Here is a 288,358-nt window from a genome sequence, read left to right as displayed (position 1 = left end):
TAAAATGACCCCCCCCCCAATAATTAGATTCTATATATGCAAAATTTATAAATTTGATATTATTTTCCAGGTATAGAATCTAATTATTGTACAGTGGTCTTAAATTTGTCTCCCCTAACTGCTACAGCAGGGAGAGCAGTGGCTAAGCGGCTCAAGTGACCCCCTTGCCCTCTGCCCTGCCACTTCTTTCCCCTGCAGGCTTCTTTCCCCCCAGGCCACCTACACCCCCTCACACCAGTTCCCCACAATCTCTGCCCCTTCCCTACTACTCCCCACAATCTCATCTTCCTCCCTCCACCCTGCCTCTACTTACTTTCAGTTGTTCTTTGAGCTCTGTTCCCTGCTGGGGCCCCAAGCTTACCATATGGAAGCACAGCCCTTGCCAGGCCATGCAGCAGTGGCAGCAGTGCTGATTGGCCAGGCAGGAGATGGAGGTTTTCTATACTCTGTGCCCGGGAGGGAATGCAGCCTGAACTGAAGCAGAGCTTTACTTGACAGTAAGGGCTGGGGGAAGGGGAAGAGGCGGTGGAGGGAGCATAAGCTGCAGAAGGCAAGCAAAGTGTGTGGGGGAGGCAAGAGGTTGCTGTGGGTCTGACTCTCGCTCCAATCCATACCTGGACCAGGGTCAGAGCTGCAGCGGCTCTCCCCTCCCCCCCGCCCCCCCCTTTTTACATGAATCTAAGGCAAGTGGCTTTTTCCTCATGCTGACTCTGTGTGTGTGTGTGTGTGTGCATGTGCGTGTGCACGTGCGTGTGCACGGGGGGAGTAGTCTTAGATTTGAGTAAATGTGGTACTCAAATCCTTTCTCTCATAGTCAGGCCACCAATCTCTTAAATTCACCTCCCTGTTTTGGAGAGTGAGATCTACTTCTCCTATATAGCAAATTCTGACATTTAGCAACCAATACATCTCTAGGGAATCATCCTCTTTGGTATGGTGGTACCCTCTATGTCAGGGGCGGGCAATTATTTTGGGCAGAGGGCCATTTACTGAGTTTGGCAATCCATCAAGGCCACATGACAGGCAACCCAGGGCAGACTAATATTAATTTTCTAAATGTTTTAGGGGCCCCGCAGGCCGGATAGAATGGCCTGGCAGGCTACATCTGGCCCCTAGGCTTCATTTTGCCCACCCCTGCTCTATGTGCTGTGTAGATGACCCAGGGCTGCAATAATTGTTTTAAAACCAAGTGAAGCCTGTAGGACCATGTTAATTCTCCTTTCAGTACCATTCCAGAATCTCCCACATTGATCACTGAAAGCAGCTTTCATTTTCTGAAATGTTGGGAATGGCCAATGCAGATGAAAGATGCTATTTTGCCAACTGAGTTGTGATCAGAGGTCTCAGGTAGTTCCCTAACCTCTCCTCTTGATGTATTTCACTATGGAGGAGAGGGGCCTATCACAATTCCATTTTGTTGTTCATATCTATGTGAATCCTTGTTGGATCACAGGAACTCAGACAGTGGAGCAGCCAGTTTGGGGAAATAATATAAAATTGATGCTTTGGACAGCACTCCCCAGAAAAAAATCAAGGTAAATAGGTGATGGATTTAAGTATGTTGCCATATTGCTTTATTTGGTAGGTTGTGCTGTAGGAGAGAAGTTAACAAAGTGATCTGGTTTTTAATTATTACTTGGGCTATGTAGAACATGACAGGGTTTCCAACATTATTATTCCTCCCTCCACCCATTTTTAGCATGGGGTTCACCCAGATTGGGTTCTCTACATAAGATGAAATTGATAACAAGCCTGCTAAGTTGATCCCTGTCTGGTTTAGATGGAGGAGATTCAGTCTTTCTCAGTCTTATTCACAGTATGTAGAATTCAGTTTGGATCTGGGCTGCAATCTAAGAGATTCATCTTCATCTTCATCTTCACCCATGCAGTTATTCTATTTCCAATGAGATATACACATTGTATATCCTGGCTTATCACAAATGTTCTATGATCTAGATTCAGTTCCAGTGCTGTGTTGAAGATGTGTGAACATAGCAATCATCCCAAACTTTTTTTTACTCTGCAATGTGAATGGTCCCCAAATACAGTTACTGATAATCACATGAAAGAAAGGTCTAGTCTACAGCAGTTGAATTAAATGGATAATTGGACAAGAATTCCCATCCTTTTAAGAACTGGACATGGACAATCCAAGCCAACCCTATCAATAACTTCTTCAGTGTCTAGCAATATTACTACAAAAGGATTCCTCAAGGGCTGATATTATAATTTATTGAAGAATTGCCTGAGCTTTTCTGAGTCATACCTAGATGTAATAAATCCAATCTGACCTATATATGAACTATTTGAGAACTGTTTGCAAGCTACAAGCAATAGTTTTGCCAAAATGTTTTGCATTAGAATTTATCAGTGCCTGCCTACACAAATTCAAATAATCTGGAAGAATATCGCCCAGATTTGTTCTCCTGGTAGAGAAACTTACCCAGAGCCACATGCACAGATGTTCAAATGAACCCCAAAAGAGTGGAGAGTATGAAGGGCTGACATTTTGTAGCTGGGGTGAGGGCCTGTGCACACATCCCAGCATGCTCTGCAGGCTTCCTTAGTCTGCCTGGCAACAGATGCTGCAGTGTATAGGGTAGCCCTAATTGGCTGACCCAAACTGCCCATGGTCAAACTCCAACATAAAGTGGACATTGTGAAGAGGGGTGTTCTGCTCCCTGCTAGAGCAGTAGAGTCCAGTGAGCAACACACTGGCCATGCCTACATGAGATGCTGACTGTGCAGTCATTATTGCACAGTCATATAGTACTTGTATAAACAAGTACTAAATGACTGCCCAGTAACCCAAGTTACTGTGCAGTAGTGCCGATGAATACCTTTTTGTGATGCTACTGCTCAGTAGCCTAATGCTACTGGGCAGTAGCATCACATCACAGCTTTTGCCATGTGATGCCACTGTGCAGTAGTATCAAACTACTGTGCAGTCAGTGTCTCATGGCTGCTGTCTTCCTGAAGGAAAGGGAGGATATTGGAGAACTATGTTCTCTTCTGAGAGAAGCCACAGCATGTACAGATATTTGCTCTCCCAAAATCTCCTGGGAATTTTTTAACCCTGTTGTCCCCAAGTAATTTTTCTCCTGGAGCAAGTATTTTAGCACTGGGAGAAAAAGCCTGACCATTTGTGGATTCTCCTGGGAGACCAGCAGCTCTCCCAGGAGGAATTATGAGTGTACAGGTGTTCAGGCTTTTTTCCCCCATGGCAAAAATGTTCACTCCAGGAGCAAATAACCTTGGAACAACCAGCGTTAAATCATTCCAAGAGAGTTTCTCCTGGGAGAGTGAACGTCTTTACATACTTTGGCTTCTCTCAGAAGAGAACATAGTTCTCAAGCATTCCCCCAACCCTCCCACCTTTGCATGACAGTGTATCCCTTCACTGGACTCTGCTGATCCAGCAAAGAGCAGAACGCAGCCCTTTCACAATCCCTATATTGTGCTGCAGGGGAATGCAGGTTGACCATGGGCAGTTTAGGTCAGCCATTCAGAGCTGTCCTATGCACTACTGCCATCTATTGCTAGGCAGACTAAGGAAGCCTGCAAAGCATCCTACCCTCCCAGATTATTTGAATGTGTATGCATGCAGCCTGAATGTCTGTATGAGGCCAGTGGCCTTTATCTTGTTCAGTCAGTGGGGTCTTCCCTTGCTTTGGTATAATAGTTATCAGTGATTCTTGTATTCTTGGAAGTATGGAGGGCCACTTTATAGATTCAGCAAATTAGCAAAGAGTTTCTGGAATATTTGCCCCAAATATATTTTAGAAAATTCCATTGACAATCTACACAGCCCAGGAATTCACCATGTTAGCTTTGATTTCCACACATTTTTGTGAGTGCAATAAAGACAAAAAGTTTGGAGTTTTTGTGTTCTTCGTGGAGCCATTAGAGAAATTGCTAACATTCTGCAACTAAAGGCTGTTCAGATGTCACTGACAATGAATAATCACTAACAGAACAATTGCAAACACTGCTGGGTTAAGAAGTAGGTAAACTGGATTTCAGTATGTTTGAGCTGTCGGCAAAATTCTGCATCAGTCACATGTAGACAACTCCATTAACTGCTACTGGAATAAATGAGATGTAAAGGAGATCCTAATTTGGTTTTTTTGTCTAGAGAATTAAGCTATAAATGGATAGACTTCCTTCTGTTATGCTATAAAGTCCTTTAGAATCATATTTCCACTAGTGGACTGTTTGGATTATCATATAAGCAAAATTATGCTGAGATTGAAAAGATGCAGCAGAAGGCACCAGAATGATTCAGGGCTGTCTGTTTGGGGGGAGGGGAGGGTGCGTGGGGGAGGGGAAGAAAACTATAATGGTTGTACTTCAAGAGCCAGCATTTGCCAGGAGTTATCAGGGGCATCTGATACCATTGCTTTTCTACCTCTAAAATGGAAAATAACTCTGTGATAGCTGTTGGCAAATGCTGAGGATTGTAAGTGCCAGCTATCCCACTATATGCAGCCCTCGATCAATATGACAGAATGAAGACAATGAGACGCCCGCAGACTTTCTCTCAGACAGGCAGTACTAGTGCAGTCACCAAAGCTGATGTCTGCAGATATGAAAGTAGGATCACTTATTAGAAGGAAGGATGTTGTCTCTGAAGGATGAAGAGCCTAAAGCCAATAAAAAAAGAACATTTTTGGATGCAACAACTAATTCAAAGAGGCCCTGAGTTCCAATCAAGAGGCAATTTAAGTTTACATCACCTGTCATTAGGAAGGCCATCAAAGCTCTGCACAGATAGTTCATATAAAAAAATATTATATTTAAGCTACGTAGGGTCAATGGTTGCAACAATGAGTGAATGATACAAGAGGAAGTGAAGAGAAATATTAAACCGGGATGCCAGGCCAAATCGTTATTCTTATTAAAATTTGCCATCAGGTATTTATTGTCAGGAAGAAGTCAGCACACTTTTTTGGGCACAGTTTGAAAACCCCAAACAGTAAAATTTATCCTTTGTACAAAGTGAAAAACCACCATGACACTCCCCGCAACTGCCCTTTCAATGCAGTTATCTTTCGAATGGTCAAGGACTGTGATGCTTTCTGTGTGCCTCCTCCTAACACATAGGGCACATCTATACATGCACTTAATGTGGCTGAATAAGCTTTGGTGCAGGTCTTGCTGAAATTTATTGCTCCTGGGCACCATGCTTGTATGTGCTCCCAGGACTACAGCATTTTGAGCTGGGGTGGAGCAGCCCCAGCTGGCAGAGGCTGGGAGTCAATCTGCCAGCAAAGGGCTGCTCCAACCTGACTCAGCATGCTGTGGACGGGCTAGCTCAGGCACTAGGGTACTTCAGCAAGGGTCTAGCTGGCAGGCAGCCCCCACACTGAAGCACCCTCATGCCCCAGCCGGTCTTGTCAGCATCTACCCATGTGTTACGGTGGAGTAAATAACTGTACCGCAGGATAGTACTTGTATCTGACACAAGATAGTATTTGTGCATGTAGTACTATCCTACAGTGGAGTTAGTTTACTCTGTCTTAATAGTTTTGCATGTATAGAAAGGGATGTTTTACTGCAGAGCTAATTAGTCAATTCCTCAGTAAACATCTTGTGTGTGTATGGACCCACAATGCACCAGATTATCCGATGATGTAAATCAGCATAGTTTCTTTGAAGTCAATGGATCTATACTGGTTTACACCGTCAGAAAATCTAAGGCAACTTTATTTCCCATTTCTCTATAAGCTTTTTTTATGTTCCAGTTTTTCACTAAGAAAGCTATAGCTTGAGCAAGGGCTTTTACATTTTTGCAGTAGATGCAGTAGGTGTTAGGCATTTCAGAGTGTGAAGTTCTAGCCAACATATTCTGTAAACTGATTGATAGAATTAGCAGAAATATGCATATAAGACTATCACCCTATGGCTACAATGGCTTGGGCCAACTGTATTAGTCACTAATACATACATATAGCAGAAGCCAGTCTTTGCACCAGAGAGCTAACAGCCTAAATAAAGAAAGACTGGCATGATAGAAGTATCATTATTCCATTTTTACAGAGGAGGAACTGAAGCACAGATTAATCTAGAATCAGAAATTCAGAGCAGGATTGCACACACAAGCAAGGGCATGTTTTCCCCATTAAGCCCCTAAATAAAGTAGTCAGACAATCAGAAGAGTACATAGCACACTCATTGAGATGCTGCATGAAGACAGTCAACATGGCAATTTGGCCATCCCCTCCTTGATTTATGCAAATTGTATATTCACTATAACATGAAGTCTGGGCTCCTTTTAACATAAATGAATGCTAGACTAACAAGACATTCCTCTCAGGGGCAGTCATGTGCACATGCCAGTAGCCACTACTTGGGCATTAATTCCATCCCACTGTGGCTGAATTCCACTGCTTTTTGAGATTTTTGTCAGCACCTTAGCATTATTAGAATCTTGTTTTTAAAGACAATTTCCTTTCCTTTCTTTGTAGTTTATAGAGTGTGGTTGAAGAATGTCTTACAGGCTCAAATTAGGATCAGCTCCAGGTTTCCAATCATATCAGCAAGAAAATCATGATTCATTTCAGAGGTGACAGCATAATTGCCCCACACCACACACCCACACCTCATTCATGCTGAGTTTCCTTGTAGCTAATGAGTCTGTATGGGAAGGAATAAGACTGGGGAGCTTAATCAATTTCCATGTAGCCAATGCGATTCTGAAGCTAAGCCACCTACTTAAAAGCCAATTGCGTCCCATAACGATCAGGTCTTACCATCGACTCAAATTAATGACTTGGCTTTGATAAAAAAAAACTCATTCTACTTGAAGTTAGCAATACAATAGCCATAGTATCCTTTTCTGAGGGGGCTATTGTATCAGAAACTTTTGTCAAAATAGCAATGTCAGTTAGGGGTGACTTTTTTCAACATTTTTATGACAGCAAAAGGGTTCAGGTGGATGGAATTGTACTGTCCCGTAAGTGCCCTTGCCAGTAGTGCTTTGCTCACATTGCCATTGCAAGCTGCACTAACACTTTTACCAGTTAAGCTGCATCCATATGAGGAAAGTTTTGTTGGCTTCTAGACCACTCAGAAAACTGTCAGATCTTAATACCATTACTTTTTGAAAATATGCATTAGCCTAAACCACTGAGTCCAAATAAATCTTTGGGTTTGTGTTAATAATCAACGCTAACAGCCTGGATACCTAATCAATGCTATGCATTTCAAAGGGATGCTTTTAAATATTTGGAAGACCGAATCAAATGTGCACTTTTCAATGTCAGTGGAATGCTATGTGCTGCAGTTTTGCTTTGACATCATAAAAATGCAACCTTTGGTTTAAATTATTATATTTGTTATACAATGGTTTCTTGTGGTTTGTCAATTGAAATAACTCTCATTTATGTCTCCATGGATCTGCTTGCAATTTTGTGCAACTTAAGTGAATCTAAGGACATTTTCTGTCATTTGCAGGTATATGAAACAGCAGGAATGCACATGAGAACTGGAAAGAGAACTTAGGGGACTATTTGGTATTTGGTCAGAAGAGCCAGCTGAGACTCCCTTCATCTGTATTTCCAGGCTATAAGATGCTTTGAGGTTGAAGCAGGATTCTCAAATTATAAGATCATAGATCCTCAGTCCTGTGCTATGACTTTGTGGGATAGAGGAGGTCTGTTTGTGCAGATGCCTTTGTCCTTCCTTAATCATAGGTAAACCTGCTCTGGTGTGCCCCTTCCCCAGCATCAGTTAGGGGAGCCTATACATTGCTATAAATTAAGGGATTGACAGTTGCCTCAAAGGGTGGGGGGGTACCCTAAATAGTGTGTGAATATTGCCTTGCCTACCACTGTCCACATCAGCAACTGCAGGAGGAAGAAATTCAGAATCAGCTGCTCTGGCTCTGCATCATAGGTAGATCACCTGTACTAGAAGTAGTACTGCTGCACATTCAGGCCTGTGGAGTTCCTTCAGCCTCTTGTTCTTTAAAGGACTGAGGCCTTTTCTTTTACTTCATATGCCTGACTTCTTTTCCTTCCATCCATCCCAGCTGAGAAGACCTTTAACACTCCAAAATACCAGCAGCTATCCTTTAGATTCCTTAAACAGTTACTGCCATGGAAATGGTTTGTTTTCTTCCTGATGTAGCCAGTTAACAAATAATTGAATATTGCAAGGCACAGGCCTGATCATACATCATACTCAGTTAAAGAGCAGAGACTAAGTTCATATGTCTCGCACTCAGGGTGAGATAGATACAAGGTATTCCCCGCCCCCCGCAATCTGGAAATCAAAGCTAATGAGCTAATGTTATAAAGCATTTGGCCCTGGTTCTTCATTACCTAGTACTTTGTATGGCTGTCAGCTCTGTAAGGTGCAGAACACCCTGAAAAACATCATTTTGCATTCCTTTTGCACAGGTATCAATGCTGCATGCAGGATAAGAGAGAATCAGGCCTTCTCCATCTGTCCTTATGAACGTATGAGATACAGGGCTTTAAAACCATGATGCTGATTTCCACAAAAGCTTTTTACGGTTTTTTTGATTGCTCTAAAACCCCTTTGTAGTTTAAAAAAATGCAACCAGATTTTTTGATCGAGCAGCAGGAAATCAGCACCCCTCCAAAATTATAAAAGGCTAAACATATTTCAAACATAATTTTTCATTGAAAAGCATTGATATGAGTTGCTTGACTCAATCATGATTTTACTACCTAAAATGGATATGTCAGTGTTAGCTCAAGAGAATTAAACATTTTAATCCACTGCTCCCCACACTCAGTTTATAAAGAGAAGTAGGAAGATGGATCAGTCTGATTTCCTAAAGAGGATTCTAAACAGCCTGGGCATATTCATCCCGGCACTAAGAATGCAATTCACCCCCGAGGAGGCAACTAGAGCAAGGGTCCATGTTTTCTTTCAGAGTTAGTGTGAGCAATCCTAGTGCTGGCTTTCGGCACAGGAGTGAATTTCACCCTCTAATTTCAGGGCCCCAGTGGAAATATCATTTTCCACCCCTGTATCCAGAAGCTCTTGAATTGGCAGACAAATGATATGGAAAAAAAATCACTAAGATGTTTTCTCTGTGTTATTAAAATATATTAGTGTAACTTCAGATGATTTAAGATCACTAATATTTTCTCTTTTTTTTTGAAGAGACACAGCTCTTTTCAGCATCGGAGATGAGTTTGGGGGAGTTCTAAACGTGTCTGTGACCTGTGAAGAATACTCCCGAGCTCTGGTTACTGTTTGATTTGCAAGTACTGCTGGGAGAGATGAAGTCCTGTCAGTTCCTCAGCTCTGTTCACGCTCCCACCCCAACGGGAGGCTCTCCAGCCATAGATGGTGCTTACAAAAAGTAATTGTAGATGCTACATTAGAATTCTTGGCCCCGAAGTGTATGAGCTTCAGAAGACCAGAGGCATGTCCAAAAAAAAGAAACATATTTGGTCTTAGGGTTTTTTTAATCTTAATTGATTTGGAAATGCTGTTATTCACTTAAGGTTTAAGACACATCCCAGTGAAATCCATTGACTTCAAAGGGGTTTGGAGCAGACATGTAATAAGGTGGAGGAAGAAGAATAGGACTACCCAGATGCGTAAAGGCTTAAGTAGTTGCAAGATCAAGGCTAAAATATTTAAAGGAGAAACATTCTTCTGTAATTAAACCAAAATCAGTAACTTTGTATTGGACCAGTATGACAACAAAGCTAATGTACACAAATAAAAAAATTAAGAATGTGCTGCATTAGAACTAGTAGGGAATGTGAAGGCTTTTCCACATGAAATCTCAAAGTTGTGAAGAAAAAACAACCACAGTATTTTTACATTGAAATGCCAGTACTCGGCCTCCAGGAAGTTATAATTTAGGTACCTCATGCTCATATTCAATTCTGGACTCAGTGTTCCCATCTGAACGACATGTCCTGTGTTGCACAACTGTCTCCCGTCCTTGTGAGGGAAGCCAGTGCCTCTTGGAATTTGCATTATGGAAGATGATGGTCAGCTAAGAGAGGATAATGTGAGGGCTCCAGCTGGTAGTTTCAAACATAAAAAATAAAACCAATTACAGGCGTTAGGTTTTTTGGCTGAAAAATCAAAATAGTCTGTGGAATTCAACCAGTTGTCACAAAATATCTTGTTTCACTGAAAAACATTTTCAAGCAACCTACCCTTCACCACCCAAGTACATTGTACATTGTTGAATATATTGTATGATGACTTAAGTGCTATTTAACAACTAGTACATGATTAGGCAGTTAATGATCCCCAGTGTTTTGTATGGACTGTGGGGCAGAGTTACAGTTACAGGCACATGCTTTATATGTCATTTGTAGACTTGTGTGATTTAACAATCTCTTAACTCCCTTTCACTGATGGAATTACACACGCAAAGAAACATTTTGTGCCTCGGTCTAACTTGAGCTCTTTGGCTTTAGCAGAAATGCATGGGAGAAGAAAATCTCTCGTATGGTGTAAACTTGTTTTCGAGTCTTGGAATCTTTGGGAATGAAAAGTACTATCGAGATACGAAAAAAATCAATTTCTTTTCAAGTGCTGTAGGGGGGAATAAAGAAGGAGAATCAAGAATATCTGTGTCAGTCATGGAGGAGTACAAAGTGGGTTCCCATATGGTTAGTACTTAGGATTTCTCTTGTTTCAAATCTGCATAAATGGCCCACTCAAAGAGGCCCAGCTATTAAAAACAGCTGACAACTAAAATGGGGGAGGTGATCTCCAAGAAAGCAGCAAGTAGACTATGTAACTGAGCTGACAGATGGCAAATTAATGTTGTCAAATAGAAAGATGTACATAAAACTAAGCAGCACTACAACCAGATTGCTTTCTTGCACATGAAGTCTTTAATCATATGGATATCTTTGCTATTTTTAGTTTAATGAGATTTAAAAAAAGACTGAGGCATCAAATTAAAGATGAATTTGCTTTGAATCCCCAAGAAATAAAAGTTCTTATACATATTAATAGAATTATTTGCCAGGCATGATTAACATCACTAATGAACTTGTTTTTGCTTCTGAATGTCGGCATGTTTATCTTATTGATAGTGTTTGTACAGCTAATAACTAAGTTAGGTAAGCTGAGCAGAAATTGACATATGTGACAGCATCTCCCCTAAGCAAGGCAATGATCAAAAGGCAAAATGTATGTGAATAAAAAGACAAAGGTGAAAACATATATCATCTCCCATCTATTCACTGTGAAAGAAAAATAGAAATGCAAACTATTAAATAGAATAAAATTTAATGAAAAGCCAGGGCTCGAAATTCAGATCCTGATGGAATGTCACTGACATCATGTGAGCAAGAAATTTGTCTCGTCCTTTGAGAAAAAGGAAATTATTTTGTTCTGTGTATTTCTTTAGCCATAAATGAGAGGGATGTCTTTTAATCAAAAGGTTACCATGGGCTCTGACTACAATTAAGAAACTCACACCTCTGATTAAAGGAGGTCTATATCTGAACAAGGGTCTCAGCAAACAAATACATCAATCACAAGAAAATATCACCCAGTACGTGTGTGGTCAGAAACAGACAGCCAAGGCAGTTAAAAGGAAGCAATTTTCCAGTGCTTGGAGGTAGGTAATATGCAATAATCTGTAATTAAGTTTAATCATGCTTTATCAGACGTTTCTAGGGCTCAACGTATTGTGGTTAATGTTTAACATATTACATTTGCTGTATGCCTTTTCTAATGTAAGTTCATTAATATTAGAAACTGATTTTATTTGGTAGGAACAGATGTGACAACGATACCTGGAGTCCAATATTTTAGCTGGTGTAAATCAGGGTAACTCCACTGCAGTTAATGGAAACACCCTAAATTCTACCATATGAAGATCTGGTCCTGGTGATAATCTTTCCATAGATATCATTGGGAGCTGGATCAGGTCCTATATGCAAGGAAGTTGTAGGTAATTTATTGTCAAGAGATGCAAGTGGGAATATTATCTTGTATCTTTAAAAAGAATTATACCTCTATCCTCAGCAAAGCACAGACTTCTTAATTATCCTGGTTATAGACAAAAGACTCGGGTAGAAAGGCTCAGTAGAAAGGCCACTGAGATGCCAGAAAGTACTGAAAAGTAAAATGATTATTAGGTGACAGGTATTGATTGCTACAGTTGAAAAACTCTGCAGCATGAGTTAGAACACAGCAAGTGTGAAAAGGCAAATGACTTTACCTTGGCAAAAGATCCTAAGCAGCATGTTACTGTAAACAGCTTTCATGTTCGCTGCATTTATGGAAGAATTCACGAAAACTGCTCTGTCTGTTCTTTTCAACAGGCCTGTAAAATGAGAACAAAAGATCCTTCCATGAAATCAATGGCCAGCAAATATAGAACCAACAAGAGGAAGTTTTCTTTCACCTGAGCCTATTTTTCTGGAACTTTGTGAGAAACACCTACTATATGTGATCCCGTGGTTCTGTTGGCTTTTCTAAACAGCTGCTACAGACTAAGGTGATGACTTTTAGTTTCCCTCCAGAATCATTTTGCAGGTGTTTTATTTGGTCAGTATTGTTCACCTATTTTTCACCTGTGCAATTAACAGTCACACAAGGTGCCTGATTGAATAGCATGGTTAAATCCAAAATGAGATGGAAATAACATTTCTAGTTGAGTTATATTAACAAAAAAGTGTTTCTGGGTGGGTGGGGGAGAGCTAAGGGCTTCAGGTGGGAGGAATCTCACTACCTATAGCCACCACCATTTTGTATGATTAATTGTGCATTGTAGACTATTTTTGCTTTCTTCTTAATCATTAAGCAAAGGATATTAGCCTTTATACTAGTAGTCTGTTCTGGTATAGAGAATATGGTTCTACAATCTATAATAATGGGGGGGTTCTCATATATTACAAAAGGATTTTTTTTGCAACATATAGCAAATGAGCAACCTTTAGTCATAAATAAACCTTTTCTGTTTTGAGCTGCTAAGTGATTAGAGACTTATTTGTTCATATGTTGTAAACCTGAGGTTGTCAAACATCTGTCCCATGGGGATTTTTGCCATGGCTGCCAGCAGCCAAAGAGTTAATACCACTGCTCCTCAAGTCCCCTCATTGTGCTGCCTGAACCCCAGTGCCAGTGCAGCCAGCACCCAGGCCACAGAATTTAGTATTTTCAGTTGCCTCTGGCAGCCTTGGCAGTGGGTTGAGTGGCAGCAGCATTAACTCTTTGGCTGTTGATGTTAACACAATAGTGCCAGTAGCCATACCTAGAAGCCCCACAGTCTGGGTCAAGCCAACAAGAAGCCTCATAGTCCCAGTCCAGCCCATGGGACCAAATGAGTTTGGCAACCCTGTTGTAAACCATTCAGATTTCAAAGATTTTTACCATTAATACTGTAAAATTAGGGTGTTTTGCTCACACATCATAAAAGTCTTTTGCTTAATTGGTCCCTTCAAGAATGATTTAAGGTCACTTACTGTGGATATGCCTACATAAAAAAGGTATGGCCGAGTGACCTGAGCTTTGAACCGAGAGCCAAAAACTTGTCCTAGATCTGATAAAGACCGCATCGGTAGTTGCGTCAATTTTATGCCTCAGTTTCTCAAAATTTAAAATTAGGATAATGATGCCTGCTTTTCTGAGACATTGTGAGAAACACTTACTATATGTAATCCCATGGTTGTGTTTACTGTATCCTGCTTTTCTCCAAAGACCATTGTATTTTCTGGGTATATCTGTGTTCAGAAAATTGGATATTTGCCAGGCCCCCTAGTCTTGTTTTAGCTCTGTAATTGCTGAGATATTCTAACTATTTTTCTCAGTCCACACATGCATCATACGCGGCTTGAGCCAACAAAGTGCTGAAAACCTTCACTTGCCATAGAAATCAGTGGATTCTTCGTTCTTCACAGGGCTGTGCCCTTAGTGGTGATATTTTACCATTGGCATAACTAGGGCAGGGTGACTGGGGCAGCTGCCCCAGGTGCTGACTTGGGGAAGTCGAAGGGAGGAAGGAGACAGGGAAAAAATGGCTGGTAGAAGTTGCTGCGGTGTGTATGTGGCACCTGCCCTGGGAATCTGGCTACAGTTATGCCCCTGTCTTTTACCAGTATTTTATCAGGGGACTTCTACAAAAATGCCTACCTTTAACCTGTGACAAAAACCTGTGAACAGGGGAAGACATTCAGAGAGACAGGAGGGTAAGGAACTGTAGGCCTCAATTCACAAAAACTTCCCTTGTTCGGACAGCACTAAAGCAAGCTCTTTGTTTTGCCATGTTCCAAAGGCCTACTATACCTGCCTGAAGTTAGGCATATACAAAAGTGTTGAAAGCCAACACGTACGCAAAGAAAACTAGAAAACACTAAACTAGGGCTTTAAACTGCAAATTCCTTAGGGCAGGGGATCCTTCATTAGATATTAGGTTTCTTACTTAAAACAATGGTGGCTTAATTTCAGCTGAGGCTTCTGGCTACTACTGTGATACAAACAGTAAATAAACACTTTGTAAGCAATAGGAAAATCCTTTTAAACTCTTAGGAGCCCCAGTACAAGTGTGTCAACAAAGCAGGCGGTAAGAAATCTATCTGCATCCCAGATGACAAGGACTGCTGAAGGGGGAGTCTCATGCATCCTCCATTTATACTGTATGGGCCTAAACCCAAGAGCAGAAGCTTGCCCACCTGGCAGCTCCTTTTGCCAAGTCTCTGATAGCCCGTGGTATGTTTCAGTGCTCAGTTCCAAAAAAGCTCTGCTCTTTCCAGCCATGTGTGTATATAAAACAACGGCTAATAAATAAAGTGTTTGCAATGTCTTTGGCAAGAAGTAGGAAAGCTACAAAGAAAATACCTACAATAGAACTTTTTTATATATATAATTGGATGGGAACTGAAAGTCCATCACAAAGACACTTCTTTGGCTTTGGTTTGACACTAGATTTCAGTCCATCCAAATGGAATTCTAATGCAAAGGCCAAATATAACATCAAATAATGAAAAGCTTCAATGGTAAACATTAACACAAACAGGCACCGAGTATATTAAACAACTCTCAGAATGCAACAGGCCAAATCTGCAAATTGGGAACAGGTCCCTCACTTGGCACACTATAAAAGCAGGCTTCAGTTTGCCATCCCCAGGACCTGTAGATGGAGTACACAGTACATATCTGAGTTAGACTTCATTATGTGTTTAGATTAAATTCTGTGTAGCATTGATTCAGGTATTTGCTTTGGCTGCAGGAACCTACCTTTAAAATATGGGTGCCTTAATGGGATGACCATAACGCAACATTTGGAGATTTAAATCAGCATCAAGGTAACTAAACACTTATTTTATATGGCTTGCTACTGATGTCAGCAGCTAAGTTCAGGACTTAAACTGCCTTTGAAGGCCCCCAGCTAGAAAACTGGTGCCAAGTTTTTAAAAAAAAGTATATTTAGGCACCCAAGTATGTGGCCTAATTTTCAGAAGTGCTAAGTATCCAGCAGCTCCCACTGAGGAAAACAGTTATAGTTGTGTAATACAGGTGTGCAAATCAGAGGATAATTGGAACAAACATGCCCAAACCACAAATAGATTCACTATTGGGATAACCAAGTATTTCCTTCCCTGTGGCTCAGGCAGGCCTTCACAGCTATACTAAGGGATCCAATTTATGGCAATTGTGGTTGTTACATGATGTGGTCATTTCCATGCATAGAAACTCAACAGATAACTGACTTGTTTAAAATCAGCACAAAGAAAGCTGTCAGCACATCCACACACCCGCTTTTGTCCTATTTAGATTAGGTCTTATTAATTTAACAACTTGAATCAAGTCAGTTTTGCTTCATGTCCTCAATAACATAGGGTATCTATACACAGCTCCCGGGTGTGGGGGGCAGTGTTTTAATTAGAGTGGTTCCTGGACAGCCACTCTAATTAAAAGGCCACAGCATCGCATATATTAAGCATCCAACATTTCAAAATGGCCCTGGGGCACTCTAACAAAAGTTAATTCAATGAGCTTTAGTTAAAGCGTCTCCCCCCAGCCATTTTGAAACATGGGATGCTTAATAGACATGATGGTGAGGCACGTTTGCCCCAACACATTCTATTTAGAACACATCAGAGCACATGTATAGGCACGGATAGGTTACAGACACAATGCTTTACTACTGACTACACCAAATAAGGGGTTGCCTTCTTGGTGCTTCCTTTCTTGTTTTGGGACCTGCCAAATGACACTTTCACAACTCGTGTTACAAGTTCTATTTAATTTACTGCATAGGAATGTAGATCTTGGAGAAACAGGATTGTTTGGTGATGCCATTTCTATACACTGCTACAAATGGTTAATGAAGTTAGTACCCTTCCTGAGTCTCTCTGACTGGGAATAATTTCTTAGATATACACCCATAAAAGGGAATATGCATGATGCCAGAATGTTATACCTAGTAAGAGGCAATAGAGCTGCATTTTAAATGCCATTATGAGCTGAGCTGTCTTTCCTAATTAGCTTTATAAATATTGATCACATGGGAAGGACAAGATCCAACTGCTTGTTTGCTCTTCTTTTAATAATTTGATTCTACTTCTAATCCTCAAATCAAAATATTTCTTTTTGCAAAATTTTGCACAAGCATGAAAAAACCTACTTCCCATCAAGCTGCCAAATTAACTCCAGAAATGTCACAGTATATATCGCATCCTAGGTGTATACCGCTGTGGCTTAATTAATATTTTTAATAATTAATTGATGATACTTAACAGTAATAATTCATTAATGTTAAAATAAGAATTATCCCTACATAGGTCAGGTCAAACTTAAAGGTATACTTTTGGCTTGGACTGTATAAGAGACTTCTGTATGGTCACCCATTCCAAAAATGGTGCTTGGTGATTTGGAGAAACCACCTTAACTGGCCACAGCTACAATATCTTCCTTGTCACTGTCAGCATTTAAAAATGCTCCAAAGTAGATCTGGAAAATAGAAGCAGGAAATGCTGTGATGCTGTGAAATTCAGCAAAACTACTGTGAAGCAATCACAGTAGCCAACTGCAAGACCTTGTGGATTTGGTGGACTCCAGTCTTCCTGTTCTGGGGGTCAGTGAGGAAACTGGACAAGAGAGCCCTTAGTTTCCGTCAGAGTCATTGTGATTGCATTCCCAAACTGGCACACATAGCAAAGTAGTTATCTAAGGTCTCTGCTGTATTAGAAGGTAAGTTATAGGGCACAAATGCTAACTGAGAAGTTGATGAACCTGGATGGGCCACACAGTCTTATTCTGTGCCAAGATTTCACTGTGAAATACTATACAGAAAGATATAGGCAAAGCATTAGGCTCACAGCCTTTGCCAACAAGTTATGTTTTAATGTAATTTAACTGTAATCTCAGAGTGTTTTTGTTAGCTATAATTAGTAAAATATGTCTGTTTTCTATGTTCCTTGAAGAAGTCTGAACTCCTGCCAGTTCCCTATAGTTTCCTTGACATGCAGTGTAACAAGCAGACCACCAAAACGTATTTACCAATAACTGTTTATTTACATTCCATGAAATCTAATAACTTTTGCTGCCTTCATTCTGGATAAATTCTGGCCAAAGTGTAAAGCATAAAAAAAATAAACATTGACTTAATTTCCAGCCCAGTCCATGGAATATTTTATTTTTGCTCAATTTGCCCTGCCTGTTAGCATTTTGGCATTCTGCTGTTTTGAAGGGTTTTTTTTTTAAATGCTGAAATGAATCTTCCTGTTCAGTCCAAAACCTTGCAGGGATTCCCTGGACATTTAATTTTTTTATTTCTAAAAGCTGCTAGATTCTGATCTTATATTTCTTTGTTTTCAAGTTTTCGAAGCATGTGAAACCATATTTCAGGGGGAGCGCACAGGGCAGTAAATACTAACTTTAAGTACTGTTGCCAAAATAAATCGGGCATAAATCCACTGAAGTAAATGTTTATGGTGGTATAATACTGGTCAGAATCAGGCACATAATTTGTTAACACAGACCAAATTCTGCTCCGAGCTACACTGGTGTAACCGAGGACAGAATTGTGGCTTATTGAATGGTAAGCAAAAGTATTCAGCCATTCTTTGTTCTCATTTACCTCCATGTAAATCAATAATATTGAGGCAAAAGGAATCTCATTGGGTATATAAAACAGGAGAGGAGCGTCAGGCACAATCTTATGGGTCACAACCTCAACTGGAGCAATAGACAGATGTCACTGATCCATCCTGACATGGTTGAGTCAAAAAGTCCCTTAGAAATATGAACACTTTTTTAAAGTCATGACTGAATCCATGGACATGTCATTGGGATTTCCCAGAAAAACCACAAGTATTCCAAGAACAAAATTGCATCTTTATAACAAAACATCTTGAACCTGCCCTAAACTAGGACTTTCTACTGTTCCAATCCCATGTAATATTCTCCAGACTGAATGTGGTAGTTCTGGAGTGATGTTGTAGCCATGGTGGTCCAAGAGATATGTGAGAGGCAAGGATTTTCTGAGATGATATCTTTTATTGGACCAATTGCATTGTCAAGAGAGATTTTAAAAAAGGATGTGGGAATAAGGTACCCTCGTCAGTTCACTAGTCCCCAAACATTTGTCTAAAATCTCTTCCAAATATGCAGGTGTTCAATAAAAGATATCACCCCCAAAAATTCTTTGCCTCCAGGCATTTTTCCCTGGGACTGCTGTTCATTCACCTCCAGGCAATTTCCTCCAGGTTTTGCTTCAGGATTGAAATGCACATGGTAACTCCATCTATGTATCCCCTTGACGGATGAGGTGGCCAGTTGTCAGTTAACCAGATTTATGGCCCCACTCAATGTAACACAGACTGATAAGCCCCCAACAACAGTCGGGGGTAACAACCCTGGTGCATCCCCTTCATTCTAGGCCAGTGGCAAGGGGGCTGAGGAGGAGGGGGTGTTTATCATCAGTCCTCCTCCTGGACAATCGTCAATCCAAGAGCATGCAAAATATAAGAGTAGGCAACCACATCCTTCCCTATGAGCATACCCCAACCTACCAAGGAGTCACACTAGACCACTCCCTCCCTTATAAACATCACATTAAGAAGCTCAACAGTAAAGTCTCTGCACAGGTAGCTTCCTTAAGACCTTTAGCCATCATGACATGGGGGTGCCAACTTCAAAGTGTTCAGAACCACTGCACTTGCAATGGTATATGGTCCATCAGATTGCTGTGCTCCTGTATGGTCCAGAAGTTGTTGCACTTAAGAGCACAACACTGTACTTAGTGTGCAAAGACTTATAACAGGCTGCCCAACTTACAAAAAGATGTACTCCCTGCACTCAAGGCCATTAGACCAAGTGACATAAGAAGACAGAACTTAATCACTCCCTGCTGCCAGGTTTCTGGGCCTGTGGAGAGCCCAGCAGACCAGATAATGGGGCCCTGTATGTTGCACTAAATTCAGATAAAGGTTGGGGTAAATGGAAATGAAATGATCATTCAGATTAATCTGGTCTGAAATCTGTTCCTACAGAGTTTTATACCAATACCAAATGAGTCCCCCATTGGGCAAAACCTAGACAGAGAAGCTTGGGTCAAATTGGACAACTGAGATCTGGATATGGATGCTTCAGAACAACAGTGTACAAGATGAATACCTTGGACCACCCCCTGTGTGAATGTGGTGTCCAACAAACAGCATAGCACTTAATTAAAAGCTGCAATCTTTACAAATGCCCAGGTGGGATAGATGGATTCCACACACTGAGTGATAATACCAGCCAGTGGCACATAGCTGGCCAGAGGAAACAAGGTAGGAGGACTTGGAAACAGGGACTTCACAACCTCAGGTCACTGGGAGCCCAATGGCGGGACCAGCCTGGTGTTTGGGCAGAGCAGACAAGCTCTGGTTTAACCTATACTGCCGCTCCATCAAGGCGATGAGCAAAGTGCCGCAGTGCTCCATGGGATGTCAACAGAATGCAACTTACCATGAGTTGTGATGGGATCTGGTGCAGATATTTGCTACGGCACTGAAGTCTGATACCACATCCATTCAAGGTTATCTTAGAGCAGGAATTGCCATTTTTACAGTGCTCTCTGTGCCCTGACTGGTTGTTTGGTGCTCTACAGCTGTAGAGCACTTTCTGCATGTTTACTGCACAATAATTTCTGTACCTGGCCAATGAAGGTAAAATTCAAACCCCATTCTTTGATCCACACAGGCTCAAATTAAAACCACTGGACATAACTATAAAATGAGTGCTCAGTCCTTATGACAATTCCACATACATCAATTCTGTTCCCTAGGTTAGTGCACCCTTTTTTTCTCTGCCCCTTTGTGTATTTGTCCAAGAGATATACATGACCAAAATCAAACCCTTTAAAATCTTTTGGATAATTAGATTAAGAAATAAACCTGTAAACTCTATATTGCCTAGCTACGGCCTAATGGAGAATCTATTTGCAGACCTTTGTATCTTGGGGCCTATAATTTTCAGGGCATGTAATGAGCCATTTTTCAGTTGGTTTTCCTGCTTTATTAAGTTGCTTATGTTAAAATCGATTTGAGCAATTTTTTTTGTCAAAAATGTATATAAAAAGTAGGAAAGGACTTCTCCCCTGATAACAGTATTTGGAAGACAAATTTAGACTGTGGTGTTTCTTTATTCTTAGGGCAAACGCATTGTAAATTGAACCTTACATAACTCAGTAAGATTTGTTTACTACCTAAACCAAAATTCCAGAAGCAGAGCTTTTAAAAGACACTGAAATATATTTAGCTCTCTTGCGCTCATTGTACTGTAGCACAGATGCTAGTACTCCAAAGTTGTTAGAGCTCAACAAATAAAGCAGCATGTTATCTGTGACTATTTAGCCATATTTTTAAACAAATTTGCCTCACCAGTATTCATTTGGCTGTTGGGTTCCCTTTCAATGAATGCTGTAGCAAAAGAGCTAACTGGTAGGAATTCATAAAAGCAGAAAATTGTAACATTGTAGAATATTAATGAAAAAGAAATTGTAAGTTTGTAAATATAAACGTGCCCACCAGGAAGCTGATTTTGACTGTCCCACAAATGATTTAAATACATCGTTAACTTCAAAGTGTGGATAAGTCCATCCCTATTCAATAAGGCACTTAACCACGTACATTCAGATTTATTCATAAGATTAAAGCTGTGGTTTAACTGGGTCTCCAGTCAAGAAACAGAAGGGTACCATGTGTTCTATTTATTGCCCAATCCAAAGAGCTTGAGTTTTGAATGTCAAATGCTTGCAAATTTGTCCTGAACAAGCTACAGACAACTAATTATTCAGAAAATAATTATAAACAAGGGAAAAAATGGGTTGTGCTGACAGAAAAAGAGAGAGAGAGAAAATGCTTATATAAATTATTTACACATTTTTATCCTAGCTGTGGTTGTTTCTTTTTAAGATGTATGATGTAGGGAGGGGATGAGGATTTGCCTCAAGACTTTCATATTGCACTAATGTTTTGGAGACAAACTTGAAGGGGAAAAAAGGTGCAACTCTTCAGTAGTAGGCTTACTGCCAACATTGCTTATAAATACTGTAGACCAGGTAACAGGACCCACAAGAATTTTAAATAATTGAATTTGGCCAGTTACCAAAGTTTCTCTGAAGGTTGTATTAGCATGACAGAGGAGGGCTTTGGCAGTTGTCATTAATAACCACCTTATCTTCCACTGTTTCATTCTAAGTGAGTTTACTAACAACACAATGGTACCTCTCAAGCTAGAATATTACATTGTTTACAGTAAATGGGCTAACATCACTCACATGACCTCAGTGGACTTCTGAGGAGGCAATGCAAAATTTTTAAAACAGAGGCCACTACCTATACTCTAGCAGACTAGAGCATTGATTCCAATTGGTATATCCAAGACTATATGTGTATATTTTGGTTTTTATATATGGTTTTATATTTTAAGGCATTTCAGTGCCTTCTGGCATTATTTATGGGTCTGAAACAAGAACTGGCTTTTCAAAGTATTTCAATTCCTATAAGGGTGGATCTGGGAGGGGAAAGGGGAGCCTGTACAGTGGCAGAATCTCACCCCAAGACCACTCCCTACTAAAAATGCCAAGCTAATCCACACTAAAAACATTGCAGGAAGAAAGTAAAATAGAGTGATGTATTCAAAATGGTGAAAGCACAAAGGCAGTATTTGATATACAAAACTTCAGTCTCAGAATTTCCCACAGTCCTAAAGGAGGGACCCTCAACACAAAGAAAGAGAGCTAGTTCATTTCTGGGTTCATACGAACATATAATTCAAAATGCCATTCCTCCCTGCAGCCACAGTGTGCTAGTTCAGGGAGTAAAGTTCTCAGTGCAGATACGTTAAGATGGAAACTCAAAATCTTGTACAATAACGGTACCAAGCTGTTTTGGGTTTTTTTCCCCTCTAACAGTAGAGCTACTTTGGGTGATATATTTCACAATCTAACTGCCTTGGAAGAATGTCTGACTCATCCAGCGAGACCCAGTCTAGTTTGGGTACAAAAGCTGAGAAGGGAGAGTGGGGTCAGGGGAGGAGCTGTTGGATGATCATTTCTGGGATGCCGACTCAGCTCTGACCAAAGTGACTTGAAAAAGAAGTAGTACCCCGACAATTAGTGGTAAAAAGGTCACTAGTAAAAATGAGTTTTGTGGTTTTTCAACTTTGTATTAAAAAACCACTGCACATTTGGCACTGTTTCTGAAAGTTGGCAGCCTTTCCTCAGAATGAATTGAATAAGCATGCAGGCTCAAAAGCCTGTTCAGATTGGTCCCTCTAGGTCAGGGTTTAGTTATGTTAGCAGGGTATTTGGGAGTTTGTGTTGCACCTGCCTGTAGTACATCTGGCCTGTGAATGAAAAAAAAAAGTGGGGTTTAATTTTCTCTACTGCCGCCTCTCACCCTTCATGAGCCCTGGAATATATCATTTATAATTAAAAAAATATATATGAGACTGAATTGTGATATCATTTCAAAGTTACTAACCCTAGAGTTTAACAGGCTGCAAATGGTTTTATTAAGCCTGAGGTGGTAGAAATTTTTATTCAATATTGTCTATCCTTCAGAGATCTCAGAGTAATAAACAATTAAGCAGAATTCAAACACACTATGGATAGTACAAATTATGTTTTATTATGTGTCCAATTCATAGTTTTTCCCTTTGAAACCTCCACCCTGAAAGCCAGCCATTACGAAAGCTACCAAGATTTTACAGGATCAGTGATGATGAATTTAATTCATGAGTTGGTTCTGTTTTGAACTTTGGCCATAAAGCCACCATCAGCTATAGAGAAGGGAAAACTTTGTACTGTCTAATGACTGGTGAATCTTGATTCATTATTCATATTCATTTAAAAATAAATGACCTTCGATTTCAGGGGTCTCTCCAAAGCTTACCAGAACATGCTTGAGTGTACAGACTTGAATCCCAATCCTGCAGTAACCTCCGTGCACAGACCTTATTACAAAATCAGAACTTTGGACCAAACATTCATAACGTTCTGCCTTACGAATCTGCCAATCTTCTCTCTTCTATTTGTAGTGGTAATAGCACAAGAACAGATGCTCTTATGATATCGTGGCATTTCCATTCCTTATAAAACCATCTAGTCATTTTTTTAAAACCTGCAAAAGGTTTCTTTAGATTCACTTCCTTTTGGTTCTTTAATTTCCCAGGTTTCCCTTTTAAAAAGTTTCACTGTCCTATGCAGTTGCACTAATAGGACTTTATCATGAAAAGGAACCACCGTTCTGTGCAAATAGTAGTCGTGGAGTAAGCACTGTATAAGGACAAGACTTTTTTTTGAAAATTTTCATTTTCTTTAAAAAGAAGCTCAAACGTCAACAAAATGTTTTGCTTTTTAATCTTCAAGAAGGATGATAGTTTAAAAAGTTGCCTTTCCCAGCATGCTGGTTTTCTATATCTGACTTTTTTTTTTTAAATCTGTGGTAGAATTCTACCCTGGATTTCAGTTTGTAAATCATATACATATACAAAAAGCTTTAGTTTTGAGGCCACGTTTTCTTATTTCATAGTTTGGGTTGGCTAAACTGAGGAAGTTCCAGAGAAAGTTCCAAAAAGTATAGGGACATCTACAAAATCAGTCAGCATGTCCCTCATTCATTTAAGGACGTACCTAAGCAAATGCTTAACTTTAATTGTTAACTTTAATGAATGGAGATAATAGGACTCAAGAACCTTTAAGTGCTCTACTGAACTAAGAACAGATTACTCTTTAATGTACAGTAAAAGCTGTGTTATCTGGCATCCATGGGGAATGGGGAGTGCCAGTTAATTAAATATGCCGGTTATCTGAGAGGCATCTTTGCCTGTTCGGGCTGCCGCCCCTCCCACCGTGCCTGTTGCACCAGGATTTCACTCCCTGGTGTTAATGTGCTGGGGCACAGGGAAGGGCCCCTGCGCAGGCTGCTTTGCCCCAGGCCATGGTCCAGAGTTAGCAAAGTGGGACTCAGTAAAACTGGAAGTGCCATGGTGGGACTTCCAGTTTTGCTTCTGCCATGTCAGTCAGCGTGCCGGTTAATAGAGCATTCTGGATAACGCAATGCCAGATAACAGAGCCTTTACTGTAGTTAAGATTATGTTTAAATGCTAAAACAGGTTGTACACCCATATAGGGCATGTCTACATGCGCAATTAATGTGAAGCAATAAACTCTGGAGCTTTTTGCTCTGGAGTTTATTGCTTATGGGCACCGGGGTCCCAGCACATTGAGCTGGGTCAGAGCAACCCCATCCGGCAGGGGGCCTTAGGAGTCAGCCTGCCAGCCCAGTGTTCTGCCCCACCCCACCGGTTCTTTGTGCTACAGAAGGGCTGGCTGAGGCATGAGGGTGCTCCAGTACAGGGCTAGCTGGCAGGCAGCCCCCACACTGAAGCACCCTTGTGCCCCAACCAGCCAAGACAGTGTCTACATGTGCATTGCTGTGGAGTAAAAAACTCCACAGAAGGATAGTACTGTATTTACTCCAGTCTAACAGGGGCACACTTGTAGATGCACAGTATTTACTGGGTGCATCTACACATTCATTAATGTGTCATAGTTACTGCACATTAAGTTTAATACTTGAATAATCAAGTACTAAATCACTATGCAGTAACTGGCATTACTGCACAGTAGCGCTGGTGCATGGGTTTTTACAAATGCTAACTGCACAGTAGCCTAATACTACTGTGCAGTAGCATATTAGCACGGGTTTTGCCCTGCTTGGTACTGTGCAGCATTATTAGGATACTGCGCAATTAGCATCTTGTATAGACACACCCACTCGGCACTTCTACACATGGACATTTACTGCTCAGTAACCTAAAATACTGTACAGTAGCCTAAAATTACTGCACAGCATGGGTGCACATTTACATGTGCACACCTGTACTGTGCAGTAACTATGGCAACTTATGCCAACTTCGGTGTAAGTTTGATACCTGCATGATACAGGTATTAAATTTACACCTGATAAGTTACTGTGCAGTAATGCACATTTAGATGCCTTACTGCACAGTAATGTGGAAGTTTCCCAGCTGAGTCTGTCAGGCCACTAGGGGACCAAATGGAGCCCAGCCCCAGGGCTCCTGCCTGGCCCCCTCTCCTGCAGGTGATGGACAAGCAGGTGTGGTGGGCAGAGGACCTCACCTAAGAGGCTGCCCAGGAGGAAGCGCAACTCCAGGCATATGCAGAGCATGGGGTCGAGCTGATGGCTCTGGAATGGCGGTGCATGGAGCTGTTGAAGCAGCAGCTGGCCACCCAGGGCTGCCTAAGGGTGGCTGTGCCCATGCCCCTGTCCTGGCCCTACAGAGCCCCTGGTTCCCACTCATGATTCTGAAGTAGGCTTCCAGCAGCACCCTGGAACAGGTCCTGCAGCACCTGCTGGCTGCAGGCATCCCTGGGCTTCACTGCAGCCCCCAGAACCACAGGGAAACTGTCTACAGCTGGATGCTGGTTGCCTGCTGCCAGGCTGTCTGCCGTGGGTGTCCGCACCCCTCAACCCATCACAGATGGATTTGGGGACAGGGTTAGACACCTTAAGTGTCTGTGGAGCTTGGGGAATGGGGGTTTTATTGTTGGTGGGTGGGGAGGGTGTTGGAGGGGCTTTGTGTTTGTTGAAAGGGGAGGGAAGAGAGATGGAGGGATTGTTCTGTTAATAAATTTTGCACAGTTTCTCCTGCATGTTTGTTCTGGAGTGGTGCTGGGGGTGAGCAGGGGGTCAGAAGTGTGTGGGCAGCAGGGCAGGTGGGCTGGAGTGGGGAGTGCAGGAGGAGGGAGTCAGCCAGAGCCTCCCATAGTTGGTGCCCTGGGTCCAGCTGGTGGGTGTGTGGCTGTCCTCAGTCCTGGGCAGTGGGGGCCTGGTGTGGCCAGTGGGGCCAGCACCATAGCCAGTAGTAGCACAGGACGCTGGTCATTGCTGGCAGGGGCTGGGCTGTATCAGTGGGGTGCTGGCAGGGATAGAAGCAGGGGCTGGAGCAGCCATGGTGTGAGAAGGCAGGGTGGGCAGGAAGGGAGCTGCCGCCCCTGCACTGGGCACACAGCTCCTGGGCAGGGGAGGGGCTGGGAAGGGATCAGAGGGTGGGGCTGTGTTTTTAAGATGGCCACCAAATTCTGGCCTCCACATGGCTGCCAAGTGCTGGCAGCCATGTGACTAGAAGCTGGAGCTCCCCCTGTGGCCACATGGGCACATGGCAGGCTGCTCTGACATGCGACTAAATGTAGTCCCAGGTCACCTACACGTGTAGACACTGGCCTATTCCTGCTATTCAGAAGTTACTGCACAGTAAATTTAATGCAACATAAATGCACATGTAGGCGTGCCCACTGTGGAGCAATCAGTCTACTCCACAGTAAACCTCTTGCATAGATGTGCCCATGGAGATCCAAACTAGTCCTTACCCTCCAACTTTCTCTTTCATCCTCCTGGGTAATCCTACCTCCCCAATGAGAGCAGCGTTCCCTGTCGGTTTCCTGTCCACAGCTGGATTTTCAAGATGTCAAAGAGGTTCTATATATATTTAAAATAGGAATGATTGTGGTGTCTCAGAGACCCTTGAATACTAAGTGTAGGTCAGTTCTGACTTGCTCATGGTGATCCTCAGAGTGGATAACACAATAAGTGTCACAGCAGCTTTAAACTACAATAGTATAATGGTATGAGACCCACTTAAATTAATAATGGAATGGGAGGAAATCCTGCTCAGAAAAATAACTGGTACCCTACAGTCATATTTTTTATTTGTTACGTGGTGTTATGAAACCTTTCAGGCATTAATTCTCTGCAAATGCTAAGCAATTAGCAGTAGTGTAACTGATTACTGTACCTATCAAATATGATGGTACCTCAACTCTCCTGTTCTACCTCTTCTGTTCCACTGATACCAATAAAACATTTTAACCCAGCTAGTCTTCGAATATGGAAATCAAACCCAGAAAGCTACTTCTGCTGCTGTTGCAGCAGTGTACAGTACATGAAGTATCCCAGTACATCCAGACTGTGGTTTGCTGCATCGTGAAAAGCAAATGCAATGACTGTATGAAAGTATCTCTCTGTCAAGGTCAGGAGAAGCAGCCAAGTCAGAGTGTAGGGAAGCCAGAAGCCAGGAGATCTGTCTAGGGAATTGAGTCAGAGATCCTGAGGGTCAGGAGGCTAGCCAGGTCAGATATCCAAGAAGTCAAACCAGAATCAAGTCAGGTATCCAAAAGCCAAACTCAGGGTCCGTGGGCAAGCTGGGTCAGGTATCCAGAGTCTTTCAGGAAGACAGTAGCAGCACATGCCAAAGGTACAGATGCCTCACTACAGAGTCAAACCTTGTTGCCCAGACCCTTCCTCTTCTGGGTCAGGATGTTATGTCAGAATGGGTGATGGGTCAGCTGACCTAGGCTAGCCATTCTGGTGGCAGGGAGTGGGTGTATGGCTAGGCCCAGCTAGAGGGTTCTGGCCACCTGTATCTTTCCTAATGCTCTCTTGGGGAGATGGCAGAAGTGGAAGAACAGCTACACCATACAGACCAGGGTCTTGGGTTCAATACCACAGCCTGATATGCTCTTTATTTATCACTTCATTATGAAAATGACAATCAGCTGCTGCTTTCCAAAATGGTGATTTTTTAACAAATAATAATGGATCTGAATGAAAGGCTAAGTGTGTAATTTTAGTTTCTGAATCTGCTGCCTTTAGGGATCATCTGAGTGCTGCTATCATGATATATACAGACTCAAAAGAAGAAAGAATTTATTTTACAAATAGGTTTACTTTCCAATTATTTTGAATTGCATTCTATTTGTTCATATATATATATATCTCTCTAATACGTATATTAGTTACTAAAACTAGTAACTATATATATATAACTAATAATAACTACTATATTATATATATATATAGCTAATAATTGCTGTTGTTGTTATTAGCCACAAAGCATTGTTGGTAATCTGTCTTGGATACAGGCTCAGCTGGTGAATACTGCTTGCAAAGTATCAGAACAAATGGATAGTCAGCTCTGTTGGCCAAATTTAATAGATTTCATAGACATTAGGGCTGGAAGGGACCTCGGAAGATCATCAAGTCCAGCCCCCTGCCCCAGGGTCAGGAAGTCAGCTGGAGTCAAGGGATCCCAGCAAGATAAACATCCAATTCGCTCTTAAAGGAGTCCAGAGTAGGTGCTTGCACCACCCCTGGAGGCAGTCTGTTCCAGGCCTTGGGAGCTCGGACAGTAAAGAAGTTCTTCCTTATGTCCAGCCTGAAATGGTCTTGGAGTTTGGGACGTTTGACCTTGTCATCCCATGGGGTGCTCTGGTGAACAGGTGTTCCCCAGATCCAGATGTACACCCCTTATATACTTATAGGCAGAAACCAGGTCATCCCTGAGCCTGCGCTTTTCCAGGCTGAAGAGTCCCGTGGCTCTCAGCCTGTCATCGTAAGGTCTGTTTTCCTGCTCTCTGATCATGCACGTGGCTCTCCTCTGAACTCTCTCAAGCCTCTCCACATCCTTTTTAAATAGTGGAGTCCAGAATTAGATGCAGTACTCCAGCTGTGGCCTCACCAAGGCCGAGTACAAGGGGAGGATGACATCCTGGGATTTGCCAGAGAAGCATCTACGGATGCCAGCCAGAATTTTGCTCACTTTGCCAGCTGCAGCATCACATTGGTGGCTCATATTCATCTTGTGGTCAATCATGACCCCCAAGTCCCTTTCGGCCATGGTGCTAGCAAGCGTAGCACTGCTGAGCCTATAAGCATGCTGCGGGTTTTTCTTCCCAAGGTGGAGTACCTTGCATTTTTCAGTGTTGTATGCTATTAGGTTTTAATCTGCCCATTTCCTGAGCCTCTCAAGGTCAGCCTGGATCACCATCCTGTCCTCAGGTGTGGACACTTTACCTCAAAGTTTGGTATCATCAGTGAACTTGGCCAGTCCACTTCTGACACCAATGTCCACATCACTGATGAAGATGTTGAAAAGAACAGACCCAAAGATGGAGCCTTGGGGGACCCACTGGTCACAGCACACCATGTAGATTGACTTCCGTTAACTACTACTCTCTGGGTCCGACCTCAGAGCCAGTGGACTGTGATGTAGCCGAGGCCACAGCTGACCAGTTTTTCTATGAGATGATCCTGGGATACAAGATCGAAAGCTTGTTTAAAATCAAGATATATGACGTCAATCTCTTCTCCCTTGTCCAGGTGATATGTCACCTGGTTGTAGAAGGGGATGAGATTGGTCAAGCAAGACCTACCTGCAACAAACCCGTGCTGGCGATCTCTCAGGAAGTTGCCTTCAGCCAAATTGTCCTCAACAGACTCACAAAACTAGTCCTGTTATAATCACTTAAAATCAGTTCATGTTGGTGGTAAAGTAAACAAGATTTGGCTCAAAATCTGTACTATCAATAAAGAAATATCACTCTGCACTTAACTTTATTGGTCTAATGGGAAAAAATGGTTACCCATAGGTTGCCCATAGGTTGCCCATAGGTTGTCACTAACTTCTACAGTCTATTAAATGCTGAAAAAAATGCTCATATCAAATCTTTATATATTCACCTTAGCCTGGAGGAACCCAGAACTTTTATTCCATTACTGAAGTGCATCCAGGCCTGGAGTGGAACACATACTGCTGCTTTGCAATGCACAGTAGCCTAGGGCCCCCAATTCCAGCAAAGACTAATTCTGGAAAACTTTTTAAGTCCCATGGAGTGAAGTACTTGCTTATTGTACAGCACATGCTTAACTGCTTTCCCAAACTGCAGCCTAAGACAGGAAGTTAAAGGGTAATTGCTATTTGTCTTACGTGCAAGTTGTCCGATTGACCTCAGTGGGACTTCTACCAAGCAAGCAGGATTTGGCTTAGCTATTCTGTTTTAACTCAAACTGCAGTGGGAACTTAGGCAGACTGAATAAACCTTATCAAGGGAAATGATCAGACAGAAAAAAAAGTGATAGTCTCTTATGATGTATTAGTTGAACTGGCACATTTTAGTTATGTATTTTAAAGGAAATGTTCATTATTTGGGGTTTGGGACTTGGAATGTTAGAGAAAAAAAATCTGATTTCATGGGTGCAATTCCCAAAGGGAAAGCAGGCTCCCTTCCCACAGTCTCCTCTCCCCACTGAAGCTTATCTTCAATGATCAAGTACATTTGAGGACCCAGAAAATAAGGAATTCATTAAAACAGTTTCTTGCTCTTGCTACTGTAATTGCAACCACACACTGTGTGGATTTATTGTTGGTATTTTGTGTATGGATTTGTGGCGTTGTGGTCAGTCTGTATGTAACTGCATCGGGGCAGGCTGTTAGTGGTGTCTGTAGGGAAAGAGAGTGTGGTGTTTCAGATCATGCGGTCTCTTTCTGCTCCCAGCTTCATTTGGTTTCAAGATGCACACTACTCTTCTTTCATCTCTTGGATTCAAATCCACCATAATAAATAAAATTCTTCCTGTCTGAAAGATACATTAATTTTGGTGGTCTCAAAAGTAATGAAAATAAATACTTGACTTGGCATGCAGAGTCCTGACTTGACTGAAGAGTAGAATGTGTGTACTTGGAGCTGTTTTTACAAGAACATAAGCTTTAGCAAAAGTTTGGCATATAGCTAACATCTTTTGTCTGTATAAAAAGAAAAGGATAGATTTGAGTTCAATCAAAATCAGAGAAATCTTGTCACATATGAATGCTCTAGCTCAGTTTAAATGGCTTTACAACATACATTAACAGTTCACATAAGAGAAAGACATTTGAAATTAGACACCAGCCATGGACCAATCCCAGTGTGGGTTTGGTTGGGCCAACCAAAAGCCAGAGTTGTGTTTTGGTCTTGGCTTCAAAGCCTATGTTTTCCCATGTAATTTTTACAACCGATAAGGGGAAATTATAGCAAAACCAAGATTAGCTGAATAAAAGGGAACCTCAAACCACTATTCATTTTAACTACTCTGTGTAAGAACCTGATTCTGTAACCCTCATTCAGACAAAGCTCCCACTGAAGCCAAAGGAACTTCTGCGTACATAGGAACTGTCCTGCCAGTGTAGGGTAATTTTAGTTCAGGAGAGAAAATATGACCATGCTTTGAAAGAAAAGAGAGCCCAGGTCTCCTGTCATTCACACTGGCTTGACACTCAGCAACTCCAGTGATACATGCCCATATAGCTAAGAGCAGATTTATGTCTATAGAGTTTCCAGCTGATTGGCATAATCACCTGAAGGGACTGCCTGCTTGAAAAAAAGAGAACAAGTCCCAACTACACATTTGAAACTACATTGTTTCTTTATGAAGGCTATAATAAAGGGTAGGATTAAGTCTTAGCAGGGCTGTCATGCTTCAGGTCAGCGTAGGATGGGTTTTTTGCTTTCCTCACAAGTAGCATGGATGCTACTTCTGATACAGGTAAGGACCTTGATTGTGATCTGATTTACACTTGGAAAACTCATTTGACTTCCATGCAGTTATTCTTGATTTAACTGTTCTAAGAGAGAGGCAAACCGAGGACTTAAAATCACTGTTTCCTACTAGGCCATGTCCAGATGAGTGCAGACATGTGTTCATGAACGACGTGTGCCGCCGGCAGCTGGGAGGGCACAGCAGCAGCAGGAGCATGGTGGCAGGAAGCAGGAGGTCCCACAGATGCCACTGGCAGTGGCAGCAGTGGCCAGCAGCAATTGCAGACTGCCCGCAGATACCGCTGACACTGCTGGTGGCACTTTATTATAGGGGGTGCACCGGCACACTCAGGGGTGCATGTGCACCTGCGTGCACCCCTTACTCATCACCCCTGTGTTTGTTTCCCCAGGGGCAAGTAGCAGCAGCACACTTTGTACCACTGCTACTTGCCCCCTAAGGAGCCCAAGCTACATGCCTTCTGGTGCATGGCAGGTTACCCCAGGCTCGGTAGGGGAGGCTCAGGCCAGCAATGATGCTCTCTCCAGCAGCCTTACCCAGGGTTCTGGGGGTCTGTTAAGGCTGCAGCCACAGCAGGAAGCCTGGTCAGCAGCTGGAGCATGGTTCTGGCCAACTAGGCTCCAGTTCGGGGCAGCACAAACTGCTGCCACACGTGCTGCCCCGCTTTTTTGTGGTGTGGGTTGTTCTGACACCAGGATCTCCCTGAGTCAACCCCCCCCCCCCACCCGTGCTGCAAGTTAGCGGAGCAGGAAACACTGCATGTGCACTGTGTGGTGCCACAGATGGGTTTGTGGTGCCACATACCTCATGTCCATGCTCGTCTGGACGTGGCCCTAATTTTTTACTTCAGATCATCAAAGCAAACTAGTCAGTTTCAGTTTATTTACTCTCAGTTTCTAGTCAATTTTTCTTTCAGTGTCATGCAATTTTATCATCCTGTAAAATATCAAGGTAGCTGGGGAGGTGATACTTGCTTAAAGTAAAATTAGATCTATGTTGAAAACCAGTTTTCAAACCTGGTGTGTGCTACTATATTCTTTCTAGACCTGTGTGAAGATACATTTCTCTTTGGTGGACCCTGGTGGACTCTGTTTGATAGGCATGATAAGATTTAGCTGTGGGATAAGCCTCTTTGAAAACAGCAGTCAGGGAGTTAAACAGTACCACCTACTTTGGGGCAATAGAGAGCAGAAGGGAAGTGCAGAAAGACCAGAAGAGAGGAGCAAGGAATTGTGGGACCAGCGGATTTAATTATGGACATCTTTTGTTGTGTGACTCTGTTCATCTAACATTGGGGATGGAGGTAAGAGAGATGTCCAACTGCCTTCAGGCACTGGGATTCATCAGAGCTAGCAAACTTGAGTGGAAATGCTGGTGGGATCTAATGTTAGGGGACTGTGGGATGGGTGAAGTGGGTTTGGCCTCAGTGCCATTCCTAACTGTTGGTGTAGGCATGGCCTAAAAGTATCCACATGGTTAGTGGATGCACACCAAAACTGACATCCTACAGCAGAGTAACTTCTCCATGTAGACAAGCCATAACTCCATTGGCTTCCAGTGAGTCACTCCTAATTTACACAAGTGGAAGTGATTCCTAGTGTTTCCTCTGAATTTATTTTCAAAGAAATATTTCTGTGGATCTCAGGTTCTGTAAAAGCTGATTTTACAAAACCTAAACTACGGATGAAGGTCCTTCTACTGACCTTCTACTGAGGGGACTTAGGCTCAGGTGTGACTGCATTGTACAATAAGCACCACTGAAGTTAAAAGAACTGTTCTTATAAAGTACATAAGTGCTTACAGGATCAGGGCCCAAACTGGGACACAATAATGACTTTGTAAGAAAATAGCAGTGAGGGTCACGGAGTGTTGCCGTGTATGTAAAGTTCGGTCCTGTAACGAAAGCCTGCACACTGTTGCATACTGTATTTAAGTCTCACTTAAAACATACATGGGAGGTGTGAGACATAAGTGGTGCATAGGCCTTGTGCAGAATGTACAGGAATGGATTTTTTTTGTATGCAAATAAGAATTCAAAATAACTGGTCACACTCCAGCTACCTGCCATCCCCTACCACTAGCCAGCACTGAATTCTCCTTGCATGCTCCCAGGCTGAGCATGGTGTGACTTCATTCCCTAGAACTAGAGCCTTTAGCAGGTACTTGTCCCACAGCTCTATGCATAAGAAGCCAAATATTCTCACAGTAGCATAAATACAATGCCATTCCCCAAAGAGTCATTTTCAGCATGCGTACCTTTGAGGCATTGTGTCAAAGCATGGCAAGGACCCAAAGTGCTAGAAAAGGTTGGGCCAGCAGCAAAATCCCTGGTCCCCTTCCGGGATTTGGAATATATTGGTATTTGCAGATTCCCCCTGGATAATTCACAGGACAATGCCCCATTTTATCTGATAGAAACAAAATGGCCTCTCTGTTTCTACTTCTCTTGCTCTTTTCCCCACAGGATCTTTCCATCAGCAAGTTCCTTTGCCGTGATTCAGAGTCCCTCCCCGTGGCTGCGGAACAACACACAAGCCTCAAAGTGCTCCTGAAGAGACTGTATGTAATGTGACCCACCAGAAGTGTCAAGAAATCTCCCTGACCTGCGTAACTACTGTGGAATGACTAGAGGTACCAGTGCAGAGTGAGACGTGAAAGGAGCTCTGAGAGCAGCAGGAGCGAGCAGAAGACAGCCAAGAAACAGGGGCCTCTTTGGGGGTGTAATCCTGCACTCCGTGTAGCCTGTGGCAAAACTACTGAATTCAACAGTGCAGGGTCAGGCCTTTACCCTGCCCTTTCCAACATCACTAGCTAATCTGTTTCTCCTAGGAAGGACAGAATACACACCGCTTCGTGGCTGCACAGAAATATTCCTGTATTATGCTGTTTTAAACTGATATCCAGTTGCAGTCGAGGAATCATCACCCCAAGTACTGCTTGTACCAAGCATATTTGGCTGCACTGAAGCAACTGTTTCCTGGCTGCATTTGGACATTAGCAGTTGCTAAGGGCTGAAACACCTTTTTATGTGATCAGACATTTGTATGTGACTCACCACAGAAAATACAGAGGAAGCAGCATGTCTGAAGCAAACAAGCATAGTAAAACTTGCAGCCCCTTTCTCTTGCCACGTGCCCCTGAGCTCATTTATCATGGTATCACTCAGGGACCTGCATCAGACTGGCTTTCCAATGTGCCAGATGCTGCATACAAATATTATTAGAGACAGTCCTTTCCCTAAAGAGGTGACCTCTTCTGTTCATCCCCACTTAGTTGCACCTGCAGTAACACAGGTGAATCACTGTTTTACTGAGCACAAAGATTAGCTCACTTATGGGCATACCTTTGCATCCATTCAAGTCAGGGTGCAGACCACTGAATTCAGTGGATAAAAGAGAACTCGTTCCCTCATGTTTGTGGGACATCTTATGACTTGCTCCCTTTTCCATATAGCCTTCTTTCTATGCTCATTCTTCCTCTTCTGCTTCTGATTGGGATACAGAAGAAACCTGGCATTGTGGAAATGAGAAGTGATAGCTTTCTGCTAAGTCATTCTGGACAGAAATCTATTTCATCTACTGGACAACCAAAATGCAACTTGCAACCAACTGTGAGTTATGCGTAGGAGTGATTCTCTTACCCGCTCTGAGCATATGAGTGCTTCCATTATAGGAAAAGGATCACATTCCTAAGATTCACAGACATCTCCCTATTTCTACAATGGAGAAGCTTACATGTCCTTAGAGTTGGTTGTAAGCTGCATTTCAGTCATCCACTAGGTGAAATAGAATGCTCTACTTAATCCTTTCCTTTACCACTGCAGAAGCATTCTTTTGGGTGCTTCATCTTTCCCAGTTATAAATTATTCAAATACACCCAGATTAACACAGATGACATTTGAGTCCCTTCCAGGCTTTCCTATTGCAGCCTTAGGTTCAGGACAGACAAAACAATTATACCCGTTGCAAAGGGGAGGATGGGGGACAGGAGGAAGGAGGAAAGGGCTTTCAAACTGTTTCATGTACCTGCTGTACCCTGCTGTAAATGGACATGAAATCTCAGGCTAGGTACAGAAGTTACACTTATTGCTCAGAAAGACCTCTACAGCTGTAACTGAAGAGACAGTCAGGGCATAGCACACAGACTGCAAAAATGGCAGATCCCACTTTAAGATAACCCTGGATGGATGTGGTATCACATTTAAGCACGATAGGTTAGAGCACTGTAGTGAACATCTGTACCACATCCCATCCCAACGCACGGTAGGCCACATTCTGCCAACACACCATGGAACACTGCAGCACCCAGCTCACCCCGCCTTGCTCTAGCCTCACACATAGCTGTCCCTAACAAGAGTCAGCAAAGTTCCTGTTTCCATGCCCCGACTTATTTCCCCCAGCCAGCTATGAATCAGTGTCTGGTATATTCGCTCAGTGTGAGGATTGCATCTACTTCATCTAGGTAGTTGTAAAGATTGCAGCTTTAGATTAAGTGCTGTGCTGACTGAGGACACCGCATTCACACAAGGGGGTGTCCAAGATATTCATCTTTTACAGTGTTGTTTTGAAGTGTCCATATCTAGTTCTTCGTCTGTTTAGCTTGACCCAGGCTTCTAGGTTGTGCCCAATGGGGACTCATGTGGTGTTGGTATAAAATGCTGTAGGAATAAATTTCAGACCACATGAGTCTGAACTAATCTTTCATTTCCATTCACCCACCCCTTATCAGAATTTAGCAGAACGCACAAAGCCACAGTACCTGGCATGCCAGGCTCTCCAAAGGCCCAGAAACCTGGCAGCAGGGGAGCAGTTAGGGTCTGTCTTCTTATGTCACTTGGTCTAATGCCCTGGAGTGCAGGGGTGACATCTGTGTGTATATAAGTTGTGCAGCCTGTTATGAGTCTCTGCACACTGTTAAGTACAGTGCCGAGTTCTTTAGTGCAACAACTTCTGGACCATACAGCAGCACAGTAATCTTCTGGGGCATGTAGCATTGCAAGTGTGGTGGTTCTGACCACTTTAAAGTTAGCACCCCATGCCATACCAGCTAAAGGTCTTAAGGCAGCTACCTGTGCAGAGACTTTACTGCTGAACTTCTTAATGTGATGTTTATAGGGGAAGGAATGGTCTAATGTGACTCCTTGGTAAATTGGGATATGCTCATAGGGAAGGATGTGGTTGCCAACTCTGGCCCCATGCTGTCACAGCCCTGCTGCTGCTGGGGTCTTCATGGAAATTGGCCACAACGATGTGGGCAGGGTCTGCTGGGAAATGGAGTCTGCCATGGGCCAGCCTGTGGGCCAGACTTTGCCCACCCCTGTGTTCCAGGCAGGTGACATCTGGAACATGCAGAAGCAGCATGTGTCTGGGGTGGGAAGAGAGAAGGGCTTCTGCTCAATCTGTCCATCGACACTTGAATCTAGCCTTTTTCTGATGGCAGTGCTGGATCTTCAAATGAGCTTACTGTTTATTAGGTTTTTTACAGATAGCTTTAATTTTAATGGACTTCAGACAGGCATATTTATCCTATTTCTTATGGACAGTTGGCAACCCTGAACTAAGTGAGATTTCTGCAATAGACCCAGTAAGATTAACAGGTTACAGCAGGGCTAGGGCCTCTTTATCCATGTCAATCTGCAGTAATGCTCTGGTTGGAAGGAGAGGAGCTCTTACAGGGTCACGTTCTAATACCAGTAAAGTGGAGCAAAACTTCTATTTATGCTAGTAGAACCATGGTTTGTCTTTAAGTCTCCAGCATTCTTCACTGGCTCTTTTAGAAGCCAGTTAAAATGGTCTGAACACTGTGTAATGCAGGACACTATATTGGCTTAAGTGACTGAACCTTTAAATAAAGATTCCATTGAACTAAATGATACCAAAGTTGGCAAGGAAATTGAGTCTTCCTTTATCAATCGCACAAGCTATTCATGCAAACACTTAAGCACCTGAGTAATCACATGTTTCTGGGATCAAGCCCTATATATGCAAGTCAGATATCATCTCAGCTTCCAGTGCTGCAGATCCTACAGATCCAAATGCAAGATTGGATCTTTGGCATCCAGATGCTGTTTCTTTTCTTTTCTTTCCTTTTTTGTTTTTCCTTTTTCTCTGTGTTTTTTCTTTTTCTTTCAGGTTTGTTTACACAGTTTCTTAAAGAAAAGAGTAGCAGTTTTCTTTACAGATCATTTTTTCATTCATAAATAGATGGATTGTATCATATTACTTATGCATTTTATAGTATTCAGAATTATATTTGAATTTGCAATATTCAAAATATTGATGTAAGTGGCTGTTAACTTTGGAAAAATTAGGGCATACAAGATATGTTTTTTTCTTGTTTTCTTTTTTTTTGTTTGCTTAAAAAGATTTAAAGATGTACCTTGTAATTCTGTAGGTCAAAAGCTAGGAAGTTTTATACACACAGCTTGTACTTGTATGACAGCTTGATTGTACAGTGGATGATGAAGTGCAAAACTGTTCTTGTAACTTTGGTATATAATATCTGTCTTTAAAATGTCAGAGGATGAAAAATATGTTTCAAATTTGAATTAGTTATTTGAATTTAGTTTCTTAGACATCACATAAACCCGTAACATATGATGTATTCAGGTATGAATAGAAAACAATATGTACACTTAAATAAAACAAATAGAATTATAGAGGTCTTCAGGCCCCTCTGCAAGTGCAGGTAAAATCACAATGGGATCTAATGCATGATCCACATAATCACACCTCCTGCCATGCCACAAATGTATGGTAGGAGGTATGACTGTAAGATCACACGTTAGATCCCATCGTGCCTTATTGCCCGTGCAAGGGGTGCCTGATTCCAGGCTGTTCAATTCTCAGAGTCAAATGCTCTATCAGCATCCTCTTTGTAATCACTCTTCTGGTATTTGATTGTTACCAGATTTCCCCTTAATTTTACCGTCTTTCTCTGAGTGAAGTTATTCTAATCTTTCCCTGCATGTCATGCTTTCCAGACCTCTAATAACTTCTGTTTCTTTCTGCTGGACTCTTTCTAACTTGCCACATCCTCCTTGGAGCATGGTGCCCAAAACTGGACACAATACTCCAGGTAAAGCTTCATCAGTGCTAAATGGAATGAAGGAGACAGTTTTGCTCAATGTCTTCATCAATGACCTGGAAGGTGGCATAGAGTGCACCCTCAGTAAGTTTGCAGATGACACCAAGCTGTGGAGAGTATTACATATGCTGAGGGGTAGGGCTAGGATTCAGAGTGACCTAGACAAATTGGAAGATTGGACCAAAAGGAATCTCATGAGGTTCAACAAGTCCAAAGTCCTACACTTAAGATGCAACAATACCTTGCACCAGTACAGGCTGGGGGCTGACTGGCTAGACAGCAGCTCTGCAACAATAGACCTGGGGGATAATAAGCTGACTATGAGCCAGCAGTGTGTCCTTGTTGCCAAGACAGGTAACAGCATACTGGGCTGCATTGGTAGGTGTGTTGCCAGTAGGTCAAGGAAAATGATTATTCCCCTCTATTCAGCACTGGTGAGGCCACATCTGGAGTACTGTGTTCAGTGTTGGACCAGGACTGTGCAGGAGCTGGAGGTTATCAGGTGCCCCCTACCTGACTTCCACCAGGGAGATGAGCAGTCCTGGCATTTCCTAGGGCTGCCACACCACCGGCAGACCCACCAGGCCTCCCTACCTTGGAAGGGTGCAGTTTTAGGTCATACCCAGGACCTGGGGGCCTCCTCCATCCCCATAGCTCCAGGCCATACCTTCAAGTTGTTCCTGGCCCAAAGAGCTCAGCAGGGAGATGTTCTTCTCCTGCTGGCTGGTCTCAAACTGATCCCCTCAGCACAGAGAGCTGAGCATAAAATGGCCACCCTCATCAGGCACCTGCCACCTCCCTTGCCTAGCCCTTAAAGTGCCCTGACACAGGGGGCATGATGTATGATGACAAACTGAGGGAACTGGGCTCATTTAGTCTAAAAAAGAGGAGACTAAGAGGAGATTTAATAGTAGCCTTCAACTACCTGAAGGAGGGTTGGAAAGAGGATGGAGCTGGACTGTTCTGAGTGGTGACAGATGACAGAACAAGGAACTATGGCCTCAAGTTGCAGCAAGGGAAGTTTAGGTTAGATATAAGGAAGAATTTTCTAACTAGGGGGTTAGTAAAACACTAGAACAGGTTATCCAGAGAGGTGCTGGAAGCTCTGTCTTGGAGGTTTTCAAAACCTGGGTAGACAAAGCTTTGACTGGGATGATCTAATTGGGGCTGGTCCTGTTTTGAGCAGGGGGTTGGACTAGATGACCTTCAGAGGTCCCTTCCAACCCTAACTTTCTATTATTCTATGATAAAGAATCACTATGCTATGAATCAATATGGAGAAGTACAGATGTTACACTTAATGCAGGTTAAGCCCTCCTTGTGGGGAAGGTCTCCATTCCTGCTCTTCCCCCTCACAGCCACTGATGACAGTCACCAGCTGGTGAGGGGCAGAGCTGGGGAAATGGGTCATTCTGGCAGCCCCCTGGGAGGCATGTGAAAATACCCACACCCGCTGGCCTTGGCCAGTGCAAGCAGGCAGTGAGACCCTCCCTCCTTCCCCCGTTGACTCATATTCAGCTTATGGTGTATTATACCACGCAGGCCCTACCAAATGCTACAGTATAAACTTGATAGTAAATGATCTGTCTGTTTACTAAGTAGAATTATAGCAAATTTAAGTTTAGCCATATCATTCAAATGACTGTTCCTGCTGACCACAGGAACTGCAATTAAGTATTATGTTTGAATGAGCCTTATCTTAGCATTCTTGACCTGTTACTTCTTGTTAGATACAGTATGGTAATGAAAGGTATGACCTCAATATCAAAAGAAAGGATAATATCAAGAGTTATAGCATGATCATATGATAAGCTTACTATGACTAACCCCATTACCAGCATTGCAACCATTTATGGCAAGGGTGGGCAACTCTTTTGGGCAGAGAGCCACTTACTGAGTTTTAGTGAGCCATTGAGGGCTGCATGGGTAGCCCAACCCCTTGACAGGTGCCCCACCCCTTGATCACCATCTTCAGACCAGAAGTCCTGCCCCTTAACCCCTGATCTTTGCCACCAGAAGTCCCTCCCCTTGCCATCCAGAATTACTCCTTTCAGCAAGGGATTTTACCATCTCTGAACCAGAAAAGTACCAAATTATATTCTAAAAATCAAACATGTACTACAATATTCATTAATTTCATTTCAAAAAATATTTTTGTCCTGATTTACATAAGTTTGTGTAGTGTAAATAGAAGTGATCATATAATAGCTTAAAATGAAGCCTTACTCTTGTATATTGTCACAGGGTGTTATAAGTTTGTGCGTATGTGGGGTGTGGGGGAGGGCATGTGTGGGATTTCTGGGGGAGTAGATATGTGTGTGAGGTGTGGGTGTGTGGGGTGTGGGTGGGTATGGGTTTTGTGGGGGCCTGTGAGTGTGTGGGGGGAGGGTGACTGGGGAGGGTTGTGGCTTGGGTAGAGGGGGGGAATTTACCCAAAGCCTGCTCCCCTTCCCCGGCATGGAAGATAGAGCCCCTGCCAGCACTACTACAAGCCTGGGCTCTGTGTTCCTGCCACTCCTGGCCCTGGGGCACTGGAGCAGGCCCCATGCTCCCACTCGCTGCCACTTGCCCCCTGTCTGCCACTGCTGCCCTCCTCCTGCTGCTTCCCTGCCCTTGCCTATGGCCGTTTGAGCACCACGTCCCAGCTGCTCCTGCGGTCCCGGCCCTGCAGCTGGAACCACATGGTGCTGGAGGACGGTGGGCAGGGGAGGAGCATGGAAATGCCTGTGGCAGGAGTGGGGAAAGGGGCAGCAAATAGGTGCACATTGTGCACCGACAGCTGGGTGGGAGTGTGGTGCCCACACCAGTGCACTGGCCAGCACTGGTGGGGCCCAGAGTGGGATGGCAGGAATGCAGGGTCTGGGCTGCCGGAGGCTCTATGGAGCTGGACTGCATTGCTCAAGCAGGGAGAGGAGGGAGCCAGCCCAGATCCATAGAGCTCCTGGCAGCCCCTGCAGGCTGGAACAATTACTCATGGTCCTTCCCTCCCTTCCTTCCCCCCATCCTTCTTATCTGTATTTCCCTTGGTGCAGGGAGGCAGGAACAGTCCCAGGCCAGAAGCTTCCAGAAGCCCCTACTAAACAGAGGCTTCCAGCTGGGGCTCGGGATTGCGGGGGGGGGGGGGTGGGGGCTGGAAGGGGTGATGAGGCCAGGCCAGAATTGCTGCTGTGGCTGTTTAGTTCTGCCACCACCCTCCCCTGGGCCCTACTGCTCCTGGCTTCTCTCACCTTTGACAGACAGCCAGGGACAGATAAATATTCATTTTTCTAAATGCGTTTAGAGGCCCCGCAGACTAGATATAATGGCCTTGCATGCCGGATCCAGCCCGTGGGACTTATTTTGCCAGCCCCTGATTTATGGCATAGAAGTCATTGCAGGTTAAAGGGTTTGATTAATCAAAACTAGATGTTGTATAAGGTGTGAATTCTTTAGGGTTATTGAAGATACCCTGTTATTTTCTTCTACTACAAAAGCCAACAGATGAGAATACACTGGTTTCATTCGGTGCTTTTGGCAATAGTTTTTAACTATATTTCAGTGACTTGTTTTGATAAACAAAATATTCATGCTGACAGCTTTTTAAGAGAAAGTCATACGTTCAACATTTCTTAAAAATGTCACCAGAAGATTTCATAGAAATCATAGCAAATGAGGCTGGAAGGGAACTCAAGAGATAATACAGCCCATGCCCTTCCCCTGTTGCAAGAAAAGACAAAATCAACTATACCTAAAGAATTCTTGAGAGATACTTCTCCAGCCTGTTACTAAAGACTTCCCAAGATGGAGAGCCCCCAGCCTCCCTAAGAAATATATTCTATTGCTTAGATAGCCATACAGTGAGAAAGTTGTTTTTTGGTATTTTCTCCCATTATATCTAAGCTTAACCTCCCTTGTGGTAATTTAAACCATTACTTACTCTCCTAGTCTCAGTGTATAATCTTCCTCTCTGAAATAACCTTTTACATACTGGAAAGCTGGTATCATGTCTCTTTTCTCGACTAAAAAACCCAATTCTTTTAATCTTCCCTCATTCATAGTCAGACTTTCTAAACCTCTGATCATTTCTGTTGAGCCATGTTTTTTTTTTTTAAGCATGCTGCTGCAGTTGAGGCCTTGCTAGTGCTGGATTGCTTTGGGAGTTTATAGATTTGGTTCATTACCTTTAACCAATCTTAAGTATTTGAAGACTGTTATGAAATCCCCACCTCAGTCTTCTCTTCTCCAGACAACTAGGGACCATTTTTCATGCAATTACTCCATCCCAAGTGCAAGACTTTGCACTAGTCTTTGTTGCATCTCATCTGATTGATTGTAGACCACTTTTCCAGTCTATCCAAGTCATTTTGGATACTAGGACTGACTTTCAGAGTCTCTACAACTCCACCCAACTTGATGTCATCAGCAAATATACTAAATATTATGGCTGCACAAAGTTTCAGTCGCTGTTGCAATTCAGTGGAGATTTGGCTCAATTCAGTGGCCAAATCTCTGAATCTGAATCAAATCAGGAAACCCTTTAATCTCTCCAAATCAAACTGGAACCCTCCAAATTGATTCGGATTTGGAAAAATTTGATGATTCAGGCATAGACACAGCTTTAAATGTTTTTTTCTACACACCTCTAGGTACCAGGTGGCCCATGAATGGTGGGGCAGATGAAGCCCCCTACAGGAGCATGGGGAGATCCCCAGTGTGCTCAGCAGCAGACCCAGAAGTGGACCAGAAACACTTCTGATCCACTTCCAGGCCTGCTGGGGAGCATGCTGGGGGGCCCCCATAGCCCCCTGGCTTGGCATCTGGTGCCTCCTGGGTCTGAGGGGGCACTTGGAGCCAATCACTGAGCTGGGGAGGTGCAGGGGGCCCCCCGGCATGCTTGGCAGTGGACCCAGAAGTGGGCCAGAAGTACTTTCAGTCCACTTCCGGGTTCACCGCCAAGCAAGCAGGAATGCTCCTGTGGGATGCTCCATCCACCCCACCATCTCAGCGTTCACAAGCTGTACCTGGTAAACTCAAGATATGTAGAAAAAACATTTGTGTGTATGGCTGAATCACTGATTCTCCAACTCAGCATTGAATCTTCAGATTTGGATTCAGCTGAATCGAATTGGGACAGTGATCCAAATCAACAAATCAAATCACTGTCCTCAATTCAGACTGAGTCTGAATCGAACATGGCCCATTCCACATGCCCCTACTAAATATGGACTCAATTCCATCATCCAAATCATGGATGAAGATGTTGAACAGTACCAGACCCAAGAAAGACCCTTGGGAAACACCACTTGATACTTCCCCTGAAACTAGACATTGAGCCATCGATGAATACTGACCCAGCACAATGATCCACACAATTATGTATCCACCTTACAAGACTTTAATATAGTCTATTTTTATTCAGCTTGTTAATACAAATATAGCTATTGATATAGCTATCAAAGTTACTGTAAGTTTTTCTCAGGACATAGCTTCTAACACCACCTTGGGCCCAAATCTAGCAAAGCATTTGGGCAAGTTTTTAATGTTTAGCACTGAAGCGACTGTATTGACCTCAGTGAAGTGACTCCTGTGGATACATGTGATTACGTGCTTTTTGAACTGGGACCATATGATTTTTGTCTTTTCTTTTGCCTCTGAATTGAGCAAGTCTGTTACCCCATATCTTGCACTACATTTGTGATACTCTGAGTGAATTTGGCATTGCCATTTTCCAGGACCGCTTTAAGTTATGCAGATGACAAACCTAGATAATTGCATGGAATTTAGAAGTGCAGTTATAGGCTGGCTAACTCAAACAATCAACTTTGCCTTTAGCTCCCAATGTTCTGGAAAAAATATCCAATTCACTATGTTTGGTTTTGGGAAGTGGGAAGAATTAGTCCATAAGCACATTGATGGCAAAACATTGAGCAAATTTAATAAAAATATTAACAAATGTTGAGCTAGTGGACTTTGACATGTGAAGCGAATGCTTTAACCACTATGCTATTCAAATTTTCATGAGCAGCACCAGGAATTGTCAGGTGTTAAATCAGATGCAAGATAGCTCCCATATTGTTCCTTGACTGTAACAGAAAATGTTGAAAATGTTAACTAAGAACTGAATGTAGGGACCATAAAATTCAAACAAAACAAATTTGCCAGTCCATATCAAGGTCTACATCCCTCTTGCATTCAATGCAAGACAATATTTTATTTATTTGTTCATTTTTAGATGTTAAATTACAGAGGCCACAACAAAAATGTCTTTCTGTACATACTAAGGAGAGAAATAAAATTCAAGAAAGAGAAGTAAATGGCAAAGAATAATTCTTGCACTGCTGAAGTCAATAGGAGTTTTACAGCTGAATTCATTTGGAGCAGGAATGAGACCCTGTGCACTATACACATGGCCCCCTCAATTACAAGACTTCACTGGTGTGAACAGAGTGCAGTTCAGGATTTTGTCCCGAAATCCAGTCTCTAGATAGAGAAAGGTCAGGACATAGTGGAAGAGTAGTTAAGCCATTTTCTAGACTTGAAGTGCTCTATTGAGCTTTTCTTCTCCTGAAGTCATTGAGATTGACAGTGTTCAGGATGTCTGTGAATCAGAATCTAAGCATCCTATTTACCTTTTATACATACATAGCTGAGCTGTGATCCTACAGGAGGGAACAGGATCAGGCCCATAACTAGAGACAACTGTAATTTGGGCTTCAGGAGATTTCAAGGGAAAGCCCAAAATTCAGCATTCCCCCCAAAGCCCCAGAAAACTGCAATTTGGCCAGAAATGCCTGAGATTGTGGGGGATAGGGAGGGTGGGGAAAAAGTTTTTAAAAACTTACTTGAAGTACAAAAAGAAAGGCAACAGAGCCCCAGAAACACTTTGGAAGCCCCATGTGTTTCCAAGGGCAGCCAAGTTGAGCCCATGCCAGGGCTGGAACAGGTTTTTCGATTCCCTGCTTTGTCAGGGAGTTTAAAAGCCCTTGCCAGGGTGGAACAGGTAAGCACCCCCTGCCCTAGGGGCTGTGGGCATAGGCATCCCAAGTGCTTGCCCCCACAGCCAGGCATGGGGTGCAGGGTGCCCCTGCTGCATGGGGTTTTTCTCACTCAGCATGGCTCTCCCAAGCCCCGCTTTGCTTTGCTGCTGTGTGGGAGCCGAGGGGAATCTCCCACTCCCTGTCTCTGTGCAATGTGACAGAGTGGCCTCAGGAGACCTGTGCGGGCCTGAGAGGAGGCCCTGTGGTGGAAGCATCCTGGGGTCTGCTCGCTTTCGATCATGAACATGGATTTTGCAGCAGTGCGCTTTCTCTGAAGGTCAGCATGCCATAAAAGTTAGCACTCAGTAAAAGTTATTGTTCACTAATGTTTATTTATTATGGTTGCATTAAGAATCCTAAGTGGTGAGCTTTACTTAACAGTTGTTGTTTAATAAGTGGTGAGCTTTGCTTCCTTAAAACAGCTGAAGACAGCCTGTGTGCTGCTGGTCGATGGTAATCAGCCCCATGGCAGGCTCCCTCAGCCAACCAGAAGCATCGCAGAGCCTGCCCTGAAAGTGGCTGCAGGGAGCCCACTTTTCCCTCTGCTGGAGCCTGAATTACAGTGGTCCCTACCCATAACCAAGAGCAGTTTCTTAATTCTGTTTACTGAACAAATATTCTAACGTGCTGAAAAAGGAAAACAAAAGAAAAGACAGAGAAAGTGAGAGAGAGAGATGTCAAAATCTGTATGACATGAATTTGTAGATAAATCATCCTCTGGGAATTCCATATCACTGTTTCTTTTTAACTTGGAATGAAGAGGGGGTTTGTTTTTTTTTCATTCCAATATTACCTGACATCACCAAAACCCCAGAATAAAGATTTGGTTTCATCTCGTGGCACAAGTAGTTTGAAAATACCAAGTGCTTGAGATGCCACATATATTTGCCATGTACACAATTTTCTTAACTGTAGAGCTAGACTAAAAATGGGAAACTGGAACTATTCAATAATTCCTTTTATTGCATTTTCTCTCAAACTCTCCTCCTTACCCCCAGTATTGTTCAATAATGTTTTCCACTATGGTGTCTGATGCCACGGTATCTTCCTGCATGTAAACCAGAATTCCATATTTTAGGTTTCATGGAATACCAGCTACTGGCTCTTCAGTAGTGACCACTCTACAAAGGGGAGTATAATTAGAAAAGTACAGGAAATAATACACAAAAAAGAGGAAATAATAAATCATAGAAATCTGTGTAGGAACAGGAGTTTTGGTGTTTATTCTTCCACCCATATGTTGTGGGAGTGAGTGTGGGAGGAGTCAGCTTTTTTTAATTAATTTGAGTCTTCCAAGGCCTTATATACACAAGTTGCACTGCTTTAACTGTAGTGGTCCAAGGAAAGCAACAGCCCTTCCCTAATGTAGACTGGTACAGCTCATCAGAAGGCAAGTAAGCATGAAGCACTTTTCAGATGGCATAAATATTTTGACACTAGGTGAAAAATCTGGTCTTTATGGTTATACAAATATCTGTGTGTGGACCAGGCCTAAAAGTAACCTCTGCTGGCTGACTTTATATGTTCCTTAATTCCACGTGCTCCCATGTTATAGTGCAAACACTAGATTAGTTTTTCATAAGCAAGAGCAACATAGCAATTTTTTAATTTAACTTACTGTAATATAGATTGAATGAAGTCCCCTAGTAAATAGGAAAATGCAACAGATGGGAAAATATAATAAAGTAATTTTATGATACTCATGGAAAGCCAAGAAACTATAAAATGGGAGAAGATAGAAACAAGAATTATAAAAGTTGTGCATTGTTAGCTATTTTCACTGGCACAGAGTTGGAGTGTGAAATCTGAAGAACATGTAAAGGTCTGAAGCTAGCAGGCATCAGGTTTCCCCTAGGGAGAGACTGCATGGATAACACTAACTTGTGAGGACCGTGGTAAAGGTTAGATAAAAATGAGCATCAGAAAGATTTTTGCCCTCGGATGGATTCCAAAAGTGGAGGAGTCATTCCTTATTTTCTATTTCCTGTTGCTAGCTGCCACATTGCTGACCCCTCTCTTGGTAAATGAAACACCTCTGGTAGTGCAGTGAGTTTGATTAAAACAAGGAAATATAATAGGTAAGACATTTTCAATAATGATTTTGAAATTCTGGTGGCCCCTACTCATTGAAATCAAAGGGCCTACTCATATAACTAAAGGATCAGGTCCACAACTTGGTATGAAATCCATTGATTTTGGAATAAATCACTTTGAAAAAAAGTTTCTATATGCTTTTTCTCCAGTAGCATGTCTCCTGTGGAATCTCTCCTCTCCATCCCTGCAGCACAATATTTTAGATTTATATAGCACCCAAAGGATCATGGAGCACTTCATAAACACGGAACCAAATATTGCTTTTGGAAACATGAACTCAGCTCTTACCACAGTTAATGGGAGATGTACACAAGCATCTAAAGAGAAAATTTGTCCTTAAAGAAAATAGAGATCACTTCACTCAGGGCCAGAATGCAGTCACTTTTTGGATAAAGTACACGAGATCTACATCCAAGAAGGAACTGGACACAATCACTTCCCACTCAAAACAGTGGGTGTTGAAGGCATTCTATACCCCAAAGATGCTGAAGACAGAGCACATGCCAGAAAATTTCAGTTGACCCGTGGGAAATGTTTAACCTGACATGAATTATTCACTAATCTTCTGCTGGCATAGCCTGAGTTAGGCCATTTTCAAAATGGTAAGTCAAAGGTAAGTTTTATGAATAAAATCTTAATTACTGGTGCTGCAGTTCTTGAGCTAAATTGTGAAGTCAACAGATGTTTTGCCATGGACTTACATGGGATAAGGATTTAGCTCCTTGTTAACTCAAACTTTCTGCTGAAGTCAGTGATGGTTTGATGAATCTGTAGGATCAGGTCCTAATGAAACCTCCTAGACTTTGAAGTAATTGAAGTGCATAGTTGCCCAGGGTTTTCTAGATCTCCTGAAAATCAGAAAACAAAGATATGAGACAGCCCAAGGCATGCTTAAGAGATTTCTAGCACTTCCTGCTTCTTCTCAGGCTGGCAGTATCACAAGATCAGCCTTTCCCATGGTGGTTTGGAACTCCTGGTTCCAATCCCAGCCAGAAGACTGATTTGCTGAAGTGCCCAAATTGAAAAATAATGGGTAATAATGTTATCCAACCTGGTCAAACCACAAAGAAAACTTCTTTTCATGCTTGGGATATAATAATTGGTCAGTCTATATGTTATTCAAACAGGTTTTCTCATCCTTAAGTCTTCCTGTCATGGTTAAATAAAGAGGAGGCAGGAAACCCTGGGAAGGATGGGCACTGTGCATACAGACTTTGAAAGGGAAAAGTGGGAGGATATTTTTCAGACAGTTTTCACTAACAGAAGGACTGTAACCAAACACCCAGATTAAATAGCTCCATATTGTAGAGAAGTTCATTCAGGATTCAGAGAGAAATTTCCCAAGTGGCTTCTCTTCTTCTTTACTTAAAGAAAATTGGATCTAAATGGCCCTGAGCGTGGGGATGACTGGAACAAGATCAGAAGCCTTGGTTTAGCATACATAAATGTATCTTTAAATTGTGTCCTTTTCCCTTATATTTTTTGTCATTTCCAAGTGAATAAAATGACATTGTGGCTGGTATTCTGGATAGAACCAAAGTTCATTTTACTATAGTCTTCCAGAAATTAAGGTACAATAGTGATCCCACAGCACAGTAAACAGGCATGGGACATCACACATCTTGTGCTCTACCCTTAATAGTATTCTAGGTCACAATGGGTGCACTTACCTGTGCTATTGGATGGAGCAATAAACTCTGATGCACATTGCACTGGAGTTTATTGCTTCCAGGTGCCACATCTGCATTTGTGCACGGAACCACAGTACGTTGAGATGGGTTGGAACAGTCCCAGATGGCCGAAGCTGCTCCAGCCCAGCTCAACATGCTGCAGAGGGGCTGGCTGGGGCACAAGGGTGCTCCAGTTAGGGCTAGCTAGCAGGCAGCTCTGCATTAAAACTTCCTTGTATGCCAGCCCTGTCAGCATCTCTATATGTGTTGCTGCACACTAAAGAACTCTGCTGCAGGATAGTACTTGTATTTACAACTACTAACTTTTGGTGGAGTGAATTAGTTTCCTGCGGCCTAATAGGGCTGCCATGTAGATGTTGATACTTAACTGTGGCGCTAATTAGGCAGCTCTGTCGTAAATGTCTCATGTAAATGCTTCCAGTGTGCTTTCAGTAGCACTTTATAAACTTAGGCACTTATAGTTATGTAATTTGAATAAACAGTTGTATTTTTCCAAAGGTGCTGAATACTTGCAACTTCTATTAATATAATCAGAGCCTGCATGTACTATGAGGTTCTGAAAATGTTGTCATTTTCACATATGTATCTAATTTTAGATACCCAGCTTTATAAAGTGTGACATGGGCCTACTTCTATTGAATGCACATAACAAATACCTATCTAGGTAAGCTATTACAGACCTTAATGAATTAGTAGTTGTAAGGCAAGTTCTTTGAGTAGATGTGATAGCTTTTATTAGACCAACTGAGCAGTTGGAAAAAAGTTCTTAGCAAGCTTTTAGGCGCAGTAAGAACGTTTTTCCAACTACTCAGTTGGTCTAATAAAAGCTATCACATCTACTCAAAGAACCTTGCTTGCCTATGTCCTTAGACCAACACGGCTACCACCAAAAACCCACCAACTTAGTAGTTGTAAAGCATTTTGAGTGTCTGAATAAAAGGTAGCATATAAAAGTGAAATATAATTGATAAATCATTTATTGTAAATTATGTGAGATGTTTTTCATCCTGGTGCAAAAGACATCTGTTCTTGATACATTCAGACTCATAATACCTATATATACACATCATGGTGTTAGATTGAGCTCTCCCAAGGTTCACATTCAATTGTAATGAAGCAGCTTCTCTGAGATCATGTTTTAAATATACTGCCCCAGGGCTACTATTTAAAATGCCTTAAAACATTAGAAGGCACTTTGAATGATGTTTAGTTGGACAAAAATTCTCTTTGATAACCCAAAGGGTGACTGGGAAAGTCAAAAACCACACACTGCTCAGATACTTTGCAGAATCAGAGGAAACCCTCCAAAATACCATTTTATCATAAGAAGTTAGCTTTTTTTTTAATATGGATCTCATTCACAAACTTTAAACATTGCTCCTGTACAGTTATGAGGGATTCAATTCTGGGCAATCCTTATGCAGCAATGTACATATGATCCTGGCCCTCGGTTATGCATCAGCCAGAACTGAAGAACTGATAGTTATGATGCTCAAAGCCACTGCTGAAATGGTTGTAGCAGAGGTAATGAGGCCCCAAACAGAGTGAGAGGGGGGAGGAAGAAATGAGAAATCCAAGTCGTGCTGCCTCTTTACCCTCCCCATCGTGTACTGGCTACAAGAACTAGCAGGCCTCGAGTGGGAAAACCTTGATGCTTTTAAAGCAGAGAACAATTTGTGCACTCCCTCTGAAGCAATGTGACTTTTCAGTTCTTCTCTTGGCGGGCCTGATGTCATTTGGTTAAAAGCATGAAACTGTCTTTCCTGAAAGTTATTTTAAAGCTAGAAGGTTTGCCAACTGCCATCCCAACAAATGGAGCCATGTACCTTTAAGTCCTGCTAGTTTTTTCTCTCTCCCTCTTTTTTTCAAGCTGTGGAGAGTTATATTACCTGCAACAGCTGAACTTAATTAGTACCATAATCACAACAAATATTTAAAAGGTCTAGAAAGTTGTGAAGGGAAATTTGCTTTCCTCAGGGACACCCTTGCCTTGCACATTTCGTGGAGAGCAGAAGTTCTGCCATTCATGACTCACTCTGGAGAAACTTCACATAACAGCATATTTTCTTTCTTGTTAAACAAACTTGAGTTTGAGGAGCTGGGGGTGGATGCTGGAGGAAAGATCAAAACTTCCTTATTCCCTCACCACAGACTTTCCAAACCTTGGCCCATTCCTAGAACCAAAACCAAACTTTCTTCACCGTTCTGGAATGTGTATCTCATCCCTTCATATCTGTTGTCTCCCTCCCCTGCCTCTCCATTTTGAGTTCTTGTCCTTGGCAAGAGTACTGAAAAACCAAGAAAACCTTACCTTTTGTGATGGTTCTGTTTTAGACAAGAAATACTCCAGAAGTCCAACTGTGTCATATCTCAATCTTAAAAAGAAAAATTTCCAACAGATAATCCTCTTGTAAAAGTTTAACCCTGTTTTTTCCAGCCTATGGAATGGAACATCACTTTTAGGTACTTATCTAAACAGAAACCAAGTTCCAGACTTTTTGTGTTCATCTGTAACTAGTGCAAATGTTCTGGTATATAAAGGCACCTATACACATGCAGTGAGGCTGCTCCAATGTGCTGTAGTTACAGCGCATCAGAGCAGATTCATTGAATTGAGTCTGCTGGAACCCGGTAATTACCACACTCCAGCAGACTACAGTGGTGCGTGTATCAGCATCCCCACATTGAAGAATGGCGGTGGGGATGCTTTAACTAAAGCTCATTTGATGGACTTTAGTTAAAGCACCCCTGCCGCCATTTTTCAGTGCAGGGACACTGATACATATGACACTCCAGGCACTTTAACTAATTAAAGCCCTCCTCCCCCAACACACACACACTCCCATAACATGTATATAAATGCCCTCTAAGGTTACCTGGATCTCTTATAATTTGCCCAAGTAATATGCCTTGTCCAGTTTTTATTCACCTTTTAGCATCACATTTCAGCTTGCAAAGGATCAAACTGTCTCTCACATGAATTGACCTCTGACATCAATAGTAATCATCAAGGATCCTGGTTTTCTCTAACAAAAAAATCACAAAATCCATTATTAAAATTAAAAGCCCCCTGAAGCCCCCCTTAGCCCTGCTGGTGCCCTTCATTCATCCCCCAATGACCCCCCAGGCCTGCTGGTGCCCCTCACTTGCCCCTGAAGCCATCCCAACTCTGCTGGTGCCCCTCAATGTCCCCACAATATCCCCCCACCCTACTCATGCCTTTTGCCTCCACCTACAGCCTCTGCCCCCAGGCCCTGCCGGAGGGGGCCCCCAGCTGCCAGGGCTATGGGACCAGGGACCCAAGTCTGCAGCTCCCTGCACCCAACAGTAGGCAGCTGTAGCAAAAGTAGCATGGAGCCAGCTCCCCCACCGCTCTGCTTTCTCGGGTGGGGGCTGGGCCATCTCCTGCCCCCTCAGCCCTGCCAGTGCCCCCAGCCATGACCCATAACCCCTCAGCCCTGCCAGAGGGGCCCCCAACTGCCTGCAAGCCCCACTTATTTCAGGCCCCAGGAATGAGGAGTGAAGCTGAGCCCAGGAGAGCCATGGCTGACAGAGCCTCAGGCCCCGCCCTTCCCTCTCCCGCTTCCCCTCTGGGCAGGGCTGAGGGGTTCCCGCCCTGTTTACAAACAGCTCTTGCAAGCTGGAGCTCAACCAGGCTACAGGGATGTTTGCAAAAGCAGGCAATCTGTGGGTTTCTCTGAGAAAAGGAGAAATCTGTGTTTTCTCTGATAAGAAGGGGAAATCCATAGTTTTCTCTGTTTTTCCATGGGAAACAAAAAACCAGGATCTCTGGTAATCAGGCATAGCACAGTGGTATTGTTCCACCCGTTGGAGGGAACAGAGTTGGTGACATTGACTCCAGCAGACCTTTAGCCAGCAGGAAATGGGAAGCATATGTAAATGATCTATAAGGGCCATAGGATGGAAGGATTTCCTTCCCCAAATGGAAAAGTCACTGTGCCGAATTTTTGCCATAATCACAAAGTTTTTAAAACTTTTCAGTTATGCACAAAATAACTAGATGTGGCCTGTATTATGCAGGAGACTGGACTAATGATCATAATGCTGCCTTCTGACCTTAAAAATTGTTACTCTCATTCCCAAATGTTTTGTTTCAGCCTACCAAGATGAACATGGATGTTCTTGATAAGCAGAGTATAAATTGAAGGAGTTAATTACTTATTGTTTCTACAGGTGTCCATCTCCGCCAGTGTCTTGTGTTGTACAAACATATAGCTAAAGGCAGCTTCTAGCCAAAACGCTTAGTGGCTAAGGATGGAAGAGGAAAGAGAGAGATCAGATTATTTGCCCAGGATCATACTGCAGAGCAATGATAAAGTTGGATATAGATCTTATGGCTCCTATCTTTGCTGAACTCGGGGTCATATAGTCTCCTTACTTCTCCAAGCTTCAGGATGTCTATATTCAAGCACCCAAGGTAACATTTCTAAGCAAGTCCCTGGCACACATGGAATGTGACTTCAAAGGAAACGGGGCAGCACGTCAATTTTACTTACTGGTTGCATTCTAGTTTGAGTTATTCTTTGAAATTGATTTCACTCCTTGAGGCAGAAAAAATAATATTCCAACAGGAAGCAGACATGGTAACACTCAGCAAACAATGGAAAGTTCATGAGGAAAAAATGGCTACCATAACAAGGAAAACTCCAAGTGATATTTACCATCCCAGAGTGATAAAAATTAATATAGCTCAGAGTCTGAGCAAATACAACTAGGGAGAAATAAATAGTAGGAGTGGTGACGTCAGCACAGTCAGCCTGGGGACTTTCCACTATTACTCACAATGGGCCTGATCCAGCCATTCCCATTCAATTCAATGAGTGATGTATTAAGCTCTTTGTCAGTCTTACACTAAAAATGAAGGTCTCCCACAGGAAATGAACCTGTTCATGTGCTTTGTTTATTCCTGAGGCCAGATTCTATCCATCAGCTATACTTGTGGCCTCACAAAGGAAGAAAGGGCCTGATTACATCTGTTTAAGGAAGCAATTAGTCTTCACAGGAAAACACATAAAACCTCCCTGCAGCTGCCTGGACTTTGGTCTGCGCAAGCAGAAGTGAAAGCATGTCACGCTTCAATTTTCTTCTCAAACCAAAAATTTCCAGAGTGGTATGGGAATCAGTGGAGCTTCATTTTACCTCTGCATCTATTTCTTGTCTACTTCAGCTACGCTAACTTGGAGAAAGGAAGACATGTCTCATTACAGTGCTTCGCAACATGCTCCCAAACAGATTTCTGGAGTGTTACAATTAATATAGCACCTCTTATTCCACGATGGACTATAGTTTACACTGATAAGTTGGATGGTCGAGTAAGGTAGGACAGTAGCATAGGACTTGAAAGACCTGCATTCCATTCCGTATTCTATCACATAGTTCATAGATTTCAATAGACATTACAGCTGGAAGGGACCACAGAAGATCATCAAGTCCAGCCCCCTGCTCCAGGGGCAGGAAGTCAGCTGGGGTCAAAGGATCCCAGCATGATAAATATCCAAATGTCTCTTAAAGGAGTCCAGAGTAAGTGCTTGCATCACCTCTGGCAGCAGTCTGTTCCAGGCCTTGGGGGCTTGGACAGGAAAGATGTTCTTCCTTATGTCCAGCCTGAACTGGTCTTGGAGGAGTTTGTGACTATTTGACCTTGTCATCCCATGGGGTGCTCTGGTGAACAGGCATTTCCCCAGATCCTGATGTACACCCCTTATGTACTTATAGGCAATGACCAGGTCCCCCCTGAGCCTGCACTTTTCCAAACTGAAGAGTCCCATGACTCTCAGCCTCTCCTCATAAGGCCTGTTCTCTTGCCCTCTGATCATGTGCGTGGCTCTCCTCTGAACTCTCTCAAGCTTCTCCATATCCTTTTTAAATTGTGGGGCCCAGAATTGGATGCAGTACTCCAGCTGTGGCCTCACCAAGGCTGAGTACAGTGGGAGGATGGCATCCCAGGATTTGCTTGAGAAGCATCTATGGATACCAGCCAGAGTTTTGCTCACTTTGCCAGCTGCAACATCACATTGGTGGCTCATATTCATCTTGAGGTGAAGTATGACCCCCAAGTCCCTTTCGGCCGTGGTGCTAGCAAGTGTAGCACTGCCGAGCCTGTAAGTGTGCTGCGGGGTTTTTCTTCCCGAGCTGAAGTACCTTGCATTTTTCTGTGTTGAACACCATCAGGTTTTCATCCGTCGATTTTCTGAGCCTGTCTAGGTCAGCCTGGATCATTATCCTGTCCTTGAGTATAGACGCTTTATCCCAAAGTTTGTTGTCATTGGTGAACCTAGCCAGTCCACTTCTGATACCAATGTCCACATCATTAATAAAGATATTAAAGAGTATAGACCCAAGGACAGAGCCTTGGGGGACAACACTGGTCAAGGTGCACCACAATGATTTACTTCCATCTATAACCACTCTTTGGGTCCAACCTCAGAGCTAGTCCCCCAGCCATCAGACTGTGATGTAGCCGTGGCCACAGTTGGCCAATTTTTCCATGAGAAGATCATGGGACACCAAATCGAAGGCTTTTTTAAAGTGAAGATATATGACGTCAATCTCTTCTCCCTTTTCCAGGTGTTATGTTACCTGGTTGTAGAAGGAAATGAGATTGGTCAGGCAAGACCTACCTGCAACAAACCCGTGCTGGCTATCCCTCAGGATGTTGGCATCAGCCAATTTTGTCAAGAATGGTCTCTTTGATAATTTTTTCAAAAATCTTCCCTGAGACAGAGGTCAGGCTGATAGGCCTGTAGTTCACCGGATCTACTTTTCTCCCATTCTTGAAGATGGGCACCACATTGGCCTTCTTCCAATCTTCAGGCACTTCACCTGAGCGCCAGGAGTTCTTAAAGATCCATGCCAGGGGCTGAGCTATGATGCCTGCCAGCTCCTTAAGTACCCTGGCATGTAAACTGTCTGAGCCAGCTGACTTGAAGGTGTCCAGCCTCTTAAGGTGTTCCCTCACATGGTCTACATTGATGAAGGGTAACAATTTTCCCTCACCCTGGCCGTCCCTTGGGGCTGGTGAAAAACCGACACAAAATACCCATTAAGTAGGCTGGCTTTTTCCTGGGTGTTAGTTGTCAGTTGTCCCATATGGTTTAGCAGGGGTCTAATGTTACCCTAGCTTTTCCTCTGGCTCCCCACATATCTGTATCATATAGTTCCTGTGTAACCTTGGCCAAGTAACAGGGATGCTTTTCATTTAATAGCATTCCCTGGTCTCACTGGGAGTTAGACTCCTGAATTTAAAAATCTAGTCCTAAGCCTGTCTGTATCTTAGCTTCCCATCTGTAAAATTAGTATAATAGCACCGCCCTGCCTGCAAGGAGCAGTATGAGCATTGGTGACACGTAAGTGGTGCACTCAGGTGCACATGCACCCCCTGAGAATGGCTATGCTCCAGCCACAAAATGGCCCCTGGAAACACCAGCCACAAAACAGGAAGTGCTGGGGGAAGTGGACTCCCAGTTTCATGCCTGGTGGTTGCAGACTGGATGATCAGCAGCTGGGGGAACCCCCCACACACACACATCAGTGATCTGGTTCCCCCTGCTGAGACTCGGGAGGCACCAGTCACCCACGATTATGAAGTTGTAAATGCATTACAGATTATGGGGTCCTTGACTTGATTGTGGGGTCCTTGATGGAGGCTCTTGACTTTAGGGTATTAGTTGAGGCATACTTTGTCCCTTGTGTACTACAAACAACTTAGCCAGGCAGTTCTCCATGTGCCATTTTCTATTTCTCAAGAAAAGGTGAATGAACTGTGGTTAAAAACATTGTCACATACCTTTTTGAAAAGTATCATTCAGTGAATCACACAACCACCACTCTCTTCTTAAGCCAAGTTCCTACTGCCTGGAAAGGTCAAATCACTTACTGGGAAATGGGCACACAAAATTGCTGTGTGAGGAAATAAGCTTAAATGTCATTAGAGGCCCAGCCCACTTCAAACAGGTTTCAATGAGAGCTGCATCAAACCCTATGGGAATGCTTCCCAGGATTCTTTTGGAGCTCTTCAGCAGGGATACTAACACAGTAAATGATTTTTTTTTTTTACTGTGCACAGAACACTGGGCCCAATCCAACAGCTGCTATTCCACTGAGTTGGAGTGCTTTCTTTGGTTTCAGTAGGCCCATCTACACAAGACGCTTAATACCCACTGGACTAATCCTACTGTGTATTAGCATGGCTAGCAGAAACTGTACTAATGTGGTAATGTGCAGTAGATTAGTCCAATGAGCACTAAAAGTGTCGCAAAAAAGCATTTGCACGAATGTGTAGTAGCGCCAATTACAGCACATTATGTTAGTACCCATTATTACAGCTACTAAATTTAATGTGCCATAATTACAGCGTATTAATTAGTGTGTAGATGCACCTAGTGGGTGATATATTAAAGCAGAGATTTTCACAGGATTCTAGAAGGAATATTTAATTTGGTAAGTTTTATTCTTTGGTCATTTCCACTAGTCCTTCCAATGAGACCCATGGCTGAGAACCCACCAAATTCTGCCAATCTTGCACTGCTTAACACCAATTTTTAGGTATCTTTTATGGACTTTCATGTTTTCAAAGCCATATGCTCTTTTTCTGTGCCCAAAATGCCTACAAATATTAACAGTTGTAAAGATCAAAAGCTATGGATGTTGTGCATCAGAACACAAAACCTAATGCAGCGATTCTGGAAAAGCATCCCTTTGATCAGATCAACATCTAACAGTCTGTATGAGAAGTTTAGGTCAGATTCATTGCTAGTACCTTCTAAGTTTCCTACAGTAGAAAACTTACCAAGAGAAGACGACATCTGTAACTTCTCCACCTTGGGGTTTGGCCAATATAGTCCACTAACAGGACAGGACTGGTTGGAGAGACAAGCCTGGTCAGAATATCCCAAAAAGATACAACATTTAGAGCTGGCCTACCACCAGAATTTAATTTATGTTTGGGATGTGGTAAGTTCATAGACTTACGATGGCTCTACCTCTTGAAGTGTAATAAAATGTAGGCATAGCAAGTCTGGGTGTACAGCAAAGGTTGTACTGAGTCAGGATTTATCCGGAGTGGTTAACTTCTCCCTAATGTCTCACTTGAGATAAAAACCAAATAAATAAACTTTGAACTCTGGAACCCTAACAGAAATAAACAATGTTTCTATTGAAACCTCTTTCTGTTACATAAGAAACTAAGGGTTCCCTCTAGTGGTTAATTTAATACATGAGAAACTGAGGAAATTTCTTTTTGCAGTAAACTAAGGAGTCATTGTAGCCTGGTTGATTATGAAACTGGCTTTGGTATTGAAGAGTAGTAGTTCAAGTCCTGGTTAAGAAAAAACTCTGAGGTTTGCTCAATGTACTGCAATTGAATTCTCTGTAGTGACTCCTTCCTTTAAAAAATGATGTGATGCTTGATTTAAAACATTATGGATATACAAAACCAAGCATGTCTGAAAAGATCATCTGGTTGAAAAAGGAATATGCTTTTAAAAAAATCCATGTAAATAGTTAGCTTAATACACTGTTTGGTGCAACTTGGCTCTGTTCATAAACCAGTATATGTTGGGCTTTGGGCAAAACCTTATTGCACTAGAGTCATCTCATAGATTTAGAGATGGAAAGACATATTAAGTCACTGACTCCATCCCCACCTACCAGTGAAGAATTGTTTCTTGCAGTATTTTTGAGATTCCTTTGTACAGTCCTATTTTAAATGATCCAAGTGATACAGTCTCCAGCATTTCCTTGGGGAGCATGTTGTACAGATACGTTTTGTTTAACTTGACCATTTAAAGAGTTAACCCTTTTCAGGCTCAAATCTTTTTCCACCTTTACGATTATTTTCCCTTTACATTATTGAACTGTTATGGCTCAGCCATGCTAAACTTCTTGCAGGTATTACACTCTGCACACTCACCATCATCTGAGGTCAAGCTTGGAATTCAGATTGCATTGTCAATGGTGCAGTGCAGAAATGAGTTTGCTTCACATTCATGGACAGCTCAAAAATGTATAGAAATAAATGACATTAGAACAGCGTTTTGGTTCAACTGAATTCTAATATGAAAGATCTGTTGGCATAGCTGCGATGTTTATTCTTCCAGGTGTTTGGAATTACTTGATAGGCAAATTCTGTGTAGCAGTATTATTCTTCTTAAGTTAAACAGACAAGGAAGGACAATTCTCACGCAGTACGAAATATATCAAGCCTTATACTATTTTTGTGGGGGGGGTACAAGAGTACTTTGAATTTATCCACATAATTTAAATCCACCAAGTAAAATTCATCCAAAATACACCAGCATCAAGGAATTTACACCAGGGTGAATTTGCCCTTTTTTTTTCCCCCAAAGAGAGGGTTCAATTTTTTTGTATACATTTATCTGGCTAACAAAAATTGTAGGTGTTAGCAACAGAAGAACCTCTCAGACAAATCCTCCCAGCAGATTCCCCCTTTGTCTTATTCCTATTTTTTTACCAAAATCCTTGATCCTTGCACCTCATAGAAAAGTCCATTGTAAATAATTGTTGTCACCAAGCATCTGTGCTAACATTGCTCAGGGCTAGTTTAGCTGCTGACACAATTCAGGCCTTCTAAGAATATAGAGAATAGGTCCCAAAAAAAGAGGAGAAGCATTGGAACAGGACAGTGAAACTGAGACCTGGGCTGGCCTCAGCAGCCTTACCTGGGGTCCTGGGTGCCTCTCAAGGGTCCAGCAGTGGATTCCAGTGTGCAAAGCCTGGCTGGGAGCCAAAGCATGGCTTTTTCTGGCCAGGCTCCAGTTTAAGGTAGAGCACACTGTCACCACATGCACCACCCTGATTTTTTCTAACACGGGTTTTTTTGACCCCAGGATTTCCTGCATGTAAATGCCTGTGTGTATGGCATGTATAAACGCCTGTGTGTATGGTATGTGCAATTTGCAGTGCTGCAGACAGGCCTGCGGCACCACAGACTGCACATGCACACTCATGGAGATGCACCCTTTCAGTGCAAATGCCTCCTCTTTTAGAATAACAGCAAAAGAATGAACAAAAGTGTAGTTCCCAGATAGCCCAGTATGTGCGTTTCCAAGGCTTGGTCTATATTAGAAATCTTTACCTTCTGCATAGAAGCATTGCACCACTTCAACTACAATGATATAACTAATGCAGTACAACATACCTAGGTCCACTGACTTACTCCAGTATGAAAATGTTCATATGGGTTTAAACTGTTTCCAGATGAAAAGGAGAATAAGCTAGATCTATATAACTACCTTTACATTAGTCTAACTGTATCCACACAAGACAGCAAATAACTGTACCCAGGCCTCAGATTTTCATAAGAGAAGGGTGTGAACTGAGCACAAAATGGCTTCATGTCTATCACACAGAGATGACTTTAGAGATTTAAAGCTGTGGCACGAAGTACATGAAGTTATAACAATTATGTAGGTACATCCACCCTATAGGCTCTTCCATATATAGCAAGAAGAATTTTACCTAAAGAGCGAGAAAGCAAAAAGACATTATAGAACTTCTGGAGAACTGAAAGAGACAGTAGAGAGAGCCTTTCTGTGGCCGCGTGTACATGAGACACTGACCGCACAGTCGATACTGAGCAGTCATTTAGACTAAATGACCGTGCAGTAACCGGCATCCCTGCATGGCTTTTTGGTGATGTTGACTGCACAGTAGCTCATTATTACGCTCAGTAGCATCGCATCATGCTTCATGCCATATGACACTACTGCACAATAGTAATGAGCTACTGCGCAGTCAGCATCTCATGTAGACACAGCCAGTGTGTAGCAGCCAGCCACTGACACTGATATAGACAGCAATTACAAACTGATGCTTTGAGCCAAATCCATCTTTACTCAGTGCTAGTAAGTAAAACAAGCAGGATTTGGCATATTAAATAATACCTTTCCCCCATACTGCAAAACCATGCAGATATCTGATGTATTTACTTTGGCAGCACTTCTATACCATGTCATGCCAACAAAGTTATTCAGACTCATATACACCCTACCGCTGGTAGCAAAAAGCAAGTAAGCTGAAGCTAGAGATATTGCCAAGGAATCTGTTCCTAAGAGAGGTAGCCAACCAAGGAAGCTGTAATCCTGAGATTTCCTTTAAGAATTTTGTTGTTGTTGTTGATTTTTATTTTTAATGTTTTTCTCCCAGTAATACAAATTGTTGATTTAATAGTGTAAATAGCGTACATTCATGTGACCTCAGTTCTTGGGTATTTTAATTAACATTTTAAAGTCCTCAGCAGCAGCAAACAATTTCCAAACTTCACTGGCTTCAAAACAAAACAAAAACAAAAGCATGTAATCAAGGGCATGGATGAGAAGATTCATTTTTCAGAGGATCCATAAGAATTTCATTGCATAATTCCAACTGAAGCCAAGCAATAAATCCTGAGGCGCCGTTCTGAAAACTTCAATAACTTACAGTGATGGCACCTTTCGTTCAATGTTCTCAGTGAGCTAAACCTTCAGTGCCCCTCTATGAGATTAAGTGAAGGCTATCATTTAGAGTAATGGGAGCCAACTTTTTTTGGCAGGCATACCACAAATTAACTTCCTACTCTCTCCAAGTGTTACTCCAACCCCTTTCTTCTGCCCAATCTGCTGCTCCACTTTCTGCTCCATGCCCTATCTACCATTGTGCTTCCTATCCTCTCCCTGATCTGCTACATGCCACACACAAAGCCTGCCCATGCCACTTGTGGCACACATGCAGATTGGCCACCATGATTTAGAGTTAAGGAAATTGCCTTAAGAGTTAAGGGTGATCAGAGCATTGAGTTTAGAAAGAGCTGCAGGGCTGGGGCAGGTCCCAGCCCCCTGCCCTTATCCACTGGTGGGGCAGCTAGCAGCATATTGGGGAAAGAGGCTGGGACCTGCCCCTCCCCTGCAACTCTTTGCAAGCCTGTGCCCCTGATTATAGTTTCATAGTTGGTTGGGTCAGAAGGGACCTGAGCACATCATCAAGTCCGACCCCCTGCCATGGGGTCAAATGACCCTGGCTAGGTGATTATCTAGCCTCCTTTTGAAGACCCTCAGGGTAGGGGCAAGCACCACTTCCCTTGGAAGTTGGTTCCTAGCTGCCCTGACTGTGAAGTAGCACCTCTTGATGTCTAGCCTGAATCTACTCTTCATCAACTTATGGCCATTATGCCTTGTTACTCCCAGTAGTGCTCTGGGGAACAGGGACTCTCCCATTGACTGCTGGTCTCCCTTGGTCAGTTTACAGACAGCCACCAGATCCCCTCTCGGCCTTCTCTTGTGGAGGCTGAACAGGTTCAGGTCTCGTAGCCTCTTCTCATAGGGCCTGCCCTGCTGCCCCCTGATTATGTGAGTGGCCCTCCTCTGGACCATGTTGTCCACATCCCTCCTGAAGTGTGGTGCCCAGAACTAGACATGGTACTCCAACTGCGGCCTGACCAGTGTCGCATAGAGGGGAAGGATCACCTCCTTGGACCTTCTCAAAATGCATCTGTGGATGCATGACAAGTTGAGGTTGGCCTTCCTGACTGCATCCCCACATTGGCAGCCCATGTTCATCTTGGAGTCTATAATGACTCCAAGATCCTTTTCTGCCTCTGTGCTGACGAGAAGGGAGTTCCCCAGCCTGTAGGTATGCTGCTGGTTCTTCCTCCTTGTCAGTATTGAATCCCATCTTATTCGCATCCACCCCTTGTGCTGCTGTCCCTATGTGCCCACCCCTGCAACCTGTCCAGATCCAATTGCAGCCTTTCCCTCCCTTCTAGCATGCTCACTTCTCCCCACACCTTAGTGTCATTTGCAAATTTGAACAAGGTGCTTTTCACCCCCTTGTCCAAGTCACTGATGAGGATGTTGAACAGTGCGGGCCCGAGGACCAAGCCCTGGGGGACCCCACTGCCCACATCCCTCCAAGTCAAAAATGAGTCATCCACCACCACTGTCTGATTGTGGCCCTCCAGCCAATTGGCAATCCATCTGTCTATGTAGGATCGACACCATAATCTCCTAATTTTTTAGTAAGAATGGGGTGAGAGACAGTGTTGAAGGTCTTCCTAAAGTCCAGAAAGACTACATCCACCATGACACCTGCATCCAAGGATTTTGTGACCTGGTCATAGAAAGCCACCAGGTTGGTCTGACAGGACCTGCCTCTAATGAACCCATGTTGTTTGCCCCTAATGATACACTCCCCTGCTTGCCCCTCACACATGTGCACCTGGATAATTTTCTCAAAGAGCTTCCCCAGGACTGAGGTAAGACTAACAGGCCTATAATTTCCTGGGTCCTCCTTCCTCCCTTTTTTGAAAATGGGAACCACAATGGCCCTTTTCCAGTCCTCTGGCATCTTGCCAGAGCACCACGAGTGCTCATAAAGCTGTGCCAGGGGTCCTGCAATGACCTCTGCTAATTCCCTCAGCACTCTGGGGTGGAGATCATCAGGACCTGCTGATTTGAACACGTCTAGTCCATCCAGAAGTTCCCTGACTAGGTCCTCTCTGACCCTGGGCCTAGCTATGCCTCCCCTGGGACCATCAGGGATCCCAGTGTAGGGGATGACCTGGTCCCTGCTCAGAAAAATGGAGGCAAACAAATTGTTAAATAGGTTATCGTTGTCATTTGGTGAGACCACCAGATTTCCTAGCATGTCCTGCAGAGGCCCCACATTACCCGGAACCTTCTTTTTACCCCCTATGTATTTAAAAAAGGATTTCTTGTTATCCCTGATCCGGGTTGCTAGTCCCAGTTCCATCTCTGCTATGGCCTTCCTACCGGCCCCCCTACAATCCCAAGCAATGGAGGTATAGTCCTCCCTTGTGATAGCCCGTCCCTTCCATTGGGTGTATGCCTCCTTTTTAGCTTTGAGATGTTCCTGGATGCTTTTGGTGAGCCATGGGGACTTTTGAGCACTCTTTCCCCCTTTGATCCATGTTTGGATTTCCACCCTTTGGGCTTGGAGGATTGTCTCCTTCAGGAACAATCACTCTTCTTGGACTCCCAACTCCCTACCCCTCCGGGACAGGTGTCTACACATAGTGAGACTTGGGACTTAAGTTATTCCCAAGTCACTCCAGCCCTGCCATATGCCCCTCTGGCCACCACGGGGAGCTCAAGTCTCTGGACACATGGCTGTCAGCATTTGACAGCCATGTTGAAGCCAGAGCCAGCTGTGAGCCATCTTGGAAGCTCTGATCACTCACAAGCCCCTTCCCTGCCCAGGAGCCACATGCCCAGCACAGGGGCAACACACAGTAGCTCCCTCCTTGCTCACCCTGCCTCCCCACACCAGGGCTGCCCCTGCCCCTGCCCCTGCCCCAGCCCTTGCCAGCAGCATCCAGCACTCCACTGCTCCAGGCTGGCCCCTATCAGTGACAGGCAGTAGCTCGCGCTTCTGCTGGCCATGGTGCTGACCCCACTGGCACCAGCAGGCCACCAGCTCCGCTCCTCAGGCCCCAGGAGAGCTGCGCACCCACCAGTAGGGACCAGGGCACTGACTGCAGGAGGGCCTAGCTGATCCCCTTCTCTTGCACTCCCCACTCCAGCCTGTCTGCCCTACTGCCCACATCCCCCTACCCCCTGCCCACCACCAGCACCACTGTCAGGACACACACATGGCCAAAACAAAACACCTTTATTGCCCTCACAACCTCCACCCCATCCCTCTCCTCTTCCCCCCATCCTCAACACATAAAGCTCCCTCTCCCATCCCTTCCCAACATACAGTGCCCCTCCACTACCCTCCCCACCCATCACCAATTAAAAACCCTCTCCCCAGTTTCAAACTATTTACAAGAATCTCAGTCTGTCTGTGAGTCCTGGAGTTGGGGGGCTGTAGGTTGGGGGCACCTTGGGGGCAGAGCCTGGGGCAAGCATCCAGCACTCTGGCCTTGGCCACTTCCCCCATGAGTCCAGGAGCTGCAGCAACCACAGTGGACAGTGGGCTCATCCCTGGGATGAGCTGGATGGTGTTCCTCCACAGTGAGTGGCTCCACCTCTGCCTGCCCCAGTCCAGAGCCAGCATGTCCTTCCAGTGCCACTCCTGGTACCTCCTGGTATTCATGATCAAGGCCTCAGGGTGAGCAACTGGGACCAGGTGGGTAGTAGTGGAACTGGGGCAGGCACTGGGGCAGAGGCTACAGTCCAGGAGGTGCTGGAGGGCTGAGTAGGGCCAGCTGGGGGGCTTTGAGCAGGGGCTGGGCTATGGTAGACAGAAATGCTGCTACCAGGGCCAGGAGGGTGTGACTGGCCTGGCGGTCAGTATCCTCCTGAAGCTGGAGCTGCTTCATCCACTGCTGCCCCAGGGCCTCCATTCACACCCAGTGCTCCCTTAGCACCTGGTCCCATGCTTCTGCCTGAGCGATGTTGCAGCTACCTACTATCCCTGCAAGACTGTGGCATTGGTGTGCCATCCAGGAGTGTCATCTCTTGCTCCTTCCACCTGACAGGGACTCATAAATGTGTGTGTTTAAGTGCCCGCTCCACAGGAAATGCTTCTGCTCCTCCACTTTGCCCCAGAGCGCCACAAGGTTGCGCAGCTCCTCCTGGCTCCAGTTGAGCTCTCAGGTGGGGTGCTCAGGCATGCGCATACAGGTGGGGCTGGTGCTCAAAGGGGAGGATGGGGAGAACATCGTATCCTGCACTAGCTCTCTGGACCCCTGCACAGCTGTTCCTATGTGGCCAGCCCTGGAGAGCTGGTTGCAACACCCAGTGGAGGGCCATGGTCAGGAACTGGAAACTGCGTGGCAGAGGCAAATGTGGAACAGGACCTGCAAACACAGTTCTGGCAGTGAGCAGCAGCTGGAATCAGCACTATGAAGGAAGGTGTTTTATTATCATAAGAGAGAAAAAGCACCTGAAACCACAAATGTCTATTGTGTTTTTGAATGCTCAGACCACAGAGCTTAGCAAGCACTCCTCACAAAAGAGCAGGAAGCTGTCCAGAGGGCAATAAGAAAGAAAACTTAAGACAAGTGCTGAAGAGGGGAAGTGACTCAGTGGCTTGGATGAGAAGGAATGGCCACTGCCTTAAAGAAAGGTCAGGCAGCACAAGTGAGAGCATAACCCCCTACTGTGAAGAGCTGCAGGCAGAGGATAAGGCAAGGAGGTCAAAACTGCAGGAGTAGAGTCTCAGAGTGGAGGAGGAAGGGGGCTATGAGGTCAGAGAGGGACCAGAGGGTGGAGAAAGTCTCTGGAGGGATTTAAAGTCTAGTAATGTGGTTTTAAATAGCATACAGAGGAACGGATGCTGCTTAGTGCTATGTAGGTAATAGCTATGGAACCTCAGGTCTTGCTCTCTCTCAGCTTGCCTTTTTTATTGATTAAAAATCACACCCTTCATCTCATTGCCTGCAGCCAAATGAATGGAGCAATCCCCCAGAGGCTACTAAGTTAAGGGGTGGGAGCAAACCTCAGCATTTGCATGCAGATTCCAGACCTCTGAACTCCAGGCGTGTTTAGCACATTTTGAGCTAAATAATTCAGGTCCAAAGCCAGGTTTGAACACCAAGAGCCAGAATCTGATCCCCCTATTGAAGATCTACATGTGCACCCATACCAACTTTCTCAAGTCCCTAAAAAACATTAATGCATCTCCTTTTTTAACACACCTTTATCTTAACCATAGTCACAGTCAAGAAGAGAACCCACCTGCCTTTTGCACTGACTGTTTTTCACATTTCCTATTCAGGAATAGGATCACTCTAGCACAATATATGCCTGAGTCTTCTTAGGCATCTAATAGCTAGGACAGGATTTGGTCCTAAATCCCCCACTCCTGTTTCCTCCACCCACCTTTGCCATAGTCAAGTTAGAGGTATGGACTAACTATAAATATCAGCTTGCTATGTTTAATAAGAGGCCTCCAAAGAAAATACCAGGTGCTGAGGTGGACTGTTAGCCAACAGGGTTTTGAGGGCATTATGTAGATAGATATATTTTGTTTTGAAATGGGACAAAATTTCTGGGTTCTGGTCACTAAACTCCTGAGGCATGTTGCACAAGGTCAAGCGAGTAGCGTTAACATTGTTGTCCCCTCCAAATTTGACTTCCTGTTGTTTTTTTTTACCTGGATTGCAACAGCATCTTGGAGTCCCAGTCAATGACAAGAACTCCACTGTGATAGAATTTGTACAAGCAGCGCATGTCTACACGAGATGCTTTACTGCACATTATACTAATCAAATGCACAGCAAAACGTCACTGTCTGTGCATACGTGAGCAGTAACTGTACATTATATTAATATAAAGTGCTGTTTGCTAGTACTGACAGACAGATACAAATACTAGCAAACAGTGCTTTAAACTAATGCATTTTAAATGTGTGCCTCAGCACATGTGTAGATGGTGCTGTTGGATGCAAACTGCACCCAGTCAGCTGTACCAACAGGGGACCAGACTCCTGCTTGGTGTACAGCCACATGGCTGGCAGCCTCTTCAGCTACATGACATGGGCAGCTCATTGACTATCCAACAGGGCTATGGTGATCCCTGACCTGACCCCAAGGGCCATGCCAGCTGCAGCCTGCCCTGTGGGCACTATGATCCAGCACTGCTTAATGGTCCAGGTTCTGCAGCCCTCCAGACCCTGGCTCTGACCCCTGGGACTCCTGCCAGGCAGAGCTTGCCTTCCAGGCACCACGCCCCCTGCCAATGGGTAAGTGCCACATTACGCTGCCATCCAGAGCCCTGGGCTGACCCCTCAAGGTCCCAGCCTGCCTGAACCTGCCCCTCCATGCCCCCTGCCAGCCTGAGGCTGTCCATAGAGCCCCCTGCCAGTTCAAGCCTGGCCTCCGGTGCCCCCAGCCAGCCTAAAGCTGTTCTTCACCCCCTCCTCCCCCCCCAGCCCCATGGCCCCTGCCAGCCTGGAGCCATGGGGCTGTTCTTCACCCCCTCCCCCCCCAGCCCCATGGCCCCTGCCAGCCTGAGGCTGCAGGTAGAGCCTGCAGTTCTTCCTGGCTGCTGCAGAGGGGACAGAGCAGGAAAGAAACATCCCTGGATTGACTGTTGGGTATGGGCACATTAATTGCACATGTAGACTTGCCTACACTGAACAAAATGAGAGACCCTGCCCAAAAGACCTTACAATCTAAGTGCCTGAACACACAACATGTTTACACTGGTATAATGGACCAACATCAGTATAAAAAAAGGGATGGATACACATATAGCCTTACAAGAGTATAATATACTAAGTGTAGAGTTACCCTGGGAAAAAGCAGAAGTAAAACTATGCCAAGATAGGTATTGTGTGTCCACTTCTCTTCTGGGGTAGCCATTTGTTCAAGGTAAACTGGCAGCTTCCATTGTAATAGCTTCTATTACAGCTACCAGCCTTCGGGCCATGTCTACATGTGTATATTAATGAGCAGCAATAAATTCTGGTGCATATCAATCAAGAGTTTATTGCTCCCAAGCACTGCATTTACACATGTACCTGACACCACAGCACACTGAGCTGGGTCAGAGTAGCCCCAACTGGCAAGGGACACAGGGGGACAGCCTGCCAGTCCAGGTCTGCTCTGATCTGGCTCAACATGCTGTGGAGGGGCTGGCTGCAGTATCAGGGTGTTCCAGGGTGGGGCTAGTTGGCAGCACTGAAGCACCCTTATGCACCAGCCAGCTAGGTCAGCGTCTACACGTGCATTGCTGCATACAAAAAAACTCCATAGCAGGATAGCACAGCAGGATAGTAGACCTGTGTGAAGTGGCTAGGATTCACTTCAGATTCGGCTGATTCGGCTGAATCTCCAAATCAGCCACGCCGGGCCCATCCCCCACCCCTCTCCCCAGTCTGGCAATGGCTGCCCCGCCTGCCCCAGCTCCCGGCACTTAGGAAAAAAAAGCCCCATCTCCAAAGGTGCTGCTGGGCAGGGGGCAATCCCCGCTGCCCCCCCACTGCCCCACACTGCATGGGGGGCTCTGAATGAGCCCCCAGACTCTCCCACTTCCCCAGCCCCACCATGGGTGCCCTACATGGGCCAGCTCCAGCCCTTTAAGACAAAAAACCTGAAGAAACCCTGGGACTCTCCACTCCTGCCAGCGGGGGTGATCCCTGCTGCCCCGTGGGAGCTCTGCAGGAGCCCCCAAAACCCCAAAGCTACACCAGGAGTAGTGAGTCCCTGGGCTTTCCTCATTTTTTTTTTCTTCTTAAAGGGCCAGAGCTGCAGCAGGTGAGGCAGCTGGGGGGGGGTGAGGCTGGGGGAGCAGGAGGGGGTCAATGGGGCTTGTGCAGAGCCCCCCATGCAACATGGGGCTGTGGGGGGCAGTGGGGATCCCCCTCTGCCCACCAGCACCTGTTGAGCACTGGGGCTTTTCTTTAAAGTACTGGGACCTGGGCTGGGCAGGGGCTGGGGGAGAAGGGGGAGGTCGGGGGGCTGGCAAGGGTCCCCCTATGGTCCCCTCCCCCCGCACCCCTAGTACTTACCAGCTTGGAGTGGCTTCAGCTCCCTGCTGCAGCCACTGGGGACTACCTAAATCATCAAAGCTCTCCAAATCTTTGCCAAAGATTCAGAGAGCTTTGAATTGATTTGGACCTTTAAATTAGTCCCCTGATTTGGTTCGGATTTGAAGATTCAGCCATCAAACCAGGCCAAATCTCCTCCAAATCAAATCACCACCCAAAGCTTCACACAGCCTTACAGGATACTACTTGTATTTACAAGTACTAACCTGTTGTGGAGTTTATTAGTTTCCTATGGCCTAAAAGAGCTATATAAGTAAACGCCAAGATATTTACTTCAGATCTAATTAGGCAACTCCATAGTAAACATCTCATGTAGACATGGCCTGGAAGAATGAGTTGTCTGTCCACTCTGGATACTGGTATAATTTACACTGATGTACAAAACTGATGCAAGTTACACCTGTACTGACATCTCAGGTATCCAGGTCCTTACTAATCTGAGTACATGCTGTACTATGTCTGCTTGAATTCTCCCTAGGGCTTCAATGAGATAAAATGTTGTTCTGCATTTTCTGACCTAACTTTTTAGGTAAATTCCTTCCTTGGCTGCATTTTTTGGCAGCACCGAGTGACTGCATTTTTGATAGTGAGTAAAATGAGTCTCAGTAGTTGATGCTGTTACAATCCAACAATTTTGGGTGGCCTCATGAAAGGAAAATTTGGTTCTCCATTTGATTTCAGAAAGTTTTGTTCATATAATTGCAAAAAAGGGTGTTTAGGTAACCACTTGACCTTTAGAAAGTGCACCTTCAGGCCCTGTGGAAATCTTGTATCTGTTCTGTGAAAAAAATGACTTCAGTTTACAGAACTGTCTAGAAGGCAGATATCATAAATGTTACTTTTACTTTGAAAGGAGGAAGACACGGTTTCTTTGATACAAATTTTAGCTATTCATCAGCATTTGGGCACCAATTATTTCAATGCCAACATGCTCACCAAACTAAGTCAAGCTTCCAGAGTTCTGATTTTCACTGTCCCTGCTGACTTGCCCTGTGACCTTGAACAAATCACTTAGCTTGTGTGCCAGAACCTCTGCAGCTGTAAAGTGGGCATCCTGATAGTTATCCTTGCCAAGTGCATCAAACCCAATTTGATCAATTTGGAAAACATAGCCTGAAGGAAAAGCGCTTTTTGCTGTAAACAATAGTTTGGAAACCAAAATCAGGAAGTGGAGCTCCACGTATTATTACAGTCATTGTAGAATCCAGGTGCATCCCAATGGTTCATGCTCCAAGGAGCTCATAGCATTTGAAAAATGCATTAGTTATGACAGTATTGAAGAGGAAGAGCCAAGCGTAACCCACGTGACTAATTAATAGTGTCACTGAGTGCCTACAGGTCTCTCTGATGCAGCAAGATAGTCAGCATGGCCCTGCCCATATGGGAGATCAACTGAATTAGCTCACGATTGGAAAGCTCAACTGTCACCCATAAAGACCCAGCATAAGACTTTTACAGACATGCTAACTTCTCATGTTATAACCTACCTGGGATCCTCAGCAACAGAAAGACTTCAAAAGTACTAAACTGCATCTACATGGGTAACACAGGGATTTTCCAATCCTGTTAAACTAACTTGACTGGATAAAATGCCTTTTTACCCTGTGTACATAGGACTCATGGGAGCTGTGAGTGCTTAAAGCTTCTCAGGATCAGTCTCATTCCTGACCTGGAATTTTTTTTGGTAGAAATTGGACTGTGAAAATTCAGAACATAACAGAATTGTTATATATCTTAATGCTGACTTGGCCTGTGCTAGAACTCTTCCCAGAGCAAGTATTCCAGGCTAGCATATAAATTAAAGCTCATAAATCAGTTGAGAAAAATCTTCTCCATAGAAATGGCCAGCATGCTAGAAGGGAGTTAGAGCTACAAGCTCTTTTTGATGAAGCCTCGCTGGCTATCAAGCTTCTCAAGAATGCGCAAAGCAGTAGAGTTGTTTGGCTTGGGAGTGCAAGTGGAATTTTTTTTTCTCTTTTGTGGACAATAAAATTTAACAGCTCTTCTTCCCCTGAACGCTGCTCATGGTGACCCCAGTTAAGAGACAACAGCATAGATATAATCTCTGGAAATCATGAAATGATTGATGAATAGCTGAGGAGCTCTGAATAACTAAATGAAGTTCTTCTTGTTTTCGTTAGCAAGTAAAGAAAATACTTTTAGCATTTTACTGTGACTTTTGGGGTCAAAGAGAATCTTGAATCCAAATACAACAAACCTATAAGGAAGATACTGCCAGGAGTCTGATGATTAGACTAGGAGCCCTCCATCAGGCTCAGATGTCAAAAATAAAGCTTACTGAAGAGGGATTGAATTTGAGCCTTGTGTGGATCATGGGAATTTGGGGTTTACTATGTGTCCTTTCTTTTTGGAATAGATCTCATTACACTGTGTGTACAGAAGCAGTCACTGGCTAGAGCAGGTGAAAGTAGCTTAATGTATCAAGGAAACAGTTGCAATTAGAGGACTTTTGCAGTTCTAGTTTTTTAAAATAATGCTTTCACCTTCTAGGTCAGTGTTCAGGTGGGCCTGACAATAACTATGCCAAGGAAATATGCAATGGGTCAGTGTACAGCCCCCTAGCCCTTAACATTTCACAGTGGCAGCTAAAAGCAAACCCAGTTCTTCTGTTCCCAATTCACAGGCCCTTTGCCCGAGAGCTAAAGCATGGTATCCCATGAGTAATTAACAGGGATCTGGGTCTTCCATTTCCCACAGAAAAATGGAGAAAACCACACATTTCCCAGTTTTATCAGAAAAATGCAGATTTCCCCTTTTAGCAGGGAAACCCACAAATTTTCCCCTTTTGTAAAGATCTCTGCAGGTGGAAACAGTTCCAGCCTGTAAGAGATGATTGCAAAAAGGGCAGGAAAGCCCCAACCCAGCCTGAAGGGAGAGAGGAAAGGGCAGCGTCTGAGGCTTTTAGTCAGTCTCAAGTATTGGGCCAAGCTCACTTTCCTTCTGAAGCCTGTGAAGTGGTAAATGGGGCTTACAGGGGGCTGGGGGATTTTGCAACTGGCTGGGAGTTGTGGGGTTTGCAGGAGCTGGAAGGTTTTGCAGCCAGCTGAGAGGTTTGAAGAGGACTGGGTTTTGCAGCAAGCTGTGGGGATTTTCAGCAGCTGGGAGCTGTGGGGATTGCAGGACCTGGGCGGGGGGTTGCAGCTGGCTGGGAGTTTTGCAGCCTCCCTGCTCCCAGCCGGAGTGCCAGGCTGGCTGCATATGGAACCCAAGCGGTGCTATCAGCCTGACCAGGCTCGGCTCCTCCATATGCGACTTGCCTTAAGGGCCAATAGCTGGCTCATGGTCCACGTGCAGCCAGCCAGGTGGCCACTCCACATCTTCCCCCAACACCTCCCCATTCTCTCAGCCCCTCAAGCCAACTCCCCATGGGAGTGTGTCCAGCATCCACACACACACACACACACACACACACACACACACACGTACAGATGCATATACAAGTGTACACCCATAGATGTGCACGGGGTATGCATACACAAAAAAGGAGCACCAGCAAGGGCCGGGGGCCTGTGGAGGGCCTTTGATTTTAATCATAGATTTTGCATTTATTAGAGAATGAGATTTTTTTTTTTTTTTTTTTTTTTTTAAAATCAGAGAAAATCAGGTTTCCTGGTGATTAACAATACAGAGACCACAACTCACAATTTAGCTGTTCTTTTTCATCCAATAAAGGACCCATGTGACATAGTAATTAACAAGTTCATTACAATATGAAGCCTCTACCTTGCTGATTTGAACCAGAATACAAGCATAACAGTAGTCCAGCTGGGAGATGAAAAATTCATGGACCCCACCTCTCCGTTGAGTTGGAATACCACACAGAACCTAACACACACTCCCTAACTCACAAATGGGCAGACGTAGATGGAGAATGGGCTCATCTGTGATGTATACAAGCACATTCTTGATTATGTGGATGAGCTGCTTAGATACAACTCCCTTTGAAGAGGAGACTTGTCATGCCCGAGTTATTACTCTCTTTAATGGAAGACTGAGAATATGCCTACATAATAGTAATTTGCTAGATTGGGCATATCTACACAAGACATTTACTGCAGAATAGACTAATTAGCGCTGCAGTAAATGTCTTGTGTCTACATGTGTAACCCAGGCGGTACTCCAAGATGTGCACTTGCTCTGATCCCTTCAATTGGAAAGGGGGTACAAGTGCTATGGTGGGTATAAAGGGTGCTCCCCTATAGAGAAGAGCCAGATCACCAATGGGGACTTAACCATATACTTTTTAATGTAGAACAGTAGTGGGAACATAACAGGTATAAACCAGGGGGTATAGGGGATACTACAAGGCCCTGAGGTGGCAGAATTCAATAAAGGTTAGACGCTTACAATCATAGACATATTCATCCAGTTGACAAAAAACCAAGGTTAACAGAACATAAAACAAACAGCAGAACAGAAAATACTGGTAGGTGAAATATAAAAAGGCACCCCACCTCCTGGAGGAGGGGGAGGGGAGGAGAGGGAAAACACAATGACCCCTTTCCGCTGCAACAAGAACATCTCCCTATCATTTCATTCACCCTAAATCACTCCAGCTGGGACTTGAACTCATCTCTCCCATGTACTAGGCAGGAACTTTACCACACAGCCACCAGTGCTAGAACTGTTTCAAAGTCCTAGGGATCTTGACCTTCCAGGAGACCATTCCTCACCTTGAGCTTCCTAACCTCTTATTGGAGGAGCAGGAAGCAGAGCTGGGAACCACTCAGGTTGCTGCTCAGATCCTTGCTGGAGTTGGGGAACCTCTCCTGCTGGCCACAGCCTCTCGTAGGGGATCCTGGAGCCCAGCCAGGAGCCTCTCCTGCTGTCCACACACAGTGCTGCTGAGGGTCTAACTGCTGCTTGCAGGTCAAACTCCTTCAGGTTCTTCTGGGGCAACTGCTCCTGCCCAGCTCTTTGAAACTCCTTCCTTGTAGTCCCTCACTGGTCTCCCCTGAGTCAGCTGCGCTGCCCCTTTTATCCCCCTCCAGGTGACCCAAGGGGCAAATCAGGGGACATGGAGGGTGAGTCTCTGGGGCCTGATTGGTTAGGAAAGGGAATTCCAAGCTCTCCAATCATCTTTTACCCTTTAAAAACCCCTGGGCTAAATCACTACCAGCTAGCCCATCACACATGTGTGGCCTTATATGGCTGCAGGAATTGAATAAACTCTGCAACAGGGTAGTACTTGTAAATATCCTGCTGCAGAGCTTTTTACTCTGCAACAGCTCACTTACAGAGACTGACACAACTGAGGCACAAGGGCACTTCAGTGTGAGGTCTGCCAGCCAGCTAGCCCAGGACTAGAGTACCTTCATAATCCAGCCACGCCCTCAGCAGCATGACGAGCTGGGTTGGAGTAGCCCTGGGTACATGTTCAAACAGCATGACCAGAAGCAATAAATTCCAGTGCAGGAGTTTATTGCTGTGCGCTAATAGCAAGTGTAGACGTACCCACTGGGCACATCTAGACAAGCCCGCACGTGCTTCTTGCAGCATTTCAAACCCCATCTCAAACAGGGTAGGAGTGTTGTGTGGGTTAAAGGCTCAAAATGTGAAAATAAGGGTGCCTGAGGGGGACACTGAGCAGAGCTCCCTGGGCTGCACCCACCGGTCCTTAAAGGCATCCAAGGAGCTGGTGGACACCACCCACTGGTGCTCCTCCTGAAAAGGTGAATGGACAAGTGAGAGAAAAGCAGCCCTGCAGCCTTTGGGCATTTTCCTGGCCTGAACCACCTTCCTGGTCAAATACAGGGCCCACTTGGCCAGGGCCAGGCAGAGGTTGACCAGGAGGTCCTGGAACTTGGTGGGGCCGTGGATGGGGTGACCAAAGACAAAAAGGTGGGGGGTGAAATTCAGCCAGAACCTCAAGAGGAGGTTCTGGAGGTGGAGTTGGAGCAGCTGCAGCCTGGCACACTCAAGGGTCATGTGCACCAGGGTCTCCCTCTGTCCACAGAAGGGGCAGGAGACCGGGGTGTCCATGAAGCTCGCCACATACATGCCTGTGGCAATGGCTCCATGGAGAAGCCACCAGATGAGGTCCCCAGTACCTCATGGGATGAGGGTGGAGTACAGACTCAGCCACTGGGGTGCCCCAGCCATGCCCTCATCAAGCAGGTCCCACCACTTGGTGTCTGGGCGAAACTCAAGGGCGACATGATGGACAGTGCAGCACACAGGCACGTAGAGGTAGCGACAAGGGACAGTGGAAAAGTGGACTGGTCTGGTGTCCAGCAACTGGCCCAGATGGTGGAGTAGGGGGCACCGTGAAGCCAGGCAAGGCACTGGCCCCATGACAAACTCTGGTGGGCTAGAGGACACGGTGCGGGGGAGAGGATGGGGGCCACCACCGCACAGGACCTGGTCAACAAAGGCAAGGGTGTCAGGAGATAGGGCAGATTTCACCTCCTGGACCAAACGGCGGGTCTACCCACAACACATGCAACCTATGTGCTGGGCCAGTGCAGCAGGGTCCACCCACTCCCATCTATCATAGTCCAGGAGGTCTCCAATATGGGTGACACCAGCCTGGATCAACCTCGGTCACAACTGGGGCACCTCTGAGGTCAGCACATCCAGCTGGGGGTTCCAGAAGAAGGGCTTGATGAGCAGGTTGGCACCCTGGATGACAGTTGTGGGGGACCTGGAGGTGGAGACCAGCCTCCAGGCCTGGAGGAGGTCCTGGTGGAAATCTAGCAGCGTTCACAAGTCCTGCAAGGAGAAGCCCCGCAGGCTGAGGAGCTGCCAGTCGTATCGGAGCCCCCAGAAGTGGCAGAGGAAAGCACACACCAGGTGGCCCCATGCCACCTTATAGCAGTCATTGCAGGGCCTGAAGGCAGAAAACCAAAACCTAGCTGCACAGGCAAACCAGGCCCTAGCTTCCCTCCCACAAGGAAGAACTCCAGTGCCTGTCTCTAGAATCCCACCAAGACCTTAAGGGGCACAGGTGGAATGTGTAAGCAGTGCCAGAACATGGACAGGACCAGGTGGCTCTTTCCTGCTGATTCAGGGGGTCAGATTCAATGATCTATTGAGGTCCCTTCCAACCCTACCATCTATGAATCTCCCAAAGGACCTGGACACGTGAGCGGACAAATGCACCATGGGCACAGTGGCCACCCAGAGCACAAAGCTCTTCCTGCCTCTCCCAACACTCTTCACAGAGGGACAGGTTGGTTGGGTCAGTGGCCAGGTGCCTCTCCAGCTCTAGCACTTCTTGGACCCCCTGCTGGGTGTGCCCCCGAGTGTAGCTGTGGCAAAAAAGCCGGATGCGCACCTTCCCCACATCCCACCATCTCCTAGCCAAGGAGAAAGCTACCCATTGCTCCTGCCAGGCCAGCCAGAACTCCTGGAAAGCCTCCCTGAAGCCCACATCTTCCAGCAGACTGGCATTGAAATGCCAGTAGGCTGACTCCGGACACCTAGGCCCTACCATGGCCTGAGCCCAGACAAGGTAATGATCGCTGAAAGGGGTTGGCCGGATGCCAGAGGAGTGGGACTGGGCAAAGTGCAGCAAAGAGATATAAAACTGGCCCAACTGGGAGTGGCATGCCTGCTCCTCCCCCACCCTCACATAGATGAAAGTGGGGGGGGGGGGTCAGCAGGATGATAGGCATGCCAGATGTCCACCAGGGAGTAGTCTGTCAGGATCTCCCTGATGACGTCCATGGTGACAAGGTTCCACTCCCTGTGTGACTGGTCACACGTGTCTAGGGTGACATTAAAGTCCCCACCAAGGACCAGGCACTCACAAGGGTTGAGGGTGCCGATGTAAGTGGTCACCTGGCAGAAGAAATCCAACTCTGGGTCCCTTACTGGGGCATACACGTTCAGAAGGTTCAGGACCAGCTCCTGCACCTAGACCTGGAGGTGCAGCAGGTGGCCCAGCACCGCCTCAATGTCCGGGAGAACCTCCAGCTGCAGGCCTAGGGAGAACAAGGTGGCCACTCCACGAGGTGGCTGAGAGGTGGCTAAAAAAAGACCCTGCCTCCCCACTCCAGCTGCCAATTTGGCTTGTTGGCTGGAGTCGTCAGGGTCTCCTGCAAGAATACTATGTAGTACCCTGCCTCCTGAAGAAAGGAGAGCACCCGGCATCTCAAGACCCTTCCTGCAGCTGTGGACATTGAGGGTCACAATCTTAAACAACCTCATGGCTGGGGGGGTGGAGTAGATGGTTCAGCAGGGGCCTTGCTCATCTCAACATCCAGTGTGCGGCCCACCAGTTTGCATGGCACCCTCCCATATGCATAGAGGGTATCTATGAAACTGCGGGCCCATCTATAGATCTGGACATTGCAGCTTTTAGGCCCCTTGCCTTCCCCCACCAGCACCCTGGCAGTGATGAGGACGTTGTCAAAAATCTCCCCAGTGTCCCAAGGCTAGCTGTACCTTGGCAGACCAGTGGGTGTAGTCATGGCCAAGAAATACAAGTAGCTCATCCCTGGAGACCACCAGGACCAAGAGGTCTGCAGGCTCCATGAAGCCTGCTAGTTCTCAGGCATCCTCCTCCTGGTCCTGGGGCTCAGAGGGCTCCTTAGACATCATCTGAACTCCCCAGTCCACTAAGACTCCAGACTCTGGATGGGATTCAGAGACCTCTGCAGACCCCTAGGACAGAAGTGGGGGTAGGGCCCCTTCATAAGATGATTGGGTAGAGCTGGAGCCCTGGGGGTCTGTGCAGGGTCCCCAGTGAGATTGGCCCGTTGATTAGGGAACCCCACAGTGACCCCCTCTGGTGTAGGAGTATGGGACAGGCTGGAGGTGAGGTTTTCCTGGGAGGGGGAGGGAAGAGACCCACCAGCACCAGGGTGGCTCCAGCTTCTGCCTCAGTCTTGGAAAAGGGGACCCCGTCCCTCAGGACTCACCAGGGTGCCTCTATATCCCCCAGATCAGAGTGAGGAGGCTCTTCTACCAGGCCTTCCTTTGGGTAGGCCTCAGCCTCAGTGCCCGTGGTTTCAGGGTGTAGGCCCTGACCAGCAGAATGAGGGGCTTCCTCCATGCACTCCTGTTCATGATTATCTAGCAGCCCTGAAACCTCCCCCACAAGGATCACCCATTTGATCTTTCCTGAGGGTGGGGTTTCAGGCTCAGCTGGGGAGACCCCCAGAGACTGGTTTACTACTTCCCCCCTTGTGGTGGTATTGGGAGGGGGAGAGGAGTCCTCCACATCAGAGGGCTCTAGCTGTGCCCAGGCCTTCCTCTTGCCTTTACGCCCAAAGGGGACCTGCACCCACTCAGCCATGGGATGGCCCTCAGGTAGACAGGCTCCAGCAAAAGAAGGCTAGGGTTGGGGGGACAGCAATGACAGAGGTAGGACTAGGGGTAGGGTGGGGCCTGCTCCCCCTTTCCCACCTAGTTGATGCTGCCCTCTCTAGGACTCTGTTAAACCTGGTTGGAGGGCAGGGTCCCTTGAGCTCATGGGGGGGGGGGGGTCATAGCTGTGGCTGGAGTGCCATAGGGGCCTGAGAGAGGTGATGCACCAGCGATAGGGGGAACCCCTCTTTCCAGTGGGACTCACAGATGCATCATGAGTGCCCCATGGGCCAGACAGAGAGGGCAAGTGCCATGGGGCACAGCACCAGAAGCACCACAGGTCTCCCAGTGTATAGAAAATCCTTACCAGGGCCCCCTGATAAGGAATTACCAGGCACCCCTCCTCCTCCACCCGTGCTCACAATCGTCAGCTGGATCATGAGCTGGCGATGGAAAGAGCACATGTGGCAGAGGGCAGGGTCTCAGCACCCCAGTGAGAGGGCCACCACTGGGGAGATAACTCTACCCAGGGTTTGGAGCTAGGGGAGCACAGCCCAGTTGGTGATATAGGGAAGGAAGGAGCCGAGGACCATCTTGGTCCCAAGCTCTTCTAGAGACTCAAGATGGGTGTATTCACCCTCCACCATGAGCCCCCTCTCCACTGCCTTTTGTGCATAGCCTCTGAGGCAAGGAAAAAGACTCCTTTGCCATGAAACGAGGAGGCCACCACAATCTTGGGGCCCCCCACTACCCAAGCCAGGGCCTGTACCCAGGTCTGAAAGTGCAGGTTCTCCTGCTTGGGCAGTTGGCACTTCACCCCGTGCCTGCAGGTGGATCCTGGGAAGGGGACCCCACTGCCTGAGCTGGAAAGGGCAGCGGTGAAGGGTCCAGGCACCAGGCTTCAGGTCTCCCTAAAGCTGCCTGTGCATAGCTGTGGTTCCCCTCCTGAAGTCCCACATTGATGGGACCGGGGCTAGGGCCACAGACAGGCTGAGTAGGTGTTCTGGCTGGCGTAGTGCACCTGGTCCTCTCAGGGGCTGGTGGCCTAGGCTTGGGGGCAGGTCCCTTGCCCTTACCACTGCCCTTGCCTTTGGTCTCCAATAATGGGAGAAGGGGCTCAGGAACCCCTCCAGGGGTGGGCCTGGCAAGGGGAGACCCTCTGGCCCTATTGGCTCCCTACCAGAGTCGCATCTGCCCCTGCAGTGGAGGTTGCAGGCTTCTGCACCACCACCACCAACCCAACCCTGAGGAGGTTGGTTGCACTCTGCCTCCAGGGTGGAGGCAGGGGCATGCATCCCTTTTGGGGCTTGGCTGGGATCCACCCCCATAGTGGGGGCTGCAGGAAGCTCTGTGGGGGCATCTGCCCCCGCCCCACCTGAAGATTCCTGCCCTGCTGTTGTTTCACTTGAGGGCAGGGAAGACAATAAAGAAAAACAAAATATCCCATGGGGCTGGTGAATCTAGCAGGAGTAGGCAGGGAACTGAAGCTCACTGAGCTACAGCCCCACAGGAAAAAAACCCAGGAGGCCTATGCTTTGAGAATATTAGGGGAGGGGGAAAAAGAAACAAAACAAACAAAACAAACAAACCCCCCCCCCCCCCCACACACACAAGGGCTTTGGAAACTCAAGCTGGCTTACTCAGCCACAGAAACACCAGGGCAGGGGGAGTGGACCACAGGACGTACCACGCAAGGGTAAAAAAACCACCACACAGGGAAGGCTGCTGAGGCAGATGTAAAAGATGGCTGAAGCAGTGGAGGGGCTTTGTTTGGGGAAGATCTGTCCAGAATCTCCTCAGGCCTCCAGCCAGGTGCTCAGCAGCATAGCAATAGGCAGGAAGACAAAGATGCAGTGAGGTAGCTGTGGGGGAGGGCAGGAGCAGTCAGTCATTTAGGAAATAATCCAGTGCAGGTGTGGTGTCAGGTGGTGCAGCAGGGAATCTCCCTCTCTCCTGAGAAGGGGCAGCAGCAGAAACAACAGCAGCAGTGGTGGAGCCATCCAGTTCAGCCACTCAGGGTGTGCTTCTGGTGAAAGTGGAGGTGGCCTGCCAAGCTGGGGCAGGCAAGGTACCTTTAGGCTCTGGCAGTGATGGTGGGGGAGGGGCCCACAGGCAGCACAGGCTCCCTTCCCAGGCTGTCCCCAGACCACAGCTTGGCTGTGGGCTGGGCAGCAGGCCAAAACAGGGGTGCAGAAGCTGGGGTGCACTGCAGTGCAGTGGGCCCCTCCCTGAGGGGGAGCAGCAGCATACAACCTTCCCCTTGGGGCAAGGCGGGGAAAGCAACAACAGCATTAGCCTAAGGCAGGAGGGAGTGCAGCCAGCTTATTCCAAAAGCTCCGAGACCAAGCCAGCAGCTAATAGTAGCCAGAGGCAGGTAAGGGCCTGGCCATCTTCTCCCCAGAAGCTCCTGAGACCAAGCTTGCAGCAGCCTGGGACAGGAAACGGTGTGGCTAACTTCCACCCAGAGGCTTCTGGCCCTGTGCTACTTGCCAGGGCAGCTTTTTGTACTGCTGGGGACAGCACAGGTGCTCCCTCTGGCTGCAGATCATGGAGGAGTCAGGCAGGGTTATTTTGCCCTAAGTGGCACAATTTGCTCCACAACAAAGTGCATGTCCGGGCGCATGCACTGAGGCAAAAAGCCCCAGCTCAAATTTGCACCATTTCTATTAGAGCTGCTGCTGGCACACCCATTGATTACTGGTAGCAATCTAGCCACAGCAGCTTAGAACTCATCATGGGCTGGTTAAATACTTGGATTGGAACCTGTGCTAATCCATGCCTGTGGCTAGACTATTAGTGATACAGAAGCTGGATCATTAAAGCTAGCTTGGGTGTCACAGCAACACCTGCAGCATAGACATACACAGATTCCACCTAAGCTTCCTCTCTCGATCATCATGCTATACCTAGCACTTCACTCTGTTGTGAGGAAAAAGTCCTAAGTGTGAACTGTAATAAAATCTGACACTCTGGGGACACATCTGTCTGGCACACTTAGCACATCAGGTAGCAGCACCTTCAAACACTACACATTGTTGAATATGGGCTGCATCCAAGTGCATTTTAAGTGGGCTGATATGCACTACTGTATGATCTACCCTGTTATCTTGCTCATGCTAAGTTATCTGTCAATAGTACAGTACAAACGTGGCTACCATGTTTCTGATTTAGGTCAGAGTCCACATGCAGCAGCACAGTGTGTTTGCTTCCCTGGTGTGGGAAGCCTGCCTTATGGACATGGCTTTCAGTGCAACTCTTGGGTAACCATTTCTCTGAAACATGAAACTTCCTATTTGTGTAACCAAGGGTCTTTAAACATTTTTAGAACCCAGAACAACACCAATTGGCCTATCGTCAGAGCTCTGGGTCCCTGATATTCATCATGTGGAATAGTATTGTATAAAGCAAGTTTGTTCCTCTTCTCTGATGCTTTGTCAACTGTGCTCCTCTTCCACCTTCAGAAACACTCAAGAGATTTTAAGGCCAGAAGGGTCCATTATAATTTCATCTGATTTCATCCATAATTAATACTAAACAACCTTGCCCAATAATTTTTTTAACAAACCTAAAACTTCTGATTGATCTGTAGGAGATCTTTTAAAATATATATTTAGACTCCAGTTAGGGCCCTGCTACACATTCCCACACACAGAGATTCACAGGAGTTTAGGGCAGGAAGGGACCTTGTGTGATCATCGGGCCCAGCCCCCCTGCTCTGGGCAGGAAGGACTGCTGGGGTCAAATAACCTCAACAAGGTGTGCGTCCCAAGGGTGCTGAGGGAGTTGACTGATGTGATTGCAGAGCTACTACCCATCATCTTTGAAAACTGAGGATGATCGGGAGAGGTCCTGGATTATTCAAATTAAAGCTGACTAGAAACCAGCTAGAGTTGTTACACATTTTCAAGCACAAACATTATAGCTGGTTGGCTCTTTTTATATTTGGATTGTCATTTTTATCATGTGATAATTACTTTGCATGCATAGCTGGTCTAAATTTATTACACGATTAGCCAGTTAATTGTGTAATAATTACTTTGCACTTGTAGCCCATCTTACTTTGCAGGTGTGGCCAGTCTAAATATATTATGCGATTAACAAGTTAATCGCATAATATATGTAACTAGTAGGAGAGGTCTTAGAAAATGCAAACAATGGTAAATCCATTATGTCAAAAATGCACATGCCTCATTTGATTATGTTTAGGTGAAGCTTCCAACAGCTATAACTCATCATATCTTTTTCTTTTATCAGACATCTTTATCCTTGTAGGTTTGTGTAGATTTGTTTTCCTGCTGTCTGTCTATGATGAGAAAAGCAAGAATCTGAAGACGTTCACATATTGACAGAGAGTCAGTGGATGTCCCTTTCTTTAATCAGCACTGAGAAGACCTTTTAACACATCTCTATCTCACACTTAATCTAAAACACTTACACACTATTTGGGATTCTTTTATTTTTTTATGGAAGCAGTTTCCACATGTTGCTGCTGTTCCTTCCTTCTGAACTGATAAAGATCAACCATTGATCCATAGCTGAAACATCATTCATTGGCAGGGGACTACATTCTGGTCTTCTCTTAAAGATACAAATACATGCCTACAAACCCCAAAGTAAGAGGATAATTATGAACAAAGCATCATCCAAATTGGGTTTTTTAAATCACAGGCTTTTGGGCCTTGCCTTTTGAGTTTTTGTAAGTTCTGCTACTGATCCTCTTAGACTTAACCTTTCTTTGCCTCAGATTGTAAGAGCAGACCCAAATTTCAGATACTAAATTTTCTCTATGAAATTTGTTAATTTGGGATCTGAATAAGGCTCTGAGAATTTTTTTATCATTCTTGACCAGCCATATTATTTTTGTTGGGACATTCATCAAATGCAGAATGGACCTGACTCCAGCTCCTCTTACCCTAGCCTATCTCCATTGAAAGAGATAAAATAACAGCTCTGTATTTCTGCAACTGATTCAGTCCCACAATTCAGATGTATTTTTCATTCCTGAAATTCATCTTGCTGAAGTCTGAATCAATAAAGCACAATTACAGTATGTGTAGATCAGGTATGTATTGGAGTCTAACTGCATCTCTCCTATCTCTGACTCATTTGTACTGCACAATTATATCACAGCCTGAATATAGAAGACTTGGGATCTAACATACCATTACAGGTATGTCCCTCATAACACGGCAGTTATACTTAGTACTATAAAACAACCTTAAAAAGACTGTAGTGGGCAAATGATACCATGTGTTGGTTCAGAGCACATTCATTTCCAGCCATCTAAGGTTTGGCTGGAACTGTTCTTCTAAACCCAGATACATATGTTGGCTTAAAGGCACCATAAATAAAGTAGCCTAACAAACCAAGGCAATTGGTTTTAATAAGAATCTTGGCTTGTTTTGATAATGCACTGAGTCTTCATGCTGGCACCAAGAATATTTTTTTAGGAAAATGTATGCATCTTTGCAGCACTCAGCAACTAAATCCTCTCTGCATTTTATGGAAAGGGTTTCCTGGCTATCCACTTTCTAACATATTCCAAGTCTCTTCCAGCTGATTGTTGTCTGGGCTGAAAATATTTTTATATTAAGCTCAACAACTTGCAGCAGCCATGTGTGCTGCCAGTGCTGGTGAGCTGAGCGTGCTGATCACAAGCAGCCTTGCTCTTGTTTCCAGTGCATTTGTGAGGTGTCTACAACCCTTCAGAATCCTCCTGAATCACAATGTGCAGATGTGTTTGTAATAGCTACAGAAGTGTCCATCTCCTGATACCCAGCCTTATTACAAGCAGTAGCAATAATCCAGGAGTTCAAAGGCATTCAGGCTCAGCAAGGGTTTTTCTGCAAGAAATCTGAGATTAAATAAACTTGAGCCCTCTTCAAGGAGAAAGCAGAAGTTGGAGGGAGAGAAGCTGCCTCTCAGCTACACAGCATGCATCATCGTGTACCTTGGAAAATAGCCAAATGAGGTGCATCGCAGACTGAATCTGGCCAGAACATTTCGCAAAGAAGGGCCAAATAGATTCATGTCTGGTGCAGTGCCATTGATTGTAATGGGCTTATGCCAGGCATGGGTTAGGTGCCACATATCACAGGCAGCCAAAGATCTGAACATGACCCAGATGCCCTGTAGCCTTTGTCCTAATTTCACTGGACCACGCCCTGAGATGCTTGCTCAATATTTACCCTGGCAAGGTCCCATATACTCCAACAGTAATGAGAGATAGGTGAACAACAAGTAAGGCTCTCCAGATTTCCTCTGCTCTTTTGTGTGACGAAGATGAGAAGGTAGTTTTAAAAGGAGATCTGAGGCCTCTGTTAGCACATGAGTGTAGGCAGTGAGCGTAACACCTCTAGAGAACAGATACTGAGCTGAAATAGGAACTTTGCTTATTGACAAGGGACTAAAACCCTGTTCTTCTCCTAAAGGTAAATTACACAGGGCACATTAGAAGCAAATACTACAAAAGAAAAATTCCTAGGACACAAGGAATCACTTTGTTGGCCTGCCTTTCCTCTTTCTAACAGCCCCCAACTCTCTGTAAAAAAGAAAATATGTGCATTGTAAAACTGACTGAAGTGTCATTCCTGCTGACTGGGGCTGTTTATTGCATCCCAACTTCTGGGGCACCACTTTGGAAAGCTATACACAATTAAAAGTTCACATGGATCTCATTTAAAGGAGCAAAATTCACATATTCGCAAACTATATGACCTCTCTGGCTTTCCATCTTGTCATTCTCCTCCAGAGGGCCCATCTTCCTGAAAGCCTTTGTAAGGATACAGCTCAGGCCCCATCCAAAGGAACCTAAAAAGGCTGGATGCCCAACTCCCATTGCTGGATGTTTCAAACCACATTTGCCAAGGTATTCAGATTCATAAAGATGCCTATATGATTTGAATGGAAGTTATATACTGTGGCCAACTGAATGTTAAAATGGAATTAATTATATGCCTAAATACTTTAAGAATTGTGGTGCTACGTGCTTCTGGAAATCCCGCGAGGTACATATCTACATCTAAAGGCAACAGGATACTTTTAAAAATCTGGCCCCTGATGTTTTTGGGCACCTTTGAAAATCCTAGCACAAGTCTTTTCTGAAGCTGCCCTATTCAAGTTCATTGTTGGAAAGAACATTTCAAATCAGGCTTGACCTTGAAATAATTGTCAAGCTTAAAAGTTGTGAGTAACATGCATGCCATTAGCACACCCATTCTCCAGTAGACAATACATTTCAAGCCCTGGATAGCTCTAAAAGCTTGAGAGAGGCAGACATACAAGAGTGTTATGTCCTCTGTCTGAGAGCTGAATCCCATGGAGAGTGGAAATAGCAATGTAGGACAGCTGTGAGTATGCTTAGTATTAATATCAAATATAATGGTAATTCAAAACAGAATCACTTTGGTACAGATCTGAGCAGCACAAGCCAAGTTATGAAATGATATTAGCATCTGGATCTTAGAAGCAGCTGAGGCAAAGCCTGCCAGCATTTGCCATATGTCTCATCTGCAGAGAGTATTTAAATAACTAAACACAATGAGTTAATAAATACATGAAATAGCTTTGCAAGATAAGGACCTCTCCATACTAGTGGCATGGCAGATAATCAAAGCAGTCACATCCAATGGAAACTCTGAAAAGGGAAGGTTTAGATATAATGATATTGGATTCTCTCTTCTTTTTCAGGTTTCAGTTGGTTAATTCATATAACCAGTTCTGACAAACATTTACAATGATCCTTATCTTCTGGCAGTTGAGCAAATCCAAGTGCAGTTGCCAAAGTCCTAACTTTTTCATCAGAAAATAACTGGTCCTTTTGGGAAATGTAAACTGTTGCCTTCCACAGACCATCCAGTTGCATCCCTGTTGTCATTTTACCAGCATCAAAGACATACAAAACCATTGTATTTTCTGGAATTCTCTGGTAGCAGCTAAAGGATGAAATGAATCTACTGGTGGTCTGAGCTGATCAAGAAAGAAGGTTCCTTAAAAGACTGATTCTAAGAAAATTATATAGAATAAGCCATGGGTGACTGGTGCCCCCTTCGTCGGGGGGGGCCATGTGCCCCTTCAGCGAACAGTCAGCAACCGGGGGGGGGGGGGCCGTCCCCCCGAAGCTGATCCTGCCAACTGGGGAGTTGGGGATCCCCCTACAGCCAATCCCACCGGCCAGGGAGGAAGTCCCTTGCAGCCCATCTCACTGATCTAAGTGGCTGCAGCTGCAGCTGCTTCTGGGAGTAGCTGTGGCACTCCATTCCCCGGCTGGCACTTGCGGGGGGGGCACCGGCACTCCCGACTGTCCCCTCTGCCCATCACCTAAGTGGGGAGTACGGCCAGTCAGGGGGTGTATGTGCACCTTTATACACCCCCTGCACATCGTCACTGGAATAAGACAAATCCTGAATTCTTCGTTTGGTTTTTACCATGTAAGTACAGTAGTAGTAGTATCCTATTGAATTCTGGGGGTGATTCAACTGAGTTAAAACTTCAGTATGTGGACCTACAGGAAAGTTATAAGGGAAAGTGATATTTCTTTGCTTTTCTTGCCAAATAATCCAACCCCTTTGTAACAGCAATGCACTCTGTTCTGGCCTCTAGATGACTACCGGCATTTTAAGCACTGTTCTTCCCCCTGCTCAGAGTAGATCTATGTTATTACTATAGGCATTACAATGGTTCTGAGAGGTCCTAACAAATCTCAGCATCCTACTGAGCACAGGCCTCTAGTAAGGGATAGTCACTGTCCTACATAGCTTCCAATATCAACAGCCAGGACACTAAGGGTGAGAAAGGAATCAGAGAGGTAAAGTGACTTGGTTATAGAGCAAACCTTGGAATAGAAACCAAGCACCTGATTCCCAAGCTAATGCTCTACCCACTAGATCAATGACTAAGACATTGGTGGATACAAATCTGAAGCCAGGCAGGAATTTTCTCCTAAATCAGATTGGTAGGGTCCATTAGAGCTTTTTTGTCATTCTCTCTAGAGTGGGTCATGGTTTATTTCCCAGGGTAACCTGGACACATTTCTCACAACAATTTCCCTATCACTGCTTTGGCCCCTGGAGCCTCTCTTGAGAGCTCCTGCTCTCTTTCTGGGGCACATCATTGTTGGTTTTGAGGGCTTTAGTTTTTTGTACTGAAGGGCTCAACTTTCTTCAGAGTGCTTAATGCTCTGTGGTACTGGGGTGGGGGGCAGGAGGCAGAAAGGGTGCCAGAGTGAGCAGTCTTCTGGAATTACCATCTATTGCACGATTCCCTGCATTTGTGAGGAATTGGACACAATGCCTGGATTGTTCTGTTCAGTCTTGTGTTCCTTTGCTCTGATGCCTAACTGAGGGGTGTCAAACATAATGGCCTATGGAGCCTCTCTTGCCAGTCCACTGGGTTACTAGCAGCCACCTGAAGCTGGGATGCATGGTCTGCTGCAAAATGCAGAGCAGTTCAGCTTCACTGGCTGTGGCCAGTAGTGGCAATTTTACCTTAACACCATGGCTGCCCCCAAACACTTGTCAAGCTCCCAGACCCCACTGCTGCCAAACCCATTTCCCTGGAGCCACTACCACCTCTCACCACTTCCACACTTCTTGCCACCTCTGGACTTGCTGCTTCAGTTGCCACTACTGCTGTACCCAAGCCAGCCATCCCCATGTCCCAGGCTGGATATGGCCCACAAGGAGCATGGATCTAGATCTGGCCCTGGGACCTAAGTGAGCTTATCTGGTTTATCTTAAACCACCAAGGGGTCTGGGACAGACATTGCATAAACTGGTTTGAGCCAAATCAGTGAAGTCTGATACTACATTGAATCAAGTTTATCTCAAACTGGTTTCACCCATTCTCAAACTGGTTTATGTGCCCTGAAGATCTGTTCTGTTGCAGGTTTAAACCAGCTTCTGATCTCTTAAACCGGTTTATGTGTAATATCTGTCCCTAGCCAGAATAACCTCCAGTTAGTTTCAGGTGGTACAAAATGTTCCATACAGTTGACACTAAACTGCTAAAAAAGCAGTAACATCTCCTGAAATTGAGTGATTTTTTTTATGAGCAGATGTCTGCAGCTGATTAGTTGTGCCTTGAGTAATAGGTGTCCAGTGTGGTCACTGGGAGTTCTTTCAGGGAGGTTTAAAGAACAAGAGTTGATTTAACTAGTCAAAATAGCATATGTAATATGCTATTTTTAATTTTAAAAAGAACTTGCTTCACTTCTTGGATGAGTTAGTGCAAACAGCACTGGATTTACTAAAGAGACACCAGCCAAAATACTGAGATCTAAATACTCATACTTGATTTCTTAAGGTGTGGTGGTTAAGGTGTCTTGCTATAGCTCCACTGGCAAGTGTTTGTGCCTTGCTCTGGACTCAGGCTGAAGGCCACCCTCAGACAAACCAGCTGTTATGGATGCTTAGCTATTCAGGCTGGGGAACGGAAGGGAGCCCAATGCAATGTTAGCCACACCACTCCTTTGCGTGCCATTGGCTATAGAAACTGGTGTGCCATAGCCAGGTTGGCCTGATGCACCATTTGGCTCCATCAGCCCTTTCCCCTCAGATTTCCAGTAGAGGACTCTAATCTGTAGGTGCATCTACACATGCATTTTAATGCACAGTAGCCTATTTTACTACGCATTGAAGTGTCATGTAAAAAACTGCTATTATGCTAATGCACAGTAAAATCAGCTACTGCTACTTAAGCACCATTTAAAAACTGTGCATATTTGTTATTGCACATTAAGGCACCTAATGCATATTTCTTTAGTACTTCAGGATGCCTATACATGAGCAGGGAGGCTGCTCCAACTCACTTTAATTTCAGTGTGTCAGAGCAGACTTTCTTAATCAAGTCTGCTGGAGCATAGCAATTACAGCAGCCTCCTGCATCTCATGTGCCAGTATCCCCACACTTCAAAATGGTGGCAGGAGCACTTTATTTAATACCTAAGAGCTGCTCTAATTAAAGCACTCCTCCTCCACTCCCAGAGCGTGTGTATAAAATGCCTTCACATCAGAGGTACTAAATATAATGCACATTAAAAAAGTGCCTTAATGCACATGTAGATGACCCTGTATAGGCATAAATTCTATACAGAATAGAGTTGTACTGGAACACATTGAATTGCAGTTGTAACAGTCTGTTTCCACTATGTACAAAGAAGTGTCAGTGGAGTTTAAGATATACCAGAAGAGCAGGTTCTCGTTGTATGAGCCTGAGAAGAGAATTCTGCCCTGACAGTAATTCTTTCCACTTTGCCTTTGTATTTCTGCAATCTTTTAAGCAAGCTTTGTAGAGAAAACTTTAAAGTCAATTACATGGAAGATCCTGAGCAGGTGTCACCCTGTAAGTGGTACATTTTAAGGAGTTTGATATAAAACATATTCTGGTACATGGAACAGAAGAAGGGTGTGTGCTCTTAACACAGTAACCAGTGTTTGCACACAAACACACCAAAATGCAATGGCTTTGAAACCACTCCTGGCCAACCGAAAAGCTTCACAGTGATAGGACACAATGGGATATAAATTAGAGTGGAATGCTGAGAAGGAATTCAAGCAGTCTGATCATACAGAGTAGTAATTCACCAGAAATACTTATTTACTTACTTAAAGTATAGCAACTATAGCAAAGCAAGTGTTCTTTAATGACACCCAGTGAATCCCAGTTATCTTGATCAAAAAGTATCAGTTTCTGCTCTTTGAAGTTACTCACCGTACCTAAAAACAGTGTCTGTCCACTTCCATCTAATTCAGCAAAATACCTGCATAGTCAGCAGTTTCACATTGCTCCACAACTGCCCTTTCCAGAAGTCTCCCATCTAAGAACTACCTATCTCCCATCTTAGTTCATAAAAGAAAGTAAGCTCATAATCTGAAATAATATGACTGTTACTGCTTAATGCTGTTGTCACATAGTTGGTAAATACTATCCACGCAAGGACATATCATTCTTGACTCTACTCTCTTTTAATGTGTCTTTGGGGTTTGCAGCTGTGCTGTTAACACCAAATAGTATGAACATATTATAAAACACCAGTAGCTTTTTCCTATTCATCATGGGTCAGAAATATAAACCCTGCTTCACATGAATGATAGCCACTTGGCCAGAAAGGGAGAGTGAAATGTTCCCCATATGAGGGATCCATCTCCTCCAGCTCACTCCACTACACGCAGACATACACACATGTACACACATGAAAACACACACCCAGGCAGCATCCACACATTCAGGCACATGTGCTTGCAGCAACTCAAATAGCAGCAGTACAAATTTGTGCCGGAGATTTGTGCCTCAGCACACATGCCTAAACATGCACTTTGGTGTAAGGCAAATTGTACCACTTGGCTCAAACTGACCCTGCCCAGGATCTGCAGGCAGGGGGAGCTACAGGCTGAGACCAGCATCTGTATTGGTCCCAGAAGTGTAAAAAGCTGCCCTGGCAAGCAGGTCAGGGCTCTTTGCCCTCAGGAGCTTCTGAGGCCTGGCCACTTGGTATCTGGGGACACTATCCCCTTGTGCCAACTGAAGCAGAGTGGCCTCTGCACCCAACCTAGAGTGGCCCCTGGACACCCAGGCAACAGCCCCTGCAGCAGTCTGGTAGTGGGGGCTGCTGCCTGGCTGTGACCTGCTGCCACCCATGACAGCCTGCAACCTCATGACTGCATGGCTGCCAGACCCAGACAGGGACCGCACAGCCACCTGGGTAGTGGTATGGTCCCTGCACCTCTGAGCCAGCTGCTAGTGGGCCGTAGCTGCACAGCTGGCCTTCAGGCAGTACTGCTATCATGTCTTCTGGTGCCCCTGCTCTGCCATCTAGGCAGCTATCTCCCAGAAGATGCACTTATTATGGTGGCCCACTTTGAACTCTCAATTTCCGGAATCAAAAGTGAATGACTGTTCACTTGCTTCTTGGTTTAATCTCTGCACTTTAAACTAACCTGCAAAGACTGAATTGATTCAGTCTCAGGATTTTTGACTGTCTGTACTTAGCCAGGGAGACTGGATAATGGTTTAAGAATAAGAAACAGAGACAGGATCTTGAAATGGATCCAGACATGGGTAGGAAGCCAGTGTGTGTATGATATGTTCTCAGATGTTGTTATCCAGACACAAAGGAAGAGCCGGAATAGGAATAGACCAGTGCCTCCACTTCAGGACTGCATGCCAAATCCTCCTTTGGAAAAAAAGTCTTGCAGGTTTGTTATACAGAGTATAGTAAAGCACCTCCGCATGTGAAATGTTGAAAGAGTCCATGAGGCCACTCAAGCTGAGCAGATAGTGCAAAAACCTTCTGTGAATATTCATTCCAGTGTTGTAGTAGATTTACTGGAATGTTGTGGTGAAACTATTTGCATCCACTAGCTGAATATTCCATAAGTTCAGTACCAGGACTAATCACTAAAAAAGCAAATTTTAAGTGAATATTGAAAAATGTTAGAGAAAGCAAAGGATGAATTTGCAAACATCCACAGCAAAAACTTGTTTCTAAGGCCCTTGTTATGCAGTAATTTTGGGCAGCTCCTGGAGCTCTTAACACCTGGGTTCTCCGCACATTAATACCTGAAACTAGTTTTAAGCACTTACTAGGTGGCGCAAAGTTACACCAATCCACGGCAGGATTACCTCTGATTCATGTTATCCAGCTCATGTTACTACTCTAGACTATGGTGTTGCCACTCTAGGCTACGTTCTAGTGTAAACACCCCACCCACCTCCACTCCCCCACTGGCCTGTATTGGTCCCACTGCCTCCCCTAACCCTCCCCAGCACCCCAGATCCCTGCTCACTGTGCACCCTGTCCCATCCCCCCACCTTATTTGTGGCTGCCCATGCTGTCTGTCCCAGGGGAGCAAGTAGGAAAGGGTTAACCTGACTGCCTGGCCACCGCCACTGCTTCTGCTCTGTGGGGGCTCAGCCTAGAGAAGGACAGTAGCCCAGCAGAGACGGTGGTGGCAGCGGTGGTGGCAGTGGTAGAAGCCAGGCATGCAGGTTAACCTTCCCCTGCCTGCTTCCCCAGGACAGCCAGTTCAGGCAGCCACAAGTAAGTGGGGGGATTCTGTGAGGACCCTAAGGGGTAGGGGAGCAGCCCCAGAGGCAAGGGGAACCAGGGAAGCCCTGGGGGGTAGGGGGAAGCCCAGAATGAGAAGTGGGCATTCTTACCTCTCAGTCCTCCAGGCCCTTGCTGCTCCAAACTTGAACTAATGCTAACACCCATCAACATTTTTACCACTCACAGTGTAACATGTAACAAAGCCCTATATTAATTATTGCCCTCTTCCCCCACTTCCCTATCAGAGCACAGAAGAACACTTTGGGCTTGTTCCAGAGACTACTGAAGCCAATAGAAATCCTTCCACTGACTTCAATGGGTTCTAATCAAGCCCATGTGAGCTGTGTGTTCATGCAAAACAGCTTGAATGTGGACTTTTGAACAACAAACAACTCACTAACGAGCTACAGACAAAGAATTTTTTTGAGATTATTCAACAAATATTTCCAAACAAGAAGTAAACCTGGAAAAATTCCAGGCTTTTCACACAGACAACTCACATACCAGCAAAGAGGCAATATCACTCAGAAATTATTCACTACAAATTACTCATTCAGCTCTAAGAGCCACTGTCTCCCCTCTACCTGAAAAGTGGAATGTGGGAGATTAGGTTCAGGTAGCCAGCAGGTTCACAAACTGAGATGACGTAGGAATGCATTTGATGCCAGTTTGCTTCCTTGGCCTTTTTACCACTAAATGTGGGCAGGAAAGTCTGGCAAGGCCACAAGGCATCTTACATGGTCATTATTGGACAGCTTATTGAAGCAAAGAGGATCCCTAAGCAGTCTGATAACCTTGGCAGGAAAAAGCATGGCTCTCAAATTTTCATCAGGCTGCCAAATAAGCAAGATGTTTAATGAGACAGAGAACTTAATGGAACAGGGATCACTCAGAATATGTCTACACTGCTGCAGCAGACAACTCAGCCTCACCCCTGGGTTTCTGGTGGGCTCAAAGGTAGCAACATGGTGCACACCCAGGGCACCCTCACAGATTAATTTCCAGGCTGGATCTGTGTGAATTTGGGATCAGGTGTGTAGATTTATTGCCCTAGCGGTGAGATTAGGTTTTTGCCAGTACAATGCAGACGTACACAGAATGGAGTAGAATACAGGTTCCCAAAGTTTTTACGCTGCAGCCCAGCAAACAACAGCCCACAAGTGGCCGCAGCCCAGTAAACTGTGGCCCAGCAGTCACAGTTGACTGCGGCTAGAATTTCTGACTGGAAGACAGGTAAGGATACCCCACCCTCTGGGCAGGGGGGTAGGCCAATCCCTGCGCTGCCATAGGCCCTGCAGAAGGAGCCATGGCCTCTCCGCTCGACTCTGGAGGCCTGCAGCCGCTTCCAGTCCAACAGCTGACTGTGCTGCAGACCAGCAGCCAACCCGCCACAACTCAGGGATTGGGAACCCCTGCACTAGAAGTCATGTTGCACTGCTTGTAAAATCATCATGACAGTCACTGGCAACATATATTCTAACTGGGCCATTATTACTGCAGAAAGCAGCTGTGTGGGTTACATGAAAAGTGTGTGGTGGCAGCATGTTAAGGTATCTCATTACAGATACAAGTTTGAGCTTCACTTTGAACTGAGGGTAAGATCCAACCCCAAGTGACCCTGCTTTAAATTGATATCTAGTTATTTAGGGTGGGGAGTCAGAGACAGCCAAACATGAATGTTAGCTACGTCACTCTCATGAAGGCCACTGGCTACAGAAACTACTAGGCCTTAACTACACCAGGCTGATGAGCCTTCTAGGCTCAGGTAGACCATGACTAATCTAAAGAGCAGTGGTGGCCATACTGCAGGTTGTGAACTGCATGCAGCTTGCTGGCACAGTTCTTGCAGCTCTCCAGGGCTTCTCTCCCGAAGCCCCACCCACTTCTCCTCAAGATAAGTCCAGGGGACACCAGGCTGCTGACTCAGGGAGAAGTGGCTGGGATTTCAGTGGGGCTTTCACAGTGCTTTGGCAGAGAAGCTCCCCACTCTGTAGCTGCACCTCTTATGGGGGAGGTGGGGGGGCGGTTGATTACCTCCACTCCAGGTCACACAACACCTGCCCCCTCTCCTCCTCACTCTCCGGCTTTGGTGGTGGATCAAATGTGGCTCCCAGGGTGAGTAACTCTGGCCACCCATGCTATAATGCTTTCCCTTTTCAGAAGTCATACACAGATATTAAACAATAAAAGACACACATAGAGAACTATGCATACATAGGGATTTGCAGCTGGGAAAGGCATAAAGGCATTTTGTTCTTTAAATATATGTATTGTCACAGGCTTAACTAGGGGTGTGCAAAGCTTCGGTTTCTGATTTGATTCAGAGAAGATTTGGCCTGATTCGGAGGCCGAGTCACCAAATCTGAATCTGAATCAAGAGACCAAAAAAAGCCCTCCAAATCAATTGGAGCCTCTGAATCAGAAAATATTTGGAAAAGATTTAAGAGATTCAGAAGGCAGTCTTTCAGGGGAACAGAAACTGAGAAGAGGGAGGGGGAGTGGGGGGCGGGGAAAGACTGACATCTGTAGCTGGCCAGTGACTGTGATCTTTCCCTGAGTCCCCTTCCAATCACAGTGCTCTGGGGGAGGGACGTAGAAACAGCATATAAGCCTCTGTCTGCAGCTTTCTGTCCCTTTTGTGAGCTGTTTCTGCCTGAGCAACAGCATCTGAAAGTAGTACTGGACTGGCTTGGCTTCCTAGTCAGTCTCCTGCTAGTTTCTGTTCTTGGAAAGGATTGGATACAGCTTACTAATTACCCTTGCCTAGAATCCCTCTACTTATCCCTATTCAATCCATTTATTTCAACTTATTCTTTTTCCCCTTAAAACCCCTTGGTTGCTCTTGGGTTTTTTTCCCCACACTTCAAAAGAAAGCTTGGTTTCCCTGGCAGTGTGATCCATCACTATGCAGGAAAGCACATACATTACACACACTCACACATACAGTAAACAAGAAGAAGAAGAGATATGAAGTTACACACAAACACACACACACACATTTTCCAGCACAGCAAAGATTAATAAGAAGTCTTCTGGAATGCAGATGCCAGGTCTTCTGGTAGGGGAGGAGAGGGGCTAGAGGGGGTAGGGGGAAAACTGCAAATTCCCCCCACCCCAAACATAGACGCATCCTCTTTCCTGGCAGCGATGTGTCTTCTTCTGCCAGTGGGAGCAAGGAAGTAAGAGAAGTACCTGTTCCTGCACCTGCAGCACCTCCCCTAACACCAAAAAGAGCCACAGAATCAGCATGACAGTCTTCTCCACCCCAATTTCATCTCCCAGTGTGAGCCTGCCAGTGCCAGAGGAGGAGCTGATCTGGAAGCAGGGGACCTGAGCACCCTAGCAAAAGAAATTCTGGGGAATGAGGGGGAATCTGAGTTTGTGCTCCACACCTCCTCAAAGTTCCCCTAGAGCCAGGTCTCCTTCTCCAGAAAGCACCTTGGAGGAGGTTGAGGTTGAGGTTGTAGATCAGCTGAGTCAGCTCTGCTGTTGTTGTGCCTCTGCCTGCTGAGGAGAGGGAAAAGGCAGGATCCCCACCGTCAACCCAAAAGTGGGAGGGAGAGGGAGTACTGTAGTGGGATCATTTTGAGGTGGCAGATGATCCCAAGTATGCTATCTGCCAGCACTGCTGAAAGCAGATCAGTTGGGGCAAGGAGGTGAAACACTTCACCACCACAGCAATGCTGCTGCATCTCAGAAGGCAGCACCTCTTTGCCCTTGCTCCTCCTTAGCCTGGCACCAGTGGGAGCATGCCCAAAGGGAAGTCCCCCTCTCTCTCCAAAGCTCCCATCCCCACAAAGCAGAGGCAGGCCACCCTGGAGCAGTGGGGAAAGCTGCAGACAAAGGGGGCACATTCCAAAGGTGAGCAAGGTCACCCAGAACACTGGGGAGATGCTTGCTCTGGATGGCCAGCCTCTTCTCCTTAGTTGAGTGGCCAGGGTTCAGGTGGCTCATGGCACTCATGGGCCCATCCTACCAAGTGCCACATGCACCACCTTTAGCAGGTTGTGGTGGTTCCCTGCAGGGAGTACTTGAGGGAGGAGCTGCACAAGACAAGTCTGCAGAAAGCTCTGTACTTCACTTCAGACATCTGGAGCAGCCAGGGTAGAGGTCATGCCTACCTCTCCTTCACAGGGCACTTGTGCAATCAGTCAGGCCATTGGTGGGCTCTCCTTCAAGTGGAGGTGATGGATGAGTCCCACACGGCAAGGGAGATCATGGTGGCCATGAACGGCATGGTGCAGGGGTGGCTTGTTGGGCAGGTTGAGCTCCCTGACAATGGGGCCAATATGGTCAAGGTGGTCCGTGATGCCAACTTTGTTGGCAACTGCTGTGTGGCATACAAGTTCCACCTCATAGTCAGGGATGCCTTGGAGGGGGACAGGGCTTCTGGTAATGGCGCCATCACTACCACCCAGCTGATTTCAAAATGCAGGAAGGTGGCAGGCTATTCCACCACAGCATCAAGGGGGCAAGATGCTGTGGGACAAACAGCAAAGCTGAGATCCCGAGCAGAAAATCACGCAGGATTTGGAGACTTGGTGGAACTCCACATACCCAATGCTGGAAAGGCTGGTGGAGCAACAGAAGGCCATCCATGAGATGACCTTGCTCAGGGAGATTGGGATCAGTGGCCCCCTTAACAAAGTGGAGTGGGATACCATCTCTCAGATCTTGGTGGTCCTCAAGCCATTCCTCAAGGCCACTGAGACCCTCAGTGCTGTCAATGCCCTTCTTAGCCAGCTGATCCCCATAGTGAGGGAGCTTGAGAACCAAATGGAGAAGTTCCAGGGGATCAATGTTCCTGGCTGGGGCAAGCGGCTTTCACCAGAGGTGCAGGCACTGGTGAAGCGGCTCAAGGAGGGCATCAAAAAACAGCTGGATGCCTTGTGGTCCAGTATGGTCCACATGCTGGCAGGCATGTGCAACCCAAGGATGAAGGGGAGCATGTGCAGCACCAAAACCCTTGATCACTGGACGGAGGTGCTGGTGAAAGAGTCAAAGAGGCAGAAGGGCAGAGGTGAGGGGACATGGAAGAAGGGGATCCACTTTCCCATGCCAGCACTCCCAGCAACAGCCAGTCTCCTCCACATGCCAGCCACTGCCAATGTGGGCCAAGGGCATGGCTTTAATGTTGGGGTCCAGATGCACCAGACCCCAGCCTCAGGCAGGCAGCACCAAGGCTTTGGTGGCTACCTATCTTGCCAAGGATGTGGAGCTACTGGACTGCAGCTCTTTAGCTTATTGTGCAATACCCATTGGCCTGTTGTGGCAGGACCTGCAGCCAGGGTTGCCTAGGAACACCTGTCCTGTCCACCAACCAGTAATCCAAGCAAGAGGGTGTTCAGCATTGCTGGGGATGTAGTGACACCCCACTGCACTTCCTTGGATCCTGGTTTGGTGGAGCAGCTGGTGTTCCTGAAGGTGAACCTCCCACTGCTGGGGTTCCCCAAGATCCACCTGCAGATGGAGTAAGTGCTATCCTTCCTCACTTCTGTCTACACCTATTTCCTTTTTTTTTTTAACTATTTAAAGCCCCGCTGTCAGAGCTGGAGGTGGCACTCACTGCATCACCAGCCTGCAGGGGAAGAACATCTCCCTGCTGAGCTCCTGTGCCCAGGACAAACTTGGAAGTATGGGCTGGGGTTATGGGGAAGGAGGGGACATCAGGTTGTGGGCGTGACCTAAAACTGCACCCTGTTAGGGTCGGGGGCCTGGTGGGACTGCCGGTAGTGCAGCAGCCCCTAGGAAATGCCAGGACTGAAGACCCCCCTGGTGAAAGTCAGGTAAGAGGTGCCACAACCTCCAGACGCCACATGCACACACAGTCTTGGCTGGGGAAAGCCCAGACCTGTAAGATCTTTGAGAGGACTGAGGCTTGCTGGTTGCAGTGGAGTCATGAGGCTCCAGGTGAGCTTAGCTGCCTGGGATACCATCTGCAAGTCATGGGCTTTTGGGTTTAAAACCCTTCATAAAGCTGAGGAAGCATCTAGGTGGTGTGTGTGTGCTGTTTCTGGATGGAAGGAATAGTAAAGAAGCCAGAGGCTGGCATGCAATGCAGGCAAGAAAGCCAGTCAGTGAAAATGTAAATTCAGGCACCAAGGGGTGAGTGACAGATTGTGGGGGTGGGGGGGAGTGAAAGGGGGAGGTAGCAAGTAAAAGTGGAGAGGTACCTGCTACTACTTGTGGAGTCAGGTGGAGTCAGGTGTCAGTCAGGTTGTAGTGTATCATAAATCCAATGTCTATATTGAGTCCATGAGTTTCTGTATCTAGGAGGTTGATGAAGTGAAGTTCATAGGCCCATCTGTGAAAAGTGGTTTGTAAATTCCCTTTTCAAGACTAAGAGAGAGACAGAGTGGTTTTCTTGTAAGAAATGTGCCCCCACAGGTAGTTGGGTATTCTTGTTTGTAATAGATTCTGGTGCACAGTTTGTGGGGGTAGAGATATGTTGGCAGGTTTTGATTTCTTGTCATGGCATGGTCTGGATCCAACTGTAGGAAGTTGGCTTCTGGTGATGAGGTTAGCAAGGTTCGGTGCTTGTTTGAATTTACAAACCACTTTTCACAGATGGGCCAATGAACTTCACTTCATCAACCTCCTAGATACAGAAACTCATGGACTCAATATAGACATTGGATTTATGACATACTACAACCTGCCTGACATCTGACTCCCAGGTAGCAGGCACCTCTCCACTTTTACCTGCTACATCCCCCCCTTAAACTCCCCCCCCAGCCTCTCTTACCCCCAATGCCTCAATTTACATTTTCACTGACTGGCTTTTTTGCATGCATTGCATGCCAGCCTCTGGCTTCTTTACTATTCCTTCCATCCAGGAACAGCACACACCAACTCCAGTGCTTCCTCAGTCCTGATCAAAGAGATTTTAAACAAAAGCTTGCAAAGAAGAATTTCTCCAACTATTCATTGGTCTAATAAAAGATATCAGATTGACCCTAAGAACCTTGTCTGGGCTATGTCCTTAGACCAACATGGCTACAACCTAAACCCCTTAACACACACAAGTGACACAAGTTTTGCTTTCAGCAGTTTGAGGTGCAGTTTCACAGAAACCCCTGCACCACTCTGCCTGAAACCTGGCAGGCCTCCCTCATGCCTGCACGAGGGGCTATGTATGTGGCAGGACAGGTGCTAATGAGGGCAGCCATTTAATGCCCTGCTCTCAGAGCTGGAGACAGCAGTTTAGTTTCTCACCAGGCAGCAGGGAAGAACATCTCCCTGCTGAGCTCCTGTGCCAGGAAGAACTTGGAGTTATAAGGGTTGGGGCTATATGGGGAGGAGGAGGCCCCACATCATCCTGGGCATGACCTAAAACTGCACCCTGCCAGGGATAGGGAGGCCTGGGTGAGACTGCCAGTGGTGCAGCAGCCCCAGGAAATGCCAGGACCATGAACCTCCCTGGTGAAAGGTGGGTAGGAGGCACCTGATAACCTTCAGCCACTGCACAGTCCTGGCTGGGGAAAGCCCAGGCCTGTAGATCTTTGAGAGGCCTGAGGCTTACTGGTTGAAGTGGAGTTGTGAGGGTGAGAACAGGGGCTACCATGCCTACAGTTTTCACCCTGCTGTGCCTTAACACACGTACACAAAGTCACACGTCACGAGTTTTGCTTGTCAGCATCTTGAGGTGTAGTTTCCCAGAAACCCCTGCACCTATCTCCTTGAAACTTGGCAGGCTTCATGCCCTCAGAAAGGGGCTACCATCCCTGCAGTTTTCATCCTGCTGTGCCTTAACAGACACACAGTCACACATCACAAATTTTGCTTTGAACAGTTTGAGGTGTGTTTCCTAAAAGCTCCTGCACCTATATCCTTGAAACTTAGCAGGCCTCATGTCCTCAGAAGGGGCTACCATGCCTGTTTTCATCTAAATTTGCCTCAACACATACACATGACATGAGTTTTGCTTTCAGCAGTTTGAGGTGTATTTTCCCAGAAACCCCTGCTGTCTCTTTGAAACTTGGCAGGCTTCCTGCTGGCAGTGCCTGTGGGCAGTCAACACTCACCACCACCCCCTCGCCACTGACATCGCCAGGAGCTTCTGCGGGTGGTCCCGAATCACCGCTGGCTGCTGCCAACTCTGCTGGCAGCATCTGCAGGTGATCACCAACTGCCAGTCAGTGCTTGCCACTCCCCCTACTCCCCACCACTGACAGCGCTGCAGCTGCCTGCGGGAGCTCACCACTTGCTGCTGCCACGCTCCCACTTCCAACAGTGCTGCTGCCGCCTGCAGGAACTCGCTATGCCCCCAGCTTCTGGGGGCTCACGGCGTTCATACTGCAGTGTGAAGCTTATGCCTGCAGCAGTTTCCTGGCTGATGAGGCAAGGCAAAGGCAGGTCTGGATTAGAGGAGTAAGCTATGCAGATGTAGTAGCCACTATTGGGTGGCACTATAACCATCCCATGGACTACAAGAGGAGGACTTTTACCCCAAGGCTTCCAGCCTGTTGAAGAACTAGTTTAGGGTCAGTACAAGCTGCTGGGAAACTATGGTTCAGGGTATGAACCTTCATGCAATCACTCCACTTTATACACTGCTGTATGCTTGTCCATTCACAGCATCTGAAGTGAGCTCCAGTGTCTGAAAGCTTATGCTCTCTCTCTCTCTCTCTAGATATATATAGTTATTTAGTATCTAGTTATGTAGTATATATATTATTTAGTCTATAAGTTAGTCTATTATTTAGTTAGTCTATATTTAATCTATAGGGTGCATATCTATAATGCCTTCTGCCTGACTTCAGACTAACGTGGTTAACTACTTCTTTCAAAACAATGCTAGTATTGCCATGGAATCCTTTCTCCTGGGCATTGTACAAAAAAAAAAAAAAAAAAGTTTTTCAGTTAATTAATTTTTTTCTTCCCCTTTGAATTTACCTCTAGCAGCATTAACGGTTCCTCTTGATCTACTCACAAGATTCCATGATCCTACAGTACCTTCTTTTAGAAGCAGAGAAGTTGCAACACTATGCAGTAAAGTTCTTCTCTTTTTATTTGAACAGGCAAGTACTCTATGCACACACCGATTCCCATCCCTAGATTTATGCAGGACTGTAATTTATAAGAGCTTATAGTTGGAGAGATTCCCATGGCTCTTGTCACATTGTCAGGAGCAGCAAGAAAAGCTGATAATGTCAGGCCAGAAAATAAAGCCCCTTGCTCCTCTTTATCAGGGCTGTACAGGAGATCAGTCAGTCTCGGGAAAACAATAGGATTTTATTGTAAAACAGCTGTCTTTTGCACTAATTTTTCTCCCTGAAATGCAGGATATCTGCATGCAGTGCCTGTCACATTCATTAGAACACTATTGTTCACTGTTGTTGCCAAAATCAGTAATAGAAAACAAACACAGCCTTGCAATGAACTCTGCAAACTCTCCCTTTTTTGTACCATGGAATGAGCTAAGTTGCATATCCATGCATAATCACTGACATCTCATTGCTTGTATGTACACAATACATAGGTACCATCCAACAAATATCAAACATGAATGCAAACCATTACAGTAGCAACACATTCAAACTAAAATAGATTAGATAGAAGAAAATGGCTTATAGACTTTCTAACACACTCGTGTTTCTTTTGATTGACAACCTAATTTATTTAAATTACTAAATTAAGAAAGACATTTTATCATCTTTCTTAAACATCACATTCAGCTCTTCCAGCAACAACAGTAAACTATAAAAGTGAATTGGTAAAGTTACAAGACTACAGCTCATGTCAGTTAGTCAAGGAAACAAGTGCACTAGATATTATATGGCATTCAAGCCACCTAAGACTTCGGTGTGGTCTCCCAGCCATAAACCTGGGCTATAGTAAACTTCACTATGGAAATCGCCCAGTTAAAGTTGAATAGAGCTATGCTCATAAAGAAGGGATACAAACCCTTTGTTAGATATGAAAAAGAGAGAATAGCCTTCCTCTTAATACAGCTCTTATTCTTTTAGTATAAAATAAATAGGATGAATGTTTTGAGCTCTTACAGCTAAAGCCATTCGTTAGCTTAGGAGGGAGTTAAAACTAGTTTTAAAACTAGTCGTGTTTGAAATTTAGCACCTACTGTAAGACATTTATTTGTCTCAAATGGTAGAATGACACAGACTTTACAAAACTCCCAGTAGTTAAAATGCACGAAAATCATGTTCACTTCTTACTTTTGGGCTAGGTACAAACAGTCAAAAAGCCCAAGGCTGGATAAATTCAGTCTTTGTGGGTTAGTCTAAACTGCACAAATTAAATTGAAACAGAAGTGAACAGATATCTGCCTTTGGCAGGACATGCAGCCTCATGCAATGACTCAGGCCAGAAGCTAGAGGGTTGGCAGGGGGCACTAAAGCATGATTCTCTGATTGTGTGTTTACTTCCACTTCCTCTTCCCGCTGCCCCCAAGGTCTCTGGGATTTGCAGTCCAGAATTACAGCAGCAGGACTCTGCAGGATTGCTCATCACTTCCTCTCCCTGCTTCCAGGTGCCTCTAGGATTTATAGTCCACAGTTCCAGCCATCAGTAAATCTGAGCTGGGAAAGAGGTGTTTAACCCCCCTCCCTGGCCCCAGGCCTCAGCCAGGATTTGCCTGGGGGGCTATTTCCCCTCCATCGACTGGGCTGTATCCCCAGCCAGACTGGCCCCCTCTACCTCCTTGTCAGCTACCCCCAACTCCCCCAGCTAGGGAGCAGAGGGGCAGACAGCACAGAACAGCCCAGGGCTGCAAAGCATGCTGAGATGCTGGGGGACTGTGATTTAACTTGAACCAAGAAGGGGTCTGGGACAGAAGTTTCATAAACTGGTTTGATCCAAATCAGTTAAGTCTGATACATTCAACCAGGTTTATCTTAAACCAGTTTCAGCCATTTTAAAATTGCTTTATATGCACTGAGTTTCTGTTCTGTTACAGGTTTAAACCAGTTTCTGATCACTTAAACTGGTTTATATGTAACTTCTGTCCCTAGCCTTAGGGAACATCTTTAGGTTTAATGGTAGATTTAACCCAGGTATTCTTGAGTATCAAAACGTCTTCTTCAGCAGAGGCCCAGCCAATAAAAGGAGACGCATATTCTCACTAGTTAATTTATTGGGATATGAATATCTTTGCTCTCTATCATACCCATTTTTGTTTCTTTTTTTCACTTGAAGCTATAGCACCAAAGTCACATTTCCAAATAAGGCAACTGGTGTTTTGTTTGAATAAACACTAAGGTGCATAAGCACCTTACGCTAAAGCAAAAGGATATAAACAATGGGCCAAATCCTCAGTTCTTCCTTTGGTTTTTATAAGAGCTGGTCAAAACTTTTTCAACACAACCATTTTGTCATTTCCAGTTTTCAACACTGGTGCCAAATCATTTTTTTTCAATTTGCTTTTCAGAGGAAATGTCAAATTTTTGACTTTTCATCTTAATTCAACAGAAAGAATTTGAAATATCAGAATTTCTCACTAAGTGGAAATTCCAGTTCATGACTAGCTGTAATTTTTACTTGGTCCTTATCCACACGTAGCTCCCATGTAAATCCTTGGCTCTTAGAGAAGGTATAGGTTAAAGCTGATTCATAGGCCTAGCAATGCTCTGAGAGAACACTACTGGCAAACCAGCCTTTTACAAATCATTCCAACTTCAATTCAGTCTGTTCTCCTTGCAGGGAAAATATACCTCAGAAATATAAATAACATCTTAAATAAAATCAGATGCAGCTTGAAATATTTTTGTGCTGTTCTGGGAAAACCAATTATAGTGGACCAAAACCTGAGACACTTACCCCCTAAGTCTCACAAAATTCCTTCTGAATGCAGTTGACTTCAAATGGGAGATTTACTTGAGTCTGAGGCTCTGGATTGAGCCCAGTGAGATGGATTGCCACGGCATTACTATTGCTGTGTGCACTTAGACTTTCCTCTAGTGTTCTAAAAGGAAGGGCCTTTGGAGTCCTGCAGGTCAGACGCTGCCATCCTGAAGCACACGTAGCATCTCCTTTTACAGCTACTTCCATTGAGACTGTTAGTGGAACAGGGTACTGCTCCATATAAGGAAAGGGTGGCAGAATCTGATAGCCAGTCCTCTAGTTTCAAATGCATATGCCCTCAGGGTAAATTTTTACCTGTAGCCACCACCTTGCCTACTAGAATCCATCCACTGTTTGCCAGATTTCACTGGGCTCAGGAGATATGTGGTCTGTTGGCCCCACAGTAACAGAACAGGTGGCTATGGTGCCACACTGAGTGTCCTCCTGCAAACTGCAAAGTGGGTAGAATTAAAGGAGAAAAGGCTTGCCTCAGTGAGATCTCAGACCAATGATTAAGATGTCTTAACAACTGCCAACTGGCTTATCCACCCATCCTCTGGAACTGGAAGCAGAAGTGGCAAAGAGTTGGGAGGCACTATGCTGGTGCAAGGCAGTGCCAGGTCAAGTTACCCAAGCCGATTCCACACACATTTCCTACTGAACAAGAAGTCAAATAGCTGCTAATCAGACTGCCCATGGTACAGCACTGAGGAGACTACATTTCTTTCCATTTGGGAGCCAGTACACATAAAAGAGCTCAGTGTCTTAGCACAATGCTGCATGGAGCCACAGGAATGCTTGTGGGGGTGAAAGCCAACCCCCAGTTCCTCTAAGCATGCCACCCATTCATGACTCCCCCAGAGGCAGTGGATCACTGACTGAGAGACATTAGCTCAGACATTCAGCTCTTGCTCATCTTCCTTTTTTAAAGCCAAAATAATTTTAGTAAATCAGTCACCCTTTCTTCTGCATTATCCTTATAAATTTTCTTAGTTCAGCTGCCACAAACTCTGGGGATAGTTGTACCTGAAGTACATACTCTTTAGGAAATTTCTGGGGCCTCTCTTTTAATCAGGGTCTAATTGTTTTAGATCACCCCCAACCTGACATCATCCCTAAATGGCAAAAGAACAATGGCTTTGTAGTTCAGGAAATTAAATTCGGGAAATCAGGAAGTGCTCTCCTCTGGCATGGTGACTAAAGGCTGTTCCTGCCTCTACTACTGGCCTCGTGTGAGTTGTTTCAACTCTGGGCTGATGTCTCCCTTCATTGTTTATAGCAAAAGCACTGCAGAGTGAGGACTGTGCTAGCACATTCTCCACTGGTGCCACTACAAGCTAATACAGTGCAAATAAATACTAATTAAATACTGTCTGGAGTTGACTGAAATCTTGTCTGTTTACGTGTATGTTATCAAAAAGTGTACTTTTTTATTAAGGTCCCAGAGACCAGAATTTGAAGGGACCTTTAGATTTTTCAGGCCAAGATGGGCAAGGAGATTAGCTAGACAAGTTCTGCTTGTCCAGCAGCCCAGTAGCAATGACCCAGGTTCAGGAGAGGGTTACAAACTTTTGTCCTGTTCAAACAACAACTAAGCTTTCTGACAGAAATGGTGAATGATTGGTGAGAAGGAGATACAGAGAGATTTGCTAGACAGAACACCTTTATCTGCTTGAAGCAGCATCCTTTGCTAATTGACAGATCAGTGTTGAGGTCTAAAGATAGGAAGAGGAAGGAAAAGATAACTGGGGGGAGGATAGCAAGGTAAAGCTTGTCCTATGTACATGGCTGAAAATACAAATGTCAACAGCAAAGGTGGTTTCAAACTGATCCAGAGAAATCTGGACATCTATAATCACCTCAGACAGTTAAACTCTGCATTATAAATGCAGAAAATTGGCATAGTAGGCAAACAAGCAATATATTCCAACTGCACTTATTTTGTAGGACAAAGTAAAAAAAAACTTTTAACTCCCAATTTACTCTGCATCCCTAACAGCACAAAAAGGCCAAGAAAAGCCAAAGCAAAGATTCACCTAACCATGCTCTACAGTTAAAAAAGTCAGAATGCTGTATTTCCAAAGTCAGAAGCTACATTAGAAGTTCTGCAATGAGAATGACTGTGTGCTGGCAATGAACAAGGCAGAAGAGAGTCTTTGATGTACTCCCATGGCTATACCAGCTCAACAAGGCTCTAGTTTTATGTGATGACATAAAAGCTAGAAAAGCAGCAGTATGGCTAAATACTAAGTTGTAATTTTTCTGCATTCACTTCTCTATCTAGAGATGCATTTTAAAGCCAGTGGTCCAAATCCTGCTGTTACTCCAGTGTAAATTTAGAGTGGTTCCTTTGATTTTTACAGAGTTACTCTGGATTTATTCTTCCACTGAGAGGAAGGATTTGGTCCAGTTTTCTTTTTTAGCACTAGCTTATCCCCATGACAAGTCAATGGCACCCTTAATGCTCTTCTCTATAATACCCATACATCTATAGGATAAAGCCTGTCTTGTCTGCCTCTGTAAGAGGTGACAGAGATTTGGAATAGTTTCCATATCTATAACAGAAATCCTATTAGGCAGAACAGGACAGAGGGGCATGAGATGGAGTCTGCCTCACTGCTGCTCTGCACCACACAGCCAGCTAGCATGAGCTACCTGCCCCAAAGATGGTACTTGCTAATGGGTTTAGAGGTTTGGCCTTTAGACACACTTCTTTGACTAGGACCTACCTGGGAGGTGTGGACAGCCCCCTCTGCCTTGTAATTCTCAACTGCTTGGGAGAGAACTTAGGCTGTTCTCTACCCTTGCTCTGCTTCTACGCCCCTGTGCACCAGCACAGCTTAGAGCAGGATACAGCCCTCATCCCAAAACCACAATAATTACAGTAACATGCAATAAAGAGGAGACCGGTACAATATTTCTCGTAAGAGGTGACAGCCCTATTTGATATGTTCCTCTCTGTCATTTTTCCCTCTTGAACCCACCCCTCCCCCTACACCTCTATTGCTGCAATTTGGGTGGAGGGAGTGGCAGTGATTTGTATTCTCAGAGCACTGGATCAGGAATGATGTCACAAATGGCTGCAGCTTCCAGTGAACAAACTGGAAAAGAAGCTGAGTTACAAGGGGAAAAATTTCTGCCTATGCCAGAGAAGCCTGACATCGAATAACACCAAGCAGCAGGAAAAAATAGTCTCCTCTTGGAGTTGTGTGAATTTTTCATTTTTTTCATCTTACCATCCCAAAATGTCAACGTCTGAGGCTAAACATAAAAACTCAGAAACAATACAGTGGCAACATGGATCAGAAACTTCCTTTTCTATAAAAAAAAAACCCTAAAACCCCCAAAAAGCATTTGCCCAAATTCTGAAAAAACACTGTTCGGCTGTCTGGGGGCTATTTGCCCTTCCCCTTCCCTGGTCCTAAAAGTCCCATTTTGGAACCTCCTCTTCTGTATTTGTAGACATAGGAATAATGATCCTTAACTGCATGGTCATGTTACACAGAATCACAACCCAGCTTAAAAAGGAAATGTATAATGAAAGGGGGGGAGCGGGCAGCTATGCGCACCGACACAGAGTAATGGGCTTCCACACAGCTTGAGTCCCAGCTTTGTCTCTTTTGTTTAATAAGGATCAAGACCTGCCCAGAATGTTGTACATCACACAGATGCAACTAGTGGCTGAATTATACACAGCATGGAAACCTGTAAATCACCACATGTATCTAGGGGTGCTGTTAGGTCTAATTCATTAGTGTTTGTAAAGTTTTCCTATTGCCATGTATTGTTTGTTTGTTAGTATTTTTGCAGCTGTCCCTGATCGTTTAGATTTGAGTAGAAGTGTAAGGTGTGACACAGCATTGGGTTGGCTGAGCTTGTGTTTCCAGCACTGCAAAAACAAGGAAGTGCTAAAAAAAACCTTGTGAGAAAGCAGATTTCCCTTTAAAGCACTTAACTAACAGCACATATACAACACCATGGAAATGTAGGCACTTCTGTGCTCTGTGGATGAGAGCTGCAGCTAGCTATTTCACAAAAGAAGTAATTTTGGTAGCTCAGAAAGGGAATTTTGGAACTAGTTACCAGAGCAAGAAATGCTTTGGCATCTTTAGTCATCGTTAGGGACCTACCAAATTCATGGCAGAAGTGGGTGCATGGCAGCTCCTTTAATCTTTCTTGTTCCCCCATGTGCCCCTCTCCTGTTGACTGGCAGAGGGGCCCCACCGCTCCCACTTGGTCAGCAGGGAAGCGAAAAACCACAGTTTTAAGCATGGCGCCGTTTTTGCCTCCCTGCCAGTCAGCAACCAGCATCAGGGCCACCAGGGTTCCTCGGCCACTCAGCAGCAGGAGGCAAAAACAGCACCATATTAAAAACTGCAGTTTTTGCCTCCCTGCCGAACAGAAGCAAGCTGTAAGCGCAGCCCTTTCACCAATAAGCAGTGGAGGGACATGCAGGGGAACTGCAAGATTAAAGGAGCTGCAGCGCACCCCACTTCTGCCGTGAATTTGGTAAGTCCTTCATCCTCATCCACACAGCTCAGAGCTGTATTTCTATTCAGATCTTTATACCAAGTCACCATGGGCCCAGACCCTTCAAGTCACTGTGGCATCTGAGCACCTGAGGCAGGTCCTAGTCAATCCATTTTGCTTGGGCTGTGCTGATGAGAGCTCAATTCTGACAGCAGTCTTCTTTAAGACCTCTAATCAGAAGCACTCTTGTCCCATGTAGCTTTTCCCCACTGATACTTCTCTAAGCAACACTGCTTGAGCTAGTAGTGTAGTCTGAACCTTGGATCTCCTGATACCAGGAACCTCCACTGCTTGAGCTAGTAGACCAGCCATTGAAAGGGACAAAGACCTGGCTTTCCTACCATGTATTACTCTTCCGTCAAGGAAGCTGGCATCCTACTGAAACATGGGTTTCCAGATGGGTAATAAGGTCCTGCTGCTTGCAAGTTTTATACCAGGTATAAATGAAAGCAATGTTAACATAATTCAGAGGCATGATGGAAATGATTCATGCTGCTCATCACCAGGATGCAGGATTTGCAGTGTTATTTGTGATGTGCTATTGCAGCTACAGCAAGAGAGAGAGAGAAAGGGAGGGAGAAAGAGAGAATGTGTGAGAGAGAGAGAGAGAGACTGAGACTTTAGGACTTTTTTAAAGCTGTTTATTACAGAAATACTAAAAACAAAAAGATAAAATGTATACATGGTCCCACAAGGACTAGACATGATGGCATTCATCAACCAAACTTACGTCATAACCAAAGATCAAATACCCTTCTCCCTTTCCTCAACACCCACCACATGGTTACACTTTTTGGATGAACTGTCCATCTTCCAGCATACAAAGGGTGCCTCTATGGCCTAGTGTAACAGGGATAGGAGCTGATGTAAATATGTGGCAGCATACTGTTTTTATCAGTATGCATGCTTTCCTCACAAGTAGTATTTGAAAAATAAATACGATGTATTTTAACTTAACATTTTGTGTATGTTTTTAATTGACACCTTTTTGTATCCTTCCACCTGAATTTAATGCTACAGGCCTTAAAGTGTGTAAAACCACAACTAACAAAGATTAGAAGACTTTTAAATGACCTAAAATAGCACACATATGGTGATACAGCACTATTAAGGTTCAATATTCTCTGGACCTCTCAGGGCTTAAAGAAGATTCTGAATAGGTCACTGGGAATCTCCCCTTTCTAAAGATCTCATTTCTAGCTCCACTGGCCTGTGGAAGATTAGGCCTTAATCCCAAATCTGGTTGGGGACCACTTATTATTCATTTTAAATGTCAGACAAGTGTAAATCTGGAGGAAAAAAATCCACATTTCAGGGGAGAGAAAGAGCCATGTCTTTCACAGGTTTTGGTTTGTTTTGAATGGTCGTCATTTGAAAGCTGATTTAAGATTTGCTGCATAAGAAGCAGTGCTAGATGGAGACCAGTTAGTAATGGAAGCTGGTAAAATGGTCAGAACATGCAAAATGCAGCTAATCATGTGGCCCTGCAATCTATCGTATGACCTTGGAATCTGTCACTTGGCCTGTACATGCATGTCATGTATATCAATCAATATACTTAATTTTATATTGTGTATACAGGTGAAGACTGAAAGCACAAATGACGGATACATGGGTACCTCTGTCCCTCTTTCTCTTTCTCATTGTTGCCTGGAGTGATTTGACAGACAGAATGATGCCTTGAGCAGGGGGACTAGATGATCTCCGGAGATCCCTCACAATCCTATTTTTCCAGTATTCAAGGATCATTGTGGACTATATTCCAGCAGCGGCAGGTCGTCATTATTATAAAGGGATCAGGCCAATAGAATGACACATTATCTTGCTATAAACTATGTATTCCTGGGCTGTGGAGAATGCAGAGAGAAGCACTGAGATGGTACCTTTGTCTCTCAGATTAACCTGAGTACAGCAAGAGATGCGCACAATATCCAGTTGGTGCTTTAGAATGAGGGTCAATGGAATCATGAGTTCATTCTAGAGCAGGGGTTCCCAACCTTTTTTGCCACGACCCACTGCTGTGGCGGCCTGGGGTAGGGGTGGAGAAGCTCCCGACATGCAGCATGGCTTGTCTTTTGTGTGTGGCGCTGCATCATTGCTCCTGCAACCCTCATTTGGATCATGACCCAAGATTGGGAACCGCTGTTTTAAAGTCAGGTCTACTCCATCAAAGGATTGTGCTAAGGAGCTCCACAGTAAATCTTGGCATGCCCTCTGTATTCATGCCAGACCTCAAAAATGTTGAACATAGTCTTTAATAGGGTGTTGGGCACATGCCATAGGATCAGTGTCTCAGGCACTGTTTAGTGGTACCAGTAAGAGTGGCTATTCTTATGTGTGTAGCATACATTGAGTGTATGTATAGACATACGCAACAGTTTTGGGTTGCCTGGCAGAGGAGGTTTCAGGTGGTAGCAATGCTAGTTACTTGAGCTCAAATCTGAATGAAAAGAAGCAAAGCTTGAGAACCCATGGAGATACAGGTCTAAGCTGCACTTACCAAAAGAATGAACAGTGCAACTGATATGTATTTGGCTGCTGAGCCCTAATCCGTCATCCAGGACAGAAGTTGGAATCGAGCTCATCTTGCAAATGTAGAATTTAAATACATTCTGTGAGTTTTGTTGTTTTTGTCCTATCTTAAAGGTTATGAGTGCAGAAGAAACTGAAGCAAGTGCTAATTAAGAACACAACTACTCTGTGAACTGGACTTTAATTACTGTAAAAACATTTAACATGAAGTTGCAGGGGTGGGGAATATAATTTCTTGTGCTACTTGCCATTTTCACTTGATTACCATCACACTTTTCTATGGAGCAAAAATATCAGCCCTTGATAACAAACTCCCCTCTTGGGAGCTGGTGTGAATTTAGAGCTGTGAGGCCCTACCATATGTTTCAAAACTAGCAGCATAATGTCTGTAACAGACATTCTACCTAATTAAATTGTTAAGGAACAGGCTTTTATGTCTTTAACACCTAATTTACTATTGTTTCTTTGAAAGTGTTTGGCTTCCCTGTGGTTTTTGTGCCTCTTTTTTCAGTTTTATGATGGCTTTTAAGTTTTTTGTGCTTTTCAACTAAGTAACCATTTCTGAGGCCTACTTAGAGTCCCTGTTAGAACCAGACCAAGGGAAACATGGTCCTGTTTTATTATTGTTCATGCTGGGTGAGTTACCACTACTGCGCTAATTATGTAATTACCCTATTTTAATAGCTATAGTTTACTGCTTTATTGGTTACAAACCTGATTTCCTTTTCTTTCCTTACTGATTGAATAGTATAAATATAAGGACACACACAAAGACAGTACTGCTCTTTGCAGTACAGTACTAATCCTCTAAGACTTTGGCACTCTCAGATCACACATAAACATCTCCATGAATGCAGCAGGTTTTGTCCAAATCAACACCGTTTCTGAGATAATACAACAATTTCCTTGGGATGTTTTCCTCACAACATAGAAACAAACCTGCAATCATCCAAAGCCAATAGATTAAAGGTGTTTTTTAACCTTCAGACATTCAACACTTACTGTTCACTATGAACCCTGCTTTGTAAAGGGAAGTAGAAACTAGAAATGAAAAGCCGTGGATCAGGTACCGGCTTGGGGCAATGCTGACTGAGGTTCTATTCCTAGATAAACTACTGACCATGGACAGATCACTTCACTCTCTTTCTTCTACTACAATTTGTTTAGTTGTCTAATTAGATTGTAAACTGTTAAGCGCAAGGGGTATCTCCTAGTATATGTTTGTACAATGACTAACACTGGATCTTCATTAGGGCTTATAAGAGTAATATGATTTAAAACAAATACTTTCCTCACTGGGTTGCAAGACTCGTGTAACTTCAGAGCCCCTTTGGCCAACATGGGCTCACCTAACTATTTAACACAGTACCACTTAATGCTGGATAGAAGATACCTCAAGTCCTCCTAGGAAGGGAGAATTCAGCAACAATATGCAAAAATCTGATAAGGAGCATACAACAGGATAAATACAAGTTTTCACCAGTGCTGCTATCTGTTTTTTTCCCCTATACACTGAGCCCCTCACAATGTAAAGGCTTTTTCTGCTGTCCCTTAAAAAATATCACAAATGCTCTTGCAGCCAGTTGGAGTCAACTACTGCAAAGAAATTGCAGGATGCAATCTACTATACTAGCAGGATAATAGACATGGCAGAGCAGGCTGCTAAATAAACTTTGTGTAAATTCCTGTGAAAAAGCTCAATGCAATGAGAACAGGAAGGGCCAGGGAATACTGTTGGATTGTTTCTAGAAAGTGCTAAGAAATTATAGGCTCAGGGCAAGAGATAGATCTTGGAATAAGAAGTGAAAAGTAGCAAAAAACAGTGGTTCAAAAGAGTACTTACACATATTCAGCTCAAAATGACTTCAGTTAGACTTCAATGGGCTCTTAAAGTTAAACATATCTGAGCACTTTGCTGAATCAGGGCTAGAGATGCTGTTCAAGAGGCTAGCCCTTGTGGGAAGAGAGTCTAAGCCTGCTAAAATTAGCTGGGTGCTCAACAAGTACAAGAGGTGTGGGAGCTGAGGAGACAATTCAGAAACCCTGGCAGAACTTCAAGGATAGGAACAGAAGTCACACATAAATTGTTTAAATGATCAGAAACTGGTTTCAACCTGTAACAGAACAGAAGCTCAGTGCACACAAACCAGTTTCAAAATGGCTGAAACTGGTTTAAGCTAAACCTAATTGAATGTAGTATCAGACTTAACTGATTTAGGTTCAAACCAGTTTATGAAACTTCTGTCCCAGACTCCTTCCTGGTTCAACTTAAATCAGAGTCTCCCAGCATCCCAGTTTTTTGCAGCACTGGGCTGGGCTGGGCTGTCTGCTCCACAGAGCAGGGCTGACCCTGCCCCTCTGCTCCCTAGCTGGAGCAGTGAGGGCTGGCTTGCTGGCCACACTAGCTGTCTCACCACCCCCTGACAAACCCTGTCTGGGGTCTAGGATAGGGAGCAGGGCTAAATTTCCCTTCCCCCAAGTACAGAGCTGCCCTTCCCTGCTAAACTCACTGCTGGCTGCGACTATGAACTACAAATCCCAGAGGCACCTTGAAGCAGGAAGAGGAAGTCATGAGCAACCCTACAGAGTCCTGTTACTGTAATTCTGGACTGTAGATCCAAGAGACCTTGGGGGCAACAGGAAGAAGAAGTGAACACACAGCCCATGCTGGCTACATACCAGAGAACCGTTGTCTAGTGGCTTCTGGCCTAAGCCACTGCAGGCATGTGGGTGCATTTCCTGAATCAAAAGTGAATGTCTGTTCATTTGCTTATTGGTTCAGTCTTTGCAGATTAGACTAACCTGCAGAAACTGAATCAATTCAGCCTTGGGCTTTTTGACTGTCTGTACTTAGCCTGAGGGTACAGAAGAGAATTACATATTGGTTTCTGAATCATGAATCAAGGAGGTTGCTGAGGATAAAGATTTATATGATCCCTTTTGTAGATATGAACAGGAGACAGGGCACTGGTTTTGGAGAGTGGAGAGCTGGAATCTGCGTCTGACAAAAGATGGTATCATAGGAGCCAGCATATTACATGACAAAGAATCTCGCAGAGCAAGGCTAGGATAGAAATTAACAGGGGTGATGTTTCCAAAACCAGAGAAGAGAGAGTGAGAAAAGCTGTCTAGGGATACATTTAATGAAAGACAGGGTAGATTTGTATCTTATTGACTAATCAAATGGATATACAGAGAAAGAGAGAGCACAAACTTTCATGATCTGAAACTCACTCCATCGGATGTAGATAAATTTAATATTTAGATTTTTGACAACTAAAGTAAATTTGACATTAGAGTTGAGGAGGGAAACTGAAGAGTTATGAATGTCCATGCCCATGCCATTGTCATGGAATTTTTTTTTTGTACCCTGCTACTTAGCAGCATTCTCTTTCTCCTTTCCTCTGTTTTTCTTCCATTGTTTTCTGCCTCTACCCCATCTCCTGTTTCCTGCATTGTACTCCCCAATTCCACTGATTGTCCATTGACCCAGAGAAATAGCATCTTTAACAGAGTCTGAGATGGCAGAATCCTAATCCTGATGCCCTAGCTCTGGCATCAGTAGTCCACTCCAGGAAAGCAGGGCTGACTTGCAAATGGCTTTCATTTCCAGAATGTTTTCAGGGGCATGAAGGTCACTGCTTTGATGTTCACAGGGCCCTGCACATAATTAAACACCCCATGGCAGTGCTCATGAACAAGGAGGAGGAGTTAAAGATCACCTGCATTATTTTGTTTCCTGACTTTTGGTGATTTAGCTCTACAGTGTATATAGCCTGACACTGACTATGCATATCAGCTTGTACTGTTTTTGCATTGAGGGTGAAATTCAGTCCTTTCCAAAAGGCCAAGGTTCTACATTAAGTCACAATTTGAAGTACAGAGAACATGTTTGCACATGAATAACTTTCATTGCATTCATTCCATGTTGGAAACTTTAAAAAAAAAATACATACTAGACCCTGCATATACAGAAAAGAAATTATACAGACATTTAGCATTAATGTGTATGTTTACAGATCAGAATGGAGGAATCAACAAAAGCATGCACTTGTTCTATGTTTATTCATGCTGAAAATTAAAACAAATCTCATGCTAAATTTTATATCTATGAAGCAGTCTTGACTCCAAGTTGTTGCTTTTCTCTATTCTTCTTTCTATGTGGATCTTTGGAAAACACTCTTCTCTTTCTTACATGGGGTCAGTCTTGAGCCAGGTAAAATTCATGTGGCAGGCAAGTGGAGTTTTGCCTGTAGACCCTCATGCAACAGCCTTCCCCTTATTGCATTTTCTAGTTCTGCCAAGATGTAAACCATCACGCCTGTTGTTTTTCACGTGTCTCACCTTGGCTGCACTTTTGCATTCATTTTCAGGGGACAGCCAGAAGCTCTCCCGTTTCCTAGCAACAGGTGAGTACTGGTGTGAGTTCTTCCCCTGCCAGCTGGCCCTGTTTGAGAGCAGGAGGGAGGGTGGGGTAAGAACTGGAGATTTCACAGTTCATGCTTTTTGAGCACTGTGAAAATGAACAATTAAAACATCTTGCAGAGTGGCCCTCAGTTAAATGCATCCTCAGCTCATACTTATGATGGATCTGAGCCCTGATCCTCTTCTCACTGAAATGATTTTCAAAGCTGTTCTTGAATGGCACTAGACTCAGGCCACAAATCCAGAACTCTCCTGCTCAGGCATCCAGTTCTACCAAGGTCGGTAGTATTATTCATATCAGTAACCATTTGCAGGATCACTCTTACATATCAGTACAAAAGCGCAGGACAAATCTGGCCTCGCTTTCTCTTTTGAGAGGATCCTCTGAGTACTCACCTTCTTGCTTGCTTCCACCCCACCCTTGTAATTCAGGAGAGCTTCTCCATAGACATGTGCAAAGCCACTTCTTGTTCTCTGTCAAGTCCATCCTCAAAACTCTCCTTTCCATGATACCTTTGGCAAGCCTGACAACACTTGGAATTTGGATGGGATAAGAGCCCTGCCCACCATACTGGCCAATATTATCTCAGAGCCTGCTTGTACTCTTTCTTCTGTCAGTAGCCATCTGTTGTCTTAGACTTTGTTTGCAAGCTTTTATATAGCACCTCACAAAGTCGGGTTCTGGTCCACAATTAGCTACTCTAGGGTCTATGATACAAATCAAATAATAAAAAGAATTACTAATGCACATAACGCAAACAGCATGTGCCTATTTATAAGCAATTTATTGTCTACCCCCACCTGGGGCTGGATGAAAAAATATGAATGAAACTTCTTGTCAGAAAACAATGTTTTTAGTTAAATCTACATGTCCACAGAATTAAAACAACTGAGCTAGGGACAGACATTCAAAAAGCCTGAGCCTGAATTGATTCAATCTTTGCAAGTTAATCTAGCCTGGCTAGGCTGAACAGGTTTGTAAGCACACCCCTCTGGACTGAGGAAGTGCAGGTACATGCCTTCAGTGGCTCAGGCTAGAAGACGGGGGCGGGGAGGGCTAAAGCAGCCCTCCCTTCCCTTCCATAGTGCTAAGCTGAGGTCAGGTGTGACCAGGCCCTGCCACTCTTATAAGGGAAGGAGGGAGGGAGGGGTCCCCTCCCCCCCCCCCCCCCCCCACTGATGATAAGAGAGCATTTAGTTACACAGCAGGGAGTTACACAGAGAGTTGTTAGCATTTATCAGCTCATCAAACAAAATAAAAGTCTCTCTCATTAGTTCAAGCTCTCCTTAAACAACTTTTTCAAAAGAAGGAATGGAGGGACATTACCAGATACCTGCTGATTAGCTCCAAAAAGCCCTAAGCCAATACTGTCCTGTCTGCCTTTGTCCCATCTCCCACAGCACCAACCATAGCCAGCATGTGGTACACTAGTTAATTCTGAGAGGTGTCTGTGTAAGGCAGAGGGGAAGGGGAATTCCTACTTGAGTAGGGAGTGGGGGGAGGGCGCAGGAGGATGCCAGGCAGATGCCACTATACCTGGAGTCTCTGCCGAAGCTCCAGCCAGAGACCAGAGGGGAGGGGCCAGCCCTCCTGGGCTGGAGCAGAAATCACAGCCCCACCCAGAGGTGCAAAGCATCAGAAATGCTGGGGGACTCTGGTTTAACTTAAAACAGGAAGGGGTCTGGAACAAACATTGCATAAACCGGTTTGACCCAAATCAGTTAAGTCTGATACTACATTCAACCAGGTTTATCTCAGACCAGTTTCAGCCATTTTCAAACTAGTTTATGGTATAAACCACTTTCTGATCATTTAAACCAGTTTATGTGAAATGGCCTTCCGTAGCCCTGGAGCTGTTTTATTTTTGTTTGTTTTTTCCCAGCAGGGAAATCAAAACATTTCATTCTAGGGCAGGTCAACATCTGTCAGTATGAGCCATTGTGATATATTTAGGGTCTTCCATGCAGTGATGTGGCAGCTCAGTAGCAGGAAGAGACAGTAGTGCCCCTGGGGTGATGCGGGTCATCTGAAGGAACATGGCCCCAAAGGAGAAGGGCTATGAGGGAACTTGGAAGAAAGACTGGGATACTGCAGACCAGCAGAGAGTAATGATGACTCCACCCAAGCAGACACACAGCAGTATTTCTAAACTGGAATTTTGCTGAATGTTTTGCTCTCAAAAATGTTACACATAATGCAGAAATACCAGAATATCTCACCTGCTGGCAATTCCCAGTTTTGATCAGCTCAGTTCCCAACATGAGAGTCAGACCAAGGTGGGAAGGGCTGAGGTATTTTGTCCCTTTTCTAGTAGCCCCATCACTGTCTTTCTTATATATAAAGGCATGGAAGTAGGTCAGATATAAATTATATCCTTAGTTTTGCCCTTTCTTCAAAAAAAAAATGAACTCAAGTAGCAGGTACTCATTACACACAAAAGGCTAGGTTTTCAAGGGGTCACTGACATTCAGAAACTAAAAGTAGTTGTCAGAGGCCATATCTACATGTGCACTTTACAGAAGAGTAGACTAATAAGCTGAGTAAAGCATCAGTATCCACACATGAGATGGTATTAGGCCACAGTAAACTAATTAACATTGTTGTAAGATAGTACTGTCAGAGACAGAATTATCTTATGCCAGAGTAATTAACTGCAACTAAATGCATCTGTTGATACTGACAGTGAGCATAAATTGCATCTGGTCAGCTCAACCAGCAGGGGCTAGACTCCTGCCTGCCGCCTAGCCACACAGTTCTGCATTTGCAGCACCCTCATGTCCCAGGCAGCCCCTCCACCACCCAACGCTGCCACCCAGAGCCTGTAGGAGAGCAAGGCAGGAGCACCCTTAGCAAAAACTATTCTACCCCAGCTCAAATTGCTACCATCTCTGGTGCATGCATAGACGCTGCACCCAGGAATAATATACTACAGCTCAAACTGCTCTGAAGTTAATTGCTTCAAATTAATTGCATGTGTAGTTGTACCCAGTGTGTTGGGTTCTGATCACTTTTTGGCCAAAGGGTCACTGTGGCTGCTGCTGGCTGCTCAGCATGCCCAAAAACTCTGGTCCCAAGCTCTTTAGGAAATCTGATTTTGAGGGCCCAGTTATGGAGTCCTTACTCAGGCAGAACTCCCACTGTCTTCAATATGAACTTTGCCTAAGTCAGAGGTTGTCAACCGGGGGTATGCGTACCCCTGGTGATATTTTGAAAGGTCCCAGGGGGTACGCGGGGACAGGTGAGGACAGAGTACCGCCGCACTGCCACCCCACACTGAGGCTTCACAGGAGCAGAGCTGGGGCAGGGTGAGAGCAGGGCCACACAAACACTGAGCTGCCACTGCTCCACTGCTCACCATGCCCCTGCTCCACATCCGGTTGCTTGCCACACCACCCCCTCCCTCCCCTGCTTGGCATCCGGCTGTTTCCCACCCCTGCTAAGCATCCAGCTGCTTGCCACCCCCCCAGGGGTACACTTATTAAAAAGAGAGCCGCAGGAGTACGCTTATTTAAAAAAGATTGAAAACCCCTGGCCTAAGTAAAGACTACAAGGCTGGACCAATAAAGGTAGCATGACTTGTATTGGACATGGATCCAGTTCTTTTGGCAGATTTATGCATATGAATCTGGCTCTGAGTGGGATTCCCTGATGTAGGCTGTTGGCAAACATAGTAAGTGCTTCACCCAAACCTGCACTTATACAACGTTCTCCATTTACAAGTTATGTTTCTTGTATTGGCTGTTCATACCAGAATGTCTTTCAAGTCACATTTTGACTGGACCCACATAGTTATTGTCATTAGCACTATAAGCCAAATTCTGCACTGATATATCTCTCTACTCAACACCAGAATATTACTGTTTATTAAGAATAAGCTAACTCTGGCTGAAATTTACAGAAATTAAAGACCCTTGCTAGTATTCTCTGTGTTCCCAAATTAAGACAAGCTATATCCTGATCTCAGTTGCCCTGTATAAATTCAAAGGAACTCAGTTAACTTCAGAAAGATAGTACAGTAATGTTCAGAGTCAAAGCAAAATATAAGCCAATACTTTCCTGTTTGTCTCCATGTTTAATGTCCAGTTCATGACTGACTCACTCGTGTGTTACTGACTAAGCCAGAGGAGAGTTAGGATATTAGGGACTTTGTAGCCTTCCTGTTTCAATCCAGCCTTGGTCAATAGGTATTGTTACCTCTTATTGGTGTTTGTGGGGGGGCTATAGCAAGTGGGCCGGTGGGTTAAAATCCATTTCTTTATAGATCTCCTTTTACACTGACACAACAACACAGTGTCTCTCCTATTCCCTCCTTTTGGTGGCTGAGCCATACACTTCAGGGTTAAGACACTTTTGGCAGCAAAGAGTCAGGAATAGTGTTGTGCTACTACAAAGGATGTCCTCCTTGGCTTCCCCTAGCACCTTTCCCTAGCACTGTATTGCCAAACATGTTTCAAAGAGATAAAAACTCACACAACACAGGGAGCTATTTATCAACATCCAATTATCAAATGACCGTTAACAAATATAGCGATAATTTAATTTATTAATTAGATTAATTCAATATTATCACTGCTGATGTGGAGTAACAGGCCCAAATCAAAACTGGATGATCTAGTCTGGGGTTAAATTATGGATGGGTATAAAGGAACCCAGTTTCCTTCCCTGGAGTTTAGCTCCCTTTCCTTATTGAGGGCTCACCTCTGACAAACCCTGGGAAAGAGCAGCTCTGACTCTGAAATTTGCAGCTTGGACCTTTCTCTGTGCTTTGCAGTCCGGTTTGCATGAAGCCTCCCAGTGCGGTAGAAGCCAGATCACTATATCGCCAGTATTTCACTGTGCTGTGATGCATGCCTCAAGAACACTACTCCCCTCTTCACACAATTACTTATTACATAAATAATTCCCATAGACTTCTGTTTGCTTCTTGCACATGCTGCCCTAAAAAAGCCAAATGGAATTTTTATAACATTATATAATTTTCTAGATTATATTATTCACACATATTGAATTATTCTTGGATCACATATTAATGGGAGATTTTTCCATACTATATCTGTCCATAGATGCATGTAATCTATTCATTGGTTTATGACTTTTGATCTCTCCAGGGTATCAGAAATAAATGCAACATGTCTATTTGTAGGATTTTTGCATTTGGAGTGCTGAGCTAACAAAAAAAAAGTGTGAATTTATATCTAAGATTGCTTCCTAGACTTATGACTGGGCTTACATGTATTTTAACAGCAAGTGTCTGAAATATATGGTGTACATAAAATTCATAAGCTACTGTAAAATAGGAATATAATACTAAATAGTACATTGTCATTAATGTAACCTGCATGTAAGAATATCAGTGTAAGTACTGGGTCACTTTTGTGATGAAGAAACTCTAACAGGAAGCAACTAAGTGGATTAACCAAGGTCACATAACATGTCAATGAGAAATATGAAATTGAAATTAGTCTATTTAGTTTAATTGCAAGCCTCAGTGAGGAATGGCTCTGTGCCTAATTGGTCAGGTATCACCTTGGTTTGGAGGCTTTTCATGTGTGGGTATTTTTGGTACACATTTCTTGGACAAAAGCAGTATTCTGATAGAACAACAGATTTGTATTAGATTTGCTGTCATGCACTTTGAAATACAGCACTTTAATTTGCAGCTTGGTGCCACTCATGAGGACTCAAAAGCATAATCAAGCCCTAATAGGTTGAAAGTGGAAATTAAATTCAGACTCCTTAGACTATTCCAGTTTGTCTTGGACCTTTCCCGCATGCCATAAAGGTATAGGCTGTATTAACTTTCTAGCTATTAGAGAACTTAAGCCCTGGAACAGATTATCGGGCAAAGTTGTGAAGTCTCCATCAATGGGTGTTTTTAAGAATACAGGTTTCCCTCACTTTATATGGGCTCTGTATGTACGAATTCGCTCTTATGTGATGAACTTTTTCATACCAAAAATTCATTATATGCGAAGTAAATTCACTCTTATGTGATTGGTGTGATGGAAGCCCAGTCAGCTGCTTTGTGCAGTGCATTGTGGGATCAACACACACCAAAATATAGTCTCCTGTGTGGATCTGTGCTCCTCACTCATTTGCAACATGTGTTTCTGTAGTTGCCATCCATATTATGATAGTGCCCTGTGTTTGTGTGTACCGTCTACTGTTGGTGAGTATCAAAATTGTCTTGTAAAAGTGGTATAAATGGGTCTGGGGGTCAGTACAGTCAAGGTCTTGGAACATGTCCCTATTTGTTACATTGTAAAGTGGTTTCCCTTTATGTGAATTTGAGTTGTGCTGTTTTCCAGAAATGCATGTAAAGCATAAAGCGAAGGAAACCTGTAGTTTAGACAATGCTTGGCTGGGATGTTAAACATGGGGTTAGATTACATGACCTCCTGAAGTCCATTCCAACATCAAATATCAAAGCAATATCAATGGAGGGTTAATAAGTTTTATGAATCTATGCCCAAATCTTCAAAAGCTTTTTTCTTGACTGCGGTCTTTCTAATATCAATATAAGTTCCGATTTAATTGCACTATCCTTCTCCATAGGGGACAGTAAGGCACTTGCATTTACTATTACATATCATTCTGCTATCGAACATGATCATTTTAAGATGACTTTACCACAAGAATTCTTATGGCCCAGCTCCAGAAATGTATCACTGTCATTTATACAACTCTAGGCTTAGCAGCTAATCAGAATCAATACCCCATCTGCTAGGCTGGCATTTGCTGGCAAACTACCAGCTCACACTACCTTAGATACATCTGTGATGGAGTCCCACACTATTGGTTCTCTGAAAGCCTATCAATAGGCAGAACTAGAGGTTCATATGTATATTATCTAATTGGGACGTGTATATTGTCTAATTGCTCTGGCTTCAATGGCATGCTGGCCTCAATTGCAAGCCTCAGTGAGGAATGGCTCTGTGCCTAACTGGTCAGGTATCACCTTGGTTTGTGGGCTTTTCATGTGTGGGTATTTTTGGTACATATTTCTTGGACAAAAGCAGTATTCTGATAGAACAGCAGATTTGTATTAGATTTGCTGTCATGCACTTTGATTAGTGCACTTTCAGAAGCCACATGTCGTATCAGGCTACGGCAGCTAGCTGGCCACAGAGGCCATTGCATCTTTCACCAGCTCTATTTCCCAGAGTCTGAGGAAAGAAGCCACATGGAACTGCAGTGTTATCACAGGATGAACTAACTCTGACTCAGTCAACATAAAAGACTTTAAAATAGAAAAGAGAGTGATATGGATAATGGCAAATCCTGTAATCATTCTTGCTGAGGTAAAGAGAAAAGTAGCAGAACTAGGGAAATATTGGAGACTTTCACAACACAGTCTCCTCAAAGGGGGCACATTTCTTACAGTCTTCACATACTGTGTCAAGGAACACCAGAGGGCCAAGCTCCATCCAGATGGGGCCAAGGAATACACTGACCAACAATACAGTAAGCCCTCCTCGCAAATTTGCAGTTTTCACCTGTCATAGGAAGAAGGGCAGGGAATGCTCTATGACACACACTGGGCATGTCTATACATGCATTAATGTGGCATAATTATGGCACATTAAGTTTACTGCCTATAATAATAGGTACATGTGCTGTAACCAACACTACTGTGCAGTAGAGCCAGCACACATCTTTTACGTGATACTAATGCACGGTAGACTAATTCTACTCTGCATTAGCATGGCTTTCACCACAACACGCTAATGCAGAGTAGAATTAGTCTATTGCACTTCTAGCATCTCATGTAGACATGCCCAATGAGAAGGACATTCTCTGCAGTTGCAGGCAGACAGAAACCGGAACAGCTGTTCCAACAACACTTAAGGACAACACCTGGATGGAATGATGCTGAGAATTTCCCTGCCTCCCCGGAAACAATTCTACATCAACTGCAGTAAGTCATTTGGCAGCTTTGCTGTTGTGTTGCTGAATAAGATAGTGCTAGCCAACGTCTAGGCAGCATGTAAGCAGCCTGCGAGCTGCAGTTGGGACAAGAAATTGAGGATTCCATCTGATGCATCAAAAGATCTTTTGACCAGAAGTGTGCTTTGCTTGGTAAGTAGGTCTTATGATAGTTATTCAAGTCAAGCACACACATACTCAGCCACACCCCATCAGGCACAGTAATGAGCACAGATACAGGGTACCAGTTCTTTTGGTTTCAGTTGGAGTTTGTTGAGGGTGGAAGCTCATTTAAAGTATGTAATACTCAGTGTTGGCATAGTGCCTCTGAATGGTATTGGCCTTCACTGATACAATATCAAAGGATTTTTCTCTTCGGAACAACTTGCACAAGTCTCCAAACATATTGGAAGCATCATTGGTATAATGGGAAACATTCTTTAATGTTCAGGGTCTAATATTCAGAAACGGTCTCAAAGGCCTGGATTCTGATATTTTTAGTCAAGCTGAGTGGCATCTTCTGTCAGTGGGTTTCGTGTGCAGTGGACGTGCCTACACAAGATGCTTAATGCACAGTAGACTAATTCTACTGCACATCAGCACATCACAGCAAAAACTGTGCTAATGAGCTAACGCACAATAGGATTAGTCTACTGAGCATTAAGCATTACAAAAAGACCTTGCACTGTTGCTACGGTGTATTAGCACCAGCTACTGCATGTTTATCTAGTGCCTCATATTACAGTTAGTACTAAACTTTATGCACAGTAGCAATGGTGCATTAATGTATATGTAGATATGCCCGGTAGGAGCTATTCGTGATATGGAAGGAAATCAGAATCTGGCCCAGAATTTAGATGCCTTCCTTTTTGGGTATTCAGCTTCTGAAAGTGAAGCTGGCGTTTTCTAACACAAGTCCTTAAAGTGATATCCATATATTTAGACACTTAAATATGTGACCTGATTTTTGATTGCGATTAAAAATAAGGGCCATATTTAGATAGCTGGTGATTTATTCTCAGTGACCTTTCTGTGCCAGTAGCTGTTCTTTTTTGGACTGTAATCTAAAAAAATAAGCACTTGGCTAACAGTCAAGAGATCACAAATTCTGGCAGAACCACTGACTCATTGTATAGTATATGGTGACTTGCTTTCCCAGCCTGTCCCAGTTTCCCCTGGGAATAAAAATACCTTTCTTCTTGTCACCCAAGATGGTTGTGAAAATTACATGGTGTCTTCTCTGCTTTGAATAGATTAAGAGTATAAAAACATATTCAGAAGATACCGGGAGTTCTAAAATATATTTCTAAAAAGTGTACAATATGTTAAAAATGTATGATCCACTTTTTATGTTCTCATCAAGGACATCTTTGCAATGTAGAGCTCTAATTCAAGACAAGATTTAAGTTTTTTTATGGTAAAACTCCTCCTATGGAGGGGGCTCATGGCTCTTGCGTACTCCGTTCCAAGCAAATGAATGCCTTTTGTCACGAGAGTTGATCACCAACTAATTCCCATGCACCAGAGTATGCAGGAAGCCACACAGAACACTCCCTCGTCAACGTACCACTTTAAATCTACCACTTACATTTCATAGAAACGGGAGGATGTTAAGGAACAACTGCAGACCAAACGCAGACACAGGATTAATATTGCTCTCGGCAGCAGACTTCTTTCCTGCATTAAAGTCAACACATCACTGAACACTTACTTCACACTCTCCCTGGGGTGGCCTAAGAGCTCCCTTTATAAGGTTAATACAGACTCCACCCCCCTAAAGAAACAGGATATTTCCTAGCTAATTTGTATGTGTCTAATTTTCATATCAACAAAACTGAAGTCATGAATAAGTTCTCTTCAGTCTTTGGGTTATTTCCTTTCTCACTGAATTAATTCCATTTTTCATTCTGTTCCCAGATTCTGATACCAAAAGATATTTTGGTTAACAACAAAACAACACGTGCTGGAACCTGCTGGTCTGATTTGCTCTTGGTCTCCCTTCCCTGCATGGGAGTTCAAAGGAACAGTTTCAAACATATGCAGTGCTCACCACACCCTCATTTGCCACCTTAAGGGAGGGAGTCACAAAAAAGTTTGCTGGTGAATATTTGTGCAAATATTCCTTTGGCATCTGCTAATGCCACACTCTGGCTGCATTTTGGCTAGAAGCTGTTGCGAAGCTTAAATGAGCTGGGCAGACACCAGACACTGAGTTATTTTTTATGCAGGCAAGTTTCACACCGAAGTCCAGGGAAACTTTGCCTTCCTGCAGAGTCGGGAATCAAGCTTGAATTAACTTCTTTGGAGGTTTGTCCCAATTTTAAATTGTTCTTTATGTTACAGTAGCAGGCAAAGGCTCCCACCAAGAGGATGCCCTTGTTGTGCTCAGTGTTGCAAAAACAAACAGTTAAGGCCACTTCAAAGAGCATACAGTCTGAAAAACTAGTCCAAAAGAAGGTGAGAGGAAATTTTTGTACATGGACACAGAAAGGGTTAGCTAGGAAGTAAACCAGGTCAACTGAATCTCAAGGTAGTATCCTGTCCCCCCCAGATCAATCTGCCTCTCAGCCCAGCAGCTTTAACTTATATTTATTCATGTGATTATTCATGCCTTTTTCAGGGTAAACATTTTAACTTCCAGATTTCAGCACTGCATGCCAGTACTTTACAAAGACATTATCTCTCACTGGGGCAAAAGTCTTCTCCTCTTTTTATTGATTCATTGTTTTAGCAAAGGGGAATATTTGCAGGTGGGAGGAGGTAGAATGGGTAACAGTATTTATATGCAGTTCTAGCCAACTTCACGAATTCCTACCTGTGAAATTAAGGTTGTGACTAGGCCATGATCAGCACAAAAACATGGATGGCATATTGCTTATTGCAGTAGCAAATGCTTGCTATTGCTTGACCAGTGGTGAATGAATTTGCACTATAGGAATATATTATTTACCTTTCTATGAATGAAGGTTGAGCATCATGACAAACTGCAGCCTATAGAACATTGTATTAAACACTTGCAAATTCACTTACTTTCCCATACCCCTTGTGTTTTTAGGGATGAACCTTTTTTAACTGTAAATTATACAAGCATAAATTACAAAAACATGCCATGTCACAGTTTTAGTCATCCTCATTCTAGTGAACTGCTCTCTTAAGATGGGCGGTAAGAACAACATTGTACGTATCAGTGACTTCAGCAGAGCTACACTGTTATATGGAAGCAGTGACTCTGATCCTTGAGCTCTATCACATTCCACTCACTTTCTATGAACGGTTGCAATAATATCATCAGCATTTCACAAGCTATGCATAGGTTGACGCTACTCCATCTTCCCTTTCAGAGATAACTGCTCCAAACTTGTTTGAATTTTTCCATCCATTTTTATTAATCAGAAAGTTTGCAGGGGGACAGAGGGGTGAAGTGGGGGTTGGAGAAAACTATTTGCATCAAAAAAGTAAAAGTTTTTTTTCAGAAAATGAACCGTTTTGGTCTTAAATGGAAAATGGTTAGGGGGAAACATGAAAAATTGAAACCACACAATAAAAAGTAATGTCAAAAATAAAATCCTTTGGTTGCACTTCTTCAGGCAGAAAGCAGCATTTTCTGGACAGTTGTAATCCACATACAAATCATTAGCTGCTTATTGTTTGAATGGTAGTTTTATAAAACTCATTCATACTTGTTGGACCATAGTCATGGAAGCCCTCAATGATCCAACTATGGATTCTGTTTCTGGCCTAGCTAAATGCTTTGCAAACTGACAGCAATAGCAAGCATCAGGCAAGGATGTTACAACAGACTCCCTGTTCCTGTTAAATATAACTGTTAAGCTGGCCTGGAGGCTGAGCAGTATAATTTGGTACTCTACAAAGCAAGCTGCTTGGCTTAGGGAACAATCTGTGATCACCCAGCCACCCCTTGTCTAAGATTACGTAGCAAATGAACAGCAAAGCAGCAGACAAAATCCAGGATTCTTCGCTTTCCACTTACAACTACTTGTTAGCATTCTCCCCTTGCCCTTTTCTCTCAGGCAAACCCCCCCCCCTTCTTGTCTCCTGGTTTTGAATTCCTAATCAATTCCCCATTTATTTTACTCTGTGCCACTAGGAAAACAATATATGCATTCCATTTTACAAATCTCAGTTAAAAGCATATTTAGGATCAGATTCTTATCTCATTTAAACATGTGTAAATGGAGGCGAAACTCCAGTGAGATCAATAGAGTTAGCAGTACTGGAGGTAAATATGTAGTAAGACTAGTAACACAAATGGAATTAATCCAGTGCTGCACCAGCATGACTGAGGTTTGAATTTGGCTATCAAGACATATTTTTTAATCAAGCATATGATGCCCTTAATTTATTTTGGGCATGTCTACACATGCAATTACAGTGCCTGACTAAACTGAGGAGCTTATTGCTCTGGAATTAACTGCTCTCAGGCACACATTCAAACAACATGCCCAAGAGCAATTAATTCCAGAGCAATAAGCTCCACAGTTGATTCAGGCATAGCACGTGGAGCCTGGGTGGAGCAGCCCTGGCTGGCAGGGGGCCCAGAGGTCAGCATGCCAATGTGGGGCTGCTCCCCTTGCTCAACAAACAAGTCCAAAAGACTTGCTTCACTGAGTAGCTAGCTAGGAGGGAGCCCCCACACTGAAACACCCTCATGCCCCAGCCAGCCTTTGGAGTGTCTACATGTGCACTGCTGCAGAGTTTTTTACTCCACAGTAGGATAGTACTTGTATTTATACCTGCTATCCTTCTGTGGAGTAAATTAGTTTCCTCCAGCCTAACAGAAGCACACATGTAGATGCCAAGATATTTACTGCTCAGCTAATTAGTCAACTGTGCAGTAAACGTCTCATGTAGACACACTCTTTTAGACCCAATTTCAGCAACAGAGAATGAACAAATGTTTTTAAGGGGGTCAACGTGAATGAACTGATTGATCCATAATGGGGCTAGTAATGTGGCCTTTTTACCATAGGACACATTAAAAAAATGTGCTGATCCTTCTCCTGTGTGCTCCTTTGCAAATCAGTTCCCCACAGATACAGTGCCTTTCCTTTTTTCTGCTGTTCAGGTATTCAGTCTTGGAAGGGAGCACTGACAGTGACCAAGCGTAAGGTGGAATATAGCTGGGGTATGGTATTGCTGTCCCAAAGAAGGGCATTCTGACAGGAGAGGAAGCAATGTCAGTGTAACACTAGCTGTACACTAGATGCAGTATTGCTCATTGGCCCTATATAGTACATCATGTTTGTGGGGTCTCACAAAGCAACATGTGCACAGATGAGCAGGAGTACAGGAGCTAATGTGCCACAAGCACATCAGGTACATTTGGTAAAGAGCAGGATGTCTCACCAGACAGGAAGACCTGTCTTTTTCCAGTCTGTGCTATAGGAACAAAGCAATTGCTACTGTAATGCCTCAGAACCAGGGTGATTTCTGACAGCTGGCTCTGATGCACAGGCATCTTTGGGGACTACATAAAGTTATCCAGGGCTGTGAAGGGAAGACCGGCTGAAAGGGTTAATCCAAGGAAATCTCTAATCACTTTTGCGTTTACAAGGCAAGCTAGGGGAAAATGCCATTGGATAACATGAGTTATTTCTCATGGCACAATACATTACAGAACCAAATAGACCACTATACCTCTGCTAGAGAATCCTTCAGGGTTATTCCAAAGCCCTAATGAAAGCAGTTCATTTTCTATGGGGTGTTAAGTCTTGATAATAGGCCTTATGGTTATATGGGTGGATAGTTTGGATAAGGATGATCCTGCCTTGGGCACAGGGTTGGATTAGAGGTCCCTTCCAGCCCTACTTCTCTATGACTCTATCAAATTCTGTCTGTGGCATTTCCAGAAAATCCTAAATAGTTTCTATGCAGTCTGAATGGACTACTCACCAGCAAATTCCACAGAGCTTTCCTTTAAGGTCCTGTTGGCAAAGACCTGGACTGATTATAACGTGTGCGTGCTGGAAATAGAGCTCAGAGGGTAGGGGAGGGTCCTAGACTGCTTGGGCTGGTATAACCAAAGAAAGCGGGGAATTATACTTACATTTCAAAGCAGAACCTGTAAGGGGTGAGAGACTAGAATACCTGAGAAGACAGAGACACTGAATGCATGAGCCATGAGGAGTATGCTGTAAGTGAGAAATGTGAAAAGCATACTATGATCAAAGCACCCAAGGGAGAGAAGGAGGTGCAGGTTCACCTATAAAAACCCCAGGCAGAGAGGAGGCCTAGGGGATCTCCACTTCAACACCTAAGAAGACCTGCAGATTCCCCAGAAGGGTTTTCTGAATACCTGGCTGTAAGCAGACACTCTACACTCAGGATCACACAAGACTTATGTTGTCTTTTTGGTTTACAATACTGCATTGTAAGTTAGACTAAGTTGTGTGCTGTCACTGTGTCTTACTGGGCTGTGTCTTAGCTTCAGTGACGTTTTTCTGTTGTTCTTTGTTGTGTACTTGAAGTTGCCAATTGCTGTGTTCAGTAAAAGCTCTCTTCAGACAATAAACTATTCATGTTAAAGCATTTATGAATTCAGTGCCACTACCTGAAGTCTCATATTAAGTCTCAGTGGTAAAGGCAGGGGAACACAATGCCTCTCATCCACTCTCAGTTAGACCACAATCCTTCTCTAAGACTCAAGGGAAGGGGAGGAGAAATCCTGCTTCGCTTCCACTACTCATGCTCAGTGGATAAAGTTGCCTCTGCAGCCCCAGCCTTCTGCTGTACACAGGGGGATACTAGCTGATTGACTAAAGGATTCGTTTAAGAGTCAGGTCCTGAGACATCCTTCCCCTGCCCTCCCAGCCCAGTCCTACAAACTCTCATACATAACAATGCCCGGGGGGCCATTATGGAGTCCCAGTCTATGCTGCACAGGGGGGCGCATGTTGCATTTGATCCATAATGGGAGTGGCCTCTAAACCTGTGAAGAAACGGCTAGAGTTCAGCACCTAGGGAATAGATCCTCTTTTAAAGCTGCAGCTCCCTTAGGACCTATACTGTGAGGTGCTGTGAACACTCATTTCCACTGAAGTCAGGAATGACAGCTGTTTCATATCTTACAGGTTCAGGGCTATTATTTCAGGTGTGCCCTGGGGGAATTTTTAAGACAAGACATCAAGATTATCAACCTGTATTTTTACTATATGAAGTAATGTTTTCACTAGCAGAAATGTGCATGCCCCAGGCATGTTTCTGCAAGCCTCTGGGCACAGTGCACTCATTTCGTCTTCAGGAAGTCGCTGCCCAGAGGGCTCACTGGATCAGATCTTCCCTTTCTCTGATGTGGAACAGGCTCTTGTTCATGCATTCCTTGCTTGCTTAATGGTGCAAGTAGCTAAAGAGCCTAAGGGAGGCAGGAAAGGAGAGTCAGTCACTCACTCTTGCCCTCATCCTATCAGCTGCCTCCGTAAGTAAGCTATCTCCACTGCTTCTATTTAAAATGTTTCTTGTGACTCGGGAAATTTCTAGGAGGGTCTAACGCTAAGCATAATGGTGTGACCACAATTGAAAAATCAGCAGTTCTGCTTGCTTGTATGATTTGTTCATCCAGAAAAGTAATTAACCCAAAGCTCATGGTGGTGTTAACTTGTTCTGCAAGGCAATATGATCAACAAGTGCTCCAAGGCAAACTTTGCTGCAAATATTTGGAAAGAGAGGTTTGATTCAATTTTTTCACTATTACTGTTGGATAAAAGCTTTAGGGTGAAAGAAGTAACTTTGATTTTCAAGACAGTCAAAAGTAATGGACCCAATTTATGCCTGCTGGAATTCCCTTGAATTGGGTAATGTAAAACTAAGTCTGAATTTAACCCAGCAACTTGGACTCTAGAAGTTTCCCAAAGTACTTTCCACATTGTGGTCTGAATTCTGTAATCAACTCCATGTGAATGGACATTCATGAGAGCTTCGTGTGCATGCAACAGTTTGCCCATTTTATGATCTGATGGTAGGACAGGACTCATATATAGGAATCAGTTCACCTGCCAATAAAATGCAGTCATTCAGGGTAGGAACATGACAAGAAATGCTACATGGTCTTTTGAGGATACATTGCAGAAGGAACATAAAATAAGAAATAAAAGGGGGCAATAAAATAAAATAGTGGGTAATAGTAGGTAATAAAAATTACTCAAATTATCACTTTGGTTGGAATGCTTGGAATATGACCCCCATTGGTTATTTAATGACCATGCTCAGTCAGGGTTATGATTTTACACCTCAGCTGGAACACATTTTCATGAGACTTGCAAACCAAACACCTACAGCTAAGCATTACATTCTGGGTGCTTCTCTGAACTATTTCTGGTTTTCCTATCAATGGTGTTCCCGGGGATGTCTATGAACTGCTACCAGACAGAGCAAGCAGTTAATTGTTTACCCAACTAGGTAATATCTTTATAAACAATCATCACTCACACTGAGATGGTGCCAGGTGCTTTGGGCTTAGCTGACACTCCCTCCACTTGTTGCCAAGTGTTCTCTAAGGGTTTTTTTTTCTGTGTATCAGAGGACAGCACAGCCCTTTTTGTCTGGTTGTGAAGCAGCCAAAAAAGATTTAATTTCCGTTCTGGTTTGCAGACCTCTTGGCTTTGGTGGAAAGGTGTTTAATGAAGCACATACCGTAAAGGTATGCACCCAGTCCCAAAGTCCTGTTCCTGGCCACGTCATAATACATGGCTACACAGAACTTGAAACCACCTATAAATTAAAAATGGGAGGTTAGTGAATAGTTAGGCAATGGTACCCTCCCACTAGAATATGTGACCCACTTTCAAGGCAACCTGTAAAGGAGTAAAACAAAATTTTTAAGAAGTATTTTATTGAAAGGTCACATTGAAAGAGTCAGATCTTGGAGCCTTTTGTTTAGATTTGACCTGGTTCCCTCTGAAGCAAATAGCCAATTGATTTCAAAGGCTTTGGTAACAGTGGCATAAAGATTTTCATTGCCAAAAGTGAAAGGGAAGATTTCACTGTATTTAGCAAGCTAGCCTACTTTTGCAACATACCTCTGCAACACAGATTCTCACTGGACTATTATCACTGGCTATTCACTGTCACATCCAATGTTCTCTACCCACTGTAGAGCAAGACTGAGAGCTGCCCACAGAAGTGAGGTAACTTTGGGAGTTTTCTATCCTCTGTTGTGTTTTGATTTTGGGGTATTTCAGTATTAGACATTTCCCTGCTTTAGTTTTACTTATTCTTATTTTCCACTTGTGTATACTCTCACACAAGTACCCACTTTGGAAGCATTTGGCTCCTGCTCACCAGATCACAGGTGAAAGCCCGTCATCACTTCATCTGAGAGTCTTGGAGGCCTCACAGTCCCCCACCCAAGCACTCCAGAAGGTATTAAGGATGAGAACTAAAGAATGACATAGTACCAATTTGGACTGACTTAACAAAAGCCCTTTCTCATGCATGGGCCTTCTTTTGAAATAATTGGTAATATTGGCTGCAATTTGCAAAATGAGCAAGCACTGGGCCCTCCAGGAACCTGTAAGGCAAGGAACTGATTGGATCTGGTTCCATATGCTTCATGTTCCTTAAAAAAATGAAGGTTAGAGGTCCAAAAAGCAAGAGAACCTCAAGAACCCATTCACAAAATGCTGCTATTTATACTGACTTCCTTGGCATGAGTGTTGTGAAGCTGAATAAACTCATGCTGGTAAAGAACTTAGAAACCCATGAATGGACTGGGACAGTGGAAACACAAATTGTGAATATCCATCTCTAAGCTACTGTGCACTGCTACCATGTAGTGTTTAAACTGGTGCCATGTTCCTGAGCTAGCTGCTTTTCCATAGTAAGGACACTGATTTGTATGCAGGTTGTGTGTAAAGTGTTCTGGAAGCTTCTGTTATAACAGGTGCCAATAGAAAATGTAAGGGCAGGTGTACACAGCACGGGATTTAATGTAGCCCACTGCACAATTTAAATGCAACTTTTTTTTTGGTGCAGTGCAGTTCTGTTTGCATGACATGACATTCGTGGTTGCACAAATGGCGCTTTCGAGAAAGTTAAGCGCCTGTGTATCATTTCCTGCAGATGTCAGTAGAGGGAGTCAAATACCAATTTACCCCCTAGAATGTTTTGCCTAATACATTACAGCAGGAGGCACATGTGAGCCACCCGGGCTCTCCAGTCACCAGACTCTCATTGGGCAGTCCTGACTGTCTGGTCTCCCCTGGTCATGGTCACCCCAAAATCCTTATCACTCGCACCCACCTATGCTCATTCAGACTGGTCTCTCTCTCTCTCCATCAGTACATGATCACAAGAAGCCCCATCCCAGTCCCAAAAGACAAACCGCACAAGTGAATCCTTCCCTCCCATTCATTCCTTTTCTTTTCCCTTTCCATTCCACCATGGAATTTTTCATTAATATAGCAGCTTAATAACCTCCTATCGTAAGAGTATCAGGTGGGTGGCTGTTGGTGGCCTTCTGTCTTTTATTTTTGGGGGGGGTTGGACTACATTTCCCAGCATTCCTGACCTCTTATCTTCTTTACAGTTTCCAATGAGAAAGCCTCCAGTTCCTGGGCTAGGTGTACTGTCTGTTTCAGTAGTGCACATATGGCTTTTTGTAGGTGTGTGAATTGTTGTGAATTGTTGATGCTGGCCATAAGGCAAAGTGTAACTGTAACTGGAAGGGAGCTCTCTTTCAGGAATAAATTGCTACTGAGTGGGCACATTTACATTAAATGTTTATGGCACAGTTGACTAATTAGCTGCAGAGTAAACATCTCACGTCTACACATGCGCCCCTATTAAGCTAAGGTAGAAAACTCTGTAGCACTACCTGTGCAGATGGCCATAGTGCTGGCCATTCATCTGCCAGCTATCCCTGCACTGGAGCAACCTTGTGCCCCAGCCAGCCCCACTACAGCAAATTGAGCCAGGGGGAGCAGCCCCAGGCTGGCAGGCTGACCCAACCCCCTGAACTCCCTTGACACCCTGCCAGCCAACTCTGCACCACCCTGGCTCAGCATCCTGCAATCCCAGGAGCACTTTCAGACTCTCCACCAGCAGCAATAAACTCTAGAGCAATAAGCTCCGGAGATTATTGCTGCACATTAATTGGTACATGTAGATGTGCCCAGGGAAACTAGAAGACTCTTGTATGGAAACTGGTATAGGAAAAATTCAAAATTTTAAGACACCTTTCTGAACAGACATTACATTGGGTATATGAGTTACATGTGCATATCAGCATCACTTCTCTGATGCCTGGAAAAAGGAAAGCACTGAGGGACCATGGCTATTTAGGCTGATCATTATGGTTTGCTGCTTTTACACTCTTGTACTCCAGAGAGGACAGAGTTCTATAAATTAAGGATGACAAATATCTTCTAAGTCAGACACTCTGTCCCCCACTTACAAGAGTAGGATTTTTTTTCCGGCAGGACCCTGTTCAATGCTTTTATCAGTCCAGTGTTATATGCGTTTTACTCATAAGAATATAATGCAGGGCCACTCACTAAATAAAATCTGAAATCCAGAGCAAAGAAAAATCAGTTTATTCACATGGCAAATGCATAAACTGACACAAGGAAGTCAACAGCAAAATTCCACGGACCTCCACAGAGCCAGAAATCCTTCTGCCTTTAAGTCCTAGTAGTGTAAATTCTGTGGCAAAAGAGCTGTTGCCAAATTCACCCCACCATCCTTTCTCTGTTGTTCTTTCCTTAGTATGGCCTTCCTTGCTAATCCTTTTAGTGATCTTGTTATGAGTTAATCCTGAAGAACTAAAGATATGTGACATATTGGAATAATTACATTGCCAGGACCCAAAGAAAGGAGAGACGAAATCTTGGTTCTATAAATACCTAGTTGCATTTTGTGTCCTGCTAAATTCTTGTGGCAACGAGTTCCACAGATTAGTTATCATTATGTCAAGGACTATTCCCTATTATTAGGTTTTTTTTAAATTGCTGGCTTTCAGTTTCACTAAATTTCCCCTTGACTGCATATTATCAGAGCAGGTAAATAGAAGAGTCCAATTTTCTCTCTAAACCATTCATTACTTTTCCTAAACTAAGCAGGCCCAGTCTTTTCAATAGCTCTCCATACAGCATTCTTTTGAGGCCTATAATCATTTTCATTGTCAGTGTCTGAACTCCTGCTATTTCCACTATATCGTTTTTTAAATCAATTGTCTAGAGTGCAACACAGTATATAGGGAGGATGTCCTGCTGCTTTCTATAATAGCATGGTAATATTTTCACTATTATTTTATATCCCATTCTTTATACATCCCGCTAACTTGTTTACTTTTCTGATGTTGCAGAGGTTTTCACTGAATTCTCTACAATGACCCTAGGTCTTTTTCCTAAATGATTACAGTTAATTTAGAAGTGCGCATGGCTAGGTCAAATTATTCCTTCCGGTATGCATTGCCTTGCATTTATCAACATTGAATTTCATCTGCCATTATGCTAGCCATTCACCTAGCTTTATGTGGTCTGACAATATCTCAGCCCAAGGTGGTATATGGTTGCAGGCACTGCTGCTCTTGTTATTTACAATGGTTAATTAAGATCCAGCTACAACCTTCATCCCACCCTTAATTCTTATGAACCAGCCAACAAAAGGTTTTGATTTCCTTTTTGGCTGGGAGACCTTTTGGCTTCTGCAAAAAGGGGATTAAGAATGAAAGCACATAAAGGTATGTGCACAATCACAAAGTCATAACAGCTCTCAAAGGGCAGTCTCCCAGGAATGAAACATGGTATTAGCAAGGAGGCTAATTGGGAGCTGGTTTGAAGATTGCACATTGTGTGGCAGAGTCCGGTAACACTTTTGATCAGGCAGACAGCACAGCCACAAATTGCTTTCTTCTGTCTCCAAAAGGTCTGATCCCAAATGAAATGGCCTTTTACCTTTCCCAAGAGATGCAAACCCAGCCACCCAGAGGGATTGCCACTAACTGGCAGAACGAGTACCCCCATCTCATTTGTTTCTCACAGCCACCAAAGGATCATCACCAATTTGACTTTTTTCCCTATGGCATGAGGAGACACACCAGGAAAACCAAGGATTGCTGAAACCAGGGGTGGATGAATCTATGGTAACAAAATTCTCCGGCACTCTCTGCGCAAGGCTCCTGTGGCCATTTTGGCATTGCTTTTGCCAGGATTTTCAAAGCAGTGTAAATGATTCAGCAATTGGTTTTCATGGGATGTGGGTAACTCTAAATCCCTTAAACTGCTTCAAAAAGCCCAACCCTTTTGTCTCGCTCTGCCTCTCATTCTTCAATAGACTCAGCCTCTTACCTGTTACCTTTTATCAGAGGAGGAAAGAGGAGGCTGTTCCTGCACATTCAGAGCTGCTTTTGCTCCTTACAAGCCAGCAGGGGGTGCCTGGAGACCAACCTGTCCTCTTTGCTGAGGTCTTGAAGTTGCTCTTCTCCTGAAAAGCCTGGTCTATGGAGTGTGCCCCTTTTGCCAGTGAACCTGCTCTGCAGACTGAGTCAGGACCATTAGCTCTTGGCAATGTCAGCTTCATACATATCATGGCTACAGGAATCAATGAAAAACAGAAACCTAAGATGTATTTTTATCTGCTTGTATGTGCCAGTATTTCAAAGATGTGGGCCTGTGAAAACATCAGGTATTGTTATTCCTTTACAATGAGTTTGAATCCTGTTAATAAAAGTATAGTTTTATCCTTTTGAAAGCTTTTTGGCAAAGATAAAAGCCCAAAAACCTGTCATTGCTGTAAACAGCATTTAAGCTCTACAGAGCTGTCTCTTGCTGGAAAATCATGGTGCACAACAGTGTAAGGGTTTGCACTATTTACTTGATAGGTACCTATTTTCCTGAGGCTCCTTTGAAAATCCCAGCAAAGATTTTTACATTCTGATTCAAGCAAATGAGTTCATATGATTAAAACAACATGTCCTGCTTCCCAACAATAAAATGTACAAATAGTTTGTGTCTTGTGGGCAATAGCCCACCCTACATCAAGACTTCTAGGGCTTCTTTATTTTGCTCAGGTTAGAAAAAACTTCAAGAACAGCTTTCTCTGATGTAGAATGACATTTCCCCAAGGAACGATAGCCCCAAGGACTGCACAAATAAACAAAAGGTATTTAATTCCAGGTAAAGAAAAAACTATTTAATTCTGATGTGGGATGAAGGTTCAGGTTGTTCCAGATTTTATCTGCAAGATTCCAACAATCCTGGCTTTTTTTCTGCCTCTTTAATGATAATCTGCTTCAAAATGGGCTATAAGCAACTAGAAATAACACCTGCACTGTTTCAGCAAGGAATTTACATTAATAGCTGGAAAATGATGGGATGCATCACTCGAGGGATTCTTTGGATGTTGTTTTAAAAACAAAGCTACTATTTCTTTTGACAAAGATTTTTGTAATATGGTAACTAGAAATACAACTCCCCAGTTTGGGAAGAAACATGTCCAAATATTACAGAAGTGTCAGTCATGACACAAACTTCCTGGCTTGGTTCTATTCTACATTTAACTGTTAAATGCATACCTTAGACCTGGGGTTTCCAAACTTTTGGGACCAAAAAAACCCACTGTCAGCTCCCCAGATTTCTTGTGATCATACTTTTAATTGAAATGGGTGGGAACACAGTACCATCCACAGATCATTCACCAGGGCCTTATAGACCACAGTTAGGGAATCAGGGCATGTCTCCACATTCGCTTTAATGCACATTAGCCAATTTTAAGAGAAAAAAGAAGTGCTTTTTTGCTAACGCACATTTAAATAGGCTAATGCACCTTTTTCTAGTACCTCACAAGGGATAGTGCCTATACACAAGCAGGGAGGCTACTCCGATGTACTGGAATTCCAGAGCATCAGAGCAGACTCAATTAATCAAGTCTGCTGGAGAGTGGAAACTACAGCGCGCCAGTAGCCTCCTGCGTCTCATGTATTAGTGTTCACACACTTCAAAATAGCAGATGGAGTGCTTTATCTAAAGCTCATTCAACGAGCTTTAGATAAAGTGCCCCTGCCACCATTTTGAAGTGCAGGGACACTGGTGCACAAGATGCTATGGGCACTTTAATTAGAGTGGTTCTCAGAGTCACGTTAATTAAAGTGACCTCCGCCACTCCCAAAGCAGAAGTATAAATGTCCATAGGTACTATATTTAATGCGCATTACCAAAAGTGCATTAATGAATGTGTAGACATGCCCTCTACTTAAACTCTATTGCCATTAAGACTAAAGCAACACTCATCTCAAAACTGACAAAGAACAATATTAGTACACCTTGGTAGATTAATATTTATCACTCTCTGGGCACATCTACACATGCATTAATGCACTTCAGTTAATGTGCCTTAAATCTAGTACCTCTGGGTGTCTATACGTGAGCTAGGAGGCTGCTCCAATGCACTGTTAATCAAGTCTGCTGGAGCGTAGTAATTACCATGCTCCAGACAGCCTCTGTGTCTTATGTATCAGCATCCCCACACTGCAAAATGGTGGTGGGGATGCTTTAACTAAAGTTCATTTTGCAGCATAGGGACACTGGTATATGAGACACTCTGGCTGCTCTAATTGAAGCAACTCCACCCCCCCCCCCCACACACACACACACTCCTGGAGCACATGTAAAAATGCCCTCCATTGTAAGGTTCTACCAAAATGTGCATTAGCCTTACCTTGATGCAAATTAACAAAAGAGCACTGTTTTTGAGTGACGCTTAATGCGCATTAGCCTGTTTTAATGTACATTAGCAAAAGTGCACTGTTTTCAAGTGATGCATTAATGTGCATTAAAATAGGCTAATGAGCAATAAAGCACATGCTTAGACATGCCTTCTGTAAATGAAAACAGACTGGCTGCTTATTTCTAAGCACAGAGTTTCTCTATTTCCATTTTTCACCCTAACAAAGACATATCCTGTACTTAAGACCTGATGCTACCCACTTGTAGTCTAAGTACCAATCTATACATATGTTCGGGGAGGTTAGATCAGGGGCAAAATGGCTGTCCTGATCTAATTCAGTTCACCTGAGGAGATGAACAAAGTTCATTGGTAGGGACCTACCAAATTCATGGCAGAAGTGGGATGTGCTGCAGCTCCTTTAATCTGGCGGGTCCCCCCCCTTGTCCCTCTACCACTCATTGGTGAAGGGGTTGCACTTGCAGCTCACTTCTGATTGGTAGGGAGGCAAAAACTATGGTTTTAAATATGGTGCCATTTTTGCCTCCCACTGCTGATTGGCTAATGGACTGGTGGGAAGGCAAAAACTGTGCCATGTTTAAAACCATGGTTTTTGCTTCTCTGCTGATTAGGAGGGAGCGGTGGGGCCCCTCTGCTAACCAATGGTGGGAAGGAGGGGCACACAGGGAAACATGAAAATTATTTAAAGGAGCTGCCACGCACTTCACTTCTGCCATGAATTTGGTAGGTTCCTATTCATTGGAAACAGACTAGCCCAAACTACTAAAAGTCTGTACATATTTGGAGTGCAGCTTCGGGGCTAGGAAAGCCCAGCCACTTCCTCCAACCATGGGGCTATTTCCTCCAACCATGACAGAGCTATTTTTAGGCCCCCAACACCTCCACCTTGAATAGACAAATCCCCTCTGCAGACCCCCCAGCAGCAGACCTGCCAGACCCCCACCGCCATTTTCCACCAAGTCCTCCACCTCCACCCCATAGACTTGCTAGCCCCCATGATCCTGCCCACTCCTCCCTTCTCCCCAGCTTACTATTGGGTTCCTGGAGCAGCTCCCAGCACTGGCAAATGCATGCATTTTCAAAAGTTGTATTTTGAAATTGACAATGCATTTCATTGCAGTCTTTCCTAACTAAAACTTTTGACTTCTCATTTTGAAACAACATTGGTAGTTTTCAAATTGTCCTCAATTTTAAAAAGATTTTGTTTCAGACTGAAGTAAACAATTTTATTTGACCCAAAATATTTTTGTTTCATTTAACTAAAATGCCAGAGAGAAATATTTGATTTAGATCTGACCAAACGATCCCCTGCCCTCTTCCCGCCCCATTCTTCCCCCCGGTTTTTCAGTTCAGCCACCAAATTTATTTAATGTCTGATTATAGTGCTGAGCATCTGAAGCTTCCTTTGACTTTATGCAGTGTTATGAGTACCCCTTGCTTTAAAAAAACCAGGCATTTGGTAAAATAAAGATGGCTTGTGAAGGAGGAAGAAAATTTGTATTAGAAACTCAAGTTTTGTCCACCTTGAAAGACACTATGGTGAGTGGCCAGAAAATTAGCAAAACGAATACACTACAAGAACTAAATGTGTGAAGAGTGAGTAATTGTGAGGAGAAAGCATTTTTTTAAAATTCAGACAGTTAAAATCTCTAGGTGTCCATGATTAGCTGATTCTATCCTAGATGACATAGCAAGCAAATGCAGCTCAGCAGAAGTCATTTTTACTTGATTTCATAAGAAGTTAAGTACTGTCTCCAATTCCTTCTGCCTGACTCCAACAAACAATGGCTCTCTACATAACTCAAATAATGCAGTTCCTCTAGCAATAGGAAATATTTTATTTTTGTATTCTATAAAAATGACAGCCCAAATTGTAGAAGTACAGTTTTCCACTGCTGAACTTCCAGGTTCCTTACGGTGTAAAAACTAATAGAAGGAGGGATGTGTGTTTGTATATGCATGCGTTCAATTTTTTTCACTTTCAAGTCACCAGCCACAGTACATCTCAACCTGAGAAATGCAATAAATCATTGTCATCTGATGGCCATTTGAAATCAATGCCTGGATCTCCTTCCAGCTCCTCATAGACAAATAGTCACTTTACAGAACTTGCACAGAATGTGCTGTTATTTGCACTCATCAGAACACTATATGGCAGTCATACCAGGAAAGGTGAGGACCAAGCAGACAAAGGATGAGCTGCTCTCCACTTATTAGAAGTTGCACTTCTTTGTATGGATTGAAGCATATACACATAATTTATAAAGAAACATTCCACTTCCTATTTCAAGAGAAAATAAGTGGAGTATTATGCTTTAATTAAATAAGATTCACAATTTACAGTTGGTTGCATTCATTTCAGGAGTTCCTCTCCTTTCAGCAACATACAGTTTGATTTATTGTAGGGCAGTATTCTCCACCATCACCACTACCCCCCCATGCACTATGTGACCATCAGTAACAATAACTATTATTTCCCATTACTTAGTGTCTTCCCTCCATATTATTTGAAACAGCATGGTCTGCAGAGATTATGGGTGCAGACAGAAGTGACAATTTTCGCCTGATCTGGCCACAGAAAGCAGTTTATAGCTGTGACAAGTACATGGCTGCAGACAGCTTCAAAAACAGCCAATCGGGTGAAAATCTGACCCCTCATTGCATGAGGTATCAGATAAAGATGTTTCAAAATGTAATGTCTTTTGTAACTTGTGTCTGTGCAGCTCCCAGCCTGTCACTGTTTTCAGAATGGGAGGGGGGAAAGGGAGTGGAGGGAGTTCAGTCTAGGGGTTTTGCACCCCCCCCCCGCCATCTGCAAAGGTGGGGCAGGTGTATTGGAGCCCCCTACCCCCCATTGAGCGGGGCTCCAATTCACCCACCCCACCCTTCACCATCAGCTGGGTAGCCCCAAAAATGAGCTCCCTGCACTGTCTTTTCCCACTCCTATTCAGAAAACAGGGAGCACTGGCAGAGTGCCCTGGCCATTGCTAAGGGAACTGGCTGCTGGCTCCCAGCCCACAGCTAGAGTCCCCTCCCCCCCTGGAACCAACAGTGAATTCTGTTTGGTCTGGGGTAAAGCTGTAACTCAGAACATTTGGCAAAAATCATTCCAAATTACAGCTGGGAGCTGCACTTCTGTAAGGGATCCTCCAATCACCAGTATCCAAACCAATAATATGAATATTAAAAAAACAATTAAAGGTTTATAAATATCCCTTGGGCATTTGATTGATAAGGCTGATATGAGACATAGGCATTTAAATAGCTGCTGTGCATCTTATGTGTAAATTTTTAGTGCCTGGAAAATAATTCAGGAAAATATGCATATATACCTGACTTTCCAGGATAGCCCAGGGGTGTCAAAATGCAGTCTGCTGGGTGGATCCTGTCTGTAGAGCTACATCATTTGGCCCTTAGTGCTGGACCTGGGTCCTGAGAAGACCCACATGTCACATGTGCCCATGGCACCCACTTCAGCAAGTCTGGAGTATGCCACATATGGTCCCAGAGCAGGCACCACATGCAACACATTCCAGATTGGCCAGAACAGGTGTTGGATCCAGCATGCGGGGGTCCCCTGCATGCCAGGTCTAGCACCCACTCTGGGAGTGCATCACACCTGGTGCCCACTCCAGCCAATCGAGGACCCAGGACTGGCTGGAACAGTTGCCACGTGTAACTCATGTCCCAGACTGGCCAGAGTGGGCCCTGCAAATGGTACACAGCAGGTGCTTGGCATGCTGAATCCAGCATATAGTGGGGGAAGAGAGGATCTGTGGGCCCAATCCAGCATATGGGGCCAGCCCCATGGCATTCATTAGGCCCATGAACCAGTCCTGTACCACTCATTTGGCCTGCGGGTTTGACATCCCTGTGGTAGCTGCATAAAACGTGCATCATGGAACATTAATCTGGAGTCATTGAGAGGGTAATAAGTCACCTGGAGGTCAACAAAGGATACTGTGGTCCTTCCCATATTACTAAATTGGAATGGTATTCAAGGGAGATAGGTAGGAAATTCTTGCCTGGGCTGGAAAAGATGGAGGGTCACAGCAGAGCTTATTTGTATGGAAGCAGGTACTCTAATGTTATATTTTGGAACCAGACTTAATGGCATGGAAAGACTAAAATATGCTGTAGTCCTGGCTCCAGAAGCTACATAAAATCATTGTATTATATTCTGATTAGCTATCCATTGAAACCAATGGAAAAAAACTACCCATAGCTTCATTGAAAGAAACATTACTCCCACCGTCCTGAACAAACTTCAGTGTTCCTCAGTGTTTATAGGCAACTCCCCTGTATGCCTGAGGTAGCTTGGGACTGATCTCACCAGACTGCACACAATAGATTGACTGAAGAGGACCTTAACACTTTGACCAAAAATGACCCACATGTTCTTGCCTGAAAATTGCAGCCATGTTCTTAGAATAGATTTTCCCACTGCTTTAAACCAACAAAAAAAATGGACGCATCCAGAAAAGCCATTATGTGATGCAGCATTGTTTGACCAATGCTGATCAAAGAAAAGCAACAAGTAATCCACGTGAGGCCCATTTGAAATTTAAGTCCTCTAAGGAGAAGGATATCTTCTGCTCTCAATGGAAAGGGTTGTTAAAAGCTGACTGTTTACAGTGTAGGCAAATTAGGCTCAAACAATCTGACTGTGGCCCAGGTGCAGAAACCACAGGGATCCATAGGAGAAGCCTGAGATGACAGCTGCATTTGCATAAACAGTGCCACAGTCAAGCAAAAATACTCTGTTGTTGAACAGGAAACTCTGCACAAGCTTTTGTCTGTGTAATTGAAAACCTCAGCTTTGGGAATGTAAACATACCTGGCAAGTTGATCACCACCTGCTGACAGTGTCTTTCATAGGCAAAGGTTTTAGGTAAGCCAGACCATGCATCCTACAATAGCCAGGAGAGAGAGGCATAAAGCAGGATGTGATAATATTGTTGTGGGTGGCTCACCTCACTTACCTTTGCCAATACCAGTATCTTTAGAAATGATGATATCAAACTGATTCCTCTGGCAATAGGCGCAACATTAGTGTCAACTACATAATAGTTTAAGGCAGCATCTGAGGCTTCGATTTCACCAACCTAGATAGCAGCCAAGGAGTGGGAAATTTGCTGACCTACATGTCTTACTCTCTTACAGTCTTCAAAATGCAAGAAATAATGTCAAAACTACACAGTTTAAATCTGAACTAAAGATCCAAACTCCTCAAGAAGCTTTGGGCTGTTGGGATTTGTGGGCTTGGCTTAGACCAGCCACAAAGTTCTTAACCAGAGTTTAGAGATGAACAGCTAATTCAGTGGAGCTGTTATCCACAGCTCAGAGTGTGTACCCTGACAAGGACTTACATATTTTGCAAGTCATCTAGTCCAACCCCGCTGCCTGAGGCAGGAAATACTACAGCATCATGAGTTACTTGCTGGGTTCATGACAAAATGGACACAACGCACAATGGTGTATCACACAATGTTCAGACCTGAAGCAGAGTACTCTGCATTTGAAAGCCTGTCTAAAATGTCTCCCAATCATGCAATAGATCCAGTAGAAGAAATAACCCCACAAAATACCCTTGCCTCTCACATAATGCACAACACCACTACATTCCCTCACTGAATGTCCTTGTCCATTTTTGGAAAGGACAATGTTGCTACTGATACAGCAGTATCATTTGAGAAAGCACTGATATACTATTAATTAGTTAATGTGTATGTTTAAAATGTTCCCAACCAAACTCCATGCGTATGACTGCCATTGATTATTTCAGGCCACTATTAGCCTTTGCTCTTGAGTTTACTGTCACCATAGTAAATACTCATTAACAGCTTACATTTACAAAGTAAATCTAAAATTAACAGTCCATATAAACCTCAGCTCACAAGCAAGGAGGCTGAAGAATTCTTGAAGGGAAGATAGATAAAGTACAAACTTTTGCCCAGTCTGTAATCTTCAGACCAACAGGAAAAGAAAACATTTTAATCAAGTTTTTGAAAACTGTTTGTAAACTAACCCAGAAGGAAATTGTTTGTCATAGATCATACAGGGGAACCTGACAAGCAGTGACACAGGTGTCTCCTGCAGAATTGCTCCTTAGAACAAGTATGCCAAGCTAATTAAGTGGAGCTGTTGTCCACTGGTCAGATTTAAAAAAAAAATATCCAGCAGTCCTCAGTACCCACCACTGCCAATTTTCTGGATGTCTTTTTCCCTGCCAACAGAATGACTAGTTTTTGCCCTACAGGGACATACTCTGTACTGGAAACCAAGACACTGAATTGTCTCTCCTTTGTTTCATTGGATGATGTTAATAATCTTGTGCCCTTCATGAACATTTTTATTGATCAAAACCTGTGATTCTAATGTAATAAACTGGTCACTATTATTCCTTCCTGTCTACAAAGAAGGTTACCATGGATTTGAGAGCCCATCCAAGGTCACTTTGGCAGAGCTAGGAATAGAGCTGATGACTTCAAGAGAGCAGCCCAAATGTGCATCCACTTAGCCACACTGATTCTCCATAGGATTATTTTAAGTGTATGGCTCCAGTGTCTGAAAAGCAAAAGTGCTTCTGCCTAATCACCTTTCAAACATACATATTAATGAGCACAACCATGTTTAACACATAGCTCCCAGGAATCTTAACTCAGTTTCCTGCCCTAAATGCTAGACCACGCTATCATCCTCCAGCCAGAAACATAAGCCAGGGATACATCGACACATAGACTTTAATGCACAGTAGACTATTTTACTGTGCATTAAAGCATCACATAAAAAAATGACATTACACTAATGCACAGTAAAACAGTCTACTGCTCATTAAGGATCACTTAAAAACTGTGCAAATGCACTACTGTGAATTAGGGCAGCCTAATGCACATTTAGTACCTCATACTGGAGGTACTAAACTTAATGCACCTTAGAAAAGGCGCACTAATGCATGTGTAGATATGCCCCAGGACTCCAGATTCAGTTCCAGCTAGCAAGCCTAACCTGGCAAAGCTGAAACCAATGGCAAACCATGTATCAGCCCTTCCACTAATGGCTGGAGCGCACAAGAAAATAACAGCCTACTACTTCTATAATATTAAGCACTCACCCCATTAGCTGAAGTGGTGAGGTCGGTGCTGTGGGCTACAACTCCTCTTCCCCTTGTACAAAGGCTTCCTCCAGACCTCATCATTAGGCTCAAAAACAGGGTGAAGCTCCTCCCAGGCTCTGGGCCTCTCCTCTGGCAGAAAACCAGCCCTTATCTTCTCCCATCCTCATTTTTCTTCTTGAGAACAAAGGAAGTCAACTCCCCCATTTTTGCCCCAGCCTTCTGCCAGTGAAACTGCAATGAGGATGACATGGCCAAGTATCAAGGAAAAAACTCTGAGTATCATTCCCACGCCCTTGAAGAAATCAGTCTCTGCAAATTGCTTGCACTGTCCACCACCACCACCACCACCATGCTGCTGGACTTCCCCAGAACACAGGGCCCCACAATTTATAACTGTCGACAAATCCAAAAGGATCCTCACCATCACCTCCACTAATCCACAGGTACATGCTACTATTGGTGTCAGAAAGGAATCCACTCCCCCCCTGCCCGCCCCCTCAACATGGGTGGGTGGTAGACTAATGGAATCCTAACAGCTCCCTGACTTGGCTCCAGTTCTGTGTCTATATATACTTGGCTTTCATATTTGCTTTACTCTTCATAGCCCTATATTAGTGGATCCAGGATTTTACAAAGCCAAGTGCAGGAGCAGTGACTGGCACTGCAGGGATGTGGCCGGCACTGTGGAAACGGCAGTCAGGGACTTTTTAAATCCCCAAAACAAGTAAGAATTTTCCCCCTTCTCCTCCCTGTTCAGAAGCACTCCATTTTCTCCCCTCCCCCACCGGCCGCTGCCACTGTCCCTACTGTCCTAGGGACAGGAGAAGCTCCAGAGCCACTCCAGCTAGACTGCACAGGTGCTGGGCTCATCCTGGGACAGTGGCAGCAGGTTGGCAAGTGAGTTCCCTTTCCATGTGCTGGCAAGGAATGCCCAGGGCTACCAGGCAAGTCAGGGGAACCCATTCACTTGCCACCATTTCTGCCACTGTTCCAGACTAAGCCCAATTCCTATGCAACCTGGCTGGAATGGGATACGAGCTCCCTCACCCTCAAGATGGCAAGGATCATGACAGTGGCAGGCAAGGGAAGGGATGTGCTCTGACCATGGAGGGTAAAGGAGGGAAGGAATTCTTGCTTTCTCTGTTGATTTAAAAAAGTCCCTGGAGGCTGCTCTTGCTGCATTGTCAGAAAGGGGGGTATGACCATGCTACTGCATCCCCTCTAGATCTGCCTCTGACTAGAAAAGGCTGTTACACTTCTCTCCTTGGTCTTACTGCCAGATGTCCAGTGCTACCAACTGCCATGAGCCTGTGATTTCTGATGATTTTCTTAAAGCTCCAGCATTGGGAGTCCTATGATAAGCACAAGACTACCAACTTCACGCTAAATGAAAAAAAAATTGTGCTCATGATTTGAAGACTAAATCTGTAAGCTCAAATAACTTCAGCACCAACAAAAATTTAAAATATATTATTTATACAATCTCAAGATTGTGCAAGTCAATATCATGTTTTTGAACACTTGGGGTTGGCAATATTGCATGAGTTTTCATTTACATTTCAAAGCTTTGCATTTCCCAGAAAAAGTCCTGTCACTGCTGTTGCTAGAACGGTGTATGAAAGGAGTTGTCTAAGGGTTCCCCCATGCCTCTACAGAGAGTTGCACACACTGAAAGCATCAATGAGCAAGACTGGCAGTGGTACAGAAGCCCATACCTCCAATTCCCATTAGGGGCAATCCCAACTTATTTCTTTTCTTTTAATGAGGGTCTCCCCTCACACATAAGCAAATGGTTGGCTAATAAGCCCAGGGATTCCTAAAACAGAGAGCAGAACAGAGGAGGCAGTCCAGACCAGTAGAAGGGGCATTCAAGTGGGCAGCAGAAGCCCTGCGTTCTATTCCTGGTTCAGCCACTGGTGTACCACGGTGCCCTGGACAAGTCAAATCACCACTCTGCATCCCCTCCTACTCTTTTTCCACCTTGCTTACTTAGATGGTGAGTTCTTGAGATACAGGAGTTATGTTTCTTGCTCATTGCTCATACACTACCCTACCACAATGGAGTTCTGGTCTTGGTTGTGGTCTTCAGCTGATTAATTGTTTTTCAAGTTGTTGTAAATGCTCAGCTTTCAGGGAAAGTTTCGCCTGTGATGCTGTCAGTTTTTTCTGCAGGCAAAGAGAAGTAAGATTGCTTAGCATTGCTTAATTTTCTTTGGACTTGAAAGGTCTGATATACTGTTCAGAAAGCATCCCAAAGTTTGCATGATTACCTGAACACGTTCCAAACTGCTCTAATATGTAAAGCATGTCTGGAACTCTCACAATAATAAGATTTCTCAAGATATTTTTGAAAGCTGTTCTCTTGATTAGCAAGAATAAGCTTTCTGAATGCATCTCAGCATTTCCAGATCATGACTGGAACAGGAAGTGCAGAGATGCATTTAAACAGCACAGTGAAAACAACAAGTGAAATCTCCTAATTGCAAAAAAGGCCCACTCAAAATTGATTAGAATTTCAGTCAAAGTTCCAAGTCAACCATTATTTTGCTTGAACCTTTCTTTTTCTTTTTTGTTCTCCATCCACCCTGACTGTCGGTATACAGGTCAATATACAGTATTATATAGATAATTGTTTCCATTAATACTTAACATATACACAAGGTTTAACAGGTTCCATTAACTTACTCATCTTTACGAAACCCCAGTTAGGTAAATAATCATTGTTATTCCCATTTTACAGAGAGGAAACTCAGTCACAGAAAGGGTAAGTGACTTATCAGAGGCCAAATCCTTGTCTAGACTAGGATTTTAAAATGTTTTGTTAAATTATGCCAGGTTGTAAGCACAAAGAATCCTTTCTAAAACTCTAACCAAGAAAAAGGAAGTTGTACATTTGCATGTTAGATTGGTCAAGTTAAAGTCTAGGTGAGAATTACCATACACATGGCTAGAGTTTTACAAAGCATTGTTGGTTGTGTTAGCAACCTGAGCAAGCAGCATTCCTTTAACACTTGTTCCAGACAAAGCTTCAGTAGTAGAAGAAACTCCAGGCATTCCTGGTTCCCAGACCACTGACAAATCTACTCTACTTTCAGGGGAGGAGGAAGACTTGAGGGGGGATTGTTGGACTCAAGGGAAGACTGAAAATCAAGTTTTCAGTAAGAAGCAAGTGCCCAGACACCATTACAAAAAGATGAAAGTTCACAGCAATAACTAATTGACTGAGGCAGTGGGGGAAAAATTCTGAACAGCAGCAATATGTACATGTGTTTTAAATAATTTTTTAATTGTTGAGGCAGTAATACTTGGTTCATGGAACTGCAATATACAGAGAGGTGAAATAAATAGCTTATATATATATAATATATATATAATATAGCTGGTTTTAAAATATTCCCTTATCATTGGTGTACTAGGTCATTTTTAGTCACTTGAATGTATTTAGCAGCATTCTCCAGAACTGAGCATAATGCAGGATCACAGAGCCGTGAAACCTTATGTCGTCAAAAAGGTTACAGAAGATCGATGCGTTGAGAACTCCACGGAAACTCAATCACTGCGGCGCACACCATCTTGTCTTGGAACAGCTTGCAGCAGACAATAAATAGATTACTGCAAAACTGGCGAGATCTGGGTCAAGGTTTCAGTAACTTTGGGAAAGAACTTTGGTTTTCTTTGGTTTTATCCTATTTATTTATTTTTTAATAATTATTATTTTTTCCTCTGGGGATCTGCTTGAAAAGTCCATTCCAAAAGAGAAATAAGCACCTAAGTGTCATCAACAACAAGAAGTCAATTTAAATAGAGCAGTTCATTTTGTTTTTCAAGTCACAATAAAATCCTAACAGCTTTCCCCAGCGTTTGCCATCAGTCTTTTTTTTTTTTTTTTTTTACTTTTATTATTTTTTTAAACACAATGTACAAAAATAGAGCTTCTTCCTTATTTTTAATGTAAAAATATTCCTCTGGTGCAGTTTTTTGTGGTTTATTATTGTGACACTGTTTTTGTCTATTTTTTAACTGGGGTTGGTGGGTCGTATTCTCTTAGTCCTCTTGGTCACTGTCGTGTACTTGAAAGGTTTCTGTATGTCCACTTGACCCTTTGGGTACCTTTTCATAAAATGTACATCTTGCTGGTTTTCCCGGGTTTTGGGCCCTTTCCGTGGCCTTCCCTTTTTGGTGAATCCAACGTACCAGCCCGAATATTTTGCAGACATCAGTGCTGTGTAGTTGTTTTCTAGAACTTTTTCAATGAAAACACACTCTTTGCTGGTGCCATCGGGCTGCAAAAGAGAAAGACAATTCATTTTAATGAGTTGTAAAATGATCTGCCAAATACACATTTTTCAGATGAGAGCAGTTGCAGGATCCAGTCCTGTTCTCTCCTGCTTTCAGTTCAAGAACTGTGGGAGAAGAAATGTCATTTGAAAGACAATAACTTCAAATGAAATTGTCTGTTTTAATACTCATACCCAGCTTCCAGTTTTTGAGGGGAAATTTTTTAGGGAACAAACCACAGTTGGGAACCTCTCAATGGGAGTTAGGCAGCTAACTGACCATCTCCCACATGAAAAATAGCAATAATGGAATTTCAAGTCTGTTCTAATAAAATATGGAGTTTCATTGAAATAGTCTCTTGTAAGAATCCAAATACAGCAAACAGAAATAATACTTAGCCTTTGCATTGCGTCTGCATGGATTTTCAGAAGTTCCTTAAGGACTTGCATATACATCTCCCATTAAACCACCAGAGTCAATGCAACATGGGAATATATCCCTACAGGCACTTCACTTTTGAAAATCTTGCTTGATAGTCCAAAGCACTATGAAGGGATATAAAAACTTTAACTATCCACATATGGCTGTGAGCAACACATTTTAAGAGAGGTGGACAGCTTGAGGCACAAAGAGCTGCTGACACATAGGATGCCCCTAGAGTCACTGGGACTTCTCAATGCTCCTCTGGCTATTGATTTAGGTACTGAATTTTAAAAACACTGGCCTGTGTCGTTTACTTGGACTCAAGAACCTGTCTTCAGCTGTTGTGTTATGTTATAAAATAAAACAAACCAATCTTGGCCTAAAATCACTTTTAGGATCTCCCGGGGTCAAATACACCTTCCGCACTGCAAAGTAGCAATGCAGGGAATGTCAGCAGCACCAGATAGAGCACATCTGTACTCATCTGGACATACCTTAAACGTTCATCCTAATCTCTTGGCATTTTCCTAGATCTGGATATTTTTAAAGATCTTTCAAAATAGTAAACAAGATAAAAAAAATTAATCACCAGTAAATGTGGACTTCGTAAACAATAACATGCCTGAGTTTTAAGTCTCTCTCTAAACCAGACACTAATGAACTGGCCAAACTCATATTTAGAGGGATAGCAAGCAATCTCCTGCATTTGCAAAAAAAGTTCTGGATTCAAGCCATGATCTTGTAGCCAAGAGTATTTGAGAATTTTGGCCATTTTTAACTTATCAATGAGGGCGGTTCTGCTTGCACTACAATGTCACCTTCTTATGCAAAACAAGAACATGCCCGTAGTTGAGACAGGAATTAAAAAAGAAGAGAATGTATGTGTAGGGGAGCAGGGCTGCTGCTGTCATTGTTATTATTGTTATTAAAGGTAATTTCTGTGCTTATGTCCTGCCAGTAGAGTCTGAGGAGCAGCAAAGAAGTGTAGGAAGAGATGGTGTGGCTTCAGGGCAGGCTCAGGGCTAATTTGAAGCAAACAAGGTGCATGAGAATAAATTGGCCCTGGAAGAGGAAGAGTTAAATCATTTGCTAATATGAAAAAATGACATTTACAAGTATTTTAAGATAATTCATGGATAATGAACAGAAACTGCTTCCTTCCAAGTAAATAATTCTTGCATGTGCTAGGACAAATTGTAACGACAAGACATAAATTATTTTACAGTACTTAATAGATTATTTTATAGCATCTTTTATAAAGCCCTGAGAGTGGAACCATAGAATATAAATCATTTATACAGAAGGTTCTCTACATCATGTAACTTATCTCTAAAATAATTTACTCAGGGAAAAATAATCCCTATTCATCTTTTAGGGGTTTCTAATAACGTAATTTATAAATGTTATCTTGATTTCAGTGGTTGCCACTCATTTAAAGCCTGATCCTGTTCTCATTCAAATGTATGGCAAAGTTCTCATTGATATCCATGGTTCAAGATGAGGTCCATGTTACATAACTATATGAATATTTTTCTTGTCAAGTGGGAGCATGTTAACATCATAGGTCCAAATTTGTCCCTGCTGGAGCTGTACTGATTTCAATGTAAATACAAGAGGATGTTGGCTCAAGTAGACTTAAATATCTTTCAGTTGAGCAAAATACCATCCTCCTCCTCCTCATTTATCAGGAGAATTAATAAAATTAAAGTATTAAAATGAATGGAGTGTGGAGTCGTGAAGGAATCTAGGTAGCTTGGTGAACAAGTCTTGTCTCTCTCTCTTATTCGGGTTAAAATATGAAGCCTTCTCTTAGGAGCCAATCCCATCACCTACAGAAGTACAGGCAGCTCCATACACATAATTCAGCTCCCTTGCACAAAGATGAAGGTAGTACATAATTCTTTTCCTCCTTCCTAGTTCCTAACTCCACAAGGTTTTCTGCCACTCCAGGATATGTGGAGGCAGGTATATAAATTCCACTCACATGGAGCTTCTGTCCTTCAAAGAACAAAGACAGGGCTGCAGAGCGGCCTTGTGGCCAGGCTGCCATGAGACCTGCAGAGTGGCTCCTCTGCCTGGAATGAGCATGAAGAGTTATCTGCACACGGCACTGGGCAGAGTATTTCGGCCTCAGTTTTACTGTGCTGAAGTTCAACTTTATTTTCCTATCTTGAGAGTGCTGTACACTTCAGCACAGCCCAAATGAATCTCCTTCGGTAGTCATCAGGCAGGCCCCTAAGAAATGTACTGACACAGCAGCAGTTCAGGAAAGACCCTTAACCATGCATCTGACTATAAATAAGTCCCACGGAAATAAGTGAGAACTAAGCCTGAATGGGGAAGGTGGCATAATCCTTAGAAATATGTTCCTAACTTGCAACCTATCTGAGCTTTAAACCTCTTGAAAAATAACAGCAAATCCTGAACTAAAAATGCCTTTGGAGCTTCCTGATACATTGTTTCATCCTGAAACATGTTCTGTTTATGACAGCTACTCCCTTTAGAAAGACTCGGAAGAAGAAAGGGAAAGAGAAATGACTCTACACAGGTTTAATTATTGGAGACAAAACTGGCATTTTTGAAGGAGGAAAAAAACTGTTTTCCCTGAACATGCTGCCTCTTTTTCCAAAGAATTCTTAGTACAAACATATGCCACTGATATTCAGTTGCATAGTATTCAAGTAGACTTCACTGATGAGACCCTGCCAAGCTATATGTTAATTTTATAGCTACTTGGCTGGCAGACAGTGCTTTGCAAAGCAGACATGCTCTAACTAACATTTTACACTTTGGAAAATCTTGTTTCAAATAAACAGGAACCTTGAAAGCATCAGAAAGGACACTACAGCCCTGTCCCCAGTGTGATGCCACTGCACTGCAATACAGAGGTGGGGCAAATCAGCCCTGAGGGCAGGAGCCAGCACAAAGTCTACACAAAACGTCAGCTCCATGTAAGTCTGCAAAAGAGGATGCAAGTGATGCATAGGTTTTGTGCCAGCTCACTGCACACAGGCAAATTTTAACTTGGGCTAGTACCTTTGTGAGATATAGTACAGATAGAAATTAGAAAGGGAAACTCCATTATGAGTATGGATCCCAATTTGAAGTTGGGTTCATTCAGATTCAGCATCCCCTCCAACTGTCACTCCCACTAGAAGAAATGCACCTTTCTAATTGTTCTGTCTTTAAAATGTATCCCTTTTATATTTGTTTAGGAACCTATTTTTCTCCCTCTTTTCCTGTGCTGCGCACTGGCTGACACCCCATAGATGGCTGTAGCAGTGCTGTACATAGAAAACTCAGAGGGCAGGTCCAGACAAATGCGCATGGGTATTTCCCCAAGGACAACTAGTAGTGGCACATATTTGCTGGCTGTCTCTGGGGAACACCGCTGCATGTGTGCTCTGGCACCTGGCAAGTCGCTCAGGTAGGGTAAGGGAGGCTGGAACGAGCACCTGGGCTGGCCCCAGCAGCCTCACCTGGGATCCTGGGGACCTCCCAGGCTCCAGTGGCCACAACCTGGGCATGTGGAACCTAGCTGGCAGCCAGAGTGTAGCTTTGGCCAGCCAAGCTCTGGTTTTAGCGGGTGCATGCTGCCACTATGTGTGCCACCCTGCTTTTTTTCAGCATTCTTTTTTTTTTTTTTGATACTGGGTTCTCCTGGTATCTAAATTTGGTTCTGCACTGCAAATATGCAGCGCAAAGAACCAAAACTTGTGCACAGGGTGCATTCTGCAGCACCACAAAGCCTTTAAGGTGCAACAAAATGCACATGAACACTTTTGTGGATGTGGCCAGAAAGGGCTGTGGGATCATTTGAGGTGAAATGTGCTATGCACAGTAGTTGTGGAACAGTAGTATTTGGGCGGTTGAGCTTACTGTTCCCAAGAATGGACAGAAGTTTTGCTGCTCCCATTCTTTTCTAACCTTGACCCATTCTACTTTTATTATTTCCTTCATAATAGTCATTCCGCATAAATAACACAGGTGCGGCATTATCTCCTGAATTATTTGATAGTGATTCGAAAGTTAAAGAAACTACCTCTGCTCTTTCTCATTACACATTCTCTCAAACTGTGCTTCTCCAGCCAGCTCCTACCTGCAGTTAAATAACAGCTTTATTGATTTCAACTCTTAAAAAGAGCAACAAACTATTTTAGGCGTAATTATTGTCCCATCATGCTAGCATCTGTATTGCATCCTCCTAAATTACACCAGGAGCAAATAGCACCTAACTCACACAGATAAAAATTATCACAGAAAATCATAGATGTGGACTAGTTGTTCATTTGGGGTGGGAATGAAGGGAAGCTCAGTGTTGCAACCTCAGTGTCCCATCCTACAAAGACATAATCTACCCATTTGGTATGTCAGGTGTAAGGAGGCCACCTAATGTTTCTATCACAAATAAAAGTTTCAGCTTTAAAAGACAATATACATCCATAAGCTGCAATAAAGCAAGCGCCTCATCATCACCACAGGCTAAAGCGGTAGTGTAACACCCAGATATAATAGGGGCAGCCCTCATTAAAGGATGCCCAATCAGTCAGTGCAGGTTAGAACCAATCTGATTTTCTCTCTAACTTATTGCTATATTGTCCACATGAAGTATATTAGCTTTCAGGGGAGTCTGTGGGTAGATGAAACTTTAAAGGAAAAAGCTCTAAAAGCATAACTGCTTAGTGGTTCTGCTTTTCTTCTTTCTGTCACTCTCAAAGCAGATATATATATATATATATAGCAGGCCATTTCTTGATTGCATGGGTTGCCTGGCACACATGCATCCATCTGCAGGAACCTAAACCAGATAGAAGGTTAAGCTTCCAGCTTGCTGTGCTTTGCATGATTGATCATGACCCACATCCTTGTGGATGAGGTGACAGCAGACAGAGTTCCAGTCCAGTAGTGATGATATAAAGCTTGTGCTACTTTTGAGAACTGAGAGAAAAAAAAAATCAGAAAACCTTTCCTAGGATGTCAATTCTTTCCTGAGACATTAATTTGCAGAGCTTTTCTTCTTTTTCTACACATCCCTAATGAAGACAGGAAGATGTAGTAACTGTCAGATATTTAATACATTTCTTATAAGCTACTGTTGTGTGAAATTCTGATCTAAATTCCAGCTAAATTCCATATAAAATGCTAATATATTGCTCATACTTCTATAAAGGTGATAAAACACTGCTGGCAAAGTAAAGATAAAGTAATCTTGGCTACGCTAAAGGACCCAGAGCCTCAGCTGGTATAAATTGGCATAGTTTCACTGACGTCAATGGAGCATCTCCATTTTATAAATTTTTGCAACTGCTATTACAAATCAAGGTGAGAAATGCATACAACTGAAGCTTCTTCACTGAGCAGGGCCCCAACAGTGGCCAGCAGCATACCTCTATAATGAATCCACTTGTGTAAAGTGGGCCAGGGTTTATTACTGGGGTAACTGAAATCAATGGAATTTAAGGGGGTGAATTTCAGCCAGCATCTCTCAAAATGCTCAGGAATTACCACCAAATCACATGACCTGTTTGTGCACAGCATTTGGCAAATGCATCTCTGGTATTAAACCTGGAACATCTTGAATTGACACCAAGCAGAATTAAGTGTCAAAACATTTGCTACTTCTGCAATGGCAGCCATAAGCTCTTTGGTGCGCCCTCACTCCCCCCCTCTCTTTTTACTGCCCAACTTGGTATTATCGTAGTTTCACTTTCTTGTTTAAATTCTCCAAATGGAAAGGATCAAAGGGCTCTTTGTTGTTACAGCAGGAGTGCTTCTCTGAGCGACACATTACATCCTCTAACAGCTTGCTGCTCAGGGGGAATTCACAGGAGCCTGTGTGCCACTGGACTGAGCCAAAGCATTAGCAGGTGCAGCCGCACCTCTCTTCCTTCCCATTAGCCTGGAACACTAAGCCACCTGAGCTTTTAATGGGAAAGAGAGAGCCAAACAGGTTCTCTCATTTATGCTTCAAAAATCTAGCTAGGAAGACGGGCTTTGTGGTGGTACCAACAAATTCTGAGCTCCTCTTGGGTTCTCTAATAATGATAACCCTACACTAATGGTGCAGATCATTACGTAGTGCTGTGCTCAGTTCCCCCATCATCTGAAAATACCTCTGTCTGTCAAAGACTATGGCATGAATAGAAGAGTCTCATATAACAATGTGCCAAGTTTTCATTAGGGACACCCCAATTTTGGATTGGAAGCTGGGGAAGGACCCTCTTCAAATTGTGTCTTGTACAATTGAATACACGAGCAGTGCTTCCTAAGTAATAACCAGCAGCTCACATGAAACTTGCCTGGTTACAGATTTCATTACCATCTGGGAGTACAGGATTTTTTGACAGTCTTAATGAGATTCAAACCCTTCAAGTGAGATTGGAATGATTTACAGCTTTGACACACACACCATAATGTGACTGTTTTGACTAATGATGGCTTTTTGAAGCTTTTCCACACCCAAAACTCAAAGCAAAATTTTGGGCTTGCACACCTACGCAGAAAGTGGTAAACCTCTGTTTGCATAAGTTCCTGCAGCCAAAACTATGCTGGTTAGAATTCCTGCTGAACTACCAGAATTTTCTGTTAAAGTTATTTTTTGATGGAAAATAGGATTCAGCTAAAAGAAATTTTCATGGAAAATGCCTGCTTTGCTTGAAAAGACAAGACTTTGGGGGCAAGAGGGGATATGAAAACTGAAAATATTTTAACTTTTTGGCCAAAAATCTTTTTTTTTTTCAGCTCTCTGATTAACACACTTACACAAAAAATTCCTGACTAGCTCTACCCTTGAGTTTTATGTTTGACACCACCCCCACGTGCAGTACATTTAATGATTCCTTCTCAGTGTTACTCAAAAGCTTTCTTCACACTGGGTCTTTGATTCCTGTACAATATCTTATACATGTAATAGTGTGGCCTACATTTCAAAAGCAAGGAAAAATTTGGGGTGCCTGCAGTTTTGCATGCCCAGTCTGACATGCCTTGAGAGGCTCTGATTTTCAGAGGAGAGATTGCGGGCCCAAACTTTTTCAGTCTCAGAGACACCTATAGTGAGGCATGCCAGTGACTAAGGTCTAGGTCCCTTGGCCCTTGGCCCAGGAAAACAATCTGATTTGACCAGTGTTAGGCATTCAGGATCCTTATGCGGTTAACAGGAAAACTTAGGCAGCCCTGAGGAGCAAAACAACCACATCTGGGCACCTAAGTGCTCTGTACAAAGAATGGGAAGAGCTAGGTTTCTCCAAAGGGACTTAACAAGGGCAAGAGGCACCTAGAAGACCCAAGAGCTCGAGCATCTGATTCAGGGTGAATATTATATGCTTCCATTTACTTATGGTCCACATTGCCTAGTCCCGCCACCCATGTTTTGCCCAATAGCCTCACAGTTAGAGCACTCACCTAGGCAGTAGAAAGGCTGGGTTCCAGACCCTCCTCAGCCCAAGGGGATCTGAGTACACACTTCTCACTTCCCAGGGAAGTGCCCTAGCCACTATGCTATTGAATAGGCTAAACTAGGGCACTCTCACCCCTCCTGTAGAAGCTGGGACAATGGCCAGCCAAGAATGTAAGAGCCACAAGCACGGGAGGAAAGCAAATAAGGAGCGATTCTGTAGCCTCATGATTGTGCCCCTCTCCTGGGATGAGGCAGACTTGGCCAGCAGGACGATTTCTCTTTTTTTTTAACCAACAATAAAAGTAAATGCATTTCTGGGCATCCTCTGAAATCAAAACACGGCACAAAAAGATGACTACAATCACAGTATCTGTGCCTTGCTATTCAGCTCGCTGGTGACTAGACATCATCTTGAATGGAGGATCCTTAGCTGGTGCAAACTGGAATCTATGGAGTTATGATCATTTGCACCAGCTGAAAATTTGGCCCACTATGTCTGTAACCAGCAGATTTCCATTATCCTAAACTTCCTTATTCTGAACTTCCTCCCATTAAAAAGCTAGTGGGATTTTGTCATAAGCATCACTGGGAATATGATCAAGCCCAAGTGAGTGGGAGTTCCCAAGGAGATGAGATAGGGTCCTTCTTCACAAAAAATGGAAAAGGTTCCCTTCCAGTTTCTCTTGAGCTTCCAGTTTCTCTTGAGCAGAAAGGGAATGATGCACAGAAGGTGTTAAAGAAGATAATACACAGCACTGAGACAAGAGCAAGAATAGAGGAAACAACAGCGGAATTGAGCTGCCAAGCTGAAACCAGGCTCTTCTGCTACCTTCACATCTACTTCACAGGAAGACTGCTTCTTCAGAGATGTCATACAGCATCACAGAACACACTTCCGCTTCCAGCTCCTGCATTCTGGCTCCCCAAATCAGTTTGCAACTACAGCTTTGCAGGAAGTTCCCTTCTCCTTTGTCCTCTTCATTATTATCATTACTTTCTCTTGCCAATATATTATTGTTTTCTACATTTTTGAATCCTAAAATGCCTTTTGAGAGCTTGATTCAACTCCTCAGTGAAGTCAATAATATTCTTTCTAAACACTTCAATAGGAGCTGCACCGAGTCCCAAGTAGCTTGACCTTGGTTTTGTCACTCTTGCTTTAGCGAGTAGACTCTCAAAATATTTCCTCCTCATACAAGTGATGCACAGGACACTTCTTATTCCAATGCCAATATTTAAAAAATAACAGTATAAAAAGCTGTCAATAGAATTAGTTTTAGCTCAGAGCAAAATTCAAGCTTTTTGGTACAAGTACTCCAGGGTGGTGATTCTACTGAAAAGGATAAGGTAGCCAGAGTCTTAATATACACTGACAATATCTTTAGACCATTACACCACCCTTCACATTATCTTGTGTTAAACTGAACATCAGTCCCACTTAGTGCCCCCCAGTGACATCAGGGGAAGCACCATTCATAGCCAAGATCTAGACAGCAGACAAGAGACCTGTAATTGAGAGACTGCAGACAAGAATTCTGTCCATAGTTTGGCTGTAATAGAAAAATTCCTGCCTTAAGTCCATCCAATAGTATCTGTGTTAATCTGAAGTGTTTTGAAGACATTACAACTGAGAGTAATATAAAACAGCTTAACAGATCTTAAATATTTACGTTATTGTTATACATGTCAGGTTGACATGGTCTAAAATGTGAAGTGTTCTACCTGGCAAAGTAGCTACATTCAAATCCGTCCTCAATAGTGAAGGTGGTGTTTACATACACTTAATAACGTTCATTTATAAAATCTGTAATTGAAATCCAACAGTGAGCAATTAAAACAAGTACACAAAATGTGTTTCTTGATCATCACAGATTAAACACTCCACTTATCACTAAATGCAAGTGCATGTGTAAATCTAATGTGCATAGGCCTATGCTACTCTTTCACAATCCATGGCATGATTCTTACAATCTTTCAGCTCATTTATATCTTCAAAGGTTTGGCAACAATAACTGCACCATAAAGAAGTAAATTTTAACCTATATTTTCTTTATACCTTTTGCCTTAGATTGGGATCTCCTGGCTGGCTGGTCTTCCTCCATATCCAAACTAGACACAAGCACATCAGTACTTATAAATGAATTATTTTTTTGATCTGAGCCACATTACAAGGTCATTGGGCAGGATCTGAATTTTAAATATTTATTCAGCCCTAGATATGTGGTGCATTCTCAATCAATAAAAATAATGCACAGGCAACAATCATCTGCACAACACTCGCGCCATTCTGAAAAGGCAGCCCTTACTATACTTCAAACACAACTGATTTGTGTCTGAATCTATATGGCCATATATGTAAGGAGATTTGCAAAAGAGCAAGATGTACCTACCATATCAAGTAGATTTTTTAATTCTTTTTTAAATCCTTTCACTTATAGTTTCATAGTTTCTAGGGTCAGAAGGGACCTGAACAGATCATCTAGTCCGACCCCCTGCCATGGCAGGAAAGAGTACTGGGGTCAAACAACCCCAGCAAGATGTGCATCTAACCTCCTCTTAAACACTCCCAGGGTAGAAGCCAGCACCATTTCTCTTGGAAGCTGGTTCCAGACCCTAGCCGCCCTGACCGTGAAGTAGAGCCTCCTGATATCTAACCTAAACCTACCCTCTGCCAGCTTGTGACCATTATTCCTGGTCACTCCTGGCGGTGCTCGGGGGAACAGTGACTCCCCCAATGCCTGCTAGTCCCCCCTGACTAGTTTATAACAGGCCACAAGATCCCCCCTCAGCCTTCTCTTGTGGAGGCTGAACAGGTTCATGTCCCGTAGCCTCTCTCTGTAGGGCCTGCCCTGCTGCCCCCTGATCATGCGAGTGGCCCTCCTCTAGACCCTCTCCACGCTGACCACATCCTTCTTGAAGTGTGGCGCCCAGAACTGGACGCAGTACTCCAGCTGCGGCCTGACCAGTGCCGCATAGAGGGGGAGGATCACCTCTTTGGACCTGCTCGAGATGCATCTGTGGATGCACGCCAAGGTGCGGCTGGCCTTCCTGACTGCCTCCCCACACTGCCGGCCCATGTTCATCTTGGAGTCAGTGAAGACTCCAAGATCCTTTTCCGCCTCCGTGCTGACAAGAGGGGAGTTCCCTAACCTGTAGGTATGGTGCCGGTTGTTCCTCCCCAGGTGCATCACCTTGCACTTGTCTGTGTTGACACCCATCCTATTGTCGTCCGCCCACCCTTGTATCCTGTCTAGGTCTGATTGTAGCCTATTGCATCCTTCTAGTGTGCCCACATCCCCCCACATCTTAGTGTCATCAGCAAATTTGAACAAGGTGCTTTTTACCCCCTCATGCACATCACTGATGAAGATGTTGAACAGTGGGGGCCCGAGGACCGAGCCCTGCGGAACCCACTGCCCACGTCCTTCCAGGTTGAGAAGGACCCATCCACTACCACCCTCTGGGTGCGGCCCTCCAGCCAGTTGGTGACCCATTTGACTGTGTGGGTGTCTACACCACAGCCCCCCAGTTTCTTAATGAGAACAGGGTGAGAGACAGTGTCAAAAGCCTTCCGGAAGTCCAGGAAGACTATGTCCACTGCTACCCCTGCATCTAATGATCTGGTGATCTGATCGTAAAAGGCCACCAGGTTGGTCTGACAGGACCTGCCACTGATGAACCCGTGCTGGTTGCCCCTAAGCATGCAGTCCCCTGCTGGTCCCTCCTGGATGTGTACCAGAATAATTTTCTCAAACAGCTTGCCTAGGATCGAAGTAAGACTAACTGGCCTATAGTTTCCCGGGTCATCCCTCCTCCCTTTTTTGAAGATGGGAACCACGCTGGCCCTCTTCCAGTCCTCCGGTACCTCTTCAGAGCACCATGAGTGCTCATAAAGCCATGCCAGAGGACTTGCAATGACCTCGGCCAGTTCCTTTAGAACTCTAGGGTGGAGATCATCCGGACCGGCTGACTTGAAAACGTCCAGCCCCTCAAGAAGCTCCCTAACTAAATCCTCGCTAACCCTTGGCCTAGGTGTGCCTCCCCCGGGGCCCGAGGGGGGCCCAGCAGGGAGGTGGCTGTCGTGGTCCCTATTTAGGAAGACGGAGACAAAAAAATCGTTAAACATGTTAGCTTTGTCGTCTGGTGTATGTTGGTAATAGAAGAGAAGCTGAACTAATATGAAACTCTGACCCAGGAAGTCTAACCTCCAGGCTGTTCTTACAAATGGATGGTTAAAAATATAGATCCATTGTCCCTAGAAAATCTTACTACCATAAAGGTCCAGCTTTTCAGACAAATTCCAGCTGCTTTGAAGAAACCACTTCAATGTATACATCTACTCCTTATTGTCCCTAATCCACCTCCATGTAAATAGATAATAGAGGGCATTTTCACAGCAGGACCCACACCTCCCACATGCTGTGGCATTCACAGTAAGGACTCCAGGAAAAAACAGCTAATATTCAGCACCCACAGACCCCTTGATCTGGCATGTGACCAGTGAAAGAAGCATCCCAGTTTAATCCTCTGTGTCTAAGGGGTGTGTGATTCTACTACTCATAGTGCTTTTGTTTCATAGATCTCAAAGCACTTTATAAAGGAGGCTAGTAGTATTCCCAATTTATAGATGGCCAAACCACGATACCAGCAAGGATGCGACTTGCCCAAGGTCGCCCAGAAAAGGCATGATAGAGCTGAGGATTGACCCCCCACTCTCCTGAGTGCCAGTATATTGTTCTAGCTACCAGACAACAGTGACTAGTGGAGTAGGCATGCAGTGTTAAGAAAGCTCTTGGGAGATAGACCAGTTGGAGAAAAGGCAGAAAACTTTATTGCTGAAGTAGTCAGCTCAGAGTCCACTTAAGCTACTGGGAACATTTAATTCACAACAGGTAGGTTCAGGGGCTGTAAAATATGCACCATCAGTCATGTCTATACTAACATTCTTTCATACAACTCATTTGTACAAGCACTTCTGTATTAGTAACTCAGCACCATGGCCCTGCTTGAGACACAGTTATTGTACCAGCATAAAAATGTTAATTAGGGGTGTGATTTTTTTTGTTGGGGTTTTTTATGGCTAGCATAGTTATCCTGGTAAAACTGCTAGCATGGACACTGTTAGTGCAGTATAAGGGTGCCTAACTGATTCCCCTGCATAAAAGAAAGCTTTGCTTATGTGAGCTTGTTTACAGTGTTGAAAGCTGCAAGCACACAAGGCTAAGTACAGAGTCAAAAAACCCAAGGCTGAATCAATTCAATCTTCGCAGGTCAGTCTAAGCTATGTAGTCCGAACCAATAAGCAAGTGAACAGACATTCACTTCTGATTCCAGAAATGCAGCCACATGTCTGTAGTGGCCCAGGCCAGAAGCCCAGGGGTGCTAGAACTTGCTTCAGCTTGGCTGGAGCAGACAGCGTGAATCCAGAAGAGATCTGGGACAGAAGTTCAATAAACCGATTTAACCTAAATCAGTTAAGTCTTATACTACATCCATCCACGTTTATCTTAAACCAATTTGTGTCATTTTGAAAGGGGTTTATGTGCACTGAACTTCTGTTGTGTTACAGATTTGAACGGGTTTCTGATCACTTATACTGGTTTATGTGTAATTTCTGTCCCTAGCCTAAAAGGACCATGCCATTTTAATGGGACTGGTACAATTAAATTATACAAATACTAAAGTTGTAGGTTTTCAGACCTCACAGTTATAGAAAAAAGTCTGAATGTGAGAGACAAGTGGAGCCCAAAGGTTCAGAAACCGGAAGGCAATTAGTTATCTTAAAACTTATGATTTTCAAGATAATCTCGGGATTTGAAGAGAGGGATAAAGGATGATTTTTCAACACTTGAAGTTGGCCCTACTACTGTGATTCAATTCCAGATCCAAAGTATCACAGGGCTCAGGGTTTTTTGGACTAGAATTATTTTTTGGAGTGTGTCCTCAGAGAAAACTAAATAGGAAAGGAAGGAAAATGTAAAGATTTTCATAGGAAAAAGTGAAGGAAGAGAAAGACCAAGATTAAAAAAAATAAGCTATGCTAAATGCTAAGAACCACACTGAAGTTCAGAACAGATCCCTGAAGCCACATCTACACAGCTTGCCTCCTGACCCTGCGTCTACTGCCAACAAAATAAGGCCCTCCCACTTTGCACATGAGAGACTGGCAATTAGGCAGAAGAGAACTTGGTAGTGGCTTCAAATGGCTCAGGTTCAGGATGCTACTCTGCCTAACTGTGGTCTCCAGGTCCCCCAAACAGGAACAAGCAGAGTAGACATATTTTGTCAGGGGCAGGCCTGAGGCTGAGAGGAAAGCCATGCAGAGATGCCCTGACTGAAACCCAGAAAGGCAAAGGCAGGTGATTTTAAGTTCCATCAAGCCCTGCTTTTGCAGGAAATGCCAAGTCAAATAATTAGCGACTCAAAATGCCATGAAAAGCTCTGCAAAACATACAATTAAATCTAGGATTGCATGGAACATGTCTTGGTTCTCATTTTGTTGTAAGCTTAACACTCAGCCCAGAAACTGAAGGCTTGGTAAGTTCATCATTACTGAGCAAATCAGAGAATATATATTTGGATTAGTGTCAACCCCCTCTGAAAATAAATATTTCTAACACAAACCCAAATGAAATGTAATAGTTTTGACTCTGAGATACTTTTAAGTTCAATATGAATTCCAAGTTCAGGGCTACAAATTCCAGGTATAATGAACCAAAAACCAAGTTTGATACGGTTTCAATACAATGAATGGAAGTCTTTTCTGCCACATGCGTTCACTTCTTATTCACACTGCCAATCTGCGTAGCATGTTCCATACTTGGCCCAGGCTCAGAACTCCTGCCGACTTGCCACAGAGGTTCCCCGTGCAGAGAACCAAAGTGCAATTCAGATGGATGGAAGGGATTTCTACACCAGGTGTCCGGCAGAGGCACAGCCAGGTAAGGTACATGCACAGTTCCAGCCCTACCTTGGAGTTTCCCTGTTCTTTTCAATATACCCAGATTCTTAATGCTACTGTGATATAGCATTTTTACTTGATCACTACTTTATCGGTAGGATTTTATAAAGTGCTTGGCATCAGTCTAATCTTGTTCCCACTGAAGTTGTTGGCTAAACTTACATTGTTGTAGCAGAACTAATAAATAAGTGCTTCTAAAAATCCTGCCCTGCAGTTCTAACCATACGGACCGCTCTCTTTAACATTCTTTTTGCCCTGCATGGCATCTACGTTGCACGGTGGATGCCACTGAATAACACTGTGTCCTTGTAGAAAGAAGATGCTCTTTTTCCTGTAAGGCAGAAAGAATTTTAAAGGACCGGGACTGCAAACACAGGCAGCAACAAGCTCCTTCACTCTGACGTTGCTGGATTTCTTTTTTAGCCAACCTTCCTGCTTTAATACACGCATGTTTCAAGAAAACCCCTATTTTAAAGCTGTAATATAAACAACCCCAAATTATTACTATCCCCTGCAGGCCACTGCTGGCAGGAGGCAGCGATAGAAATCCGCCAGAGCAGACTTTGGCATCTAGCAACAATTTGTTTGTGGTCCTGCAAAAATACAGATATCCTTGCCATATGGTATTAGCAACTTTGGGGTAATATTAAGAAATATCTTGGCTTGGAAAACAGTTCTCACCAGAAAATCCTAAATTTCTTAGGCCAGATCCATCCTACAAATTGTTGTTGGCATAGCTATCTCAGTCAGGGGTGTAATGAGGTGTGATTATGATCGACATGGCTGTATCAGCGAAAGCCCCTAGCACAGATGCAATTAACCTGGCAATAGCACTGCTTTTGCTGGTATAGCTTGTTTTATTCAGCAGGGACAGGAAAGGGGTGCTGCAATAAGCAAGCTGGCATAGCACTGGGAGTGCTTTGCTGGTCAAGTACATTAGTATAGTCAAACCAGCAAAGCACTCCTGACTCCTATTGTTGACCTGACCTTGGTGTAACACTTTGCTTCATCTGTTTTTTTTGGAAAGTGAATGCAAGTTCACACCATTCAGAGTGACGATGCGTTTTAATATGAGCTGGAAATATTTACGAAAGATAGAGAAAGGGGGAATAACAGAAAATCCATAAAAATCCAATTTATCTCAAGAAATATTGAAAATATTAAGGTGACTTCCCTGGGAGTTTGAATTTCAAGTCGCAATGGGTTTTTAAAGGAAACACAGAGATGTGGTAAAGGTTAGAGTACTAGTTTGGTGAGAAGCAAATCACGTTAGTAAAGCTGTATCATATCTTATTATGCTCATATTCTTAAAAACAGCTGAAAGGAAGCAATTGGTCTGATATTTTGTTAGGAGACAAACCTACTGCAAGTTTTCTTTTTAATACAAAAAATCATGTAATTCTAGTCCATATTCACAGAAGCAGGTAGATCTACTCACTCTTACTCAGACAAATCCTGCCACCCTTATACTACTTTTGTCAGAGGTGACTGGAGTGAGGAAGGACTGAGGAAGAAACTAAGAATTTGGCCTAACAGGACTTCTGCTTGAGTAAGATTTTAGCTTATTTGATCCTGGATGCATTGCATCTTTGTTGTACTGAGTGAACCCTCTGGCAGAAAGAGTTATGGGGAAGAGGTGAAACAACTGACATTTTGAATCATCTTGAAAAAGTAACTCTTGGTGGCTTTCCTGTTTTGATTCACATGCTATTTCTACCACTTCCCCACCAATTTATTCTGATAACTGACAACAATGATGAACATGTTTTACTGCTAGTCAGGGATCTAAACTTTCCCCATAGTTCTTGAGTTTTCACTATAGCGTCACATCTTGACACTGCCAGCACTCACCCTGATATATTTATTATCATGTGGGCATTTCCTATTGACCTACTTACAAGATTTGTAGTAACAAGATTATGGCCATTGCGTAACGTATGGAAAGGCTTCACACAGGGCTACAGCAGAGAAGTTGGCAAATGGCAATAACCACAATATCCTGATTCTGCATACACAGAGCCAGATTCACCCAACCTGGCACAGAGGGAGATGTAATTTATCCCTGCCTCCCTAAATCAGTATCATTTCTCTCTGCTGGGAGAACTAGAGTAGTCACTCCAATCACCACGGAGCAGCCTGTGTTGGAGAAGACACTTATAAAAAGAGGTGAGTCTACTGCACAGAGGTCTTGGGCTAGACATTGCACGATTCATTTCATGAGGGTTATTAATGAATGAACACTTGCTGGATTGTTTGGAGTTCCTCCTGGAGGGATTTTCTGCCTACCCCTTTGATACATCAAGCTCCACTATCCCCAAACCCCTGGATTTTCCATACCCTCAACCTTATCTTCACTGTCTTCCAGAGAGGTTGTCACCCGATCCCCACCCTCCCTCTTTCTCCTGAGCTGGGGCCTCCTCCTCAGGGTCTTTGGTAAGTAGCTTCTTTTCCCATTTTGCATCCTTGAGGAGTCATGAAGTAAGAACCATAGCATCATAGAAAAATAGGTGTGGGATGTCATCTCACCCAACCCCCCCACTCAAGGCATGATCATCCTTATCTAAACAATCCTAGGCAAGTGTTTGTCTAACCTGTTCTTAAAAACTATGTGAACAACCTTCTGGCACAACTATCAGGCACAATGCCTGAAACTTCAACACCCTAACTTTCCAAAGGTTGAAGAGGGGGACAAAAGCACTGCCAATGTCCTGGCACCACAAAGATAGGAAGTGGTTGTTAAATATGCTCAAGAGATCAAAGGAGGAGGACCGTGTCCATACTACAGAGAAAGACAAAAGCCCCTGCAGTCCATGCCAATCTGACCTTGGGACAGAATTAATTCCTTTCTTGATCTCGGATGTGACAATTAGTATGGCTCTGAGTTGGGGAGCAGGACTCTGGTCAGAAACTTCTGGGTTTCCTAAATCCCAGTAGGAGTATCAGTACAACAGTCAAAGGGTCTTTTTGTTTTCCCCACCCTCTGTTAGCCCATAACATCTCTGAGGGAGAAGGAAGAGGCCTGGCCCCTCCTTTAGGGTACTTAGACTAGAAAACATTCTTGTTCCAGCTGCCAAGCTGCTGACTCCCAACTAGTGCAGACAGTGCCACATAATCCCTAGGGTGGTTGCTAGAGAACCATGGAAAGTTCCCTAGCAACAATGCACTAGGGATTACAAGATGCTGTCCATCCTCTTGCACAGCATAATAGTAACTGCAGTGTGAGCAGGTGCCTGATTTGCTCCCACCCCCATTTACAAACTGGACAGGAAGAGGGCACAGTGACCTTCCCCTAAAGTTGTAAAATTGGTGGAGTGTCTCCTCCACTCCCTCTAAAGAACATATTGTGGGTCTGCTTCAGCTAGAAAGTGGGAAAGGGCAGTTAGGCCACTATTTTCCAAAAGACTAGGGGGGTCCTCAAAACCTACGGGAGTGAAGCAGCTAGGGCACCAGAGTGGTACCTGCAGAAAGAGACAGGGCTTTAGAGGGCAGAGAATGGTGCAAGGAAAATAATCCCAGGTCCTCAAACTGCTCATGGCCATAAGTTGGATCTGCTATAGCACATGACTGAAAATACCATCTCTGTGATCGGAGTCCAGCCCGGCAGCAGGCATCTACTGGGGGCAGGAAGCAACATCCCAGTCCCCACTTTGATTGTGGAGCTTGGGCCAGAGACTGCCTGCATGAGGAGAATTCCCCGCCTAGCCTGGAGCTGCCTGGGACCTGTCCCAGCATGTGACAGGTCCCAGCCAGCCCTGGGCTGGACAGGGAATTCTCCTTGTGCAGTCTGGAGCTGGCTGGGACCTGCTGCAGAACAGGACAGGTCCCAACCAGCCCCCAGCTGTGTGGGGAAGCCCTGCTGAGCACAGGGTTTGCCCCCATGTGCACAAGGTGGGTGAGCTCTGCAGCAGCAGCTGTCTCCCAGCCCTGTGCACGGGGCTAGGAGACAGTTGTTGCAGCTGGCAGAGCTTTGCTGGCCCCATGCTCCTTGCCAGCCCTGGGCTAGCACCCAAGTGAAGCCTGGAGCTCTCCCTGGCTGCTGCAGAGGTGCAGAGCCGGGTGAGATTTGCTCGCATTGGGAGTAAATCTGCTCCCAAGAGGGAGCATGTGTAGATGTGTTCCCAGGTAGGCTTACTGTACAGTATGTCTGCTGCTCAGTAAGCCTACTTCAAGTTAATAGCATGTGTTTATGTACCAACAGTCTCAGAAAACTACTCCACTGTTGATGGTGTTGCCTGTTTAAGAGGAAGAAGCTGAACTAGAGAAGAAAGTTACATATCTATGCTCACAGAGAGAATCTCTGTCAGAGCTAGGCTCAGAAGCTAGCAACTCCTGCAAAAGAGACCACTAGATATGATCTCTCTCATGTTCAGAATTAAATTATTAGAAAATATACTGAGTCTTCAAGGTCTACATGTGAATATCCACAGAAGATAACAACCTCTTTCACCTTTACATGCCTAAGCAGCACTTACATAGCTACTTAATTGCAAAGATATGTGGGGCAAGAAGCAGGAAAAGCAAGAGGGAGGGGACTCCATGCTGCCTGGAGACTGCGCTGAAAGGGAGGGATCCTGTGTCTGCTCTGTTCCTGCCCTGCTGGGGTACAAATTATCCCACTGCTGTTCATATATTTTATCCAATGAATATTACATACAACAATGGAAAAACTGTAGAGTGCTCTTGGCAATGACTAGTCCAGAACCTAGTGATTAAATCTCTTTGCTGGGGAGGGAAAGATGCAGGTTAAAATCCCATTTGGAGGAGAGAGCAGCCTAGAACCTGTGCGAGTGCATAAATCATGAACTGAAAGGTGAGGGCAATCCTCCTCCCTTCTCACCTTCCAGGAGGTATGTATACACCTAGGCAAACGTGGAAACAGAACCCAAACTGTACATAAACGTCCATTTACACTTACACAGCCATGCAGGTACCACTTAGGCGCATAAAAGTGAAACCGACTTTAGCTCTGAGTGTCACGGTAGCCAGGAAAAATGGAAGTGAATAGTCCCTAAGAAAACTGAGATGGATTGTCAGCTGGGCTCCATGGAAGTATCTCCAATGCTATTGTGTTTATTACAATTAACAGGTGATCTGGAGAGACATATGTGAAGATATGTGTGTGCATTCAGGACTGAGAATCACGGGTGAGAGGGAGAATGCAAGCATGCATGTGTACCAGTCAAAGTGATGGAGTTTGGTCTTTGGTTATTGCGCTGTCTGGAACATATTTGAACATAGATTTGTTTACTGTGGAAGTCTCAGTACTGAGGAGGTTTGCTAAAACTAGATGAGTACAGAGATGGAGCAGAAGTCTTCTTATTTTTAATTTGAAGGGAGATGAGAAATTGTGCCCTTAATTTAGAGAATGCCCTTCTACAAGTAAAGGGCAGAAATTTAAATTAAATAGCTATTAACAAAAAAGTACAGAAAACAAAGGTCTAAACCAGTGACACCCCACCCCTTTTGGGCTACACGAGTGGCAGAGCTGGTTTTCAGGCTAGATTCTGCATGGGGTGCATGGGGTCACTCTGTAGGTTGGTTTGTGGGATCACACCTAATTCAGCTCCATGTGCTCAGATGCAGCCATGGGCCAACCTGACCCCACCCGCCCATACCCATCCACACATAGGCTCAACCATGTGCCTAGATCTGGCTGCAGAGTAACCCTGTGTGGTGGGACAGAGCCACATTATCTGGTTCAAAGGGCTTCCCATGGATCCAGAAATTTGGCAGCAAGAGAGTACTGACACCACTCCCCCATCACCAAATTTCCAGACCTGTGGGGAGATCCATGACATGACTCCACAGGCCAGATCTGGTTCAGGGGCGAGGGGTTGAGCACCACTGAACTAATCTAAACAGTCTCCTTCTTCTCTGAATTCAGTATCTTAACAGTGGATGGGCAAGCCTTGGGTGCTGCCTAAGGGGGTGGCAGGCACCAGAATGGAGTCTCACTCTCTCATCTTCCATTCCCCATTTGCTACTATACCCTGCACCTTCCTTGAAGTAGCTCCATCTCTGGCTCCAGCCACAGCCTACAATGCAGGAGCAACCAGTGACTTGCTGTCGCTAGGGGAGACATCACATCCTTTTTTGCCACCAAAAACCAGTGGGTTTTTTTGTTGATCAGCATGTATGTCAGCATAAAAAGGTGACATCTGGCTCAGCAGCAGCAACCAATGGCTACCCCTGCATTACATGCCACCAATTCTTTGCCTTCCCCACTTCCAGAGCTGCTGCAGGGAGGGTGCAGGGGGGAAGCGAGGAGGAGTCACACTAGCAGCCAATTATGCCTGTGTCTCATTTACTCAAGTTTCAATCCATCTTTCTCCCAGTGATGTCATCCCAAGAGCTCTGCAGTTGTCCATAGAAACCTCTATCAAAACAGCACATTTAAGATGTACTCATTTCTAAAATACAAAAAATATATATTACGTGAATTAAAAAAATAACATTCAAGTAAAAAAAAATTGCCTTGAAAGGGGAAAAAAGCCTTTCTCAGGCCTTTCTCATACAACATCACGAAGCAAGTAAGAGGAGAGAGTCCAATTTGTTTTTCCCCTATGCAGGTTGCCTTAGACAGAAAAGTTGTTTCCCACAGAACACCTGCCTACCCTCCAGTTTTCATATGCACCGCATGGAACACAATTGACCTCAGAAGTTGCCTGCTGTGACAATAAATAGAGTTAGAGTCCTACCCATAACACTCTTAAGACCTTTGGCCAATGTTAGCTGTGAAGTCACAAACATTAGCAAACAAGAAAGATACTGGAACACTGGCAACACACGGTTTTGTGCTCCTGAGACAGCTCCATTGGAAGCCTTGACTCAGAGGAGCTGGCAAAGACATAAGCAAGGCCTGATGAAAAAAAAAAAAAAAGGAGAAGAATGAAGGCTGCTCTTTTGAACCCTGAGGATTAATCTGTTTGCCTGTAACATAACTAGCTCCAAGGTAGGGAACAGGTCCAGTTTCTGCAATGGTTACTTTCGTCAGAAGTTCCAACTGAGAATAACAACAACCTGCTCTGATTTGTAATACCCTTTGTAGGTGATTATGGGAAACAAAAAGAACTAAATTCAAAGCAGGTTTTCAACTGGGGGGAATCCAAAAGCACTGACTGAGAAGGAGAACAAAGCCAGATGGCATGTGTTGGTATTGTTAGGGATTATGCAGTGTAAGGCAATCGGAAACGAGCAGGGAAATAGAATCAGCTTTGCCCCAAGGTCTCACGATTGCCCAGTGAGCACAATGGGGCAACAACAAAATGATCAGTTTACGGGTTTCACTCTCCTCCCCCCAGAATGGACTGAAATATTTGCATTAGTCCAGGCAAAATTTTTTATCTAATGTTTTCCTTGGGGTTTACTAGCTGTTTCGAGCATTTGGTATAAAAAGCATTCCCTCAAACTCTTGCCACAAAAAGAGCTGAAACTATGATACTAATTAAAACCACACTCTTTGGTATCAAGAAGACATGCTATTATTTTCTTTTTTGCTCTTGAAAAGCTGTTAATATGGGCAACGCGTCTGGAACATTTTCCTTCCAAACAGAATGTTCAATACCCCCTCCTGCTCAGGTCGGCATGTTTTATGAACTTGTCAGCAATCTGGGGCTTTGCTGGAGTGACATGGGAAGGCTCAGATGTGATATTTACAAGGGAAAAAAATTAAATAAACTGTTTGCCAACAAAACATCCCAAAAAGCACATCAAAAGAAAGCGAACCATCATGCTACATGAAGATGACAGGCAAAATACATGTCCTGACTCTCGTCCACGGAGCCACATTATAGGACTGATGGGCAAAGACTTGAATTTAAGTTTTCACAGGTGGCCCTCTGCTTTACAAGTTTCTTTCTGGATGGTCCACTTATGCCACATCAGGTTTAGTTGAGATTGCCCTGCACCCTGTGCTGTGATTTGCACTGGTGTAAGGACTACATAAATGCTACCAAATTGGAATGGTGGCACTTTACACTGCCTAGCACAGGTACTGATGTGACCTGATTACTATGGTTTCCCCGCATCTCACAAACTTTAGTGCATTTACCCTCACAACAGCCAAGTGAGGTAGGAAATACTACTATTCCCATTTTAAGGATGGGGAATGGTGTCAAAAAGAAATAAGGGATCAATTTTTAAAAGTATCTAGATGCCTAAAGAACAGTTCCTTACCTTCAGTGTTTTCCAGGAAGGTAATTGGGCACCAATCCTTATACTTTGGTATCTAAGCGCCTTTAAAAATCTGGCCCCCACAAGGTACTTGCCAAAGGTTATAGAGGATCTCTGTGGCAGAGCAGTGAGGTTGCCCTAGTCTTTGGCTAATATTGTAACTAGTGGACCTGTAGAATTTATATATCTGACTGATGTCAGATGGAGTTCTGAACACTTCAAAAATCCTCGTCACCAGCACCTTAAATGAGGCAGCTAAAATTATTGAATGCTTTTGACAACAATGGTCTTCATCTTGCAAGTAGCCCCTATTCTCCTGAGCTCCCCTGCTGGGATGACTGAAAGTTGCAGGAGAAAACCTTGCATGAAGACACTTGTCCCATCAATGCCCTTTTTTGGGACCACAGTAGTAAATAACATTTCATCAGAGCAATTGACACCTGGTTTCTATTTGGAAATGTGGCTTTCAGTGCTCCGCCTTTGTTGACTCAAAACAAAATTCAGCTCCACTTTTTCGTGGCCGCAGGGATGCCAATGTTTTAATACCATGTGGTGGAGAGGGTGGGGGCTTTTTATGGGTATTTGGTGACATTTTCTCCTTGAACAGCTGCCTGCCTGATTATTAAGTTTTGGACATGCCAACAATACAAAGAAACTGTGTAGGTTACGAAAACAAGTTAATACATAAAAAATATGACTTCAGCAAAGAAGTTAAGCTACATGTGCGAATGTGCTGTAATTTGTTACATGCTTCTGTTGTGAGGAGATCCAAAGTAATAAAATATTCCTGTAATGCTAGAACCGTGAGGCCCGGCTCTAATAAGATGTTCAGATTCCAATATTAGCTTTGCTATGCTATATTCTGACTCTTATTATTAAAGCAGGCATTACACTGCTAAAACTCCTTCGCATGTTCCTATAAAAAAAATTTTACCACCAAGGTAAAAAGAGATTTATAGCATGTAAGGCAAGTGCTCAATTGTTTTTGAGATGCATGCATCTTTTGTCAATTTATGCAACTCTAAAATGGAAACCTGTGCATACCCAAAACTTCAGTAATAAAATCCCAGTGGTTGGAGCAGAGCTTTATTTTATGGACTAGGGGAGGGAGGGGCTGGTAAGGGGATGGACTGTTTTAAGAATTCTACATTTCTCAAGTCCTGCTTTTCATTTGGGCTTGACAGGCAAAGTTCGGAACACATCATTATGGCTTCGCAGTCGCTGCTAAAGGTAACGCTCATGTTACAAATGAATTAATAGGAAACACTTACCTTCCCCACTAGCTTGCCTTTCCTGTTCATGCAAAGGTAAAAGTCTGTCTCTTTCCCTTTGATCCGGACTTGACTGCCAAATGTGTCTGTTTCCACTAGAAGCTGGGCTTGTAAAGGGGAAAAAAAAAACATTTACTAGAGCAGTAAGATCAAATCTTGAAGTGAGCAAGGAAAGTAAGTCCAGAATTCTTCTCCTATGTTCAACTGAATCACTGAGCAAACACTGCAAATCATGCAGAGTTGTTAATGAAAACCAAGCAAACAAATGACCCACACATTTGACCATAGGTTGAATTCTTCTCGGGTGTAAATCAGGTGTAAATCTTAAAAAAAACCATTAACTTCAATGGGGTCACCCCAGACCAGTGCCAATATAACTGAGAATGTGTACACACACTGACACATGCTGTTCATCTACATGAGCACAGCTATGCAATTAGCATATAGACATGGTACAGAAATCACCTTCAAATTTCAGCCTTAGGAATTAGGTCATCAGCCTGGTGAAAACTGAAGTCTTGTGCCACAGGTCAGCATTATCAGTGAGACTGCAAGCCCCCCACAAGAGTCACAAGAATCACACCCCTAATTTAGAGGGACAAAAGATGCTCTGGTCAGTTTTCATTCCCCCTTTTAGCTTTGACCGATTTGCTGACAGCCAATAAAGGAGCTGTGTCATAGTTTTGTGCTAAGGACACAGGAACGTAGAACAGGAAGAAGCCTCCTGGGCCATCACATCCAGTCCCCCCGTGTTCACAGGCAATCACTTACCCAAGCAAGCCACTTCAGCCCCTCACACATAACCACAAGACAGAATACCCCAAATACCAGAAGTACTCTATACAACATGCCATAAGCCATGGGTGTCCAACTGGCAGCCCCCAGTCTACATAGGACCCCTAAAGTGACCCCTGCATGTGGCCCAGGGGCTCCCAGCCAGCCACCATTTCTCACCTGCCCTGCCATGGCTCCTGTTGTGGCAGCAGTGTTCTTTGGGCTCCCCCTCTGCTTCCTGCCCTCTTTCCTGGGTTGTGGCAGTGCAGTGGGAGGGCCTGCAGTGCCCATAGTGCAGGTGTGGTGGGTGGGGGAAAGGGGGCAGAGTGCCTGTGCTACGCACAAAATAAAGAAAGTGTCTGGGCTGCCCACACTGCAGGTGGGTGGTGCACTTGGCCAGGGGCGGAGGGTGCTGCATCTGCAGCAGGATGGAGCTGGGCTGCCTGTGCTGGTGGTAGGGAGGATCAGCCAGGCTACCAACATGGTGCACAGGGCAGGGGGCACGCTGGGCTGCCTACACACTAGGAGAGAGTGGAAAAGGAGCTGCCCATACAGCAAGTGACTCCTTGGTCTGCATCCCATATCTCATGTAGATGCTAGGACTAGGACCCACATGGTATATGGTCTCTGGCTGCCCAGAAGCTGGACAGCCCTGTCATAAGCAAAAGCCAATGCTTTGTCTCTGCAATAGCAGGAAAGAAGCTGGTTAATGAAACAGTTCTTTATGCATACCCTGACATTCCCAGGAGCCCACCAACAGATAGCCTGGCAGTCAAGTTGGGCAGTCTAAACCTTCCTATGGAAGGGAAGTGCTTAGCTAGCCATACAATGCCATATACATCTGTTAGAGTCACCAGGTTAGTTTGCAGAGTTTCCAGGATTCAGTGTCCATGGAAGAGGGGCTTTCTGCTATGTAGTCTTAAATTAATGTACTATCCTGCCACATTCATCAGCAGAGCTGAACTAAAACTCATCCAGATCTACAGTTCAACCTCACCACAACCAAAATTTGGTTGCATTTTAATTCAGCTTTTCATTTGGTCTTATTTCAGAGATAGGGGGCAGATTCAGAGTGTGATCAAGATTCAGATTCCCAAACATCTCTCAGAAAGTTTAGGGAGTTCAGATCTGGTCTTTCAGTTCATACCCCATCTCTAGTTTTCAAACAGAAAGCAGACCTGGCAGACATATAATGGAAGAATATATAAACATCAGTGAATATACAACCATGACCCTGTACTGCTAATTCACATGTCTGTAAGAACTGTGGGCCAGATCCTGCTCCAACTAAATGGATTTAAGTACCTAAGTATCATACTGTTTGCAGAGGCACAGAAGGCAGCTCCACACCCAGGGCAGCTGCAATGCACAAGGCACAGATTGCTCCTGATGTGCCAATTGCACACTTTCCCCCTAAAAGACAGCACCTGAGGCTGCCCTGATTGACTCCTCAGTTATGCTACTGACTATTACACCCTAGTTGAGTCTGTGAAAAACAGTTAATGAAAGGTAGGACAGGTAATCCTCCTATTTGCTGCTGTTTGTGACTTAGTCTTAAATCTGACATGATGGTATGTTTAAAAAGTGTGTTAAAGTTTTTTCAGGGCTTTGACCAGGGGGGATTAAGATCACAAATAGGCATTTAAATACACCCTAAAATCCAGCTTTGCCTAAACACTGGGGAATAGTTAATCTACGCTACAAAAAGTCACATTCTTTTTTACATTCATATTTCAGACTTTAAGACCCTTTAACAGCAAAAATATTCATTAGAAGAAATTTACCAAGGGGACAAACGTGAGTTTGTTTCATTTAAACTTGTTAATATTTTTGTCTCTTGTAAAATCTGTTTTTGGTTCTTTCCAGAAGTGTAAAGTATCAAAAAAATTCACTCAATAGAACTTTACACCTGGAGCTCAGATATGCAAGTTTTTGTTTTATTTCTATGATTAACAAAAGTTCAATAGGAATTTACATTTTTTTGGATTTTTAATTTGTTTAAAGGTTATTACACCAAATTAAACCACTACCAAGGGACAGATAAAGTATGCATTACCTACCAGTACACACACACACACACACACACACATTCTATATACAAATAAATATACATATAAATCTATATATTGATTTAAGTTCTTAAGAAAGGAGCCAGCTTATTTCATAAGTGGAACTTGGAGGATGGCTTTGTGGTGATAACTGGATACTATGATCGTATCTCCTTACCTGAGAAGAGGACAACAATGCAATTGAATACCCACCCCCTCAAAGGAGAGGGACACAGAATCCAATAACTGACAGACTCTGGGAAACAAATGGAAAAAAAAGAATGGGAGAACAATTAATGGGGTAGAAATGGAGGATCCCAAACAGAACACCAATTTGTGAACCTTAGACAATGCCTATTCTTCCAAGGAGTTGGTGGATGCATCAGAGGAACTTTACCCAGGAAAAGGACACGTAGGAATGGACAAGGTACTGGAATACTGGAGAATGTAGGCATGAACCCATAAGAATAAGACACTCATGCCCCCAAATGAGGGAAGCGCCACAGGACCACAAATCGCGTAATACAGGAGAGAGAAGGGAAAACAGAGTGCAGGTTATTGGGCCAAAAGGGGTCATGAAGTCAGCACTAAAAAGAGAACCAAAAGAGATGTCCAAGTATGATGCTCAGTAGAATTCTGCCCAGATGTGTGAACTAATGGGGATAAAAAATGGAAGGCACCACTGGAGCAAAAGTCCTTAGCATAGTGAGAGAGCAACTAAGAATGGGGCAATGCAAAATTGCTTGCCAATTCTGAGCCTCAAACATTCTCAAAACAGTACGAGTCATTCAGTCTCTATGTTCACTTGGTCCTTGGCCCTTGGTAAAACTGCCAAGTATGAAGTTGAGCATCAGGTAATAGCTTTGGTCACTGGCATGCAGAAAAGCAATCTAATAATGAAAACACCTTCTCTCCCATTGCTAGGGACTTAAGCCATCTGTTCCCCATTTGATGGACTTAACACTGATGTTACACAACCTGATTCTTTTCAGTTCAAATGATTATTTCACTGAGGCACAGCACACTTATGTACAAGTTGTAGGCTCAAAAACACCAAAACCCGCCATGTCTCCCTCAAACTGCAACATGTATGAATAATATCCAAGCTGATTTTAATTTGAAAAATATCACCTTAAAAAGATGCCAGTTCCCTACTGTGAAAATTAAAACCATCTGGATGGAGTGAATTCTAATAATTAATCTAGCTCTCCTTTGACACTGCTACTAATTAAAATATGATAGCCCCTTTTTTCAAATAAAGAATTTAAATAAAGTTTAAAGATCTAATAAAAGAATATAATAATGTTAGAAATAAATGGAACTTACCTCTCCTATACTCTCCTTGGGCCACAAAAGGTTGTGCCTGTACCTTTCCACTATCCTGCATTAGCACCAAAACAGGCCCTGAGAGCAGCTGCGTGGATGGGAAAATGTCAAGAGTGGCATTTACACCAAAAAAACAGGGCCCACCAAAAATCACAAAGGATCTCTCAAGCTCTAAATGTATTTATTTAGAACAAGATATTAAAAAATATTGGTGTATAAATCTTTTGGTAGGAGCCTACATGGATGTGCCTGGTTTTCAAAAATTTCTGAGCATGTAGCTGCTATCCTTGAATTTGATGGGAGCTAGTGGCTGTTCAGCACATTAGAAAATCAAGACCACAGTTAGGTGCATATTCATGGACTCAAGAGACTTACATAGGCACTCATTTTTATAAAACTCTTGGTCACATAATCCTCAGTTGTTAAAAGGTTATTACCCAAAATAAAACTCTTATACTCTTATCTATTATAAAAAATAATTCAAATAAAACTTTCATAATATGCTGCCCGGTCCTGTATCTAGATCCTACCCAGGTCATTATTTAGGATACTAAAGGCAGGTGGATTTACAGTTGGGATTTTTTCCTTTTAAAAGTGCTTCATTGCTTCCAGGGGTCAGAAAAACACTGACCTGACATCTCAGATAAAGTTAAATCCTGCTTCCACAAATGTCAACAGAAACCTTAGCATAACACATACAAAACAAAGAAAATAGCATAAGGTTCCACATACTGTTTTGTCCATGTGTCTCAATGTTTCTCTATAAGAACCAGCCTGAAACTTGCTCTAAGTTACACTGGAGTAGTCTTAAGTCACTGGGGGTGCATCTATATGTGCAATTAAGTCGAGTTTATTGCTTCCTGGGCATCCTGTTTACACATACGCCTGGTAATGCAGCATGTTGAGCTGGGTTGGAGCAGCCCCAGCTGACTGTGGGCCCAGGGGGGTCAGCCCACCAGCCCAGGGCTGCTCCAACCCAGCTCAATGTGCTGTGGAGGGGCCGGATGAGGCAGGCAGCCCCTCCAGCATCTACATGTGCTGCTGCAGAGTAAGAAAGTCTGCAGCAAGATAGTACTTGTAAATACAAGTAGTATCCTGCTGTGCAGTTAATTAGTTTACTCCTGCCTAATAGCACTGCAAGTGTGGACCCAAGAGGAGCTAATTAGTCAACCCCGCAGTAAACATCTCATGTAGACATATGCTAGAGGTATTCCAGATTTCCTACAGTATAACTAAGAGTAGAATTTGGTCTTCCCTTTCAAGAAGTTGATTCCATCTTTGGTCCCCTAGAAATACTGCCAGTTACAGTGGTGGTTTCTGTGATGAGGATTCAGCCAGTGCTATCAGACCCGAGATCATCAGCTTGCATGTACAAACATGGGGCAGCAACAATTTTCACTCACCACCAACAGATGAACTGAAATGAGAAGCTGAAATATCAGGGGGTTTGAGTTATGCCTGTAAATACTCTATGGATCAAAAAACAGACGGAGGTAATGTCAAGGGGTATTTTACCAAGACTTACAGTGGGAATTGGTAAGAATTGTAGGCTTGTCACTAGTTGTACCTTTCCAGTGAGCTGGCCCTGCTCAACACATTGCTTTGAACCCAGTTAGTCTCTAGGTGCCTCATAGGCAGATTGCAATCTATATTTTAGAAAATGCTGCATTCAGGCCTGTACATCAGGTATTATTGTTTAAATTCTTTGACAGCTAGATATTCTGATATGGCCTCAATTTTTTTTTTTGGTAAGATTCCTTTAGAGGGTAAAATCTGCTGCAACATGCTTTCCCCTTATTGGCCCATTTAACCTAACCCTTCCTGAGAACTCCCACTGGAAGAAAGTGGAATTCCTCACATGTCTAAGTGAAAAGGATTACATATATATGTTGCAAAGCTATCTTCCAGCTAAGAAAACATTAAGTCAGGGAGATATTTTAAGGTGGAAGAAAATATGCCAAACTATCTTTCAAATATTTCCCTTGAGTAGGAGGATGGGAACCAGAAAGGCAGGAAGAAGATATAGGGGGAAACTGAAAAGTTCAAGGTTGCGATTGCCTTTATTATAAAACCCTGAATTTCATCTAGTTTCATTAAAATAAGTCATGAAAATACAACTGAGTTTAGTGATATGGGGAAAAATGCTGCTTGGGATGAAGGAGACACTGGGTTCTTGCAAATACATTTCTCTGACTTTAAGTATCCACAAAAGGCCCAATCTCACTGAAGCCAACAGTATTCTTGCTTTTGACTTGCATAGGAATAAAATCACCCTATTCCACAGGTTTGCAAAATCCATTTTCTAATTATCAGCAATGGAGCCCAGATGACAAAAGTAGCTTCATGCTGTATTTGTCACTCCCTGGCTCATGGACACTTGTGTGCTTTAAAAATATGAAGGCTGCTCTAAGTAGCACAAGCCACATTCCCCCCCCCACCCCAAAGATCTTATATGTCAACTAGATATGGCAGGAAGTACCATATAGCCAGCCTAGATGCCCACATGTAGCTTCAATAGGCTTGTTAACCTGATTTTCCATCCACAGGACTCCCTAGTAGGATGCAGGATTTGAGCTTTGGTTTCACTTTTTTTTTGGTTAGTAATAATTCAAGATTCCAATTCAGGAAAAGGGATTTTAGAACACAAACACAGTTTCAGTTAATGAAGACATGATTTTTACAGATAGATCTGGGTTGGGAAAATTGACTTCAATTTCTGAACTGGCAAGCAGCTTTTCCCTTCAGTTAATATTTAAGCCAGGAGATGTGGTGGAGTGGACTTTCCATACTCCTCACATACCATGTCTACCCCTTCCTCACAACAGCTGTAGAAAATCAGATTTACTTTTTTGCAAGTCCATATCTTCTGATGGAAACCCCAAACACGCTAAGGAATGGTTCATACATACATCCATGCTTAGAATAGTTGAAATCTGTTCAAACACAGCTGGCTCCCTCTTTCCCCCATTCACTCCCCCACCCAAAGTTGAATCCTATTACAGGACCACAATATTTGAGAGAATGATCCTGTCTGCACTTCACATGGATGACATCATAAAGAGGGAATCATGCCAAAATTATGTAAAGTCTATGGGGAAAAATAATGCCTGCAGGCTATGAACAAATGAGAGAGACTACGCCAGGTACATACTGAAAACTCCTTTGGATTCATATAGTTCTCAAAATTCACCATCTCAGCTGGTAAAACCTATACAGGCTAATTTTCCTCTTGCTTACTCTGGTGAAAATCAAGAGTAGCACTACTGAAGTCAATGATGTTATCCTCGTATAAAATTGATGGATGACAGAAGTACTGGGCACACAGCTCTGCCAATATTTACTACAATTAGCCCACAATGGGCATGTTTACAAGTGAAGTTAATGTGGCTGAATAAACTCTGGTGCAGTTCGTGCCAGACTTGATCGCTGCCGGGTGCTGCATTTAAATGTGTGCCCAGGACTGCAGCACACTGAGCCAGGGTGGAGCAGCCCTGGCTAGCAGGGGGCCTTAGGAGTCAGCCTGCCAGCCTAAGGCTGCTCCAACCCAGTTCAGTGTGCTGCAGAAGAAGTGGCTGGGGAACAAGGGTGCTTCAGGGTGGGGCCAGCTGGCAGGCTGCCCCTATGCTGAAGCACCCTTGTGCCCCAGCCAGCCCCATCAGTATCTACACGTGTTGTGGCAAGAGTAAATAACTCCGTCATAGGATAGCACTTGTGTCTAGCAGTACTATCCTACAACAAAGTTCATTAGTTTACTCCAATTTAATAGCACCACAGATGTAGATGGTGACATTTTACTGTGTACATAATTAAGTCAGCTCCGCAGTAAACATCTCATGTAGACACACCCAATGATTACTTTAAGTAATATATGTTAACACGAAGGGCAGGATTACTTGGTACATTCCTACTTATTTGTGCCACTCGTGTCCACTCACTCCCACTTCAGAGAGACAAAAATACACAAGATACTGGGGGGGGTGGAAACAAAAAACAAACAAACATCAAGGTTTGGGCTACAGTTTATCATCGTCCTTTTCCCCAATAATATGATGCCCAACCCTGCATATGGGTGAATGTGCAGCACGTGGTCCTAAACTTCTGAAGTAGGTTTCAGATGTTCAGGTCTGTATGTAAATGCAGAATTCCTGTGAGAACAAAAGAATGACTGTAAAGATAATCCACAACACACTCCAATTTTATTAGTTCTCATAAACAAGGTTAAGCTTGGTCAGTATTTGCATAGGAGACCTCACAAGAAAACCCAATGCTGTTGGAAGGTCCCTGAAAGAAGTTATGTAATAACAGCCTGATCCTACAAAATGAGACAGTCTCATTAATTTCAGTAGAGACTTCAGGCAACAACTCTCCAAAATGAGGTAAAAAGGAGCCTCCCATCTGAACAAGCAAGTAAGATGTGTGCTAAGATACTGTCATCTGGAAATCACTGGGTGCATCTACAGAGGCAGATAGTGCGGCTGAATAAACTCTAGCATGTGCACCCAGGACCACAGCACATTGAGCCAGGGTGGTGCAGCCCCAGCTGGCAAGAGGCCGGGGGGGGCGGGGGGGACGTGGAAATGGGTCAGCCTGCCAGCCTAGAGCAGCTCCACCCAGCTCAATATGCTGTAGAGGGGCCATGAGGGTGCTCCAGTGTGGGGCTAGCCAGTATGGTAGCACCCTTGTGCCCTAGTCAGTCCTGGTCACCATCTATATATGCATTGCAGCAAAGTAAATAACTCTACCATAGGATAGTACTTGTGTCATCCAGTGCTGTCCTACAGAAGAGCTAATTACTTTACTCTGACCTAACAGTGCTGTACATGTAAATAGTGAGGCTTTACTGTGGAGCTAAATAGTCATCTCCACAGTTAAGTGCACATGTAGATGCCCTCAGCTAAGTGTATTTTATAATAACCTGTCCTCAAAGGGCCATATCCAAGGGTAGGATGTTTTATGAAAAGGACTGGCAAGAAGGATATGGTCTCTAATGAGAGGTGTTCTATTTTATTCCAGGCAGGTTAACATACCACCACCACCAGCATATACAAGTGTCTTTGGTACATTACTTAATGTGACTAACATCCTACCACAAACATCTTCAACTCTCACTATATTCTCAACTTCTTGGGCTGAAACATAATAGAATATTAGCACAAAAGTGCATGCATCAACACAAGGAGAACATTAATTACATCATGAACAAGGGATTACATTAACCTGTTGCAGCTCTACTGAACATCTATGGTCCTACACTAGAGGTGAGTCTGGCTCAGTGTCCTATGCGAGAGAGAGCACCTCCACACCCTAAAATAAGTCTACAAATTAGATGTTGAAGATGCACATTTTTTTCAGAAATGCTTCACACATCTTCTGAAAAATGACACAGACCTTCAGCTGGATGAACTAGACCCTGTTAAACCAATACCATTCACAAGGGCCAGTTTCTATTCTACCCAAGTAGGCACGTAAGTGGATTTAGGCACCTAAGTGTGATCTTATTCTACCCTGCTCGAGTGCCTGAGAAATTGTTAATACAAAAGGTGGGTGGGTACCCTCCTTCATTTTTTACTCACTCAATCTCAAGGGCAACATGAGAGACCATTATAAAAGAAGATGCATTAATGGATTTTCAGGGACTTGAATAGGTGGAAAAGAAATGTGCTTATGGGTATCTAAGTCCACTTACATGCCAAACAGATAGAATAGGATCTTGCTCCAAGTCCTCTGTGGAACAGACATAATGGACTAAATTTTAGAACTTTAAAATCAGTCAAACAGGACATGTTCTCAATAATTTAGCTGAAATAAGAACAGAGCAAATACTGAATAAGTCATTTAGGATTTGGTCCAACTTTAAAAAACATTTTTTGAGGATAGCACTCAGATTTTCAGACATTTGCTACTGACTCAATTCTCCACTGTCTTGAATCCTGTGACATTTTAACCATGGCAAAGTGAATGTGAAACATTGCCATTCAGGTTGTGTAGCATTTTGCACCCATTTTGCAAGGGCTCATATGCTTCATAACAGGGACGGCCAGTGGAGAATTGGCTCTGAAATATTGCAGAAGTTGTCATTAGCATAACAGGGTGGACAATGGGGGCTACAATGCAGAAGATACCACTGCTGAAAGGGGTGTCAGGTGTTTTCACCAATAGCCGGGTTTACCCTTCCCTGAAGCTGCTGCCAAATTAAAGGCTTTGGATCCTTGCTCACCATATAGAACTGCAGCAGTTGTGGTGTCAGGGGGTTGTTAACCAGGCTATGGGTGGTGACATCCCCTTGCAACCATTTCCTGCCCTTGCTCTACCAGAGCCTTAAACTTGCCTACTTCCATTCTAGCACCTCAAGGTGCATACTCTGTCAAGTATGTATCTGCTGCCCAGGGTGCAAACTCTCATCAGTTATGCTGCTATTTTGTACCTAGTTTAGTACACTATAAGCTAAACAAAAAATACACCTGGCATTCTTTAAAATTATACTAAATAAATGTATCTAAGCAAGAGCTGGTAAATCTGTTTCAAGGACAGGAGCCACTTGCTTTAAAAACATGTCTGGGTGTCAAGTAAAGATGAGCAAACTCTGAACTGAACTTTATCACCTGCAAATTTATTTGAATTGAAAGTAGGCCTGAAAAGAAGAACATGAGCATTTAAACCTGAAATTCCTCCACTTCAACAGGGTTTTTTGATGTCTCTACTCTTCACTCTCCACAATGCAGCTCAAGTGGACAGTATTTTATAGAGGCAGAAAAACCTGTCTGAAAAACATCCAGGCTCAGAGTCTAGAATCCGTGATAAAATTCAAAAGGTTGAGTAGTTCTGTTATGCTGGAAAAAGCACCTAAAACTAATATTTAAGGGCCAAACCTCAATGCCTTTATTCATCCATACTCATGAAAAGTCTAGTTGCAACACTAAAGACTAGTATGCAAGACCTTTAGATTTGGCACCAAAAGAATCATGATCAAGTTATTCTGACTCTTGTTTCCAGTCCCATCTGAGATGAAAAAATAATGATGTACACAAAACACAAAAAACAGAGAACAACAATTATGTGAACTGTATGTATCATCTTCAAATTGGTTTTTAGTTGTGGCCAAAGTCGGATCAAATTTACTACGAACTGCTTTACCCATCTATCTTTGGAAGTTTGGTGGTTGGTTTTTCATTCCCAGCAATGAAATGGGTGGGATGTTAGCGCCACTATATCCTCTTACTGAGGAGTCCCAAACACATAAATCTAGCCCTGTGCCAACACCAGGATGGCTTAACATACTCCAAAAGTTAGCCCATCCAGGTTATGTTTGTGAGTGCTCCAAGCTGAAGCTCATCAGAAGAAATCTGTTAAGTATTTAAAGCATTGGTTGAATTAGGGCTACAAACTGTGTCTGATAGAAATAGATGTTATTTTCTCTGTATGGTGTGCAGGTTTTATTACTCTGTGCCCTCCAATAAAAGTTGAAATTATGATGATTAATTTTACAGATGGGAATATGTGTGTATTTGTACATTTCTCAAAGGGGTTCATTGTAACATTTTTTTTCCAGCAAGTAAGAAATATGTTGAAAATAAAGTCGCAGTATGCTACTGTATCTTCAACAAGATTCTTGTGGCTCTGGAACTCCGGGAAGAAAAGGAGGTAACATAATCTGATTCAGCAAGAGCTGAACATGGGGAAGATTTTTCCACTTTTTTAAAATTAAAAACAGCTTTTGTTATGACAAATGGATGTGAAAGTAAACTAAAATACATTTGGCCTTGATCTTTAACCTTCACACTGCTGAGACTCACAGCTGCTGTGTAAGGGATAATCTATTACTAAAGTGAAAGTGGTGAAGGACTAGACATGGTAAAATAATTTTCAGGTAACAAAAACTATAATGTGCCTGTGCTTTCTATCCATTTACAAGGATAAAGAATGAACGGGAAAAGCAAGACTTGTTCTCCTGAAGCACCCGGCTGATTCTGACCAGAGACTTACAAATTTGGAATGTTCTGGGTATTTTCAGTTAAATCAGGTCTTTCAATTTTACAGTTTTACTCAACTTATTTAAAAAAGTCACTTTACTGGATATGGTTGAACTCTATTAAATGTGTTAAAAACAGTAATAATAAAGCAGGCAACTAAACAGCTTTAACTCTGCTTTATAGTACCATACAGTAAAGTATTGTTATAATGAATGCATTTTAGTGATGCATTAATCACTAACCAATGGCTCCAAATTAAAAAACTGTTTTCAGATTAATCATATTTCTCCTATTTCCCACTTGTGATCTATTTACAAGGCAAAGTTAAAGATTATCTGACTATCTTCTACAGAATTTTTATGATATGGGAAGTTTAAAGTGTATTTCTTTCATTACTGAGACCAACCAAGGCAAAAAAAAAAACGCCCTACACAGGACACTACATTTCTGATAGGGTACATTTAAAAAATAATTGTACCTCAATAATTTTAATTCTATACTCAAAGAATAAGTGCTGGTACAAGCACTTGGTACAAGCATCAGAAGGCTTGGTACAAGCATTCAAAAAGCCCAAGGCAGAACTGATTTAAGCTATGTGGCTTTCTGTAAGTGGTATAGTTTAGATGGGTATCAACAGAACACACATTCACCTTTTGGTGGGGGTATAAATCTTTGACCTGTTTCCACCATTTTTAAACTTGTATCTGTATGTGCTGAACTTCTATTCTACTATGGGTATAGACCAATTTCCAGTCACTTATACCAATAAAAGCGTAATGTCTGTACCTGGCCTAAGACTATGAATTACAATCCCATCCTGCCTTTAACCACAGTAGAAATGCACAGGTTCTGCAGGGACATGATTTTCTGGACCTGCAGAGGACAGAGCAAGAACTAGCCCTTTGGGATTAACATTGCATATTTTAAGTGCTTTTTTTCTGGGATCCCAAAAGGCATTACAGAGCATTTATACCAGGATCACTTTGGCAAGTGCTGAAATGCAACTGCCTCTGGGGTTGAAACACAGCAGGCAATCTATGCCAGAAATCGCTACCCAAGAACAGCTTCAGTGTACAATAGGCTCCTCCAAATGAAACTCCCAGGGGAGCTTATAAACCAGGTACAATGAAATCAGAAACAGCTATAACTATCACGACTGACTCCTAAAAAAAAAAAAAAAAAAAAAAAAAAGAGACAGAGACGCTAAAATACAAAACAGACTATCCAGCAGTTCACCCTAAATCATAAGACTCAGCATATAGGGACAGCAGACTGTCAGACCTCCCCCACTCCTTGAGAAGGGAGCACAGAGAGTGGTGAGATGAGCAAAGGTTCTTGGGGAATTGGGGTGGATTTGACACCAATAGAGAGTTAAAATGCAACTGGGGTGAGGGGCAACTCAAGGTTTCAGAGGCTATTTGGGAGTATTTATCATCTCCATCTCCAGTATCTCCCCACTCCACCTCATGTTCTAGTTCAGACCCAATTCCAATTCGAACAGTTAAAATTTATCCCCAAATATTCAGGAATTAAAAGGAGACAAAAAGGCAGGATGCCAGTGAATGGTAGCAGTGGGTGGCCAAACCTCTGCTGAAAGTGCGCCTCTGTATACAACAGGCACAGCCAAGTGTGTCTGGCGAGTTCTCCTTCTCGGCAGCAGACAATTATTTCCCTGGAGGTGTATGAATTGTGAGTTCTGAGAGCCATTCTCAAGGCGGCTCAACCAGCCATGTCAGCTAACAAAAACTGCTGTCCATGAAATGCCGCTCCCCCTGCCTGCATCTCCTCACCGTGTTTTTTCTGTGTTGTCCTTCCTGCTGTGGCATTTGCAGCAGGTCAAAGATCCTCAAATCCCGTCTTCAGCATTTCCCTCAGGTTTCCACAGCTTCTTTCCCATTTTCTTACTGGACTTCCGAGTGCCAGCAGTATTTATTGGGTAGCAAGCTGACCCCTTGGCACTGGTGGTCTAGAGTGCTTGACGTTAAGTGCTGCTAATGCGTTTTGCATTAGCGATTAGGGGGCAGGAAATCTCAACTTCCAGTGCCAAGGGGTTAATTATAATTTATATAGCAAGATCTCAGGCTGCGTTTTTTTTCTCTACAGCTAATTAAGAAGTACAATTACCTCTGAGATTCAAAGGGTTATTTTGGCACCCAGCTGATAGAAATGGCTTATAGGCATTCAAAACATAACCTTTGATTTAGAAGAACAGAACATCTTTTTACCCATATTTTACAATTATGAGGTACTGTAGAGGCCTTGTGAAAGGCTATAGCAATATGGTAATATTTCACATGGATGTTTCAGCAAATCTTACAAATACCTTGTACTGACACATCTTTTGTCATTCAAGAACCTTAAAAGTTTTTCTGTGCATTAATTAATAAAGCCTCAGAACATCTCTATAGTAAAAAGTACATAAATTCATTTGTCCAAGAATAGATTGCAAATCCATGGCTTCCTTTCCCCTGTTCCACCAATTAAAAGAATGTTTTACCTGATTATCAGCAAAGAAATGAACAGAACTGGACAATGAACAAAATTACCATAAGCTGCATAAACATAGGCAAATCAGAGGTTCAGCTGGTAGAACTGAATTTAAGAAATTCAGGCACTTGTTTGCCTATGTTTCCAATTTCACATATGACAGCATGCTGTAAACCTATGGAGCCTAATTTCCAAGCAGACCTTGGAAACTATGCTTGAAGATTTAACATGTTCTTATTGGGCAGTTAAATATGCCATTACCCTGATTTTAGATATAAATAGCCATTTACAGACACAGGTGCACACAAAAAATTTTCTTGTGCAACTGTGGCAGTCTGAAAATGTGACCAACACAGTTGACTCCTCACCGCTTGGAATCTTGGGGCTTATTCTGTTTAATTCAACAAAGACGTACAGCTTTGGGAAAACTCACATTTTTTAAAACTATTTGTCAGCTGTCACAATCTCTTGCTATTGGATACTTTCCTTTGTGTCTGTGGAAGGATTCAGTATAGCTACAACTAACCTTTTCTATCTCCTTCACAATTACCAGAGGTGTTTGTGAAGTTGTTTGCAAATGAATCAGGTTAACGTCACCGAATATTCTGAAGTATGAAAAAATAAAGTTTAGGTTGGGGCTAGAAACAAGAGTTTCTGTGGGATCTCTAAAGCCTTTCTCTGAGGAGTCACTATAGTTACATACACCACACAGGTTGTAATCTCAGCCTGGCTCGGCATAGATTAGGTGGATATGTATTCCATCATTCATTATGTTTTAGGGAGGCAGACGGCTATTACACTCTGGGAAATTAAGTTGAAAAATGATATTATATAATTGTCAGCAGACCAAATAAATTGCAGGCAGTTATACTACAAGCTCTTTTATACTTCAATATCAGCTCCGTGAACTGGTAGTTTAAGTGTCCAGGCTAACAGAAACCAAGCTATACAACCTACTCACCTACACAGGATAGGTCTTAAAAAAATGATTTGAATGTTTGTCCAATTGCACTGACACAGAGGTCCAAACTCCTGAAATTGATGGGGATCCTAGGAATGGCAAGACTTCAGTATCATAAATCCTCTGCCAAAAATCTGATCAAATTTGGACCTGTTTACTTTTTGCATCTCATGCTAAAAATGAGCAAACTGAGGCATCTCACTGTTGCCATTGAGTTCAGAGAAAGTAACTAAATCAAAAATAACATGCATGTAAAGTACTGTGTTACGTTATGGTGCCAGAACATAAGGGTAGACTCTGCAGGGTTGGATGTACATGACAAACTTGCCATTCAAGAGCTTGTGACCTGAAAAATGCACCTGCCCCTTAAATCTAAACACTGCTGACCAAAACCCTCCCAAGTTTAATAATCTGTTGCAATATTGAAGTTTCTGATATACTTCCTTTCCTCTAAACTGCTCCCTCTCCATAGACTGTTGTGAAGGAACAAGTATGTTGATTTCCATTAGATGTTTTATTAAAAGATCTAGTAGTTATGTAATTTTTTATCAAGTATAATGTTAATTGTATTTTCACAGGGTTCCAAAGAAGTGTAAAACAGAATGCTAGGTTTAATTGCAGAATACTAAGTGCAAATTAGGAAGGCTTTCCTATTTAAAGGCAGAGAATCTCAAGGGGAGTATAGTAAGACCAGGGAAGTACTCCTCAGAGTGTTTGTTATTGTATACAGGAAGGGGATAATCAAAGAAGGGAGACAGAGGGGAAAATATACCCAATCTGCCATATGGCCAAACACTAGCAAGGCTTTCTGCTGAAGGGAAAAAAAATGAAGATTGCAGCAGGGTTGCATCCTCTTGCTCAGTAAATAAACAGTGCCTTTCCTAACACCAGGTGTCATGTTGGGCACTGGTGCAGAAGAGAAAATAATAGCTTGAAAAGGAGCCTGGTATGGCACTGGAAAAAAGCAAGATGGGAATTACAAAAATGTCACTCACTTTCATGGCCCAGCCAACTAACATGCATTTGGACTCAGTGGATGGGATCTTTCAATGTTATTGTGTCTCAGCGTAGGTAATATTTACCTGGCAATTTGGCCAACATGAATAGAAAAGAGAAAATAAAAAACCATGCTGAAAGCATATTCCAATGTTACTTTTCTTTATAACTTGATATTAACTGAAGAATAAGCAAAAGCTCTGATGCAAAGATACAATACAAATGCTGACACTGAAATTCAGAGTCCTGCACCATTTCCAACAGGGAAAATATCATACTGACCGCAGTCTGTTTGGAGGTCAAACAAAATCAATAGCCTTTTTCTAGTCTGTCTCTAAGCTAAGCCTCTTTCAAAGGCATCCAAAGAAAATGGATCATCTTTTGTTGTTGTGTGTGGGTTTTTTCTTCTGTTGCCAAACATTCATACAAATATAGGAGACTTCTTCCTCCCCTAACATACTGATAAGATTATATAGGTGTCAAAATATCCCATCAATTTTATTACACAATAGATGAGCTTGCAATTCTTGAGGAGGCAGCCATGCTGGAAGCTGGTTAACACTTGGTAAAAGGGAAAAAATAAATCAATGAATCTGATTGATCAGGAGTTATATTTAAAGCCAGTCGTCAATTAGCTTAACCCAGGTTGCAGCTAAAGAGCACAGCAATTTAGCCCCAGGAGCCAAAATTTGCAGCGTCTCTTCCTGCTGAGAGACAGATATTGGTTTTAGCCATGTCAAACAGCAAGGAAATGGTCTACAACTGAAAGTCACATTTGCAAAGTTAGACTCTAAGGCTCAGGACAGAAGTTACACATGAACTGGTTTAGGTGGTCAGAAACTGGTTTAAACCTGTAACAGAACAGAAGTTCAGTGTACATACACTGCTTTCAAAATGGCCAAAACTGGTTTAAGATAAACCTGGTTGGATGTAGTAACAGATTTAACTAATTTAGGTCAAACTGGTTTGTGGAACTTCCGTCCCAAATCCCTTCCTGGTTAAAGTTCTCAGTCCCCCAGCATCCCAGGATGTTTTGTTGCCCTGGGCTATGCTGTCTGCTCAAGCAGAGCAGTGACTGTCTTATTACTCTGCTCCTTAGCCTGCTTCCTGCCTGCATCTGTCAGCCCATAGGGACTGGGGAGCAGGGACAAGGGAACAGACCCCCCCAGCCAGGGTCTAAACAGCCCATGGGAGGAGGGAAATCCCTTGTGGTGGGGGCTTTTCAACCCTCGGGAGCATTGGCAACACACAGCTGGTGCACATGCACCCCCTGAAATTGGTGATGCACCCCCTAAGCGAAGCACTGCTGATGCGCCAACACTGTTGCGGCCGCCTGTGGGAGCTCCCCACTCACTGCCACCACGCCCCCACTACCTGTGGGCGGTCGCCATATCCCCGCAGCCTCCCGGGGCACGTCAGCAGCCCTTCCCCTTTCCAGCTGCTGATTGCTCCAGGTGCTGCCATGGGAGGGAAGGAGAAGTCATGCAGCTCAGCATGGGGGCACGAGGGAGCCCTTGCCTTGGGGGCTTCGCCCACCCAACCCAGGGCAGCCCCAGGTTGCTGAGGGGAATTCTTCCCCTCCCAAGCCCCATTGCTGCTTGCCTTACCCCTACAAGTCTCAGGCAGCCTCAGGGAGCAGAGGGAAATTCTCCTGCTCCTCCACAGTCAATTTTGCCTCAGCTGATGCGAGTCTCAGGCAAAAAGTAGGTGCAGGGAATGGAAGAATACCTCTCAGCTCCCTGGGGCTGCCCCAGGCTCTGGGACCCTGGACTGGGAGAAACCTCCTGAGGTGAGCCAGCATCCAGACAAGGAGCCTGTGTGTGGGGACAGCAAGGGGTTGGGGACACTTGGCTAGGCTGGCAAGCAGGCTCTAGCACCCCGGACCTACTGGCCTGGGTTAATGCAGGCCTCCCCCTGCCTTTCCCAATTGAAAACTGATTGCCAGTTCAGTTGGTTATCAGTTCAACCTACGCAGCTTAGAGGAAGCTGCCTAGATTAAATCGATTCAGCCCCAGGCTTTTTGACCATCTGTACTATGCCTAACTGAACACGATCACTAGCAGACAGAGCACAAATTTTAAAGCAACCCAAACTGTAGGGAGGGATCCAAGGAGTCTGAAACAGGCCGGGAGATTTTGTCTCTCCCTTTACCCAAAACGTAACGGAGACCACTTCAATGTTGGAGAAATGAATGAAGATGATAGAGTACTATATCCAGTAGGGGAAGAAGCACTGATTTTTATAACACCTTTACTTTTGCAAAAGATCAAAATTTGAAATTAAGTAAAATACTGTCCAAATTTGAGTAGTGCATGCCAAATAAGAATGGAGATCCTTGAAAGATAGATTCTTCACATGTAGACAAACAACAGAACAAATAGAAAGTAGTATATTATTGAACTAAGGAGGCTGAATAGGAACTGTGCTTTTGGGAACCTGACAGTTTCTGATTGCAGGTACTGCGCCACAAGAATGGCTATTGCAGAATAGAGAGCTGTCTCCAGAAAAGACTATGCGACGTGCAGGGCAACAGAACTGTTAAGGCGCAGGCTGCAGAGCTGCACAGACAGCCCCTCTCGGTGTATGCATAGGCATGAAAGAATGTGGCGAGAAGAAGCGCTCCCTCATAGGGTGGTATTTTCCATTGGTAAGGATTCCTCTAAGAGAAGGAAAGCTTACAGGTAGCCATGCAGCAAAAGTGGAAGGCAACACAGCCCATGCAGTTGAACTGCATTTGGAAAGCTCTGTTTTTACCTGTAACAAAAGAAACCGTTTTGCCAAGCGCTGCAGATCCCACAAACAAAACCCTAGGGCACGTCCAGACAAGCGCAGCCATGCGGTACATGCCACATGTTCAGCTTTCTCCGCACTCCAGAGAACAGCTGATATCCAGGGGTCAAAAAATCCCATGCTGCAAGGACAGTGCACGCTGCTCAAAACCAGAGCCTGACTGGCTGCAACCATGCTCCAGCTGCTGGCAAGGCTCTAAGTGGCAGGATCGCCACAGCTGCAGCCCCAGGAGGCCCCCGGGACCCCAGCTAAGGCCCCACAGCCTCCCCTACCCCACCCAAGCTAACCCACCATGTGCCTGAGGGCGCATGGCACAGGCATTCCCTGGGGACCAAACGTCCACGCTCATGTGGATGTGGCCCTAAAGTACATGCAGTTAAGCATAAAGTGGAGGAGGAATTTGTTACAGATATTGTTAAATCAAGCAAAATCAATACAGAGGGACTGGATTTTGTTAGCACAAATGCAAGGAATGAGGGTTTCATTTAAACTGGACACTGGGGCTCAGGTTAACATTTTACCAGAATACAAATATAAAAAATTAAGATTGAGACAAAAAGTGAGTCTAACAAATATCAAAATAACTGGCTATTCCGGGACAAATATACCAATGAAAGGAAGATGCATTGCTAGCATCCAGTATAAAAAAGAGAGAATACCAAACTCCAATTCATTGTGCTACCTAAGGTGATACCATTTGTAAGAAACAGTCTAGTTAAATGTGTGCTTGCAGTACAAAAGGACACAACATTCATGCATCCTGATGATCTTCTTGGCCATCACAGTCCAAATCTGAACAGTCTTCTTAGGAGAAAGATCAGTTATTCCAGAACATAGGAAGCAACCATGTCCTTATGGGAAGAAATGTGCTTATGGACACAAAGGCAAATACAGAAAGAGGACATCAGCCTCAATAGTCTCTAGCTTATACATTTTGTGCTATGTGCAGAAGCACAGCTGCCAAAGGACTCAAGCCTATCAAAACTTGAAGGAAAAGCTTCCCACCAAAACAAATCAGAAACTGGATTTGATACTTCAGTCTATGAAGAAACTGAAACCTCCTGAAAAGGCTCACGTAGACTTCTTAAAAGCTGTAGAAAAAGGGAAATAGGAAAGTGAGTGGTAAAGACGCACTCCAGAGTGATGTGCTAGTAATCTCTCCTCTTTGGATGTTAACTGATTTTTGTATTTTTTATTAAAATAGAAGATGTCACAATAAAAATATAATTTAAAGATGCTTGCTAATTAGGAAGAAAAAGAAGAGTTGGGAACTGGAAAATGGTCTTTCAGTTAAGCTAGTTATTTAGTGCCAACAGTTATTCAAAAAGCTTGCCTACAGCTCCACAAATAAAGTTTATTGGTGGTTCTTCTCATTCATGTATGGCTGTGTTTACTGAACCTGGTGATCACTACACAGTCCATGCTAGAGACCTCCTATTTCCACTGCAGATGCACCAAATACTGCAGACAATATGCTCATTTCCTCGGATACCCCATGCCCAGAAAGACAGCAAAAAGCTTCGTGTGGCAAAGTGGAGAATTCTGCACTTTGTGCTCTGTATTTACAAAATGCACATTTAAAAAACTTTGCACCAACTCACAGCCTTGCAAATTGGACAACCAGCAAAATGATGCTGCCACTGGCCCCAAATAAGTTGCAGCTTCACCATTAACTTCAGTGGCAGCAGGAATATTGGCAGTTTATAAACCCAGGATTACAGAGTGCGGAAGTGGACAAAGCACCCTGGATCATCAGGAGAACCAAGCATGGGAACAGGAGTCAGCTCTTCAGCATTGTTCCCACATCACCAAAAGTCTATGCACTTTTAGGCCTTCACTGTACACCTCACCTCTTGTTTTAGTTTAAGATTACTTGCCCTTTAACCGGTGTGGGAAGTGGCAGATGTGGGCACACCTGTGACAACTTTAACCTAGCTAACTTGGGTACAAAAAGCTGCGAGGCTGTAATAGCACAGGCTGGAGTGTGACAATGTACAATACCCAAGGTCCAGAGTCCATCTTGGGCTATGGCTTGTGCTAATTTCACTAGCTGTCATTATTACACCTGTTGCTCCATTACATATGCCCCTTATACAAATAATCTACTTCCTAAATCAGCCAACCTTGGCTATATGGGTCATCCATTTAAATAGTACTGTATTCTTGCATTGTCAGTGCAGCACAAATAGGCACACCTGAACTAGATGTAATCTGGCAAATAAAGATAACCATAGCATTGAAAATGCAGCAGCAGGGAACTTATTGTGGACCAGGGCCCAAGTATGTTCTTACCATTCTTACAGGATTTTATAATTCATACTAACATGTTCTTACTGCTGTGGCTACTGAGATTATTACCATATATACTGCTGTGGATTAAAGCTAGATTCAAGTGACCTCAGGAATATCAAAAACACTGCAATTGCATTCTGACAGCAGTGCAGACATTGCATAAAACATGAACACGTAGCATACTATTCCTGATCAGGTCATAAGAATCCAGGTCCACCTGTTTCATGACATTCATGTGCACAGCTTCTATTATAATGCTTAGATACTGGACAAGAGTTTGATTTTACCATACATTTCAAGGATCATCCCATTTTCCAGATAGTACATGAGCAGCTACTAATTATGAACTTAGTTATTCCTTGACTATATTTCCACAGCACAACACAGTGCAGGGCAGATATAACAGAATCAGCTTGCTCAGGTATTCTTGAGAAGGGCACAGTAGCTTAGTCAGAGCATTGCACTAATAAGGCTATAATGCTTCCACTACCTGAGCTCGAGTTCATTCATAAGTTGTCCACGTCTCTCTAAATTGCACTCTATACCCAGTGCTCTCCATTAGCTGACACAGTGAGCTTGATTTCAGCTTGGGGCCCTGAAACTCTAGTGCTGTAAAGTCCAGCAAGAATGAGTTCAACAATAGTCTAAGCAAGACAGTAAAATGCCCACAGCCCACTGTCCTGCTGAGAGATCCAACAACAAGAAATGAAAGAGTAAGTTGGATAGGACTGACTGGGAACATGGGCCAGGCAAGGACAAGGCAAGACAACGGAATAATACTGCTTTGTAGCACTTTCTCAGGGAAGTTTCCATCAAAGGAGCTACTACAGAGCCTGAGACAGTTTTAAAATGTTTTCCCAAGGTAGAACCCACAGGGAAAAGCTGGTTTGTGGTAAAAGCACTTCTGATAACAGAATATAAAGAACAAATGAAACTCCCAGAAAATACTGACAAAATGTCTCTCAACAGTATCTAAGTTGGCTTTAGCTCTTTGAGACCCTAATAAAAGTCAATAAAATAACTTCTGTGAGCAAAAGCTGCAGGATTGGGCCCACTGCTGGGACAGTCTGCTTAAGTATAAGCTATGTTCAATAGAGGGAAATCAGGTCCATGCCAGGAGCACTTTGCCAGTCCTGTACTGCTATAGCAGTACCTTGTAGAAGGAAAGAGCTTTGAAAGATGCATAGCTCATACCAATAAAACTGTGGTTTTGCTAGTGTAGCTTATTTCAGTGCCCCTCTGCTTCCCAACCAAATGAATTAAGCCATCCCAACTTAAGCGTAGTTTTGCTGGTACAACTGTGACTGTACAAGGTAATTTTGCTGAGCTTTGTCAGTCAGGATCTCTCTCACCTCTTCACACGTCTGGCTGATACAGCTCTACCACTAAAATCCTGCAGTGAAGATCTAGCCTCAGAAATATTTGCTGGCTAGACTAACATTTTCTCACTACTGGGGCTCATAACCAGCAGTGTTAGTTTACTGTTGACAGGTAACAGTAAAGCTTTAGTGCTTCAGGGTGGCAAAGATAATGCACAAAGCAGACAACTAGAGAAATAAGTGCAATTACCTCAATGCCATGCTCCCAGCTTCTCTCAGCTGGATTGATTTTCCCAGTGGCTACAAGGCTTTTAAATTTAGTTGTTGGAATCCCCATATTAATAGGTATAAGGTCACTATCCTTTTGCTATTCACCTACAAAAGTGTCACCACTGAAAATGCAAGGAGTCAATTCAATTAAAATGTAGATGGAGAAGCAACTAAAATAAAGGTAAATGAAACTGCAGACTAAATGTCACTCAAGGACTGAAAACAGGTGCTACATCACAGTCTACCAAAATGCATTATATCCTGAACTAAAAATTAACAAGTGTAGCTTTGTTTTCTATGGGTTAAAATGATTTTAAATGTAAAGCCTTAGTGGAGGCATAAGACACAAAAACAAGTTGCATTACTTGAGGAATTAGAGACCCAGTTCTCCTCACCCTCATGGATGCAAATCAGGAGCAGCTCCAGTAGGTGAGGGTTCACTAGTGTCAGATTAGTGCAGAGGAGACCCAGGTCTCTGTTATGATAAAGAGCTCTAGCCAAAAGCCCTTAACTCCCACTGGCTCAGTTTGTTACATGACAAATATCTTCATTAGGATTGCCATGTTGCTATGCTTGTTTTAGTTTTCCAAAAGTAAGAAGTTTTTTCAGAAAGCCATAGCTGATGTAAATGGAATCAACACAAGTAGGCCCATTTACACCAAGTGGCCGCATCAAGACACGCACAGCCATGCAGTATGTGGTGCTGCAGACATCGGCAGTGCTACATAGTACAAACCGCACAGTCAGCTGTTCTCTGCACTGAAAGGGAGCAGCGGGGATGAGGGGGCTTGACCCCTGGATATCCAGGGGTCAAAAAATCCACACACAAAAAGAGCAGAGCAGCGCATATGGAAGCAGCATGAGCCCCTCAAAACTGAAGCCTGGCTGGTCGAGCCACACGCTGGCAGCCAGCCAGCCTCCGAGCAGCAGACTCGCTGCTGGTGCAGTCCTGGGAGGCCCCCCAACCCCTGCTAGCGCCAGCCCGGTGCTTCCTTTGGCCTGCCCTGCCGTACCCGGGGTAACTGCTGCATGCCAGAGGGTGTGTGGCACAGGTGTTCCCCGGGGACAGCAAGTGGCGGCACAAGGTGTCCCACTGCTAGTTGTCTTGGAGGAACTAACATCTATGCTTGTGTGGACATGGCCAAAGACTATTGCCTGTTGCTGACAGAATCCATAATTTTAAACCAAGAATTCAGAATGCCCCAAAAATGCTTCATAACTCACTAACACAATTCTGAAATCATTTTCTTGATGCCTGTAAAGCTCTGAGCTGCATGGGCAAGTAAAGGTAAATGTAACCTGTTGGGATATTTCTCCAAAGCTAGTTGTGCAGACTTCACAATAATCCTATATTAGCAGTTATGGTTTCCATTAAAGTTTTGGGGCTCTTAGGCAATGTGAACCTTTCCACCCATTTTTCAGATGCAAGAATTACAGTGTACAGCAAGGCATGGGATACGATTCCAAGAGAAAACTTGCTATCAAGAAGTAAGGCTTTCACTGTTACTTTTTATTTTTAATCCTTTTCTGGGATGCCGTTCCATTTCTTCGCTTAACCACTGCCCTCTATGTCACCATAGTGAAGGCTCCTCATTTACTCCAGTCTCCAACCACTTCACAGGCAGTTACAGCTGGTCTACACCTGCTCCTCCAGCTTTCCTACTTCAGTTTTTCTCCTGCTGGTGATTTTCTTTCCCAGCCATTTCAAGAATGAAGGGTTAGAGGCTAAGCATAGACAGTTAAAAAGCTCAAGGCTGAAATCAGTTAAATCTTCACAAGTTAGTCTCAGTTGCATAGATTGAACCAATAAGCAAGTTAACAGACATTCACATTTGATTCCAGAAATGCAGTCACATGCCTGCAGTGGCTCAGGCCAGAAGCCAGGAGACACTACAGTATGTCTCCCTGTTCAGCTGGAGTAGACAGCCTGGGCCAAGGCCTGCCTGCCTACCCTGCGAAGGGGTGTTTACAGAGGAAGTGCAAAGCATCCTGGGATGCCGAGTGACTGAGTTAACTTAAACCTGGAGGGAATCTGGGACAGAAGTTCAATAAAGCAATTTAACCTAAATCAGTTAAATCTAATACTACATCCACCCAGTTTATCCTAAACTGGTTTCAGCCATTTTGAAACGGGTTTGTGCGCACTGAACTTATATTGTGTTACAGATTTGAACCAGTTTCCAGCCACTTATACTGGCTTATATATAATTTCTGTCCCTAGTCTAAAAGAAAAATATCAATTGTTTCAACCTGAAGCCTGGATCCCAACAGTATACACTCATCATAAGCTCAAGTGCCATTCACAATACCCTCATTAATACCCATTAATACGCCTGCATCAAAGGCCTATTAATCATTCCAGTTGCATTGTACAATTCCAATTATATGCTGAAGAATAAAAACTACTGGGGCGCTTGTACATGTGACAGGGGTTTAGTCCCCTTAACTGAGACACTAGGTTTGTAATTGTGATGATTAAAAACCCACCATTTCAAGTTAGGGGCTTCTCTGCCACTGTTATGGCGAGGGGCCCAATCCATTTTTCTTTTCTTTTGGCTAAGCCTGCCAAGTTTCCTGTGACCATGGGGCCAGTTGCCAGCTGGCTAAGCAGCCCCTGAGCTGCGGGGGTCCTGGTCCCTCCCTCCATGGGGCTGCCCGAATGGGCGACTAGATGGCTGTGTGCTGCCCCAGCTCAGAGGCAGCGCCCGGTCCAATCTAACTCTTCCCTAAGCCTGCCTGCTGGCAGCCCACCCAGGCAGCCCCAAAGGGTGCCACCATGGTGGAGACTGGGGCTGACCAGCAGCTTGCCCACACAGCCATGGGCAGGCTCTGCCAGGCCCCTCCCTGCTTCTTTCTTCAACCCTCCTCCAACAGCCAGGGAGTAAACTGTCAGATTAAGGGCTGCAACGTTACAGGTAGCTATGTTGCAAATTAAACTACATGGGAATGTCATTTATCTTGCAAAGTAACACATTCATTTAAATCTGAAGAAAAAAATGTACGTGTAAAGTGTAAACCGTAAAAACAGGTAATTTTCATCACATGTACAAGCACCCCTGGAGAGTAAGACAGAACTAAAAAGACTGCAGCATGTTGCACCATCAAGTCCTATCTCCTTCCAGCCAAAAATGAACTGATCCAGTCTTGTAGATCCAAGAATGGCCCAAGAAGCCTGGTTAGTGCAATACTCAGGGATTCTGAAAACTAAATCTCATCAGCCCCTTAAATGCTATGCAGAAGATTTCACTTCAGTAGTATCAAATTTATAGGCATACTTATAAATTACCACAGCCAAAACCAGGGACACCGAGTCAGAGAGACATTGTGTCAACATTAAAGCACAAATCCTCTATTACATACAATCTAAAACATTGAAAATGCATATTTAATAAGAACAAGACATTTTTTCCTATGCTGACAAACCAACATAGTGACAATTCACAAAGGGCAAGCTACAGGCTGTCATCCTCTCCCTTCATCAACCCTGTTTTCTCCTCATGTGCAGTAAGAAAACAACATTTTTTTTTGTTGGTCTGCTCTATTTTTTTATTCTCTCTCTCATTCAGATTTGCTTTGTACTTCTTGTGAACACTTTGGAGACTGCTGACACTTTACACATGTCCTCCTCAGCATCTGACTGGCAGGCAATTTGGAAAATGTCAGTATTGGGAAGGCCTAAATTCAGTGGTTGCTGAATGCTGATGGGACAATATTTGGTTCCAGCCACAGATGGTCATACTGGGGGGTATTTTCAATTCCTTTTGTGGAATCTTCCAGCTGTCCATGCAGACATCAGCTATTTCTCCCCTTTAGCTGCAGTAACTCTTTCTGTGCTTTTTACCTTTCTTCTAAATAAATTCTCTTGGAAATTCTGCTCTGTAAAAGTGTTCTTCTTTTCCTGTCTCAAATTGTTCCGAAGTGTTACAGTGCATTCCTAAAGCATAATTGCTGTCTTCTATCCCAGAGGTGGCTGCAGAAATTCCTACGCATATAAAACTTTTAAAAAGCTGTAAGATCCTATGGGAGGAAAGGCCCTGCGAAGAGTATGAGACATCATCATCACCGGCACCATCACTAGAAAAGCCCAAACTTGTCATCTCTTAACTTCAGAAAGACAATGCAGCTGACTGTACCAATCCACCTTAGCTATTGATATAGCCTCCAGAACTACAGCATCTGAGCAACTCACAACTTTTAATGATTTTATTCTCGCAACACAGGTTTGAAGGCACAACCTTGTTGTTTTCTTACTGCACGAGGAGAAAACAGGGTTGATGAAGGGAGAGGATGACAGCCTGTAGCTTGCCCTTTGTGAATTGTCACTATGTTGGTTTGTCAGCATAGGAAAAATTGTCTTGCTCTTATTAAATATGCATTTTCACTACTAGTCTCATATTATGGGTTGGGGACTAAGAACAGAGACTAACTAAAACTGACACAAGGCTAAGCAGAAACTAATGTAGGTCACAAGTCCCACCTTACCAGCCCAAACAATAGAACAGCCTTACTAATGTAAAACTTGAAGACTTATTTTCATTAAAATTATAAATTTAAAATGGTTTTAAAATTATATCAAAAGCCTTTTCAAAGGCTTTAAAACAAACCCTTTTTTTTCTTTTCTTGTAAATATTTAGCAAAATTGGGTGGGACCATTTTTATCAAACATAGTATTAAAATGGTTACTGACATATTTTTCATCTACTGAAACGGAGGCTTTTCTTAAAGGAAAAATCAAACTAATCACTTTGATGACATGTTGACAGTGTTTTCTTTGAACGAGCTGTAGTTAAAGCACTCCCACCGCCATTTTTTAACATGGGGACACTGATGCACGTGGTGCTCTGGGAGCGTCCACTAACTAAAGCACTGCCTCCCTCCCCCATATACACACACGCACACGCTCCTGGAGCATGCGTATAACCACCCTTGGTTTTGTCACTTGCACTGCTGGGCAGCTCGCACTCACTACATGGACTTTGGCGGAACTGTCCCCTCTCTGGCCAGACTAGTCCCCCACATTGTCCAAGATGGGTTTCTCTTGTACTGTTCTCTCCGTCATCTGGCACTGGGCACCGTCAGGGTTGGGATACAGGATATGCTAGACTACACAGTGAAGGGGCTCCTTGAGGTAGGGAGATGAACCTGGCTGGGTGGGGAGGTGGGGCAGACAGTGGGCTCACAGGGATGCATTGGTAGAATATCAAGCAATGGGCCAGAGAGAGAGTTTTGTCGAGGGGAGTAAAAACTCTATTAAATTACTGAAAAACAATTATGTAAACTTGTTTAAATTTTAAAAAACAATGAACATGGGTTTTCATTTTAAAATAGTACATAGAACTTGCAACTATTTTCAGGGCATCTCTGTGTCTGACAATCAAAAGAATGTTTTAATTCAGGAAATTATTAAACATATGGAAAACCTCAGGCACCATGGTATTAGGCTCGATGTCAAAACCTAGGTAAACAAATGCACCAGAACACTGAAGAACACAGTGCTATCATGTTCTCTCTGCCCTTATGAAGAATGAGTCTTTTGTGTGATCCAAGAAATACAACATTCAAAATAATGCAAAAATTCCCTCTACAATTCTGTTGTCTCCCATTAACTGGCACACTATACAGAACTTGCATAAAATGCTAATATCAGTTTCTCTCCTAACAAACACATCTATCTACACTTTCTTTCAGAAGCAGGAAAAAGAAGGGGGAAAAGTTGGGGTTTTCTGTTTTTTACCACAGCCAGGAAAGAACACTTAAAAAGGCAGCTGCACAAGCTTCAAGGAAGGAAGGTCTCATCACAACAAAGCAGAAACAGATATTATATTGACTTGTCTTTGGGGTCTGGCATTCACATTTTCATAAAGTGCCTACGAAGATAAATCACTATACTAATAATATTTGTATTGATTATCTAAACTGAAGCAGCAATCGACTCCATTGTCTCACTTCCTCTTAAATTGCTCGCAGATGGGATCCTATTTCCTATTCTGCATTTCTAATGAGAACACTTAGAGTGCATGTGCACACACACACACACACACACACACACAGATAGAGTTAACCAACCCCCCCAACTGACTCATAAAAATAATGTTCATAGCCCCCCACCATGTGAAAGCCTAGCCATGGTTTGCTAACCCCAACACCACCACTGATTGTGGGTACCAAATATTTCCAGGCACAAATGCTTACATTTTCAAAAGAAACTAGTGATTCGAGGGTTTCAGTTTTTAGATGCCCAGCTAGGGACCCCTTAAAAAGGTATATTTCAGAAAGTGCTGAGCCTCTGCCACCTGAAAAGCAGGCCCTTTAATTGAGTTTCAAGTTAGGTTCAGAAATGTTGAAGTAAAAAACTACCAGTCACTTCTGAAAAATCAGGGCAAATACCCCATGCTTGCTCAAAAGACAGGCAATTGACAGGCAGTTGTGGAATTGATAATTGTGCATATTCATTGTGCACGCAGTATTTTAGAGAGATAAATATTGAGGGGGGTAGACGGAGGTCTTGAAGAAGGCTGGGAAAACGTCACTATTTGAAATAGATTTTTCATAGCCTTGCTTTTTACTCCTCATCTGTCCTAAACAGAACTTCCCTCTACCTTGGCACAAAGACAGAACATAGGAAAGAGAAGAAAAAAAAGAGCCAACAAAAAAAATGTACAGATGGTTCTTATATAAGACAATTACAGCATATTTGAAACGGTTGCTGAACCTTTCAGAATAGAATCTAAGGTGATGGTAATCAAGCCCTCTCGTTGCCCAGAGAATCCTGGGAGGTCCAGCAACAGCCTTACTATTAGTGCTTTAACAAAGCAAGGAGCCTGCTTGCACTGTTTCCAATTCATCCAGCTGCCCTGTCACACTCAATGTCTCCTCACCCATTTTCAAAGGAAAACTTTGCCACCGGACGCTTGCACCACCCAAATGAGAAGGGAAGACATTACAAAAAGGCAATCAGTGGATGTTGTGCAAAAAAAAAAAAAAAAAAAAAGACAGCATAGCAGCTGGACAGCGAAGGCTTCCTTGGTTTAGCCCAATCACATGGCCCTGTATGACTGTACAGCTGCCACGGTGAATGATCATCGCTATGCTGAGGTCAGCTCTGCCCCCAGGCTAAGTAAGTGAAAATAAATGGTTTAGAAGATAAAAGGTCTTTAAAAAAAATTATTTGTCTTGTTGTCATGTCAAAACTGTAATGGGAAGAGACTGGAGGCAGCAATACCTAGTTTAAATAGGAAACAGCCATCCTGATGGTTTGGCTGAATAAATTACTGAGCAAATCACAGCTCATTCAGAGTATTTGCTGATATGTACTAAGACAGACAGGCCCTTTTTTTCTGCATATACCTGGCTCTTGGGAAGCAAAGCAGATTTCTAAAGGTTAAGCTTTTAAGTCATGCCTATGGAAAGATGTCTGTATGTAACTAGCCACAGTAACTATTTGGGGTATTGCCTCCCCTCTAGTAAGTAAACACTAACTCTGTGCCTTCCAGGCACAAGTAGTAGTTTTCATCTCCTTTCCTTCCCCATCACCCCTATTCCCAGGGGAGCTATAGTCAATCTCAACTACAGGAGGAAGGAAAAGGGTTAATTGGTTTTCCCAAGGCTGTTAAGGTACCAGAAATACTGAGAGAAGGGAATGACTTGCTAAAGGTGGGGCACAATGGCAATGGTATTTTATATTTGCTTCCAGATTTTGAGATAGAACAAATGGGATTCATTAGTGAAATGAGTTTAAGGATTTCTAGATTAGCTATCAGGCAGTAAAGCCCAAAGAACTCCTCAATCAGCTCATTAATTCAGTATGAAAAGATAGCGATTCCCAAACTAGAGATTATAGAGCATATGAGTAGGGCTGTGAGCCCCAAAGAGCCCCTACTTCTCCCAAGGCCATAATTAACAGAGGATGGGGACTTACCATGCCTCAGCTGCTCTTCAGTAACTATCTCTGTACTGGCTGCTACCCTGCAGTAAATTAATACTAAACCGGGGCAACTTAGACCGGTTTCATTCAGAGGTAACCCGCTGCAGTTCAGGTCTTACTGGGTACATCTACATGTGTATATTAATGCAATGCAAGAAAATCTGCCATGAGTTCACTGCTCCCCGGTGCCACATTTACATGTGCACACAGGACTGCAGAACCTTGAGCCAAGTTGGAGCGGCCCCAGCTGGCAGGGGCCATGAGGGAGTCAGTCTACCAGCCGGGGGCTGCTCTGACCCAGCTCAACGTGTTGCAGAGGCGCTAGCTGGGCCATGAGGTTGCTTCAGTGTAAGGCTTCAAGCAGCCCCTACACTGAAACACCCTTGTGCCCCAGCCAGCTGCATCATCATCTACATGTGCATTGCTGTAGATTAAAAACTCCACAGCAGGATAGCACTTGTAAATACTTAGAAAGGCAGCTGCACAAGTACTATACTGTAAATACAAGTACTATCCTGCTGCAGATTTAATTAGTTTCCTGCGGCCTAATAGGGCTCCTGTGAAGCTAATTAGTCAACTCCGCAGTAAATGTCTCATGCAAATACACCCACTGTCAGGTAAAAATGGCCACAGAGGTACTGCACTTTCTCTTGTAACACCATAAATTAAATAGGAAACAGCACATGAACAGTCACCACTTTACGAGTTGCACCAAATTGGAGATGTAACTGGAAAAAACTGGGGGAGAGCTGCTCTGGCTCCCTATAAATCTCCAAGTGGAATTCAGGACTGGATTTAAACTTCAGCGCATAAGACCCAATTATTCTCTACATCACAATGACAGACATGAGGCGAGTGGTAGCACTTAGGCTGAGACTCCCTGAAAAACAGAGGAAAATGCTGGCAAGGCACACAGCAACTGAAGTCAGTGAAGATCTTTCAAGATACTTCAGTGGCTTAGCATCAGGCCCTTGGAGAGGCATGAAGTTTAAAAAGAAGTGTTTGGTGCCTGAACAAAGAATTAAGATGAGAGACTTCATATCTAAGTACAGCTTCCCTTTTAGGGCAGATACAAACATACAATTAGCTCAAAGCATTATTATAAACTGGAATGCTTATTAGAAAGCATTTTCACAAAGGGGTCAGGCTAGTGAAATATTTATTGTGCTTTAGAAGAAAGCACCATGAGACAGTAAACTATAATAAAGATGATGACTTATCTACATATAGCACATTCCTTCTCCAAGGATCCCAAACGGCTTACTCAGTATAGCTAAAATTTATTCAAGTGCAGATGGCAAACACAGAATACCTTTTTTCTCTCTTTAAATCTCTGTTTTGAGGGCTTACATAGTGTATAGATCTTGATCTGACCCTCCACATAGGAATGAATTATGCCCGACATACATTAAAATTCTCATAGCTCTAAAAAGACAGGCATCTCTGGGGGGGAACCCATCAGCCAGGATGGACAACCAGTGGCAGACATGCCACACAAGCAGTATAGAAAGTAACTTCTCATGGATATACCTTTAAACTCCTCCACAGTGTAGCATTAGACTGTGACAAATATACTTTAAAACAAAATCACACAGCTGTGAAATACAGATGAGCCAAAGTGCCTTCAACCCAGCCTAGAGAGCTGCATCACACCAAGTGAACCGGACACAAAGATAGTGAACAAACAGTATAGAATGTCTTCTGCCTTTTGTGAAATGAAAATAAATTAGAGAGCTCTAGTGTTTCAGGTCATTGATCTCTATCTTTCCTATCTGTACCATTTATCTGAGATAGAATATAAAGGTTCCAGTTCCCTTTTTTGGCAAGCACATTAATTGTTGTTTTTTCTTTTCTTTCTTGAGGGTTTTTTCCCCCTCCTTCCATTTTCTGAATGAAAAGAGCCACTTAGACACCTGGTAAAGAAGTACTAAGCTTGTAATAAGAATATTGTTTTTCCAAGCTAGAGCAAACTACCTCAGAGTAGATTAAAAGATACTAAAGTAAAAATTAATTAGTTTATGGTCTTTTAAGAGATAATATTTTGCACATGTACATCACCTTTTAGCTAAGGGTCTCAGAGCACGTCAGGAACATCAATTAAGCTTTAAATCTCCCCTGCTCGCTTTTGTGAGATAGATAAGTATATTTAGATTAATTAGTGTTTCTGCAAGTGGTAGGCATTATTATTAGATGTAATTTAGTCTGATAATTGACTTATCTGTTTAAATGGATTCCCATATATTGAAAAAGGGATAAAATTCATCTGACTAAAAGGATTAAATTGACTCCATTCATTCTATTAACAGTTTTAATTCTCTGTTTAATAAATTAGACACAGAGGGCCAGATCCTGGTCTCTGAGTTAAGGCCCCTTTGTGCAAACCCAGAATTACACACCCGAATTATGTTGGCCATTTTGTCCACATCAGAATTTGCACTTGTACCCTCTGTTTGGAATTTCATGTCACCATATTCGCAGCTTTCTTTTACTAAGAGCAGCTCTATAGAAACTGTGCTGTGCTAATTACTGAGGCTATAGCTTTGAAACCACCACCTCACTGACTCAGACTTGATTTCACTTCTCTCCACATCTTTGCATTAAGCAATCTTCCAAGTGCAAGACTGCTCCTCATTTGGAAGATCAGAGTGTCTACTGGTACACAGAGTGAAATAATTCACTCATCTAGGTCAGGGAATAATTGCATGTATGCATGCACTCAGAAGTGATACAATAAATTCAGTGGTTGGAGACATGCTTAGGAACACACATAGTATTTCAGCACATTTCCCCAGAGATAACTCCTACCTTCTTCTTCCAGACTTGTGCCCACAACAGTTGCCATTGCACTAACCAGCAGATTTGCACACGGAATTTAGAACAATTAAGGCTGTGGCAATGACAATTTGTAACAATTAAGGATACACTCATGACAACCTGTTTGGGCTTTTTATGCAACCCAGAGGGCATAATACATGTTTGAATTCAACTCCTGTTCTACTTCCTCAAGCACCTTTTCCAGTTTTTGTCTCAACTTTTCAGACACCCTTCCTTCCAGAATGATCTTTGGACATGAACTCCATCTCTCCTCTGTTTACTTTCTGCATTAACATTATTTCTTCTTTCTGTTCTAACTAGTGATGTGGAGTTAGAGGACTATCCCCTAAAATAGTAGCAACATGCCCTAGAATAGCAGTTAGTAGTAGTCCAACCTCATTAGACTCAAGATGCCACTTGTTATTCTTAAGGCACCCATCAAAAATGCCAGCTTTTAGCTCGCACACATTTCTTGACCACAGAAAAATAATAGAGCAATTCTTCTATGGCAAGGAATCAGAAAGATGACAACAGGTCAAAATGGTTTTGACACTGTGGATTCCAGGGTGCCACACACCCTGGTTGAGAATCGCTTCCTTAAAAATAAATAAAGATGGCATTAGGAATCAGAAACTCCCAAATTTTAATCCTGGCTCTGATTTACAGAGCCACATTCCTGAGAGAATACTAACACCTCCCCTAAGTCAGCACCTGGGGCTCATGCCCTGCTCTGCTTCCCTCTCCCTTCTCCTTCCTCCCTCACTAGTTATGCTACTGTCAGAAACTGAAGGGAAGAGAAGAAAAGAGCACAAGACTCCTCTGTGGACACTGCTTTGGGTTAAGGGATTGCCTTTGAGTACTGGAAGATAAATATGTGTCTTTATGTATATCTTAGGAGATTGGATGCATCTTTAAATGGCAACCTGTTCGGGCTTTTTATGTAAACCCGGAAGGCATAATACATGTTTGAATTCACTCCTGTTCTACTTCCTCAAGTATATCTTTAAATGTTAAATTTATTGATAAGTTGGATTTGTTAATGAAGTTCTTAGGAAAAAAAACCCAGCCAACTGGTAGATGAGAGGAATAGTACCTCTTTACGCTGCAATATTTAGATTTGGTTCTAAAGTCAACTGTTTAGATCCAGAGATCTGGTTCAAATCTCTCTCTGGTCCTGATCAAAGGATACTCCATAATAGTGCCCCTGGGGGAAGGAGCTCCTTCAAAATAATGAATCCTGTGTCCTTGTCTTTGTAGCCAGTGCTGGCTGTAACACAGATGGTTCACCACCTCAGTGACTCTGACATCCCCCACCCCTTCATTATCACAGCCAGCAGCACTGCATGGGCCGCATCCTGGATATTCAGGCCCCACTTATGCTTTGAGCATGCCTGTACCATGTATGATGATGCATGGATTTCCATAACCCCTCAGCACTACTGCAGGTGAGAGAATCAGAAGGCTGGGCAAACCAGGGAGGCTTAGTTTTAGCAGTCAGAGAAGATGGGCTAGGATTCATCCATTTGAGGTCAGAGGGAGATTTCAGAAACTGAAGATAAGCTGGGGCTTCAAAGTGGGAGACTGCAGCATTCTCCAGAGGATGTCCTCGGAGCATGATGAGAAGAAACCTGAAAAAGTGCAGAGCTCCCTGCTGCCATACATGAGCTGGACATGCCAGTCACAGCATAGTTTCCAAATGGGACATCAGCATCCCCCTCTTCTAAAATGTATAGCTCATATTTGGGATTGTGGAGAGCTTTCAAAAGAGACCATGCATTCATGACAGAGACCAGAAAAAGGACAAAAGCAGCCAAATAGTGTTATCCGAGCACCTAACTGGGATTCTCCTCTCCCATTCTCCTGAGGAATTTTGGAAAAGCAAAGCACAACATTTACAAGCACCCTCACAAAGGCTTTGTTAGGTATAATGAGCTCAAGCGACTAGGGCTTTGGCCACACAGTAGGACTTGCCTCATTTCCCTGAGACTATCAGAACTATTTCTTCAAAGACACAAATGACACCTAGGTCTGATGTGACAAATCTCCTCTCCACAGGTTCCCCATGAGAGTAAATAATTTTCTGCAAGATTCTTTCTTTGGCCCATATCACAGTCCTGTACATGACAGATTTCATGTACACGTCACACAGGCAGTGTATGCTCATGAATTTCTAAAGTAACGTTCAACTGTGAGCCAGATATGGGGCAATAGTAAATAAGGTGCTTCTACTTTCCAGGTGGTTTTATGTTCTGCTACAGCACACTTGGCGCAACTTGGAGAAAACTACAATGCTGGGCTCACTAGACTAGCTTTTTGATCCTTTAGCTCTGATCCTACAACTCTTTACTCAGAACTCCAATTTAGTCCAATGGGAGCTGGGAATAGCACTGGGTAACTTCAAGTATCCATCCTTAAATCCCTTTCAATGAGGGATGCCAAGCTGACTAAAAACATGCTAGAGAGTATAAAGGAAAAAAATAATTTTCCAAATAGTTTTTCTATTTCAATTTCACAGCAGCATTTCTTTTATAAATCCCTGGCATAAGTTAAAATACAGGTAGCCAGCTCCAGTGCTGAGCTACAGGGAGTTCAACCATTTCACTGTGAAGAAAGCTTGGTTTGTTTCTTTCAGTTCTTTTGCTTCATACTTCCCTGAGCTTCAAGTTGAGCTTGGGACTGCAAACAACCCCAAAGCCCAAAGTAAAATTTGGCCAAAACTTGCAACATCCACTTGCTTTTAGCTTAAATATAAATTTCTCCCCAGAACCTAAGATGAGGAAGAGCAATCGCTCAAGACAGCTGAGACTCATTTAAAATTTGGCCCAAGGTTGCTCAGAAAGTTTTCAACCTCTGAAAGTCAGGACTATAGTTCAGGTTGCAATGGCATCAAAAAATCAGCTAAGTTTGGGACTTAGCATATATTTTTTAATTATCTACATGTTGCTGCCAGTGAGCTGCACTTCTGCAAGGTACTGAGAAATTTTTCCCCTTGAATGGGATACAGCTGGATAAATAGATGGAGCATTCTCTGAAACATCACTGGAGGACCTAATAGCCAAATAGGCCTAATTGGATATGGCAAATTCTTCATCCCTACCCTTCAAGAATTCTTCTTTTACCATTTGGGTTTGCCTTGCATCCTTCTGTTGTTCTCATCAAAACACATTAATTTCAAACTTTTTTTTACTGGAACCTTGCTGGTCACAGTAAACATTCTTACCATATTTATCTCCATCTTCTCCTTTGGCACTGATCCTCCTGCCTAGCACTTGGATGTGTTTTCCACTTGTCCTGCTGTACAGCTGATAGAGTCTAAGCTGCTTCCTGCTTACATCATCCCTTGCTCTTGTCTGATTCTCCACATGTATCCGAAAATCCACATTCTCCTCGGCAACAAACATCTAGTAAAAGAAGGAGAAAGGAAACCTTGTGAAACAAAAACAGCATTTTATGTACAGAGTTTACAAACCTACTGGCCAAGGAGTGCAACACAGACAGTCTACTTGGGCTTGGCTTCACTGAAGCTGCTCATATTGAGTAAAGACTGTAAGATCAGGTATTCATATTACAATTCTGGTTCTGTCCTGAAAACTGAACCTGCATTCTACAAATGAAACGGTGTCCTACCCTCTTTTTGCATTGACGCTAATAATTAACCCTTCTGCAGGCTCAGTTCTATCCTGATTTAAACCTGCACACCTTCCTGGCCTTGAAACTGTACCTCATTGACAGCTGTATAGACTCTACCACCAGTCAGCTCGCACAGGTGTCAGGTACTGGATCTGTAACTGAGATTGCATAGAAGATTCTAAGGAAAATATACATAGAAAAATTCTGGCTCCACCCCAGGTAGTTCTGTAGGACTAATGGCAGGTAAAACTATAGGAAAAAACTGATTTCTTAAATTACTCAGATGAAGAGGTCAGACTCTGTCTGTGCACATAGAGAAAATATGTTGAATGAGGTGTCATTTGCATGTAGCTGCTTTTCAGAATAATACTTTGAACAGTTTAGCCAACTGCAAAGCAGAATAGATCCAATTCATTGCGTAAGTCCTATTCCTGTGCATGTGCTTGAGCTCCCTGCTCCAGTTGGATCATAGCTGAGGAAAAGGACATTTGGACCAAAGAACAAGAGCACACCTTGCAGAATGAGCTACTGTCAGCAGGGTTCCCCTGTGCTTAGCCATTTTCCATCATTTTTCTGGCTTTTGTGTTGAGGAGAACTAACAAAATTTGACTGTAGTTTTAAATCTAGTCCTAGCTCCCTCCTCTAGCAGACACTTTTCAGGGGATCTCATTCCAGGATTAACATACATTTATTCCGTATATGTCAGAGGAGAGATATATTTTTGCCTGCAACAAAAAGCATCCCAGTTGTTACAAAGCAAAGGACTAAGCTACCAACAACTTTCTGAAGAAAGGACATTCTGGAGTTTCCCAAGAGGAAGTCTCACCAACCCACAACCCTGCTACTATTTCAGTCCCTGGAAATATTCCCACCTTAATTTAACATCAAATGCAAAGAAGTGAAATTAAATTGCTATCTAAAATTTATTATACTCATAGCAACATTGTTACCTTGTTTTATTTTACCTATGAGAATCTCCCATACAGTCCCTGTGTTGGACTGTATTTTGGCAGAAAATTCTCCTCAAATGACAAATCATTCACCAGCCAAAAAACAGTGGAAGATTCTTGAGCCACCAAAAATAAATAAATCTATGAGAGGGAATTGCTTCTTTTACTAGTAGGTCCTTGCCCTCCTTCCTTGCCGTGCTCACAGCCCACAACCCCCACCACCCCGGCTGGGCAGCTTGTCCCAGCCCCAGCCCCAATCCCTCTCTCCCCCACACCCCTTCCCTCCCCCCTCCACAACTGACTTGCAGCTGGAGGCCAAATCTTTTCCAAATCGATTCAGAGGCTTCCAATTCAATTCTGAGCTTTTAGTTGGTTTCCTAATTCAATCTGGATTCGGAGAATCAGTCACCGAATTGGGCCGAATCTCCTCCAGATCGAATCGGCTACCAGAGCTTGACACAACCCTAGTGGTCACCCCTGTGAGAAGCTACTTGCAAAGGAAAAAAAAAAAGTTTGGTGAATCCCAAATCAGTCCTGTTCCAGTCTGAGATATATAAGGATGAATAACCACAAGAAGTCAAAATGAGACCCACTTCCACTCCTGCTTCTGTTACTTTGTACCTGGAAAGGTGCTTAGAGTATTAAATGCTGCTTAAACTCTAAAAAGAGCTTTTGCTTTAAAATATTTGTACATTTATCAAGTACATGAGAACAGTAAGAAATGTGACCAGCACTAGGTGGAAAAGCCCAAGCTCAATCTGTCCTGAAAATTCAGCCCCTCACTGAGCAACCTAAGCAGAAGTATTTTATGTGGTGTAGAGACCACATCATTAAGGCTTCTAGGTCTGCAACATGTAGGATTGGCTTACTGCTCTCATTAAACACAGGAAATATGCTATTTGTACCCCAGGTTCTGTGAAAGGAACCAATTTAATTTAGGACAGAAGAATAAGAAATTTGAAAGAAATTGTAGGAGTTAACAAAATATGCAAATCTAAAAGAACAGAAGATGTAAGGAGACAAAGTAACATTCAAAGTAACAATATGAAGGAAGGCGAGGACTTAATAAAAGAAGCAATGACCTGTAGCACAGAAAGCAACAGCAGAAATAGGCTACTCCACCTACAGGACGGTACAGGAGATTAAAGGAGTCCTTAGTCCTGACATCGCCTAAGCCTCCGGTTTAACCAGATCCAGAGTTTCCTAAGTCACTGGCACTGAAGTGAGCAGAATTTGGCCTGCAATGTTAATAACCTATTTCTCTCACTTCTTACCTTTTTTTCATTTTGTTTTCAACTGATGCTGCTAACAAAGAAAATTAAACTAGTAAAACTAGACAGGTTCAAATAATATTGACAGTCTGCCTCATACTCATAAGAGCAAGACTATTTGTAGCTAAGACTTTGGCTCCATAATTTTAAGATTTAAAACAGATTTTAAATCAAAATGACATTGTTACAATGCTTTCACCACATGCTAATGAGTTTCACATTTTTTCTAGAAAAAAATAAAACAGGTGGGATGTGAAGTTTGTTTTTTTTAAAAAAGGAAGGCTTTAAGTCACCAAAGCCACACATTTTCTGGGACAAAAGTAATTACTAAGCTGGCATAGCTTTGCTATTCCTTTGCCTTAGCTAGGTTTGATTTCCAATGAGTAGGTAGTAGCAACAGCATTATTTTCACAATTTATTAGCCAACAGATTCACCTGCACAGCTAGAAATTGCTTCCTAGCCTCCCAAACTAGATACATATGGCTCAGTGAGAACATGACAGGTCCCAATACTGCTATACTTGGCAGAACATAAGACCCAAAAATATACACATACTTAATGCTTTGCACAGTGCACAATTAATTCCATTCAATAATCCTATATTTTCTGATTTTACAGTTAAATATATATATAAATCTGAGGCGGTATGGACCTTAATTTCTATACATCTACAACAAACTTTTCTCCTAGATTTTAGGAAGAGTATGGGAGAAGTTTCTAATAAACAGAAACAAAGAGATGGATTAAATTGGTGCTCAGGATTACTGACAAAAATAATAATACTTAGGCCCCAACCCTGTTGGGGCATGAGCAGATAGTTGTGCATGTGTAAAGCCATCTTAGCTTTATAAAAACCTCCAAGGGCATAACAAGCTGCCTGCATGCATTAGATTGCAAGATTGGGGCCTGAATTAATTTCCATCATTCAAAGATGGAAATCTATCTATTCAGAGATCAGCAAATTAATCCTTGCAGCACTCCTGTGATGGAAAATTGAGAAAGCAAGGTTTACCACTGCTATAGCCTCCTTCAGGACAGCTCCAGCACAGCTTAGAGCTTGACTTCACATAAAATTAACTCGAATCCCCATCCACACACAAAAGCATTCCCTTGGGCATGTTTGGTGCTTTAAAGTCAAGTTTACTGGCCTGTCGGGGTATAGGCTGCTAATTTGACATGCTAGGCCTATCCACATGGTGAACATACCATGCTTGGGAGTGTCCTCAAAAAGTGCATTTTTTTCCTCCAAAATTAATTTTTCATGTAGTCTCAATCAAACAGGAAAATAAATATATGTCTCTGAAAATCCCTGGCCACTTTTTAATAGTTAAGGGTTTTATTCTCCTTCAACCAAACACTCTCTAAATTTTCCTTCTCAGTTAATTTCTATTAGTACTATATATAACACAATCATACTGAAAATAATGAATTTTCTCAACTCTTATTTTCATCAATTACGTTTCTGTAGATGTAGTTTGTGTTTTTTATGATACTGCAGAGTCACAGGCAAAGTTTTTGCCACACCACACTGAGATTAACAGGGTCATTTCTGTTGACTTGGTTTGATTGTGCATCGGGCCCAAAGTTATGCAAATGTAAGTGAACAGGCCTATGGAACTCAATAGGGCCACTCACCTGCATGAAGGTAAGTGCATGTGTGTAGGTGTTCACAGAAATCAGGTCAAAGTGATGGAAAATATTTACTGACTGCACTAACAAAAAGTTACTCAGTTTCTGAGAATCAGGGCATTTCCCCAGCAATATAATTATATGGATTTAAAAAAAAAATCCCCAAAATAACTCTTGCATTAATTTTCTAAACTTCAAATCAATTTGAGATGGTCCCAAAAGATAATTCCCCCAAACCAGGGCATATTCACAAGTATTGTTTGGACATTTTGTGTCTATTCTGGTTTGCAAGATTGGTCTGCAAAATTCTCCAAAGGAAGTGGAACCTGAGCTACTTAGAATAGCTATCATTATACCCTTCCAACAAATATACTGATAGCAATCATTTATGTTCACTGACATCTTAGTAAATGAAATGATGCACAGTTTCAACTTCCGATTTCATTTTTAATGTTCCATTCTTTGTCTTTTTTAACAGTCTCTTACACAATATTTTTATCTTTACACCTTCTAGTAATAATATACAGCAAAAAGGCATCACAAAAATACATCTAGGAATAGAAAAGTTTATGCCTAGGATTAGATTATATGCCTGCTAGAAAAACAGTAAGCTTTTAAAGTGAGAGATGTATACCACTAGAAATGTGTGCATTTCTGAACATGGGAAATCTTTCTTCACCCATGAGTAGATCTGCTTCCTTTGTTTTACCTGTCTAAAGACCCAGACTGTGGCCACTCAACCCAAACCTGATTTCAAACATTCACAGAAACCAGAGATGACATTTTATACATCTCCAACAATGTAGTAAATGTTTTGCAGTTCTGTTTTAAACAATCAAAAGGATTTTTACTTGAAGTAGCTTCAGAATTAGTACTGAGTTTTAATGAATGCATCTTTCATTTATAAAATGCAGAAAGGATCCTGTGCAAATGCAATGTTAAGGTTTTACAATTAAGGAAGTTAACGAGTTAGTCAAAAGCTACAAAAATCCCACTATTCTGATAGCTATATTGGGGGTCAGCCCTGAACGTGCTTATGATACAATTCTGCAGACACCACTGCATGTTTAACTGTAACCTCATTGAAGGCACTGCAGTCCTTACTACATCCTCTTGTATTAACAGCATCTGGCCATTAATCAAAATCTATGGCATAAATGTAGAATGTTCTAGGTCTAGTTTGTGAATAAATGTGTACGCTAATATACTGTGTCTAATATCATACTGAGGTATACTATGAGACACAAAGGATAGAGAGAATGGCCAAATTAACCCTGTGGTTGGAAGTCAGACTTCAGAATTTTGTGATTTTTGCTTCTTATCATGGAGAATAACAGTCCCCAAACTTCAGAGTACAGACCAAGTCTTTCCTAAAACTAAAATAAAATACAAAATCTCTCTCACTAAGAGCCTTTTTTATTTCAAAAAATAAACAAATCAAGTGATTTAAAGTCCTTTAAAAAATCCAGTGTGATAAGCAGAAAATGCTTACTGCCTTTCAACCACTGAACCAACCTAATATTAATGATTTCTTCCATGACCTTCTAAACACATAAAAGTTAACTCAGTAAGGTCAACAAGAAGATATTCAGGATAGATGTCTCCCAGGTCTGCAGAAAGGACAAACAACAGCTTTGCTTCCATAGTTTTAGAATAATTCCTGTATTACAATTACAGTTTGAAAATGTGCAAGACCATCATCTCTGGAGTTGTTTTTTAAGCATATGCTGATACATAATGCTCCATTTTTGTTGCTGTCTCCTCTTCTAATCTATATTGCAAAGTGAATTGTCAGTCAGGACATTGTTGGATTCAGGCTATACAACCTAGTTAGAAGCAATACCAGATTGGATGTTTCTTGATTTAACCTATTTGCTTCTTTGTGCTTCGAAGCACATTCAGAAATTAAAGCAACACAAAGAAGCAAACATATTCAGAATCACAGCAGGACCGTGTATAGACAAAACAGGTGCCCTAAATTGGAGCGGTGGGTTTAATGTGCCTTAAATGACCTGGGGTGAAACAAACTAAAACTCCTCCAAGGAGTTGTAGTTTGCTGGCCCTACAGCCGTGGAGCGAAGCACCAGGGTCCATGCAGCCCTGCAGGAAGCCCTACAGGCAGCCTGGCAGCAGCCTGGGAAAGCAGGCTCCACCCAAGAAAAGTGGTGAGCCTAATTATTTTTATTCCTCTCCCCCCCGCGAGCCTGGCTCCCTGCCTGAGCTGTGCAGGGGCCCAGTACTTCCTTCTGCCACCGAATTTCCAACAGCGGCTGGAATTAATGCCGCTGAGGCGTGCAAACACCGACACCATCAAAGCAGTGCAAAAGCATTTAGCCCTCTTTAAAGTGTCATGCACACATGCCCCTCATTCCATCTACACACGGCCTTAGAGATCAGTCAGAAAAAGAGCACTACTGAATGACTCTATGCTGGTTCAAACCGAGTAGCGAAGGTGGGGTGACTATACCTCAATTGTACCAATTTAAACAAATATTTAAAATCTGAGACTGGTCAACATTTTTCATCAAACCTATTTTTCAGTGGAAACTGGGGTTTTTAATTAAACAAGTTATTTTATATGAACACCTGCTTTTGATGACAATTTTCTGTTTTCAGGGGGAAAAAAAAATGAACATTCAAAAATTGTTTAAAAGCCAAAAACCAAGATATTTATATTTGCCATGTCACTGTGGAGATTTACTAAAAGTGTAGTTCAGTTACATCATGTCCCCATGCTCCTCTGTGGGTCAGGATTCCCATCAAAACTTTGTGAACAAGCAACCTCAGTTCCAAGTAACTCTCCTCCTATCTCTTTCCATTTCTACTTCTGCCTCCTGATCTCCTTCTACAAAGAGAATAATGCCCCTCTTTAACTCCACAAAGCTATCCCACCAAGCTCAGGGGATGGAGACCAAAGCCCTGAGGTAAGTGGAGAAGTGGGTGACCAGGAGGAAGAGCAAACAGGAGGGGGCAAGAGGGGACGTGTTCTCATTCTCTGGGAGAAATCAGGGCAATCAACTAGTTACCCCACGTGCCTGTACTTGAAAGCATGGAGCATGGGACACAGGCAGGAGGAACTGGAAGTCCTCACACACTCAGGGAACTGTGATGTGACTGGAATAACAGAGACTTGGTGGGAGCTCGCATGGCTACAGCACAGTCATGGATGGGTACAAACTGTTCAGGAAGGACAGGCAGGAGAAACAAGGAGGAAGAGTTGTTCTTTATGTAAAAGAGCTCAATATGGAGCTCAGAGCTCCAGTATGAAACAGAAGGCAGGCCTATTGAAAGTCTCTGAATTAGGGTCAGAGAAGGGAGCAACAAGGGTGATGTGGTGGTGAGGGTCTGCTACAGACCACCAGACCAGGAGGAAGTGGTGGAATAGGCTTTCTTCAAACAGCTAGCTAAAGTTTGCCCATCACAGGGCCTAATTTTCATGGGGGACTTCAATCACCCTGTCATATTCTAGGAGGGCAGTACAGCAGCACGCAGGCAATCCAGGAAGCTCTTGGAGAATATTAGGGACAACTTCCTGGTGAAAGTGCTGGAGAGACCAACAAGGGGCTGTGCTCCTCGTGACCTGCTGCTCATGGACAGGAAGAACTGGTGGGGAATGTACTCGCAGATGACGACTTGGGCATCAACCACAAGATGATTGAGTTCAGGATCCTGAGGACAGGAAGGAAGACGAGCAGCAGAGTAAGGACCCTGGACTTCAGAAAAGCAAAACTATGACTCACTCAGGGAACTGAAGGGCAGAATCCCCTGGGAAGCCATTCTGAGGGGGAGAGGAGTCCAGAAGAGCTGGCTATACTTTAAAGCCTTACCGACAGTGCAGGGACCATCCATCCTGATGTGCAGGAAGGCTAGCAAGTATGGCAGAAGACCAGCTTGACTTAGCAGGGAACTCTTCAGTAAACTAAATCACAAAAAGGAAGCTTATAAGAAATGGAAACTTGGATAAACTAGGGAGGAGTATAAGAGTATTGCTGGGGCATGCAGGGATGAAGTCAGAAAAGCCAAAGCACAACTGGAGTTGCAGCTAGCAAGGGATGTGAAGAGTAACAAGAAGGGTGTCTACAAATATGTCAGCAGCAAAGGGAAGATCAGGGAAAGTGTGGGTCCCTTACTGAATGGGGGAGGCAACCTAGTGACAGAGGATGCAGAAGAGACTGAAGTGCTCAATGCCTTTTTCACCTCTGTCTCACAAGCAAGGTCAGCTCCCAGACTACTTTACCTGGCAGCACAGTTTGGGGAGGAGGCGAGCAACCAACAACAGTGAAAGAGCAGGTCAGGAACTATTTAGAAAAGCTGGACATATGTAAGTCTATGGGGCTGGCTGGGATGCACCCAAGGTTTCTGAGGGAGTTGCCTGATGCAATTGCAGAGCCGCTGGCCTTCATCTGTGAAAACTCATGGTGATTGGGAGAGGTTCCGGATGACTGGAAAAGTGAATACATAGCGCCCATATTTAAGAAAGGGAAAAAGGAAGATCCAGGGAACTACAGACCAAATCAGCCTCACCTCACTCATAGTCCATTCCTAAGCACCTGGAGGAGAAGAAAGTGATTAGGAACAGTCAGCATGGATTCACCAAGGGCAAGTCAAGCCTGACCAACTTGATTGCTTTCTATGATTATGTGGATGTGGGGAGACCAGGGGATGTGGTATACCTTGATTTTAGCAAGGCTTTTGATATGGTCTCCCACAAACTAAGGAAGTATGGGCTGGATGAATGTACTGTAAGGTGCATAGAAAACTGGCTGGAGCATCAGGCTCAGCGAGTAGTATTCAATGGCTCACTGTCTAGTTAGCAGCCAGTATCAAGTAGAGTGCCCCAAGGGTCAGTCCTGGGGCCAGTTTTGTTGGATATCTTCATCAGTGACCTGGAAGATGGCATATAGTGCACCCTCAGCAAGTTTGCAAACTGTGAGGAGTAGTAGATATGCTGGAGGGTAGGGCTAGGCAAAAAAACTTTCATGAGGTTCAGTAAGGACAAGGCAAAATCCTGCACTTAGTACAGGACAATCTCACTGGGGGCTGACTGGTTGATCAGCACCTCTGCAGAAAAGGACCTGTATACAATAAACTGAATTGAACAATAAACAGAATATAAGCCAATAATGTGCCCTTGTTTCCAAGAAAGCTAACAGCATACTGGACTGCATACGTAGAAGTGTTGCCAGCAGGAAAGTGATAATTCCCCTCTATTTAGCACTGGTGAGACCACATCTGGAGTACTGTGTTCAGTTTTGTACCTCCAACTACAGAAAGGATGTGGACAAACTATAGATAGTCCAGCAGAGGGCAATGAAAATGGTGAGGGGACTGGGGTGTATGACTTACGAGGAATGACTGAGGGAATTGGACTTATTTAGTTTAGAGAAGAGGAGACAGAGGGAATTTAATAGCAGCCTTCAACTACCTGAAGTAGGGTTTGGAAGAAGATGGAGCTAGGCTGGTCTCAGTGGTGACAGATGACAAAGCAACGGTCTCAAGTCGCAGCAAAGGAAGTCCCCTACATTAGATATTAAGAAGAATTCTCTCACTAGGAGGGTAGTAAAGCACTGGAACAGGTTACCCAGAGAGGTGGTGGACTCTCCATCCTCGAAGGTTTTAAAGACCCAGCTAGACAAAGCCTTGGCTGGGATGTTCTAATTTGGGATGGTGCTGCTTTGAGCAGGAGGTTGGACTAGACCTCCTGAGGTCCCTTCCAACCCTAATTTTCTATGATTCCTGCTTGTTGAAGAAGCAAAACAAAGAGTACTATGCCTCCTTTTCACTAACTGAAAATCTTCCAGAGTTTGATATGAACAGGAGGACTCCCTTTATTTGATACTGAAAGCATCAATATAGATTTAGTATGAAGATTACAGCCATTCAATAATACAGGTTTTTGTCACATTTATGCAGAAGGAAGAGCAGGGTGGCACCTTAAAGACTAATTAGTTCAGACAAACACGAGCTTTTGTAGGCAACAGCCTGTTTGCCAGATGTAATGACGAAACATCTACATTAGCATCTATGTTACATGCTGCCCTTGCTTCTGCTCGCCTTCAGACTAACATGGCTAAAAAATACCTCTCTGTCACATTTCTGGTGCCCTCTGGTGGGTAAATGAATACCTGTGGATTCCCAGGACTGTGATTCGGAAGCTGAACAGCATGGTGGCTAAAGCGTGGTCTGCCTTGGAATGTAAAAAGGCACTCTGCTCTGGTCTAAGCATGCCTGATAACTTTTTGTTCCATGATGGAACTCTTTATCAGTTGTTAACATCCCTATAATCTAAATATATCGCGTACAGAATAAACCAACTTTGACAACAGATATATATATAAGCAGAATGGCCAATAAAGATCAAAGCAAGATTGGGCATTGGAATTCCTGGTTTCCTCACTCTCAAAGCCACCTGCCTTATGTCTCTGGATAAGTCACTAAAAGCTCCGTGTTTCAGTTCACTACCTTTGCTACCAGGGATAATAATGCTAATTAACTCCATTGTACTGTGCTCAAAGATGTGCTCCATACAAATCCCTGGAGAGTCCCTCACTACATCTTCAGGGAAGATAATGAATCCCTTCCTAAATGCAGTGGGTAATGGCACATTTCCCTGATCCCATTAGGCTACTTGGGGAGAGAGGTCTATCCTGCCCCTTCCCCCACCTTTGACATAGAAAGATAGACTCTTACCTGGCAGCCCCCATAGGACCCTGCTACAGGAGAAGCAACCCAGCATTTCCTGAAGGCAGCAGCACCAGCTCAGAATAAGATGACAATAGAAGAGAAAGCAGGCTACCTAGCAACCAATGACTTCCAAAATAATACCGAGGCCGGTGACCGGGGGAGGGAGGGAAGAGGCATGGAGAGTAGCGGTTTGAAGGAGGTGCCTGTGATGATAGCAGAAGGAGGGTGGCTTTGTAAACTTAATGTCAGTCTGTGATGGATCATAAATCATTCAAAACAGCATCAAATAGGATTTCTGGAGTAAAGTTTTTTTAGCAAGCTGTTGGCACAGCCCTACTTCTTACCTGCCAGAGGTACAGTAACTGCTAATACTGCAACACCAGGCCACTTACAAAGAGTACTACATTTTAGCTGGCATTGAGTTTCCCTGGGAATAATCCTGGTGTGTCTGCTGTGGTGATGCTATTCCAGCTGCCTTCCACACTAAGCCTGGAACAAGCTTGGATATGCAACGTGTCTCTTCCTGAAGCTTTTACATCTCATATGTTGATGCTTTCTGAAATGAAGTACAGTTGGAATCTAATTTCTTTTGAGCTGAACCATTACAGAATTGATTGGAGTGCTTTTGAGTTGCTGCAGTATGTGAAATTCAATGATGTTCACTCAAAAAAACCTCTTTGTTAATGCATTCTAAGTAAAATGCACTTAGAGATGGAGCTGAAAGGATGAAAAAACAGAGGGGACAATAGGGTCAAACCTCTCTCCCTTTGGATTTCAGAAACAGTAGACAGTATCCAAATAGAGGGGTATTCCTGGGTTTGGAAGAGGTGACAGCTCTTCCAGATGATACATATTTACATTAAAATTTTGGCTGGCATCCTGGACCACAGGAGATCTCCCTTTTACATTAAAAGAAAAGACCATATGAAAAACCATATGAAAATTCTGTGGGCTACATCTGGCCCTTAGGCTGCACTATGATATTCCTGAATTATGCAATTTTTAAGAAAATTTGTTATTATTCAGCTAAATGGCCCAGCATCTACTTAAGGCCCAAGCATGACTTTCTAAACCAGCTCTTTTAAGGTAAATTATGCATCAGTGTTCCTGTTATACAATATAACTTTATTCGGAGCAAGGAATCAAAAGACCAAGACACATCAGATAATAAAATACACACCCATGCAAAAAAACCCCATGAAAAACAACAAAAAATGGTTATTTGTGCAATTCTGAGAAAAATGCTTTCGGTTCTCTTTCCACAAACAGAGGAATCAACTGTTGGTGGGGAAGAAGATTTTTCTGTGACTTTTCAGACTCAATCATGTGAAAGTGATCAATCAGTTTGTTACAAAGTGAAATTTTAACTTTTTCCCACATCAGAAAAAGGTTCAGAGATGGAAAGAGTAAAACTTCACTCCTCCCGACTGAATTCACAAATTTAAAAAAACAGTTTTTTCATATGAAAATCGTGACATGGGAATTAAATGGCTGACAAAACCAGTGCTAACTCAAGCAGGGTCTAATAGATTTCATAGACATTAGGGCTGGAAGGGACCTCACAAGATCATCAGGTCCAGCTCCCTGCCCAAGGACGGGGGAAGTCACCAGATGGCAATAATGCACATGGCTTTGTTTGTTCTGTTTACTACCGTACATAGGATTTAAATAATGGATTATTTAAATATTGCTAAATGTAAGCAATTTTAAGATGCTGATCATATCACTAGTTTTCCATGTTCTGCCTGACTCACTGGCTAAAAATCTTTTGGCTATTGCTCACAGATTATATCCATACAAGAAAACAAGACTTTACATGATGCCAAAATACTGTACAAACATATTCATGGATTCAAACCAGTGACCTAGCCAAGTCAAGTTATTAATGAAATTACCCAAAGCTTGTTCTTCTATACACAGAAGCATGACTATGACAAAAGACATTGACTTCTGGCACTTATCTTGACATTTGTTCATCTTCTTAGGAGAGGGCTTAAGTACTGATGGGACGTGAAGAATGAACCATCCTCACAAAAGAACCTGGGACTCACTGAAGCAGTCTTCTGGGTCATCAAGACCAGTTAGTTCCGTACTATCAAGGCAACCAAACAATATAATCCCATTTGTCTCAGCAGGTTATAAGTGACTAGAAAACTTATTCCCTACCTGTAGATAGATCTGATTCTCCAGAATTATAGTCAGCAACCTGCAAGCACTATATTCCCTTAAACCAAAAAAAAATATCTAAACTAAATTGTGACTTTTGAATTAAGGGTTAAAATTATTTTACCATGGAGAAATACTGAAAAAAAATAATGGGGCCACAAATGATCAGGATTGTAAAAGATTGTTGTGTCTTTACTGATATTTCTGCTTTACCCAGAAATTGCCAATCAGTAATCTTCCTTCACGGAGTGATATTTATTGAGAAGCCTTTTGATGGTGCACTGTATTTTTTCAGCTTTGCTTCCAGGAATGAAGTGCTGATGCTCTAGCAAACTAATGACTTCTTTCCAACACCTATTCTATTTCTGTCCCAGTGGGTAGAACTCATTTATTGAGAGACTTCATCATCTTTAATTACACCAAGGATTAATTTGTTCCTCTGTGTTGACACTGTTAATACAATACTGGTTATATCCACATGAGAAAAGGCATAATCAAGACCTCATCCACATATGGATTCTACAGGCACAGGGTTTAGAGGTTGAGTACTGATTATAGCTTCCCCCCACACATGCTTTTCACAATGCTCTCTTTCCTTTTCAAAGATGTCCCCACTAAAACAGGATGGTCCTATCAACTTTCACTGACAAAAACTTCCATGCAATGACTTCTATCCAATATTCACAACAGATCAAGCACTGTGAATTACCTTTAGTGGCATACAGTCAGTCATACAGCCTTTGAATGCTACCTAAACTTTGGCCCATGTTTTGCCCTTGGAAGTTCAATTGGCAGCATCTGAATGGCTGCTTGTCCAAGTGGACTGGTTTCCTGCCTACTGCCCCTGCCCTAAGGTACCCAGTAGTATAAGTAGGTGCCTGTCTATCGAGGCACTTGTATGTTGCCTGACTCCTAACAGCCTGGTCCTGCCTACTGAAGCCAACGATCATTTTGCCAGCAACTTCTGTAGAAACAAGATCAGGATCTAAATGGCAACTGACTTAACACTGGCAACTTATCTTTGGATAGTTCTAACTGCCCACTGAAAACAGCAAAACAAAGAGTAGTATCCAATTAAATTTCCCTTGTACTTCTTCCTTCCTTAAATGGCTATGCTGAAGCCATCCATTTATAATTCAAATTTAATCATGAGCCTCCTCTAGTTTGCTTCTCTTGCAAGTGGTATCAGGAATAATAGTGTTCATTTGTACAAGATAGTGGTTGCTCCACTAGCTTACAAAATTTGGGCTCAGGTAAGATCTTTGTAGGTGATGTTAATGATAAGCCTCCCTCTAGCGCACCTCACCATCATTTCTGACGTACTCAGAGTTAAATTTAATGACTTCAAGACATAGCTTTTTAGAGATGCAGAGCACCTGCTGCTCCTACCATGTTCAAATGGAGTTATGGATGCTCAGCTCTTTATAGGTCAGGCTCTAAGTTTCCTAAAAGATCCCTGTGACTATTCTGAGAAGTATTTATATCCCTCAAAGCACAGAGGGAGAAGCTGGGGCACAGAATTATTAGCTAATTCCAGGTGCCTCTGTTCTGGGGTTCTTGAATTTACACCTAAAGTTAGCATGGATATGTTGAAGAACGCAGGATTGTCATTCCACAGGTAATCTGTGACAGAGTCAGAAATAGAATCCAGATCTCCTGGGTCCTAACCACAAGATTATCCTACCTGTATCTTAGACAGCAAGATGAAGACAGAAAAATGTAAAAGCTGAGGATCTGGCCTTGTATAAATCAATGTTGACTTCAGTGAAATAACATTGATTTGTACAAAATTAGGATGTGTCTCCTGGGATTTACACTGTGTTTGTTAAAAACAATCAAATCAAAGCCTCTCTTCTCATTTAAGTAAAATAGTTCAAATGAAATAGAAATAGTACATAGAAGGAAAAGGAATAGTGCTTAAAGAACAATAAAGAACAAGATTTGAAGAGATAAGTTAGAAAGGAAAGTAAAAATAAAAGACATCACCAGAATCCTCTCGTTTACTAAAATGGATTAAATTCCCATGTCGCTTTCACAAGGTCATTTCAGGCTTGCATGGTGTGTGCACAACCTGAAGTGCAGAAAGTTGCAAAGAGTTAATTCCGTAGCTGTCAAGGTGGCCAGACAGAATTTGAATAGTCTAGTTTTAAGAACTCCAAGTCCTCTCCAATGTTCTGCACTAAATTCTCCAAAATGTACAAAGTACCCATTTACTACTGCACTAATATTTCTTTTTTTTTACTGGAAGGAACATAAGAATAAACTGGGTTGAAAACATCAAGCTGTTTATTTAGTTCTGCAGCTCCCCCTGGACCTCTCCTCTGCAGTGCAGAGCTGGGATGGTCACCCACCACGAACTGTGACCCCTTCACACTGCTGTCTACATAGCCGCCAGCAAGGGTCTAGAATTCTTAGACCTGCTAATCCCGATGCCCAGCAGTGATCAGGCAGGCTGTGCCAGCTCAGAAGTAGAAAATCATCTCTCTCTTCCCTTTAAGGGTGAGTGCTGCGCAGTCAAAACTGTAACTGCAGCTTATGTAGATGTACCTGAGCCAGCCTTGAACTAGCTTGCTTGGGTACTGATAGCAGCATACCTGTGGCAGCACACAGTTCAGTGTAGAGCTCCCTGAGTATTTACAAAGGGCCCCGAGTGGTTTTTGCTGCCACAGCTAAACTGCTGTAGATATACAAGCTAGCTACTGTAGTTTAAAGGTAGATCAGCTGTGTCTATATAAGCTGCTGTGACACTGTTGACTGCATAACAGACATGTCCTAAGGCAACTCAAATGTGGCTTTTATATCTAGTCAACACACACACACCCTATGAGAGCAAGCCTTTTTTTTTTTTAAAGGATCTACTGCAATACAAGAGCCACCTGCTAACACCCTGTATCACTAAGGTTTCACCACAGTGTCCATCATAAACCCCTGTTCCATTCAGAACTTTCCAAAATGTTCCCCTTGAGCTGAAATTTTCTAGGCTGATCCATGCCCAAGTAGTTTTGTCTCACTAAATACAGAACTAAGTCACTATTTATCATGGTTACCTCTTCATCTCCTCCTCTTGTAGCAAAATTGCTTCAGAACATTTGGAGGATTGTGATAATGAAAAAAACCAACCTTTTCTTGAATGGATGAACTGGCTAACATGTTTCGGTTCATGCTGATTCACCACAAAATGTACATTTCCAGAAATAAATTCTGTATTTGGTTTGGATATGTGAACAGTACTTTGGGGCTACTGCTCTGGTGTCAAGGCCAGTCCAACAGGATGCCACATGCAGCCTGTGTCCTGGACCCCCTGTGCTGTCTGCAGCACCAGGTCCAGCCTACGCACCATGCAAAAAGTGAACCCCAGAGTTGGTCCATGCTGCATGCAGCAGGACTGGCTGCAGGTGCTGCATGTGACACAGGGAGCCAGCAAGAGGCACACACTGCATGTGGTGCCCCCCTCCCAGACTGACCCTGTGCACTGGCTCCAGCATGGCCTGATCTGAACCAGCATTGGATTCAGTGTGAGAGCCAGTCCAGCAAGGTGCTGAATATAGTGTGTACCCCAGTCCCAGCCCTGATGCCGCGTGCAGTGCACAGGGCCAGAGGTGGCACATGCTCCATGTAGAGTGTGGGGTCAAGGCAGAGATCCATGGGCTGGATCATATGGCCCCACAAGCCAGATCTGGCCCACAGGCCTCATGTTTGACATCCTTGAACTAAGTAATTAAGATAAATGGTTGTGCTCTCCTGGGTAAAATCCTGGCTCTAGTGTAGTCAGTGACAAAATTCCCACTAGTATGCAGATAGTTCAAGCTGCATGAGCCCAGGATTGGGTTCTCTATGAACTAAGTACTTGCACGACCTTAAAATAATGTTGTTTCTTTAACTGTGGGGAGAAATCACCTACAAATGAAACTGATAAACAGGAACGAAGGCAAAGACTTTATTTACTGATGCACTTTACAAACATCTATTCAGAGTTCTGGGTGTTTTAGAATACAGGCAGTCCCCCACTTCCAACATTTCAAGTTACAACATTTTGCACTTACAACATTTATAAATTGACACCCTGTTTCAACTTTACGACCTCAGTTTGAACTTTACAACACTTGATCCAATGCCACACCACACCAGCGAACAGGTTTGCTACGTCACCCAACTCCCATCTATCCAAACTTCCTTGGACACTTGCTTTAAGAAAGCAGACAAGACTCCAGAAAAACCTGCAGTCAGGACTCCTGAGAAGACTCCAGCGAACAACCCTTCAAAAAGTCCAACCAAGAGCCTTTCAAAAAGTCCAGCAAAGTCATCTCAAAGAAGTCCTTCCAAATCAATATGATTGCTATTTACAATATAAATACATAATGTAGCTATATTACTCATCTATAATTGATCAAATACAAAATTCTAGGGTATTTTTGGTGAAAATAGGGTATCGGGCCTTGGTTCAGGAACCAATGCTCCATTTATAATGTTGTTTCTTATGAGAAAATTGGTTCTGAGTTACAAAGTTTTGACTTAAGACAAGGTTTTCAGGAACCAATTGTGTTGCAAGCCCAAGGGCTGCCTGTACTTAAACTTAAAAACAAAATAAGACAATACAAAATCTGCCTACCACAAACCCTTCAAAGAGAACAAAACTGTGTTGCAAAATACTAACAACCCCCATGCAAACTCATAGCTCTCATTGCTCCTCTTTATGAAAAGCAAAGTTAAGTTGAAGGTTGAGGATCCCGATGTGTGACATCTAGCTCTCGGGACATGGCTACAAGGGCCAGAGACCCCCACTGGGTGCACAGGGCTCAGAATCTCTCTAGAGCAGCTGCCATCCAGAAGCTGCACAAAACTCCCTCCGAGCTGCCAACTTTCCTTCGAAAAGGCTGCTTACCTGAGTTCTGAGCAAGGACTGGTGAAGTGTACTGCCTCCTATGGGTACAATGGATCAGTTAAAAAGGTACTTGATTTTCCAGATATACTTTTTAACTGTTCTGGGCAGCTTTAAACCAATTTAACAGGCTTGTATGTCTGTCCATGTCAGCATTTAAACTGAATTTAAATCAGACCCGGTGTTAAGAACATAAGTGCCAGACTGGGTCAGACCAATCCAGAGTGTCAAATCGATCTGACCCCACAGTGCATGTCCCAGAGTAAATGCATAGTTTAACAAGGACAGCCACCTTATGCAGCATGCTGCTGCTCTAACTGGACTGCACTACACACAGCTCCCATTAAAGCTGTGCCAGGATCCACACCATAGCAGCACAGGCCCCAGACCAGCTACAGCACCTGTTGGATCAGGTATTAGGGCTGTGCAAAACTTCGACTTAATATTCGATTCGACAAATATTCAACTTATTCAACCTTGAAAAGTGAAAGTCGAGTCGAATAGCAGTCGAATTGAATACCAGAAGTCAAACATTAACAGTGCGAGTCAAATATTCGACTTACCTATACTGGATTCTCTCTGGGGGGAAAAAAGAAAAGTAAGGGGAGGGAGGGGGAGAGGGGGAAGGAGCGCTTTCATGACTGACATGTGTGGCTGGCCAGTGACCTGTCAGCATTCTCTGAGGTCCCTTCCAATCCCAGTGCTCTGGGGGAGGGCCAGAGAAATTGCATAAAAGGCAGCAGTTTTTAGCTCCATGCTTTCTGCCTTGGGGTCAGTTTCTGAGCCGTTGGTGTTCTCCAGCACCTCTGCATCAGACCACGACGGCTGGAAGCCCTGATCTTCAACAGATTCTCTGCTTGCAACACTAGCAACAGGGATTTCTGAGAACTTGGTGCTTTTATTTTATAACTACTTTTCATATTAGTTTATGCTTATATTGGATAGGGCTAGTAGTAGCCTAGGATCTAGTCTATATATAGGAATTTAGTTTATATTTATATTTTTTATACATCATTCATTCTTTCCAGCACACCAACGCTTCTCAGTATATTATCTACACACACAAACGCATTTACACAACATCCAGAAATCTAATCCGCGGCGCACAGCACACCTAGAGGTTCCAGTTTACATATGAAGGAACACATTATGAAGCGGGGTGGAAAGGCAGGTGGCCACACTGGCCAGCCTGCACGAAGGGGAGCAAGGGGGTTTGCAAACAGGAGAGCTGCAGCTTCTCCCCCCACCAAACTCAGACACAGCCTCTTTCCTCCCACTACAAGGGATGAGGCTACTACAAGCAGTAAAGAGAGGGGAGCAGCAGTACCACCAGAGCCACTGCCTGTGCCTGAGACTCTCTCATGTCCAGACACAGCAGCCACAACCTCTCCCACCATAACTGCAACCAGCACAGCAGTGCGCTCCACCCCATGTCACTGCCTATGCTGAGCCTTCAGCGCCAGAGGAAGAGCTGGCGCTGGATCTGGATCTCAGTGCCCTGGCCAGGGAAGTTCTGGGGAAGGAGGGGGAATCAGTCGAGTTTGTGCTCAACACCCCTCAGGTTTTTTCCTTTCAAGCCATGAGGTCTTTCCCAGAAGGCACTCCAGAAGGTGCCTCTGTACAGGTGAAGGCAAGTGGCTCAGCTGAGTCTGCTCTTCCTCTTGCTGTGCCTCTGACTGCTGAAGAGGGGGAGAGTTCAGCAGCATCCACAGATGCACCCGCATGCCAGAGGGAAAGGCTGAGTACTAGCATGGTCTGGGATCATTATGAGCTGGCAGATGATCCTGCATTTGCTATCTGCATGCACTGCCGAGGCAAAAATCAGCTGGGGCAAGGGAACAAGCGCATGACCACCTCAAGGATGCTGAATCATCTCCGCAGGTACCATCCCTTTGCCACAGGAACAGCCCCCACTCGCTCCACAGCCCCCAGCCCCCACAGCAGAGGCAGGGCACCCTGCAACATAGGGGGCAAAAGGGACCAGTTGCAAATGCGAGCAAGATTACCCAGACCACTGGGGAGATGCTTGCTCTGGATGGCCAGCTCTTCACCTTTGTTGAGCGGCCAGGGTTCAGGCGGCTCCTGGGACTGCTGGCTCCATCCTACCAGGTGCCCGCACACACCACCTTCAGCAGGATGGTGGTCCCCTCCCTATACAAAGCATGCAGGGAGCACTTGAGGGAGAAGCTGCACAAGGCAGATCTGCAGGTGACTGTACACTTCACCTTGGACATCTGGAGCAGCCGGGGTGGAGATCATGTGTACCTCTCCCTCACAGGGCACTGGTGTGGCCAGTCAGGCCGTCGGTGGGTTCTCCTTCATGCCAAGGTGGTGAATGAGTCCCACACAGCAGCAGAGATAAGGGGGGCCATGAACCGCATGGTGCAGGGGTGGCCGGGCGCTGGGCAGGCTGAGCTCATCCGCGGCTTCATGGTCACCAACAATGGGGCCAATATGGTCAAGGCAGTCCGTGATGCCAACTTTGCTGGTATTCACTGTGTGGCACACAATTTACATCTGATTGTGAGGGATGCCTTGCAGGGGGACAGGGCTGCCAGTGATGGCACCAGCAACACCAGCAGGCTCGTTTCCAGATGCAGGAAGGTGGCAGGCTACTTCCATCGGAGCATCAAGGGGGGCAAGATGCTGTGGGACAAACAAGCAGAGCTAAATGTCCCGCAGCACAGAATCATCCAGGATGTGGAGACTCGGTGGGACTCCACATACCTGATGCTCCAGAGGCTGGTGGAGCAACCAAAGGCCATCCGTGAGCTGGCCTTGCTTGGGGAGATTGGGATCAGCGGCCCCCTGACCAAAGCTGAGTGGGATGCCATCTCCCAGATCTTGCTGGCCCTCAAGCCTTTCCTCGAGGCCACTGAGACCCTCAGTGCTGCTGATGCCTTCCTCAGCCAGGTGGTCCCCATAGTGAAGGAGTTCCACAGCCAAACGGAGAGCTTCCTGGGGGCCAATGTTCCTGGCTGGGGCAGGCCACTGTCACCAGATGTGCAGGCACTGGTGAGGCGGCTGAAGGAGGGCCTTAGGAAAAGGCTTGAACCCTTGGGGTCCAACACAGTGCATACTCTGGCCGCCATCTGTGACCCAAGGGTGAAGGGCACCATATGTGGCAGCGAGACACTGAGTCACTTATGAAGACAGTGATGAAGGCAGAGCGGTGGAGGCGGGGGGAAGTGGGACGGGGGATCCTCTGCCTGAACCCAGCCTGCCATCCATAAGCCAGTCTTCCCCTCCACCACAGGCACTGCCAATATGGGCTAAGGGCATGGCAAACATTAGGGGGTCCAGACCCACCAGACCCCAGGGTCAGGCAGACAGCCCTCGCACCGTGGTGTCTGCCTATCTTGCTGAGCCTGTAGAGCCCCTGGACTGTGACCCCTTGGCCTACTGGGCAACCCGAAGCCTGATGTGGCCGGATCTGGCCACAGCTGCCCAGGAATACCTGCCCTGTCCACCGACCAGTGTGCAAGCGAGAGGGTGTTCGGCATGGCTGCGGATGTTGTGACACCCACCGCACCTGCTTGGGTCCTACGTTGGTGGAGCAGGTGGTGTTCCTCAAGGTGAACCTCCCGCTGCTGGGGTTCCCCAAGCGCCAGGTGCAGACAGAGCGAATGCCGCCCTCCTCTCTCCATCTGGAGCACGAGTTTTGTCTGTCAGCAGCCTAAGATGCAGTTTCCCCCGAACCCCTGCACCTATCACCGTGAAAGTTGGCAAGCTTTGTGGGCTCCTCAGGGGCTAGCAAGCCGGCAGTTTTGAGCTCCCTGTGGATTTCCACACAGAAGTCACAGGAGGTTCTCTCTCAAGAATTTGGAGTGCTGTTTCTCCAAACCCGCTGAATTTATCTTGTTGAAAGTTGGTAGACTTTGTGGGCTCCTCAGGAGCTACCATTCCTGCAAGTGTCATCAAGATCAGACATGAAATGACAAAGTTATAGCCTGCTTCAACCTTCCCCATTATAGCCTATGGGGAAGTCGAAGCAGCTCGAATATTCGACTGAGCTTTGACCTCAAGTGGAGGCAGACCCGTTTCAACTCGAAGCGGACGGCAAATCAAAGTGGGACCCGGTTTAATATTCGGCATGGCTGTCAAATCAAATATTACCTGCTCTGCACAGCCCTATAAAGGTATGCTGGGGGAGGGGAAAAGGGAAAGGATCCGGCCCACTGACCAGCCCTACACCATAATCAGACTCAAGAGCATCACTGGGGGATAGATGGTGGGGCTTCATGAGCCATATGTTTGATACATCTGCTTTAGACAGAAAGAAGAGAGAGAGAGAGCAAGAAAGCGAGCAAGCGAAATCTGAAAATCCTAACCCACTACCACTAGCTGAGCTTCAGATTCCCTCTCTGAGCAGTCTTAGTCTCCCCAAGGAGTTGCCGTGACAGGTTAAAGCAACAGAAACCAACTATGAAATTGATTAAAAGCAGCCAGCACTGAGTGCGACTATAAACCCATGGCCCATCACAGTTTTCATTTTAAATTTTGTTTCCAGGGCCAAAACAATTCTGAATTAAGTTCCAGATTTCTATTAATCAGAGCTGTGTGGCACTGCCACCACTAAGTATCCTACTTCCCAGTCTCTTCAATCTGGAGGCTTCAGATCTTTTTTTAATAATATATTTTGTGTTCCAGATCAAATTGGTCAAATCCATTCCAAATCACATCAACTGAGCAGAACTCAATTGTTCCAAAAATCATATGCTCATTACAAGGGTAGATTAGTGAAGACTATCAAATAAGACATATAGTAGTGTTCATTGCATGCAGTCCCCTCAGCACCAACTCTTCCAAGTCAAGGTGAGCTACTACATTGAATACACTTCAACTTCCTCTTCACTCCCACAGCTAAGCTGTGCCTTTCATTCCCATTTCCAATAATTCTCATTTCTTCACCAGCCTTTAATGTCTGACAAACATCACCAAACAGGGCTCCAAACAGTTCACCCAGAATCCCCCCATCACCCCCTCTCTCAGCCTGTCACATATGATTAGTGTGGCCCTGCCATCCATGAGGTGGAGCCAGACCAGATAGTCCTGCACTTTATCTGCATATAAATTTTTGGAGAATCCCAGGACTCGTGACAAGAACACCTGGTTTCAGTCATGAGCGGGGGGTATGTGGAATACACACACATCCAGAGCAGTACTGAGCTGCGGGGTCACCATGCCTTGAAAAAACAGTGGACTATGCTGGGGCCCAGCCCAATTACCTACATGGTAAATCATGAGCTTTTTAGCTTTGGTCTAATATCACGCATGCTATATAAAAGTAGGTGCCAAAGTGCTGTTTAGAAGTGTGTTTATGGAATACCTATGCTAAAACTTGCAGTTTAAAAAAAGGTGAAATACATCAATTCTGCATGAACTAAGTCTATGTGTTTATTACTATAGGTATGTTTATTTTAAGGTCAGTGTTTTCAAATGGCCCCTCATTTCTATGTGCACAGGGAGAGCAAGGTCTGAAAATAAGGAGGGGGGAGAGGATGCAAGGGGAAGAAGTTGCAGGGGACAGAGGACAATGGCACTACCAGACACCACCCCCCCATGTATTTTCCCTGCTGTAGCAGTGGGATGGGAACAAATTCAAGGCCAAACTACAATACTTAGATTCTACACCTGGAAAATTCTAACAAATTTATAAATGTTCCCTATATAGAATCTAATTTTTGGGAGGAGTTGTCTTATATTCAAGTAAATATGGAATTATAGCAATAGCCTACGCTGTCTCGTATTTTAGAAAGAAACAAAACCTGACAAAGAAGTGTTGACAAATACTTTTTGTCCCCCTCTAATAGGCTGATGTTAAATAATGTAGAAAAAATGTGAGGTATTGTTTAAGACAGATGTTACCCAATTTCTGGATTCTCAACCAAGATCACAAAATTATCAGTGGACAGAAGGTTTCCTTAACTTGATGATTAGGTAAGTCATTACTATTACATCTGTAATTGTAGTCCTAAGGGCCCAAAGCAGATTAGGGTTAAATTGTGCTAGGCACAGTACCAATACAGAATAAAAGCCACTGTTTACCCTTCAGACAGGCTGTTTCCTCACAAAATGCTCTCCTCAAATATGACTAACTGGTGTTGGCATCCTTTTTCAGAATAAGTTATACAACTTTTCTGAAGCTGTTGCAAAACTCACTTGAGGGAGGCAGCTGGCTTATGGGCCAAGCTCTCTGTACACAATATGTGCAAGGTGGGAATGATATAGAGAAACAGGTGCAAGGGAAGAAAACCCTTGCAAATGCATGTGTTGCATAGTCATGATCCTGAATATGCTGTTCCCTTAACATTAAACCTTTGTACCACAGTGTAAGAGAGAGAAAAGGAAGTCCCAAGCCTTAGAAACAGAAAGAAGAGACTAAACAGCAACAGTCATGTAATGTGCCAGGAGTATATTAATGACTTTAAATACTCTTAAACTCAGCTGGTTCTAAACAACTGCATGGGAACACTGAGCAGCTAAGCATGAGCCTGCCAGATTAGATTGAGGCCTCAGAGCAGGGGTGAGCAAAATACGGCCCGCGAGCTAGATCCGGCCTCCCAAGTGATTCTATCCAGCCCACAGCACTCTCCGCCCTCCTCCTCCGCCATGCAGGAGGCACCAGCTGCTGCAGCAGCAGCAGCTCTGGCTCCCAGGATTGCCACCAGCAATGGGATACAGTGGGGGCTGAGATGCATAGCAGGGCAAGTGCCTGGAAGGCCAGGGAGGGACCCAGCCCCTACACCCTGCACCCCTTTCCCCCCAGTCCTTCTCTCCCTCTGCCCCGGCTTCTGCTGCAGGCACTGCTCCATGCTGGACTCTGGGCACTTTCACCTTCCGCCTCCCTCTTGGCGCAAGTTTGCACGTGGCAGTGGGGGAGAGGCAGTGCGTGCAGCAGGAGTCTCCCCTCATTCTTGGTTGGTACCATGGCAGTGCTGGCCAAGCAGGAGCCCTCTCAGAGGCTCCAGGCTGGAGGTGATGCAGAAAGAGCAACAGCAGTAGCAGCAGTGCTCAGGCACCAGCAGCTCTGCCCTGCCCTGTGCTATGCTGCTCCAGTGGCCACTCACGCCCCACGGCCTGCTACCATCGCCCACCAGCCTCCGCGGTACCCACCACTCCTGTCCCCACCTCACCATGCTGTCACCCCACACCTACCCCAGGACTGCCAATGGGGGAGGAAGGAGAGAAAGAGATGTTGCTGCTCTGTTCACCAGTGGGAGGGGCAGGGAAGTATGTCCTTCTGTGCCTGTGTTTGTGTGCCTATGGATGCATGCGCACTTGGAGTGGCAGCAGGTGGGTTCCCTCAGGCTCTGGCCCTGGGACAACCCCCACCCCTGGGTCAAGGGTTGGGGGTGCCCCACTCCCACATGCCCCCCCCCACCTATGCATAGGCATGTGTGCGCACGCGCGCACACACACACACACACACACACACACAGCCCAGTGGGGCTGAGGGACACAGACTCCACACTTGAGGGCAAGGAATATAGAAACCCTGCCCCTGCCCCACTTGGCCCCCCTGTCCAGAGTGGAGGGGTAGCTTCTTCCCCCCCCCGTGATGGGTCTCAGTGTCATTTTCTCCTCCCTTCCCAGCTCCCCCACAATCCCCCCTGTTCCTCCCAAGCTCCAGTACAAAGGCATGGAAGAAGCCTGGAGCTTTTTTGGCAAGGCAGACCTGGGTGCAACAGGATCGCAGAGGAAAAGGAGGGAAGAAACAACTTGGATTACTCTGGAATGGGAGTCCTTCCCCACCCAAGCCACCTGGGCAAGGAACCGGGCAGGCCCGGCCCAAACCACAGGGCCCCTGGGCAGGACAGGCAGATGCCCGCATGGTCCTCCCTGCAGCAGGGCTGGGGGCACCACTGGAGTCACTAGGAGAGAGCATCCCACCCAGAGCCTGAAGCGGGAACCTGGCATTTCCCTAGTGCTGCCAGAACCCCCAAGCCCTTCCCCTGTTTGGGCAGAAGGTGGGAGGGGCCGCCCCAGGGACAGGGCTGTGCAGGGGCATCAGTGCCTATTGCCTCCTAGCTGGGAGCTCCCAAAACCACAGACTGGCTCAGAGCCCGGGAATATGGAGCCCAGACTCCTGTCACAGCAGAAGGGGGTCTGACCAGGGCATTCCCCCTACCCCCACCAATTCCTCTCCCACTTGCAGCTCCAGCATTGAGGGGCGAGGAAGCTCTGCTTCCCCCCAAACCCAGGATCCATATACAGGAGTAAGACTTTAACTTTAGCTGTTATGCAATCACCTCTATATACACTATATAGAGGTTCAGGCCCTTCTCAGGGAGATTGAACACCCCTGAAACCCCACCGACTGGTTGAGGGTGATGGAGCAAGTGATCACAGGGGTCACAACCCATTGCTACCCGATAAATCATGCCTGTGCCTCATGGTCTACAGGGCAGAACTTCTGGGGACCCAGAGCTGGGCCGTGCACCATGTGGGTGGGCCCTCTGGGAATGCAGTGTTTCCTAGTCAATGAGTGGACCTTCTGACATCAAGGACCATGTGATGGGGTGAGGGGATTCTGGGACCAAATGGTGGCCAACATGGCAATAAGGGGGCAGGGAATTCTGGGACCAATATGGTGGCAAGGGGGAGGAGTTTGGTGTTGGGTGTGCAGGCCTTCTTATGTCATGGACCATGCGACAAAGAGAGACTTCTTGTTCCAAGACTCCAACCCACCCTCCCAAAAGGAATACTTCCGGGGCAAGGGAAAGACTTCAAGTGACAAAGGTCAGGAGTCAGGGGACAGTACTTCTGGCCCCGAGGCAGTGGCCAGGGGCAGAGCATCTGTCAAGGGACAGAGCTTAACAGTTTGACAAGAGGCATACTCTTGCAGCCCTCGACAACATACCAAAACTGGTTAAGTAGCCTTCCAGCTGAAATAATTGCCTGCCCCTCCCTCAGGTTCTTACTGGATTCAATTCTGCATAACCATACTGCAGCAAGAAACTCCTTCCCCTCCTCTCAATGGCCATAAAGCTATACTTTTTCCTTTTGGTTGTCATCCTTGAAAAGGCTGTCTACTTCAGCTGCCAACAAAATCAAGGAACTCTACACATGGCAGGCTTATATTCAAAACCAAAATATAAAATTAGGACCAGAAAATCAAAAAGAGCAAGGGGAAGCCAAGAATTTGGGAGAGGAAGGGAAAAGAAGCAATACCCAAAGGACACCCAGTGATTTATCTTTAATTTTAAATACCTAACAACAATTCAACCACAAACCAAGTGTTCTCCTTTTCCTTCTAATTTTCATTATTTTGCTATATTTACTATACACTCCCAACCTATTCCCCACCCCAGCAATTGTACACCGCATGCAAAAGCCACTGTCTAAGCATTCCTTACAGTCTTACAACTTTATACCAATGCAGTTGTTATGGGTGGATCTTGAATTTTGAAACGAGGGGGGGAGCAGTGTGCAGGTGGTGAGTTGCATCATCACATACATTCCAGTAACAATGAACTAGAAGCTTTACTAATATGCTAGGGAACTAGGGCTGTATTACTCGGGTTAAGATTGAAGCAAAAACAAATGTAACTTCAATGGGATGAACTAAAAACAATATGCAGGGCTATAAAATAGAAGTTTAATTACCAGGCAGCTAACAGACAGCAGAATTGCAGGGCAAAGAATAGTCTGACTGGTGGAACATCAAGTACTAGTTCACTTCATTCATGTGGAACAAAGAGTTTAGAAGGGATCAAGTAGACAGTAATAAGCCATGAAGTCATGTGACTCTCTCAGCACTGCCCAACTAGAAATGCTACTGCCACTGCCAGGTGGTTGATTTTAAATTTTGGGTGAGGCAGGAATCAAAGGGGGGTGCAGGTGCTCTGGTACTCCCACCCTGGATCCACCCCAGTGGTTGTCATGCAGAGGGTCCTGTCTCTCTTCTTTCCATAGCGTTGTGTTGACATTTCCTAACCACTTTTTTCTGTGCTAACACAGGCTGGACGACTAACTACATATCCCTAGCTCTGGGAATTGCTGGGAGAAGGAACGTGGTGTAAGTGACCCCAAAATACCCCCAACATTCTAATTTTTCAAAAAAAATTGCAGAGTAAAATTACTGAGTGTATTAGTTAGTTTCACTGCAAAGCAGGTCATTTAAGGAGGCAGAAAAGGCTATATGGGATTACGGTCTTGCTCTTATCCAAAAAAAGGCCTGTTCATGGTTCAGTAGTATAGCACAGAATGCACACGTTGCCACAAAAGAGGCTCAGGTTTGGGAATTACTCTGATACTTCTCTCTCCTCAGTCAGTAGTAAACAGGAGCAATGTATACTGAGTACCTTAGAAAGGGACACAGGAAAAAGTCAGCCTGCAAGAACAATAATCATCAGAAACCTGACTGGGGCTGGGGGGGTCCTGCCATCTGGTGAAAAGAAAAATACCAGGGTGACAGATAGCTGAACAGAAAGGGCTCAGAATGAAAACTGAAGCCAAAAGGCAATCAGTAAAAACATACTTATTATAATTTATCAAAGCCAGTTGCTCCTCTGTGCCAGAGTGCCTGCTGTATAGCTATGACAAGCCATCAACCAGAGAAATGGACACCCCTTGTGTTCGTCTCTGGCTTTTCACCATTCCACTCGCATGGCGTGTCAATGTTCAGCAGGTTTCCTTCCCCTTCCCACTTCAGAATAAAAGTTAACCCTACTCTGTTCTTGCAAAGCACCCTGGAAAGTTGCATCCCAGAAAGTATTCCAATGGGTACTCTACCAGTGACATAAAAAAAAAAATCTCTCTTAGGCACAGTGATGCAAACAACACCCGAGACGTGACACTTCTGATATGATTATAATTCATAGTTCATTTATTTGAAGACTAGTTTGCAAAACTTCCTCCCCACCTCTGCAAAATGGATATTTTCTTTTGATCATTCTTCATCCTTTATTTAACTTTTGCTTTCCACAGATGCCTTTATGAAATGCATCAAATGATGATGCTCTCTTGACTTTTTTATACCCCAATATTACCATGGTAACTGTAGTGAAGGGAGGAGATGCATAGGTCCAATTTCCTTTTGAAAATCACTACCTTTACTTTTTATTTAGTAAATCTCTTCAAAACAACTTACCAGGAGCAAAGTACTTATAGTTAGCAAAACTGAATTGCACTAATAGTTCATAACAGTCTCTTCAGTTTAAAAGGTGTTTCCCAATACAGCCCTACTTTCCATTCAAGACCTAAAATCAAATAGGACTACAGATGGATGCTTTAAAAATATAGCAGTGGCTACTGGGGCATAAAGGTCATTATGGTTACTGGGTATAACAGATGTGGCAAGCTTGTATGGGGCAAGCATAGAAGAATAAAATTTCATATCATAGGTTTTAGGCACTGAAAACATTTTCACTATAGGGACAAAAAGGTTAAAAATGGCTAAAATTTAAGCCTACAGTCCACATTCAGGCACCCAAATAGTCATCTCAATTTCTGGAAGTTGAGTATTCAAAGCTCTGTCTGGTAAGTGCTCAGTATATCAGTTGGCAAAGACAAATATGTGAATGTTTTTATTTCAGAAACACTACTCAAGATTTTCTCCATTCAGCAGAAAGTACACTAATGTCTAAGTGCTGCATATTCACAAACTCACAAAAAATTCTGTCAAGACCTCATAACCCTTCCCCCAGCTTTACAATTCCAAAGTTGAACAGCAAAATTAAAAAGGAAATGCAGTTAGGCCCAGAAATCTGTGCTGAATGTCCTTAGCAATCAGCCTAGAAACTAGGGGACTAGGAGCTTTCTTTATCTTACCTTCTTTGCAATATTTTCCCTTTCTGTGAAACCCTCTGGCGCTTTCTAATGTCCTAATCGCATTCCAAAATACATCATTCTGTAGCATCACTAATACTGGTTTGCAGAAGTAAATGGATAGGAAGTCCAGTTCAAATCAGCACTGTTACTGACAGGGGTAGTGCTGATCACTTATTTTTCTTCTCAATCCGTAGCAGGACTTGATGTTATTTAGTCAGCTTGGTTTAATACCACTTGGTTAAAAGCAAGGTCATCCTCTCTGGAAGTAACACTATGACTGTTTTTGTTGGAAATCCAAGTGAGCAATTCTGGCTGGATAATTTGCACTCCCCACCCCACCCCCACCCCCACCCCATATACTGAGGTTTGGAAGCACAGCTGATCTGTGACATCACTCATATTATTAGCATCCCATGAGAGTTATGGTATCAGTGATGTCAGAGTATGACACATTCTGGAATGTCTTGCACTATCTGGGAGAGGATTTCACAGAGGAGAAAAATGAGTTTTAAAACAATTACTTCACACTGCATGTACCCCACCCTTCTGTACCCCAAGCCTGATAACTAGGGAAATCACTACATATTTTTGAGCTTACCTCAATTCTCTTTTTAGGTTCTCAGTCCATGCTTAAAGGCTCTGAGCCCATACAGGGAAATTTTTGTTTCCTAAGGCAAGGAGTCTGATGATATTGTAGTGATGCTCATTACAGCCACATGCTCATCTCACTGGCTGTTGGCATAGCTTATAGCCTCAATAAACTCTACTTAAACAAATTCCTGTCTGTTATGAATGCAAATTCTCTGTCCTAAAATAAATGATACAGTAACATTTTCATACTGCCTTATCAACATTATTCCTTACAGCGCTGCCTACTCCCTGGAAAATGGTCAACTGTAAGGCAAGAACAATAAAAATTATCCAAACTGCATTATTCTGCAAATGCTCTCATTCTCCATTGTACATAGCCACTCCTGCCTAACTGAAAACAAACAGCCGAGAAAGTTTTTCTCCTATAAAAAAAAAGTTATAAATACACTGGAAGCCTCTATTACTGAGCTTGTTTCTCTTACTCTCCCCTCATTATGAGGAAATCGCCAAGTGATTTATAAGCCCACAAGCTCTTGTACTCAGATGACAATTAATCACATTAATATACAACGTCACCTACTGTTCAGAGCACTGCAATGACTCCAGTACTCCAGTCCCATGTGGGGACAGACTGTAAGAGAAGCAGTACAGGGCTAACTACGGACTGCAGTTAAAGAACAGAAACTTGACATTCTCATCTCTTCCACTCCTGTAGTCCCCTTCCAATTAAACACAATGCTAATTAGAATAGTCTAAATAGGCCAGTTCAAAGTCCAGAGTGCAACGTGTGAAGCTCTTTCTGAAACCCTGTATTATGAACCCAAAAGACTGTTAGAGCTCCATTAAGAGTGTTGAGGTCCATCAAGATGAAGCTTTTTAGCTAACTGCTACCTAAACAAACTAGCTGCAGGTTTGTTATATTGACAATCGCAGCTGTGGTGTCTGAGCTCTACAAGTTCTAGTCTTTTGGGTCAATGCAGATATATGCAAAGTAGCAAGGCATGTGTATATATTCTGCTTACATGCTGTAAAACAGTATTCTTCCTACCATTGTACAGTTTTCAAAAATCCCAGTGTATGACCTGTTCATGGAAAAAGGATAGTTTTGCTGTGAATCTTTTTAATGATAGAAGAAACTCCCAGTATACATTATGACTGATCTAAAAATCCTTCATCTTCCAAGGTAAAAGGAAGGACATTAAAAAGCATTTTAAATAATCAAACCAGGAAAAAAAATGCAACGCCCTCCTTTGAAGGAAAGAGGTTGTCCATCTAATAATCTAAATGGTCAGTGGGTTGTTGACTGTTTTAAAGTGTGCCTCTGACCTGTAACTGGGTATGCCAGGTTGTTGGTTTTCTTTTCTACAGTTGCAAACCCCTGAATAACAAGGTTTTACATGGAAGTGCTGACACAACCTTAACAGCAGCATCCTGAACATGACACTATAATAAGGAAGCTCGCTGTGTGGCCCAGCATATGGATAAATAAAGCATTTCAGCAGCCAGTACTGACAGATCATAAACCTTTGCAAGCATAAATACCAACAACAACCCAAAAAGATTAGAGGGCTTAAGGGTGAGTCAGGCTGAGATGATTTAGAGTTGGGGTGGAAGGGTCATTATTTCTGAATAGGTGGGGGTGGGCCAGCCAGAGAAATCAATAAGCTATTCTGCTTTCAGGAGAGGAAGAGGCCTTGTTAATTGTGCAAGCAGAGATCCACTATGTTCAATTCCAGCTTAAAGATGCCTGGCTAGCTCAGGATGGGTACAGGCAGCTTGTACAATTTTATTAGAAAACTAAGCCTGTCCTAACACTAAACCTGTCCAAACTACAGAACATTTGTTTGCCCTAACAGAATTTCCAATGTTCCATTGTTAAAGGTCTCTGGGAATAAAACTCAACCCAACATTTCAGGGGATGCAACTTCAAATCACCACTGTTACTGACCGGGCTCTGCTTACCTCTGTTAAAACTTCCCTATCCCCCTTCTAGTGGGGTTGCCCTTCCCCAGAGAATCAAGGTTAATATCTCACCTGAAATAACTGCTGCCTTTGAATCAGCACTATTCAAAGTCCCAATTCCAGCATTTCAAAAAGCATATGAACAACTGGCAGACATACTTCCTGCCAGCACCATTTATTTTCAGCTGAAAGTGTTTGAGCCAAAGTTTGAGCCAAATTCAGACCTGATGAAAATGCCACTGAAGTTAGGAGAGTTGCAGCAGGAGTGAACTTGGTCCTGTGAATGTGCGTTTAAGTGGCTCTGAGATTCCAGCCACAACAGGTCACTGTTTCCTAGAGTTTAGTTTTCTATGCAAGGATTCAGCTGAACAGCTTCACACCCACATTCTCATCCAAACACCTGCTGAGTCCCATACTTTGTAGTTTAAACAAACATATCCTGCAGCTTCCTCATTTCTCTTTTCTCCTTTACTCCATCATTCCTTTCTTTCATTTCAGTAAAATGTGTGCTGGTGAAAAGTACTAGCTTAAAAGCCTTAGAGAATGAAGCCTTTAGTTTAGCTACAGAATAGACACAGCAGCAATGAAAACTCCCCTGTTTTGCCCTGCCAATCTGTTAGCCCAGAGTTTAAGGCTACCTTCAGAAGGTAGTATATTTTTACAGAGATTGCTGTCAAGGAAACAAAGTGGTCCTGGCTGTGAGGATAACCACCTGACTGCATACAGACCACAGAACAGCTGTGAGGGCAACAGTTTTTACTCACTGCTAACTAGGATAACCAGTACACTAGTGACTTAATGATAAAGGTACTAAAATCTACTTTAATTCCTCTGAGTTATCCATCTACCCTATACTGCTGCCTTTCTAAAGAAATACAAAGAAAAGGCAAAAGCTTTCTGCATCAGATAACAACATATATTTAAATATAATAGTCGTGACAAATTTACCACCTTTCCTCAACTTGATAGGCTTCAATATTTGTTAGGATTTATAAAGTTTTAGAATGAATAATGTCTTCACTCCAAAGCAAAGTCCAGAGTTGTTATGCTGCAATGATACCCAAAGGAACGGACTAGTCTTCCTTTATTCTGTTAATATATTAAAGACTACAACAAAAGAATCGGACTACTATCAAAGGCAAAGCATATAATATCAGTGGCATTTAATCCAAATCATAGCACCAATGTATGCTTTGGATCAGAAGTAAGCATTTGAGACCATCAGAGAAAATAGAATCTTAAAAATATAAGGCTAGAAGGGATCTCAAATTCAGCTACTCCAACCTAGTGGGTAGTGTGAGCCTGTCTGAATGGTTTAGACCAATGGTGCTCAAACTTTCTACCCCGCAAGCAGGATGCGCAATGCCAGGTCCATTAGCAAGCCAGGTCCAGCCAGTGGGCTGGATCCAGCACGGCATGCAGGGGGCACAGCAGGGGCCTGGCCTGGCTGCCTGGCAAAGGCCACAGAAACAGCCCAAGCACAGGCCCTGATCAAGCGACCAAGCAATGGTCCAGCCCCAGGTCCTGGCCCAGCCACCCAGCAATGGCCTTGTGGCAATGTCATGCTCTGGACCAGCTGCCTGGCAACAGCAACACAGCACCAGCCCAGACACAGCAACAGCAACAACCCAGCCCCACTGCCCAGCAACAGCTTTATGGGACTTGAAAATTTGGCAGTGGGGGAAGAGGTGGCCACTGCTCCTCCACTGCCAAATTTTCCAAGCCATAGGAAGCCCTATGGCCAGATGCCATGGCTCCATGCATCACATTTGGCCTGTCAGCCTAGGATTGAGCACGCCTGGTTTATGACAAATCATCCCTGCCTAAACTATTCTAGATAAATGCTTGCCTAAATTGCTAGTAAAAACTTTCAAGAATGGAGATTATGCAACCTTTGTAGTAAATCTGTTGTGATAATTTACCACCCTGATGGTTAGAAAGTTGTTCCTAATATCTAACCTAACTTTCCCATGTTAAAATTTAAGACCATTACTTCTCATTCTGCCCCTAAGGTCCTGCAGAATAATCTATTACCATGCTCTTTATAATCATTTTTCTATCTAACACTCTCTGTGACCAAAATGAAAGTCACAGCTTGTTTGCAAACACTGCGTTTGCAACGACCACTCTTGGTTGCGATACCACAGAGAAAAGTTCACCGTGCAAACATTGGACAGGTGGGATGTCCCCCCCACTTTTCTTTTTTGATAGTGAAGTAGCAAGATGTAAACAAAAAATGACTGATGATTTTTGTTGTACCAGTCACTAAGCACCAAACATGAAATACCTTAAAAAGTTCCGATTTCCAGAGTGAGCTCTCAGCAATTTCTGAAAATCAAATCTGTTTGAATGGTCTCAAATTCAACATGGAAAAAAAAAAAAATCACTAGTTACTCTGAAAAAACCCTGGTTGACATCTTTAAGTTCTTGGAAGGAAGTGGAATCTTGCCAATACACTAAATATCTTTCTTGGGTTTAAATTCAGACCAGCTGTGAGAAAAGTGTCACTCCAAGGTGAAGATGCTTCTAATACTAGGTCTGAATATGACCTGGAGTGCATAAGAGAGCTTAAGTGGATGTCCATCACAAACACTTCTTCCTGAAATACATACATACATGACTGTCTTAGCTGGACTTTGTGGTTTACCTTTGATCAGATCCACATCACAGCTCTTATTTAAGATCCTCTACAATGAGAAACAGATTCTACCTTTAGAAGCCTACCAAAATTCATCAGAAATTTCGCTGGCTGCACAAGGATTCACATAGAGTCTATGTCATAGACAAAAAAATTCACAGCCTAGTCTGGGAATGCATGTTGATCTCCAGGCTTGTGACTGAGCTAATGTAGCAGCTCAGGAAGCTCAGGCCAGCTTGAGCTCAGTCTCGTAGCTAACATATTCTTTTAGAAGTGAAAACCTGTTACCTAACCTGATGTTATTCAGCTGCTTGGCACACAAGGGATTTTGATGCAAGCTGGGGAAATTGGACTCCTGGGAAGAAATAAAAACTTTACTAGTAAATTATATTATTTCTAAATGTAAATGGAGATTAAATTCAAATAAACTATTTATTCAATACAAATGGCACATAAGCAAGTCTAATGATATGGCATCACAATTAGTCTATTTAATGCCTCAGTAAATCACAGTAATAAAACACAACCGACTCAGAAGCTAGACACTACCTACCGCATAGTCAACAGGTCGGTGGCAACAAGTCCAACAAAGAACCTCTAAGCGCTGCCATATGGGACTGCAGACCCTGACACTTTAGCCAAGGTGGTAAGGTCACCGAGGGAGGTGGACTTGGCTATCTTCATCTAGTTCTTTCCAAACCATGCTGCCCAAGCACGGCCAGACTATCATGAGCTGAAAGGGGCCTTTGCCCTCCAGTGGGCTGAGAGAAGCTGATATGGATGGATGGATGGACAGACAAGTCATAATTAAGCAATTTCAACAGCAAGTTTGCCACAGAAACAGCACTGTCATTATATCAACCTAAGAACCTATTCACAAGAACAAGTTGCCTGTGTTCTTCCCTCAAATAGTAACTAGGGAAACTAAACAAGTAAATATAAATATTTCTTGAAATGTAAAATATAGCCCAGCCCCTAGAACAGCTGAGTAGTAAAGAAAAGAATACTTCTAATTAGAGGCATTGCGGGACATTTCACATGCGGGGCAGCTGCAGTACCACAGGGGAGTGCTGACTGCCATGGTGCTGATGGCAGCAGCATGGTCAGGTGCTGCTGCGACTGTGACTATTTTTGCACCCTTTCCCAAAGGGGACACCCAAGGCTGTTATGTGGGCAGCACTGTCTGAAAGCTTTCAACAGGAGTTAGAAATCTCTTCCGACTCCAACTTGCTATCAGCTGATTCCCTGAGATACAAGATTCTGTTACCCTCATTAATAACTCCACACGTAAAATCTTCAAACGCTTGTTTTTTCAATGCAAAACTGTGAGGGTAAAGAAATGTCATTATCCCTTGGTCACTAGAACATTAAACGAACAAAGTTATACCTTAAGTAAAAGTTACTTTATAAGAAAACAGTGTTCTTCAGAAGATGCTCTATCTCCAAAAATGTATATAGATGGACAATATTAATATGGTCAGAGGCATCTTTGAGCAAAGCAGCAAGGCAATGGAAGGGGACACACTCAAGAAAATTCAAGGTTGATGTTGGTGTATGTGTGTGCTTTCAATGCTAATGAATGTTGCTCATTTGACACAGACCTGAAGAGTGGAGCCCACCATTTATTCACAGAATATGCACAGTTTTGCAACAGTGCTACAAGTGTCCTATAGGCTTTCAGTGTACTTAAACTTTCCCCAAAGGGTGAAGTATTTAGAAATGAAAGAGGAGTTAGGTCTCATCACTCCTTAACCTCTGAAGGAACTACCAAAAAAAATTACAGGTTACAAGCTGCAATGATGTTTTCCTATGGAATGGATTCTTAACCACTAGAAACAGTCACCCACCAAGTGACAATTAGATGGTGCTCCTCAAACAACCAGCAGATGGTAACAACTTTCAGACCCTGCCAATTGGGCTTGATTGAGATTGATAGATAGTTAAAGGCTCCACATCCTTCCACTAATTGCCTGAGCCGTCCCATCCCCCATGCTCTGAGTGCTGCTCAGTTATTGGTATTTTTTTAATCTTTGCATAATTGACAAATCCAGTGGGGAATGTCTATTGGATTCTAAATATCTAATTTTCATTTATAAAACTAACCACTCTGAGAAATAAAACATGGGCAAATCTAATAAAAAAAAATGCAAAAAGTGTTTATCTATGACCTTCCTCCCCCAACACACACCAGAGGGAGCAACAGTTAATTAAGAAAACAGATTGCCAAGGACACCTGTTATTTGCAAGGTTCTTGGAGGGTGTTACAAACAATGGAGCTATAGACCAGTTAAAATTTACTTTAAAAAAAAAAAAAAATCACAATAGACCCACAGCTTCAAAAATCTTTAACAGTATCATGACTTACACAACAGTTTCAAGTAGGACATGCTGTTCAGGGCTACATGGTATCTAGAGTTGTTTCTCCAGAGGCTGGTGGAGATGGGGATGGAGGTATTCCACATCACCAGGAGTTCTCATGACCATCTGGCTGCAATAATTGCTCCATGGATGCTGGCACAGCGAACACAGAAGTGGAGACAATATGAGTTCTTTCCTGCCACCCGTCCTATGTTGAGTGAGTACACAAGTGTCATTGTCAGGGCAAATTTCTCCCTGTTGCTTGCGCTGAGAAAACTCAAATGCTAGGAATCCAAAGAGAAGGGAGTCTATATACCAGTATTTAGGCATTGCTACCACACTCATCTCAGCGTTAGACAAATGCTCTTGCCTACCCAATCAGTGTCTGAGCCTCGAGTTACAAATCATAATATTTATTGCAACTGCCTCTCAGAAATGTGCACGGAAGCAGAGGGTGGAAAGAAGGAACAGTGTGTTCCTTTTCTATCCTGTTTCAAAATCTCTGGGGCCTATGGCTTTGAACTACTGCAAGCCAGCTAGAGGAGGTGGATCTTCCATTATTTTGAACTTCGTATCTCCCAATACACGTTGTATCTACTCGGTGCAACATTACTGTAATTGCAGTATACCTAAAGGCCTTGTGTATTTTTATAAAACGTTATTCTAAATGTACCAGTATATTCTTTGACCAGACAGCATGCATCCCAATGGTTTCCAATAGCAAATTCTACTGTTTGTTTTCACTGATGGTTGTCCAAAGGCTATGTATTATTATTACAATGCAGTGGTGTTTGTGATAACTGCTTTGTTCAATTATTGTTAATGTCTATAACATTACAAGATGCCTATTGTTCTAAGTGAGGGGTGGTCAACCTGTTACATGAGTGCCAACAAGTGGCACAGGCAACTACCATGTGTCGCACATGGAAGATCAGCAAGGGGACAGGCAGCACAGACACAGGGCAGGGCACAAAGCAGAGCAGGGGACTGGTCAGGGAACACAGGGCCAGAAGCAGGGGAAGAGATTAGGCAGGGAGCAGAAAGCAGAGCAGCAGATTGGGCAGAGGAAGGCAATCAAGGTGGCACTCACAGCAGTAATTTTTGGCAAGCCTACTAAGAAGGTTCACCCCCACTATTCTAAGCTTATATAAAAGATATAGTCTCAGCCCTGAATACCTTGAAAGGTAGTGTTACCCAGTGGATAGGGCACCGGACTGGGACTTAGGATACCTGGGTTCTGTTCATTGAGTCATTATTGATAAACTGCATGACTGCTGAAAAATCTTTGGGCTTTATTTCCTTTCCCATCCTTTGCTCGTCTCGTCTATTTAGGCATCTTGTCTATTAATCTTCAGGGCAAGGATTTTTTGTTTGTTTCCCCTGCCATGTGTCTGTACATTACCCAACATAAAGAGGTACCCTCTCAGTAATTCAGTCCACATTAAAAGTACTTCATATTAATAATATTATTTTTATACAATCTAGGCTATGTAATATTAGGAGGGACAGTAACAGACAACAGATGAGAGAATAATTCAGAAAATATCAAGCCAGCATCAGAGAGTAGACTGGTCACTTAAGGTCATATATTCAAAGATATTTGCCTAAAGATTGGCTCTTATCTGGATTTTCAGAAGTGCCTCACTTTCACCTCTTCTAATTCTACTTTTCCATATAAGAAACTGCCCTTTTTACCACAGAGATGATGCACAATAGCAAATGTGCAAGGAGGTCTCCATGGCACAATTTATAGGGTAGTCAACATAACAGAGAGGTTTGAGATGTGAAGCAGGGGGTAATGCAGCCCTTATCTTTGCCCAATCCTGCTAAACGTAGACCAAAAGGCACAAAATGGGACAACCTTCCAGCACACCAAAGGGGCCTCCCCCCATGCAACAAGATGCAGGTTGTGCAGTAGAGTTTCAGAAACATGATCTTCCCTCTCAGAAGCCAAAAAATACTGCACGAAATATGTCTAGCTTCTGGGGAGGTCTGGGTAAAAAATCAACTGCTTGAAGAATTCAATGGAGAACTCTTGGGTGAAGATAAAACTGCCACTCGAGCCCCTAGGACGTGTACTGCTTTAGTATCCAAATGCTTTATCAGGCCGTCTTATAAAAGAAAGATTCTTTCTAGTTTACTACATGCATGTCTGTATATCTAGCAATGCTAACATAACATTGAAATGTTGAGAACCACTGGTAAAGATATAGTGTAACTACTGGAAATCCTAAATGCCCAATCTTTATTACCTGTAATTTCCAGTCCAGTACATGGTTGGTATTGGGTCATGATTCTGACTAGAACTCTTCTTCTCTTTTAAACACAAAATATATGATTTGCATTGATAGCTACAACTACCGTAATAAAATCTAAGTGCTTCATTTGCCACCATATTGCACCAGTCTTGTGTCACTGATTCTAGCAAAGTTCCACTAGCTTAACAGCAGCCTTGAGTTTGACATGCAATTCCAATACAAGTTTATAACAAAAACTGCCTGTGTTATGGGATAAACTTGTGTGTACATAACATAGAACTGTATTTCTATAAAAGGCACCAACAATTACAGTTTTAGGTGCATCTATCTATTGATTGCAATGGGGCCGTTTACTATTCTGATCTCAGCTGGTAGGAAGTCTTGCCAATCAAAGTAAGGTCACAACCAGTGGGTCAGAAACTTGCACTACATACATCATAATTTATTTTACAGATAGTCAATACTAAATTGCACCCTGCAATTTACAGTACAACATCACATTTAGTTGCTAATGCCACTCACAGGGGACTTTCACCTTAAGGCTGTGCCTGTGCAATTTGAAGGGTCAAATTCTGTTTTCAGTTTTCCTGCTGCAAATCTGAGGGAATCTGATTAGCTATCAGATTCATTCAATGTACTATGCATATAAAATTTGGGCTACTATTTGAATACTCATTAAAAAGCCTGGGTGTCAGTTTCACACCAAGTTACAAAGCATTTTTTTAATTACACTAACCCAAATAGTGTCAGGATAATATATTACTGAAAGGTTTATGTGCATATCTATGCTAGATGGAGCAAGAAACAACATGGCAGCTATACAGATGAAAATGTAACACTTCCTGTTCATCCAAAACTCTAAAACAAAGTCTGTGAATATTAACTAGAATAAAACTTGAATTTTCCTTACTTGAGTGTTTACCTTTACCTCTTTTGCTTTTGGTCAATAGTCGAGTAAACAAATTCAGTGACAGGAACCCTTATAGCAACTTTACATTTTGAACAAATAGTATAGAATACTAAAATATAGTAATTTTTGAATGCATAAATGTATTGGTATCAGAAATGTGTTCTTACATTCATCTAGTCAGACAAACAATTATGAATTACTGCTTTTATGACATGGACATTTGTTGTTGAAAAGGGTCTAAGTTAAGAAACCTAGTCCCCATCTTCAGTTAATTTCACATATGCAACCAAATCACCAGAAGATTACTGCTAACCTGAGCTGGATTCAAATCACAAGATAGATGGTGAAATAGACTGAAATAGTTTATCCATCCACTCATCCAGGCAGTTCCACTAGTACCTGTTCCCCAAGGTTTGGAGGCTGTCTCATATCCCACTATCAGCCTCTTAGGCTTAGAGTGTCCAGCAAACACAATGCCTACTTAATAATGCCTCAATTTCTTCTTACACGTTTTTATGGAAGAGGAACAGGATATTTGAAAGAACATAGGAACCACAGATAAACTATTCTTACAAAACAGGGAAGCCAACATAGAGCTTTAACAGCAAGAGGAAAAAAATGTTGCAATTTGCAACAAAAGAATAAAATCTATGAAGTACAGGCAGCAATGGCAATACAAAATATGGCATGGCATTCATTATTAATTCCTTCTTTCTGGTATTTGCATAGCTACAGTATGCAAGACCATGGGACTTTCACCCAGCTTTAACATTACTTGGTCTCAATGCTGGTTTATTATAAACTGTTACCAAAAGAATCATGATGTGCCATCAGGATCTTTTCCATTTTTCAATGCCACTTCCTCTCTATGATGTCATCTAATTGTTTATTGAATGACCCCAGCATCTCTGTTTCATCAGTGGTCCCTGGTAGCCTATTGGAGGCAGAAATTATTTTTAATGTGATAAAGTACTTACTGATGCTCATTTTTAGGCATGTTTTTCTTGATTTACCATCTATGACTTGTTATTCTTTTATTGGCATTAGGGATAAACTGTGCTTTAGAACTGTCCCTGTAAGATAATAGTTCTATTGTGTAGTTCATGACAAGAAAGAATCAAATATTCAAGAAGTGGGAATGGAAATCTCACCCCAAATAATATCTACATATCAAGACTCCCAGACTGAATGAGCCAAGTCCTTCAATGCTAGCTGAGCAGGCTCATCTCTTCCCAGGATAGTACTTTAAATATCTTCAGCAACACATACAGTCAGGGGCAGAGTCCTAAACAAAACTCAAGTCTCTGGCTTTAACCATCAGGCAACAACCCTGCCTCCCAAATTACCCAGCTTGAGATATACCACGCCTTTAAAGCACAGCTTTTGTAGGTGTGCGTGTAAACCAGCACTGCCCCAGTTTTGACAGTCTAGGCAGGCCGGATTACCAGGGGAGCATAGCGACAGTTACTTCCCTTGAAAGTGACCTCCTTCCTCCTGGGGAACATTAGCAGGTACAGAGGATGCTAAGCCGTGGCCCTGCTGCTTTCTTTTTCACTCCAAAAGGGTCAGCGACGCTGCCAACACTAGCTTGGAACAGTCTTTTTGCTCCCCGACTGGGACTGTGCCTGACCCCTGTGTAGGAGCACTCTGACCCACTCTCTGCCCATGGCCAGAACTAGACACAGTATGACCCTGCACGTGCCTCAAAGTGGGCACTACCTCAAATAGATGAAGAGCCATGCTCCTGTTTTGCACCTTCAGGTGAGCTTCATTGTCTGATCTGTCGTAGTATGGTTTGCAATGAAACAGGCTTCTCTCATCTCTAATTTCTGTCTCAAAAGTATGAACATGCTGGAATCTCTCTCACTTCCTAGGAATTATTGGACGATATCCAGGAAATTGCATATTGTCCAATATTGGACCTGTTATATCATCTACCACATTTCCCTCTGTGTTCCTTACAGTGTATGTGCCCAGGCCCATTTTAAATGTCCTATAATGACATAGCCCAATACATTTTACAGCTGAAAAGACTTCCCCAACTTTCTATGTAGTCTCCTTTTCTTACTTTTAAAATTCAAGTGTACTTATAAAGAGAAGAAAAAAAGGTTTACCTGTACAGTCAGAGAGGCCACCATAACTCTAAAGATCTTGCACTAAATTATGTCAATGAGCTTTATAAAGGCACTGGGCAAAGTCCACATTGACTCCAGTATTAGCTTTCTCTATCAGGCTGCAAGACATTGTAATGGTTCTTTAAAGTCAATGTGGGCAGTGTACTAAAGAAATACAATGCATTTCCTGGTATTCTGATGCCACAGTAACATATTGAAAAAATGTGATATGGCATATGGCCATAATAAAATCTTCATAGTAAGTATTGCATGTTATGCTAAATAGCAAACACTATATATAGAAAAGAGATGATTTTAAAAAAAAAAAAAAAGCAGACTGTATCTACTTTGGGGTTTTGGGGGGTTTTTTTAACATTAGTTGAAGTTGATGTTTGTGGCCAATGGGGCAGTGAGGTGTTTAACTGTCATGTGTCCAAGTAGGCTCTGCTTTCAGGTATAGACAGCCGCACGTCAAATGGGGGAGATGCCAGCACTGCAGGCGAGCGGGAAGAACACCCTGCAGTTCACAAAATTAGGAACCTCCCTTTCCCAAAGCAGGAAGATTGGCATGTGTGCTCCCACCCAGGAACTATCACAAAAGAAAACATGCAGACCATGACAGTCTAAGCCTAGTCTTTCCTCTCACTGTTCTCCTTTATTCCCTTCTTCATGCTATGGCAATGCTGCTGAATGCCAATAAGAAAGTACTTTGGCTGCTTCAGGCAGTCTTTTTTTCTCATTCCTTTCTTTGGCTACCTAATATCCAACATACATTTTGTGAGATACCAGGTTGCTCACAGACCTGCACACGTTCTGGTTGTGCTTAGAGTAATGGCATACTGTGTAAGCAGTCACATATATAAAATCCAACACAGGAAAAAAAAAATAAAGGCCTAATGCTTCTACTGACCAACATGAAAAATTCCCATCAACATGGGTAGAAGTTCAGCTTGTAAAGCAATGGCAGGATTGGGCCTTACAGCAAATTTTTATCCTAAGAGGTTAGTTACAGCCTCCATAAGTCCCTGTGTTTATCAGCTCTCGGTGTCTTCTGCTTCCAGTGCAGTCAATTAAAAGAGATGGTCTGGGGTTTTTTTTAATTAAATGCCAATACTGAAAATCACATGCAGAATTAAATGAACAAGCTGGGTGTTTTCTTCCTTATGCATCAGCACCAATGATATAGGTTCTGCAAGGCAAATAAGCCTCCCTTAGCAACATTGGCCCCACTCCTTTTGGTTTAACTAGATGTAATTTTTTACTTAATATGCAGCATTAGTAGAGTTGGGTAAGAGGAAGTAGAATGCAGCTTGCTGTCTCACCATTGCAATAATCCTACAGAGACAGCACGACAAAAACCTGAGATAAAAATCAGATTTCATGAACAAATTTTATAAATGCTCTAAATAACCCTAAGCAGATACAGTTCTAAACACAAGGACAAACCTGATAATTGTCATTTTAACAGTTACTTTTGAATGTAGAACCAAGCTTTGTGCCCAACAGCCTCAATCTTACAAATATTTATGCACGCAAGTAGCTTTACACAAGTAGCCTGCATAAAGTTCCTTAAACAAGTGTTTGTGGAAGCAAGTCCACAGTATGGAGTGACCACATCAGAGGCCCTTGACATGTGTATATTTATCTTCACACTTGTAGCACTTTAAACTATTACCTTCAATTTTTAATCTGCTTACCCTGAAAGTCTAAGGTTGCAATAGCTAGAAAAGAGAGCAAAATGATTATTCAGTTTCTTTTTCTGGTTTATTCACTTTTTGCCCCTAACAGCACTTGTGTAGTGCCAATTTCAGTGTTTCCCTTTTATAATCAAGTTTCCTTGCTCTTTCACACAGAACCAGCACATACAGATAACAAAATAACTTTAAAAAGTACTTATAACTGAATAAAAATAATAAATAAAAAAACCCCAAAAATAAGAAAGAAAAATAAAAATAAAAGATAGAGATGTCTATCCTTCTCCTTCAGTTGAAAGCATGTCAAAATTATAAAAGTCAGGAAACAGAAATGCTCCCCTGAGGTACTGCAGGGAGAATGGCAGCCTTGCAACATCAACTTACCCAAGAACAATAATAAAAAGAAAGAAACCTAGATCACAGCCTGATTCATTCTTATACTGTTTAATCTTCAAATATGATCACTCTCATATTTTAAAGCCTCCCTAAAACATGAGACTAGCACCCAGATTGCAGTCTCATTTGAATTCTCAGGAAAATTCAGTAGACAATGAATGCTATGGTGTTACTGAAACTTTGTTAGTCTTGCACTTCATACAAGAACATATTTATACGGCAATAGGAATAACTATCATGGTTCAAACATATTGCACTTGTCAGAAAATAAATGAACATTTTTGACAGAGTGTACTTGATTCTGTTTCCCCCACCCTTGCTTACTACTATGACAATGTAGTAATCAGCCACAGGTCTCCTAGTCATTAGACTAATTGGTAGGGTCCTGAATTGTATATTAAGTTGGCCTATAAAGTCTCTCTCATTGCAGAATTTAAAAAACACTGAGATGTCCGAGAAACTAGGAGGAATGTACAATTTATAGTACATATACATATACTTGAATCTCGAGTATTATTTATCTGTACTTGTAAGGAGATACCTCACAGTTCACTGCACTGTGAACCGTTTCACCACTCCCCTACTTAACCCTGCAACTTTTCAGATGCTTCTAATGCAATTTAGTAAAATCTTAGCAAAAGTAAGATATATTCATAAGTGCCTTCTGCAATGTTCTCACATGCATGGAGGAAGCCAAATATGCATAAAATGATAAGCAAATTTCAAGTGCACTTCCTCACTGACCAAGCATGCCAGCCTTGAGATGCCTAATTATTTCCTTCTCTTCCTACTCCTGTGCCTTTTTTAACCACTCCCTCATCCATGAAATAATCTTCCCCAACCTGTTTGCTAAGCTGTTTGCTTCCCCTTACCTCATTCAAATCTTTTCTAAAAACTTGTTTTGGCCACAGCAACTGTGAAAGGTGACACTAACTACATGGAAGACCTTCAAGACTGCCCAGCCCTTGGCTCAGTAATCGTTAAATCTGATCGTTGTAATACTTATCTTTCTTCTCCATCCTCCCTTCTCCTTCTGTGGGATAAGCAAGTCACCAGCACAAGAACAATGTGTAGTTCGGTTGCGCTTAGACTTAGCTGTGACCCTAAATGAGAGTGAATTTTGTCCTTATTGTGATCTGTCCAATTTTGATTGCTGGCTCTTAATAGCAGAGGCTGGGTCGGAACTCAGTTCTGTGATGCACCAAACACAGCCTGGATTTTCAACAATGATACTAACTAACAAGTATACAAGACTAGCAATTTCTGGAAGAATTCAAGTATAAAGACAGCAGTTCTGCTTTTTCTGACCATAACTGAACACTGATGTTAGTACTTGTGATAAGAAATGTCTAGCTCCCAAATACTGGCCAAGTTTAGATACTTATTTCTTGCAAGGGGCTTGGAATACAAAAATGGGTACAAATCACTTTCTTTGAAAGAAAATGAGGTTTCTATGCTAAATGTGCACTTCATTATTTGGAATGACACTTATCACAGTACCTGGCAATTATAAAGTGAAGTGTGATGCATTTTGAATCGGAGTGTAAGTAAGTAGCTGATGCACAGGTACTCTGAAAGCTATGAGGAGCAGGGCATCACACAGCAATAAGACACATGTGAGACAATAGCCACAAAACATCCTAGATTTAGATTGCTCTAGAGTTAGAGCAGTTTTGCAGCCAGGAGCTCCAGGAGACATGGGGAGTACGCCAGATTGTCAACTGAGCCAAAAGCATCTGTACCAAAAAAAAAGCAACCATTGCTTCCTGATTCTTTTTTGTATAGCACTAAGTTGATACATGTTGCAGAGGATCAACACTTTTCCAGCTTCTCAGGGAGATGTATGGATCTCTAGAAGTCTGCTACCACCATCAGTTATAAGCACTTTTTAAAGTCTATTTTGTTACCTGTATGCACTGACGTACATATCTTAATTGAAGGGACATTGATTTCAGTTTCACTTCATACTGTCCTCCACCAGAAGAATAACTATCTATGCAAGACCACAAGGTAAATCAGACTAACATTACCGGTCAGCATCAATGGCTTATTTATGAACTCTGAATTACAAATGAGCACTGCAGGTTTTAATACATGTAGTTGGTGACTAGTTTTTCCAAAAGCAATGAGCAAGAAATGGACTGTGAGAAAGAGATTCATAATGTAACAGACTATAGATTGGTGAGGGGGAAAAAAGGGTGATAAAGGCTCTTGGAAAAAAACAATAATAATTTGGAAAGAAAAAAAAATAATCAGAGCAAGTCAGCAAAGTCTCTTTCTATAGGAGGGGTGATGGAAGAAGTAGGGGGGGAATGAAAAAAAAAAAAGAAAAACAAAACTATTCAACACAATCAGAACCCAAATAGTACAACTCCCCAGGCTGGGATTCAGCCCACTCTGGCATCCTAGCAAACGAGTGCAACTTTTCCAGGCTCCCCTTCTGCAGCCCTCTCTTTTCCAATCTGCCCTGAATCATCTGCACAAGGATCAAGGGAAACTGAACTGGTTCCAACCCACAGATATAGAATAAATGAAAAAGGAATTGAGGTGCGAGAAGGATGCAACTTCTAATCTGAATTCTCACATTTACATAACTACACTTTACTTTCATTTGAAGGAGGGTTTTTTCCATATTGGGAAGATGCAAACATTCCTCTGTACATGCAGACACCAGACACATTGTGCCAAAGCAAGAGAACCCAAGACCGAAAATGAGTATATTACTTTTGCAATCCAAACTGGGTGAGCATGCACAGATTCTGTGTTGTGCAAACTCTCTTCAGGTTGAATGCCAAACAGGAAGGGGAAGCAGTCACCTCTGCACTCCAGTGACATTGTAGTATTTTGTTTCTAGGGAGTGGTGAGGTGTTGGACCTTAATATCTCATCCCCTCTCCCCTCCTGTACTCCCAGACTAATATAAGTGGTTGTTCCGAGTTTGGTATCTGAGTCGTAGCAGCACCATCCACCAGCCCCAAGCACCACTCACTGGCTCCCTGGACCAGCACTGTGCCAACAGTGAGCAGGGGAAGGATGGGGAGAGGAAAAAGGCAGGTGCTTGTTTGCACTGGTTAAGAAAGGATTCATTTTCTTTTTGCACAAGGAAGCAGGCACATTCACTGTGGCCTATAATTGTCATGCAGCATCCTGACCAGTGACCTAGCTAGCTGGCCCCAGATTTCCCTTCTTCTTCACTTGAAAATGTTTGTAATTGTTATTTTAATAAAAAGTAATTAAATCAAATGTATACATAGGTATAATGTTACATCTGGCAATAAGAGCAGGTGTAAGATAGACTCTGTGTGTGTGTGTTTTAAATTAGTACACTGAAGCACTGGATAAGGATGACTTCACTTGTGCATCTGCTTCTTACCAAGCAGACAATTATCTCTACCTACATACAAAATGGATAGTCATCTACATCCATGATAACATAAGCACAGGGGGTCCCTGGTGTGATGGGGCAACACATTCTAACTGTACATGACAGCATGTATAGCTGCAGTAGGAAAATCAATGGCTTTGGTATACAGCTACCACACACACATTCTGCTTCTGGCATGGAGGACATGGCCAGGACACCCATATGCTGCACAGATCTACAGCAGCTGTTCCTGACTCTTGAGGCCATTAGCAGCCAAAACAGGCTAGTACAATGCTCTAAACTACACTTGAGGGCTAGCCCTGTACACAGCACTCCTCGAGATCAGGAATACAAAGCTGATCAATATAATGTCTTGCAGACTCAAACCTGTGATGTGCTATGTGCAGCCCAAACAGACCACAGGATCTGACTCACTGAATGGGTGGGAGCAACAACTTTCTCTATCTTACTTTACAAAGCCCCAAACAATAAGTGTCTGTAACTCCACAGAAATAGATGCAGAATTTCAGAGAAACAGGAGCAACACCTCATATAGCGCACAGCAGCCTGCCTTCTAAACAACAAAGGCAGATGTGACATTATCACAGCAGTACCCCATGCACTCCACTGATGCCCCATTCAAACTAAAAGGATCACATTCAAAGATTTGATCATAATCTACAAGGCTGTAGAAGTGAAGGGCCTGGCCATATCAAGGACCATTTCACAATCCACAAGATAACTGTACTCCATACAAATGATACAGTTAAGTAGGTTCAGATTCTTAGTGACAGAGGGCAGAATATTCACAATGAGAGGACCCTCAGCTGTGGAAGGCCTTGCCAAAGTGAAAGCCACTAAGTGCACCCACATGTGACCCTATGGACCAAGATGCAAGAACCATATTTATACCAAAGCTGTTACCTGCAAGGGACTTCTACTGCTGACAGTCTGATAGGGATAGCAAGAGAGAATGAATGAATGAATGAATGAAAGAGAAAGGAAGAGGAAGAGAAGAAATTTAGAAACTTGAAAAAATAGGGATGAAGTAATCTATCTTAGCCATGAAGCAGAGATGGGCATGCTTTTAATACTAAGGACAAGTAAGTACCAATCTCCCTGCCAAAGGATCAAGCAGTTGCAAAATGCAGTGCCTTCCTTCCAGCTCTGATGAAGGGCATGGGAGAAATGGCTGTGCTCAAATGGCACGTCTGCCTACAAGCCCCCAAATCATGGCGCATTTGTGCTTATAGCCCAATTCCATCCTCAGTGGACTACTGCTTATGATATATTTGTTTAACTTTTCTAAATGTTATTCATCTGTTGTATATTTAGCTCTATGACATCTCTATTAAATATACCAGAATATACCCAGTCACGTGAAATCTTTCTTATGTAGCAAACTAACCATGATGAATGAAGGACCTTTGCGCAGGGGATTGCCCTGGGCCTCTTTAAGAGTTAAAGATAAATTTTCCTCTGGTTCTGGAAAATATTAAGATAGAGGAATTCAGGGACTCAAGCTGTCTATTGATCCCAAACCGATTTCAACCAACATAACGGTCAATACGCAGTATGAAGCTAAACTAGCTAGCAACAGCATTACAATGTGATAGCCCAACAAACCAAACCTAATTATCAACCACCTTTAGAGTAATTATCATCAACTTCTACTGGCTATGGAGATTTTCTACTGGCTACAAAGTTTTTAGCCATGAGGTGGGATAAAACCTCACCTAGCTACCAGTCTTATTTTGAAATGATGCACTGTCATTTAAGTACTACTTCAATGGCAAAGACTAAAACAGTAGTTCTCAACCAACCAGGGTGCCTTGAGCTTTTTTTTTTCCAAGGGTGCCACCAGAGGTCACACAATGTTATTGCTGTTAGCTGCAGGAAGATGATTCACAAAATAAACCCAGAGATTTCAAATAAAATAAATTTAAATACATTCTGACCTGTTGTGGTCTTTTCAAGTTCTTTGCAACAGACAAATTGCTCTATTATTTTTCTGTAGTCAAAAAAATGAGTGCAAACTAAGAGCTGGCTTTTTCTAAAGGGTGCCTTGAGCCTAAAAAAGGGCGCCTAGAGTCAAAAAGGCTGAGAACCATTTCTCTGAAATGCACTAAGAGAATATATTAACCACTGCAGGCTAAGCCACTAAGTTATATTCAGTAGCAACAGACCATAATTCTAATAATTACTATGAAGGTTGATATACTGATCATAATTTATATTGGATGGTGAAAGCAAGCCTTAAAGTGTAATCCGTTTTGTGCATTCTTAAATCCCTCAATACAACATTCAGCTCTTTGAGGAAAACTAAACAACTTCCCTTAGCCTAAATAAATATTAAGCCCGTGATGCATTACTTTACTCCAGTTCACCAAAGGGGAACTCCTATGCAAACTGATCATTATAATAGAAATCCTTATAATCCCTCTCTCCCATTCAAACTCAAAACATGTAATCCTGTGAATAAATCCAGAAAGAAAGTGTAACAAAATGGGCAATAAAAACTTACTGCATTCACATCTTTTCATCTACCATTAATACTGTAAACACTCACTTGAAGGCCCTTGAGTATGACTAATCTGATGTTTTGGCTCCCACCAGTAATAGCCATAATAGTGTGCCTCTTGTTATAACACCCAGTTTGATTCACCACCCCCTAGAAAAGTGGTTAGAGAAGACACCCCTTCCATTCAGAGTAAAACCTCACGTCAGATCTTCTTGCAAAATGCTGCAAAATCAGCACTAAATCTAAAAAGTATGGTTCTAATAGTAAGCGAGCACAGGACTTTTTTCTCTTTATTTTATTGCTTTGGAAGCCTGCAAGCTCCAACTGTATAAATGCCAATAACTTCCCAAGTTTTAAAGCTGCTGAAGTAAGAGATCAGATTTTAGCAAGTGCTTTCCAGGCAATGAGCCAAACTTCTTCTGATTCACTAAAAGCAACAAGGGCTTGGGGGGGGGGCAGACTGAAGGGCTGATTAACTTCAGTTACCGCACAATTTCAAAAATGTCTCCTTACTGCAAAGGGTGCCATCGCGGAGAGCCCTGCACAGCCTGTTATTCCTTGGGTTTGAAAAAATGCGCTGGAGAAATCCAGCAAACGCCTTCCAACCACAAAGTAATTTACAGCTGTAGATCCCCTCTCTTGACTTAGGAGGCTGCTCTGCTGAAATAAGGAGTCTTTTTGTTTTTACAATCAATCTAGCTGCAATTTCCGGGGGGGGGGGGGTATGGCAAGGGTTTTGCATCTGGCCCGAGAGATCGGTCGTATTTCAGAGGCTTCAACCCATTTGGGCAGGATCAGTTCCTGCCGCCGCGGAGCGCCCGCGGGAGGAGCCCTGGAAGAGCAGGTGCATTCCTGGCCGCCGGGCGCGGAGCGGCGCGGGGCTGGCAGCGCCCCCCCCGCAGGGAAGCCGGGCGGGGCCGCGCCACCTGCCCCCGGCGCCCGCTCTCGCCCCCCGGGCTCACGTGTTGCGTCTGCGCCCGCTGAAAGTCTGCCCAAGGAAACCACATTTTACAAAAGAAACGTTTTGGTTGTCAGGGGAAATGCGAGCCCCCCGCCCCGGGGCCGCGCCGGCTGTCACTGCGAGCCCGGCCGGCGGAGCCCCGCTTCCGCTCCTGCCGCACAGGATCGCAGGCAGCATCCTGCCTGGGTGCCTCGCTTTTGAATAATGGGAGGGAGCAGCAAGCCTCCTTCCCTGGCGGAGGGAAGCCGGGTTTCAGTGCCGGCTCTGGTCAGCTCCCCGGGACGAGGGCGAGCGGGCGGCGGGTGCCGGCGCTGCCCGTGCGAGCGCATCAGCGGCGCCGTGCGGGGCGCGGAGTCCAGCGCTCCCTCTCGCATCATTAGCCAGGCTAATGCACTCCAGAGAGTCCCTTTAATGCAGGCTACTGGCATCCACAGCCGAGCTGTGGCCATTTGAACCGAGGGAGGGAGGGAGGGAGGGGGCGAGAGAAATTAAAGATCGTTTGTTCATACAGCGGATTAGCAGAAGTGGTCATTGAAATGAAGCTTAGCGAGAAGGGCAGATGCTTTCCAAAGCAAGTGACACAACTCTCTGGCTTGGGGATCATTTTAATAAGACCGTAAGACTACAGGAAAAAGTGAAGCCCCTTTCCAAAACAGCCTGGCACTCCGAGGTCAGCACGCCTCCTTTGTTTCTTTCTTTCTTTACAACCAAAAGGGAGAGAAGAGAGAAAGGACACATACCTGTACCTGAAAGCACAGCAGCAGGAAATGTAAACATCTGGAGAGGAGAAAAAAAAAAGCAACAACAGATCAAATGGTGCGGTGAAATGGTTAAAGTTTTTTGTTTGTTTAGATTTTTTTTTTTTAATAGCACAGATCGAGGCTTTGCTCAGAAAAGGCTCGGGTCTCAATGACCGCCTTATTGCAAGGGAAATGCAACCGAGCCTGAAAAAGGAAAGTTGGGAAAAAAAATAAAAATATGTCATAATCCTTACAAGCAAGTGCAGGCTGAGAGCAGTGAATACATCGCTGGGTGAGGAGAGGGGGGAGGTCAGTGGCTTCAAGTTAACGGAGTAAAATCCCCAACCGCAGCCTTGACATGGGAATGATCCAGTTATAAAACCCAGCAGATTTCCAGCGATCTCGCTTCGCGCTGATAAACAAAGATGAGAAGTTGAGATACTGCCTGCTTTGCCTCCTCCGAGTGACTCCCTTAGGCATCAGATCTCCTCTTCCCCCTGTCTCTCCTCCTCCTCCTCTCTCTCTCCGCCTTTGGAGAGATGAAGGTGCTTATTGTCAGTAACTTCCGATCATCAGCAAATAACCCCCCCTGCCTCCCCCTCCCCTCTTCTGCTAAGGACCCAGCCCTGCGAGGAGGATAAAGCCTTTTTCCTGGACTCGGCTTCCCAGGCAGAGGCGCAACAGCAGCAGCGGCAGGAGCGGCAGCAGAGCTAATATTTGCTTAAGGTTATGATGGCTGGCGTTTGCCCTCTGATCCCCTTCCTTGTGATGGATCCCTCGGTGCCTGGCAGGTTATTTCAGTGGGAGCATGCCGGGATGCAGCTCGCAGGTCTCCGCCGCGGCGCAGGTTCCTGCAGAGGTCAGAGCGGGGGGTGGGGACGCGGCGCTCATGTGCGCCCTGCGCAGCTAGCGGCCGGCCGGCGGGGGGGCCCCGGCGCACACAATGCGGGAGGAAAGCTTCAGCCCTGGTCTCTCGCCTCCTGCGGGCTCATGTTTCCTGCTCTCCGCGGCTCCTTCCCTCCGCATCGCCCCCGGGGCTTCCGAGCAGGGCAGCGCCGCCCCGGCCGAGGGATGGAGGCCGCGGCGATCGGCGCCCCCGGCTCAGGCGGGCCGGGCCGGCACGTGGCCCGCGGCCCGCAGCGCGCACGGGGCAGCGCCTCTCCCCGCGCCGCCGGGGCAAGTGCAGGTCCGCGCCGCAGGCCCCTGCCCAGCCCCGCGCACAAGTGGAGCGGAGCCGAGCGGCGCGGGGGTGGTCCTAGCAGCCCGGGGCTGCGGGGGGCCCGGTCCCGCCCCCGCCGCCCAGCAGCCCCGGCCCCGGCCCCGGCCCCGGCTGCAGCGCGGTCCCGGCCCGCGGCGGCGGCGGCGGGAGCGGAGCGCGCGGGGACACGTGTCCGCCCCGCCCCGCCGGGCGCTGCTGCAGGTGTCGGTGTCGGGGCCGGGGCACGCGCGGCCGCCCCGCCCCGGCGGCCCCGGCTCTGCCGCCCGTGCGGAGCCCGCCTCACCTGTGCGGCCGCGCGCACGAGTGGGCTGCGGGCCCGCGCGCAGGGTGCGGCCTTTTGCCGGGCTAGTGGTTACCGGGCCCGCCGCATCGTCCACGCGGGGGCATTTGCGTCCGAGTCAGACTGGCTGGGTTGACACGGGGCACGTCGAGGCATTTCCCCGGAGCCCAGCTGTTTGCCGCCTCTGCCAGTCGAGTTTCAAAACGCTTCGCTTGCCATCTAGTGGCGGCAGCGGGCAGGTGCAGGCAACCCGCCTCGGCGCCTTCTGCCGGGCCTTCAGGCTGAGGAGAAATGAACTCGTCCCGCGGGAGCCTGGGACTGCGAGGATCACGGTGCAGTGAGTTGTACAGTGATTGCCTGAGAGCAGGCACAGCCGCGCTCTTGCTGTGTTAAAGATCACTCTATGCCCCGATACACCAGAGCCTGGGATTAAGTCACGCATTAGGGGAGTAATAAGGAAAATTAAAGGGCTGCTGCATGCCCAGGATGGGGTGTACCCGATCATCTCATTTAAAGACAGTCAAGGTACTCAGCGCAGACCCACGTTAGTCTGCTTCCGTTCATATTAAAATCGCCCACTTTTAAAAAATAAGAAATGAAAAAATTCACATGTGTAAATCTGTTAAGACGGTACGGTAACTATTTTCCCTTCTCTGAAAGCTCATTTACAGTAGACAAAATGCCAGAAACTATTAACCCACATGGATAGTCTCTCAAAAGACAGCATAATGTCAGTTAACACCTTATTAAGTGAGGACATAACCATAGCTCATAATGTTAAGCTTTTTTAAATTCTCCACTTAAATAATAGTACATTTCACTCAAGTGCTTTAGACTCTCTCACTTCTACAACTACATGAATCAGAGCTCCTGCTTTCTCCATTTTAAAGAAATGAAGCAAACAGCAAACTTACTGCTTGAAAGGAACTGTAACTTCAGAAACCCCAATCAAGCAAACAGTCATCTTGTTCATATAAATAATCCCATCGATGTCAATGGGCCTACTCCTGTAACTAATGTTATGCATAAATATGCCTAAGCATTTCCAGGATTGGGGCCATAATGATCACCATGGACTGCTGTGTATCTCGCATACCCTTCTATAATCCCTCCATAACTGTTTCTGCTTTATGAGGAGATTTGAAAAGCTTTTATCCAGCATAATCCCTAAATTGTCCAATGGGAGAATATATGAACATTCAGGGATTAAAGGGGAAGGACTCTTGATTTAGGATTTCAATTTAGAGGTTAAGGTATTAAAGTTACTCCTAACTTTAAATCATATCTGTTTTTGTTGGAGGACAAAGTTTGGATGAAGGAGCCACCAGAAGAACACAGGTTAGCCAACCAAACTCTAGTTGGATGTTGTTCAGTCACGTACCTGATGGATGTACAACTCCAAAGGGAAAAACACACCATTTTCTACAGCCATCAGACCACCACTTCAGCAAGTCTGGGATGTTGCTCAGGGCAGTGGCCAGCATCTGATACTTGGAAGATTCTGTATGATGCATATAACCAATTGTGCAAAGCCATCAGGATATTGTAGGACTGCCAAAAATAATTCCTTCTTAACACTTTCAGTCAGTCACTGTAGGCACTGGAAAATGAGATTTGATCTTTCCTATCATAGCTGTCCTGATTAGTACTGTCTGGAATCAGCATATAAATATACAGAGCTAAGTTCCAGATGCAGAATTTGACTTTGGGTCTGACATTAATGGCAAGATTCTACAATACTTCAGTGGGAAAACCACAGGCTCCCAATGACAGGCACATAAAATGATTCCTTTAGATGACTACAACCTTCATGAAAAACAATTCATCAGATACAAAGCACCATTATAAGGAACCTCTGTGGCATCTAGATTCAAGTTCATTAAAAGAGGCTGTTTACTATGATAAATTTAGTCAATTTTTTCTTTGGGATTGTTAAAAGTGGGGAGGGATGTATGGTATTTATGTTAAGTGTACTAACTAGAATTTCACCATATGGTTCCTCAGCTCATGGGACAAGGGGAAGGACTGACTGGTTGTCATGATACCTGTCAGAATCTCAGAGCATATTTTACACTTCATTTGGCAGGTATGCTCGCAGCTTGTTCAATGTACCCAAGTTCATTTATTCTAGTTTGTTTTGATACCTACAGCAATGAAGCCATGGCATAGGCCCATCAAAAACCCTGATTCTAACTCAGCAGCTGGTGCCCATGTTGCTGTGGCTTCCTTGCAACTGATACTGAGCTAGCTAGATTAGAGCTAGCTGAAATATATCTATGCAGGGCAGGCCTATCCATACACATTTTAATTAGGTTCTTGCTAACTCTTTTCCAGGCACCGATCGAGAGTCCTAATTTCCCCCATGGCTAGCATTGTAAAATCACTGGAAAAAAATTACAAGGGCTTTTTCCTGGGATGCAGTGAATACATATTTTTTTAAAAAAGAAATAAGCAAGTTAAACATGGAAACAGTTTACAGAAATTCTTTTGCTTTGCAAAAAAAAGTCTAGTTAATCTAAGAGCAGCTGGAAACAGGACATGTTCCCCATGAACCACTAGGAAGTATACCGATAGGTCTGTAAAGCAAAATCTGGGGATCCCTGAGCTATCAGATTAGCTAGTACATTTTGAGCTAGGATTACTCTATATACATTTTATAATTAAACAATCCACCATTATTTGTATTATCTTAGCTCCTAGAGGCCCCAGCTGAGATCAGGACCTATTGTGATTGCCATAATATCTGCCCCAAAGAATCTACAATCTGAACAGACAAGCCAAAGGACAGAAAGGAAACAGAGGCAGACAAGTGAAGTTCTGCACCTGACTTCCCACACAGGTCAGTATCAGAGCAAGGATTAGAATTCATTGTTTGTCTGTTCCAGTGCTGAATAACACCTGAAGCTATGAGACTTTGCTCTGCATTTTAACAACACCTGTTTCTTCCTTAAAATAATATCCTTCTTTTCCTTGTCCTACCCTTTTCTTGTGGAAATTTGATCTTCTATAGAAAATTATGGCCCAATCTGACATGCAGTGCCCCTTTCCCTCCAGTGGCAATGCCAGTCTATGTCTTTCTATGATCCTTGAGCTTGCAATGTTTTCTCTGGCTAGATCAGGGGGGAGCAATTATTTGGGCTGGAGGGCCGCTTAGGGAGTTCCAGTGACCTGTTGCAGGCCAGATCAGTACTCCCCATCACTCCCTCCATGGGTCACAACAGCTCACCAAAACTCCCTAAGTGGCTGTGGCTGTGCCTTGTGCTTGGCCGGGCAGATGGGATGGGGCCACAGGTGGGGAGGGGCATCCAGGAGTGGGATGGGTGGGCAGGGCTTGGATCAGGATCACGAGATTGTGATAGCCTGGGACAGAGCCATGATGCACTCCCCCCATGACTTTGCAACAGGTGCCAGTTCTGTGGGCAGGGGTGTGCAGAGAGCAGATCACAGCCCTGGTCCTACACTGTCACTGCTCAGTGATCCCAGGGTCTTCATGGAGACCAGCCTGTGACCCACATGAGCAGGGCATACTCAGCCAGGCAGATGGGATGGGATCATAGGCAGGGATGCCTAGCACAAGAGGCCCTGTCACCACCCTTTGATCCCAATCCCAGCCCTGGTTCCACCCACCTGTTCTGCTCCCGGATGCTGCTCCCTGCCCACATGTGGCCCCATCCCATCCTCCCCACTGAGTGTGCCCTGCCCAAGCAGGTCCTGGGCAGGTCTCCATGAAGACCCTGCCTGCCTGCTACATCTAATGACCCCGGCAGTGAGTGCAGAGAAGACAGGCCTGGGTGCCCCAGCAGTGAGGCCAAGTTCTGTGGTGACAGCAGAAACTGACAGCAGCAGCAAGAAGAAGCCACCACTGTGAGAGCTGCTGGAAAGTAAGTTCAGCTACTGCACTGCCCTACCCCCACTGCGCGCTTGTGGGTGGTGGGACTGTTCACGTGCATTACGGCTCAGGCTGCCCTGGGTACCTGGGCAGAGTGGGGCTGAGAGACCCACTGTAGGCCAGATGCAGCTGCAGGCCATATTTTGCCCACCCTGGGCTAGACTCTTAAAATTCAAATACTTGCATAAACTTTGCATTATGTAAAATAATCTACCAGTTGAAAGTGCCTAATTCCTCTCTGCAAGCATGATAGAATATGTTGTTAGCAGGGACACCTGTGACGTCTCACTTAAACTTTCTGTGCCTGTTTACTTTTTCTGTAAATGGGTACAATCTTATCAAGCTAAAGGATGTTGGGAGGCCTGTGTCATTAATTCTTGGGATCCTCTGAAAGATATTACAAAAGAACAGGCAGAGGACTGGAAAAGGGCCAGTGTGGTCCCCATTTTCAAAAAAGGGAGGAAGGAGGACCCAGGAAATTATAGCCCTGTTAGTCTTACCTGGCTTCCTGGGGAAGCTTTTAGAGAAAATTATCCAGGTACACATCTGCAAGGGACCAGCAGGGGAGATTATGCTTAGGGGCAACCAACACAGGTTCATTAGAGGCAGGTCCTGTCAGACCAACCTGGTGGCCTTCTATGACCATGTCACAAAATCCTTAGATGCAGGTGTAGCAGTGGACGTAGTCTTTCTGGACTTTAAAAGGCCTTCAACACTGTCTCTCACCCCATTCTCATTAGAAAATTAGGCGACTGTGGTGTCGATGCCTACATGGTCAGATGGGTCACTAATTGGCTGGAGGGCCACACCTGGAGAGTGGTGGTGGATGGGTCATTTTTGACCTAGAAGGATGTAAGCAGTGGGGTCCCCCAGGGCTCAGTCCTTGGGCCCTCGCTGTTCAAAATCTTCATCAGCGACTTGGACAAGGGGGTGAAAAGCACCTTGTTCAAATTCACGGATAACACTAAGATGTGGGAAAAAGTTGGCATGTTGGAGGAGAGGGACAGGCTGCAACTAGATCTGGACAGGTTACAGGGATGGGTGGATGAGAATAGGATGGGTTTCAACACTGACAAGTGCAAGGTGCTGCACCTGGGGAGGAAGGACCAGCACCATACCTACAGGTTGGGGAACTCCCTTCTTGTCAATGCAGAGGCAGAAAAGGATCTTGGAGTCATCATTGATGCCAAGATGAACGTGGGCCGGCAGTGTGGGGACGCAGTCAGGAAGGCCAACCGCACCTTGTCATGCATCTACAGATGCATCATGAGCAGGTCCAAGGAGGTGATCCTCCCACTCTATGTGGCACTGGTCAGGCCACAGCTGGAGTACTGCGTCCAGTTCTGGGCACCGCGCTTCAAGAGGGATGTGGATAGCACTGAGACGTTCCAGAGGAGGGCCACTCGCACGATTGGGGACAGCAAGGCAGGCCTTACGAGGGGAGGCTACGAGACCTGAACCTGTTCAGCCTCCACAAGAGAAGGCCGAGAGGGGATCTGGTGGCCATCTATAAACTGACCAAGGGAGACCAGCAGTCAATGGGAGAGTCCCTGTTCCCTCGAGCGCTTCCGGGAGTAACAAGGAATAATGGCCACAAGTTGACTGAGAGTAAATTCAGGCTAGATATCAGGAGACACTACTTCACTGTCAAGGCAGCTAGGATCTGGAACCAACTTCCAAGGGAAGTGATGCTTGCCCCTACCCTGGGGGTCTTTAAAAGAAAGCTAGATAATCACCCAGCCGGGGTTGTTTGACCCCAGCACTCTTTCCTGCCCTTGGCAGGGGGTCGGACTTGATGATCTGCTCAGGTCCCTTCTGACCCTACCAACTATAAAACTATGAAACAACTTATTAATTAGATATGCCTGTAAATCCCACTGATCTTAAGGGAATTTACAAACACAAAAGCAACTCCTTATTGAAACCCATTCTGAAATGTCACTTAGAAAAGAAAATGATTTGTTGATGGATTGGTGATATTTCTTGCATATCACATGGAGCATCTTATTCATACTCCATTTATTTCACAGGCTTCCGTATTATTTCAGACTTCAGTGTTAAGGACAGGGCTTAACTTGTGAAGGCTTTCATATTTGGAGTCCTGCATGCCACAGTGGAGGATATACAGCTAATGTCTCTCCGACTTTAAGTATAATGAAGCAAAAGGTTCTTTCTAAGCAAAATTTGGAATCCACTCCCTTCAGTAGACCAAAAGAGTCCCAAACTGCTGACTTTCAGAGGATGATACAAGGTCCCTTTCTTTCTCCACCCTTTCTCTGAGGTTGATTAGTGCTAGGGAGACTGACCTTTTTCAGTGGTGAAAAATATCATTTTGTGTATCCATCAAGACCACTGCATGTATATTATTAACAGATTTGTGCATTTACCTCAAGTTCAGAAGAGGCACATAATTAAAAATATAAACAAAAAAGTCAAAGAAATAGACCCTATCATACATACACTTAGAATAAGAAATTGAATCCAAACAGTGTCCAGTAGAAGGTATAAAATGGCGTGTTTAGCACAGCACACCCACCTGCTGCAACCATCTTGTTTCCCCTTTGCTCATAAAGAGGTCAGGGAACCAGTTTGGTTAATATTAAGGGCTGGCTCAATTCTCTGCCCAAAAAACAAAAATGCTTCAAACTGTTGTCTGGAAAAAATCAGTTGTCTTTCCTTTACATATTACTTTTCATTTCTACTTGGGCCTCTGTATGTTTGGAATCTGAAGCAAAAATGCCAGAAATACCATGAGAGAACCTGAAGTAGAAGCCCTGCCTTTTAATACATTTAAAAATAGACTGAACCAAGTATTACTAAATGTACTAAACATACAAAGGGGAATAATACTCTATGGGTGCTACCAGACAAAAGTGACTTTTCCATCTTTAATTTATCTGGGTCAAATTCATGGTTTGGACCACTGCCACTTCATTCAGAAGAGTAGCACAAAGATGAATTTGTCCTTGGGATTCTATAATACTTTTGCAGTGCTGTGTCTGCTGGAGGCTATGTATCAAACAAGGCACTTCCAGTATAAGTCCTAAGGATCCATTCCTGCAACAGGATGTGTACGGCTCGGATTTGATTTCAGTGGAGTTATGATTTCCTCGTGTGAACCCAGTTGTAGGCTCAAAGACTACAGCTGTGCATTCCTTTATAGACTCTGGTGTCATTAAGCCATCTAAGCTTCACTTTTGTAGTTTGTGATGTCACCAGACCCCTCTCATGGCATGCTATGCCATTTTTTATACAGTGGCTCTTGACAAAGCTGCTGGGACACTAGCAAGAAGGGGAACAACATGACTACAGAACTAATTTATAGACTTGGTGGGAAGGCTTATACTTTTAATCCCAGTAGGGAAAATTACAATAGATGTGGGAACTCTACAAGCTATGCATAAAAGGACTTCTGAGACAACCTTGGCACTGGCTTTACAGACTCAGCCAGGTTCTTGTTTGGCTCATCTATGATAGCTCCTGACTCTGACCCCTGAAGTCCTGGTTTGACTTTCAGATACAATAACTGAATTACTGACCATAGCAAAAGTCACCTAAGTAGACAAGACACTTCCCTGGTTGTCCTGACTAACTACTACTGCCACAGGCATGTTTATGTGTCTGTGAAAAATGTGCATATTGGATTTCTTTGAAAAATTGTATATTGGATTTCTTTACCATGAAAACATTTTTTTTTAATTTTCAATTGCAAGCAATTATGTTTTTGTAAATAGTGCCTAAATTTTGTGTTTAAATTGCCTGTCAAGGACCTTTATTTTTAAATCTCATAGCCTATGCTGAAAACAACATTTAAGTTCATCTTGGGTGATAGGCTTGTGGAATAGTGTATGAAAGTAGGGCAAGGGGCAAGAAAAAGTAGTTAAATAAAGGAGCTCTTTTTTCCCCATATCTTAGATTAGAGATATTTGGTTTAAAAAATGATAAACAACAGTCGTGTCACCACAGTGATTCATAGATTGACAGAGGCTACTGCTTGATTTGATTCACAGATTGCTGCCAGCAAGAACAGCAAAAGCCCACTGGAAAATGAATGTCTCTTATTTTCAACGTTTATTTTTCATACAGTGTATTCATTGTGCAAAGGCTGGTGCTGTATATGTCTGAGAGCTTGTCACCAAATTATATTAACCAATGCAATGGCCAGGTAAAATTTTACTGCAGAACACTCCTTATGATCTCCAAGTGTTAATTCTTTTCAGTCACACATGCAAAGGTTTGATTTAAGACTATGTCCTACAGGGCCTTGATGGCTTATTGGATTAGTTACTGCTCTTCTCCAATTCAAATCAAAGTCTGATCAGCATGACCTTCTGCTTATATGGCTGTTAAGGTCCCTCCAGTGAAATGAGTTTCACTTTCTCTGCTCCAGTGGTCCACATCACTAAACTACCAGACATTTCACAAAGTATGAAATGTATTCAATAGGGCCAAGGAATTAACAGCATGCTTGAGTGGGAAACCTTCACACCCACTGGATGCCCCTTCATGTCAGAACTTAGGAATGTGTGAATGAGAAGTGCAGAAAAGTTTTGTGCTGTATCCAACTATACTGCCCCTGGCATACAGCAGTGCAAGCAGCCCTTTGCTCCTTTAGTTTCAAGATTTAAGAAAGAAAGTAAAAGAGAGGAAAAAGAAAGAAGGAGGGAGTGGTCTCATATTTTACAAAGACAAAGCTTAGCTGTGCATCACAACTCTGCTGCACATTAATGACTTCTTGTGTACTTCACTCCTCAGATACTCCAATCCTAAGAAAAAATGATGTTACTGAAAATGAGGGGATGTTTTTCAAAAGGATTTTGCAGTTTTAAATCCTAGGAAACATTTAGTGGGGACATTCAGTATGTTCCAGTCTTTGCTAATAAGTACCTATATGAAATAAAATGAATGTACAGACATTTGTGCACCATAGGGTAATTAGATAGACAAAGATAAGAGACAGTTTGCACCTCTATATTTGACAAAACAGCAGTCTCAAAACAACTATAACAGATAGTCAGAAGGTCATAGTCTGAGTGAGTCTTCCTTTGTAACATGCGACATTTAGCCAAATCCTTTAATAAGTAGTAGATAGGTTTCAAACAGTCTCTGTTCTGAATTTATGCATGCACAAGCTATGAAGTCCTATTTGGACTTGTTTTTACTGTCTGCAAAGATGACCTACAAAAATTGGCAAAACCACCATGCAGCAGCTGAGTTTTAGGATATACAGATGCCAAGATGATATTCATGCACGTCAAGTTATTCAAAGGGTTACGCTTAACAAGAAAAACTGTGGTTTTCAAATTACAATACAGCCTGAGATCTAGAGCACTTCAAACATCTAAACAATGGTAATGCTTAGATCCTACAGTCCCAAGAGGCAGCAAAGGCATACCATTTTATTTATTCCCAAAGGGGTCTTCTCTTCTGTATGTAGCACACTTTACATTGCTTTCCACAGAATTTGGGGGAATTAGACAAAGAAGGTAGCCACAATATCATTTTATATCACAGTCCAAACATTAGGAAAGGCTGCAAATATTTTGATGTTTAACAGCACTGGCTATTTTGCTCATGCCTTTCAGTTACCAATGCTTTGTTTAGCCAGTAATCTGTCATATTTGGCAGGTGGGAGCTCGAAAGCCCACAGGACATCAAGTGCTCACCCTCAGAAGTTTCAAAATTTCACTGCATACCAAAAGAAGTAGGACAGGCTACTTATCAGATATGCCAAGATGGAATTTAAATGTTAGTACACTGAAACTTGTTGCTGAAATAAATGAACTCTCAGTACGTACCATGTGGAGTAACCAAACCATACGTCACTAATTCCTTCACAGTGGAATTTTACCATGTCTGGAGCCAGGTGAAGAACCAAGCAGTGAGATCAGCACAGACCAAATATGTATTTGCAATTGTTCTGCAGTTGCCCAGATTTGCAAGTTGCACGTAGGCAATGGAAATTAATTTAAACACCAGTGACTTAAACACTATTAAACTGGAAATACTTAACTCTATTAAAGCAACCATACCAAGGGCTTGTCTTTGCTGCTAAAAAAACCTTACAAAGGTCCCTTCCCAGGCCCTCAATAATGGGATACCTTAAGCTGGATAGGCATTTAACTCCCAAAACTTCCACTGAAATCAGTGGGACTTAGGCACTTTGTAAATTGCAATGGATGACTGCGGGCACCGTTAGGGACCTAAATCTGTAGATTTGATAATTTGTGAGTTGCCTGAGGTCACAAGGCAAATCAGCACCAGAGGCAGGAGGAACAAAACCTGGGGAGCCTGACTAGGATCCCAGTTCTCTGCTCTTTCTTTCCTCTATATTTTTACTTGCTTAAAGCTTCCACATATACTATCAAAACACTCTCTTTTGTCTCCATTATTTTTTTCCTTTCCACCAATTCCTTAAATCCATAGTCACCAAGGACATTTTGTTCTGTTGAGCACATAAATTTGGTACTTTATTTTCACCCCAGTGACATTTAAATTGACTCCCCTCATATTCTTCCATGTTGGTTTCAGATGCATCTTGTTCACTTCTGTGAAATTTAAGCCAATAATCTGTATTCACTACTAACAAAAATGTATTTAACCAGTTTTAGATATAGTAGCAGTTTTCTCAAGTTTCAAATATTTCAGCATTGCACAGTTGTTCATTATATGCCTATAACAGCATAATGTATGTTATCAGCCCAGATATACAAAAAGTATTTTATGTTATTTCTGTGGCAGGCTTGCCTTTCGGAGCTTGGGTTGAGTCCCAGGCTTGAGATTTCCTTTTTTGATTGATGGAGCCTATCCACCAATCAGGAGGCAGCAAGAGGAGTTAAGTCACAGCCCTTTCCTGAGGGGAGGGGGAGTGGAGCTCCCCCCAGACCTGATTGAAGACTGCAAACTGTCAGGTCTGGATGACTTCAGGGGTGGAGCCCTGGAGCATATAAAAGGAGCTGCGTGCCCAGCATGAGGGGGAGCCATCTGAGACAGAGAAGAGAGAAAAGCGGGGCTTAGAAGAGCTAAGGAGAGCTGCTCAGCAGTAGCCCGGAAGCACCCCTAAAGTTGTCCATCAGCAGGGAATGGCAGACGGTTCCAGCGGCTAGGTTCTTAGTGCACAGCACGGCATCCAAACCCTGGGAGCTGTATGAGGCTGTTCAGGTCTGCAACCTCTGGCATGCAGCCAGAGACACGGTGCAGGAGGTGCTGCATGGAGGGTCCAGGAGTGGACCAAACCTGGTGCTGTACAAGGTGGCCCAGACCTCCAACCTATAGCAAAAAGTTGAGTCCAGGGAGCCAGATGATGCTCGAGCTACTGAGCCAGCAGACAGGGCCAAGCCAAAGGCCCCAGAAGCTCTGCATAGTGGAGCCCTGTTCCAGGGGACAGCAACCCCCCAAAGCCCACCGCAGGCGAGAGAGCAGCCTGGTGCCCAGGACAAGGGTCACCTTCCAGGCCTGGGAGTCATGAGTTGCAGGGAAAAAAGGATTCCCACAGGGAAGGGGGAGTCTCTCCTGGTTAGTTAAGGGCTTCTGAAAGTGGAGGTCCCACTGGGAGGGCCCCCATGAAGTTACCAGCTTCCTTGAAGGGCTTGGGAAAAAGCCCAAGGGCATTGGGGTTTCCCCTTGGGATTAAGTTTATCTTTGAGATTCTTGCACCATAAGTGGTGTAACATCATGCCTTATATTTTGTGAACTCTCATGTTTGTAAATTAGTAGATGAGTAGAGTCCTGGGACCCCCTTTTGCCTTATTTCACTTGTTGTTTATTTGTTTCATAGATTTCATAGACATTAGGGCTGGAAGGGACCTCGGAAGATCATTGAGTTCAGCCCCCGCCCGAAGGGCAGGAAGTCAGCTGGGGTCATAGGATCCCAGCAGGGTAAGCATCCAATTTGCTCTTAAAGGTGTTCAAAGTAGGCGCTTGAACCACCTCCGCTGGCAGACTGTTCCAGACCTTGGGGGCTCGGACAGTAAAGAAATTCTTCCTTATGTCCAGCCTAAAATGGTCTTGCAGTAGTTTATGACCCTTCAACCTCGTCATCCCTTGGGGCGCTCTGGTGAACAAACATTCCCCCAGATACTGGTGGTCACCCCTGATAAACTTATAGGTGGCCATCAGATCACCCCTGAGCCTGCACTTTTCCAGGCTAAAGACCCCCATAGCTCTCAGCCTGTCGTCGCAAGGTCTGTTTTCCTGACCTCTGGTCATGCATGTGGCTCTTCTCTGGACTCTCTCAAGCTTCTCCACATCCTTTTTGAATTGTGGGGCCCAAAACTGGACACAGTACTCCAGCTGCGGCCTCACCAAGGCCGAGTACAAGGGGAGAATGAGGTCCCGGGATTTGCTTGAGAAGCATCTATAGATGCAAGCCAGTGTTTTGGTCGCTTTACTAGCCGCAGCATCGCATTGCAAGCTCATGTTCATCTTGTGGTCAATCATGACCCCCAAGTCTCTTTCTTCCATAGTGCTAGCCAGCATAGCACTGCCGAGCCAATAAGCATGCTGCAGGTTTTTCCTCCCAAGGTGGAGAACTTTGCATGTTTCAATGTTAAACACCATTAGTTCTCATCTGCCCATTTGCTGAGCCTGTCCAGGTCAGCCTGGATCACCCTCCTGTCTTTAGGTGTGGATGCTTTGCCCCAAAGTTTGGTGTCATCAGCGAACTTGACCAGTCCACTTCTGACTCCAATGTCCACATCATTAATAAAGATGTTGAACAATATGGGTCCAAGGACAGAGCCTTGGGGGACCCCACTGGTCATAGGGCACCATGACGATTGACTTCTGTTAACTACTACCCTCTGGGTCCAACCACGGAGCCAATTTCCCAGCCAGCGGATCGTGGTGGACCCAAGGCCACAACTGGCCACTTTTGCCAAGAGGTGATCATGGGATACCAGATCGAAGGCTTTTTTGAAGTCAAGATATATGACATCAATTTCTTCTCCCTCGTCCAGGTGATAAGTCACCTGGTCATAGAAGGAAATGAGATTGGTCAAGCAAGACCTACCCACAACAAACCCATGCTGGTTATCACTCAGGATGTTGGCATTGGCCAGTCCATTTAAGATGGCCTCTTTAATAAACTTTTCTAAGACCTTCCCCAGGATAGAAGTCAGGCTGATGGGCCTGTAATTAGCCAGATCCACCTTCCTCCCTTTCTTGAAGATCGGCACCACATTGGCCTTCTTTCAGTCTTCGGGCACTACACCAGAGCGCCAGGAGTTTTCAAAGAGCTATGGTGCTCGCCAGCTCCTTGAGTACCCTGGGGTATAGATTATCAGGGCCGACTGACTTGAAGGTATCCAGCCTCTCAAGGTGTTCCTTCACGAGGTCAGCATTGATGGAGGACAGGGGATCTCCCTCACCCGGACCTCCCTGTCCTGTGGTGGATATGGGCATCCCATGGGACTGATAAAAGACTGATGCAAAGTACCCATTTAATAGGTTGGCTTTTTCCTCGGCATCAGTTGTCAGTTGTCTCATCTGGTTCAGCAGGGGTCCAGCGTTGCCCTTGCCTTTCCTCCGGCTCCTCAAATATCTGGAAAAGGACTTTTTATTGTCCTTAATGCTTAAAGCTAGTTGGAGTTCAGTTGCAGCCTTGGCTTTCCTGGTTTGCTCCCTGCAGGACCAGACCAGTGCAAAATATTCCTCCTTGGAGGTGAATCCTGTCCTCCATCCTTTGTAGGCCTTTCTTTTTAGCCTCAGGAGATCTGCTAGATCCCTGGAGAGCCAGGGGGCTGCTGTGCCCTCTTTCTGCCTTTCCTCCAAGATGGAATAGAATTAGCTTGTGCACTGAGAATCACTCCCTTGAGGAGCAACCACTCTTCTTGAACTCCCCTCTCCCTGGGGTTGTAGTCCCTTAGAGCCTCACTGACAAGCCTCCTGAGCTTGTCAAAGTTGACTTTCCTGAAGTCAAGGACTTCCGTGTTGCTGATTAACTTGCCAGCTTTGCGGCAGATGGTGAAGGTGATCAGCTCGTGGTCGCTGTCACCCAGCTTCCCATTGATCACTAGGTCGCCGATTAGGTCATCCCCAGTAGCCAGTACCAGGCTGAGCAGCGCTTTACCTCTCATTGGCCTGTAGACTTCTTGAGTCAGGTAGAGGTCATCTACGCATGATAGGAAGCTTTGCGACTGCTCAGATTTTGCTGAGTGATCCTCCCACAAGATGTCCAGGTAATTGAAGTCACCCATGACAACCTGGAGCATGCAGCCTCAGCCAGTTCCTGGGCGAACTCCTGGTCAAGCTCTTGACTTTGGATGGGAGGTCTGTAGTAGACTCCCACCTCTGTGTCCCCTGTGCCATGTTCCCCATGGATTTTAACTCAGAGGGTCTCCAGTCATCCACCCTGGTCACCAATATGAGCTTGCAGGGATGTGTAGCTTTCCTTAACATTGAGAGCTACACCCCCACCCCTTTTATCTACTTGATCCCTCCTGTACAGGGTATAGCATCTATACCCGTGGTCCAGTCATGGGTGGAGACCCACCAGGTCTCTGTTATCCCTATGACGTCATAATTATTTGCATTAAGCAGGAGGACAAGTTCCTCCTGCTTATTCCCCAAGCTCCTGGCATTTGTGTACAGGCAGGCAAGTGTCCCCTTGGGGACTCTTGCCTTGCCCATAGTTTGTACCAGGGCTGGGGCAGGGGTGGGCTCCCTTAAGTGCCTTGGCCTGCTGGCTTTGCAAAGGTTGCTCAGCAGGCCAGCAGTGGCAGTAGTCCTGCAGGCTTAGTTTAAAGCCTGGTGGAACGGGTCAGCCAGTATTTATTTGTGAGTTATTTATTGTCCATCTATACTTATTCATAGTTTATCTGTTGGTTATCTATGTTTATTTTGGGGTTTATCTGTTTTAGATCAGATACTTACCTGTTACTTACCTGTATCTGGAGCACCAGTGTAAAGTTTTATAGTATTTACCCAGAAGGTATTGTTTATGTTATTTGTTTAGATATCCTATACATATATATACAGTACATATGTTTATATCCATGTTTCTTTTCCTTGTGATAAGTTAATGTAAATAAATTTGTATATAGTTAAGCCCCCTGGCTGTCTTGGCCTGGTTCTGTAGGGATGAACAGAAACTGAGCAGTCTGCAGTTCCCCCACAGCACACCTGCCAGCTAACAATCCCCTTCAGTTGGAGAAGGGGAGTATATACCCGAGTATACCTGGGCTCCGTTTCAAATAGCAGCATTCAGTACAACCAGATCCAGATACATAAGTGCTGGATTGTTCATGGTCTCAGTAAAGAGATATAAATGTTTTCATCTTTGCATTGTGAGTTTGATGTGACCTAATTTTTTAGTGATCAAAAGTTCTTAGCACGTCACAGCTGCTTGGAAGCCTGTTTGAACTGAATTAAGGGTCTGATTCTAGTAAATTAAAGTCCATACCTCAATAAATTAGCAGCTTTACAGGTGCTCTTAGGAGAAAAGGGTGTAAAGAAGAATGATCAGCCTTTTCTCCCCCATAATAGTGAGTGGTCCAGGTTGAGACTGAGGCAAATTACCACAGCAGCATGGCAGAAGCTTGTGCTGTCACTGTTGGTTTGGGACTTGTTTGATTGCTAGTGGGAGGATTTCAGGCTCCAAGGCAGGGAGAGGGACACATGCTACAACCGCTTGATGTACTTTAAATCAAAATAATTAAATTTGGACACTACACTTAAGTTTAAGCAGGAAGAATGTGAAGTCCTTACACATTCAGGGAACTATGACGTGATTGGAATAACAGAGATTTGGTGGGAGCTTGCATGGCTGGAGCACGTCATGGATGGGTATAAACTGTTCAGGAGGGACAGGCAAGGGGAGAAGAGGGAAAACGAGTTGCACTTTATGTAAAAGAGCTGCATGATTGCTCAGAGCTCCAGTATGAAACTGGAGATAGGCCTGTCAAAAGTCTCTGGGTTGTGGTAAAAGGGGAGAGCAACAAGGGTGATGTCATGGTGGAGGTCTGATATAGACCGCAGTCCAGGAGGAAGAGATAGATGAGGCTTTCTTCAGACAATTAGCGAAAGTTTCCCTGGTTCTCATGGGGGACTTCAATCACTTTGACATATGCTGGGAGGACAGTACAGCAGCGCACAGGCAACCCAGGAAGTTTCTGAAGAGCGTTGGGGACAACTTCCTGGTGCAAGTGGTGGAGTGACTAACTATGGGCCATGACAGGTGCGACATGTAGGGAATGCATGCAGGTACACGTGTACGCCCTGAGCATGCCAGTGCACCCCTACAAAAAGGCACCACCGACACTGTTGGCAGTTCCTGTGGGTGGTCATCATTCACCACCCCGCCACCAGCACCACTGGCAGTGTCTGTGGGCGGTCTGCAATCCCTGCTGGCCACCACTGCCAGCGGCAGCTGCACCTGGCCGCTGACTCTTGGTTGGCGCTCGCCATCCCCCACCGACTGCTCTGGTGGCTTCTGCAGGAGCTCCCCGCTCACCGCTGCCAGGCTCCTGCTGCCACCGCCAGGCTCCTGCCACCATTACCACACTCCTGCCACTGCCATGCCCCCGCAGCCACCAGGAGCACAAGTCATTCATGGGCCATGGTCTTCTTGACCTGCTGCTCACAAACAGGGAAGAACTGGGGAGGAGGGGGAGTGTAGAAGTGGAATTTCTACAATTTGGGCAGCAGTGACCATAAGATGATCAAGTTCAGGATCTTGACAAAATGAAGAAAGGAGAGCAGCATTGTATAGACCCTGGACTTCAGAAAAGCAGACTTTGACTCCCTCAGGGAACTGATGGGCAGGATCCTTTGGGACACCAGTCTGAGGGGAAAGGAATCCCTGAGAGTTGATTGTATTTTAAAGAACCCTTACTGAGGGCACAGGAACAGACCATCATGATGTGCAGAAAGACTAGCAAGTATGGCTGATGACCAGCTTGGCTTAGCAGAGAATTCTTCAGTGAGCTTAAACACAAAAAGTAAACTTCCAAGAAGTGGAGGGCTGGACAGATGACTGAGGAGGAGTATAAGAATATTGCTGCAGCATGCAGGGATGAAGTCAGGAAGGCCAAAGCACAACTGGAGTTGCAGCTAACAAAAGGGATGTGAAGGGTAACAGAAGGATTTCTACAAATATGTTAGCAACAAGAAGAAGATCAGGGAAAGTGAGAAAAATGCGGGAAGCCACGGGTTCCCCTTGTAGGCTGGCACAGTTGCAGCCTGCAAGAAGCTGTTTGGGGCTGTGGGGAGCAGGAGGAGTATGATCAGGCAGGGGGTATCACATGCATGGGTGTGCATACATGCACATGGCAGCCAGGCAGCAGTGGAGAGCAGCTCCCACTCCTCCAGCTCCCTCCAGGTAAGTCTATGGGGGTGGGAGGGGTGAAGAAGCACAAGCCTCATATTGGGTGGGGGCAAGAGGAAGGGGCACAGACCATGCATTGAGGGGGTGGGGGAAACATAGGTGATGCACTGGGGGGGGGCATGTGCCCCCTGAGATTTCTGCACCCACTGCACTCAGCCAGGCCAGAGCAGCTCTGGGCAGGAGCCACTTCCATGGCCGTTGCCACCAAACTGAAGTACCCTGTTTGCTCAGCAGCAGCAATCACAACTCCGTGCTGCCACTAGTGCTGCCATTTTCATGCCTCATCGCCGCCATCTTGTCACCGCCACTGTGCTCCCACTGGCGCAGCTGTGCCCCACCCCACCAGCTGCCAGAAGCATGTGCCATTCATGTGCTCAGTGCCAGAAAAGCTGAGAACAAAAACCAGCTGCAGCTAGACCTGGTGAGCAGAGGAGGCAGGGAGAGCTCTGATTTTCCATGATAAAAATCCCAAAATAAATGCCAAAATGTATAGGTATTTAGAAGTTATATGTTTATAATGATTGAGGCACTGGTAAGATTCCATATTGCTTTAAAATTGTAAATGTATCAATAAAACATTGTGTTCAAGTGATATCTATATATATATATAGTGGCATTTCATTTTAATCATGGAAAATGTGGATTTTGAGTTTTTTAATCAGAGAATTTGTGGGGAGGGAGAATTAAAAAATCAGAGAATTTGCAATTTTTAAGCAGAGAAAACCTGGATCCCTACTTATGAGGAGCGGCTGAGGGAACTAGGTTTATTGGACACGTCCAGATGAGACTGCACGTGCCTCTTGCTGTGTCTCAAATCCATTTGAAATGCAGCCAGAGGCACACTGAGGAAAAAAGCATTCTCTGCACTGCATATTTGCAGCACAGGCTCAAAATTTGATACCTGGATATCCAGATATCAAAAAAAAAACCCCGCAGAAAAAAAGTGGGGCAGGGCAAGGTCAACCATGCCTTGAGGCAACTGGAGGCTCAGGTCATCCAAACAGATCCTCTGGTAGCCCGCCAGAGTATTTCTACAGCTGCTCCTTGCCCTGCTGTTGCAGCACATGCAGGGCAAGGAGTGGTGCAGGCTTCAGAGACCTGGATCTGGGCTCCATCCCCAAGTAGGTAGAAACTGGGGGGGGGACTGAAGGCAGGACTGTGTGGGTGCAGGAGGCTGGGGAGGGAGAGGGCTGTGGAGGGGTTCCCCCACCTACCCCCCACATGGCCCACAGCCCCTTTCCCCACAGCAGCAGGGGCCATTGGGGCTCAGGGCCCTCCTGGCACAGCCCTCCTGTACAGCGCAAGGCAGCACAGCTCAGACCCAGCCACCTTGTACCCAGCACTGCTTGTGCCCCATCGTGTGGGTCCAGCACAGTTCAGTGCAGTGCCGTGCACCTTCGGGCAGCTTCAAGCCATTCAGGCTGTCACCCAAGACCCCATGCCACTTGTGGGGACCACGTCGTGCCAGACCAGGTCCTGCCTGCATGGGCACTGCATGCTGTTGGGCCGGACTCATTCAGTACAAGTAGGACCCAGCCCGGCACAACATGTGGTTCCCATGAGTGGCATGGGGCCCTGGGTGACAGCCTGAGTGGCCCAGAGCTGCCTGAAGGCACATGGCACAGTGCTGAGCCAGACCAGGACTGTGTAATGGGGCACGGGCAGTGCCAGGTGCCAGGCAGGCGGTGCTGAGCAACACTGCCCTGTGCTGCATGGGGGGAGCTGTGCCAGGAGGACCCAGCACCCTAATGGCCACAGCTGCTGTGGGTAAGCTCTGGGCCCTGTGGGGGAGGCATTTGGGCCCTGTTGGAGGGCTGTGGCCTCTGTGGGGGGAGCTGTTGCTCTGCAGGGGGGAGCTGTGTTCTCTGCAGAGGGGGGCTGTGGCCCTACGGGGTGGGGGGCAGTCCATGTGCTGTGTGGGGGACTGCACCCTGTGGGGGGCAGGAGACCCACCCCTCCTGAGCAGGCCCCCCCACAGAGTCACCCCACACACCAACCTGCATCCCCCACATTCCTCCCTACCCTTCCACACACACACCCATATCCCCCTACAACCCTTCCCACCCACCTCCTGAAAACACCACATCCTCCCATCACACACCCATTGTGTGATAAGAAAATCAAAAGCAAACATCAAAACACAGATATTTAGAATTTTTTTATGATGATGATAAGGACACTGGTAGGCTTCTAAACTGCTTTAACACTGTACATATAGCAATAAAACATTGGCCGACTGATCGATATCTCTCTCTCTCACACACATATATATATACACACGCACACACATATATATACACACACACATATACATGTACACACACACACACACAGGGGGTTGTATAGATATATATATATAGTGAGAGAGAGAAAGAGTTGCCTTTTGTTCTGATTTTGGAAGAACATGAATTTTAGAGTATTTTAAATAGTGAATTTGGGATTTTGTCTAGTAGATGCCACCCATTGGTGCGCTGCCTGAAAAAATGCATGGATGAGTGAGAGGAATGCGGCCCCACAGTCCCCAGGCACCCTCCTGGCCAGAGCCTCCTTCTTGGTCATATATAGAGCCCACTTGGCCACAGCCAGGAGGAGGTTGACCAGAAGGTCCCAAGACTTGGTGGGGCTGCGGATGAAGTACTCAAAAATAAAAACGTGGGGGGTGAAGTTCAACCAGAACCTCAGGAGGAGGTTCTGGAAGTAGGCTGCAGCCTGGTGCACTCAAGTGTCATATGCACCAAGGTCTCCCTCTGCCCACAGAAGAGGCAGGAGCCTAGGGGTGTCTGTGAAGCTCACCACATACATGCCTATGGTGACAGTTCCATTGAGGAACCACCAGCTAAGGTCCCCAGTGGCTCGTGGGATGAGGGTGGAGTATAGGCTCAGCCACTGAGGTGCCGTAGCTACACCCTCGCCAAGCAGGTCCTGCCACTTGGTGTCTGGGCAAGATGCAAAGGCAGTATGATGGACTGTGCGGCACATGAGCTTGTAGAGATGTTGGCAATGGACAATAGAAAAGTGGACTGGTTTGGTGTCCTCCAGCTGGCTCAGGTGGTGGAGCAGGGAGCACCACAAAGCCAGACAAGGTGCTGGCCCCACAACAAACTCCGGTGGGCTGGAGGACATGGGGTGGGGGGCAGGGACCGCCACCACACAGGAGCTAGTCAACAAAGGCAAGGGCATTGGGAAGTAAGGCAGATTTCACCTCCTGGACCAGGCAGGAGGTCACACGTCATGGGAAGACCCATGTGTTGGGCTAGCTTATCATAGTCCAGGAGGTCTCCGATACAGGTGACCCCACACAGGATCAACGTCTGTCATAACCGGGGTGCCTCTCCTGTCTGTGTCTCCAGCTGGGGGTTCCACAGGAGTGGCTCGATGAGCAGGTTGGCACCCTAGGTGAGTGTTGCAAGGGATCTGGAGGTGGAGACCAGCCTCCAGGCCCAGGGGAGCTCCTGGTAGAACTCTGGTAGCCCTTGCAGGTCCTGCAGGAAGAAGCCCTGCAGGCCAAGGAGCGGCCAGTCATATCAGAGCCCCCAGAAGTAGTGGGGAAAGACATGCTCCAGTTGGCTCCATGTGGCATGGCTACCGACAGAGTATAGCAGTTGCTGCAGGGCCTAAAGATGGAATGCAGGCAAATCAGGCCCCGGCTGCCCTCCCACAAGGGGAGGCTCAGGGCCTCCATAGTGACGCAGTGCCATCCTGACCAGAAAAACTCCAGCACCCATCTCTGGAGCCCAGCCAGGATCTCAGGGGGCACAGGCAGGGTGTATAAGTGGTGCCAGATCATGGACAGGACCAGCTGGCTCAACACCAGTGCTCTCCCATGCAGGGAGAGACACCTCAGGAGTCCCACCCTTGCTTCCAGATGGTGCCAGTTCTATGGCAAGGAGGAATTCGTGGGCGACAGGTAGACCTCCCAGGTAGAGCAGCAAGCCTGCGCTCCAGTGGATCTCGTGGAGCACAGGTAGGAGTGACCCCACCTGCCACCCATCACCCACCGTCAGGCCAAAGCTCTTAACCCAGTTGACCCAGACAGAGGAGGCTGCCAAGTACAATGCCTGGCAGGCCTCCAACTGCACCAGTTGCCCGAGTCCTGAACTGTGAGGTGTACGTCATCAG

The 288,358-nt window shown here is 44.0% G+C and overlaps 1 protein-coding gene and 3 long non-coding RNA genes across 8 annotated transcripts; 2 read left to right on the top strand and 2 right to left on the bottom strand.

The window, feature by feature from the left end:
- Positions 1–12,342: 12,342 nt before the first annotated feature.
- On the top strand, positions 12,343–34,520 carry LOC149856389 (uncharacterized). The gene is made up of 3 exons (XR_016444468.1): positions 12,343–12,463; positions 15,194–15,269; positions 34,318–34,520. It is a non-coding gene; the product is annotated as an uncharacterized LOC149856389 (long non-coding RNA).
- A 13,870-nt stretch (positions 34,521–48,390) lies between these two features.
- LOC149856388 (uncharacterized) lies at positions 48,391–56,745 on the bottom strand. Of its 2 annotated transcripts, XR_016438366.1 has the most exons (5): positions 56,382–56,745; positions 53,920–54,009; positions 52,670–52,766; positions 52,052–52,115; positions 48,391–48,897 (listed from the first exon to the last, which is right to left on the bottom strand). It is a non-coding gene; the product is annotated as an uncharacterized LOC149856388 (long non-coding RNA). The 2 variants fall into 2 exon arrangements; XR_016438365.1 differs by lacking the exon at positions 56,382–56,745 and having other exon boundaries at positions 53,920–54,196.
- Positions 56,746–149,050: 92,305 nt separating this feature from the next.
- Positions 149,051–268,298, bottom strand: FGF18 (fibroblast growth factor 18). 3 transcript variants are annotated; one of them, XM_090065342.1, is made up of 6 exons: positions 265,782–266,824; positions 265,528–265,564; positions 213,257–213,437; positions 176,066–176,172; positions 151,675–151,847; positions 149,051–149,730 (listed from the first exon to the last, which is right to left on the bottom strand). In XM_090065342.1, the coding sequence occupies exons 1-6, from the start codon at positions 265,811–265,813 to the stop codon at positions 149,721–149,723; spliced, it is 540 nt and encodes a 179-aa protein (XP_089921468.1). In that variant the 5' UTR covers positions 265,814–266,824; the 3' UTR covers positions 149,051–149,720. The 3 variants fall into 3 exon arrangements, with proteins under 3 accessions (XP_089921468.1, XP_089921466.1, XP_089921465.1); XM_090065339.1 differs by lacking the exon at positions 149,051–149,730 and having other exon boundaries at positions 149,753–151,847; positions 265,782–265,919; XM_090065340.1 differs by lacking the exons at positions 149,051–149,730; positions 265,528–265,564; positions 265,782–266,824 and adding an exon at positions 267,030–268,298 and having other exon boundaries at positions 149,750–151,847.
- LOC149856386 (uncharacterized) lies at positions 266,305–281,983 on the top strand. 2 transcript variants are annotated; one of them, XR_016444516.1, is made up of 4 exons: positions 266,305–266,386; positions 268,327–269,112; positions 269,720–269,865; positions 278,693–281,983. It is a non-coding gene; the product is annotated as an uncharacterized LOC149856386 (long non-coding RNA). The 2 variants fall into 2 exon arrangements; XR_016444515.1 differs by having other exon boundaries at positions 268,327–269,865.
- The last annotated feature ends 6,375 nt before the right edge of the window (positions 281,984–288,358 follow it).

The sequence above is a fragment of the Crocodylus siamensis genome, chromosome 10 (genome assembly GCF_052110815.1).
Source record: "Crocodylus siamensis isolate JL-2025a chromosome 10, ASM5211081v1, whole genome shotgun sequence".
Lineage (NCBI taxonomy): Eukaryota > Metazoa > Chordata > Crocodylia > Crocodylidae > Crocodylus > Crocodylus siamensis.
Note: the sequence above shows the minus strand (reverse complement) of the source record. Positions and strands in the feature narration are given on the sequence as shown.

Bases quoted from the DNA above. Each gene is read 5' to 3' on its own strand.
- FGF18 (XM_090065339.1), bottom strand. From the start codon at position 265,813: ATGTATTCACTGCTCTCAGCCTGCACTTGCTT. The intron at 213,438-265,527 runs GTATGTGTCCTT...TTCTTTTACTAG, and splicing joins TGCTGTGCTTTCAGGTACAG to ATGTTTGTTGCCGAGGAGAA. The intron at 176,173-213,256 runs GTAAGAATGTTT...CCCCTTTACAAG, and splicing joins AGAAGATGGAGATAAATATG to CCCAGCTTCTAGTGGAAACA.